Below are 284491 nucleotides of genomic sequence, written 5' to 3' on the forward strand. Positions count from 1 at the left end.
GAGTTCAAGTCATCTCCGCACCCCACGTGGGTTTCGAACTCGCAAGCCTGAGGCCAAGAGTCCCACGCCCCACTAGTGGAGTCAGCCAGGGCTTCTGAAGGCAGGGGGTAGGTTTCTCTGGTGCTTTATCCTCACTTTATCCCCACTGGATAAAGAACATCCTGGAAGCTCCATGTTTGGGGAATGAATGAATGACCTAAAACTTCTAAAGAAGCGCCAGCAGGAATCCCAGGGCGCGTGTCAGCCATCAGGCTGCCTTTGTCCCCACCCTCCCGGACGGAGAGCATCTCAAGCTATGACCCTTCTAAAGGATCGGGGTAAACGGGCACAATCACTTTGGAAAGGAATCTGGCAAAAGCTTGTCAAGCAGGGGAGGGGCATTATCTGTGCCAGCAACTGGCTTCCTGGGTGCCCTCCCTTAGAAATGCATGGGCATGAGTGTCCAAAGGTTGGCAACTCGAGAAAACAACTCTACGTCTCCAGCAGCAGTTGAAAGGGTCTCAAGTCTGCTCTAGGCATGCAACAGAATAATGGACAGGGGGTAGCTGGAATGAACTAGAACTCTACCCATAAATAACAATTAACAGTGAGCAAAAAAAAAAAAAAGCGGGTGGCAAAATGGTGGCAGGTACCTGGGTGTTGTTATATTAATCTCTGTATTTTCTGTTGGGACTTAAACACTGTGCACAGAGGCCAAGGATAGGGGCGTTCACACCCAGCCCTCTGTCTGGCTGCTCCTCAGCAGAGAATGCTTCCCACGCGGGCAACCTAGGGCTTCTCCTTTCCAGGAACAGTTCGTGGAATCACTGATATAGTGGAATTAGGTCTATAGATTTTTTAATTTGTTTTCCCTTTTCGTTCCGGTTTCCGCTCTCCTGCCTTCTCTTGGATTATTTGAATACTTTTTTCCAGTTATTTTTGGGATTTCACTCTCAGCAGTTTGGTCTCTAGTATTGCTCTAGGGACGACGCCCGCAGGTGCACTTTCTCCGTCTGTCTGGAGTCCGTATGGTGTCATTTCACTTCCAGCAGAATCCACCACCACTCAGGCCACACATCCTTGCCATTCCTCCCACTGTTCTGTGCTGTCGTTGTCACATGGCTTACATCTCCACTCACAAACCCCTCATGGCAATGGCATAACTTTTTTTTTTTTTTTTTAAAGATTTTATTTGTCAGAGAGAGCGAGCGAGCACAAGCAGGCAGAGTGGCAGGCAGAGGCAGAGAGAGGCTCCCCGCTGAACAAGGAGCCCAATGTGGGACTCGATCCCAGGACTCTGGGATCATGACCCGAGCGGAAGGCAGCGGTTTAATCAGTTGAGCCACCCAGGCATCCATAGCTTTTTTTTTTTTTTTAAGATTTTATTTATTTATTTGACAGACAGAGATCACAAGTAGGCAGAGAGGCAGGCAGAGAGAGAGGGAGGAAGCAGGCTCCCTGCTGAGCAGAGCGCCTGATGCAGGGCTTGATCCCAGGACCCTGAGATCATGACCTGAGCTGAAGGCAGACGCTTAACTGACTGAGCCACCCAGGCGACCCATAACTTTTGCTTTAAAACCATATACATTTTAAAGAAATGAAGCAGCTAGATAGTCCAGCAATCTGAGTTCCAAGCAATCAGCCTGAGTTCCAAGTTTCTCCTGGGATAATGTCCCGAACACCTGAAGAACTCCCATTAGCATTTTATGTAGTGACTTTCTGCCAGTGACAAGTTCTCTTAGTCTTCTTTTATCTGAAAATACTTGTTTTTCAAGTATTGAAAAATACTTTTTCATTGGTTATAAAATTCTGGGGTCGTTTTCTTGAATCATGGTTGCCCTGCTTGTAATGTGTTATTTCTGTCAGCTGCTTTCAAGACTTTATTTGAAAAATCTTTGTCTCTTTTTGAGACTGGAGAATTCCCATTAATATATTTCCCACTCATGGAGTCTCTCATCCCCATTCTATTAGGTCTACCAGTGGATCTTTAGAATCACAGATATTGTATTGTTGGTGTTAGAACATCCATTTTGTTAACATTTTTCTATTTCTCTGCTGAGATTTCCTATTTTTCAACATTACACTTTTACCTCAATGAGCACAGTTGTAATAACTGCTTTAGAGTCCTTGCCTGCTAACTCCAGCACTTGTTTTTTTTTTTTTTTTTTTTTTTTAAGATTTTATTTATTTATTTGACAGAGAGAGATCACAGTAGGAGAGAGGAAGGGAAGAGATCACAGAGAGAGAGGAAGGGAAGCAGGCCCCCTGCTGAGCAGAGAGCCCGATGTGGGACTCGATCCCAGGACCCTGAGATCATGACCTGAGCTGAAGGCAGCGGCTTAACCCACTGAGCCACCCAGGCGCCCCGAGCACTTGTTTTTTTTGTTGTTGTTGTTAACATAGGCTCCACACCCAACATGGGGCTTGAACTCATGAACCCGAGATCAGGAGTCGCATGCTCTACCCACTGAGCCAGCAAGGTGCTCCCCTAACACTTGGGTTCTCTTGGTCATCTTGTCTCTTCTCTTGAGAATGAATCACGTTTCCCTAATTCTATGTGTATTAGGTAATTCTGCCTTGTGTCCAGATGTGTTAATGTTGTAGACGTTCTGGATTCTGTTATATTCCTCCAAAGAAATGTGAAAGGTCTAGGGATATTTGTATTTGCTAGACTCAACTTACCGTAGGGGGTGATGGTGTAAATCTGGATCGCTTCAGCCATGCTCGCAGTCAGCCCCACATATCCACAGCCTGGTGATCAGCAAGAGACTTGGGCTGAATTTATACAGGTCACTTGGGGGAAGGGAACCTCCCTGGCGCTCTCCTTTCCAGCTGCTGTGGTTCCTCTAGGCTCTGTCCTCTGATTCTTCAGGCCAGGAAGACAGCTGGTTTTCTACCTGAGTCTTGGCTGCCCGGCTGTGCCGGGACTGCAGCCCGCCCTCGGGGTGCACACACCAGAAATGAACATACACCAGACAACTCACCCTGTGGTGAGCTCTTCTTGCAACTTTCAACTCACCCTCTCCCCCAAATCCGCCTGCTTTCGAGCACTCTCCAGAGCCTTCCAGTAGTTTCGGGTTTTTTTTTTGGGGGGGGGGGTTGTTTTTAGCATTTTGTCTAGAATATATAGTTTATTTGCAGAGGGGTGGGGTCAGTTGTCTGTTAGAAATTTACTCCACCACACCAGAAACAGAGCTTCTGTATTTTGACAGACCTAAACCTATTTTGTTTTTTAGGCTCCCCACCGAGCAGAGAGCCCAATGTGGGACTTGATCCCAGGACCCTGAAATCATGACCTGAGCTGAAGACAGAGACTTAGCCTATTGAGCCACCCGGTGTCCCTAAACCTATTATTTTTTAGGTTTGAAAGTGGAGAACCCTACTCCGCTACACAGGGTAGATGGAAAGAACCACAGACCCAGGGACAGTCCAAGTCAGTGACGGCCATATTTTATTTGCAAAGTCCACAGGACTCAAATAAAATAAGAGAAGGATTAGTTTTTCCAGGAGGAAAGGAAACACGTAAAGTCATCTCTGCTGGCCTCCTCTCTTGGAACCAAGATGCTGAGTGGCTCTCTGGCTTAGCAAAGCAGATGCTCAGAGCACCTGGCAAATGAGGTTCAGAGCCAAACCTCTGCCACTGGCAAACCGTGCCCCCCCCCCCCCCCCCGCCCCAGCAAACTAATCCCAACTTGACCGGCACTCCTCAGCCGCCTCCAGTAATTCCACTCTGCAATGGTTGCTTCTGGAAGGGAGAGATTTACTTTTCATTGTTTATGTTGCATCTTCCTTCCTTAAAAACTACGTCTGCATGTCTTTGTAAACCTTTCAATTCTGCACTACGCACACCTATTATCTATCCAAACAACAAAGGATATGTAAAAAAAAAAAACACTACCACGCCAGTCTTTTGGAAGGAAACAACATCAAGTGCATTTATACACTCTGTACATAACCGTGGCCTCAGGCTTTGGGGAGTCTTTCCCAAGGGTGTGCAAAGGGAAACAGCTCAATGTCACTCAACAGCAGACTGATCAAACAGCTTACGGGTTCATCTGTGGTTTTGGAATTCAATGTCCAATGCACTGACAAGGATCTCCAAGACACAGTGAGAAAAGGCAATTTGCAGAGAAAGCTATGCATAATAGCAGCTAACACGGAGCAACTTCTCCTCAAAGAATGTATTCATTCGACCCCCACATTAACAGAGCAGTGTACTGCGATTACCCTGCTTCACACACGGGGCAACGGAGGCACAAAAAGGTCACTTGCCCAAGGTCGCATAGCAAGTCGTGTGGTCTGGGCTTAAACCTGACAGTCTGGAAAGATTCACTGTCAAACGCTGCCAAGAGTGAGCTCTGGGAGGTATGTATGAAAGTGGATACAGCTAACATATCCAAAAAGCATCTCACTTTTCTCCCCCAAATCCCGAGTTTAGCTAGGAAGTCGGCTGCTCCTGCTATGTGGCTGACATTGAGCTGCCAGGCCCTATGAGGCAGCTGGGAGGGTTCTTTTCACCCCTGTATGTGTGTATTACTTGAACGTTTTACTATGAGCTTAAAAACAAAATATACCTGTCCTTCTGTGCCACCCGGTCCTGCCTGCTAGGTTTTCAGGGGCGACTACCAGATCTCAGAACCTTGGGAAGGTAAAGCGTGAGTCTCTGACAAGTATAGGTGCCACTAAGTAAATGTCCACTGAGTGTCTTGTGGAGAAGCCTCCCCGTCAGCCCACATTCTGCCCCTTCCTTGTTGGGGCAGGCTGTTCCCTCTTCTGCAGTATGAGCACGACAGCAGCATTGACCCCCACGGGGCTCCTGTGAGGGTTCAAACAATTTAGCTGAAGTGCAAGCATTCTGAAAGGGGCCAGGCAGGCGTGTGAGCAAAAGTGTTAGCTATTACTAAACTCTTTTGACTTGCCAACTCCAACCCAAGCCTCCATTCTTCCATCTACAAAGGGCAACCAGGACATACCTCAACAGACACACACATTTGTATTTACCAAAACATACGCAAGAAACTGACAAGCGTCTACACTGCAAAGGAAAACCACAGAACGTGAGGCTCTGATGGGACTGAGAGCTTTTTAACATTGTAATGTTAACCTTTGCATGTTGGTTTTTTTTTTTTTCGTTTTTTTTGAGTAGCACCTATTCCAGGGTCTGGCTACTAGATATCACCCTCAGACAACAGAAGTGGGGTACGGAGCAGAGAAACCTGGCAGCCCCAAAGACAGCCCCCTTCCTCTCATTTGGAAACTTGAGCATCCCGAAAATATTCGTTACCTTCACAGATTAGATCCTCCTTCCCAAGTAGCTACGAATCTCCTGGAGGTATGAGAAGCCACAGGACGATCACTGTGCTCTTCCCGGAGACTCGGCAAAGTCTATTTTTACGATAATACGAACGTTGAGGGGCGCCTGGGTGGCTCAGTTGGTTGGACGACTGCCTTCGGCTCAGGTCATGATCCTGGAGTCCCAGGATCGAGTCCCACATCAGATTCCCAGCTCCATGGGAAGTCTGCTTCTCCCTCTGACCTTCTCCTCGCTCATGTTCTCTCTCACTGTCTCTCTCTCAAATAAATAAAATCTTAAAAAAAAAAAAAAAACGAATGTCGAACATGGGAGAATATGAGATTTGAAGAAATGAGAATAAAGACCATTCTCGCCTGGGGCTGGCAGCTTCCAGCGCCCACCCCAGATTCCCAAGGGGTCTTTTCCGATGACTCGATTTCTGCCATGAAAGGTACAGGGGTGGAAAAGTTTGAGAAGCTTCCGGGAAGATCCTGTGATGACAATTTTGTTTTTATCCATCCAGACCCACCTGCTCCCCCTTGTGACCAAGGCCCCACACTGCAAAGTAAAAGGGTATCGTGGGCTCCATCTGTCAAAGACAGGGTGAGAGTCATTGCTAAAAACACTGCCCTTGGTGCCCCTGAGTTGACACTGATGGGGTCAGGAAAGGGGCTCCTCCAGAAACACAGTCTTAGCCTAACTCGGGGAGAAGGAGAGGGGACCGAGGGAGGGTCAGGGAATTAAGTGCCTCCTCTCTGTGGAGACCTATTTTTTTTTCTTTTCTTTTCCTCTGCAGCAGGACTGAGATAGGAAAGGAGTTTGTTCTAACTGGCCAGACTCACAGCTCACACAATTTTACAAGAAAGAGAAACCCCAGGACGACGGTGCGAGCTGGAGCACGCGCGGGCTGTCAACTCAAAGACAAACCCGCCATCCCGAATCAGTGAAGGCTTTGGCCCCTGCCAGCTGTGAAACTTCCGGCACATGACTGAAGGGTCACTTAGCTCTCCTACGGAGCCCCTGCCCACTCGGACCGCGCACAGGGCCTGCTGCACAGGGGATCCCCACAGAAGGCAGGATCATATCGCATCTTTTACTTCTTCCCCATTAATTTAACTCTTGTCACCGAGAATAGCCACTATTGAACTGAATTAGACACAAGACAGTTGGAACAAGAAGCTTCTACGCAATCTAGAATTTGAGCCACTTGACTCTTGCTGCATTACCCAGAAAAACAGTGGCAGGAATGGTGACAGAGGGGAGGAGTCTCTGCATCACACTGAAGCATCCAGTGATTTTTCTTTAGGTTAGAAAAGGCGACTGATAGGATCACTCCCTCATCACCGGAAGGCGCTTGTAATGTGGAAAAATAAATAAATAAACAAATCCTAAAGCAAATAACTTTATTTCTATCATTCCTTCTTAAAGAACCAAGGAAACGTAGAAAATATAAAAAAACAAAACAAAACACAAAGCTGCAATTTGGGGGGTAAAGGAAGGACTGACACAGCCCTCGAAAGCAACGGGCTCCAGGACGATCTGAGTTGCATCAGGGATGGGGGGTGGACAGGGCTCTGGTAAGACAGGCTCCTATGTCCTAGCTGGGGCCCCGATACCTCAGAATCCTCAGGAGGTGACACCCTGGAATCTGCCTTTTTAAAACAAGTCTTCCCGCTAATACTCACTTTGCAAGGTCTCGCCCTAATGCCCAAGGGAACTCTGGTAACATTTCCTCTCTTCCAAAATCCAGGCTAAAACCCAACTAATCCTGAACTAAAACTTAAGAACAGCACACCAGAGGCCACCTGTTGTTTTTCAGGATCTCAAACTCTGGAGGAAACACATTCCACTTGCCCTGTCTTTCCCTCTCTGGGGCACCTGTCTGCACGTGGAACTGCGGCTCCACTAGAGTTTCACCCGGCTCGGCCTCGTTCCCCACCTGGAGTCATGCTCTTCTCCGCACGACATAAGGCAGGGAATGAGTCCACGGAGGTGGCGAGAGGATCCCAAGCAACAAGGTGTGCCTGTCCCTGGCAGGCGTCTCCTGCAGAAGCTCAAAGGACTGGTGATGCTGTGGTGGCCCCAGGACAGGGGGATGCGTCAGAGGGGGTGTACAGGTGACGCTGGCATGAAGCCCTCGACGGTGTGGGATGGAGACACCGGTTCCTAAGCCCCTTGCTGAGCAGCTGCTGGTGCATGGAAATCGCACATCTGGACAAGCTCATTGCTCGCGGGAAATGATTTGTACTAGTCCAGTGGCCTCACTTCCCCCGCACTTGGAGCAGCCTTCGTCAGGGGGAGGGGACAGGGCACACGTGCGGTCAGGCTGCAGGTCAGTATCTCCAGGATAGCCAAGTCTTGGGTTCACTTGGGGCCGAGGCACTCCACAATCCCACTGCCCTTCATGCCATCAAAAAAGAAGAAGTTGTTGTGAGGAGGGTCCCTCTGAGACAGGGCCTGGGAAGAAAAACAAGACAAGGGTTCAGCTCAGACGCTTTAAAAGAAAAAAAGAAAAAGAAAAAGCCCTCAAAAACCAGATCTTCTAGGGTGCCTGGGTGGCTCAGTGGGTTAAGCCGCTGCCTTCGGCTCAGGTCATGATCCCAGGGTCCTGGGATCGAGTCCCACATCGGGCTCTCTGCTCGGCAGGGAGCCTGCTTCCTCCTCTCTCTCTCTGCCTACTTGTGATCTCTCTCTGTCAAATAAATAAATAAATAAATAAATCTAAAACAAACAAACAAACAAAAAAAACCAACCAGATCTTCTAGAACTTGGCAGCAGTCTTCAACAGAGGCTGGTTCTTCTCCCCAGGGGGTCACTGGCTACGTCTAAGCCACAACTGTGACTGCCACGTCTCTCTGCACTGTCCCCGATCACTCGTGTCTTTGGACAGATCGTTTAGCCTCTCTGAACCTCATTTTCCCCGTGTGAAATGAAAACAGCACACGTGCTGTCCTCGGCATTGAGAGATGCTGCTCCTGAGCCATGTGAAACGGCGCCCCACCTGGAGCAGCGGCGCCCCATCAGCTGCGGGACACACTGGAAGAGCCAGACGTGGATCTTCTAGAAGGAGACATGCTGCCTGCCTTTGTCTGCAAGACAGGCCAGGGCTGGCTGGGATCCAGAAAACCTTAGAGGTGCCATTTAGCCTGGAAATGGTGATTAACTTGTGGGGTTAAGAGAAGCACAGGGCATTTTAAAGGTGCAGCTAGACCTCCTGAAATCAGGTGCTGAATCATGTGTGTACATGTGTATACTGGAGAAAGGACTCATGGGTGTCAGTGAATTTTCTAAGAGGTTCTTAACTCAAAAAGGGCTGCCATTTAAAGACGAGGACATCGCCCAAGCGCACCCCTGGGCAGAATTCAAAGGCCTGTCATTCACGGGGCAGAACCGCTTCTACAAGGTTAGGAATGCACTCCAAACAGCCTGAACTTCGCTTTGAATCGAGCATCAATCTCAACCTGTTTCTTCCTCTGTAAAACGGGAGCAATTACACCGCCTTCAAGTGTTATTCATCCATCCGTCCATGGAAAACTTCTAGAGCATCTACTCTGTGCCCAGTATCCTAGCAGGTACTGAGTTTTCTAAGACATGGTTAAGACAGAGGCCCGCTTCTCTGGGCTCACATGCAAAAAGGCAAATCAAGAGCACGTGCCTACTACAGTTTTTGGTGAACATGAGATGTGATTGAGCTTGAGACAAATTCTCCAAAAGTGCAAGCTGCCAGGACCACCAGGAGCCGGGGTCCCTTACCACAATCTGAGGACCCCAAGCACCCAGCCGGGTGGAAGGGGCCAAGAGCCCGCATTCGGAACTCCTAGACCCTAGGACTCAAGTTATAGGACATGACACAGTAGAAGCCAGTAGTGCCGCTGCCACCACCGTCAGCACTATACGGCAGACTGGGAGGCCGAGCGGGGACAGTGGGAGACAAAAGGAGGACTGACACCTAAGGAAGCATGACAGGAAGGGGATATGGATGGAGTATGTGGTGTTTGGAATGATGGAAGGAAGAAAACCAAGAGGATTCGGAGGGAAGGGAATTACGTTTGCCCTCCGTCCCCTAGTTTACTTGTTACGGATGGTCAGATTGTCCTCAGGAGAGGGGGAGGGTCCTGCAGCCTTCAGACTGTGGGACCCTGGTGCCAGCTGGCTGAAGGCTGAATCGTGTTCACTAAGAGGCGGGGGTGGTGGGGACAAGACACCAGGCCATGCGGTGAACATGGGGCAAAAGGTAAAGTGCTTCCCAAGCAAGATGGGGGTAGGGGGAGATTCCAAACACACCCAGCAACCAAGAATGCAGAGTCCTCTGGCTGTCTGGGATAAACAGAAACAAGATGCGGGTGACAGCTGTCCCCAGCAGGCAGGAAGGAGGGGGCCGCATTAGAGGTTAGGACTGGGACGCAGGAAAGCCACCGCAAACAATGGGGTCAAGGCCAGCCGCCCTGACCCTTAATCTCCATCCCACATGAAAATTGCAGGGAGCAGCTTCTTGGTGAGATGTACAATGTGAGGCTGAAGGCACAAAGATAGTGCCCAGGCCCAGAGACCAGACTGCCTGGGCTCAGATCCTGGCTCCGCCACTTGTCTGCACCTTGGCTCTCCCTTTACGTAGCAGGTGCTCACAGAAGTCCTACCTCAGAGGGCTCTTGTGAGGAAAAGACAAGTGTATCCTTGTGAAGAATACAGGGTAGGCATTTCAGTAAGCACTGTTACTGTTTTTGTCACTGCAGGCTACAAAAATGAGTATGTTCCCTTATGATTCTCCCATCACGGCGCTTCCTCCTCCTGAGTCTGTCCATAGGCGGCCTCAGAATCCTTCTCCACAGTCTCCTGAGCAGCCACAGCAGACTTCTCAGACTGGGCACAGGATTTTCACAGCAGTCTGAACTAAGCAGAAGGCATGAAAGGAAACAGGTGTGGCCATCGCATCCCTCTCTTCTTCTCCCTCTGAATCTCCTTGGGGCTCTAGTCCCTATTCCCTATGACATAGAAAGCCGGATTTAGAGAGAGAATTTGGTCCAGAGAAAAGGATCAGGAAATACAGAGAGAAAGAGAAAAGAGCCTTAAAGAAGGCAGGACTATCAAATTCAGTCAAATGTCTCTAGAGCAAATTTACTGACTTCAAGACAGAGTAGCGAGAGCTGGATCTCCAAATGGTCCCCGTGAACTCAAACACATCATATAAATGAGCATGGAAAATCACTCAACTAGGCACGACTCTGCTCCATGAAAGAAAAGGACAAACCATCATCACAAATCTAGCGAAGCAGTCGAGAACCTACAAAAGGCAGACTGAGAGTCTTTGGGCAAATATTAAAGCCCCAAAGAAAGTATCTGGGGACATGCTATCATTCCGACGACCAAAATGTTCCAGAAGAGACTCAAAAGGCTGGCCGTGCTCGTTATTGGTTACGTAAGCCCAAGTGAAATATTTCGCTCCTGAGAGGGACAATGACACCAAACCTAATGTGGTCAGAGGTCGCCCTCTCCGGAGCCTTGTGGGGCTGCTGGGACAGTACACATGCCCCATTGGTACTGGGTGCCCCTTCTGAACTCACGCCCCGGCTGTGCGCATCAATGGGAGGGAGCTCTGATGCCGCAGTCGCGGACAGAGAAAAGCCACATCAAGGAGGAGTTAAGAGCACAGGTTTTGGCACCCATCTCCAGGCCTCAGTGTGTCCCCCGCCCCACTTTAAATGGTGATCGTGACAATATCCATTTCACAGAGCTGTGAGAAGCAGAACACACAGCACATCCCCTAAGTACCATGAAGCTCACGACTATAGTCCGGGGAGAGTCTGCAGGCAGGACCTGAAGGACACCGTGCCCAGCTCTGGGCTCGGCACAGAGGAGACGTGCAATGATCACTGCCGTATGCTCATCCGCATGGGCTGGACAGAACAGGACAACGTGCAGAGGCGAAGAAGGGAAAAAGGCAGGGCATGAAATGAGAATGACTGGGGTCAGAGAAACCAGGCAGCCCTCCGAGGCGGCCGTGGATTCTCCCAGCTGGCTCACGGACAAGGTCATGGTGGAGCAATGATCTTCGGCTCCAAAGGGTCTCTTTACCTTCACAATTTCCTGGGCCAAGATTCCTCCAACCACTGCACACACTGGGGCCATCTCGGAGAAGCAGTACCTAGAAGAGAAGACAAATGAACTGGAGCCCCGAGGAACAGGAAGGCTGGGAGGACATCTGACAAAGGTCGGTAGTGGGCTTGCCTGAATGGAAACACCTCCTACCAGGAGGAGTCAGTTCAGACACCAATCCTAATGCTGGCACCAAGGCGTGAAATCGAAATCGGCTCCAGGAGATAGCTGGGAAAGACCTCTGAACCTTGCGAGGCGGGCATGAATTGTTTCAGGTTTTATTGTTTAAGTTACAATTTTTTTGCTTAAGTTAAAGGAAACACTATATCCGTGCTTCCTAAAAAGAAGGTCGAACAAATATCAGATGTTTCAGTGTCCTGGTCACATTCTCGCAATTCTCTTCTTACCCACAATGGGCAGCGGGCTTCTGCTATTCCCAGACAACTGTCAGGGAGAAGGCCTGTGTTAACATGCAGGAGGCATGGGAAAGCTGGGGCCTGTAATGAAGCATGGGGGAACAAAGCCTCTGCTACTCACAGAGATACCAACCCTTGTGGGCTGGGATGGGGCATCCAGAGGACAAATCTTAGCTAATACCGTCACCTGCCCCTCCAAATTACTGCTCCTGGGTAGGACAACCCACTTCCACCCCCTCCTAGAGGAAGTGAATTCTGCCAGTTCCCAGCACTGAACACAGAAGGTAATTTTTAAATGAGCAAAGTGGAACACAGAGAAGTTAAAGGGAAAGCTTCCCTAAGACACTGGAAGTCACCTCCAATATTCCCAATGTGGTAAATTTTTAAAATGTGCATTTTTTAAAAAAATGCACATATCTAAACATATATAATTTAAAATCCAAGTAATAATAATCATTATTCACTCTGCTCTGTACCCTACTGATGGATATTTAAGCTGCTCAACATTGCAAACATACATCTTTGGCATAGGTGTCCAATAATTCCTTAAAAAAAAAAAAAAAAAGATTATTTATTTATTTGATACAGAGAGAGAGAGTGTGAGCAAATGAGCATAGCATGTGGAGCTGCAGGCAGAGGGAGATGGAGAAGCAGGCTCCCCAATGAGCAGGGAGCCTGATGTGGGGTTTGGTCTCAGCACCCTGGGATCACGACCTGAGCCAAAGGCAGACACTTAGCTGCCTGAGCCACCCAGATGCCCGGTGTTCAGTAAATGCTTTATGACCAATTCCTAAATAGAGAATTTTGGGGTCCTGACACACTGTGCCAAAATCCCCTCCAGAAAAGCTTTACCATTTCAACTCCCACCAACCGTGTGAAGCTGCCCATCTCCTCACACCCTGGCGGGACCAGCATTGCCATCTCTGCAACCACGGAGGTTAACTTTTCCTCTGGATTATCAAATTCCTTTAGAGAACATAAAACTAATAGAGAACTACACCAATGGCGCCTGGGTGGCTCAGTCATTAGGCCTCTGCCTTTGGCTCAGGGTCCTGGGATCAACCACATCAGGGTCCCTGCTCAGCAGGAAGCCTGCTTCTCCTTCTCCCACTCCCCCTGCTTGTGTTCCCTCTCTAGCTGTGTCTCTGTCAATAAACAAACAAAATCCAAAAAAAGAGAGAGAACAAACTATACCAAAGAAAAACTGGTCACTCATAATCCCACTACTCAAAGATAATCAAATGTGGAAATATTCTTCCTTTAAAAAATATTCCTATATTCTGTGCAATCAGACTATACAATTTAATATTCTGCTTTTTTTCTCTCAAAAAGCGTATTATCTCAACAAAATGCTAGAGAACCTAACCAGGAACATACAGAAAGGATTATACACCATAACTAAGTGGGATTTACAACCAGGAATGCAAAGTTGGTATACTATCTGAAAAATCAATGTAGTATTGCCATATTATACAAATAAAGGGACAATAAACACACGATCATCTCAAGTGACAGAGGAGAAAAAAAAGCATTTGACAAAATCCAGCACCACTTCATGATAAAAACACTCAACAAACTGGGAATAGAGGAAAATTCCTTCAACCTGATAAAGGGCATCCATGAAAAAATCCACAGCTAACATCGTACTTAATGGTGAAAGACTGAAAGCTTTCTTCCTAAGATCGGGAATAAGACAAGGATGTCTGCTCTCACCACTTCTATCTGACATTGTACTAGGGGTTCCAGCCAAAGCAGTCAAGGAAAAATAAACAAGACTGCCAGACTGGAAAGGAAGAAAACACGATGTGGCATATAGAAAATACTAAGGAATCCACAGAAAAATTATTCTAACTATTAAATTTATTCAGCAAGGCTACAAGAAACAAGATCAATATACAAAAATTTAATTGTATTTCTATACATTAGAAATGAACATTCAGAAAATGAAATTAACACCTCCATTTACAATACCACCTAAAAGAATAAAATATTTAGGAATAATTTAACAATAGTTCTGTAAAACTAATATCCTGTAGACTAAAAAACATTGTTGAAAAAAACAAAAGATATAAATAAATGGAAAGATATCCCATGTTCATGGATCAGTACACTTAACACTGTTAAGGTGGAAATACTCCCCAAATTTAATCTATATATTTGGCACAATCCTAACCAAAATTCTTGCTGCCTTATTTGTAGAAATGCAAATTTCTACATCCTAAAAATCCATTTGGGAATGCAAGAGACCCAGACAAGTCAAAAGAGTCTTGAGAAAGAAGAAAGCTGAAGAATTCACATGTCCCAATTTTATAACTTATTACTACTACTGCTGCTACTACTACAAATCAACAGCAATCAAGACAGTGTGGTAACTTTTTTTTTTTTTTTTTAAGATTTATTTATTTGACAGAGAGAGAGAGAGAGAGATCACGAGCAGGCAGAGAGGCAGGTAGAGAGAGAGAGAGACAGGAGGAAGCAGGCTCCCTGCCAAGCAGAGAGCCCGAAGGGGGACTCAATCCCAAGACCCCGAGATCATGACCTGAGCCGAAGGCAGAGGCCTAACCCACTGAGCCACCCAGGCGCCCAACACTGTGGCACTTTTATCTATATGGAAAGACATATATATCAGTGAAACAGAAATTTGAAAATCCAGAACAAGACCTACATATACAGTCAACTGATTTTTTTTTTTTTTTTTAAGATTTTATTCATTTATTTGACAGAGATCACAAGTAGGCAGAGAGGCAGGCAGAGAGAGGAGGGGGGAGCAGGCTCCCTGCCAAGCAGAGAGCCCAATGTGGGGCTAGATCCCAGGACGCTGGGATCATGACCCAAGCCGAAGGTAGAGGCTTTAACCCACTGAGCCACCCAGGTGCCCCTGGTCAACTGATTTTTGACAAGGGTGAAAAGACCATGAAGAAAGTCTTTAACAAATAGAACTGGATAATTGGGTCTCCACATGCAAAAGAATTAAGCTGAACCCCTACCTCACATCATGCACAAAAGCTGACTCAAGGGTGGGAACCAGGTGGTGGGTATCAGAGAGGGCACGGATTGCATGGAGCACTGGGTGTGGTGCAAAAACAATGAATACTGTTATGCTGAAAAGAAATTTAAAAAAAAAAAAAAAAGAAAAAAAAGCTGACTCAAAAATGACTTATGGTGGGGCACCTAGGTGGCTCAGTGGGTTAAAGCCTCTGCCTTGGCTCAAGTCATGATCCCAGTGTCCTGGGATCAAGCCAAGCCCCGCATCGCATCGGGCTCTCCGCACAGCAGGGAGCCTGCTTGTAATCTCTGTCTGTCAAATAAATAAATAAAATCTTAAAAAAAACCTTTTTAAAATGACTTATAGGACCTTTTAAATGTAATAGCTGAAACTACAAATTAAGCAATAAGCTTCCTAAATACTATATTAGGAAAAGCACATGTGAAAAAACAAAAAACAAAACAAAACAACTCCAGATACACTGTAGTCATACAAATTAAAAACATGCGCTTCGAAGGATACTTTTCACATCAAAGAGAATGAAAACACAAGTCATGGAATAGGAGAAAATTTTTACAAATCATGTATCTGATGAACGACTTGTATTCAGATCATACAGAGAACTTTTTTTTTTTTTAAAGATTATTTATTTGAGAAAGACATAGAGCAAGAGTGACACCAAACATGAGCCAGAAGGAGAAGCAGAGGGAGAAGCAGACTCCCTGCTCAGCACGGAGCCCAACGTGGGGCTTATCCCAGGACCCTGCAATCATGACCCAAGCCAAAGGCAGATGCCTGACTGAGCCAGATGCTCAGGTGCTCCTCTACAGAGAAGTCTTATGATTAACAACAAAAAGATAAACCAATTAAAAAAGGACAAATGATCGGGATGCCTGGGTGGCTCAGTTGGTTGGACGACTGCCTTCGGCTCAGGTCATGATCCTGGAGTCCCGGGATTGAGTCCCGCATTGGACTCCCAGCTCCATGGGGAGTCTGCTTCTCTCTCTGACCTTCTCCTCGTTCATGCTCTCTCTCACTATCTCTCTCTCAAGTAAATAAATAAAATCTTTAAAAAAAAAAAAAAAAAAAAGGACAAATGATCTAAATAGACATTTTGCTGAAGAACATATATAAATGGCCGGTAAGCACACGAAGAGAGGCTCTACACATCATTAGTTATTAAAAGAATGCAAATCAGGGGCAGCTGGGTGGCTCAGTGGGTTAAAGCCTCTGCCTTTGGCTCAGGTCATGATCCCACGTCCTGGGATCAAGTCCCGCATAGGGCTGTCTGCTCAGCGGGGAGCCTGCTTCCTCCTCTCTCTCTGCCTGCCTCTCTGCCTACTTGTGATCTCTGTCAAATAAATAAATAAATAAAATCTTAAAAAAATGCAAATCAAAACAACAGTGAAATACAATTTATTACTCACTAAGGTTAAATTAACAGACAAAAACACTTGCTGGTAAGGATGTGGAGACACTGGAAGCCACACAAAGTGCTGGTGGACTGGTAAAGTGGAAGACAGTCTGGCAGTTTCTCAAGACGTTAAACATAGAATTACCATATGAATCATCGATTCCACTCTTAGTTCTACACACCCAAGAGAAATAAAATCTTATGCTCACATGAAAACACGTAAATGTTTATAGTGGCTTTAGTCTCTAATTGTCCCAAACTGGTAACAACCCAAATGCCCTTCATCTGGTGAACAAACTGGTACATCCATGTAGTGGACGACTGCTCAGCAGCAAGAAGAAATGAGCGATCCATTCATACAACATGGATGAACTTCAAGTGAATTAAGCTAAGTGAAAGAAGCCAGACTCAAAAAGTTATGCTTGCTGAATGACTGCATTTTATGTTACACTATTGGATAAGGGAGAGCTACAGGGATAGAGAAAAGATCAGCTGCCTTGTTATCAACGCACTACAAGGGAAATTTTTTTTTTTTTTTAAAGATTTTTATGTATTTGACAGAGAGAGACACAGAGGGGGAACACAAGCAGAGGAGTGGGAGACAGAGAAGCAGGCTTCCTGCTGAGCAGGGAGCCTGATGCAGGGCTCGATCCAGGAACCCGGGATCATGACCTGAGCTGAAGGCAAAAACGCCTAACAACTGAACCAGGAGCCCCTGAATTCATGGAACTTTAAAAACAAAACAACCAACAACTATACGGTCAACTAATCTTTTGACAAAGCAGGAAAGGATATCAAATGGAGAAAAAACAGTCTCTTAAGCAAACGGGTGATAGGACTGGACATCAACAGGCAGAAGAATGAAAGTGGACCACTTTCTTTCTTTTAAAGATTTTATTTGCGAGACATCCTGAGACAGAGTGAACACAAGCAAGGGTGGGAAGAACAGAGGGAGAGGGAGCAGCAGAGCAGGGAGCCTGATGCGAGGCTGGATCCCAGGAGCCCGGGATCATGACCTGAGCCAAAGGCAGACGACTGAGCCACCCAGACGCCCTTGGACCACGTTTTAACACCATACACAAAAATAAATTCAAAATGGATGAAGGACCATCAAAATCCTAGAGGGACGCCTGGGTGGCTCAGTTGGTTAAGCAGCTGCCTTCGGCTCAGGCCATGATCCCAGCGTCCTGGGATCGAGTCCCGCATCAGGCTCCTTGCTTGGCAGGGAGCCTGCTTCTCCCTCTGCCTCTGCCTGCCATTCTGTTTGCCTGTGCTTGCCCTCTCCCCCTCTCTCTCTTTGATAAATAAATAAAAATCTTAAAAAAAAAAAAAAATCCTAGAGGAGAACAGAGGCATAAACCTCCCCGACCTCAGCTATGGCAAAACTTGGGACTCCATCTAGATGAAAAGTTTCTGAGCAGTGAAGGAAACAACAAAACTAAAAGGGAACCTAGGGAATGGGAGGAGGGGTTTGCAAATGACACATATGATAAAGGGTTAGTATCCACAATCTATAAAGAACGTAACCAAACTCTCAACACCCCCAAAAACAATGAATCCACTTAAGAAATGGGCAGAAGACATGAATAGACACTTTTCCAAAGACATCCAGATGGCTACACATGAAAAGATGCTCCACATCACTCATCGGTAGGGAAATACAAATCAAAACCACGATGAGATACCACCTCACAACTGTCAGAACGGCTAAAATTAACAACAGAAGCAATAACAGGTGTTGATGAGGATGTGAAGAAAGGGGAACCCTCTTGCCCTCTTGGTGGGAATGCAAACTGGTACAGCCTCTCTGGAGAAGAGTTTAGAGGTTCCTCAAAATGTTGAAAATAAAAATGACCTATGATCTAGCAACTGCACTACTAGGTATTTCCCCAAAGGACACAAGAATACAGATTCGAAGGGGGACACGCCCCCCAATGCTTAGAGCAGCATTATCGACAATGTCAAACTATGGAGAGAGCCCAAGTGTCCATCAACTGATGACAAGTAAAGAGGATGTGGCGCGCGCGCACACACACACACACAGGAATATTATTTGGCCATCAAAAAGAATGCTTTCTTCCACACGCAATGACGTGGACGGAGCTAGAGTGTATTCTGCTAAGTGAAATAAGTCAGCCAGAGAAAGACAAATACCGTATGATCTCATTTATATGTGGAATTTAAGAAAGAAAACAGACGAACATATGGGAAGGGGGAAAAGAAAAAAAAAACAGAGAAGGAAACAAGCCATAAGTGACTTTTTCTTTTTTTAAAGAGTTTTTATTTATTCACTTGAGAGAGAGACCAAGAGAGCACAAGCAAGGGGAGAGGGAGAAGCAGACCTCCCCACCCCCACCCCGCTGGGAGCTGCCTGGGAGCCTGACGTGGGGCTCTATCCCAGAACCCTGGGATTGTGACCTGAGCTGTGGCAGAAGCCCAACCATCTGAGCTACCCAGGCACCCCACTGTAAGTGACTCTTAACGATAGAGAACCAACGGAGGAGACGAGTGGGGGATGAGATAGATGTGTGAGGGATATTAAAGGGGCAGCTGGAATGAGCACTGCATGTTATATGTCAGTGACGTATCACTGAATTCTACTCCAGGAACTAACATTGCACTATATGTTAACTAACAAAATTTATATATTTAAAAAAAAAAAAAAAAAAAACAACCCTGGGATATCTGGGTGGGTCGGTTGGTTAACTGTCTGCCTTTGGCTCAGGCCTTGATCCCAGGGTCTGGGGATCGAGTCCCACATCGGGCTCTTCGCTCCGCAGGGAGCCTGCTTCTCCCTCTGCCTCTCCACTCTACTCATTCTCTTAAATAAATAAAATCTTCTTTTTTAAAAGATTTTATTTATTTATTTGACAGAGATCTCTAGTAGATGGAGAGGCAGGCAGCGAGTGAGAGAGAGAGAGAGAGAGAGGAGGAAACGGGTTCCCCACTGAGCACAGAGCCCGATGCAGGACTCAATCCCAGGACCCTGGGACAATGACCTGAGCTGAAGGCAGAGGTTTTAACCCACTAAGCCACCTAGGTCCCCCAAATAAAATCTTTAAAAGCAAAACAAAACACCCCCCCCCCCCGCCACATACAACTCACAGAACATTTATTCAAGAGAGCGAGAGAAAGAAGCAGGCTCCTCACTGAGCAGGAAGCCTGGCGTAAGACTTGAATCCAGGATCTTGGGATCATTACCTGAGCCAAAGGCAGACGCTTAACCGACAGAGCCACTCAGGCAACCTCTGTATATAAGTTTTTTTTTATTTTTTTTTTAAAATATTTTATTTATTTATTTGACAGAGATATCACAAGTAAGCAGAGAGACAGGCAGAGAGAGAGGGGAAAGCAGGCTCCCTGCCGAGCAGAGAGCCCAATGTGGGGCTCGATCCCAGGACCCCGAGATCATGACCTGAGCCGAAGGCAGAGGCTTAACCCACTGAGCCACCCAGGTGCCCCAAGTTTTTTTTTTAAAAAAGATTTCATGTCGGGGCGCCTGGGTGGCTCAGTGGTTTGGGCTGCTGCCTTCGGCTCGGGTCATGATCTCAGGGTCCTGGGATCGAGCCCCGCATCGGGCTCCCTGCTCCGCAGGAAGCCTGCTTCCCTCTCTCTCTCTCTCTCTGCCTGCCTTTCTGCCTACTTGTGATCTCTGTCTGTCAAATAAATAAAATCTTTTAGGAAAAAAAAAATAAAAAATAAAAAAGATTTCATGTCATCTCTTATGTATGGATGGATGTCACCTCTACACAGAGGATGTCTACCTCCAACGCGGCTCAAATTCTCAAGATGAAGAGTCCCAGGCTCTTCAAACTGAGCCAGTCAGGTACCCTGCTGTGTATGATTAAACAAACAAACAAAACCACCAAAAATACAAACAAACAAACAAACAAACCCTACTGACAAAAAAATAAATAAAAATACCACTAAGGAAACAAATCTAAATAATAAAAATTAAACAAGACAAAACAAGCACCAATTGAAGAAACAATCACATGAATCCAGAATACAGGACATTCTATAATTTAACTGGCCCAGACTTTAAAAAAAAAAAAAGTGGTAAACTGTTCTAGATTGGGAGTTGGAAAATGTTCTCTGTAAAGTAATTGACAATAAATTTTTTTTGGTTTTATAGGCCATATGGTCCCTGTTTAAACTCTTTAAGTCTGCTGTTAAAGAGTTGTAAAAACTCTACAAAAGCTGTCACAGATAATACATAAATGAGTAGGTGTGGAATAAAACTTTATTTACAAAACCAGGTGGCAAGCTGTAGTGTGCCAGCTCCTAGATGAGAAGAGTCAGAACCAAATGCAACTGACAACTTGGATGCATCCTTAAGCATCACGTCATCAGTATGGCCCTTCCCCTAGAAGAAAAAGCAAAATATTAACAACTGAAGCTAACTGAGTATATTCACTACTGTCTGATTCGTTTTATTTTTCTATATGCTTGGCGCTTTTCATAATAAACATTTATCTGTGCACTGTTCTGTGTAATTAACTCCTTAATGCCTTTCCAATTTCACTTTTAAATATGATAATATATATTTATTTAGCTACACACCAGCATGGAGCCCCACGCAGGACTCAAACTCAAGACCCTGTGATCACGCCCTGAACTAAGATCAAGAGTCAGACGCTTAACTGCTGAGTCATCCCACACGGCCCATGAATATCCTCTGTACCAGAAATACTTGGTTCACATGATTTCTTCAGGGTATAGTCTCATTATCAAGGAAAATGACTGGGCCCAAGAGAGAACACTGTAATGACTCCTGATATGTATTTCCAAACTGCTTCCTAAAAAGACTGCGCCTTTTCCTAACACCCTTGTGAATGACTATATAGGTCTTCTAAAAAAAAATCTGCAAAGGATTTTGTTGACTTTATATATGCTAAGAAAATGTGTAAGAATAAAAAATTAAAAAAAAAAAAAAAAAGAAAATATTAAAAAAAAAAAAAAAACGACAAGGGAGGTGAACCATGAGAGACTATGGACTCTGAAAAACAATCTGAGGGTTTTGAAGGGGCGGGGGCTGGGAGGTTGGGGGACCCAGGTGGTGGGTATTATAGAGGGCACGGATTGCATGGAGCACTGGGTGTGGTGAAAAAACAAGGAATACTGTTACACTGAAAAGAAATAAAAAATTAAAAAAGACAAAAAAAAAAAAAAAAAAAAAAAAAAAAAAGAAAATGTGTAAGAAGATATAATAACAAAGGGTCAGTGGTTTTCCCTGGGTAATAGAATTATGAGTGATTTTCATCTCTGAATTTATTTGGTACTATATCAGATTTTCCATAACATGCATACTATTTCTGTAATTTAAAAAAACAGTAACTTCACAAAAGGATAAATATGGTAGGATTCTGCTTACATGAAATACCTAGACTAATTAAATTCATAGAGACAGAAAGCAGAACAGAGGTAATTACCAGAGGCTGGGGGAAGGCAGAATGGGAAGTTATTGTTTAATGAGCAAAGATTTTTAGTTTAGGATGAGGAAAAAGTTCTGGAAATGGACAGTAGTAATGTCTGCACAACAATGTGAATAAACTTAATGCTGATGAATTGAACATTTTTAAAAAAGATTTTACTTATTTATGTGACAGGAAGAGATCAAAAGTAGGCAGAGAGGCAGGCTTATGGGGTAGGGGGAAGCAGGCTCCCTACTGAGCAAAGAGCCAGATACGGGGCTCGATCCCAGGACCCTGGGATCATGATCTGAGCCGAAGGCAAAGGTTTTAATTTACTGAGCCGCCAGGCGCCCCTTTAAGGTTTTAAGTAATCTCTGTACTCAATGTGGGGCTCAAACTCACAACCCTGAGATCACTCCACCAACTAGAGTTGTACACTCCACCAACTAAACCAGCCAGGTGCCCTCGAATGTACATTTAAGAATGGTCTGGGGCGCCTGGGTGGCTCAGTCAGATAAGCAGCCAACTGTTGGTTTCAGCTTGGGTCATAGTCTCCAGGTGGTGAGACTGAGCCCTGCTCTGGGCTCTGTGCTCAGTGGAAAGTAGGCTTCAGGACTCTCTCTCGCCCTCTGCCCCTCCTCCCAGGCTCTCCCTCTAAAATAAATAAACCTTAAAAAAAATGTTTAAATGGTGGTGCCTGACTGGCTCAGGGGGCAGAGCATGAGACTCTTAACCTTGTGGTTGTAAATCTGAACCCCACACTGGGTATGGAGATTACTTAAAAATTAAAAAAGAAAAGAAAGGGATGCCTGGGTGGCTCAATTGGTTGGACAACTGCCTTCGGCTCAGGTCATGATCTCGGAGTCCCGGGATTGAGTCCCGCATCGGGCTCCCAGCTCTACGGGGAGTCTGCTTCTCTCTCTGCCCTTCTCCTCACTCATGCTCTCTCTCCCTGTCTCTCTCTCAAATAAATAAATAAAATCTTAAAACAAAACAAAACAAAACAAAACACGGCATAATTTGCTTAAAAAAAAAAATTAAAAAAGAAAAGAAAAAAATAGGTTAAAATCCTACATTTTATATTGTGTATACTTTGCCAAATTAAAAAAGTATTAAACAATAAAAGTTATATTGCATATACAAATTATGAATGTTTATAATAGTGACAAAGTATCTATAACTTAAACACCCACCAACATAATGGTTAAGTAAATTAAATTACCAGCTATCCCACAATGAGACATGGAAGCACCAGTGAGGCTATTGATCTGTGTTTGCCGCAAACAGGCCCATGATATGCTGAAAAAAATAAGGCTATCATATATTAAGCATGATCTCATTTTGATATTTAAAAAGAGAAAAAAATTATGAATAAATAGTAAATAGAAGGGCGCCTGGGTGGCTCAGTGGGTTAAGACTGCCTTCGGCTCAGGTCACGCTCTCAGGGTCCTGGGATCCAGCCCTGCCATCGGGCTCTCTGCTCGGTGGGGAGCCTACTTTCCCCTTTCTCTCTCTGCCTGCCTCTTTGCCTACTTGTGATCTCTTTCTCTGTCAAATAAATAGATTAAATTAAATTTAAAAATCTTAAAAAAAAAAAAAAAAAAAAAGTAAATAGAGAAGCCTCTGAGATAAAACCCTGAAACATTACCAGTGGCCACTTCTCAACAGTGGGACCATGAATGATCCTGTTCTTTTAATACTTTCTGGAAATGGGCAACCGTTATTTTTTTTTTTTTCTTTAAAGGTTTTATTTATTTGACAGAGAGAGAGAGACAGTGAGAGAAGGAACACAGCAGGGGAGAGGGAGAGGCAGACTCCCACTGAGCAGGAGACTGATGTGGGGCTCGATCCCAGGACCCTGGCATTATGACCTGAGCCGAAGGCAGACGCTCAACTGAGGCACCCAGGTGCTCCCAAACTGTTACTTTCATAATCAGAAAAGCAATAAAACTTTCTGAAAGAGAAAAAATGACCTGACATAAAGGACAGTGTCTGAGAACACAGACAGATGAGAGGAAAGAAGGCTTGTGCACAGCTTTCCAGATTCAAGTGGGCATACCCTGCTCAGAGCTGGCCGCCGGCAATTTGTGAGGGTAGCTCAGCTGCCAGACGGCGGCTCATTTCCTTGCCAGCATCCCGGGTCCATCTCAGGCCTCATCTCCACCTATCTATCCACAGATACTCCACGAGGCCACCAAACACCTCTTACTTACAGGGCAGCGGAAGCGCCTGAGCGCACAAGGGCCTGGACAATGGAAAGTGGTTTCTGCTGAGAGGCGGCAGAGAGAACACCTGGAGAGAAAACCAGCCAGCAGCTAGTTAGGCTCCGGCTTTTTCCTTCTGGGGAGGTGAGGCTTGCAGTGCACAGGCAAGCCGTTCTTGACTCAAGGTGCCCCAATCAGTTCACGAAAATGCATACTCACAGCCAGGCACCCAGCCCCGGGCAAGCCTGTGGCCTAGCCCCGCCTCCCACTGTGAAGCGCAGAGCGGACACCACTTGCTTCTTACACACGATCTTCCTCCCCCAACAGACGCATATCTGGCTGTTAGCAGGAGACGGGGACCCCACTGCAGCCTGCAGCATCTCAGCCCCTGACCACACAGTGTCAACCTAAAATGGCTGTGAATGGCTGCCTCTTTTTGGCTGATGGCTTGGCAGGTGGTTCAAGGCCCACTGCTGGGCCTATACTGGTTGGGCTTTGGTAGGGTCTAAATGAGATTCCCCTGGGGCGCGGGGGTGGCTCAGTCATTGAACGTCTGCCTTCTGCTCAGGTCATGATCTCAGGGTCCTGGGATCGAGCCCCGCATCAGGCTCCCTGCGCTTGCTTCTCCCTCTCCCACTCCCACTGCTTGTGTTCCCTCTCTCACTGTGTCTCTCTCCCTGTCAAATAAATAAATAAATAAGGTTCCCAGACACAAGTAAAGTTAAGTAGGGACTAGGAACAGAAGGGACCCTGATTAATTTTATTGTTGAAAAGAAACCAAGGCAGCAGTGAGGTTAAGACCTGGGTGTGACCTCTATCATTATATACTATATATGTGTATATGTATAGATATAGTGGACTATATAATAAAACCTTGGGTAAGTGATAATATCTTTCTGAGCATCAGTGTCTTCATTTTAACAGGAAAACAGTTAGAATTTAATAATAATAATAATAATAATAATAATACGTACTTAAAGGGATGAATTTGACAGTTAAATGTGGTGGTACGGGGGGTGCCTGCCTGGCTTAGTCAGTTAAGCATCTGCCTTAGCCTCAGTTCATGATCTTGGGGTCCTGGGATCAAGCTCCATGTCAGGCTGCCTGCTCAGTAGGGACAGTAGGGAGTCTGCTTGTCCTCTACCTCTGCCCCTTCCCTCCTCATGCTCTCAAATAATAAAGACAATTTTTTTTTTTTTTTTTTTTTTTTTTTTTTTTTTTACCCATTTATTTGACAGAGAGACCGCCAGAGAGGAATACAAGCAGAGGTGTGGGAGTGGGAGAGGGAGAAGCAGGCTCCCACCGAGCAGGGAGCCCAGTGCAGAGCTCAATCCCAGGACCCTTAGACCAGGACCTGGGCTGAAGGCAGACACTTAAATGCCTGAGCCCCCCAGGTGCTCCCTTCTCCAAGCTTTGATTTAACTTTTCCTCACCTGTAAAATGGGTTGCTGTGAAGGAGATCATGTCCAGAAGAGAACGACCACAATGCCCGGGACATAACTGTTGCTCAATAAACTCAGTCCAGCTGCCATCACTAGCGCCTCCAGCTGGAGGCCTTCCACACCCTCCTCCCAAAGACACTGAAAGAATGAGAGTGACAGGATCCCAGAACAGCCTGGATATGGGTTCCTGACACAGTCACCATCTGGACCTCTCCTATTAAATCCTAAACCCGCTGAGTAGGAGAGCAGACTGGTCGCCTAGGGCGAAGGCATCTCAGGATCCAAGGGAGTGGAAGCTGGGAGCACGGATGCTCTTGCTGCTGACGGCAGAAACTGGTTAAGTGATCATGGAGGGCAATGGGGTCAAATCTACCAAATGATAAAACCACAATCTTCTGACCCAGCCACTCCCTTTCCAGAGACAGATCCTGCAGCTGTACCTGCACACCTACAAAATGATTTGCACAAGGCCCCGCACTATGTGGTAACAGAAGCCTGGCCACCACCGGAGTCTGTATGGGACGGGTTCAATAAACCGCGGTGCTCCCGTGCTGAAACACCACAGGGCAGCAGGCACAGAGGAGGAATCTAGGTACCGATCTGGAAATAGTCCTAAAAGATAATGCAAAGTGAAAAGAGAAAGGCAGAGAGGAGTGTATATAGATTTCACATTATCTTGAACTTTCAGCCATATGATCTATGACAAAAGATAACCTCTCTTCCGGTTTCACACATGGTGCTATATCAGAGACCAATGGGAGTAGGCAGAATGTGGCGAAGGAGTCTCTTCTCGGTACTTTCGTTCTTAATAAGGGATCTGCGCAAATTAAGGCAAACGCTGAAAGCAGACATTTATCAATCCAGGCTAACCTGTGATAAACACCGAGACTAACCTGACAAAGTCTTCGGGAAGCAGGTCAGGACTAACACCCAGGGAGTCAAGCACGTCGTTTCGAATCTGGAGCAGCAACTCAGAATCTTCCCCGAAGGTATCAGAACTAGGATCTCTTCCTTTATCTGTGCGGAACTTCAGGAGCACTAAGAAAGGCAAAGGAGGCAGGTTAAAAACCAAGTCCTTCTTTCTTTCTTTTTTTTTAAGATTCTGTTTATTTGAGAGAGAGAAAGAGAACAAGAGCAGAGGGAGAGAGAAAAGCAGGCTCTATGCTGAGTGTAGAGCCCAACGTGGGGCCTGATTCCTTGATGCTGAAATCATGACCCAAGCTGAAATCAAAGAGTCTGACACTCAGCCAACTTAGCTACTCATGCGCCCCCCCCAAACCAAGTCTTTTCATTAACAAATGCTTACGGATATTGAGAACGTAAACACAGAAATTGGTACATTAATTAAAAGGAGGGCCAAGTGAAAGATAATCTACTTTCATTTATTCACAAACACAGAGCAGCAATTGAAAATTACAAAACTAGAATTACTGTGACGAGTGCCACAGTAGCGTAACAAGAGGATCTGATGTCCTCGGTGGGGTGGTGTCAGGCAAGGACTCCCAAAGGAAGTAGTAACTGGGTCGCATGTGTGTGAATATAGGGGTAGGGAAGTAGGGGAGAAGCCTCAAGCAGAGCGAGAAGACCCAATTACGACCCACAAGACAGATCAGGATCGGGCGGCATGCGTTCTAGGCATCAGTTCAAAGGGCTGCTTCAGCCAGAAGGTCAGCCAAATGCTCAGACTCATCAGACAGGCAGGTCATTATAAACAAAACCTCCCTCGGTACAATAATTATGTCAACCTCTAGAAACGAATGTTTAATTTTGCTTGTGAACCAGAGGAAAGGTTCAGATGATGGCAGCAAATCAGAGCTACTGTGTAATGAGAGCCTAATAGGGGTTGAATTTTTAACCCCAACAAAAAGACACAGGCAGGAGCCCAAGACTGATTAAAATACCAGCACCTTCTACTGCCACCACACCTTGTCCAAGATGTTCACTGCATGCTGGGGGCATGATGTCCTTATTCCCTGCAAGCTCCCCAAGGTGGCACAGAGCTGGCCTGGAGCCCCATCTCTAGGGCAATGCCTCCCCCAACCCATGACATTGCTGCTTTGAGTGCGGGTGGACAGAGATGGGGGCTAGTGTTCTGGGACAGTAGCTCAGGCCCCAAAGGGGCTTCCCAGTTTAAGAAGTGTTTCCTTTCAAGTCTTATCGAGAACTGCTGACTGGAAAAGTGAACTTGTTCAACAATATTATACTCTCTATCTGTACAAGGGGCTCTTCCCTAAAAATTAAGGTGGACTGGAAAATGATCTAACTGCTACGAGGCTCTTTAAAAATTCAAGGATTTGGAAGCCACCCTGGACTAAGGAATCCATCCTTCTCCTTGTTTTCTTTTTCTTGTTAAAGATTTCATTTATTTATTTGACAGAGACACAGCGAGAGAGGGAACACAGGCAGAGGGAGTGCGAGAGGGAGAAGCAGGCTTCCCGCTGAGCAGGGAGCCCGATGCGAGGCTCGATCCCAGGACTCTGGGATCACGACCTGAGCCAAAGGCAGACACTTAATGATGGAGTCCCCCAGGCGCCCCAATTTTCCTCTTTTTCAGAACACAGCTCCAGGGCATGCGGGTGGCTCAGTCAGTTGAGTGTCCAACTCTTGATTTCAACTCGGGTCATGGGATTGAGACCATGTGGGGCTCTGCACTCAGTGTGGAGGCTGTTTGTCCCTCTCCCTCTGTTCCTCCCCATTCCCCGTGTGCTCTCTCTCAAATAACCACAATCTTTTAAAAAAAAAAGAAAGGAAAAAAAAAAGACACAGCTCATAGAATCTTCAAAGCTACTGGACCACTTGGCAGCCAACTCAGAGCTGATGACCATTTGGATGCTGTCTAAGACCAAACCGCTGTCCCCTAAACCTCACTTAACTCAGCAGACGTGTTGCTGGGATTCCAATCTGGAGGAAATAAATGCAATCAAGTAATAAGCACTTGGGGGCAGGGCAGAGAAAAGACTTTAGACCAGGACTCTTTTTCAACAATGTCCTGTTAAGACAAAGGAATCTGGAAATCTGCTGGTCAGGCCCAAAAGAGAAGATACCCTGGGCGGACTGTATCGAATGTCTTCGCTATTCCTGTCAATCACTCCCGAGAGTACATAAGGACAGACCCAGAATGAGTATCCGTGTCTCCCGAGCAATGACGGAGGCAATGCTGAGGGCAAGCTACTCGCACTGCACACCCCAAGGCCCGGTGGCAACTGTGTGGGAACTGCGCTAGGCCACCTCCTATGTGATCCTCTCCTTTCTGTGTCACTGCAACAGAAGCACCAACTGTCACGAGGGACGGAGGGGAGGGGATCATTTTTCCAGGTCCGCCACAAAAGCTTTTCATCTTTTGGTTAAAAAATACAGCTCTTGGAACAAAGCTCAGACCATTATAATAATTGGAAAACAAAGAGTGCCTACAGCGTGCCAGGCACTGTTCTAAACATTTAATGGGCATTGACGCTTGTCCTCAACAACCCGGTGAGATAGGTATTGTGCTCCCCGCTGCACTGATGAAGAAACTGAAGTTCAAAGAGATGCAGTGGCTTGGTCAATGTGACTGTCAGTAATCAGCAGTGGGGAAGAAATGCCAACTCAGATCTGGCTTCAGAATCCGTGTTTCTTAACCCTAATCGAATCCAGGAGAAATGTTAAGACAATCAGGAACGCAGGCCTAAGGATTCTAAGTGGTCTGGCTCCCTGCCCTGACCTCAGGAGGACTCCTATTCAACCACATTTTTGTGAGATACATTTTCCAGATGGGCCCTGCCCTCTCCCAACTGTTCCATTAATTTTAAGTTGCTAGTTCAGGGGGGTGAGAAGTGGAGGCAGAGGCCATACAAAACCTTGCCCATCAATCTTCAGAGTGGAAGAGCAGCTCTACCCCAGAAAGAAATAAGATGGTGCGAAGAGGAGGAGAGCAAAGGCGGCCAGCAGCTGGCCCTGCTGTTGCTCTGGGCCCCCTGCCTGGTCCTGGTGCAGGCCGCCTGGCTGAGGGCCGGCAGGCTGGCACCGTCCAGATACCTCGCTGACCGCATCTGAAGTCCTCTCAGGGCCTCTGGGAAGGGGGCCAGGCAGTCCGGCCACTTACTTGCAGCAAAGCAAACAGAAGCTGTATTTTTCACTCTTTTTCAAATGTCAGCACTCCAGTCAGCAGGGGTGGGGAGGACAGGGAGAAGCCCATGTCCCGGACAGGCAGCAGCCCCAGAACTGACCCTATCCCTTAACAAGCTCTTGCTTATTAAATTCTCCTCTTTGTTCTGCTTTTCACCCCTCCCAAACCGCCAGACAGACAGACAGACACACACACACACACCCCACTGTTGACTCTGCACTCCTGAAGTGCACCTCCTCACCAGTTTCCAGATTATAAAACTGTTCTGTTAAGATCAAATATTGTCAGGGATGGAGAGCTGCTCTGCCAAAAGATGACTCATCGCATCATATCAAAACACTGCACAAAATTAGAGTTCCAAACTTGATTAACTTCATCTGAACCTTTTAATTAACTCAGGTTGTTAAAGTCTAAGGGAATGACATTCATCGCTACAGATGATAGGCTAGTGTCTCTGCCCAAGTTCAGGACTTGCCCGTGTAATGCAAAAAGGCAAATTTCAAAAAGGAGAAACCAAGCACCTTTTCATTTGTTAGGGAAAAAAACTATGTACATGTGAATATACTACCATTTTGATAAAAAGAAATTAACATTCAAATTCAAATTTAAACTGAATCAGAGTATCAGATTTGTGTTGTAACAGAAATCTGGAAAGCAGTACTATTAATCACTGTATTTCTTTCTACAAATTTTTATTACATTTAAACAGAATTATATTTAGCATAATCAATAAGCCCCCCCAAAATAGCACATTTATAGGGGAGAAAATGAAGTTAATGTTCCAAATTAGCCCTAAATCAATTGTTGTCCCCCAAAATAGCTCAAGTGAGAGGGTAAAAAAAACAAATCTACACAAAACCTCCTATGCCTGATACCTAAAAGCTTCTCTGTACCTGACACCCCTGCTCCAATCTCTCTGGAGCTCTCCAGACTCCCACAGACCTGTTCTCCCCAGGCTGGCTCACTTAGTGGAGACTCATTATCTCTGAGAATGGCCTGAAGATCGGCTGGACTCCTGGCTCACATATAAAAAAGAAAGGAAAGGAAAAGAAGAGAAAAAGTAAGAAAGGAAGGAAGGAAAACGAAAGGAAGAAAGAAGAGAGAAAGGGAGAAATGGAGAGAGGAAGAAAGGGAGAGATAGAGAAAGAAAAAAAGGAAAGTTATCCTCCTACCCTACAGCCCCCCCCTTTAAAGATTGTGTTTATCTACTTATTTACTGAGAAAGAGACAGAGCACGAGTGCTTGAGCAGATGGAGGGGCAGAGGGAGAGTCTTAAACAGACTCTGCACTGAGCAGGGCTTGATCTCACAACCCTGAGATCATGACCCGAGCCAAAATTAAGTCAGATCCTGAACACGACCAAGCCACCCAGGCACCCCTACTCCCCACAGCCTTTTAAGCCAAAACATGAGGTCTCAAGGTTGATCAACTGTTCTTCTCAATAAATACATACCAAGGATGGTAATAACTAGAATTATTGTGATAATTTCACTGTGCATACAAATATCAAATCATGTTGTAACCTGAAATATAGTGTTATAGATCAAGTACATCTCGATAAAAACAAATACATAAATCTATAATGAGCACCGACTGTGCCAGGCCCTGAGCGGCACAGGGGAAAGCAAAACGCATACTCTGCTCTCTCAGAGCATTCAGGGAAGGTGACAAAACCACATACAGAGTTAACAAAAGCTGGGAACCAGCAAAGGCACTCTGAGAGCATCACTGGATGGAACGGGGTGGTCTCACTGGGTGGAACCAGCTCGTCCCCACTGGCCACCAGGCCTGAACACTGACCCTGGGCACACTCACCCCCGGCACATCCACATGCTGCTCCTCAGAGCCAAGGGGGTTTTGAAATGGGCAGGGAGCAGCAGTAGGGACCACAGCGCTGGAGCCAGACTGCCTGGGCTGGATCCCAATTTTCCCACTTACTGTGACTTTGAGCACGTGACAACATCCTTGAGCCGCCTCTGTAAAATGGGAATCATAAGAGCACTTCCCTTACAGGTTTTAAGGACTCAGGGAAGTAAGCAGTCCCCATAAAGCATCAGGGACAGTGCCGGGTGCAGCGTGAGCACGGCGTAAAGGACAGCACTCCAGGACCCCCACTCCTCCACAATCGCCGTAAGCTCAGCTTGCATGCCCTCAGAGAAACGGGACAGACTTTGTGTCAAAATTCCCCACTTGACTCTGCCACCCTCACTAACTTAGCTGTGTACTCTGAGGACTACAGGGACTCGGCTCTGAGCAATCCTGGTCCGCAGCACATCCCCTGCCCGCTTTCCTCCAATGCCCGGATCTCAGCATGTGATTTTACAGTCATTCGTGTAAATTCACTTGTACAAGGACCGAATTTGTCTCCTCAGCTGGATTTTTGCGCTCGTGGGACAGAAACCGTATCCTCTTTGTTCACTATTCTCTACTTAATGCCCAGCACAGGGCATGCCCTATAGTGGGCACTGAGAAAATCTCCACTCCGTGGGAAGCTTCAGTGTTTGGCAAAGGATGGGAAGCGGTCACACATGAGTGGGGAGAAGGGCTCCCAACAACTACACAGGATCCTCACCCATCCTAAACAGGCCTGCTCTTCTATTAAGAGAATTGAATAGAGTTTTAAACATACCCAAGATGGATCTGTTCCTTACAAACATGGCAGATCTGGAAAGTCCAGCAAGAAACAAAAAACCATATACAATGCACCACATGTGTCCTCACAAGAGAAAGGAGATGAAATCTGGCTTTCAAGGCCTATCTGAGGGCTAAAGGTGCAGAAAAGCCGGCCCGCAGGCATGAAGCTCAAAGAAGGGACAGAGCTGGGTTGGGGAAGCCAGTGATGTTTTAGGGAAGTCACTGTGAGTTAGACTCTCGCAGCCTTCTGCCTTTTGAGGTGCCTGGTCATCTGCTCAGCTCAGTTCCACATTACCTGCCCCTTCTTGTACCTCACTCTTTAACCACAGAAACTTACAAGTAGGTGTGTGCATGTATTCATTCATTCATTCATTCATTTTTCCATCCACAAAGACTTCCTGAGCACCCGCACTCCACCTGTGCTGAGTTGTGCTGGGGACCCAGAAGTGACCCAGACAGTCCCAGGTCCAGCCATCCACAGAGGGCATGTTCATAAGTCTTGTCACCATGGCCGCACACTACTTTGATCTCACTCTCCAGAGAGCCTCACCACTGCAGTGGCCTCCCAAAGGACTCGCTCTGAAATGCCCCCTCTGAGCTCCAAGCCCTGGCCACCCTTTCACCTCTCCAGTGAAACCTGGTGTGGGACCCTCATCACAAAACAGCTCAAAACAGAACAAGAAAGCTGTCTCATGTTATTTACATCTCACTCTCTTCTGAAAAGAATTTGAAACAGCCGCATAGAAGTTACGGATTGGGGGTGGGGGTGGGAATGCTATTTCTCAGAAGTGACCTGAAAACAAGATGCCGGGTTTTGCCTACCAAATTAAAGGCCAAGATTACTCACCTAAGCAAGAAGGCAGAGGGAACTGCTTTGTCACAGAGCTCTGGTGGGAGGGTAAATGCTCAGTAAACCATAAGAAAATGTGGTACAGAGGATCTTTACAAAGGGTCATGCCCCTTGGCCAGTGATTGAATTATATATAAATGGTCCCTGTCATGTTATTTATACCACAGAATATCTGAAAATAATTTCACATCAGATAGTAGGATGGTTACATAAAACATATTGACAGGTTAGAATATTATTCATCTATTAAAATTATATTTCAGCAGATTTTAGTCAGGCGCACCTGGGTGGCTCAGCTGGTTAGGCATCCAACTCTTGGTTTCAGCTCAGGCCACCATCTCCTGATTTGTGGGATCAAGCCTCCTGTCAGCCTCCTCACTTGGCAGGGAGTCTGCTTGAAAGATTCTTTCCCTCTGCCCCTCCCTTCCACCCCCTCTCTCTAAAGATAAAGAAATCTTAAAAAATTTTTTTAGGGGCGCCGGGGTGGCTCAGTGGGTTAAAGCCTCTGCCTCTGGCTCAGGTCATGATCTCAGAGTCCTGGGATCAAGCCCCGCGTCGGGCTCTCTGCTTGGCGGGGAGCCTGCTTCCCTTCCTCTCTCTGCCTGCCTCTCTGCCTGCTTGTGATCTCTTTCTGTCAAATAAGTAACTAAAATTAAAAAAAAAAAATTTTTTTTTTTAAAAAGCATGTTTGGTACTATGTTTTTGGCAACATTTATGTTAAAAACAAAAAATTCGGGGCGCCTGGGTGGCTCAGTGGGGTAAGCCTCTGCCTTCAGCTCAGGTCACTGAGACCAGGGTCCTGGGATGGAGCCCCGCATCAGGCTCTCTGCTCTGCAGGGAGCCTGCTTCCTCCTTTCTCAGCCTGCCTGCCTCTCTGCCTACTTGTGATCTCTGTCAAATAAATAAATAAAATCTTTAAAAAAACAAACAAACAAACAAAAAATTCTACAAGGGCACCTGGCTGGCTCAGTCAGTAAAGTGTGTCACTCTTGATCTAGGGGTTGTGAGTTTGAGCCCCACACTGGGTGTGGAGCTTACTTAAATAAAACCTTAAAAAAAGAAGTCCTATAATATCCTGTATTTGGAATGCACTCCACTATGTAAAAATAAAGCAGAATGATGTAATATGGTACAACTGTTCTCACCCCATTCTAGAGGTGGGAAACTGAGGCTGAGGACAGAGAGGCTCAGGGTCACAAGGGACACTCAAAGGTTACCATACTCATAACCTCAATGCTATACCGCCTCCCTAGCAGTATAGACAAGATAGGAGACACCCTAGTTCACAAAATAAAAATCACTTCAGATAGATCTGGCTTCCCACCCCAGAGCCCACCAGTTTAGAATAATGCCAACTACTCGGTCAGACTCTTGTCTGGCCAAATACGGGTTCTCCTCTAGAAAATGTGAAGTGATCCCTGAGCTTGACTCTTACCTTTGAAGTAGAACACTTTGACTAGTATGCAAAGACTGTAACTTGCAAAAGAAAAGGACAAAGCAACTGTGAAACACAGAGACAATCACACAGAGGGCAAGAGATGATCCACAGCCGCCCCCCCCCCCCCCGCCCCCCTGCCTCTGGGCCCCTTCTCTACCAGCTCCACCGACAGCGCCCTCGACTCACAGAGCTGTTCTGACAGAGCCCTCTGCATTCACACTCACCCTGCCTGGTCACAAGCAGCAGGGAGACAGGGGCTTTTCTCTAACCCAGCACTTGAGTGGCACATGACCTTGACTCTGGGCATCTGCTGCTCTCTGCCAACCACTCTCACCGAGTGAAGATGGCACAGGACATTCCCGTGACTGTTGTCTGACAGTCAGAGAAAAGATGGGAGGCGTTGAACAAGGACTGCAGCTGGGCTGGGGGCCCGAGAGGAGCTCCAACACAGGCTAATGCGGGGGGCGGGGCAGGGGGAGATGGAGGGCTGCAAAGCAAACGAGCAGGCAGGTCTCGCTGACAATGCAGCCCATTATTGCAATCTGCTCTTGGGGGCGTCAGGTTCCCATCTGCCAGACTGGAATAAGGAAATGTCCCAGGGCTCTTGTGAAGTTCAGAATTGTTAAAATGGACATAATGCCGTTACTGGTAATGCTAATACAGTCAACCCTTGAACAACACAGGAGTTTAGGGGCACTGACCCCTCACTCCAACTATGAACTCGAAAATCCACATATAATTTGGGTTCTCCAAAAACGTCACTACTAAAAGCCTACCGCTGACTGGAAGCCTTAGTAGTAAGAGAAACAGTTGATTAACAAATACTCATGTTAGGGGTGCCTGGGTGGCTCAGAGGGCTAAGCCTCTGTCTTTAGCTCGGGTCATGATCTCAGGGTCCTGGGATCGAGCCCTGCATCAGGCTCTCTGCTCGGCAGGGACCTGCTTCCCCCTCTCTCTGCCTGCCTCTCTGCCTACTTGTGATCTCTCTCCCTCTGTCAAATAAATAAATAAAATCTTAAAAAAACAAACAAACAAAAAATACTCATGTTGTAACTGTTACATACTGTATTCCTACAATAAACTAGAGAAAAGGAAATGTTGTAAAGAAAATCAGAGAGAAGAGAAAATATACTTTACAGTACTGTACTATATTTACAAAAATAAAAAATTCATGTGCGTGGACCTGCACATTTCCAATCTGTGTTGTTCAAGGCTCAGCTGTCATTAAAACCTGACTGCGTTAGGCAACATTTAGACACTTACTAGGTTTGGTGACCCTGGACAAATGACTTGGTCTGCCCAACAGTCAGTGTCCTTCCAGGACACTGGGCAATCATAGTAAGATCTGCTCTCCAAGGGAGTTATGAAGATAAATGGGATTGTGACACATGTAAAGCCCTTAATTGACAATTATGAATGTACAACATGGGCCGGGGCTCCGTTTGATCCCTGTGGCCCATGAGGCAGACTCAGGGTTATGCCCACTTGTCACACTGAAGAGCGGAGCAGGTGCCTCACCAGGACGGTTTTTTCACCAGGTTATGCGCTGATGGCCCTGAGGCACTAGACTGCACTTATGGGTCACCTCTGCCCTTCCCCTCACCTCTCTTCTCTCACATGGCACTGCCTTCCTTTCTGAATGGCTGCGGTCTGTGTTCTCTACCACTGATAAGGCAGTGGCACCAAAAAACCCAAACAGAACAACAACCACCAAAAAAACCACTGCCTTTTTTTTTTTCTTTTGCCCTTCCTACAAATTATTTTTAAACATCTGTGGTCATGACAGCAGCAAATCAACAAGTACTTGACAGCCACCCCCTTATCAGAAACCACTTCCCTGTGGCCATCTTCTCCTCAGTGGTCCTTGTCATTGCTGGACACCAAAACACCCAGTGGGGAATGCCAGACCCCAACAGGAATGGCTGCCCTTGACCCGGTGTGCAAAGGTCTCAAATTCTAAAATAAGAAGTTCCTTCTGAACAGAACTGATCACCAAATCAAGCTGAGGCCTGGAGACAAAGACAATTACAAATCATCACAGCAGGGACGTAAGTAAGGAGTGTGGTGAGGGCAGGGAGAACTGAAGCGGGAGGTATGAAGTAAGTTTTCTAGTCTACAACAGGAAAAAAATTATTTCAAAGCATCCACCATCAAGATACTTTGCGAAAGATTCCACACAGAGAGGAGGAAAAATGGGGTATAAAATACCAGAAGTTCTAGGGGCGCCTGGCTGGCTCATTTAAGAGCATGCGACTTTCAATCTCAGGATTACAGGTTTGAGCCCCAGGCTGAGTGCAGAGGTTACTAAAAAGTTAAATAAACCTTTAAAAAAGAAAGTTCTAGGGGCGCCTGGGTGGCTCAGTGGGTTAAAACCTCTGCCTTCGACTCAGGTCATGATCCCGGGGTCCTGGGATCAAGCCCCACATCGGGCTCTCTGCTCGGGGAGCTCTGCTCTGCTCAGGGGAGCCTGCTTCCTCCTCTCTCTCTGTCTGCCTCTACTTGTGATCTCTGTCAAATAAATAAATAAAAATATTTAAAAACTAAAAAAAAAATAGGGGCGCCTGGGTGGCTCAGTGGGTTAAGCTGCTGCCTTCGGCTCAGGTCATGATCTCGGAGTCCTGGGATCGAGTCCCGCATCGGGCTCTCTGCTCAGCGGAGGGCCTGCTTCCCTCTCTCTCTCTGCCTGCCTCTCCATCTACTTGTGATTTCTCTCTGTCAAATAAATAAATAAAATCTTTTAAAAAAAATAAAAATAAAAATAAAAAAAAATAAAAACTAAAAAAAAATAAAATAAAAAAGTTCTAGGCGAAAACACAAGTAATGGCAGTTTCCTCTGAAGTTACCCATATATTTTACTAATCTGTCTCACTTTTACAATTTAAAAAAGGAGAAACAGAACTACTTTGAAGGCTCTTGTATATATGATCATCGCGAGGACAAAGTTCTCTAAAACTTCTCCATCTCTACAGAGGACACGAAGTAAAGGGATTTGCTTAAGGTCAAGAAATACATAGCACAGCTGGGACCTAAATTTCTTTCTAGATCCAAATCTAGAGACTTCAAGGCATAGGTGACTGAGAACATTCTACTGACAGGAGAAAGAAAACGTGAACCCCAAACTTGTCTGGCTAGATTTACGAACTGAGAACAATTAGTCACCTTAGAAAAGAGCCCAGGGGGCACCTGGGTGGCTCAGTGGGTCAGGCCTCTGCCTTCAGCTCAGGTCATGATCTCAGGGTCCTGGAATCGAGCCCCATTTTGGGCTCTCTGCTCAGTGGGGAGCCTGCTTGCCCCTCTCTTTCTGCCTGCCTCTCTGCCTGCCTGTGATCTCTCTCTGTCAAATAAATAAATTAAATCTTTTTCTCTTTTTAAAGATTATTTATTTATTTATTTGACAGATCACAAGCAGGCAGAGAGGCAGGCAGAGAGAAAGGAGGAAGCAGGCTCCCTGCTGAGCAGAGAGCCCGATGTGGGGCCTGATCCCAGGACCCTGGGATCATGACCTGAGCCAAAGGCAGAGGCTTTAACCCCTGAGCCACCCAGGCACCCCAATAAATTAAGTCTTAAAAAAATAAAAAGATTTTATTTTTTTGACAGAGAGAGAGACAGCAAGAGAGGGAACAGAAGCAGGGAGAGCGAGAGAGGGAGAAGCAGGCTTCCCTCTGAGCAGGTTGCTCACCCTATCCCAGGACCGAGATCATGACCTGAGCTGAAAACAGACACTTAATGGCTGAGCCACCCAGGAGCCCCTAAATAAATAAATTTTTTTTTAAAGATTTTATTTACTTATTTGATAGAGATAGTATGCAGAGGCAGGCAATGAGAGAGGAAGGGAAGTAGAAAGCACGGAGCCCAAAACGGGGCTCGATCCCAGGACTCCAAAATCATGACCTGAGCCAAAGGCAGAGGCCCAACCCACTGAGCCACCCAGGCGCCCCACAAAATCTTTTTTAAAAAAATTTACGAGAGAGCATGAGTTGGGGGGCAGGCAGAGGGAGAAGCAGACTCCCTGCTGAGCAGAACCCAGTGTGGATACGGGGCTCCATCCCAGGATGCTCGGATTGTGACCTGAGCCGAGGTCGGATGCTTAACCAACTGAGCCACCCACTCACCCCAGAATTTTGCTAATTCTTAACCTGTGGCTTCATTAGTTTATTTTAGGCTCCTGTAAAGCTGCCTAGATGGTGCTAATTTGCCTGATTCCTTTTCCCCACTGTGCCATAAGACTGGCAGTACCTGTAAGTTCTAGACTTGGCTGCGGGACTGTGCTGTAAGCATATAGAGGACGGAGAACCCCCTGGGTCCAGGGAGCAAGAGCTTGTTAACAACCAGCAGCTCCTATCTCTGCTAGTACCTGGTGAGGCCAGGGCCCTTCACTGGGGGATAAGGCTCTTTTCTTTTCTTTCTTTTTTAAGATTTTATTTGTTTATTTGATAGAGAGAGAGAAAGAGATCACAAGTAGGCAGAGCAGCAGGCAGAGACAGAAGGGGAAGCAGGTTCCCCACTAAGCAGAGAGCCCAATTCGAGGCTGGATCCCAGGACCCTGGGATCATGACCTGAGCCAAACGCAGAGGCTTTAATCCACTGAGCCACCCAGGCGCCCCTAAATAAATAAAATCTTTAAAAAAAATTTCATAAGGGATGCCTGGGTGGCTCAGTCGTTAAGTGTCTGCCTTCAACTCAGGTTATGATCCCAGGGTTCTGGGATCGAGTTCGGCATAAGCCTCTCTGCTCTGTAGGGAGCCTGAGTCTCCTTCTCCCTCTGCCTGCCACTCACCCTGCTTGTGCTCTCTCACTCTCTGACAAATTAAATAAATAAAATCCTAAGGAAGAGAAAAAAAGAAAGAGGAAAAAAGAATTAGCAAAACTCCTCAAATGTGGCACAGGTGGCCTCAGTAATCAATCGACCCACACTGACCAAGCCCCTGTTCTGCATCAGGCCACTGTTGGGACAGTCAAGAGACGAGGGGGCCCAGAAGACAGTCCTCAAGTCAGCTCTGTTGTCTGGGCGGTGGCATGGGGATTACAAAGGAAGGAAACCCAACTCAGATAAGGGGGGTTAGGTTCCTGGACCTAGCACTGGAGCTGAGCAATGGCGGTTAAATGGGAAGGGCTAAAGTAGGATATTCCAGGTAGAAGAAATGGAAATGTGTATAGAAATGGGGAGGGTTAAGGCACCTGGGTGGCTCAGTCATTGGGCGATCCCTTCTGCTCGGGTCGTAATGCCAGGGTCCTGGGATCGAGCCCCACATCGGGCTCCCTGTTCGGCGAGAGGCCTGCTTCTCCCTCTCCTACTACCCCTGCTTGTGTTCCCTTTCTCACTATGTCTCTCTCTGTCAAATAAATAAAATCTTAAAAAAAAAAAAAAAGAAAGAAAGAAACGAGAAGGATGACGCTATGGGGTGACAGCAAGTAGTTAAGTAGAAGTGTAGGGTTCACGGACGGCAGAGGGAATGGAAAGGAGAAAAGAAATCAGCAGGTCACGGGTCTAGAATGCCAAGCCACAAAGTTTAAATTGTATCTTGATGGCAAAAAAGATTCACAGAAGGGTTTCAGTTTTTAGACAGATTAGTCTGGTCACTGAAAATGGATAAGAAGGAGGAGCTCTGAAGGCAGAGGCTGGTAAAGGCGCCACAGCACTGATGAAGGCTCCCGGAGAGAGGCAGTCCTATGGGAAAACTCACGGTCATCTGAAAGGGAGAGAGGGAGATCAGGAGGGGTCCAGCTAAACTCGGGTCCCAGAGAGCACCACGCAGAAGGTGGGGCTGGGACTCTAGGTGAAAGAAGCTGCCAATCAACCATGTGAACTTCAGGAATGCTCTGCTGAAGAGAAAATGGCAAACAGGCTGGAACAAAGCTAACAGCTTAATTTGGAGCACTGGCTTTGAACACTCATTCTGGCTCTGGGTATACATAGACAGCGCATTAGAGCACCTCATCTTTAATCCACCCTACAACAAATAAGGCTCAGCAGGGGGAAGTGACTTACAAGAAGCCACCACTATATCTATGCCCTTTGTCCCCCCAGTACCTGCCTCCAATTCCCCACTTGTATTTTTAGTAAGTACCTACCCAGCTCCAGACAGAAGGTGAACGGAACTTGTTTACATGCAAATACACCCCCTACAGTCTGCCTCCCACTACTGTTCGACAGAGGAAATTCTTTTTTGCAGAGCAAAGCCCCATAGTGGAGGCCAGGGAGACTGGTTCATCATCTCCTACCTGATTCATCAAGGCTTTGTTGTTTGGTGATGTGCGGTGTATCTCCCACAGCAAGGGTCCCTAGGCACCCTTGAAAATCTAGGGAACCTCTACAGCTCTTTTGCAGACGAACTGTACCTACAGAAGACCAGCTTCAGACCCCCCCACCATCAGAAGAGATGATAAAGATGTGCTGTTAAAATACGCCCTTCTATGGACCCTGCAGATGTCATCAGTAAGCCCTTTGCAAGTATTACTTATCAGCTACCAAATCAGCATTTTTCTAGGAGTTGAGAAGCAGTGTGTTTGGAGATTGTTTTTGCTCATTTTTAACTTTTTAAAAAATATTTCATTTATTTATTTGACAGACGGAGCAAGCACATAGTGGCAAAGGGAGAAGCGGAGAGAGAGAGAGAGAAAGAGGGAGGGAGAAGCAGACACCCTGCCAAGCAGGGAGCCTGATGCAGGGCTGGATAACAGGACCTGGAGATGACCTGAGTCAAAGTCAGACGCTCAACCAACCGACTGAGCCACCCAGGTGCCCTTATTTTTAACTTCTGAAATAATTTTAGACATACAGAAAAACTGTACACAGAATTCCTGTATAACTTCATCCAGATTTCCCAAAAGTTAACATTCTACCACATTTATCGTTATTTCTCTGTATCTGTACATACTCATTTCTTCCTGAACGATCCAGCATTTGCCCCCAAATACCTCAGAGTATTTGAAACAATTACACAAACCATGAAACAATTACACAAACCATGAAATTAACATTGATAGAGTACATCTAATCTACAGACCTTTTTCAAATTTCATCAACTGTCCCACTAATGTCCTTGAGAGCCAAAGAAATAAAACCCTCCCCTACTCTTGGGTTCGATCCAGAATTCTCCATTCTACTTAGTTTTTGCATCTCTTTATTCTCCTTTAATCTGGAACAAGAATTCCTCAGTTCTCTGTGATACTTTGAAGAGAACAAACAATTTACTTCACAGAATATTCTTCCATTCGAGCTGGTCTGACACTTCCTCATAACCGGACTCACACTACGCACTCTGGACAGGGAATCTGGCGTGATGGTGTGTCCTCCCCAGTGCGCCCTCTCTGGATGCATGAGCTCTTTCTCTCCCATTCCCAGAATACCAACTTTGATCTCTCGGTTGAGGCACAATCCACCAGGGTTCTCTAAAGTCTCTCTGTAATTAGTTAAGAAGTAGCTTGGGAAGAGATTATCTCTTCTATTTCACAACAAACCTTCCTGTTCATTTTAGCATCCATCAAGGATTCTTGACTGAAACAATTTTTACTGCCATGGTGATGGTCACATACAGATTTTTAAAATCTTCACCGCTCCTACTCTATCCTTCGACTGAAAAAACAAAAACAGGGCGTGCCTGGGTGGCTCAGTCAGTTAAGCATCTGCCTTTGGCTCAGGTCATGATCCTGGAGTCCTGGGATCAAGCCCTGTGTTGGGCTCCCTGCTCAGTGGGAAGTCTGCTTCTCCCTCTCCCACTCCCCCGCTTGTGTTCCCTCTCTTGCTCTGTCTCTCTCTGTCAAATAAATAAATAAAATATTAGAAAAAAAATTAAAAAACAAAAAACACACCATTCCTCTCACCCCCATTTATTTACATATTTGTTTACCTATTAGTATAGTCATGGGCTCTTTATTTCATGAGTTACAATCTATTATTTACTTGATCCTCCAATTGTCCCAGATCTCCCCAGGAGGAGCCCCTTCAAATTGGCTCCTGCGTTCCTCTGACATGACCCATCATTCTTCAAGCACATCCTTACTTTCTGGCACAACAGGATATTCCAAGCTCACCTGTGATGTTCCCACCCAAGCCCCAGCATCAGTCATTTCTCAACATGATTCTTATGAGATTATTAACAGGCAGGATCTGGGCTGAGGTATACTCATGGCTTGCTACCAGAGTACCCTTGCTTCTAAGCCCTCTCAACAAACAGAACTAGGAAATACATACGCATAAACATGAAGACACACGCATCTACACATCTATGTCTGTATCTGCACAGAAAAACCATGAGTTCATCTGGTGACTCCAATGCCCACCTGACCTCACAGGATTCCTTCTAGCCTTTCCCACCTTCCATACTTACAGGAACTCCTGTTTCTGGCAATTAAAAAAAAAAAAAAAAAAAAACTGACTCTCATTATCCACAAAATATTTACCTATCTGCTCCATTCTAGAACAGTAACTAGTTTCAGAATTGCTAACCCATATACCACTGTGAAAAACAAACCTACTAATTAGAGTTCAGTATTTGTTTATAGTTCTTTTTTCTTTAGTCTGAGGGTATATATTCAAAAGCTACATGGGTCAGTTCCTTTTTCCTGCCTCAGTGTAGTAATGGCCTCATTTGAAATAAATACTAAATATGCTGTAAAGTAAGAACACAAAGGAGCTCAAAGCTGTGACGAAGCACATGAGTACCCCCACCCTGTGGCAGTTGCCCTCTAACTGGCTGGGGACTCAGAAGAGGGGGAGCTTTACAAATATAGAGATGCCAGGCTCTGCTAGTTATTTTGATACAATAAATCTGGGCTAGAACCAGGTAATCTGTATTTTTCAAACGTTCCCCAAGTAAATTCTGGTATCCTATCAGTTGGACAAAGATCGGCTATAAGAAATAAAGCTAGAGGAGTCTGGCTGGCTCAGTCGGAAGACCATGTGACTTTGGATCTCAGGGCTGTGAGTTTGAGTCCCACGCTGGGTATAGAGAGCACTTAAAGCTTTGCGCAGTGGCAGTATCGTAGCCAATGAGGTTTATCAGAGGCGCGATTATTGCTAATAGAGAGCACTTAAAAATTTTCTTAAAATATTTTATTTATTTGAGAGAGAAAGACACACAGAGAGAGGGAATATAAGCCGGGGGAGTAGGAGAGGGAGAGGCAGGCTTCAAACCAAGCAGGGAGCCCGATGCGGCGCTCGATCCCAGGATCCCGGGATCATGACCTGAGTTGAAGGCAGAAGCTTAACGACTGAGCCACCCAGGCACCTCTTAAAAATAAAATCTTTAAAAAAAAAAAAAGAAAACTGTAAGAATAAAAGGCTAAAAAGAGCAGGGCCCCAATGATCTCTCCAGCCTCACTGTGTCATGGTCCTGGCACCACTGGTCCCGTGAAGGATCCGCACCTCTGCCTGCAATCACCTTGCCTCTCTCCAGTCCCTAGCAAATCCCTCTTCTTTACAAGCAAGCTCAGATGTATTGTCCTCTGTGAAGACTCCTCGGCTTGCCAATTAGACCCAGGCCCCCAGTTCCCTGAGCTCCACGGTAGTTTATTATGAAGCAGTTCACAGAAGCTGAGAAACAGAACAGGACAACACAACAGCCTTCTCCAGAGCCCTGTTACTCCTCACAGGGAGAATGGTCTGTGTTTCTCTCTTCCACTGGCAAGGATCTAACGAGGATTCCCAGGCAAGGGACCTGGCATATAGCAGGTACTCAAACAATGTTTGGTTAAGATTATTTTCAGCTTTAATTTTGTGGCTCAAAAATGGCCCAAGTACTTTTCCACAACTCATCAGAACAGAGACTGAGAACTTTCAAGAAAGTTCACGTTGCCAAGGATTCTATGCTAAGTATTCTCATCTTGCGATAAAGCCCGTTTCTTCCTGCTCTGGGCTAAACCTGCGTGTTATTGTTCATGCTGGTAAGTGAATGCTGTTTCCATACTAGACCCGGTATTTTTAGCACTCCTGTTATGATAAACTCACAGTAACCTCAAAAAGAACAAATCAAAGTCAACTTTTTGTCACAGGAAACCAGCTCATGCTTAATGTTTTGCAACATGCCATGGGAGAATAATAAAAAGATGAGACCTTTTGCTCACAGATGGTGAGGCAAACTCTCAAGATAGTGGAAAAATGCAGCAGGAAGCATGCAGTCTGGCCACTATCTTATTAGGTAAACTGGAAAAACACTCGACACCCAAACAAGGCAAACGCACACGCACACACCACAGAGCAGCTGCTTCCCCAGGGGCTGAATTGTGAATGGGGCAGTAAAACACCTACGTGTGAGGGCCAGGCCAGCACTATGTTGGAATCGAGTCTGAAGGGTGCCAAGAGAACAGGGCAGGCAAGAAGATCCTGCAGGGACACCGTGGGGCAGGCTGCTCTCACTCTAGAGTGGGCCAAATGTCCAGACAAGCAACAACCAGTCACTCAGGCAAAAAATACTTACTTACAGAGTAAGTGTTGTGTGCTCTGCTGGGCGATAGTGAAATAAACTCAGGGTCCCTAGGAGGTCTCTCGGGTGTGCATCACAGCCAAGCAGGCACTGTGTCCTTACTAGGAACTCCCGAGGCATCATTAAGTGTAAAGGTCACCTTCCTAGAAAGGTTCTTGGGAACAGATTCCAAGGACCAGGAAAAACTGAAAACAACTTCCATACCTTTCAAGATGAAACTGGTCACAAACAACGCTACACCCAAAGGAATACATCACACAGCCAACAAGACATATGAGGTAACTCTATACATGCTCTGAGATCTTTCCGTACCACTGAAGACCATCCAGTGTAAAGAGTGAAACTGGCTTAACAGTCTGGTTTACACACACACATGCATAGTTATAAGTGTTAAATCAACTTCCAAGATAGGCCCTTTCAAGACACACACCCCCCCCTTTTTTTTCAAAAACATAAAACTCAAATATCTCTTGGGGGAGAAGAAAGACTATCTGGGTCAGAATTCAGATAATCTTTCTAATACATATTTGAACCAGGGTTTTCTGTATTGTGGTGGTAATTCTATTTCTCTAACATGCAGGGCTCCTGATTTGAAATTTAACAAAATTACTTAGCTCGGAGGTGCATTTATAGATGTGAGGAACACAGTGCAGGGATCAAAGAGACTTCATGGTCTAAACCCTGGTTCTGTCTATAAAACCAAGCATATGCCCAAGCAAGCCACAGCCATGCTCAACCTTGGTCTCTTCAAAGAAAATGGGACAGCAACTATATTTTGAAGGCTGTCACAATAACTTGAGAATATGTCAGACGCTTAGCACATTGCCAGGTAAAGCAGCAAGCAGTGTCCAGTACTCAATAACCATTCTTACACGCCACAGGAAAACCAAAGTAATGCCTGAAAAGTCGACCACTCAACCTGGATACTCCCCAAGGCCATCCTACTTCCGGAAGTCAGATGTTAGCAGTGTTTAATTTTATAATAACAAAAGTAAGGCCATTTTAGAATTGTATCAATTTCAGGTGTACAAACCTTGACTTAAAAAACCAACCAATCGGGGAGCCTGGGTGGCTCAGTGGGTTAAAGCTTCTGCCTTCGGCTCAGGTCATGATCCCAGGGTCCTGGGATGGAGCCCCGCATCGGGCTCTCTGCTCAGCAGGGAGCCTGCTTTCCCACACCCCCTCTCTCTCTGCCTAATTGTGATCTCTGTCTGTGGAATAAATAAATAAAAACTTAAACAAACAAACACACAAAAAAACCCAATCCTCCTCCTCAACATGTGACTGGAATATGTTCGGAAGAGTCAAAGGAAAATACTAAATAGTCTAGAAGCTGTGCCCCGGCACTCATCTTTCATATTCGCCATCTCAGTACCTCTCTTAGAGCCAAGGGAAGGCAGAATTGTCTGCTAGCCCCTCAGTCCTAAGTCAGGAACCCAGATCTGAATGAAGCTCACACACCAAAGGTTAGGCCTGCTGATAAGGGGGAGGAGCTGTGATCTAAGCTCAGCTCTGTCAGTCTCCAAAGATCGTGGTTTTTCCAGGAGATGAGACTGCATCAGTCTCTACTCGGACTCTACTTTTACTGCCATGGGCAAAAAGAATGGTTCTAATTAAAATCAAACTTTTGGACTATGTGGAGGATATTGTTTAAATTAATGAATTAATTTTAAAAAATTAAAAAAATAGCCCTTCCCAAAACAAACAAAAATTTCTAGAATTTATTAAAAGAAATACACTTACACTAAGTTTTTTTTTCTTTCCTTTTTTTTTTTGTTAAATGTATTTGACAGAACGAGACACATTGAGAGATGGAAGAGAAGCAGGGGGAGTGGGAGAGGAAGAACCAGGCTTTCTGCTGAGCAAGAAGCCTGATGAGGGGGGCTCCATCCCAGGACCCTGGGATCATGACCCGAGCCAAAGGCAGACACTTAAGGACTGAGCCACCCAGGCGCCCCTAAACTAAGTTTTCTGGTGTAAGTCATAAATCAATAAAGTTATATAAGTCTAAAAGTAGAGGGACACCTGGGTGGCTCAAGTCCATTAAGCATCTGCCTTCAGCTCAGGTCATGATCCAGGGTCCTGGGATTGAGCGCGACATGGGGCTCCCTGCTCAGGGGGAAGTTTGCTTTGCTCTCTCCCTCTGCCCCTCCCCTTACTTATGCACTCACTCTCTCAAATAAATAAATGAATAAAATCTTAAAAAAAAAAAAAAAGATACAAATATAAAAGAGAAATACAAGCCACAAGAAGGGTATTTTATTAGATTCACTGATTATTTGGACTCAGAGGGGCGCGCCTGAGTGGATCAGTCATTAAGTGTCTACCTTCAGCTCAGGTCATGATCCCAGGGTCCTGCTCAGCAGGAAGCCTGCTTCTCCCTCTCCCGCTCCCTCTGCTTGTATTCCCTCTCTCTCGGCATCTCTCTCTCTCTCTCTCTGTGTCAAATAAATAAATAAAATCTTAAAAGAAAACATTTTATTTTTCAAGACAGGCTGGCTGACTTAGTCTTACCATTTTATAAGCAAGCAAACAAAATCCTAGAAAAGCAAGTTATCTGCCTGAAGTCATAAAGACAGTTAACAGCCAGTGTATTTGCAGAAGGCAACTTCACATATGGAAGCTGCTATGCTTTGCTGCATAAATCCATTAAGGTCAAATTACAGGAGAATCCCATAGCTCCATGAATGGCTGAGCAGAAAATCAAAAGGAGTATTTCCCTGGGTATAAGATCAAGATGACACACCCACAGAGGATCAACTTCATACCTATAAGAGGAGGATTCTAAGCTGCTGGTATAACCTGGGAGAGATCACAACAGCCATTTCCCTCTACCTCCAGAACTTCAGCCCAGCAGGCAGTGGAGGGCATTAATAAAATTAAGTATGCATTCATAGAGAAGCTCCCAGAAGCCAAACCAGGCTCTCTGGCTCACTGCATTTGGGGCACTCCCAGTAGCTCCAGCCTCTCTGGGAAGATGCATCAGAGCCTAGAGAGACCAACGGAACAAAAAAAATCACCACTAGGAATGTGTTGTATGACACCACACAAGAAAGCCTAGAACCTGTCACCTGCTGCAGAGAGAGGCTCAGGAAAGGCTGTGTTGGATATCCGCAAACAGCCAGAAAGAGCACTGGAGTGGTATGAAGGAACTAGCCCCTGGCAGAGTCAGGGAACTTGGTTGAGACGTAGACTCTACCACTAATTTGTTTTATGATGATGGCAAGTCACTTCCCCTCCTGTGCCACTGGGTTCTGAGGTTTGGGGAAAGTGGCCTGATGATCTGGACTTGCCAGCCATCGATGAGGGTCCTTCAGCCACGCACACCACAGGTGAGGGGTGTGGAGGGAGGAGCAGAAAGCCCCTTCCTGCCACTCCTGGCCTAGAGGGCATATGGGCCTGCCTCCTTTTATAATTCCATGACTGCAACAAAACCATACATGTAAAAATCATTAAGATAGTAAATTTCATGGTATGTGTCTCTTTACTATACCTTTTTTTTTTTTTAAAGATTTTATTTATTTATTTAACAGAGAGAGAGCACAAGTAGATAGAGAGGCAGGCAGAGAGAGAGAGGGAAGCAGGCTCCCTGCTGAGCAGAGAGCCCGATGAGGGACTCAATCCCAGGACCCTGAGATCATGACCTGAGCCGAACGCAGAAGCTTAACCCACTGAGCCACCCAGGTGCCCTCATGGTATTGTGTTTCTTACTATAACAAAAAATTGGGGGGCACCTGGGTCGCTCAGTGGGTTAAAGCCTCTGACTTCGGCTCAGGTCATGATCCCAGGGTCCTAGGATTGAGCCCCACATCGAGTTCTCTGCTCAGCAGGGAGCCTGCTTCCCCCCACCCCACCCCGCCTGCCTCTCTGCCTACTTATGATCTCCATCAAATAAATAAAATCTTAAAAAAAATTTATATGACTACTGACTAACGAACATCATTTTAATCACCAAACCTGAAGCCCTGAAATTGAAACTGAAAAAGTAGTGAGTGCCGTTTAGAAAAGTAAACATATGGGATGTATTATCCAACAAAATGTCACAGGCAGAAAATTAAAATCTAGTAGGATTGCTGCCATGGTAATACCTACTCAAATATGGAATTTTTTGCATCGGGCTCCTAGCTCCTTGGGGAATCTGCTTCTCCCTCTGACCTTCTCCTCTCTCATGCTCTCACTCATTCTCTCTCAAATAAATAAATAAAATCTTTAAAAATAAATAAATAAAAAATAAAGGAAGCGGAGTCAATCCCAAAATTTCTACACTATTGCAAAGTACTTGTGTCAAAACACAAAACCCCAAACAAAACAAAACAAAACCCCACAACTTTACAGATAACACAGGTCTCTAGGACTTCCGTGCTCTGTGCTGAGAGTGTATGCATACTATCCAAACCTTACAAAAATGCCCTTGAGGCAAGTGCTATTAACACTGTGACAGAGAGGAATATGAGTGAGCTTCAGGGAATTTAACTCTGTGGTTCAACATTACCCACCTAAAAAAAAAAAACAAAAAAGACAGAAGCAGGACTGAAAAACCAGATGTTTTGATTCGAAAGCTCCTGTTCTGAACAACCATGCACCAAGTCGGCCATTTGGGTCAGTAACAAGGCTACTGCTTCTTGCTCAGGCTACTGCTTCTTGTCTACATCCCCTGCCCCTGTAACATCTGCCAGTGCCGGCCAGCAGCGGCCTGATGTGAATTACACTTTCCCCCATACTGCTGCCTCCCACCTCAGTCCTGGGCTCCTGAGGGCAGGGATGGCCACAGGCCTGGGTCTTAATCAGTCCTTTTTAAAAAGAAAAAAAAAAAAAGATCTTTTTTTTTCTTTTTTTTTGACAAAAATTACAAGTAGGCAGAGAGAGAGGAAGGGAAGCAGGCTCCCCGCAGAGCAGAGAGCCCAACATGGGGCTCAATCCCAGGACCCTGGGATCATGACATGAGCCGAAGACAGAGGCTTTAACTCACTGAGCCACCCAGGCGCCCCTGACTTTTTTTTTTTTTTTAAGATTTTATTTATTTATTAGATTGAGAGAGAAAGAGTAAGTGAGCACAAGCAGCAGAAGGAGACCAGGCAGAGGGAGAACCAAAACTTCCTGCTGAGCAGGGAGCTGGCTGTGGGACTCAGTCCCAGGACCCTGGGATCATGACCTGAACTGAAGGCAGATGCTTGAGCCACCCAGGTGTCCTTGTCTTTTTTTTTCTCTTTTTATTAAGATTTTATTTATTTGACAGAGGGAGAGAGAGACAGAGAGAGAGAGAACAAGCAGGGGGAGTGGCAGAGGGAGAGGGAGAAGCAGACTCGCCGCCAAGTAGGGATCCCAATATGGGACTCTATCCCCGGACCCTGAGATCATGACCTGAGCCAAAGGCAGATGCTCAACCAACTGAACCACCCAGGCACCCCCGTCTGTATCTTTTAAAACACCTATAAATGGGGGAACAGCAGCTAGCCCACATGGCTGTAGGGAGGATTCCATAAGCCAACACCTAGAGAGCACGATGGAGGTAGGCTGCTGCGTCCAGGTGTCTCACACCGCCTTAAGCTTCAAAGACCTGAGCGTTTCAGGGCCCCAGCTCCTTTGCCGTGGCCAACCTGTATTCTCTCAGGTAAAACACTGAGCCTCTCCTGGTCTCTGTTTTCTCACCTCAAGGAACCAAACTGGGGAGAATTCCCACCCACAAGGGCGCTGCGTTGATGAGCTCAGAGGAGAAAATACTCGAGAAACTGCAGAGGGTTAGAACAGATGTCTTGCCCTTGGCACTACTGACACTGTAATATTGTGGGCCAGATAACTCTTTGCCACAGGGGCTGTCCCGTGCCATGGATATTTAGCAACATGCCTGACCTCGCCCCACTCCACCTGCCCATAGCCTGAACAATCAAAAATGCCTTAATACTGCTCATGCCCCCAGCAAGCAAAACCACCTTCGGTTGAGAATCACCAGATTTTGGTAAATTCAAATACCAGTACAAGCAGCAATAAGAACCACTTGGGTTATAAGCCCCAAGACTGCAAATTAACGGCTACTGTTTACTGAGGGCTCTCGATGTGTCAGGCAGAGCGATCAGCTTCTCCCAAAGGCCCATGCACCATGCTCAGGCTGGACTACAGACAGCACTGCCTTGCGACCCTGTCCTCATCCAAAGAAGTATTTTCTGAATCCTAGCACACTCATTCCTAAGACTCATTCCTACCTAACGCACTGGATGCCCTCCCTTAACTCCCCACACTGGATGATTTCTAGACAAATGGATATTAAGTGCTCTAAACTAGTTTCTCCCAACTCTCCCCAACCCAACCTGGCTAACACCACTAATTACAGGAGGAAGGCTTCATTCCTAGCCTCATCTGATTTTTCAGTTTATTAAGGAAGTTTTATGTAGTTTTACATCTTTCCTTCTGAACCAATATACATAGTGCCTGCGGAAAGAGGAACGGTGTTCGCTATCACACACAGCCACCATCTGTCCTGACTTGGGGCAGGGGGTGTTCCTGGAGTCCGCAGAGACCCAGCCCTGGAGAAAGGAAGGCTGAAGACTATCCAAATGCAACCAAAGGTGCTTTGCAAATTTGACAAATAAAAGCGACATCTCTACCCCCGTCTCCTGAGAACGGGTGAGGCTTATGCAGAGCTCAATGAGGGGCCACATCTCCAGCCCAGCCAACAGGATGTTCTCGAGTGGTCACGGAGAGCCAGCTCGTGAAGAACTAGACTGGGGCAAACATTAAGAGAGCCCTGGACTCTGCAGCCGCAGTTCCGGAAAGCAAAGCACAAAGCGCCCACTGGGACGCTCTGCTCCGGCTCCTCACCTTGAAGGAGAAAGTAATCCGAGGTTGTGCGCTTCAGAGATGCCTTCGCCTTATCACTTCTCCAGTCCACTTCCAGTGCGTCCTTAACGGAGCAAAAGACCACCTTCTGTTGAGAAAAAGGCAAAATTGCTTAGGGAGAAAAATGTTAGCTTTAAATCTCAAGGCAGTAGCTCCTCACCATCTAGGAGAAATGTCATTATTTAAGGCTTACTGTTCATTAATAGCAGCTGAGGACCACGCAAACCCAATAAATGTTAACTGAGCACTTACTGTGTGCACCTCTGCACGCTGGGGACACAGCGACGAGTGACATACACTCCCTGCACCGGAAGGAGTCAGAGCAAAGCTAAAGACCCAGTTCCACTCTGGCTTTAACTCTGGCTGTGCTCACACTGCAGAAATTTTTGCACAAGTGAACAAGACTGTGTGTCTACAGATAGTCAATAAAACATTGTTATAGCCAACAAAAACATTAAATGTGTCTCATCAGAACAATGGTTTGAGAATAAAAATAACAATAAATAAGAGCAAGAAACACAAGCAACGGTTATGAGACAAAATCTCCAGGCTGTGGGGCTGGAGAAGGCATTTGTAAAAGGCCTGTAGTGAAAGGAAGCATGGCTGTAACCTATTAAAGCTAAATGAAATGATCTCAAAAAATGCCATTCTGTATCTATATTTTAAAATATAAATAATTAAATATGAGTAAGAAAGTGACTTTCCTTTTCCTTTCCTGAATCGTTCAGTCCAGAAACCATCCACTGGCACTTAGGAAGGGCAGGGAAAAGTGTGTAGAGGTGCTGGGTGACCGGCTGCAGGGGACAGAGCAGAGCTGGGTGGGAAAGGTGGCATCCTGCAACCGGGGGCGGGCGGGGGCGGGGGTCGGCTCAGGTAGTGGTAGACTGGGAGACTCACTCCCACCAAGGACTTCTGCAACAAGTGAAAATAGAGAACATAGGTTTCTCACTGTCAGAGAAGAGAATTAGAATTGCAGAAAGGGAAAAAAACCATAATAAAGCCTGTGGTGGGGTTATTAGTATGAACTCATTTTCAATATATACAGCACGGAAGTAAGTGCAGACACAAGCCTGTGTGTACATGTGTACAAATACTGAGCAGCCACGTCCACAGACAAAGCATCAAGGCGATGACGCCCTGAGAACAGTCAGTACACCTAACCCCCAGATCTTGGGATTCTAACCCCCCACTGAGAAACATTTCTCTTTGGAGAAACAGCAGATTTCACGGCTAATGCAGGAAGAGTATGATAGGAGCCCCAAACATCTTACTGCATCTGAAACAAAGTGTGCACAGAATGATGGGGGTGTGTCCCGAGTAAATAGGAGCCAACCAACATAAAGGAGCTCCCACTGGTCAAACTGGAACACTTTATGGAAAAAAATAAACAGTAAGAGATTTTTTTTTTTTTTTAAGATTTTATTTATTTATTTGAGAGAGAGAGACAGTGAGAGAGAGCATGAGCGAGGAGATCAGAGGGAGAAGCAGACTCCCCATGGAGCTGGGAGCCCGATGTGGGATTCAATCCTGGGACTCCGGGATCATGACCTGAGCCGAAGGCAGTCGTCCAACCAACTGAGCCACCCAGGCATCCCAACAGTAAGAGATTTTAACACTTCAAATGAACTAGAATCCTTTAGTCTTTGATCTAAAATCGGCTAATCTGATAAAGTCTGATGAATAATGAGGTTATTATGTATTTTCAAAATACCTCTCCAGGGGCGCCTGGGTAGCTCAGTGGGTTAAAGCCTCTGCCTTCGGCTCAGGTCGTGATCCCAGGGTCCTGGGATCGAGCCCTGCATCGGGCTCTCTGCTCGACAGGGAGCCTGCTTCCTCCTCTCTCTCTGCCTGCCTCTCTGCTTATTTGTGATCTCTCTCTCTGTCAAATAAATAAATGAAATCTTTAAAAAAAAAAAAAAAAATTCTCCAAAAATTATTGGAGGGGAAATTACAGGGAAAAGAGGAATTGTTTTCTTTCTTTTTTAAGATTTTATTTATTTATTTGACAGAGAGATCACAAGTAGGCAGAGAGGCAGGCAGAGAGAGAGGAGGAAGCAGGCTCCCTGCTGAGCAGAGAGCCTGACGTGGGGCTCGATCCCAGGACCCTGGGATCATGACCTGAGCCGAAGGCAGAGGCTTTAATCCACCGAACCACCCAGGCGCCCCAGAGGAATTGTTTTCAAAGGAGAAATCTGGCAAGCATAATTCTACTCAAATGACCAAAATTACCAGTGTCAGTAAAGCAGCATATGGAAACCAGAAGCACACCGCAGGATGGGATGAGGAGCAACCTTGCTGTGGTATTTTTGCCAAAGGTGTGAAGCTGGAATCTAATCGTGACCGAACAGCAGACGAACCCAGACTAAGGAACAATTTACAAAACAAGTGGTTTGTAATCTTCAAAAGCATCATGAAAATCTAGATGCGCACATGATCCAGAACTGAATCCTTCTGCCATTAAGGACATGATTGGACAACTGATAAAATCTGAATAGGGTCTCAGAGTTAGATGGTAGTGATGTATCCATTTGAATTTGGATTTTGAAGTTTGGTTTGTGACTACAGAAAATGCCTTGTTTGAGAAAACACAGACTGAAATATTTGGGAGTGATGAAAGGAGCATGGTTTGAAACCTTATTCTCAGATGGTTCAGGGAAAAAAAAAAGGTTCTCAGCACTAGCTACTTTAACGAAGTTTAAGATGGCTACGTGTGGGGGGTGCCTGGGTGGCTCAGTGGGTTAAGCGTCTGCCTTCGGCTCAGGTCATGATCTCAGGGTCCTGGGATCGAGTCCCACATCGGGCTCTCTCCTCAGCAGGGAGCCTGCTTCTCTCTCTCTCTGCCTGCCTCTCCATCTACTTGTGATCTCTTTCTGTCAAATAAATAAATAAAATCTTAAAAAAAAAAAAGATGGCTACGTGTGGGACGCCTAGGTGGCTCAGTCTGTTAAGCGTCTGCCTTCGGCTCAAGTCGTGATAATCCCAGAGTCTTGGGTTCAAGCCCAGTCAGGTTCCCTATTCAGCAGGAAATCTGCTTGGGATTCTCTCTCTCCTTTTTCCTCTCCTCCATCCCCCACATGTGCACTCCTCACACTCTCTCTCTAATAAATAAATAAAATCTTAAATAAACAAACAAAAAAGATGGGGGCATCTGGGTGGCTCAGTCAGTTTAAGTGTCTGCCTTTAGCTCAGGTCATGATCAGGTTCCATGCTCCTTCCTCGCTCTCTGCTCCTCCCCCCACTCATGCTTGTACTGTCTCTCTCTGAAAAAAATAAAATCTTAAAAAAAAAAAAAAAAAAAAGATGGTATGTGAGTATGTATAAATAAATTCAAACTTCCTGAGGTATGGGTCTCTTTTTCTCCCTCCTTCTTTCACCACATATACATACCACACACCCACCCCACTCCCCCAACAAACGCCCCAGATATTTAAGAAAGAAAAGAGACGACAGTATAATTAGGATGCTAAGTGAACCAAGACCTATCCACTCCCAGGCAGTTGACGCTGCTTGCTAACGACCAAAATGGAACTGACAGATGAAAGCTCAAGCACCTAGTGAAGATGAAAGAGTCATACGGTTTTTAAGGAGGTTTTCTATGTCCCCATAATCACTCCTTTGGGATTTCAATCCACTGTAAGAATTGGTAGATGAAATGTTTGTACTGTCCTCCAACTTTTTGGTCAATGAGTCTGTCTGACCTCAAAAGTCAAGTCAAACAGCCCCTGAGTGACATTTACTGCTTGATACAGACTGCTCGACCCTTCTTAAGGAGTCTCACAACACAGATCAAGCCATCAGCAGTATGGTCTGGGAATGCCATCACACGAGCAAAACAAACTCTCATGAGGTTTCATAAACTACCAAGATTTTAATTCAGAATTTTTGTAGTTCACCTGGCTAAGAATCCACTGATTTGTTAGGTCACGACGCTATGACAAACGAGGAAAAAAAGTTCTGTTTCATGGTCTCAGTCCTACGAAGGCCCACCTCTAAACTTTCAGGGCTTGGGGTGAAAGTACAAATGGAAACCCATATACCACTTCTACATATTTGTAAGTATAAATCATACGAACAGGCTATTAAAAAATAAAGTATATTATATTCTCTTGCCTTAACAAATATATTTTCTTACTACCTGGAAGACTAGGATCAAATTTGGAATTCTCACCCTCCTTGGGAGTTCTGTGCCAGAATGGGGTGCACTGCAAAAGGTGGTCCTCTTTCCCTCTCTCCTCCCCCCTCTGGCTCTCACAGCTCAAGAGGCTCTGCATGTTGAGTGTGGCCTCCCAGACCATCCTTCCCCCACTACAACAACTACTCCTCAGCCCTAGACACATGGACATTGTTGCCAAGGTTTGCACTCTGGAGGAAGATGAGGGAAGAAGCCCACAAAAGCCTGGGAAGTAAGCCTGGGGTTGTCTGGGCAGGAGATTCCAGGAGTCCCAAGCATCCACAATGTGGCCCAGAACTGGAGAGGTGGGTTAGTAGGGGAGATGGGCCCAGGTGAACACATCTCTTTAATTCCATGGAATCCTCATTCTACTAGGGGAATGGCTGGAAGGAGACCAGAGTGGGACCTTATACAGCGCTAGGACCAAGGACAGAGGCCCTCTTTCCTCCCCAAGTCAAAGGGCAGAACTCACCGAAATTTTGCTGTAACTTGTGAACTCAGACAAATGAATTTACCTCTCTTAGGCCTGTCTCTGGCAGGCAACCGTTAGGGAAGTTTTCTGAAATTTGGGGAGGAGGACCCCAGTAAACCTTGTCTGAAATATGTAGCAGCCCTCCAGCTACAGATGACACAAAGCCAGACGCGGGCACATGGCTCAGGCCACACCAACCAGATTCTTTCTCCTGGGAACTAGGAATATGAAAGCTAGAAACAGAGACACACTGATGACCAGAAGGGCTCTTTAGAAAAAAGCTAAATTCCGACTGTCTCCAAGTCTCCCTAGCTGGCCTGGTCTTTATCCTTCTCGGGTCATAGTGGCTATTCAATGCTTCTTGTGCTACCGCACTCCGCCTCCAATTAATGTCCCATTTTTCTGGTTCAAACTACCTAAAGCCTATCCTCATCTGGGTGCCTGGCTGGCTCAGTTGGTGGAGCATGCGATACTGATCTAGGGGTCATGAGTTTGAGCCCCATGTGGGATGTAGAGATAACTTAAAAAATAAATAAATAAATAACCGAAAATGATGTCCCCTAATCTATAGTACGTACAAATGCAGATTGGTGGTACCCGTCTTACCCACCTCACGGACACTGGATTTATAACCAGAAAAATGTGCTTAACAGCATCCTCAGAAAATGAAGGGTCTTCACGAAAAGCCCCCAGCAATATCTGCCAGGCAGCTGCAACCACCACAACGAACACCCTAAAACAGGTCACTTTTGCACCTCACTCAGCCCTCCCTGCTCTCCCCGCCCTCAGATCACAGATCCCTCTGGGTATAATGCCTGACTGACTTCCCTCCACTATCCATTTCCTTTCCTGGCAATTCTGAGCCTTAAGGATTTCAATCTGATAGTCTAGTTAAGACTAATAAGAAGCCCTCTTACACCTCTCCCCAGATGGGGATAAGCTTCCTGAAGCAGGGACCACAGTGGAAGACGCAGCAGCACTGCACAGAACAGAATGTCAGTAAGTATCCGTGAGTTGATAGGGTCCAATCTGCTTTTCATTTGCCAAAAAGCCCGACAGTAAATACAAAAGATGAATTCTCCCACCCAGTCTGAGAGCCGTCAAATTGCAGGGCTGTGCTGAGCCACTCCGAACAGTGGACAAGTGCAAAACCCTCACTAAAACATGAGCTGGTTTGATGGACTGAGGCAAGGCGGCAAGAGAAGTGACACAGCCTCTTAAAGCCAGAGCCTCCAAAGAAGACTATCTGCTCCCAGGCTTATGGGAAATACATTGCACGAAGAAAGCAGAAGATGGTACTTGTTTCCATCACATAGATTAGATCACTATGTATGACTCGTGTGTGCTAATGGATGTTCATTAAAATTTCAACTTCATCACATATGTGAACGAGTAGAAAGAACACTGAAAGGAACACAACAGTCATTAATGGGGAGCAGGGTTCACATTATCTCAACTTGTTCTGTATTTTCCACATTTGGGACTGTAAACACATTTTACTTTTTTTTTTTTTTAAGATTTTATTTATTTATTTCAGAGAAAGAGAGAGAGACAGAGAGCGCAAGCACAAGGGTGGAGGGACAGAGGGAGAATCAGGCTGCCCACGGAGCAGGGAGCCCAACTCGGGACTTGATCCCAGGACTGAGGATCATGACCTAAGCCAAAGGCAGACACCCAACCAACTAAGTCACCCAGGTGTCCCAACACACTTTACTTTTATTTTTTTGTTGAAGATTTTATTTATTTATTCGACAGAGAGATCACAAGTAGGCAGAGAGGCAGGCGGGGGGAGGGGGGAAGCAGGCTCTCTGCTGAGCAGAGCCCGAAGTGGGCCTCGATCCCAAGATCATGACCTGAGCCAAAGGCAGAGGCTTAACTCACTGAGCCACCCAGGTGCCCCACACACTTTACTTTTAAAAAGCTGAACATCTATAACAAGGGATACAGCTCTGGCTGTAAAGCTAAATGTGAATCAGAATTGAAACAACTTTGAAAACCAGATTTCTAGGTTGGACTTCCACACCTACTCAAAGGAGTCTATAGTTTTCAAAAGCATTCTAACGAATGACAACTGCAATCCTAAGACAAAGCTGTCACACTCAGCAGAGTGGCAAAAGAGCCTGAAGTCACCAAATGTTACCGTCACATACTACTGATTCTGGACTGTGACCTGACAGAACTACTCAAGAGTCATTTAGCAGGTCTGGTTAAGTTGAAACTGCACGTACCCTAATTTCCCTCCTAAGTATACACCCCAGAGAAATCACACATTTACCCAGAGAGATTATCTACATACACACGCACACACACACACACACACTTTCTCTCTCTCTGTGACACCATTTGTAACAAAAAAACCGTACATGCCCACGTGCCCATCAATAAAAGATTCGATAAACAATAATACTTTCACACAATACTCTACAGCGGGGAAAAAAAAAAAGACATAACGTCCTGCAGGGCTGTCCTAGAGAACTCACGATGATGATGGCAATGTCCTGAATCTGTATTTGGGCTTCACAATACAAATGCCAATAGACACACATGCTTGGTGAGCATTTGAAATGTGGCTAGGAGAATGAAGAAAATTTTTTATTTTAGTTAATTCTAATTTAAATAGCCATATGTGGCTAGTGGCTAACCACAATGGAGAGCAAAGCCCTAGACCTGCAGACAAATAGACGGCCTCACAAACATAATGGTGCTCTTAAAAAGCAGGTGGTCGGGGCATATGGGTGGTTCAGTGGGTTGAGCCTCTGCCTTCAGCTCAGGCTGTGATCTCGGGGTCCTGGGATCAAGCCCCGAGTTGGGTTCTCTGCTTGGCAGGGAGCCTGCTTCCTCCTCTCTCTCTGCCTGCCTCTCTGCCTACTTGTGATCTCTGTCAAATAAATAAATAAAATCTTTAAAAAAATAAAAAATAAAAAGCAGGTGGCAGCACATATACAATATTAAACCTGAGGGGCGCCTGGGTGGCTCAGTGGGTGAAGCCTCTGCCTTCAGCTCAGGTTATGATCTCAGGGTCCTGGGATCAAGCCCCGCATCGGGGTCTCTGCTTAGCAGGGAGCCTGCATCTCCCCCACAACTCTGCCTGCCTCTCTGCCTACTTGTGAACTCTGTCAAATAAATAAATAAAATATTTAAAAAAATATATTAAACCTGATTTTTAAGATGTTAAAAAGCATACCAAACAATTCTATATTGCTGGGAAATACATAAGTAGTAAGAAGAAATGGGTGGAAATGAGAACCACAATTGAGGACGGAGGTTACTTATATTGGAGAGGGACAGCCAGTGGACCTTGATCATGCTAGCAAAGATTTATGTATCTATTTTTAAAGATTTTTTTGTTGGGGCGCCTGGGTGGCTCAGTGGGTTAAGCCTCTGCCTTCGGCTCAAGTCATGATCCCGGAGTTCCGGGATCGAGTCCCGCATTGGGCTCCCAGCTCCATAGGAAGTCTGCTTCTCCCTCTAACCTCCCCTCTCATGTTCTCCCTCTCTCTCTCTCTCAAATGAAAAAAAAAAATCTTTAATTTGTACTGATGTCATATTATTTGAGAGTATCAAATATCACAATAAAAAATACACTGGATTGTGCTCTGATGCTGGGAGAGACCTCTTGCCTCAAGCGTAAAATGCCAAACCCCCACGGCCACCAGCCTCCCCACCATATCTGTCCTACCTGGAAAACCTGCTGTCGGCACTCTACCCAGCTCTGCGATATGCACCCTGTCTTTCCTGTCCCCCACCCCAAACCAAGTGATTTGGACAATCAGCAGGGCTTTGAACACCTCTGGCCTAAAGGTCCCTGGTCTAGGGAACCCAATGACCTACTTCTTAATATTCCTGGCCAAGTTCCTTGTCCTCTCCAGAATTCTGTTCTCTCAGCCCAGCTCAGGTAACGTAAACCACAACAACTAATGTGCCAGGTGGTTAATTAACCCACTTGGTTGATCACAAAGAAAGTCAACTCAGTAATTCTTTTTTAAAATGACAGTGATCTCCAAAGCTGTCCTATGATGTGGCAGGAGCAGCCACAACATAGTGACCAGACATCTCCCGGGGACTGTGCCAGGAACTGCACCAGGAGCACAGCGGTGAACAAAAGTGCCTAGCCCTTCAAGAGCCTAGACTCTGACGGGGAAACACTGACAGGATCCCTCAGCATCACGAACCAAGGTGAAGAAGGAGAGCGGTCAGTCCCTGGAATGTTCCCTTCAGCTTGGGGGCAAGAGGAGATGAGTCGTCCACAAACTGCTCCGAAATGGGGATCAAAATAATGAATCACTCGTCAACTGTGGAATTTTACAACTGATTCATGACAAGAGCATTAACGGTGCCCAAATTAGTCCCTTACTATTTCAGAAACAGAGGTAAAATTAAATCTGTATTTCTTAGCATGTCAAGAACAAATCCTATGTTGTGTTTAATTTTTAAAGAGCCGTGATGGAGGGGCACCTGGGTGGCTCAGTGGGTTAAGCCTCTGCCTTTGGCTCAGGTCATGATCCCAGGATCCTGGGATCAAGCCCCACATCGGGTTCTCTGCTGAGCAGGGAGCCTGCTTCCCTTCCTCTCTCTCTGCCTGCCTCTCTGCCTGCTTGTGATCTCTGTCTGTCGAATAAATAAATAAAATCTTTAAAAATAAATAAATAAATAAATAGCCGTGATGGAAAGTAACCACTCCCGGTCATCTACTCGCATCTGGCAGCCCTTAACAGTAAAGAAACAGAGCAGCAGCAAGGGAGCATGAGGGTGGCCTTGTACCCTAAAGGCTTTTCCAGAAAGGTCCCAATCTTCACATATTTTATCTCATCATCACCATAAAACTTCAAATTATCCTAGAAACTCTAAGGGAATTCACACTTTAGGCGGCAGGGCAAGACTGTGGCTTGTCCTCCCCCTCCACTCCACCTTACACGACCACGGGAGCTCAGGCAAGTCAAGGAACTTCTCTTAGCTTCGGCAGCAGCTCTAAGGAGACAACAGGACTGGATGCGCTTCCCTGCACCCAAGAGAATGCCTCGCACACAGTAGGCATCTTGCATTTCAAAGATACACAATGAGCTGGCTGCTTTGGGGTAAAGGAAGCCAGAGTCATTCTGTTCCAATGTCTGCCTTTCAGCTGATCCCACTTCCTGTGACTAAATGCCAGTCCTGGCTCTGCAGACCTGCCTTCATATGCCAACTCTGACAATTCTTCCTCTGAGAAATCTTTCTGGACATTTCCTTATAAAACTACTGCCCTCTCCTTTACCTACTTTGTACTGATGTCTCTATTAAACTTATGCCCGAGACCTGATTCTGATGAACTCTGTCTCATGACTTTTCCTGGGCACCACAGGAAGCCAACTACTTACTGAGCACCTACCTCTGGGCTACACATTTTCCCACTCTCGTATTTATCATGATGACACATATGCTAGAAAGGCCCAGTATCCTCCTAAGCGGTGTGAAAACCACAGGTCTATTTTTCCTCTTTGTTTTTTAACGTTTCTAATTTAGGAGCACAATGTGTACCTTGAAGCAAAAGTGGCTATACAACATTTGGTTGAACCTAAGGAAAGGGGGGGGCGGGGAGGGAACCCTAACCAGAAGCCTTTCGCAGGAAACAGGAAGTGGTTGCCTCCCCACCATCCTGCACTTTGAGCATAACCCAACTACTTATTCTGTACAATTCAGGCGAAGGGGCATAATCTCAATCAAGGAATTTCTGAGTTGGAAGAAAACTTCAAAATCCCAGAGCAGTCTCTGCCAAAATGGATGAGGCCTATTATTATGAGGTGGCGAAGCCCGAGCCCAAACCCAGCTCACACCCGTCCTTCCACAGTGCTCTTAGTGAGGCCGCACAAAGACAAGGTTTGGAATCCCAGGGATTGTCATCAGGAATGCACTGAATGCCTCACAACCTTAAGGGCTCGAGGTTGGAATCCAGGCCTGAATTGTCCAAGTGAAACAGCTGACTAACAATGTCAGCTGGGGAATATTTTGATACCTTCAAAATCGGCCCCTGCAGGAAGAGGCCGCACAAAGAGCTCTGTGACTGAAGAGCCCAAGGAATGGTACGCAAAGGCCACCGGGTGCCTGGCTGGGCTGCCCACATTCCCCTCATAGCTCCATAAAGTGGCTCCCCAGAGCGGTTTCCAGATCCACCCCAGTGGGCACCATCAGTATTGAGTCCAGGGGAAGCGTCCAGCTGTGAAGGGCTAACAAAGCTGGGAGCTCTCTCCATTTGAATGTGAAAGACCCGCCTCAATCAGAGAAGGCCCTTAAGCCATAAAACCCTTCACACCAAGGCCAAGTGTCACACTTGTAAGAGGGTGTGATTTATAAATTGACAGCACCCACAAAGCTGCTTTTGTACTCCTCCGTTAGTTAACAATTTATCTCCCCCCACCAAACTCTCGGGGCTATTCAGATAAAGCTTGACTGGGCCTCAAAAAGAAAGAAAAGGGAGGAAGAAAAGGACCCAAGTTTTGGCCAAAACACCAATGTTCACTCTGGGTAATTATGGTCCTGTGAATAGACACTAAAATTAGGGCTTAATAATTCCTCTGTATCACACTCACAGCAATCAAACTCTTCCAATACAAACATAAAGAGCAAGAAAACGAAAATCTCCGGCCCAGCCTTGCTGGAAACTCAAAGAGTTCCACTTCTGTGGTTTCTGCAGTCTCTTTTTGTGGTTTCTGCACTCTTAGAATCCCCCCTTTAGAGCAATTTTAACTTGAAGCTCTGACCAGCTGTTTTTCTTTCTCCACATTTAAATCTACAAAGCAAAGAGTAAATATGGGCTCGGTCATCTCTCTCCTCAGTGGGACAAAACCAATTCTGGCCCCTTCATCTTGTCTCCCCCATCGCGTGACCCCCTTCTCAGATTCCAACACCAGCTTCAGAAGATCCTCTCCTGCCGAGTCCCTGCCCCTTCTCTCGCTGTAAAATGAACTTAAATCTCTGCGCCAACTCCAGTACAGCCTACGTCCCTACAAACTATGTTAGAAAGTACACAATGGATGATAACACTTGTCAACATTGAGGACTTTCTTCCTAAAAGGTTATCTGGTGGAAAGCCGACCCCAAAACTTCATCTTAAAGAAGAAAAGCATAAACAATTCAAACTTTAAACTGTATTCCTGCCCACTTAGGTAGGATTTCCCTAAATTGTCTGTCTATCCAAAAAACTTTCTTTTATGCAAGAGGCATGGCCTTTGCTCCGTAACAGTTCTGCTACTGCTCCAGATACCAGATACCAGAGCCGCCCCCCCCCCCCCCCCCCCCGTCGGCCCACACACCAAGTAAGCCCTGCAGGCATGTTCTCTTTAGCCTCTACAGGGTGAAAGAAGAGCATTCAAACCAAAGTAGTAGGTGGCTGATGTTAAAAAGTTTGGGAGTAGGGGCACCTGGGTGGCTTAGAGAGTTAAAGTCTCTACCTTCAGCTCAGGTCATGATCCCAAGTTCCTGGGATGGAGCCCCGAGTCGGGCTCTCTGCTCAGCAGGGAGCTTGCTTAAAAATAAAGTTTGGGACTGGCACCTGGATGGCTCAGTCCATTAAGCATCTGCCTTTGGCTCAGGTCATGATCCCAGGGTCCTGGAATCAAGTCCTGCATCCAGATCCCTGCTCAGCAGGGAGCCTCTCCCTCTGCCTGCTGCCCCCCAGCCCCCACCCCCGCTTGTGCGTGCCTGTGTAATTTCTCTCTCTCCAAATAAATAAAATCTTAAAAAAAAAAAAAAAGTTTAGGGGGGGCAGGTGGGTGTGGGGGAAAAAATAGTTTGGGACAGAACCTATTAAAAAAAATCTATTTCTGACTCTGTTAAAAACTGATACCTGGCATCACTGCATCCATCCTCCTTCATGGCAACAGCTGGCTCCCACTAAGCAGCAGCCACCCCCTCTTTGAGTAGGACAAGCACTGGTCCGGCTTGTCCGGGCCCCTCCCGTCAAGACTACATGCTTGCTCGTCCTGCTTGCAGTTGTGACTGCCTGTCCCCCATAAGGCCCCAAGGCTTCTGATCATTCCCCCCTCAGAGTACACATACCTTTTTGACCATAGTAGTTTCAGATGAATCAAGCTTTGTTCTCTTGGTATCAGGTCCGTCTTCAACCCCTTGGCTAACTTTGGCAACTTTGGTTTTCTCCCTAGAGGGTGACAAGGGAAGGAATTGAGCTCTACTCTCTGAATCACGCCGAAGAGCCTCACCAGCTCACGTGATGGGACGGTGGCTAAGAGCAAAAGCTTGGGGCGCCTGGGCGGCTTAGTGGGTTAAGTGTCTGACTTGATTTCAGCTCAGGCCGTGATCTCAGGGTCATGGGATCAAAACAACGTCAGGCTCCAAGCTCAGCAGAGTCTGCTTGAGGTTCTCTCCCTCTGCCTCTGCCCCTCCTCCCCCAATGTGTGCTCTTTCCCTAAAATAAATCTTAAAAAGGGGGGGGGGGCGCAAAAGCTTTGCAGTCAGGTATAGCTGAGTGGTTTCCAATCCCAAAGTGGCTAATGATTACCTGATCAATCAGGTATGTGAGAATAACAATACCTGACAGAATTATTTTAAGATAAGAAATAACGAATTGCTTAGCATACATTGCCCAGCACAAGGTAAGCTCTCAAAAAGTCTTTATAAATTTCACTGGAATCATGAAATAGAGCCAAACTTCGATTTCTCCCCTCTGCCATGGTGAGCTCACATTAAAATAATCTGGGCGTGGGGCAGAGGGTTAAGCCTCTGCCTTCAGCTCAGGTCACGGTCTCAGGGTCCTGGGACAGAGCCCCACATTGGGCTCTCTGCTCAGCAGGGAGCCTGCTTCCCCCCACCCCTGCCTGCTTGTGATCTCTGTCAAATAAATGAATAAAATCTTTAAAAAAATAAAAAATCTGGGCCTGTTTTTCTCCAGTATGCCTTCTCCATCCATTTACAGCGTGCCCGAAACACTACAGAGTTTCTGAAAGCCATAAAACACCAAAGTTACGAGAGATCTTGAACATGGCTGTCCTTCCCAGATCTCGATTTTACAGAAGAGGTATGTGCAGACCAGGGCAATTTCAGCGATCTGCCTAAGAAACTGAACAAAAGAAAGCAACTCTTGACCCTTGGTAGGGAGCTTCACCTACCACACAGTGCCTCTCTTTACCTCTTATTAGCAAGGGAGGTAGTCAGAAATAAAAGCCAAAACCCCACCGCAGGTAGTTTTACAATACTGGTATTATCTGCCATCTTTCATCTAGAAGCTGTAAGTTCCAAACACTGCAGGTCCCATCATGTAAGAAGCACCACGCTCTGCAACCCTGATACTCAAACTGAGAGGATAAGGTCTGTTTGTTCCACCAGTGCAGTCTCTGGACTTGGAAGCTTTCCGAAGACAGACTCTGGCTGACTGTGCCTTCAGAGTTACCCACCTGGCTATTTTGTACTCATTTTATTATCAACCTGGAAACACAGAGGCCAAAACTGAGGTGCACGTGTTTACAGTCCAAGTAAGAAAGCCTTCCCTAATCAGATGGTGTGGTTTTGCCACCCGAAGCCCAGGCTGCCCAAACACCCACCGGGTGTATTCGACTGCCAGAAGAACTCCACTTTAGATTAGACCATCATTTGGGAAAGGGGGGCCACATCTGCTATAATTCTCAACACACAACCTACATAATCAGTAAGCTGTTAATGAACGGGTTTCCAAGTGTTCTAAGCATACTTTCCTTAGATGGGCTGTTTCCTACTGGTAAATAAAACTGTATTTTTTTCTGAAAATGTTACATTCTCCCCTCCTCTCCCAAAACTTACTCTACGAATTCATGTTCTCCAAGATTAGCAAATGTGTATCCATGGTAGCCAAAAACATCTCCTGTAAAAAACTTGATGCTATTTTTGTGGCAGATCTGGTCAACTTTGATTATGACATCCCTGGAACAGCAAGTCAGGCAAACCTGCAGAAAGGAAGAATTGGTGGGGTGTGAGTTTTGCAAACTGTGAATCACTGCCCTGATGTCTACATAAATCTTGGTGAACAGTCTCTCTGGGCATGTCTAAAGCCAGTTTCCAACTGGTATAACAGGTTCCCTGGATCCTATGGTTAGAAGACAAAAGAAAAGTTGCAGGTTTCACTAAAACTGTAAATTGCGAGACCTCCACTTACTGCAATCAAAACAAATGGGTTTAACTAGAAAGTAAGGCCATTCCACGGATTTATCTCCCCTGTTCTATGAACACATATAAACCACATCTCAAAGTTTTCATGAAAAGGAAGAAGACAGTAATAACTTAGCGTAAGTTATTTCTAAATTATTTAACCTGTTAAAATCTGCATAAGCTATCATGAGAAGCACAACCAGTTTTAAGTCACCCAGGGGTCACAATGAAATTCGAGGGCATTTTCCCCCCTTCTTTTGATTGATATGTTAAGGTAAAGAAGATAAACAAGTCATGTTGAGATTATTTTTCCACAGTTTTCCACAGTTTTCAACGTGCAACTTTATCTGAATTGAAGGACAAAAGAAAAGGTTACACACCAAGTGACCTTCCATTCAGACCTAGACAATGAACTGGTGATTCACTCAACAGACTTATCAATGTTGCTCTGAGGCCTCTAGGTTGCGTTCCAAAAAGTGGAGGTACTGCAAATAGCTAAATTTTACTGCATAAAACACGATCTTTTCAGGAAAACCTTTGGGATAAGGGTCACGAAGACAACTTCTAAACTGCACATTTTCTTCTGAACACAGAAAACACCCAAGGGGAAAAAAAAAAAGCAAGTCTAAAAGGCAAGACAGCCGGGACGCCTGGGTGGCTCAGTTGGTTAAACAGATGCCTTCAGCTCAGGTCATGATCCCAGCGTCCTGGGATCGAGTCCCACATCGGGCTCCTTGCTCCGCAGGGAGCCTGCTTCTCCCTCTGACTCTGCCTTCCACTGTGTCTGCCTATGCTCGCTCTCGCTCGCTCTCTCTCTGACAAATAAATAAATAAAATCTTTAAAAAATAAATAAATAAATAAATAAATAAATAAAAGGCAAGACAGCCACACCACAGTTGAACATGCAACGTTGACCAAATGGAACCCTGCAGAGTGAAAAATGAGGGTAAAATCTAAGAGGCCAGAAACACGAGGCCCCTGAGGCATTTATCCCCACCCCATGCACATGCTTTATACAACCCACCAGCCCGGGCTTCGGTTCTAACCAACCCTCTAAGTGCTAGAAATGCAAGGGACACCTAGAATTAACCAAATGTGGTTACTATGGATAAAGAAATGAAGAGAAGACTTATGTCCAAACAGAAAATGTTCCAATACTTGGGAGTTACAAAATAGAATGAATTAAATTAAAAAAAAGACAAAACGCACAGATGATCCATCATTCCAAGCACACATTTGAACAGATGCACATATGAAATGTAACAGTGTGGAAAAACAAACTACCCAGCCCAGACTCTAACCTCTCGTGTAACGGGCCTCTCGTTTAAAAACCAAGCAGATCATCTGTGACTATTCCACGGTTACCCAACATTTGTTTAGCTTTTCCTGGGTACAGGGAACCATGTCTGAAAGGTCACAAGTGCTGAAACAAAATTTAACTTATCCTTTCACCTCTGCATAGATCTGGCAGTGAAACCAAATGAGGCTGGATATGCCTCATTTGGCTTATGACTACAGGGAATGTGTCTAGTTATCCATGGCAACATGGTCAAAGTGGCTGTGTGAAAGAGACAGACATAGACCAAGATCAGGTGTGCTCTTTTTTAAGACAAAACACAAGCTGTAGTTTGATATTTCTAACAACAACAACAAAAAAATGCCTCTACTACAGAAATTAACCACCAACTTGTTTTCCAGAGAAAACACTTGCAGTAAAATGTATCGAAGCTATATGGAAAGATGCTGGAAGGAGTACAAACACCAATGATGAAACCTGGTCTTGAGGGAACATATGCCCAAAGAAGAAACCAGCAGACATCAAGTCACAAACAGCCACAGCAGATCCAACAGACTGCATCCACTACCAACACAGTCAACACGGAAAGGCACCACGCTAGCAAGGCACATACACCGAGGCAATGTCAGACTCAAGACTGCAATGTACTAAACCTACGGATTTTACACTCTTTATGGGACTTACAGCATCAAACTGAGTGAAAAATGACTCCGGCTTCTTTTCTATATTCTCAGTGTCCACCTTCACGTCCACCATGGGGTTGAGATTCTGGGCCCGTTCCAAAGAGGCTTCAGCCCTGTTGCGGCCAACAGATCCAGTACGGATCAAGAACTGAGCCCCGGGGTCTTCTGGAGATACCTAGAAATAGCACTGTTTTAATACCTGAATTTTAGGGAGAAAACAAATTCTTGAAAACAACAAACCAGTCAGTTTTCAAGGATAGCGAAAATATCTACCATCTAATTGTATTATTGTTCCTGCAGGAATTTGCCTAATGCAGACTCCCTACACTCCTTCAGAGGCTTTAAGTAAAGATATTGAACTTTGTTTACTTGGCATTGATAGTTAAAGAGCACCCCCTTGTGTTTATAAAGAAAATTCACTCTAAACAGAAAAGTTCACACTTTCTTCTTTAAATTTGTAACTGCTAAAAAAATGATAAAATTGTCAGTGGTTAAGAATTTTCCAAATACCTACTATGTTCCCAATTTTAAACATCTGGAGACAAACAATAGTAGTTTAAAAGATGCAGTCCCTAGGGCACTTGGGTGGCTCAGTCAGCTGACCATCAGCCTTCGGCTGGGGTCATGATCCCAGAATCCTGGGACTGAGTGTCGAGGCAGGCTCCCTTCTCAGTGGGGAGTCTGCTTCTTCTTCTGCAACTCCCCCTGCTTGTGCTCTATCAAATAAATAAAATCAGACCAGTGCCAAAATCAGTCACAATTAAGAATGCCTGAAATTAACTCTTAAATTCAATTAAAGTTCAGAAAGGAGGAGAGATGAGAAGGGCTTAAGTAAATGGAGGATTTCACCCACAAGGCTGGATGTCAGCAGAGAGCCTCAAAGACAGATGATAAAATCACCTGACAGGGTCGTGACGGGGTGGCTCAGTCGGTTAAGTGACTGCTTTCAGCTCAGGTCATGATCCCAAGGGTCCTGGGATGGAGCCCAACATTGGGCTATCTGCTCAGCGGGAGCCTACTTCTCCCCCTCCCTCTGCCTGCTGCTCCCCCTGCTTGTACTCGCTCTGTGTCAAATACATAAAGTCTTCTAAAAATAAATAAATAAAATAAAATCACCTGATAGCTGCCAATACAATTACAGATTCCATTCCGTTCACAGCATTTCTTCACATATCCAATATCTAATTTAATAATTAATCTCTAGTATGACCTTGCTACCTTCAACAAGACAATACAAGCAATCTCCCTCCTCTCCTCCAGCCAACTATCGCTTACCACCTTTTCTTCAAGAAAATGAGCTGGTCTTCCTCCCATTCAAGGCCAGCCCTCAAACAGTGTAGTATCCTTGACCCATGCTGTCCTACTTCTTCACAGATCTCATTACACACTGAGAGGTGGACATCATACTGGTTTAAGAGCAAGACTCTGAGGGGCGCCTGGGTGGCTCAGTGGGTTAAGCCGCTGCCTTCAGCTCAGGTCATGATCTCAGGGTCCTGGGATCGAGCCCCGCATCAGGCTCTCTGCTCAGCAGGGAGCCTGCTTCCTCCTCTCTCTCTCTCTGCCTGCCTCTCTGCCTACTTGTAATCTCTCTCTGTCAAATAAATAAATAAAATCTTAAAAAAAAAAAAAAAAAAAGAGCAAGACTCTGGAATAATTCAAGTCGAATTCAAATCTTCGATTCAAATCCTAGCTCAGCCACTTACTGAACTGCGTGAGCACAAGCAAGGGTATGGGATTCACAGGGGAAGTGAGGGTAAGACAAGCAGTACACTTTCTATAATCGCTCTATGAGTGCCACTCTATTCTTCCCACACTGGACAGCCAGTCTCCACGTGGACCCTCTTGGGTATGGTTTCCCCCGAACTCCATCTCAGAATCATTCATATCTCCGTTCTCCACAGCTCCATAAACTCACTACCTCTAGTTTCTGCTGGCATATCTCGAACTGTTCTTACAGGCACAGATTGCTTCCTCGTCCATCAGAGTCTAACTGCCCACCAGATATCTCCTCCTGAATATTCATATTCAATTCCTCTATTTTCTGGTCAGTTGATGAGCCCAACAACCACCCATCCAATTACTTGAGCCAGAAACCCCAATCTTTATAGTCTTGTTATATCCTTGATAACAGCCACCCGATGATGTAGCTAAGAGCACAGGCTCTACCAAGAGTCCGACTCCCGGGGTGCTGGTCATACCACCATCTACTATGACCTTGAGTGGGCCAGTAATTCACTTCCCTTTCTTCAGATCTCTTATCTGTAAAATAAGGATGACAATCTCTACATCTCAGAGTTGAGGACTAAATGAGATACAACTACAGCTCTTAGCACAGTATCCAACACCTGCCGGAAGCATCCACAGGTGCTTGCTTTCCCTATGCTCCCGTGTATGATCCCACTGATTCTACCACCTCCTGTTTATCACCTCTGTGTGCTTCTTGTCTTTTCTGCCACTAGTGCTATTATTCAGACCCTTTTTATTTTTTACCTAAACTACTAAAGCAGCCTTCTAGGTGGTCTTCAGCCCGTTATCTTGTACAGATCATATACAGTGACTAGTGTTCTACAGGAGGCCTGAAACTGACCAAGTCACCCATTCCATATTGAAACTCTTTAACGAATCCTTACTGCCCAGAGGATTGAGTACAAGCAAGGCTTCCTAGCAGGGCCTTCATGATTTGGAATTGACCGACAACCTGCAATCCCCCAACACACACACACCACTTTGGGCTTCTCATTCTAAAAATACCAAATAGCACTGCTTGTTATATTCTACTTCTGCCATGCTGTTCTATGCCACTGCTAATGTTTCCGCCTAAAACACCGCCCTTCAACTTGAGAAATCTCTGTTTGTTCCTTAAGATCACAGCTAAGATCACAGCTCCAGCAAGCCTTTCATGTCCCCCTACCACAACCTGAGTCTAGGAGCCTGCTCTGGTTTCTAAAGAAATCTTGAGAATGGGAACCCAATTTTGTGCATCTTTGTATCACCAGTGTCTAGATAGGGTAGCCTACAGGTACACAGGTACTCTAGGATATTTGTTGATGTAAACAAAACACTCTGAACTTTGAAGGACAGGAATTAACATCCTTGATTTATAGATGGGCAAACTGCGGGGCACCTGGCCTACTCAGTCAGCAGAGCACGAGACTCTTAATTTCAGAGCTGCAAGTCTGAGCCCCACACTTGATATAGAGATTACTAATATAATTAAATAATTAATTAATTAGCAAGCTGAGTCCCTGAGAAGTTAATAAAGCCTCTCGCCCAGCTTGAGGATGTGGGATTTGAGTCCAAATCTGCAAAATTCCAGAGCTTTTGCACTAGGTAGCACAGTCTCCCTGGGATGGTCCTTGTCAGGGGGAAAAAAAACACAAGCAAATTCCAAAAGGCAGAACCATCAAAGTGTGTCCATAAATTTATGAGGTAAGAGTCAGGCTGGGTAAGCTGACTGGGCCCAGTTTACATGAAGCAAGTGGTTCTCAACTCTCCCTGACTTTTAGACTCACCTGGAGAACTTTTTTTATATTTTAGATTTTTTTTTTAAATTTATTTATTTGACAGAGATCACAAGTTAGGCAGAGAGGGAGGCAAAGAGAGAAGGAAGCAGGCTCCCCGCTGAGCAGAGCGCCCGATGCGGGGCTCAATCCCAGGACCCTGGGATCATGACCTGAGCCGAAGGCAGAGGCTTTAACCCACTGAGGCACCCAGGAGCCCCAAGAACCTTTATTTTTAACAAATCCCCCAAATACTCAAACCACAGATGGGACGGAGAACCGCTATATTAGGTCTTGAAAACCAGTCAGAGGAATTAGGCATTTCATTTCATTTCAGTACATGGAAGGCACTGCAAGTCCTCAAAGTGAAGACGGCAGGGGTAACAGTCAGCCTGTTCACTCCAACACTGGGTGGCACCCATCGCTGTCCTGCGGCAGTAACAGCACTCTGTCACACCTCAGTATTCTATCATCGTTCCCCATTCTCTGAGTCCTGCAACCAGATGAGGAAGTCATCATCCCCATCTGGTTTCAGTTTCCCAGACTACAGGCCTCCACATTTAGGAACCATCCTTCCCTGGCTCTCTCTGCTCTGACCCTCTCTAAACGGCAAACAAGTTCTCTCTCCAAAAGCCTCTAGGGGGCACTGTGGTTGGGGAGATGTCATCAGGGCAACTGCTCCGCCCGCAGTTTGCTTCCAAGAACTTTCTTTCCTTAGAAGGTTTTTAATTCAAATCAAAAATCAATTTGTGATTGATATTAAGTGAGGCAACCCACATTTCTCTTCATTGCAGGAGAACTTCTTTTAAATCCTGATACTACTTTTCTCCTGAAACCCAGACAGATGAGCTTTAAAAAATTTCATCAACATCTGCTTTCTTCCACAGAGCCTACATCTCACTGTGTGGCTACTTAGCATGTTCATCGCCTACAAGAAAAGACACCAAGAGTATCATGTGATGACACAATCTTTCGAGTATTTTATCTTAAACAACAACATGATTTCTAGAATTTGCTTTAAAATACTGTCCAAAAAAATAGACCCCCCCCAAAAAATACTGTTATCTGTAGAAGTCATATAGATGAGGTATCCAATGTTATTCTACTTCTGCATATATTTGGAATTTTCCATAAAAGAAAATTAAAACACTGAAGCATGAGAATGTAAGAGAAAGAAGTTATTTTCACCTTGGAAAAACTGGTCAGAGAAATCTACATAGGAGATGAGAATGACTACCATATCTTCAATTAAATGGTATGCCATAGAATTATTATCAGATGTTTATTATGTGTAAGCACCATGCTAAGCAGTCTGCATCCATTCTCTCCCACCCACTGTTTTCCAAATTCATGAAGCTCTCCTGAGATACCTCTCAAATGTTACATAGTCCTGAGCCGCATCTCAAACCTTCTAAAGCAGGATCACTGCGGGGTAAAGGCCAGCCAGCTACACCATAACAAAGCCCCGAGGCTTTGTGCAATTTTAAGTAGTCACGCAGGCGGTTTATACGTATGAAGTAGAAAACCACCCCTCTCCTCCTCAAAGTTACCCTCCAAGGGAGAGACTAACTATGCTTTAAAGCACAAGGAGGAGACAGGAGATAGGAGCTGACCACCTAGGACGTGCCAGGGCCGTGAGGCCACAGCTCCACTAATGCCAGCCCTCGTTTCACAAGCCTGCAGGGGCACCCAGAAATTCACGACACCTCCAAGTGTTTTATACTGAAGAGGGGAGACCATGAAGGAAGAGTGAGGAAGTCGCCCAACATCTCACCTGTTCAGGATCCAACATGGTCAGTCCTTTCACTCCTGCCAGAATGAGATTCTTGGCAATTTCAGCCCCGAGTCCTTTCATGCCGACAAGAAGCACCCGGGAGGCCCGCAGCCTGTAAGGCAGACACTGTTAACCAGGTGACAGAGAACAGTGAAAGTTTCACCGAATTATTGAAAAACAGAACAAGTCACAATAACAGCGAAGTAATTTTGGTTTTCATTAAATGCAAAGAAGCATCATGGATAAAATCCAGGAAAGAGACAGGCTCTGATCCATCCTGCAAAGAACAATTCATACAACAAATATTTACTGAGCACCTACTATGCCGGCACCCCTCTAAGGTATAGAAATAGAGCAGTGAACAAGACAGACATAATCCCTGCCCTTGTGGAGCTTTTATTTTATGGAAGAGACAGAGATATAGGATGTCAAAAAGTGATGAAAATCAGGGAGGCCTGGCTGGCTCAGCCTGTAGAACAACTCTGATCTCAGGGTCATAAGTTCAAGCTTACTTGGGCACAGAAGAGCTTACTTAGAAAAAAAGAAAGGGCGCCTGGGTGGCTCAGTGGGTAAAGCCGCTGCCTTCGGCTCAGGTCATGATCTCAGAGTCCTGGGATCGAGTCCCGCATCGGGCTCTCTGCTCAGCGGAGAGCCTGCTTCCCTCTCTCTCTCTCTCTGCCTGCCTCTCCATCTACTTGTGATTTCTCTCTGTCAAATAAATAAATAAAATCTTTAAAAAAAAAAAAAAAAAAGAAGTGATGGAAATCAAGCAGGATATAGATCAAGAGTGTTGGAGGATGCTATTTTACTCAGACAGATCATGAAGACCTTTCTGAGAAGGTGCTGAGCAAAAATAAAAATGAAATGAAGGACAAATATACAAATATTTGGGAGAAGAGCAAGTACCAAAGCAGCAAGTATAAAAGGCCTGAAGCGGAAGAGTTCCTGGCATGTTTCAGGGCCAGAAAGGACAGTAGCTGAAGAACAGTGAGCAAAGGTAAGAATGGTAGGAAGTGGACCTGGACCATATCACGAAGGCTCCTACAAGCACTGTAAGTGCTGAATTTTATCTAAGCACAACAGAAAGCCTTGGCAGGGGTGGGCCGGATTCCTGGAGGGATAAGGGTGTCACAGTTAAGGCGAGAGAGAATGAAGGCTTGGACTTGTAGAGCAGCAGAAGAAAAGGTGAAAAGGGGTAGTATGAGCAAAAACAGGGTGGCATTAAAGAGGGTGTATTTGGAAAGTGTTTGATCATCCTAGTCTATAAAGTCACAAAAGATTGAGATTTTAGGGGCGCCTGGGTGGCTCAGTGGGTTAAAGCCTCTGCTTTCGGCTCAGGTCATGATCCCAGAGTCCTGGGATCGAGCCCCACATCGGGCTCTCCGCTCAGCAGGGAGCCTGCTTCCTCCTCTCTCTCTGCCTGCCTCTCTGCCTACTTGTGATCTCTGTCAAGTAAATAAATAAAATATTAAAAAAAAAAAAAAAAAGATTGAGATTTTAAGAAAGGTAGTCAGAGGTCCAGCTATCTCAAAAAGTCTGGGGGGGTGCCTGGGTGGCTCAGTCAGTTAAGCCTCTGTCTTCGGCTCAGGTCATGATCCCAGGGTCCAGGGATCAAGTCCCGCATCTTATTCCTTGCTCGGTGGGGAGTCTGCTTCTCCCTCTCCCTCTGACTGCTGCTTCACCTGCTTATGATGTCTCTCTGTCAAATGGATAAACAAAATCTTAAAACTAACAAACCAAAAAAGTCTGGACTTAGGGGAGCCTGGATGGCTTAGTCAGTTGGGCAACTGACTCTTGATTTCAGCTCAGGTCATGATCTCGGGGTTCTGAGACCAAACCATGAGAGGGCTCCATGTTCAACGAGGAATCTACTTGTCCCTTTCCCTCCCCCTCTGTTCTTCCACCACACACTCATGCATGTGTTCTAAAATACATAAAATCTTTAAAAAAAAAAAAAAAGTCTGGGGACACCTGGGTGGCTCAGCCAGTTAAGCAGCTGTCTTAGGCTCAGATCATGATCCTAAGGTCCTGGGATGGAGTCCAATCCCGCTCCTTGCTCAGCGGGGAGCCCGCTTCTCCCTCTGCCTGCCATCCCCCTACTTACATGAGCTTGCTCACTCACTCTCTCTGGCAAATAAGTGAATAAAATTTTTTAAAAATTTATGAAATGAGTAGCTTTTCAACTTGCACTAATATTAAGGAGAACATGAAGCAGCTCTTCTAAAAATGGTTCTAATAATTATGGATACTGGGGCGCCTGGGTGGCTCAGTGGGTTGGGCCGCTGCCTTCGGCTCGGGTCATGATCTCGGGGTCCTGGGATCGAGTCCCACATCGGGCTCTCTGCTCAGCAGGGAGCCTGCTTCCCTCTCTCTCTCTCTCTCTGCCTGCCTCTCCGTCTACTTGTGATTTCTCTCTGTCAAATAAATAAATAAAATCTTTAAAAAAAAAATAATAATTATGGATACTTGCATGTAATTAGACTAGAGATCTTTAATGAGGATGGTGGCTGACAAAACAGGATGCCGCACTCATCCTTCAAATTCGCAAACACTGGATTTCTTTCGCTAATACAACCCAAGGGTAAAATGAGCAGGGACGGAATATTGACAGTATTTCCCTCAAAGGCGTATGTCCAGGTCTCAGCTTCTCCATTATGGCTTTTCTTCTATGGGGCCTTTCCACTGCCATCCACAGGCTAGCAGACACAAGCCTTTAGAGAGACAATCCCACTTCCCTAAAAAAGGAGGGAACCGGGAAGAGGGCTTACAAGATACAAGCAAGGTAAATAACAGAGATACTGGCAATGAGTACTTCACTCATCACAGATTTATACCAGTGAGCGGAAGGAGGAAGAAAAGCTATGTCCTTCCAGAGGAGCTCCTATCCCTCCAGAATCAGCACATTTAATAGGCCATGTTTCCAAAAAGAATACAGTACACATACCAAACCTTTTGACATCAAAAAGGTTGACTGCATTTAGCTGTACCTTCCAGATTTCTGCTGTCACTGTTAATCTCTAAGTCTTCCCTTTACCTGGACCTGACACTGCCCCACCTGGAATTCCAGGGTGCCAAGTTCCAGGGTTTCTGTCCTGTGTGGCTGCTCCACTACCTCAAAGATACAGCTGGAATAGCCCAGCTCTCCCCTGGGAAACTGTATCTTCAAACAATAGGCCTCCTAATCCCTACACCCACTAAATTCTCACACTCTATTCTCTTCACTGTTCCTTCAGCAATAGGACACTGCCAATCACTAAATGACCTCTAGGTCTGAAGAATTAGCTCTGAATTCTGGTTCTGCCACTTCCCAACTGGGTGATCTGGGCAAAATGCATAATCTCTCTAAACTTCAGTTTTTTCAGCTGTAAAATGGGGACACCAATTGTGACTTCATGTCGATTAATCCCCTTGACAACCGGTCAAAATGTGTGTGCAAACGCATCTAGCATCATCCCTGGCACATGACAGATGCTCAACGTGTATTACTTGGACTTACTGAACTTCTCAATCCCATTACCTTAATTACAAAAGGGCTCAGTGACGTGCCCGAGTGGCTCAGACGGTTAGGTGTCTGACTCTTGATCTCAGCTCAGGTCTTGATCTTAGGGCTGTGAGTTCAAAGCCCACACTGGACTCCATGCTGGACTTGTAGCCTACTTATAACAAGAAACAAGGGGCACCTGGGTGGCTCAGTCTATTAAGCGGCTGACTTTAGGCTCAGCTCATGATCTCAAGGTCCTGGGATCTGTCGCTGAGCTCCACACTCAGCAGGGATTCTGCCTGTCTCTCTCCCTCTGTCCCTCCTCCTACTGGGGGGTGTGTGGGCAGAGCTTCCCCTGCCCACACACCCCCATCCCTGTCTCTTAAATAAATACAAATCTTAAAAAAATAATAATAATAACAATAGTGCCTGGGTGGCTCAGTGGGTTAAGCCTCTGCCTTCGGCTCAAGTCATGGTCTCAGGGTCCTGGGATGGAGCCCCGAGTCGTCGGGCTCTCTGCTCAGCAGGGAGCCTGCTTCCCTCTCCCCTTCCCTCTCTGCCTACTTGTGATCTTTCTCTGTCAAATAAATAAATTCTTTTTTAAATAAAGATTTTATTTATTTATTTGACAGAGAAAGATCACAAGTAGGCAGAGAGGGAGGCAGAGGGGGAGGGGGAAGCAGGCTCCCTGCTGAGCAGAGCGCCCAATGCAGGTGCTCCATCCCAGGACCATCTCCCACCTGCCAACTTTAGATCACCACATTCTACACACCTGCAATACACTCCTCCTCTCTAGGCCTAGTTGAGCTTTTCCCCAGACTTCAAAACCCAATTCAAATCCCATTTCCTCAAAAAGTCCTTCTTACCGCAGCCGACTCAAGTGAGCACCCCTTCCTCTGAGCTCTTAGAGCACTGCAACCTATAAATGCCTCTGACAAAAATCACATTTAGCCACGTGGCCTCTCCACAATTCCTACATCCTACAGAACTCTAGACTCTGACTGCTTCCCTTCCCCTAAAGATTTTACTTATTTATTCATTGCCGGGGTGGGGCGCAGGGGGGAGCGTGAGTGGAGGGACGGACAGAGGGAGATGGGAGAAACAGACTCCCTGCTCAGAAGGGAGCCCTACAGCTGGATCCCAGGACCCCCCCCCCCATTTTTTTTTAAAAGATTTTATTTATTTGAGAGAGAGAGACAGCGAGAGAGGGAATACAAGCAGAGGGAGAAGCAGGCTTCCCGCTGAGCAGGGAGCCCGACATGGGCTCGATCCCATGACCTGAACCTAAGGCAGATGCTTAACAACTGAGCTACGCAGGAGGCCCTGCTTGGGATGTTTTTTTTTTTTTTTTTTTTATTTATTTATTTATTTTTTTTTTTTAAAGATTTTATTTATTATTTATTTGACACAGAGAGAGAAATCACAAGTAGGCAGAGAGTCAGGCAGAGAGAGAGAGAGAGAAGCAGGCTCCCGCTGAGCAAAGAGCCCGATGCGGGGCTCGATCCCAGGACACTGAGATCATGACCTGAGCCGAAGGCAGTGGCTTAATCCACTGAGCCACCCAGGCGCCCGGGATGTTTTTTTCATTCAGCTGCCATCAACACTGAATATCATGTTTGTATTTTTAATCCTTAACTATGCTAGAGGTCCTGAGCTTACAGCTAATGTATGGCTCAATTACACAAAAAGCACTTAAAATAGGACCTGGAACACAGTCAGCACTTAGTAAATGTCAGCTAGTGTTATTCATACTCTGACACAACAGTTCCCCTTCTAGGAACGAATGCTGCGGAAATCCTCCGGTGTGCACCCAGGTCATGTACTGATGTGTTCACAGCAGCAGCACCCATCCACTTCCCCCCACCCTCACAGCCACCACCATTTCTCGCCTACGGAACTATGACAGCTTTATACCTGGCCTCCTTGTTTCTACTCTAGCCCCCTACAATCTGCTACCCCCAACTCAGGAAGAAAGAGCTTTTAAATCAGATTATGCCCCTCTCCTGCTCCAACTGTTCAGTGGCTCCCCCTGCAAGTTCCTTACCTAAAGCCCTGGGAACCCCTCCCATCTCAGGCTCATCGCACTCTTCGAGCTGCTTGTTTGCCTACACCCCAGCTCCCGCCTTAAAACTTGACCAGTAGTCAATTCTTTAGGTCTCAACTCACCACCTTAGAAGTCCACACTGGCCACCTAATCCCAATTTATGTCCGCATCCACTTCTATCTGGAATTACACTCTTTGTTTATATGTTCACTGCCACCTCCTTTTAAATATAAGTTCCAGAAACCATCGTATACCTAGCATCTATGTGCTTACAACTTATTTTACTGGAACAGTATGGAATAGACACACCAAAAGAAACCCAAGTGTCCATCACCAGAATTACATAAATCTGGTACATAATAAAATAATAATAGCTAACATACATTGAAGATTCACCACATGCTACACACTTTTTCTTTAAGTTTTTATTATTTGGCAGATCACAAGTAGGCAGAGAGGCAGGCAGAGAGAGTGGGGGGTGGAGCAGGCTCCCCGCTGAGCAGAGAGTCTGAAGCAGGGTCAATCCCAGGATCCTGGGATCATGACCTGAGACGAAGGCAGAGGCTTTAACCCACTGAGCCACCCAGGCGCCCCATGCTACACACTCGTTCTGTGTACTGTTACATAATTCTCATGACAATCTTATGAGCTGGTATCTCCTTATCCCCACTTTGCAGCTGAGAAAACAGGCACAAAGAAGTTCCCTGGGGGCGCCTGGGTGGCTCAGTGGGTTAAAGCCTCTGCCTTCGGCTCAGGTCCGGATCCCATGGTCCTGGGATCGAGCCTCGAATGGGGCTTTCTGCTCAGCAGGGAGCCTGCTTCCCTTCCTCTCTGCCTACTTATGATCTCTGTCAAATAATGAAAATAAAATCTGGGGCACCTGGGTGGCTCAGTGGGTTAAGCCGCTGCCTTCGGCTCAGGTCATGATCTCAGGGTCCTGGGATCGAGTCCCGCATCGGGCTCTCTGCTCGGCGGAGAGCTTGCTTCCCTTCCTCTCTCTCTGCCTGCCTCTCTGCCTACTTGTGATTTCTCTCTGTCAAATAAATAAATAAAATCTTAAAAAAAAAAAAAAAAATCTTTAAAAAAAAAAGAATTTCCCTAGCTTACCCAAGGACACGCTTACCCAAGGACACATAGCTAGGAAGTGGATAATAATCGGCTAGTTGATTTGGACAATAATAAGGGAGAGCGATTCAGATAGTGGGCTCTGAGGCCACACTACTCTGGTGCACACGCACCACGGAAAACGAGGTAGCCATTAGAAAGAGTAAGATAACAAAAGGTAACACTTACTGAACTCTAACTGTATGCCAAGCACTGTTCTAAGCAATGTATGTGTATTAACTCTTGCCAGAAAGGGGCGCTTGTGTGGCTCAGTCGGTTGGGCATCTGCCTTGGGCTCGGGTCATGATCCCAGTGTCCTGGGATCCAGCCCCACTTCTGGCTCCATGCTGAGCAGGGAACCTGCTTCTCCCTCTCCCTCTGCCTGATGCTCCCCCTGCTTGTGCTTCTGTGTCAAATTAAATAAATAAACAAATAAGTAATAATAAAAAAAAAACTCTGTCAGAAAGGCACTATTGGGCACCTGGGTGGCTCAGTGGGTTAGGCCACTGCCTTCAGCTTGGGACATGATCTCAGGGTCCTGGGATCGAGTCCCGCATCGGGCTCTCTGCTCAGCAGGGAGCCTGCTTCCCTCTCTCTCTGTCTGCCCCTGTCTACTTGTGATTTCTCTCTGTCAAATAAATAAATAAAGTCTTAAAAAAAAAAAAAAAAAAAGAAAGGCACTGTTAACTCTCATTTTGCAAACAAACTGTGAGCAACCTTCCCTACCCCCACCCTACCCTCAGAAGTCCACGCTCTAATCCCTGGAACCTGTGAATAAATTATTTTACATGACAAAAGGGACTTAGGTGTAATTAAATTAAGATTCCGAAATGGAGAGATTAATCTAGATTATTACCTGGGTGGGTCCTTATAAGAAGGAGGCAGAAGGGTCAGAAGATGCTGTGCTGCTGGCTATGGAAATGAAGAGGCCACCAGCTACGGAACACAGTTGGCTTCTTCATGCTCGAAAAGTCAAGCAAAAATACTCTCCCCTAGAACCTCCACAGGGCACATGGCCCTGTCAACGCCTTGATTTTAGCCCAGTTAAACTGATTTCAGACTTTTTTTTTTTAATTTCAGACTTCTGACCTCCAGAACTGCAAGATAATAAATTTGTATTGTTTTAAGCCACTAAGTTGGTGGTAATTGTTACAGCACCAACAGGAAACTAAGATACTGAGAACAGAGTTGTTAAAGAACAACTATTAAATGGCAAAGTAGGCATCAGCTCGGAAATACTGCTCCCAAGTCTGTACTCTTCAAGTTATACCACCTCTCAATACCACAAAAATAAATGTAAAATCACATCATGACAGGTTATGCAGAGAGTGCACCGGTAGCCACAATGGCAGTAATGACCAGCTACAGAGGGCTCACTAGGTTCGAACTAGGTATATTACATATATTACCTCACTGATACCTTGATTACTGGGACTCAGTCAGTAGAGCACATGACTCAAGCTCAGGATCCTGAGCTCAAGCCCCACATCGGGTATGAGGCCTACTTAAAATAAATTCAAAACAGTAACTTTGATTATGGTTCTTCAATGTTTCTTTTGGGGGAAAAAAGCACACACACCCTAAGTACTGCATACAATTTCTCACTCTAGAAGTCGAAAGGGCTCCACAGACATCAGAGTAGGCCATCACGTTTCCATAGGAAAGGAAGGCCTAGAGTAGAGAGAAAACTGAGGCTCAGAAAAGGTGTCCAAGCTCTCACAGCTGAGTAGCCAGACTGGAATTGGAATATAGAACTGACCATAATCTATGATTTTTCCTCTTTCAATGTCTCCCTCCATGTTGTCTTGTACACAGTATGTTCTAAATAAATATTTGCTGATTAGGCTCTCTCATTTTTACCTTTTACTGCCACAGGAATACCTTTTAAATTTCTGAGGAGGAAGGAACCAGAGCCTTTTTTATTACAACCTTTGAATTCCCAATACATACTGCAAGTTAAGTCAAGCCAACTGAATTCCACTCATGATTAAGAATTCCTAAGACTGGGGGTACCTGGGTGGCTCAGTGGGTTAAAGCCTCTGACTTCGGCTCAGGTCATGATCCCAGGGTCCTGGAATGGATTCCCGCATCGGGCCCCCTTCTCGGCAGGGAACCTGCTTCTCCCTCTCCCACTCCCCCTGCTTGTGTTCCCTCTCTCTGTGTCTCTACCAAATAAATACATAAAATCCTTTAAAAAAAAAAAAAAGACTGGGGCGCCTGGGTGGCTCAGTGGGTTAAGCCACTGCCTTCGGCTCAGGTCATGATCTCAGGGTCCTGGGATCGAGTCCCGCATCGGGCTCTCTGCTCAGCAGGGAGCCTGCTTCCCTCTCTCTCTCTCTGCCTGCCTCTCCATCTACTTGTGATTTCTGTCAAATAAATAAATAAAATCTTTAAAAAAAAAAAAAAAAAAAAAAGACTATTTCAAGTAGGGTAAGCACCAAGTCTCCAGGCCGGAGAGAGGTTCAGCATATTTGAGAACAGAAAGAATCAAGAACTTGAATGAAGTGAACCAAGGAGATGCAGGCAAGATCAGACAAGGCAGGGCATGAAAGGCAATGGATTTTAAAAGCTTTGGATTATTCTGAATATAAGAGGAAATCACTGTAAGGCTTTATGGAGAGAACTGGCTGTGATCTGATTTTTTTTTTTTTAATCAATCTGGCTGTTGTATGGAGACTGGATTATACAGTCAAGAGTGGAACAGAGAACAGTTGAAGGGACTACTGAGGGTGTTGTGAGAGATGATGAGCGTAAGCTGGACTTAGAAATGAGGAAAGGAAAAAAAAAAAAAAAATGAAGAAAGGTTGGTCCACCTGGGTGACTCCGTCAGTTTAAGCGACTGCCCTCAGCTCAGGCCATGATACTGTAGTCCGGGGATTGAGTCCCACATTAGGCTCCCTGCTCAGCATGAAGACTGCTTCTTCCTCTGCCCCTCACCCCACTCTCATGTTCTCTCTCTCAAATAAATAAATAAAATCTTTTTTAAAAGGGGGGGGGGGGCAGCTGGGTGGCTCAGTGGGTTAAAGCCTCTGCCTTCAGCTCAGGTCACGGTCCCAGAGTCCTGGGATCGAGCCCCGCATCGGGCTTTCTGCGCAGCGGGGAGCCTGCTTCCCCCTCTCTCTCTGCCTGCCTGTGATCTCTGTCTGTAAAATAAATAAATAAAATCTTTAAAAGAAAAAAAAAAAAAAAGGAAGAAAGGTGACTGAGATAGTATGAAGCGGAGCTGACAGGACTTGCCAACAGATGGGACATAGGAATAATGGGCACAAATGAATAAAGAATGTCTAGATTTGGGACGCTTGGGTAGCTCAGTTGGTTGGGCAGCTGCCTTAGGCTCGGGTCATGATCCCGGCGTCCTGGGATCGAATCCCACATCGGGCTCCTTGCTCTGCGGGGAGCCTGTTCTTCTCCCTCTGCCTCCCATTCTGTCTGCCTGCTCACTCGCTCTCCCTCTCTCTCTCTCTGATAAAGAAATAAAATCTTTAAAAAAAAAAAAAAAGAATGTCTAGATTTCTAGTCAGTGCAACCAGGTAAATGATGAGGCCAAACACATTTGGCAGATCAGACCATTTTCTCCTTCAGACAGAAACTCATCTTCACTTAACTGTAAAGTACTTTTCACTTAAATCTACAATCTTGCTCCATCTAACTGCCCATTCATTACATTTCCTTCAGTGTCTTCCAGAATCCAAAACAGAACTTAAGACTGTTGCCCCTACAATCTTCCTCATTCTTCTGGAGTCTCCATTTGTCCCACTGATGTTTACTTTACATCTGCCTTATTTATCTCAACCTATTTCCTATGTAGCTTCCCTTCTTTTGTTGCTTATGATTTATACTTGTCAAATCATTGTAGCTGTAATTTACTGAGTGCTTTCTGAGCATAGGCACTATTCATGCATTATCTCATTTTTTGTGTATTTGTTTATTAGGTAGTCTCTACACCCAAGGTAGACCTTAGATTCACGACCCTGAGATCAAGAGTCGAGTCCCCTTCCAGCTGAGCCGGCTGGGTGCCTCCACGCATTATCTCATTTAATTCTCAACAATCTTATAATATAGATTATCTCCATCTGACAGATGAGGAAACGAAAGCACAGAGAAGGAATGTATATCCAAGGTTAAACAAGAATTTCTGCCACTGAGATTCAAACTCCATCAACCGCTAGCAACACTACAATAAACTGGTCCTTACATGAGACGATCAGGTTTGGCCTCCACAACACAGTGAATCCTCAGTTACTATTACAGCAAATGGGTGCCTGCAGAACCAACTGAAGTTCTTCTGAACAGCAGCAGAATTGCATAATGAGTCTCTGAAAACATGGAAATTTTTTAAGATTTTATTTGTTTATTTGACAGAGACACAGCGACAGAGGGAGCACAAGCACGGGGAGTGAGAGAGGGAGAAACAGGCTTCTCACGGAGCAGGGAGCCGGATGCAGGCTCAATCCCAGGACTCCGGGACCATGACCTGAGCAGAAGGCAGACGCTTAACCACTGAGCCACCCAGGCACCCTGAACACACAGAAATTTTTGAGGTCCCTTTTTGTAAAGTCAAAATTTCAGATTTGAAAGAGTCCTTAAAAATGTAGTCACCTGGGGGCAACTGGGTGGGTGGCTCAGTGGGTTAAGCCTCTGCCTTCGGCTCAGATCATGATCTCGGGGTCCTGGGATCAAGCCCCGCATCGGGCTCTCTGCTCAGCGGGGAGCCTGCTTCTGCCTCTCTCTGCCTACTTGTGACCTCTGTCAAATAAATAAAATTAAAAATTAAAAAAAATGTAGTCACCTGGGGTACCTGGGTGGCTCAGCGGGTTGAGCCTCTGCCTTTGGCTCAGGTCATAATCTCAGGGTCCTGGGATTGAGCCCCACATCAAGCTCTCTGCTCAGTGGGGAACCTGCTTCCCCACCCGCCCCCTGCCTGTCTCTCTGCCTACTTGTGATCTCTGTAGAATAAGTAAATAAAATCTTAAAATATATATGTGTGTGTGTGTGTATATATATATATATATATATATAGTCACCCTCATCCCTCCTTTTTGCAGATGTGGAACTAAGGCCAACAAAATGTGTGACTGACCCAAAGTCAAGAGAGCTGGTTAGAACTGGGAACTTAGAACCCAGGTTTCTTGATTTCCTTTGTCTTTGCAAAGTACAGTCATTTCATCTAACAAATACATCTAAATGTCCACAAACTTGCAAGCACTAGAAACTTAGTAAGACCAGTCAAACCCCTTTTGTTATCAGACATTTATAAAACACTTGTCCTCGGATGCCTGGGTGGCTCAGTGGATTAAGCCTCTGCCTTCGGCTCAGGTCATGGTCCTGGGATTCTGGGATAGAGTCCCACATCAGACTCGCTCTGCGGGGAGCCTGCTTCCTCCTCTCTCTCTCTCTGCCTGCCTACTTGTGATCTGTCAAATAAATAAATAAAATCTTAAAAAAAAAAAAAAAAAAACCGCTTGGTCCTCTCTACTTGGTCCTCTTGGTACCTCATCTACTTTCCTCTCTTGAGTCACCCTCCCCCCCTTCCTCATGCTTAGATAAGGGGAAAACAAACTACTATTGAGCGATAGAAGAATCAGATGGCCCTACCTTGGGAAAGGCAATGCAGAAACTGCTGAAGCACATATTCTGAACACATACACAGCTCCAGCTTCAACACCCTCCTTTACACTAATTTGACTGAAAAAATGAGCCCTTATTATCAAAAATGATCTGGAGGTGGGGGGGGGTATGAACCTGAATTGAGTGACTTAGATTCAACTCCTACTTCTATTTGGTCCATGACCTTGGGAGTCTGTTCTGAACCTCATCCATAAAAAGGGCTATGTCCCATAGCAAGAAATGCAAAGTCACACGCTGACAGGAGCCAAGCAATTATGCCAAATGAGTGAAGTTGAACTGATAGGCAGGATCCCTAGAGAGAATGCTGTGCCATGTCAGAGGCAGTCCCTATTTAGCTCCAACCAATGTGGAAGGTCTGACTTTTCTATTCTTCAAGAGAAGACAGAAATCAGAAATTGCCAGACTGGGGCATGAGGCTGGGGTGCAGTGGGAGGGAAGAGATTCACATTTCTTTCCCAATTTTATTTTTTCTTTTTAAGATTTTACTTATTTAGGGGCACCTGTGTGGCTCAGTGGGTTAAGCCTCTGCCTTCGGCTCAGGTCATGGTTTCAAGGTCCTGGGATCGAGCCCCGCATCAGGCTCTCTGTTCAGCAGGGAGCCTGCTTCTCTCTCTCTCTATCTTCCTCTGCCTACTTGTGCTTTCTCTCTGTCAAATAAATAAATAAAATATTTAAAAAAAAAAAAAGATTTTACTTATTTATTCAACAGAGACACAGCGAGAGAGGGAACACAAGGAGGGGAAGTGGGAGAGGGAGAAGCAGGCCTCCCGCTGAACAGGGAGCCCAATGCAGGGCTTGATACCAAGACCCTGGGATCATGACCCAACCCGAAAGACAGCCCAGACACCCCCCTTTTCCCAACTTCCCATGATAAAAACTTAAAACACACAGAAAATAAAAAGAATAGTTTGCATTCTGCTAGAATGTGCTATCTCTAGATGTGCTATTACCACATCTAGAAAATAATTCTCAAATATCACCTAATAGGACTGATTATTCAAATTTCCACTACTGTCTAAGATGCTTCTTTACGGGTTTTCTTTTTGAACCAGGATCCAGGCAAGGTTTACATCTTACATGTGGCTTCACCTCTTTATGCTCTTTTAATCTAGAACACTCCCTCCCCTTGTTTTTTCCATGACATTGACTTCTGGAATAGAACCAGAACAGTTGTCTTGCAAAATGTCCTGCATCCTAGACATCTAATCATAACCTCAGTGTTCTTTAATTTGTTCCTCTACTCTCTGAAAGCATGATTAGGCTAAAATACAGTCAGCAGGAAAACTTCAAGGTGACACACTGAAGTTCTTACTTCACAGAAAGCACATTATTAATAATCACTTCCAAAGACAACAAACTCGTTTTTCATTTCTTTGTTTGAATATTTCCTTGGCCTTATGGATTCTAAATTATTAAGTATTATTAAGTCCATCTATCACTCTCTTTCTCTCTCCTTCCTTCCTTCTTTTCACTTGATTTTTAAAAGTCATCTCTACATCTAACATGTGGCTTGAACTCAGAACCCCAGTATCAAGAGTGTCAATGCTCCACTAAGCCAGCCAGGCACCCCAATTTTTTCCTTTTGATGCTCAAATGGTCTCAAATGTGGCCAATTCTCTAAACTTTTAAATGTTGGCAACTAATTTCAAAAAATTTAAAACAGTGTATGAAAGATATCACCCAGTTTTTAATCTCTAGACCATTACTCTCCTTTCCAGTTCTGATCACCTAGATCCACTATCACACAGAATCAGCAACAAAATGTTGCCAGAACACAACCGGCTGATTCCTAGGCCACCTTCTATTTTACAAAAGAACCCTAGACTCCAGAGTTCTCCTATTCCATCTGGAGTTTCCTTAGAGGCAAGTCAATCTGCTTTGTGGAGCCTCTTTCCGGTGGTACAGGGGAAGTCACTGCCCTTCCTACTTCAGAGCTGATAGGAGCTGATGGACATGAAGGCACTTTAACAAACTCTCCAAGATTGTCTATAAATACAGATATCCAAATTAATGATAACCCCTTCCTTTCCTCCCAGGACCCTCAATCAATCCTCTTCAGGTTCTGCACTGAATTCGGTACCTCTCCACTCCCTCAAAATAACTCCCATTTCCCGAGAATTCCATACCCTGACTGATTTGTCCCGTAGGCCATCTCCTCTTCAGCAGCTCCCATCCATTCTTCACTGCTCCTCAGAGGAACCATTCCTGGGACAGTTCTCTCACTATATTTCAGCTTCATCTTCACCAACTTTGCCCTACCTTAAAACCACCTGCTGCCCCCACCCTTTCCATGAGCCCTCCTAATACACTTAGGATCTCTTTCCCAACCCTTTTGGACCTGCTAACACTCAAACCTACTTCAAATATCAGTCCCTAAAACCAATCAGCCCCACCTATAATCCTCAAGCCCATTTCCACCATTTAATTCCCAATATTCCACTTTAGACCCCTTGGATCCTCAGACCAATGCTTGCTGACACCTCACAATGCCCCCTCCAACTGCATAAAACCCCACACACCTGAAATAAGCGTGAAAACTCAGGTTCACCCCACCTCACTCCCCCCACACACACATTCTCTTTCACCAAAAAATTCTAGAAACTCCCACCTCTCAAGCTAAATTCTCTCCACCTGCCTGCCTCCTTACCCTAGATCAATTAACTATACTCTGGACTCACATCACATACCTCCCGACCAATCAGACCTCAACTCTGAACTCAACCATTCATACTTCTACTTAGACATGAATAACCACCTAAAACCTAAGTCCTGGGGCGCCTGCATGGCTCAGTCGGTTAGACATCTGCCTTCAGATTGGATCATGATTCCAGGATCCTGGGATCGAGCCCCACATCAGGCTCTCTACTTGGCAGGGAGCCTGCTTCCTCTTCACTCTCTGCCTGCCTACTTGTGATCTCTTGCTGTGAAATAAATAAATAAAATCTTTAAAAATAAAATAAAATAAAATGCGAACCTGATCGCTTTATTCCTAGGCTCAAACTCTCCAGGGGGTTTCCCAGAACACTGGAAATAAAAAAGCTACTCATTTCGTTCCACCACCTTGCTTCTTTCTCTCCTTTGCCAAGCAAGCTCCGGCCCCCAGGATTGTACACCAGCTGTTTTCTCTCTACACGGCTCTTTTTCCTTCACACAGGTCTGAGGCTCAATGTTACCTCTTCAGAGGCCTTCCCCGGCCTCCCTATCAAAATAGCTCTCCCACCTCAGCACCCTTTATTGACCCTGGTGTGAGGGTCAATACTCTACAGTTTTCCTCTCCCTGGCACTTGCATTACCTATTATATTATTTACGTATATTGTTTCCCCCACCAGAAAGTACCCTGCATGTGGGCAAGAAGTCCATCCAGTTCATTAATATATGTTCAGTGCCTAGAAAAGTGCTTCTGGCAGGTGCCCAATGAATATCTGACCTCATGTCCCCCAATAACTATTAAGTACCCCAGGTATCCCCAACCCTAGTGTCCAGTCCTCTCAAGACACACCCCCGTTCCTAGGAATAAGCAACCTCTTCGGATAGCTCCAGCCTCTAGTCTCTCCCGGCCTCTCAAGATTCTCAGTAGAGGGCGCCTGGGTGAGTGACTCAGTGGGTTAAGCCACTGCCTTCGGCTCAGGTCATGATCTCAGGGTCCTGGGATGGAGTCCCGCATCAGGCTCTCTGCTCAGCAGGGAGCCTGCTTCCTCCTCTCTCTCTCTCTCTGCCTGCCTGTCTGCCTACTTGTGATCTCTGTCTGTCAAATTAAATAAATAAATCTTTAAAAAAAAAAAAAAAAAAAAAAAAGATTCTCAGTAGAGGGCGCCTGGCTGGCTCAGTGGGTTGAAGCCTTCGGTTTAGGTCATGATCTCAGGGTCCTAGGATCGAGCCCCCCATCCGGCTCTCTGCTCAGCAGGGAGCCTGCTTCCTCCTCTCACTCTACCTGCCTCTCTGCCTGCTTGTGATCTCTGTCAAATAAATAAATAAAATCTTAAAAAAAAAAAAGATTCTCAGTAGAAATAACTGGCTCCAAAACTCCTCAAAAAACATTCATTCTTTCCAGGTGGCCCATCCTTTCGAAGCCACAAGAATGTAAGCTCGCCTCTGTTCGGTGGGTAGTCTCCCCAGCGTCCAGCAGAGAATAGGTTCCCACAATCTCCGAATGAATGAACTACGCCCCCACTTCATCCTTCCCTTGCACCCTCCTACTCGCCAAGCGCTCACCACCACCACTCCCTTCGGGCGTCTGCGTCCCTGAGTTTGAGTCTTCCTGATCCCTCAGGACTCCCCCACCGCCGCTTCCAGAGGCTTCCCTCGGAACGACCCTCCCCACCACCCTGAGAGGCCCCCGCTTTCCACATCTTCCAGAAACACCCCTAACCAACCCCTCCAGTTCTCTCAAGAAGGCCGCCCTCCCAGGGCACGTAATTCCCGCCTCCTCGCTTCAAATCAGATCCTCCGGCTCCATGAGGGCCGCGAACGCCTCAGGCCAGACGCCCCCTCCAGACCCTCAGCCCCACAAGCCGCTCTGGCCCTGACCGTTTCTGGGCCTCCAATCCCCACAGACGGATTTGCCGGTCATACTGCGCCGCCTCCTCCTCGCTGATGCCGCCGCCAGCCTCCTCCTTCTCCACCATGGCGCCGGCTCTAGCTGCCTGCACTCGGGTCCTGCCCACGGCAACCACCCGCCGGCCCCACACGCCGCCAACCGCCGCCGGCCGCGCGCCCGGGCCGCCTCTGCGCCTGCGCCGCCTCTGCGCCTGCGCCAGGGACCGCGCCGGCGCAGGACCTCCTCCACGGCCCGCCCCGCCCCTAGAGCCCAGGACCACGTGGACTTCCCTAGCCTCAAAGGCGGGCCAGCGGGACTGTTCGTCACGTGATGGGGCTTCAGCCAATTCTGGCCCCAAAATGGCGCGGTTTAGCAACCCGAGACGGCAGATACGCAAATGTAGCTTTATGGGGCTATTAATTCAGCAAATATTTATCTAACACCTGCTGAAATCCCAGAATTGGGGGTGTTTTGAGCAGCGAATAAAATAGACAAAGCCCTGTCCTCATGGAGCTTACGTTCTGTTGAGGGGAGCCCAAAGAAGAATGGGAATCAGGCCGTGATAAATGCTGCGGAGAAAAAAAACGGCAGATACAGACCTTCAGGGTTGCAGGAGTGGCCAGAAAGAAGGTCTCTCAGAGAAAGTGATACTGAATAGAGATCTGAAGGGATCGAATAAACAAGAATAACTAGGAGGTGGAGCATTTCCAGTCAGGGCAAAGAGCACGTGCAAAGGCCCTGAAGCTGAAATGTGCTAGCATAGTCGAACTATGGAGAGGGCAAGGTGTCTAGAGCAGAGAGAGAAGAAGGACAGGTTGTAAGAGGTGAAATCGTAGATGAAGCAAGTGGTACATCCAGTAGGGTCTTGTAGGCTAGTATTAGCTTATACCTATTTTCCTCAGGCAGTCTTTCTATTATCCATTCAACAAATACTTACTGAGCATTTATGTGTCAACGATTGATCTCAGTGCTAGGCTCGGTAGAGCCCTGTAAAAAAGAAGTAACTGCTTTCCCACAGAGTTAAAATGGGCTTTGCCCAAGTTCTTTCTCTATGAGATTATGAGATTACTTAGGTTTTGTTTTTGTTTTGTTTTTTAAGATTTTATTTATTTATTCGACAGACAGAGATCTCAAGTAGGTGCAGAGGCAGCCAGAGGAGAGAGATAGGAGGAAGCAGGCTCCCCACCTAGCAGAGAGAGCCTGACAAGGGCCTCTGGGACCATGACCTGAGCAGAAGGCAGAGCTTTAACCCACTGAGCCACCCAGGTGCCCCTAGAATTTTTTTTGTTTTGATTTTTAAATTTTTTTTTAAAGATTTTATTTATTTATTTGACAGACAGAGATCACAAATAGGCAGAGAGGCAGGCAGAGGGGGGGAAGCAGGCTCCCTGCTGAGCAGAGAGCCCGATGGGGGACTCCATTCCAGGACCCTGGGATCATAACCTGAGCTGAAGACAGAGGCTCTAACCCACTGAACTACATGAACTACACAGGTGCCCCCTCCCAGCCCCTTGGTTTTTTGTTACTATTATTTCACAGCTGAGGGGTCTAAGGTCCAGGAAAGTTAAGTATTAGTAGCCTGAACGAAGTCTTACCTTAGAAGTAGTGAAACTGGGATTCAAACCCAGGTGGTGTGGCTCACATGCTTCATTGGAGGTATACTTCTGGAGATATATTAAGCTTCTACCATGTGCTCCGATCTTGCCCCTGAGGTACATACTCTATGAACCTCAGAGATGGATATTTCATCCCCTTTTACAGACCACAACTCTGGGGCTCAGAAAGGGGTAGGAATTCATCCAAGATCACAATATCACTCAAAAAAAAAAAAAATGTTTGGCCAATGCTTACTCTTGGTTATAGATGTGAACAAATCATGTAAAAAATTAGAGACTTAACAATAAATAGTTGTTATCTCTTATGGTTTCTGTGGGTCTGGGATTCAGAGCAGCTTATCTGGGCTGTTCTGGCACAAGGTCTTTCATGAGCATGGGGTCGGATGTCAGCTGGGACTACAGTCATCTGATGGCTTGTGATAAAAGATCCCTTCCCAAGGTGACTCACTCCTTATGGCTGGCAAGTTGACATGGGCTGATGGCTGGGAGCCTCAGTTCCACTCCACGTGGGCACAACCGCCAGGCTTTGTGAATGTCCTCATGACATGGGGGCTGGCTTCCCCCAAACTGAGTGATCCATGAGAGCAAGGTGAAAGCAGCAATGTCTTTTATTTTTTTTTTAACATATTTATTTGGGAGAGAGCATGAGCAGGGGGAGCAGCAGAGGAAGAAGCCGACTCTCTGCGGAGCAGGGAGCCCAGTGCTGGACTGGACCCCAGGATCCTGGATCATGACCTGAGCCGATAGCAGACACTTACCAAATGAGGCACCCCATCAATGTCTTTTATAACTCAGCCTTGGAAGTCACACACTGCCACTTCTGTAAAATCCCATGGATCATACACAGCTGTATTCATTATAGGAGAGGACAATACAAGGACATGAATATGGTGAACAAAAGAAACATGGATCTGCCCTGTGTTGTGCTGACCAGCTAATAAGGAAGACAGGAAGTATTTTACCAGCAAAGGAATTATTCACTAAACAGTCTTGAAAAATATCTACCATATCCCTACCATGTTTTTGACTTTGTGCCAGGCCCCAGGGATACAATAATGATAAAAATGGACATACCTCTGCTTTTAAGGACAGTCATAATCCAGTGGGAGAGATAAAACAGCCACATAAATATAAATAGAAACTTTGTGAAGTGCTGTGAAGGAAAAGAAGAAAGAGCTATGACAGTGTTTGACTTCATGCTGGAGTCAGAAAAAGGATATTCTGAGAATGTAAACTTTCTGCTGAGCTTTACAGAGTCAATAAAGTTCAAATAACAAAACATGGGAAGAACCCCAGGTGGGAAGGATGACTGCACCTGCTGTGACCCAGAATTTAAGCTCATTCTCTCTCTCTCTCTCTTTTTCTAAAGATTTTATTTATTTATCTGATAGAGACAGACAAGGAGGGGGCCCAGACAGAAAGGGAGAAGAAGGCTGACCTCTGGGCAGGGAGCCCATAGAAGGGCTCAATCCCAGGACCCTGTGATCATGACCTGAGCCAAAGGCGGACACTTAACTGCTTAACCAACTAAGCCACCTAGGCACCTCTCATTCTTTCTGACTCTGCCTCCCTGAGGGTATCTCCTTGACCCTTACTCCTACACACACTCTGTGGGAAGTTTAAAACAGGCCCACAAATCTGGGGCACCTGGCTGGCTCTGTTGGTAGAGCATGCAGCTCTTGATCTGGAGGTCTTGAGTTCAAGTCCCACGTTGTGCCTCAAGCTTACTGAAAAATTAAAAAATAAAACACGCCCACAAATCCTTTGATATTCTTCAATCCTTTGGTATTCTTCAACGATATTGAGTGGGGGGAATCAAAATCCCCGTCCTTGAATCTGTACTCTATGACGGCTTGGAAGGAATAAACGCTGAACCAATTTCTCCATCCAGGCCTTAAGAAACACGCAGCTTGGGGCGCCTGGGTGGTTCAGTCAATTAAGCATCTGCCTTTGGCTTGGGTCATGATCCCAGGGTCCTGGGACTGTGTCCCTCATTGGGCTCCTTGCTTCTCCTTCTGCCTGCCTCTCCCTCCCCTGGTTCTTTCTCTCTGACAAATAAGTAAATAACATCTTTTAAAAAAAGAAAAAGAAAGAAACGAGATCATGAATGATTTTTTTTTTTAATACAGAGAATTTGGGGCTCCTGGGTGGCTCAGTGGGTTAAAGCCTCTGCCTTTGGCTCAGGTCATGATCCCAGGGTCCTGGGATGAGAGGAGTGCCTGCTTCCTCCTCTCTCTCTCTGACTGCCTCTATGCCTACTTGTGATCTCTGCCCGTCAAATAAATAAATAAAATCTTTAAAAATATATAAATAAATAAAACTGAGAATCTATAAAGATTTTATTTATTTGACAGAGATCACAAGTAGGCAGAGAGGCAGGCAGAGGGAGAGGAGAAAGCAGGCTCCCTGCTGAGCAGAGAGCCCGGTGCAGGGCTTGATCCCAGCACCCTGATCCCAGGACCTGAACCTAAGGCAGAGGCTCAACCCACTGAGCCACGCAGGAGCCACTGGTAATCTATTTGTTAATTACAGTATATGACCGTTGTACTTTGAGGCAAATAGAGAACTTAAAATATCAGGATCCTGTCAGCTAAAGGAACAAGTCCAGAGTAAACATCACTTTGCTTAGAATGATTTGAGGTTCTCTTTGAAATGATCATGTCTGGGAGGCACATGCCTCTTCAAGTCTGTATTGTTTCTTCCAAATATTTCTTGGTCCCCAGCAAAGGCCCGTTCCTAACTCCTTTCCTGATCTCCAATCCAGCCTCCAACCACAACCTTACCCCTTACTGTTTGTTTTTTTTTTTTTTTTAAGATTTTATTTTTTTGACAGGGAGAGACACAATGAGAGAGAGAACACAAGCAGGAGGAGTGGGAGAAGGAGAAGCAGGCTCCCTGCAGAGCAAGGAGTCTGGTGCGGGGGTTCGATCCCAGGACTCTGGGATCATGACCTGACCCGAAGGCAGGTGCTTAAGGACTGAGCCTTCCAGGCACCCCTGACCTCATCTATAGGAGGAGATAAGGGTCCAGATGCCTTGAAGTTCAGGAACACAATGAGAATAGTTGACACTATTTGATAACTTTATGTATTTATTTAGATTTTATTTTTATTTATTTGTCAGAGAGAGAGAGATCGCACACACATGGGAGGAGCAGGCAGAAGGAGAAGCAGCCTTCTCGCTGAGCAGGGAGCCCAATGTGGGCCTCCATCCCAGGACCCCCTGGGACCATGACCAGAGCCAAAGGCAGACACTTAACTGACACTTAACCAGACTGAGCCACCCAGGCGTCCCTAACTTTTTATTATTTTATTTATTTATTTTAATTTTTTAAAAATATTTTATTTATTTATTTGACAGACAGAGAGAGAGAGAGAACACAAGCAGGGGGAGCGGGAGGCGGGGAAGCAGGCTTCCTTCCCAGCAGGGAGCCCGAAGGGAGCCACTTGACTGAGCCACCCAGCTGCCCCTATAACATTTAAAAAATATATATATATTTTTAAGTAAATTCTACAAGAAACATGGGGCCCTGAGAACAAGAGTTGCAGGCTCTACCAACTGACCCACCCGGGTGACCCATAGATTTTTATTTTGAAGATTTTTAAGCTTACAGAAAAACAGCCCAATGAATATTCATACATCCTTTGTCTAGATTCATTAACTTGAAGTTTTGGCACATCCTCTCTCTCTGTCTGTCTGTCTGTCTGTCTCTCTCTCTCACACACACACACACACATTTTTTGACTAAACAACTTCACAGTCACTCCAGGTCTTTAAATCAATGCAGGGAAAAACCGGGGCGCCTGGATGGCTCAGTCAGTTAAGCGTCTTGCCTTTGGCTCTGGTCATGATCCCAGGGTTCTGGGATCCAGCCTGGGATCCATCTGAGTCAGGCTCCCTGCTCAGTGGGGAGTCTGCCTCTCCCTCTCCATCTGCCTCTCCCCCAGCTTATGATCTCTCTTGAGCAGGAGCTCTCTTTCTAGTCTTAAAAAGAATCAGTGCAGGGAAATATTTTGAGCATCAGTAGGCCAGGTTCTCTTAAACACTTCCTGCATATAAAAATCCAAATATGCACAAATTCCTTTTAAACCAAAACATTAATTCCAGAGGTCGGAGCCACTTCACAATTTCTACATTTAACTCCAAATATTTCCAGGGTTAAATAATGCCAACTAAAGAAATAATTATAACAACAAAGGGGGGTTCACTAAGTCCCATTGCATTTTGCACAGTTGGCTACAGCAGTATCTCCCGTTCTTAGAGATAGTTTGGTTTTTTTTTTTTAAAGATTTTATTTATTTGACAGACAGAGATCACAATTGGGCAGAGAGGCAGGCAGAGAGAGAGGAGGAAGCAGGCTCCCCGCAGAGCAGAGAGCCCGATGCGGGGCTCCATCCCAGGACGCTGGAATCATGACCTGAGCCGAAGGCAGAGGCTTTAACCCACTGAGCCACCCAGGCACCCCAGTTTTTTTTTTTTTTTAAGATTTTATTTATTTATTTGAGAGAGAAAAACAGAGCAAGCGAGAGCATGAGCTGGGGGAGAGGGAGAGGCAGAGGGAGAAGCAGATTCTCCACTGAGCAGGGAGCCCGATGAGCGGCTCGAACCCACAACCCTGGGATCATGACCTGAGCTGAAGGCAGAATGCTTAATCATCTGAGCCACCCAGGCTAACCCTCCATCTTCTTTTACAAGGCTGAATATGAATATATTCCATTGGAAGTAAACACCACGTTCTGTTTACCCATCCATCCATTCAGTAGACATTTGGGTTGCTTCTAACCTCTCAACTGTTGTGAATAATGTTGCTATAAACAAATGTCTACAAATATCTCTCAAAAACCCTGTGGAGACCATGGCATATATACCCATGGGGCAGCTTGTTTTTCAGCAACAGCTAATCAGAGAAGCTGCCCAAACTGAGATTTTTGTTCACTTCAAGGGAGTGGAAAGCAGTGATTCCATAGATCAGGCCCCTGGGTTTCAGAATTACATAATTACTTCCACCGAGGTGACTGCTAACCATTAACCAAGGCAGTGGTTCCCAGTCCCACCTGCATATTAGGATTATCTGGGGAGGTTTGCAGCAAATATAGTGCCCAGATCCCACCTTCAGAGACTGATTAATTGGTCTGGGATGGAGCTGAGACGTTGGGATTTTTACAAAATGCTCCCCAGATGATTCTAAAATACAGTCAGAGCGGAGAACCCTGGAGCAAAGATCCATGTGGTGTTTTTTTTTTTGTTTTTTTGTTTTTTTTTTTAAAGATTTTATTTATTATTTATTTGACAGAGAGAGATTACAAGTAGATGGAGAGGCAGGCAGAGAGAGAGAGAGAGAGAGAGGGAAGCAGGCTCCCCGCTGAGCAGAGAGCCCAATGCGGGACTCGATCCCAGGACCCTGAGATCATGACCTGAGCCGAAGGCAGCGGCTTAACCCACTGAGCCACCCAGGCGCCCCATGTGGTGTTTTTCAATTCTTTTTTTTTTTTTTTTTTTTTTTTTAAGATTTTATTTATTTATTTATTTGACAGACAGAGATCACAAGTAGGCAGAGAGGCAGGCAGAAAGAGAGAGAGGAGGAAGCAGGTTATCCGCGGAGCGGACAGCCCGATGCGGGGCTCGATCCCAGGACCCTGGGATCATGACCTGAGCTGAGGGCAGAGGCTTTAACCCACTGAGCCACCCAGGCGCCCGGTGTTTTTCAATTCTTTTCCTGCCCTTCCTGCTAGAACCAAAGACCTCATAGGGTTGTTTAAAAGACATCAGTTAGGGGGCACCTGGGTGGCTCAGCAGGTTAAGCCTCTGCCTTTGGCTCTGGTCATGATCTCAGGGTCCTGGGATGGAGCACCACATCGGGCTCTCTGCTCAGCAGGGCACCTGCTTCCCGTCTCTCTGCCTACTTGTGATCTCTCTCTGTCAAATAAATAAATAAAATATTTAAAAAAATAAAACATCAATTAGGGGTGCCTGGCTGGCTCAGTGGGACATACGACTCTTGATTTCAGAGTCGTGAATTCAAGCCCGACATTGGGTGTAGGGCTTACTTAAAAAAAAAAATATATATATATATATATATATATACATGGGGCGCCTGGGTGGCTCAGTGGGTTAAGCCTCTGCCTTCAGCTCAGGTCATGATCCCAGGGTCCTGGGATCGAGCCCCACGTCTGGCTCTCTGCTCAGCAGGGAGCCTGCTTCCCCCTCCCTCTCTCTCTGCCTACCTCTCTGCCTACTTGTGATCTCTGTCTGTCAAATAAAATCTTTAAAAAATATTGGGACACCTGGGTGGCTCAGTTGGTTGGGCAGCTGCCTTCGGCTTGGGTCATGATCCCAGGGTCCCGGGATCGAGTCCCACATCGGGCTCCTTGCTAGGCAGGGAGCTTGCTTCTCCCTCTGCCTCTGCCTGCCTGTCTGCCTGTGCTCGCTCGCTCTCTCTCCCTCTGTCTCTGACAAATAAATAAATAAAATATTAAAAAATATATATATATATATATGTAAATATATATATATACACACACATGGGGTGCCTGGGTGGCTCAGTGGGTTAAGCCTCTGCCTTCAGCTCAGGTCATGATTCCAGAGTCCTGGGATCAAGTCCGCATCAGGCTCTCTGCTCAGCAGGGAGCTTGCTTCCTCCTCTCTCTCTCTCTCTCTCTGCTTACTTGTGATCTCTCTCTGTCAAATAAATAAATAAAATCTTTTATTTTTATTTTTATTTTTTTAAAAGATTTTATTTATTTATTTGTAAGAGAGAGAGAGAGAGCGAGCACAGGCAGACAGAGTGGAAGGCAGAGTCAGAGGGAGAAGCAGGCTCCCTGCGGAGCAAGGATCCCGATGTGGGACTCAATCCCAGGACACTGGGATCATGACCTGAGCCAAAGGCAGCTGCTTAACCAACTGAGCCACCCAGGCGTCCCATAAATAAAATCTTTTAAAAATATATATATAGGGTGCCTGGGTGGCTCAGTGGTTAAGCCGCTGCCTTCGGCTCAGGTCATGATCTCAGGGTCCTGGAATCGAGTCCCGCATCGGGCTCTCTGCTCTGCAGGGAGCCTGCTTCCTCCTCTCTCTCTCTCTGCCTGCCTCTCTGCCTACTTGTGATTTCTCTCTGTCAAATAAATAAATAAAATCTTTAAAAAAAAAAAAATATATATATATATACATGTATACACACACACACACACACATATATGCAGGCACCTGGCTAGCTCAATGGAGCCCCTGACTCTTGACCTCAGGGTTGTGAGTTTGAGCCTCACATTGTGTGTAAAGTTTACTTAAAAATAAATAAACTTAAAAAAAAAATGCTTAAGTCGGGATGGGATGCCTGGGGAGCTCAGTCAGTTAAGCATCTGCCTTCAGCTCAGGTCATGATCCCAGGGTCCTGGGATGGAGTCCAGCATCGGGCTCCCTGTTCAGTGGGGAACCTGCTTCTCCCTCTGTCTATCTCTCCTGCTGCTTCTGGGCATGTGCCTGGGAGGGAGCGCGCGCACGTGCTGACAAATTAATGAATAAAATCTTTAAAAATAAATAAATTGGGGTGCCTGGGTGGCTCAGTGGGTTAAAGCCTCTGCCTTCAGCTCAGGACATAATCTCAGGGTCCTGGGATTGAGCCCCATCGGGCTCTCTGCTCAGTGGGGAGCCTGCTTCCCCCTCTCTCTCTGCCTGCCTCTCTGCCTACTTGTGATCTCTCTCTGTCAAATAAATCTTAAAAAAAAAAAGTTCTCATCACAGGAAAAAAAAATCTGTGACCAAAAAACAAACAAACAAACAAAAAGTGAACAGGGGCGCCTGGGTGGCTCAGTTGGTTAAGCCTTTGGCTCAGGTCATGATCCCTGAGTACCGGTATTGAGTCCTGCATCAGGCTCCCAGCTCCACCGGGAGTCTGCTTCTCCCTCTGACCTTCTCCTCTCTCATGCTCTGTCTCATTGTCTCTCTCTCAAATAAATAAATAAAATCTTAAAAAAAAAAATAAAGTGAACAGGGGCACTGGGTGGCTCAGTGAGTTAAACTTCCGACTCTTGCTTTTACCTGGGGTCACTATTTCAGGATCCTGGGATCAATTCCTGCATCCAGTCCTCGAGGGGCATGGAGCCTGCTTGGAATTCTCTCTCTCCCTTTCCCTCTGCTCCTCCCTTGCTCTCTCTCCCTTAAAAAAAAAAAAAAAAAAAAAAATTAAAGTGAACAGTTTGGTGGTGTTCAGTACACTTACCAGATTGTGCAACCACCACCTCTTTCTAGTCCCAAAACATTTTCATTACCCCAAAGGTGGTAGCACACATCTCATAAATTCCCAGGTCTGACATGAACTGGCTATGCACACAATTCCACAACTGGAAAAGTCCAGCATTACAGTTTAATATAAGTTAGTAAAACAGTTCTTTCCAGAGGTGCCTGCGTGGCTCAGTGGGTTAATGCCTCTGCCTTTGGCTCAGGTTATGATCCCAGGGTTCTGGGATGGAGCCCCATACCGGGCTCTCTGCTTGGCAGGGAGCCTGCTTCCCTTCCTCTTTCTCTGCCTACTTGTGATCTCTGTCTGTCAAATAAATAAATAAATAAATAAATAAAATCTTTAAAAGAAATACCAGCTCTTTCCAGAATTTATTTATTTATTTATTAAAGAGTTTTATTTATTTATTTGACAGTCAGAAATCACAAGTAGGCAGAGAGGCAGACAGGAGGAAGTAGGCTCCCCGCTGAGCAGAGAGCCTGGGATCATGACCTGAGCTGAAGGCAAAGGCTTTAACCCACTGAGCCACCGAAGCACCCCTCTTTCCAGTATTTAAAAACTATCACTAATTTTGTTCATTAGAGGATCATTCATTACCAAGGTCATGTTGCAGATCCCTGTTTTCCAGCACCAGTAACAAGCCTTCATTATTGTGATGTCCAAAAAAGTCCCTGCAAACTTCCAAAACGCTCTGGAGGGAGCAATACTGTCCGCATTGGAACCATTTGACAACCTGGAAATAAACACAAATTTCCCACAATAATTCCCAAACTGTCCTCCAGGGGGCAACATCATTTCCTTGAGAACAGAGCAGATGCAATGATCTAGCCTGGACTTCATTACCCCTCACTCAGGGTTGGATTAGTAAGAAAGAAAGGAAATAGCTATTGCGTTGGCAGTCAGCAAGATCCCACATACCATAATGCTGCTCTTTGGCCAACAGTCTCCTCCTTTCTTCTTTAGTTATTTCCAGAGGCTGGAGCCAACTTCTGGTGTTTCACATGGTGTAATGACTTCTGTGTAAAGCTCCCCTCATTTACGGTGAAAGGAACACATCCGAGAGCCACCCCCGTAAGTAGAAAAATAAAATCCTTTGCCAGAAACTTGATGTTCCCAGAGTAGAAAGAGGCACCAGGGAAGCATTGGTCAGATGCAGGGCCATTACAGATTTTGTCTCGGAAAAAATATAAGTGTCTGCCAAGCTTAGAGACATTTTGGAGGTCCAGAGGAAGAATTTTGGAATTTGGGGGATAGTTTCTTTACTAAAACAAAGGTCAAGTTGCTAAAACTTGCAATCTTCTTGCTCTTACTCATCAGCCAAGAAAGTTCTAAGGCTGCGGCGCTTAGTGGCTCAGTCTGCTTTGTCTGCTCAGGTCATGATACCAGGCTCTTGGGATCAGCATGGTGTCTGCCTTTGCCTCTCCCTCTGCCCTCTCTCCCTCTCCCCCCACCCCACCTTGTGCTCTCTCTCTGATAAATAATTTTTTTAAAAAGATGATACCTGGGTGGCTCAGTGGGTAAAGCCTCTGCCTTCAGCTCAGGTCAGGATCTCAGGGTCCTGGGATCGAGCCCCACATCCGGCTCTCTGCTTGGCAGGGAGCCCGCTTCCCCCAACTCCCTCTGCCAACTTGTGATCTCTGTCAAATAAATAAATAAAATCTTAAAAAAGTGATATCTAGAATGTCAGAAGGGTGTGACAGACAGTATTAGACAGTATTCTAGTGGAACACTGAAAAAGCGTGAAGTCTTTTTGCCTCACGGGATTTGCTGATGTTCTCATTTTCTTTCCTTTTCTTTTTTTTTTAAATGTCTGTCTGTCTGTCTTTCTTTCTCTTTCTTTTATTGGACAGAGATCATAAGTAGGCAGAGAAGCAGGCAGAGAGGGGGAAGCAGGCTTCTCACTGAGCAGAGAGCCCCATGCGGGGGGGTGGGGGGGGCCTAGATTCCAGAACCCTGAGATCATGACTTGAGCCCAAGGCAGATGCTTAACCCATTGAGTCACCCAGGCGCCCCTCATTTTCTTCATTACCTAAAAGCAGATGGCCGTCTAGAATTCTGGAATGGCCTGCAGAAGCTTCAGAGATGGCACCAGCTGGAGACCACAGCTTGAAAGGACGAGGTCCTGTCCTCCATGTGGTCTAAGTTCTCACCCAGTGTTGTTTCATCCATAACTAGAACATAGGGCATTCAGAAATCAAGGCACGGACGAGGAAAGAGGATTTGCAGCATTTTCTTTTCCATTCTTACAGCCCTGCTTTACTAATCTTGTATTAAAGAAAACTTCTGGACAACTTAGTTAAAAGCATGTGCCAACATTTTATTACAACCATGCGTTAAAGGGGAAAAAAAGATCTCTTGTGGCTGAATTAGAAAATTTATTCACAGTAAGGACACTTGATGGGGGAAGAGAATGGCTAATTAATCATCATGAGATTATAGACTAGATCCAGAAGAAAAGAAAAAGATTGAAGGTTGTGAGTCTTGACTGGCAGGCAGTCTGCTCTTAAGCGGGTGGACCACTGGTTTCTCAGGACAAATTTCATACCATCAAAATTCATTCACAAACGGCTTCAATATTTTTATTAGAAAAGCAAATTACCTCACTGAAAGAGCTTGTAAATTACTCTTACAAAAAGCTTAAGTTGCAGACCACGTTTGGGACAATTTCTTCTGCTTGGTAGGGTTAATATACCAGGAAGTGACTTGGTGCCTTCACCTCCAGGTTTATCTTTCACACCGCTTGAGTGGGGGAAGCAGGCTCCCTGCTTAAGCAGAAACCTGGATTTGGGGCTCAATTCCAGCACACTGGGATCATGACCTGCGCCAAAGGCAGAGGCTTTAACCCACTGAGCCATCCAGGGGCCCGGAGGCATTTTTTAATATTTATTTTTCCTTTTCCTGGAACCTAAATGCTCCTACACTTGGCCAGGTCTGAAATAAACTATTTCCGCCCTCTGGAACTTTCTCTTCTCCTTCCTATCTCAACTTGAACAACTCTGCCCAGGGCGCCACCACCCTCCAAATAATAGAGTCTCCCTTCTAATCACCAGTCCCTCCCAGCCTCCCTGGCCACCCCGGGGCGTTATGGGTTTTTCAGCTCCAGGGAGATAGAATGTTCCTATCGCGGAGCTTGGCACTTTTCAAGAAGCTCATAAAAGCACTAAACAAAGAGCCTTGGATGTAAATAGGACTGAACGAATTTTTGGAGGAGGCAATGGAATGCCGGCACAGATTAAAATTCCTGAGACTCTCTTTATGTCTAATATTATTATACTATTAGACATAAAGAGAGTCTAATACTAACAATTATTTAAACACTAGGAATCAGTTTGCATCGCCAGAATGGGAGTATCAGTTCCTCACTGCATAGCTGTGAGGGTCAAAGGACTTTACGTCTGCACACTGGTTGAACCCGGTCAATAGCTTTCTTGTGGAGCATTTATTGAGAGCCTTCCCGGTACCGCGCTCCAAGTTCTGAAACTTCCTGGAGGCAGTACCGAGGTCCGCCCCTTTCGCACCGCCCCAGAGTGACGTCACCGACCGAGGTCTCTAATGACGTCAGCTCCGGGCCGGCCTGGCTCCATCCTCCCCTACTCCGGAAACCTACAACTCAGGGCACTCGGCCTCCAGCTTTCGGTTATTTTTTTTCTCTTCGTAGCCCGAATCCTTTTCCTCCCACTCTCCCACCTAAAACTTTCGGCTCTTCCCGCCTTCCCTCAAGCTGGCGATTTTCGGTTCGCTTGCTCTCGGGCGAATTTCCCACTCTTTTACTCCGAATCGCCTCCCGAGCCCCGCCCTTCGGCCTTTTCCGTCTAAATCCCTCTTTCGGCTAGTTCCGCCTCCTGCCACCCACCTCGGACGCCGCCTTCGGCTCCTTCCGGATCGTCTCAGTTCCTTGTTTTTCTCCCCCGCCCAAACCCGGTCCTCGTCCACTTCGGCTATCTCCGGTCCCCACGACTTTCCATACATCCTTTAGCCACACCCCCATCGCCACTTCGGCTCTTTCCGCTTACCCCCAGTCTCCCGCTCAGCGGCTTTCGGCTCTTTCCGCCGGCGGTCCGGAGAGGGCCTCTGCCCCTCTCCTCCACGTGACGCCGCCTCCGCCTCCGCCTCCCAGTTCCCCCTCCCACCTCGCCCTTCCTCCCGCCTCAGCCTTTAGGCTCCTCTGGGCTGAGCCGCCATTTTGTGTGAATTTCTGACTGCGGCGGGGGCCGAGCAGCCGGGGCACCTAGGGCGGGCAGACAGTCGGCCCGTCTCCGCGGCCCGTTTCCTCTCTCCTTAAAATCCTTTTTTTTTAACCCCCTCGCTCGCTCTCCTCTTCTCCCCTCTCCCCTCGCTTGCTCCATCGCGCGCGGCCCGCGCTAATTACACCCAACCACCCACCAGTGTCCGTGTCTCCCGGGTCCCCCACCTCCGGGCCCGCGGGGGAGGTGTGTGTGGGGGCTCTCGCCCCGATGAGGGCCCCGCGCCCGTGAGCGAGTGACCCCAGGGGCGGGCTGCGAAGAAAGGCGGCGAGCGGCCCGCCAAGGCCTAGGCCGCGCGGCCTACGCGGAGGTCGGCGCAGAGGTGATTCCGAAACCGAAAAAATATACACCCATTCCTATCAGGAGCCCTCAGAGCTGAAGTGTGCCCCTCCCGCCACGCCCAAGCAGTCCTTTTTCGTGCATTAACATCCCCTCCCCCCCAAAGGAACTATGGAGGCCGCGCCCGGGACCCCCCCGCCGCCACCATCAGAGTCGCCGCAGCCGCCATCGCCGCCGCCGCCATCAACGCCTTCGCCTCCTCCGTGTTCCCCCGACGCCTGCCCGGCCACCCCGCACCTCCTCCACCACCGCCTCCCGCTCCCTGACGACAGGTCAGGCCCCCGGCCCGGCCGGGGCGGCGTCCCCGGGGGGAGGAAGAGGAGGAGGAGGAGGAAGGGGGGCGGCCGCCATGTTGGGCCGGGCAGCGGAGGAGGAGGAGGAGGAGGAAGGGCGGGGTCGGTGGGTGTCTCTCGCTCGCTCGCTCTTTCTCGCTTGCTTTCTCTCCTGGCCTCATGCGTTTCCCCCCCCTCGCGGCGCTCGCCCGCTCTCCCTCGCTCTCGCTCTGTCTTTTTTGGGCGCCATGCTGAGGGGAAGGTGAGGAGGCGCCCCCCGGACCCCCGCGCCCGCCCGCCCGCCCTGGGGAGGGGGCGCTGGGGGGGGCTGCGAAGGCTCACGGGGGTCCTGGCTGCCCCAGCGCCCGGAGCTGGCAGCCATCGGCCAGCCTGCCCGTCGCCTGGCTTCGGGGAAGGGGATGGGGGAGGGGCTCCCGGACCCTTTTGGCGGGGGGGGGGATCTCGAGCAGTAGCCCCGCTCTTAGGGGTTTGGAGTTGGGGTCTCCCAGTCCCTGGCAGTATCCTTTCTTTTGCGGGAGGTGTGCCCTGCCCTACTTAGAGAGGTACCCTAGTTTTCTTAGGCAGAAAGTGGGGGTTCGTTCAGTTTTCTCTCCATCCTTTTGGGGGGGTGCTTTGGGTGGGGGCACTCGCACTTTTTGGCGGGAGGTGTTTCCTAGCTCTACCCTAGAGAGCAAAATTGGTGGGGGGGCCGGATCTCAAGCCTCCTTGATGGAAGCCCCTGCCCTCTTTGGGGGAGAAGCCCCTTCCCCGTGTTTTTCTTAAAGGCAGGGGTCCTCTCGTTTTTCGTAGGTAGGTGCTGCGTTTTTGGCTGGGTTGGTGGGGGGGATGGAGGTCTGGTTTCCCTGCCTTGGAGGGGAGAGGAAGTTGGTCTCTTCTTTCTCATGGGGTTCCCTCCTCTTTCGGGCTAAAATGGGGCGCCATCCCTTCCGGGAGAGAAAACGAGGGTTTTTTGTGCTTTGGCAGGGGGTGAAAGGGAGCGCCCCCCCCTTCCCCTTTATTAAGTGCGAAATGGGTTTGCCCCACGCCCTGTTCTGGAAGGTGATAAAGGCGCCAGCCCGGCGCATTTCAGGGCAAGATTGGGGCCTCGGTCTCCCTTGCTCCAGGGGTTTGGGGCGCAGGGTTTGCCCTCCCTTTCCTGGTGGGGTAGGGGAAGAGGTGTCTAGAGAGTGGATTTGGAAATGGAAGGAGGTTTTCCACCGGCAGGAAAGGCAGTCTGAGGAGGAGTGGGGGTGGGGAGGGGAAGAGATCGCGCTGGACAGATGGCTGCCCCACAGCAGCCGGGGCTGGGGAATCGCTTTCAGGATCTTCCCCTAGATAGGGGTCTCAGCTAGGGCTTCCTTGCCAGGTACCACGGCCCCTTCTCCCCACTTCCACCTCCCCTTTTCCCTTTCTCCTTCACAGACCATACTTTGCCTTTTAAAAGAAATGCCACCCACATTCAGAGACACAAGTGCAGCAGTTTGGTGAGCTTTTACAAAAATTTTTTTTTTTGTTTTCTGTTTTGTTCTAATTAAATGTATCGTCCTGGGAATCGCAGCCCATCGCAGCCTGCTTCCAGTTCAAGGAAATAAACAGATTAGCAAAGGTCTGTGCGCTAAGCCCACGTTGGGCTTCCGGGCCCTCTCTTGGGGGCAGGTGCATTACTCAAAGGTGCTTACACGCTTTATTCGACCTCTAAGGAGTTCTCTTATGTCAGAAGTGTATGTCTTACAATGGGTTGGGATGGTAAGTAGCCTCTTTTATTGAGTAATTCAATTATCTCCCTCTTTTTGTCCCTTTCCTGCCTGCCTTCCTCCTGCCTTTAGACCAAAGTGATGCTTGAGTGAATTTATATGTTCAAATCAGGATTCTAAACCCAGTTGAACCCTTTAAGACTTGCACATCCTTTTGATCTTTAGTTTTTTTAATTTGTCGTACACAGTTTTCTCAAAGGAAAAAAAAAAGCGTTACTGTAACGTGACAAAAACTTACGTAAAAGGCCCATGTTTTCAAGCTCTTGGTATCCCTCTCTCCATTTCTGTCCATTGCTTTGTCTCCAGCCTTCATCTTTGAAGAAAGTGGATACTTCAGGTCCATTTGTAGGAGACGAGGTTAACTAAATTTGGTTTATGATACTTGCATTCGAGTTAAGGTCCTCCCTCCCTCCCACTCCCCCCCCCCAAAAAGATTGTGGTTCAAGTAGATCCAATTTGCTCCTTTTACTCCAATGTCTCTTATGGTGATGGACGTTTAAATTAAGCAAGTCATTTGTAAGTACTGTTTAAGCACCAAATCTGTAACGCGTGTCAAGCCCCAATCTCCTCTCTCTGTCTCCACTGTTCCTTTGTTCGAAAGCACATGCCTGACCGTGAAAAGTTGATGCAAACACGCCCAGTCATGGTGGAGAGAACACTTCCTCCAGCCCCCTGCCCCCCCCACCAACACATACAAGATAAAAACAGCAACAGAAATGACTTGCAGAACCAAATACTACTTCTGATGTGTTTTACAAGCATAAGTTCTTCCGTTAAAAAACAAAACACGTTGAAGTTCCATTTTCCATCTTGCCCACTTTGGGTCCCTGATGTACTTTGGTAGTGAAAACTTTTTATTAACACACAGCCCAGTTTTCCCCTCCGAAAGATCCTGTTTCCTTTTTTTTTTCCCCCATTCTTAGGAGAAAAAAAAAAGTTCACTTACGTTGGGATGAGGAACCGTAAACTGCAATTAAGTGGGGCCACTGGTTTTATTCTTTTCTCTCCATATCCTCACAACCTAACTGCTATGAAGTGGTGATCTTAGGTATGTAAAACAAGTTGTGGGAGGAAGAAGTGTCCACACAGTACAGTATCCTGCAAAAAAAAAATAATGTCTGAAGCACAAACTGAACACACGATCAAGTGCACAGGGTCAGCTGAAAACGGACTGCATTTATCTGAAGTTTTCCCTCCTTAGTGAAATTCCTCCTCCAGGAGCCAAGTGCAGAAACTGGATGCTAACAGAGGAACCTTCCAAGTTTCGAGGGCGACTAAGTTGTCGGAGGATGCTTGTTTAACTTTACTTCTTTTGTAAGTGAAAATTTTAGCAGTCATTCATTGAACTTAAAAGTATTATCCCAAACATTTAGAGAGTACTCAGGCATATCAACACAAGGGTTTATTGTTTTTTTTCCGTTTTCAAAGGACTCTCCTCTCCTGAAAACCAAGAAGCCCCAGTAATTATGTCAAACTGTACTTCGATAGTCTTTGTTTTTGAAATGTCACAGTACTGCCTTTTTTTTCCCCCTAAACTGATGTACCAGTACTAGTTAAAATTCAAATTAATGGATGTTGCAAAGAAAGAGAGAAAAAAAAAGGGTGTCACTCAGAATCCCTGATTTAACAGCACCTCTTAGACACTTGAAATCTTTAAAATTGTTATATTCTCTGGGGAGAAGCTTAATGGGAAAGCAAATTAAAATATCCTGGTAGAAATACAACCAATTGTGACCCTGAAAACAGGGATATTCTGGTCCTAAAACCCCTTCATTTTTTACTCCTCAAATTTGTTCTTCAAAAGAGAATGAGGATTCCCCCCCCCCAACAGGGCTTTCTGATTCACAGACTGTCCTCTATCTTCCAGATTGGGTTTCTATTTGCTTGGAAGGTAAAGTTTTTGATTCTTGACAAGTCAAGATTTTTAAGTATAGTGAGCTATTCTAGAAGGACAACCCTGTGGCTTTTGCTTGGCCAGGAAGGTTGATCCCAAGGGGGAACTTCTGCACCTGTGGAAATGAAGGCTTTCCCAGCCATTGGCCTACCTGGCCCATTAGAGCTGAATGGTTGACTCTGAGTTTGTTTCCATCCAGTTGAATGTAGACAATTCCGTATTGGGCTGACTTAGTAGTTTATCCTTAAATAATGCCTCCACTTCTGCTCCTTTCTCTTAGATCTTTCCCCTGCCCCAGTAGGGGAGGGATGGATGTCTCAGGGTGGCCTTATTTGCTGTTCCACTCCGCTAGGTTTTTGTGGCTTTTAAGTCCCTAGAACCATCTTCTAGAAGCCAGGTCCAGTTACGGCAAATACTTGCCTGGTGAAAATTACTAATTTCCCACCTCTGTGGAAAGCTCTAGGTTTTGGTCCCTGTGGACGAAATTGTCTAGTACCAGAACAGGGGGTTCTGACCCTGGGGTAGGAAGTTGAGTGACAGAGTCAGGGCAAACAGTGAGTGAGTGGCTGCGTTTCTAAGCGAGCAAGGTTCTTGCCTGTACCTTGGCAACAAAGCTTCTGCCACAGTGGAAGACAAAAGGCTGATTTCTGGGGTTCCTGGTAGTTGGCATTTAGGAAGTTGATTCAAGCCTCTGCAGGAGCCGTCTGCTCATTGGTAATGGGAGTCTTGTCAGAATCAATGATTTGAGGCTGGTTTCATGATTAAAACCAACTGGAAAGAGTGAAAAAGCTGCCTGTTTGGGTGGGCCTCTAAAGTTCATTTAGTTAAGTCCAAAGTAAAACCGTGACTGTCGGCGGGGAGCGAGACTTTCCCGGATTGGGCTTTCCAAATTTATCAGCCACATCTTTGCGATGCAGTGATTTTGCTCTGATGGTTGCCGAAGACAGCGGTCCTGGAAAAGGGGTGCAGGGTTTCTTAGCAATGGTAGGAGCCTACGTGGGCAATTTTCACATTTCTGCCTCAATCAGTTGATGACAAAACGAAGACACGGGCCCGCCCTCAGTTCATGTAAACCCAGTCACATCCTGCTGTTGGAATAATTTTTTATTCCAGTACAGGACATTTGCTGGGAGCGTAGTTTGTGTCTCTTGGCGAAATTGCTCAGAATAGAGAATCTGTCTCGTACTTTTTTTTTCCCTCCGTGTGTATTTTATTTACTTATTTTGCTGCATTCATATCTGTGTGAATTGGTGACTCAGCTCCTATTTGTAAGGCAAGTGGTGACATCTGAACGTGGGAGGTGGCAATAGGATAGGAAGGAACAGTGTGGCCTTTGGAGACAGATAAGGTTGTGTTCAGGCCTGGCTCTCCCTACAGTGGGCACTAAGGATAACGGCCGTTTCTCAGGGTCACTGCAGTCAAGTGGGCATACATGGACACCCGCACAATGCCTGGCATTCAGCGAATCTTGGTTTCATTAGCTTTTTGCTGTCCCTACTAAAGGAAAAAAAAAACACCTGAGAATTTATTGTCTGGTGTGTAAACAGAAGCAAGCCTAACATCTGTGTTTTTGAGGGAAGTCGGTTTATCTTCCAGCTCAGGTTTCTGGCCAGTTTATTTCATTGCAGGGAGCAGATCGGGGTGGAAACTTTGTGGAAACCATCTTAAAGCATGTCTTGCTTTCTCAGCGCCCTTATTACAGATGCTGGAACAGCCTGGTATCTTGAGCTTTATGCTGATGACCTTCCCGTGTTCGTTTTTGGCAGTTAGGATCCGTACTTGTGCTCCGACTGTGGTAGGCTTCCTGAGAGCTGAGCGCACAGGGCTGTAGCACCTAACCCACTGCTCACTGGTCTCATCCCCTTAATCTTAGTCCTTGACCATCGCTCTTTAGAGTCTCCAGAAGGCAGCAAGGCCTGTCCCAGCTCCACAATTCCCCTGCCCCTCCGTAATTGGGCTGAGTCAGTCAAGGTTTTGTTCATTCAGCAGTCAGGCTTGTCCCGTGCTTTTCTTGGAGCAGAAAAGTTTTCAGAGTGTGCAGCGTGCTCTTCTCTCCTGGGGACTTTATTTAGATTTGTTTGGGCAAAGGTTGTTACTGCCTGTAGCAGGCCTCGGATTTCCTTCCCGTGTCTGACGCCTGCAACTTCTGGCCACGGTCAGGGTCAAGGGTTTGCTGCCCCTGTGGCAGCTCTCAGTACCCACCTGAGAAGAAAGTGCCTTAAAAATGAACTGCAGGGTGAGGCTGAGTGGCTGGGTCACAGGCTGATCCACCAGTTCGCTGAGCACCAGATTCCCTTGTCCCTGTCGTCCTTGTCAGTGGTCCCGGAAGCCATGAACTCCGGAAGCATAAAGCCTAGAAGGGCATGGGTTTCCATTTGTTTCCTCTAAGCTGGGGTCGGTCCCCTTCTGGAAGAGAGGTGATGGGGAGCGGTAGACAGCGTGGATGTGATACTCGTGAGTCATTGACTTAGTCTTCCCAAAGATGTGACAGGGTCTCTTGTCATAAGAAGGGCAGGGATGACCTGCCAGGGACCTTCAAAGTGCTTCCAGTGTGATAGCTCAGCCTCAGCCCTACGCTGAGAATGAGAATTGGAAACAGAAATGAAGTCACTTGTCCAAGGTCACAGAGCTAAGGGGTGTGGAGACAGAGTTAGAATTAGAACCCTGGGCAGCCTGTACCCAGACCCCAGCTCTCTACCCAAATGCGTCTTGGAGCTGACATTTTCAAACTGCGGTGTGCAGTCATTAGTAGGTTACAAAGTCCCATGTATTGATTTGTCTCCTGCATTTGAAACACAAAGAAATGAGAGAGGATCGAAAAAAGCAGAATGCGGTGGAGTTTTAAACCCTGAAACATTCTGAAGACTAGTTTGAGAGGAATGTAAAGGAGGAGATGCGGGTCAAGGTCAAAGTTTAAAAGTCACTTCTGATAGGACAGGGGTGGAGAGAATGTGGCTCTCCCATCAAAGCCTGCCCACCTGGCCTTTTTTTTTTTTTTTTTTTTTTTTTAATTCGGAGTAAAGTTTTATTGGAACATAGCCACGCCCATTGATTTATAAGGTCTGTGGTTGCCTTTGTGTTGAACAGCAGTGTTGAGTTGTTGGGACAGAGACTTTGTGGCCCTCAAAGCCTACAGTATGTACTCTTCGGCCCTTTAAAGAGAAGGCTGCTCCCACCCTCTGCTGTGATGCACCTACTACCTACCCAGCAGCTGCCGTGATTTCTGTCGTGGTGGCGGTGGTGGTGGGAAGGCATGCAGGGAATACAGGTACTCCTTTAAAGTTGGTCCCGACTTGCTGGCCCAGTCAGTAGAGCATGCATCTCTTGCTCTTGGGGTGGTCAGTTCGAGCCCCACCTTGGGTGTAGAGCTTACTTTAAGTTATTTAAAAACAAACAAACAAAAAAGCATGCCTTAGAGAGAGAGAGTTGTGTTGTCCCTCCATGACCCTGTAGCTCTGTCTGCCCTGTGTTCCACTCCTTCCACTGCCCATAGAGGCCCCGAGCCTGGCCTTCCGAATCTTAAAATTAAGGGATTTTCATTTATTAGAAGTAGCCGGAAACTTCTTGAAGCTAGTGTGGAAGCCGATCACAGCTGACCCATCCCTCTTAGGGCCCGACCCCGGGGAGCCGGGGCAGACTTGAGTGACATTGGCTCGATGTCCTTTGCAGGTGGCTTGGGTTATTGCTCTCCTCATTTTCCTAACAGACACGAGGGTTTAGGTTTCCTTGGGATTCCAGGCCCTCCCTGCCATTGCGGGGCACACCAGAGCAGCCCCAGGGACCTTAGCTTCTTGGCAACAGAGGTGGGCCCCCTCCCTGGGAAGTGCTTGACGGCTGGTCACTTTGACGTGTAGGCTTTTGTCCCCCTCTGGCCTCTTGGGGCCCTCGAGAAACACTCAGCAAATGAGTTTTCCATTAAAGACAAGACCTCCATCACCTCCTTAGAGTTTTACGGTGATCCAGGTTACTGTCCAGTGTCCGTGTTGATGCAGCTGGCCACGAGGGTGTGCAGTGCTGAGGTTGCTGCTGTGTTTGTGTGGAATACATCACAGGGGCCCAGCCAGTCTGAGCCTGGCCCTGTGCTGCGCCCTTGGAAAGTCAGGTGACTGCCAGCCTCTGCTGTGCCCTCCGGGAGCCCACAGTTGCCTGGAAGTTCACAAAGCATTGCGTATGGGTAATTGCAGTTCTCCTTCAGCTCTTGAGCGGTGTGTGAACACAGAATCTTAGTCATCCGAGGCCCAGCTTCTTTTGAGTTGAAAATACATCCTTTGTCTTAGTTGAACGTACGTTGAGTGGAACCAAACATTTCTCCAGAAAAAGTTACAGACAAGAAGAGTCTTGGTTCCCTAGTTCAGTGATTTGATTTTCCTTTCGGGAATAATAGAAATCAGACCTCCTTTAAAAAAAAATCAGGCCTCTTTGGATGAGAACCAGCATCTTTCCAGCTGTAAGCAGTCTAAAGTATGGCTGGTGTGAGAAGGTGATTAGGAAACTGTTGTGGGGAGCCTTGGTGGCTCAGTCATTTAAGTATCTGCCTTCAGCTCAGGTCATGATCCCAGGGTCCTGGGATGGAGCCCTCCATCATCCCTGCTCAGCGGGGAGCCTGCTTCTCCTCCCACTCCCCCTACTTGTGTTCCCTCTCTCACTGTCTCTCTCTGTCAAATAAATAAATAAAATCTTAAAAAAAGAAAAAAGGAAACTGTTGCCGAGAAGCCAGTTTCAGAGATTTATCTGACAGGAGGAACTTGGATCAGAGAGAGATCTTTATCAGGAACAGGAGCCGTGTTAAGAGTGGGAGTGGAGTGGAGCCGCTCAGGCAAAGGAAATGCCCCTTGGTTCCGTAAGACTCCTCCGGCAGGCCAGGTTTTTTCTCAATGGGTTTGAAGCTCTGCAGAAATGCTCCAAAAGAGTTTGTGTGCTTGGACTGACCCTAGTACGACGCTGCACCCTTTGGGATGAAGCATTCCTTCTGGTGTTGGATGATTCGGGAATTTCCTTCTCTGGGATTCCCCTTGCTTTCTGTCCTTCTGGAGAGAAGCCCCTTTACTTGGGTTTTGGCTAGGATTCCTTGGACCTTTCTGTGTCCTCATTCCCTGAACTATCCAAAGGCTTTGGTCAGAGTTCTGAATGTCTCAGTTACCTGTATTTGATGTTGGAAGGACTGTATTTGCCTCGTGTCTTCACATAACAGTTTTTCCTCCTAATAGAGGGAAAATAGAGGTTTTTCTCCTAATAGTTTTTCCTCCTAAAGACTTATTCTGGGCCAGGGTAGTGCTAAGCACTTGAGTCACATGGTCTCAGGGAATTTTTCCCGTGAGGATTCATCTGTTTCAGAGGTTCTGTCTTTGCCTTCACTTGGCAGGTTTATTTATTTATTTATTTATAAAATATTGTCTTTATTTACATGAGAGAGGGAGAGGGAGAAGCAGACTCCCTGCTGTACAGGGAGCCTGACCCAGGGCTCAATCCCGGGGTCGTGACCCGGGCAGAGGGCAGCTGCCCAACCAACTGAGCCACCTGGGCGCCTCTCACTTTGCAGTTGAAACCCCCCCCCCCCCCCCCCCGATACAAGAGTGTTAAGGACCTCGCCCAGTCTTAATATTTCATTTTGGCCTTTCTTGGGATACTGTTTCATTTAATCCATTTTCTGTGCATCAGTCTTATTTTTGCCAGCCTAGTTACGAATTTCAGGGCAGAAATTTTGTCGGTTGGCCCGTTGAATTAATTCTCTTTCAGATAATTTCTAATTATCTCAAAGGTAGAGGTTCTGAGTTGGGCCTGGAGCCGGAGAGCCCAGGACTTGGTCCAGTTTTGTTTCTTCCTGTCTTGACCCTACAGGCAGATTTCTTCTCTTCCAGCCTCTCTGTAAAAGGGCATGCTGAGGACCCACGACCCATGTAGGTTTGTTACTAAGCCTTGGTGTGAGACAAGTAGACGGGAGCTCAGTAGTATGGGACCTGGCTTGGAGGTTGCTAATACAGAATGTTTGTAATGAATACTTCCTACTGCTTTTGGTGTCTAAGACCCTCATGTATTCAGGCAGGTTTTGTCATTGTGGAAATCAGGGCAAGAGGTAAGGACTTGATGAGGAATGAAGAAGCCTCCCCCCACCCCCTTTTCCCTGACCCCAGACTCTAGCTCTCTGCTTTCCTTGACAACCTCTCCGCACCTTGCTGAGGTGTTTGTCTTTCTTTCTTTTTTTTTTTTTTTTATAACTTACTGTGGAAGTTTTCTGGCATTTTCATGAGAGAAGGACCATCACCCACCCAGTTTCAACAGTTATGTACATTTTGCCGGTTCTGCTTCGTCTCCCTACATCCTCCATCTGCCCTGGGTATTTTAAAGCAGATCCCAGATTTCACCTCATCCCACCTGCAGAGTCTTCAGCGCATATTTCTAGCTTAAAGATCTTTTTAAAAATAGAACCACAAAACCGTGATTCTCTCTAACAAGATTAACAGTAATTACTCAGTATCTGAAATACCCAGACCTGGTTCACATTTCTCGGTTATGGCGGTAGGTGTGTTCCTGGCTGAATCCCAACCCCGGGCAGGCTCTTCCACTCACGTTGTTGAAGTGGAGGACTCGGGGTGCTGGTGGTTGTCAGGCTTCTCTTCTCCCCTGCTTGGTTTGTGCTTGTCTGCTCCGGTGAGGTGGTGTCTGTGATGTGGGCATGTTACCATGTTACCATGGTGTGATGTCACAGTCTCCTGCGACCCCACCTGAGAATGTTGAGGGAAACGGAGACACAGCCCATTTGTTCTCGATTTCTGGTTGATGAACCTAGGTAGTAAGGACACTGAAAAACATGTGCAAGACCCAGAGGCTTATTTCAAGAATTTCCTGCCTCTGAAAATCCCTCAGTGAGGTTCCTCCCCACCCCTGGGGCTGTCCCACCTCCTTGTCAGTGGAGGGAAAGGCTCTTTGCCTTCACTCCTTCCTAGTAAACAACTACCCCACACGTCAATTTGGGGACTTTGGGGACTTCTGCGTTTAGGCCTGTCGTTAGACATTTGAAGAGGCAGAGCCTCCTTGTAATTTTATAATTTTGTCCCTAGTTAATAGGTCATTCAGAGCCTACCCAGGCAATTTGTTGAGCGCTTGGGCAGTTAATGATCATAACCCTGACCTTCACATTAACCTAGCCGTCTCTTGTCAAGGGCTCTCATGATCTTCAGGTAACAGCCACTGTTCCCATGAGTTTCCACCTTTTCTTTTCTTTTCTTTTCTTTTTTTTTTTTTTTTGGGCGCACTCCCCTCCCCCATTTTATTTCGTAAACCAGATTGAGCCACAAACCCGGGCGCCTTGCAGCTTCCATCCAGATCTCTTGTCTAGAGAATTTCCATGTTGGGCAGCTTCGTTTGTTTTTGTTTTTGTTTTTTTAATATTTTATTTATTTATTTATTTGACAGAGAGAGAGAGGGAGGGAGAGCGATTACAAGCAGGCAGAGAGAGAGAGGGAGAAGCGGGCTCCCCACTGAGCAGAGAGCCCGATGTGGGACTCAATTCCAGGACCCCAAGACCTTGACCCGAGCTGAAGGCGGAGGCTTAACCCACTGAGCCACCCAGGCGCCCTTTTTTTTAGGGGGCCACTTGGATACTTTAGGGTCAGCCACTTGGTTACTTTCTCTTTCCAGCTAGATCAGAGCTGAGGAAGATGTTGGTTTGTCAGTTTCAGCAGCGGGATTTGTCGGGAGATGATTGTGCATGCGCGGTGGGGCCAAGTGAAGTGGGGACTAGCTGGCCAGCAGTTAGCGGTGGCCCCCAAGGTGGGGGGGGGGGACGCTTTCCAGTGAGCATCTGGGCCAGTTCAGAGTTATCCATGCAGAGGCACACTCATGGTAGCTGGTTCTTGAAATCAGTAGCTGCTTTTCATTTGGTAGTTGGTACTTTTCTCGTGTCAAGGGCTTTACCCGTGTTATTTCATTTAACCCGAAAAATCCTTGTAGGTACCACAGTTATCCCATTCCACAGATGGGAAAACCAAGGCTAAGTTAATCGTGCGCTGCTAAGGGAACAAGCAGAGCTGGTTGTCACTCGGCTGGCAGGACAGAGCCCCGTGCCCGAATCTGTAGGCTGGTGGCTAGGGCCCGCCTACTTTGAATCCTGAGGTTTCTTTACCCAGTTCTGTTTTGGCCAAGCCCATGGTGTATGATGAATTCAGCACTCTAACGTGCCCTGTGGAGTGGCCAAATGGGCAGTCCTTAGAATGGGCGTCCAGATCTGGTCTTTGACCCGAGAGGAGGAGCTGGCTGTCACCAGCTCTGTGAATGGAAATTTAAATGCCCTGGAAGCTTTGGTCCAGGAGGCACGAGACTGCTCTGACCCTCGGCAAGTCGTTGGCCTCTGCCCATTCCCTCCTGGGTGCCGGTTCCAAGGCAGTCCCCCGGCTTGGTTGGCTTCCCGTCCCTAATGGCCCTGGCAGGCCAACCCCAGGGCAGCCATGCTGGGAAGTTGCCAGTCCAGGCTCTGGGAATAAGGTCGTCCCAGCTCCGGCTGACGCCGCAGGCTTTCTCCTGCATGCTGGTCTCAAGAGGGTTTGGCAGGTCTAGATTGAAATGATTAGCGCGACGGGGCTTCCCCCACTTTTCTTGAGGGATTATGTCACACTCTATTAGGCGCGCTCCCTCGGTGTTTAATCCCACTCTGACATGGGTTTTGCTGGCTGTCTGGGAAGTGGCACCACTGAAGCCAGGCTGCTGTTTGTGGAGACTGCTTTCGTGCAGGGTGTGTCTGTGCCCCCCAGGATTTCTGCCCCGGTCCCAGCGGGTTTGGTCGTCTTGTCTTTTTTTGTCCTCTTTCTCCTCTTGAAACAGATCCCGTATTCATGCAGGACATTGGGCGGCGAGTTGTGAGTTTCCCGTGGTAGCATAGGGGTGACCCTGCGGGTGACCAGAGGTCAGCCCAGGGCTCTGAGAAGCTTGAGAGCACTGCATGGCCGGATGGTGCCGAGAATGCACACTGGTCACTGGAGTGTCCCCGTCTCTGTCCCCTCCAGTCTCCCGTTTCCCTTCGTAAGTCACCACCTGTTGGTTTTTATACTGTGTATTTCTCAGTTTCTCCCAGGTCCGTCTCAGGAAACAAAGTTCTGAGTATTCACCCCCATTTTATAAACAGTTGTGTGCTAGATTGTCACTGAGCCCAGGTGTCCCGGAGGTGTTGGAATGAAGAGACTCGCTCCTTGGCCCAGGGTCTTCATAGGGCGGATTTGAGTGCTGTCCTTCCCTGCTTTGGGAAGTGCTTTGGAATGAAAAGGCCGCCTTCTGGGATCATCCTTGGCCACCATCAAGGCTTTGGAGTTGCTTGAATGGTCTTTGTGTCCTTTCCCCAGGTGTTAGACAGAGACCGGCCTGCGCTGTCCAGCAAGCTGGTGTGTGGCAGGAGGACAGGGGCGGTGGCCCCCACTGATTTTGGGCAGGACCTTTCTCTGCCCTGTCCTGGTGTCCTCCCCCCGAGTGGGCGGGGGTGAGGGAGTGTCTGGGCTGTCTGCTTCTGACAAGTCCCTTCACCTCCTCTCCCTTTGAAATCCTCCTTTCTGGAAACAAGAGGGTTGAAGGGGTCTTGCTATTGGAACCTTGTTTTCTGGAACCGGGGCTTCTGGGGGCCATTCTTGTCTTCCCGTGTTCCCTTCACCCCTGCTTGCCCTGGGCTTCTGGGTAATTTTCACCATGTCCCTCTGCCCTTTTTCCTGTCCAGACTATTGTCAAGAGTGATGCTCTTTTTAGCTTTTCTTCATGGAAGGTCTGCCTATGTTTCTGGTTTGTCTCTGGGCCTTCCTCTGCTCCGTAATGTCCATATGTGTTGTCTGGCCACATCTCCCTGTGTTTTCTCCTGGGGTGTGGCGACTGGGCCTGCCCACGGTGTTCCAGCAGGAACATGCATCATGTTTGCTCCAGTAATAATACCACCCTCCCCGGGGTGTCCACAGCTCTAGGCAGCAGGGAGTGTGCCAGGCTGCCCTTTAACAGCCACTCCCTCTGGCTGGCTGGCTCACAGAAACCAGTTTCCCCAGTTGGTCGTACTTTGACTAAGGGCAAGGCCACTGCAGCCCAGGCAGCTCTGTCCCACACCCTGTTCCGTAGGCTGCACCCAAGCCCCTGCCAGAAGGTGCCTCACTTGTGAGGAATGCTGGCTCCTCCCAGCTTTGCTCCACATCTTCCTGTGGGTCTGACTCCCCCACCCCCCAACTTGGCGGTTTGCAAGGAAGCCACGCGATGCATCCATTGGTCACCTTCCTGTCTTGTTTTCCTTTGAAACATCAGAGCAAATTTTGTGTCCTGCACTGTGTCTGTGGGAGCTGCCCTTGACCTCTGCTGGGGTATCTGAGTTTGGGACCACTTGGGTTATAAGCTGACCCGACCCCGTTGAATTGGGAATGAGAATAAAGAGAGCCTCCTCTTGTCTGCATCCTTGACATCTGGACAGAGGGGATGGCGCGAGGGCCTCTGGGAGAATCACCAGTGTGGTGTTTCTTCAGTGTGCCCCCTGCAGGGGTACTGGGCGCCCACTCACGTGGTGGGCTTGTTCTCACACTGGCCCCGGTCTCGTCTGAGCAGTGAGGTCTTTGCTGCCTGGATTCGTTCCGTTGTGGGTAGCCATTTGGGTCCCAGATTCGTTACGCCACTATTTATGTTCTCTCCATCTTCATTTGCGGTCTTAATTAATAGAGAAGGAAGGATCTTTCATATTCTCACACATACCCTTCCCTGGTCATACAGCAGGAACTCTGGGAGGTTTTAAAAGATTTGAAAACTTAATTTATTTTTTTTTCAACCAACTCCTGTACTTGTGTACGAGAATGTGTCCGTGGGTTTGGCTAAAAACTGGATTCTTTTTCCAGTTGCTTTTCTCCTTAACCCAATGTATCCCCACACCTTCACCCCACCCTGCAGATAGTTAGACATTTAGAATGTCCTGTTGGCAGTGTCTGGAGAGTGCTCTTATTTTTTCAAGTACTAGGGTAGGGATGCGGGTCACAGGGGGGAAGTGACAAAATTGGGAAATCTGTAGGAAGGGGAGCCAGAAGGGATCCCTGGGTTCAGAGCCGTGGGGTGGGGGGACCCCTTCTGTGGGTACTCTCACAGCTGTTAGGAGAGGACCTCAGGAGGAGTCTGGGACCCTTCCCTTACCCCTTCCCCTTCCCCAGCTGCTTGGTTGCCCCCCCACTCCACAGCATAGAGCTGTACAGCTAAGGGTGTGGCTCAGACTTGAAACCAGAGCTGATCACTCGCACTTCTTTATGGGGCTTTGGTAAAATACATTTCACATCCTCAGGCGCAGTCCAGGCCTGACCATGGGTAGGACCCTGGAGCGTGGGGGCCGCACCTGGTTCAGAGTCACGGCCCTGTCTCCACTGGGCCTCAGCTCCCAGGGCTTACCAGTGACCTCAGGCCACCATGCACCCCGGCACTTGGGGACCGTGGCTGGTCCATGTCCCCTGAGATAAGCAGCCTCTGTGGCGAGTAAGCTTTGGAAATGCTTGAACACAGGGTTTTACAGGTTTCTTGATGGTAAAACATCTGGGAACTTCTGTTAGAGCATTAAGCACTGTGAAGCCCCAGGATGGGACTTTCCTCACCTCATTTGACCACGGAACCTTGTCACCTTTCTTCTTAGAACCCTAGTCCTTTGGAGCACTTTGAGAAATCGTGGCTTAGAGTTGTGCTGGTCTCAGTGTCAGTACTTTTAAGTTCCGATGTGTTGCTCCCTCCCCCCACCCCCAGCCAGGTGATATGAAAGCGGACGCAGCCCTTTTTTGAGGGGGGAGGGTGCGGGCTGGGACGAGAGGCAGTGGCCCTTATGTCCTCCTGAGGAAGGCCTCCCTCACAGCAGCCAGGCTCCGTGTGCCTGTCAGCGGCGGGCAGCCTGGGGCCTGTGGACATCTCCTCTCACACCCTGGGTTCACCCTGGGTTCATATTTCTTTGGGGTTGGTTTATAGGGAAGATGGTGAGTTGGAAGAAGGTGAATTGGAAGATGATGGGGCCGAGGAGACCCAGGACACCTCCGGAGGGCCTGAGAGGAGCCGGAAGGAAAAGGGGGAGAAGCACCATAGCGACTCAGATGAGGAGAAGTCGCACAGGAGACTGAAGCGGAAGCGGAAGAAAGAGCGGGAGAAGGAGAAGAGGAGGTCGAAGAAGAGGAGGAAATCCAAGCACAAAGTAGGTCCAGGAGGGCACGCTGGGGCCAGGCTACATGGCACGGGGCCTGGCCTGAGAGCCCCCGGGCCACGCTGGTCTCATAGGCCAGAGGCCACTCTTAATAGTGTCATTTATTCCTTCCCCAAATTAGATAAAGAGCTTTTTTTTCCCCTTAAAGAGTTGGTAGCTCACGCTCTACTGCCACTCAATGCCCCCAGGTGAGGCGTTTCTCTAGAGCGCAGAGCCCTTCGGCACATTCGAGCAGGGTTTGTCCCCAGGCTGACTCTGCCAGCGGGCCAGCCCGCGGCAGTCACTGAGCTCACTTCCCCTGTCACCACAGCGCCACGCTTCTTCCAGCGATGACTTCTCGGACTTCTCAGATGACTCGGATTTCAGTCCTAGCGAGAAGGGGCACCGCAAGTACCGAGAGTACAGTCCTCCGTACGCGCCGGTGAGTAACTGCTGCTCGGGGGCCCCGCGGAGCTGGGAGTGAGGTCAGGCCTGTGTTTGCCGAGCATTTGCTGTGTGCCGAGCACTCTTGCACGGCACTTTATATGGATTTTAAGCCTGCAAGATGACATCCTGTTTTTATCCCCACTGTACAGGTGAGGAAACAGAGCTAGGAAACCAGCCAGGTCCCAGCCCTATAGCTCAGGAGCAGGGGTTGGAGCCCAGGCAGTGGCCGATTTCCATTGGCCACGCTCTTAAGACCCTTCCTCCCATGACCCGGGCGGGACTGAGGATGTCCCCGTCCCAAGAAACCTGCTGGTTTATCCCTGGTACGGCTGTCTGCCCCTATTCAGAAATGACCTTTCCTGGAAAATCAGCTAGAGAATGGAATGGTTTTACAGGAGTAAATTATCTCAAATGCTGCGGAGGCAGAAGTCAGACGTTTATGCTGTCGTAACCCTGAACTTAGACATGCGGTTGAAGTATTTGGTTTGTGGGCTGTTTGCCCCCACCCCAGCAAAATCTCTGAGAAGAGAAATCAACATAGTTTTTCAAGTTTTCATGAAAAATGCTTTTAAAGTTAGTAGCTCTAAAACATACCCTAAGTATCCCATTGTCCATCCTAACAGGTGATTACTGTACAGTGCTGTCGTTGACCTTGATCTGCTAACAGGGACTCAGACATTAAACCTGACCAAGACAAGGAATGCAGGGCACAGCACAGCTTTGATTGATAACTAGGGGCTGAGGCGTTTTTTGTTTGTTTGTTTGTTTTTAATTTTATTTATTTATTTGACACAGCGAGAGAGATCACAAGTAGGCAGAGAGGCAGAGAGAGAGGGGGACGCAGGCTCTCTGCCGAGCAGAGAGCCTGATGCGGGTCTCAATCCCAGGACCTGACCTGAGCCGAAGGCAGAGGCTTTAACCCACTGAGCCACCCAGGCACCCCTGAGGCGTGTTTTTTTTTTTTTTTTTTTTTTTTAAGATTTTAAGTCCCCTCTATATCCATTGTGGGGCTTGATCTCATAACCCCGAGATCAAAAGTGTCATGTGCTGCCAACTGGGCCGGCTAGGCACCCTGGGGTTGAGGTGTTTTTAAGGTCTGCTAACGTAGTCACCAGTGTCTGCATATCTATGTTTTGTATTTTCTCGTTTTCTTCGTAATGAGTGTGGAGTTTTAGAAATTAATCCCTTTTTTTTTTTTTTTTTTTTTAGAATAGTTTTGTTTCTTTTTTTCCAACTTAAATTGAGAGAGAGTCCCTCATTCAGACTCCCTGTGGAGCCCAGTGGGGTCTTGATCCCAACAACCCTGAGACAATGACCTAAGCTGAAAGCAAGGGTCTGGTGCTTAACCTACTGAGCCACCCACGCACCCGAAGAGCAGTTTCAGGTTTCTAGAACCCTGAGTGGATAGTGCCCTACCCACCCCAGCTGGTTTCTGCTCTGTTAGTGTGGTACCTTTGTTGTAATTGCTGAGACAGTTGCCACGTGTTGTTAGGAATCAGAGCCTGTGGCTTACGTTAAGGTTTCCTCTCTGTGTTTTGCAGTTCTTCAGTTTTTTTTTGTTTTTTTTTTTTTAAAGATTTTATTTATTTGACAGAGATCACAAGTAGGTAGAGAGGCAAGCAGAGAGAGAGAGAGGAGAAAGCAGGCTCCCTGCTGAGCAGAGAGCCCAATGCGGGGCTCGATCCCAGGACCCTGAGATCATGACCCGAGCCAAAGGCAGAGGCTCAACCCACTGAGCCACCCAGGTGCCCCAGTTCTTCAGTTTTTGACAAAGGCTTGACATTATGCATTTGTATAGATCATCATATAAGAGTTTCAATTCTCTAAAAATCCCCTGTGCTTTATCTCCCCTCTCCTCCCTGAGCCTCTAAGCAACCAGCAACCTTTTTCTGTCTCTGTGGTTTTGCTTTTTCCAGAATGTTAGATAGCCAGACTTGTCACAGCATTTAATTTCTTCAGACCAGTTTCTCTTACTTACCAGTATGGGTTCATGGTTTGCCCAGGTCTTTTCATAGCCCCATGGCTCATGGGCTTGTTTCTTTTTAACTGCCGAATAATCCTCCACTGTGGACGGACCACAGCTGGTTTTATCCATTTACCTACTGAAGGTGGTCTTGGTGCCTTTCCTTTGTGTGTGTGTGTCTGTGTGTGTGTCTGCGTGTGTGTCTGCGTATCTAACTTCATCCGTATCGCTTGGCACTAGCACAGTTTGGAAAGCATCATTCAGAATGGCTTTCTAGTTTGGGTGCCAAGTAGGTCATTACTTGAATTCTAAGGCCCCAAGAAAAAAAAATTTTTTTTAAAGATTTTATTTATTTATTTGACACACAGAGATCACAGGTAGGCAGAGAGGCAGTCAGAGAGAGAGAGAGAGAGGAGGAAGCAGGCAGAGAGCCCGATGCGGGGCTGGATCCCAGGACCCTGTGATCATGACCTGAGCTGAAGGCAGAGGCTTTAACCCACTGAGCCACCCGGGTGCCCCTGCCCCAAGAAAATTTTGACCAAGAAGCACCCCTCTTGGAGGGCCTGGCTTCCTCAGTTGGTGGTGCATGCAACTTTTTTTTTTTTTTTTTTTAATTTATTTATCAGAGAGAGCGAGCTCAAGCATGAGGAGGGAGGGGGCAGAGGGAGAAGGAGAAGCAGGTTCCCTGCTGGGCAGGGAACGGGTGCGGGGCTGCGTCCTCGGACCCTGAGATCACGACCTGAGCCAAAGGCAGACACTTAACTGACTGAGCCACCCAGGCACCCCGGAGCATGGAACTCTTGATCTCAGGATTAAGTTCGAGCCCCATGTTGGGTATAGAGATTACTTTAAAAGAAAAAAAAAGACGCCCTTTTGCCTACTAGGCCTCCTCCCCAAATAAGATTGCTCTATATCCTTAGGAAATACCCCCTTCTCTTCCCTTGCCAGTTCTTATCGTGGTGTCTATGCATGTCTATTTTCTTACAAGCCATGGCCTTTTCTGAAGCACAGAAACATGTGGGTCCAATGCCCAGCTCTCATTCAGGTGGGACCTAGTACCCCCCAAGTGGCTGGGAGCCAGGTCTTGCCCGTGGCAGAAACACCCAGACAGATGGGTCAGTTTAGGGGACAGCGGGGACCTTGGCAGTTTGGACTCAGGGCCCTGGGGCCGGCTCACCCCCTCTCCCCGTCAGTCCCACCAGCAGTACCCCCCGTCGCACAGCACATCCCTGCCCAAGAAGGCCTACTCCAAGCTGGACAGCAAAGGCTATGGCCTGTACGAGGACTACGAGAACGAGCAGTACGGGGAGTACGAGGGCGACGAGGAGGAGGACCTGGGCAAGGAGGACTATGACGACTTCACCAAAGAACTGAACCAATACCGGCGCTCCAAGGAAGGCAGCAGCCGGGGCCGAGGTGAGGCCCTGTGGCCATTGCTGGGCGTGGGAGCAGATGGGGTGGGGGTGCTGGGGCGATGCATGGTGGAGCAGGTTGGACCTGTTCGGCCAGGCCTGGCGTGTGGGAGGAGAGACGGGCGTCATGCAGTGCTGAGAGGATAACTGACAGCTGGCTGCCCCAGCCTCCTCCCCCAGCTTCCCAACTCCTTTCGCACTGCTAGGTGGAACTGCCACACCTCTGAACTTTGAACCTGTGGCAGTTAGGAGGATGGCGGGAGAGGGCCTCGTAGAACCATCTCCTGCCCTCAAGGTTTTGCAACCCACGAGGGAGGAGGGCTCACAGGATCTTCTAGCTCAGCGGTTCTTAGCCCTGCCTAAGGTCCCGCTCATTGTCGAGTGGCTGTTCATTTAATCTTTCTTGGGCAGTCTTTCCTGGACACCTCCCTGGACAAGCCCTGTTCTTTGGGTAGATTCTAGACCAGAGTTCAATAGAAAACTTAATGCAAGTCTCCACATAATTTAGAATTTTCTAGTAGTTAAGTTAAACATGTAAAAAGGGGTAAAAAATTGAAAAAGTAAAAGGAAACGTTAATTTTAACAGTATATTTTATATGTCTAATACATTCAAAATCTTATTTTAACACATTAGCCAAACAGATGTGGTATTTCATATTTTCTCACTCTTTGTTGTCTTTTTTGTTGTTATTGCAAAGAGGTGGTTTTATTAAAGGACGGGGCCAGGACCTGTGGGCAGAAAGAGCTGCCTCTTTTTTTCTTTTCGCTTTTTTAAAGATTTTATTTATTTGACAGAAAAAAGAGAGAGAGAGAGCACGCGTGCTTAAGAGGAGGGAGAAGCAGGCTTCCCACTGAACAGGGAGCCTGATATAGAGCTGGATCCCAGGACCCTGGGATCATGACCTGAGCTGAAGGCAGATGCATAACTGATGATGGAGCCAGCCAGGCGCCCTCTCTTTTTCTTGTTCTTTTTTTTTAAGATTTTATTTATTTATTTGATAGATCACAAGGAGACAGAGAGGCAGGCAGAGAGAGGAAGGAAAGCAGGCTCCTCGCTGAGCAGAGAGCCCGACGCGGGGCTTGATCCCGGGATCCTGGGATCATGACCTGAGCTGAAGGCAGAGGCTTTAACCCACTGAGCCACCTAGGCGCCCTCTCTCTTTTTCTTTTTCAACAAAGTGCTGTATATACAATGTGTGGTCCCCCCTTACAGCATGTCTTAGTCTGGTTATGTTTCAGGGGCTCCGTAGCCATGTGTGCCTTGGGCCACAGTACTGGACAGTGAGTGCAGCTCTCATTGGACAGGTGCCCCTGTGACAGTGTGGCAGGCACGCACCCAGGATGCTGAGGCCTGAGGCCCCCCACTGAGGGCATGTGGGAAAGTCAGGGGGGCGATAGGACCAGCTGCCTTGAGCTGCTAGGAAGACTCGAAGAGGAGATGACTGACCTTGGTCAGAAAACGGGCGCTCTCTTGCTGGCGGCATCTGCTCCCACTCGGGGCGCTCACCAACTGAATCCTCCCGCAGGCAGCCGAGGCCGTGGCAGGGGGTACCGGGGTCGAGGCAGCCGCGGAGGGTCTCGAGGCCGAGGCATGGGCAGAGGCAGCCGCGGAAGGGGCAGAGGCTCCGTGGGAGACCACCCAGAGGACGAAGAAGATTTCTATGAAGAGGAGATGGAAGTAAGCTTTCCTCCAGCCCCCGGGGGAAGGTGGGAGGGCTGGTGGGGAGAGCCTGTAAGACTGTGACTGTGGCGAAAGGAGAGTGTTTCACGCCAGGGTTGTGTGTTTCGACGTTTGTTTCTTATTTTGGATAAAGGAAATCATACGGTTCCAAATTGAGAAGGTACCAAAGCTATGAAGACATCTCCCATTCCCAGACACAAGTTTCCCAAGTGTCTTCTAGAAAAGTTTTAGGCCTTTGCAGTCGGGTGCTTGCTTATGCACGCCCCCCACATACACATGCGCACGCGTACAACTTCCACTTTCATCGTCTGTCCCCGCCTGAGACCTTTCCGTGCCAGTCCCCAGTGAGCCTGCTCTTTGTTACAGCCGCACAGCTGTCCCTTGTGTAGGAGGCCCCCTGGTGGGTTTGCCCCAGGAACTGAGAGTCCTTAGGAGGGAAGACCGCGATGGAGAGCATTAGAACCCCCCCACCCCCTCTGTGGCTGTGGCCCATGAAGTGGGGGTCAGAGGCAGGCGGCCCCGGGTCGCTCACCTGCCCATCTGAGTCTCCTGTTGACCTGCATGAACCAAAAGGAGTGTGTGGGCAGAGAGTACAGTTAGGGACAGGGCTAATTGGTCCCCGCATGACATTTGCCTTCTCTCCTTCTGGGAATCCAGTATGCAGAAAGTGAGGAGCCGATGGGAGAGGAGGACTATGACGAGTACTCCAAGGAGCTGAACCAGTACCGCCGGTCCAAGGATGGCCGAGGACGAGGTGGGCAGGGGCCCAGGTGGCGCCGACCCGAGGGGCACCTTCCGGCGGCTGCTGGATTTGGGTCCTGGAGAGAAGCAGTCGGTGAATGCCATCTCTGTCCTCTGCAGGCTTAAGTCGAGGCCGTGGCCGGGGTTCCCGAGGTCGAGGGAAAGGGATGGGCCGGGGTCGTGGTCGAGGTGGCAGCCGAGGAGGAATGAACAAGGGCGGAATGAACGATGATGACGATTTCTATGACGAGGACATGGGCGTGAGTTGACCCTTCACCCGGATCTAGTGTGTTTAGCCAAAGCCCCTTCTTGGATTTTTTTTTTTTTTGGTCTCTGATGAGTCGGCCTCTGAGGCCGATCCTGTCCTGCTTCCAACAACTGTTCCCCGCTGACTGATGAGTACTATTCATCTCACGGGGGGCAGGGGGCCACATTGCTGGTGACCCGTCCGGCGAGCCTGGTGGTTTTACAGGAAGGTGTGCACACTGCCTCTGGGGGACGTTCCCGCAGGGGTGAGTGGTGTTGTACCAGGTGCAAGAGCTTTTCCCGTCTGAGTGCCGGTGCTCCATGCCACGGGCTCAGACCCCGCTCCGCCTTGGTGTTGGACGTGACCTGCTGGTCACTGCTCCTCTTCCATGAAGACGCTTCTGTCGAGGGAGTGCTCGTCCCTGCTGGCCAGCTTCTCTTCCTGTCAGTCCCTCAGACCCCGTCTCTCCCAGTCTGCGTCGCCGTCCCCCACCCCCCAACCCCTCCTTCTCAGCCTCCTTTACGCTCACACTCTGTGTCCCTAACAGGATGGTGGTGGGAGCTACCGGAGAAGTGACCATGACAAGCCTCACCAGCAGTCTGACAAGAAAGGCAAAGTCATCTGCAAATACTTCGTGGAGGGGCGGTGTACGTGGGTAAGGGGCCAGTTAAAGTACCTGTGTGCTGGGGCAGGGCAGCAGCCCCATAGAGGATGCTCACGCCTCTGGGAATGTTCTCCAGGCCACCATAACGGGAGGCAGCAGTCGGGTAAGGGTGGAAGTGACGGACTAGTGAGACTCCGTTCTCTGGATAGTTTTTTGATGTTTTTGTTTCTGGTTGGTTTGGGAGGTCAGAATTTTAAGCCAGTCCAAATGGCCTCAAATGTATTAATGTCGATACTGATACCGAAGACAAAATCTATCTTGGTTAATTACTGAACTTTAACGTCAGAAAGGGAATTATTAAGATAGAAGAGGAATTGGGGGAATCAGGCCAGCCTTGAGTTTCACAGCAGAGTTCAGCACTAGAAGCTGGGCCGATGACCAGAGTTCTGAGGCTGTAACTGGGTATGAGTTCAGCCAGCCAGCTTTTTGTTCACGGATGATGGCGATGGGCAGATCTGGGCACACACATGCCCACGGACCACTGCACCCAGGTGTAGGCCATAGAAAAAATTACACATTTGAGACAAATGTATGTGTCTATAAGATGCTCCTCGTTATGGTTTCAGTTGGTGTTCTAGAAGCTTGCAGTAGATCTGCAGAAAGACGAGTAGCTACTCTGGGGAGTAAGGGGGACCCACTATACAGAATGGTTTCCGTATTTTGTCCGCCCGGGTGTGTGTCCTGAGTGTGTCTGACTGTGCATAATGGCAGACTGAGCTCCACTAGTGTAAACACTCAGACGTTATCCCGCTGAAGGAGGTTGGTGCCCTGGTCACTGGCACTCTGGGGGGCTTCATACTTTAAGAGTGTCCGCCATCTTTGAGCATGTGGCTTTTGTCCTCATGGTTCCACAGTGGCTGCTGTGCCTCTGGCTGTCCCATCCGAGGGCTAAGAGGAAAGATGGCTAGAGGGATTTATTTTAATTGAGGCAGCATTGTCCTCCCTTGGGGATTTTGGCCTGCATTATATTGGCCAGGACTTCCAGGGAGGCTGGGGGATGTACCTTTTTGGCTGGATACGTTCTTCCCCAACAAAATGAAGGTCGTGTTAGGAAGGAAGAAGCGTAGTGCTAGATACTGGCCGCCACGCAGCAAATCAGGAAAAATAGTGAATAGGTGCGAAGAGGGAGAAGGGGGAGAATAAGAAAGAAGTGCCAAGGGCCAGTGGAGTAGAGCCTGGAGGAATGGGGTCGTGGGCACAAGAGAAGGGAGCATACGCCGCGTCAGAACTTTCCAGTTGGTGGGAAGCCATATCAGTGAGCCCTGCCCTTCCCTGTGTGGGGATTCGTGTCGTTGGTCCCTGCCAGGCTGCAGGTGGGCTTTGGCAAGGGCTATCGTACTTACCTTTCCCTTTCTTCTTTTCCAGGGAGATCACTGTAATTTCAGCCACGACATCGAGCTACCAAAGAAGCGAGAACTGTGCAAGTTTTACATCACCGGGTTCTGTGCCAGGGCTGAGAACTGCCCCTACATGCACGATATCCTTTGGTACTCACCTCTCACGGGATGCAGGGCTCATACCTCTTCCCTCCTCGCTGCTGATGGCAGCTCACCTTCGCCGCGTGTGCCGGCTCCTTGTGCCAGCGCCGGGCCAAGCTTCCGGTATGTCTCGGTCTCATTGAACCTCCACATCTGTCTTGTGGCGGAGCCGCTGTCCACATCCTGCAGATGAGGAAGCGGATACACACACGTTTCCTGGTTTCTGTACACAGACTCTCAAGACTGGCCATACTCTTGTCTGTTATCTTCCGGAGGTTTTTCCAATAGGCTGTGCAAGTTTAGGCAAATCATTGACCTTCATTATTCCTGCCCAGTGAGGATCTGTAGACAACAGGACCCAAGGCTGGTGTGGTGGGGCGGGAAGCTCTCCGGAGCAGGAGTCTCGAGAACTAGGGTCTCAACTCCAGTCTGCTGCCAACCTGCTGTGCAACCCCGAGATGGTCACTTTAACTCTCTGGGTTTCCTTTCTTCATCTCCAAAACAAAGGGGGTTGGATTCTGCCCTCGGGTGGGTTCCGGGAGCCAGTGCTTTTTGCCTTAATACGCTGTGAACGTGATTTTCCCTGTAAGTTGTACCACACGACTGGGAACTGCATTAATGGTGATGACTGCATGTTCTCCCATGACCCTCTGACGGAGGAGACCAGAGAGCTCTTGGACAAGGTAATGTCAGAGGTTGGCAGGGAGCCTAGGGCCATATAGCTGCCTCCAAGGGAGCCCGGGGGGCGCACCTGCCACTGACCTGACCGGCCTGCCTGTCTGTCCCCCTGGCTTCTGTGCCGCGACCAGATGCCCCACCTGCCTTGATTGGGAGCTAGGCTGTTTACGGAGGGTTCGGGGCTGCATTTTTTTCTGTGGGGAGAATTGAGGTCCTCGCACACGTGTCTTCACTCCAGCCAGGGCAGTTTGCTGGGTGGGGGGATGGGGGAGTGGGGTTCTACATAAAAGGAGTGTTGCCTGCAGATATGGACTGTAAGTTATCTTTTAGAGAGCCCTTGATGCCCGGGAAGGTGGGTTGTATTTTGATGGAAATGTCAAATGTTTCCTCCCGGTGCTTAAGGATTCTATTTCAGGGAAATTAGAGGTTCTCAGGAGAGAGAGGCCTCTGTGGTCTGGTGTGAGGCTCCCCAGTCAGCTGGAAACCCCTCCTGGTATTGGTGGTTCTCCCTGAAGAGTCGTGCGGTCTCCAGGGGCCCCAAGTTCTTGTCCTCGGGTTCCTAATGTACACGCAGGGAGAGAGAGAAAGAGAACATGGGTCCTTCCAGATGAAGGCTTTCTGCCTTCCAGTGCACAGAAGATTTGAGGGGATTGGCTGGGCTTTTGAGAATGACAAGGATGGAGGCTTTGAGGGGCACGCGAGGCAGTCCATCGGTGACTGTCCTGTTTCAGTGGTGGCTGAGGCGGCGCGGGGTTCAGGGAGAAGCCTTGGAGAGGCAGAGCAAAAGAAGGCACACTGCTCACGGGCAGTGCAGTGGGAAAAATTCTCCTCTTACCAGGCCCTCTGGAGAGCTTGGTACCCTAGGAATGGGGTTTCTATCCAGTAGATCTCAGGAGCCTGCTGATCTGACAGGGTAAGGAGTGGGGAAGGTCATGGTTTCCCTTCTCACGTGGAGAGCCTAACAGTCACTGGCTCAGCACTGCCCCCTGCTGGATGTTCAGAGTTGGTGCTCCAGGCCAGTGCTGTCCAAGTAGGAACTCGACCACAACCAAGCCATGTGATTTAAGCTTCGTTAAAGTAGGAAGAAACCAGCGAAGTTGAATTCAGGCAAGGTATCTTATCTCTGTGTTCAAAGTATTGTTTCAGCAAGTAATAATGAAAAGTTAGTAAAACATTTTGTATTATTATTATTACTATTATTTTTGCTACCATGGTTTTGGAATTTGGTGCTTATTTTCTACTTAGAGCCCGTGTCGGTTTGGACTGGCTATGTTTCGAGTGTCAGTAGCCACACGTGGCCAGTGACCACCACTTTGACAGTCCGGCTCTAGCTGCCCTCAGAAAAAACCCAAAGAAAGCCAGGATCGCACATTTCAGCTTCCAGTTGCAAACCTTTTGGAAGCATCAGTATCCTCCCTGATCTAAAAGTACGTCTCAATAGGTGAAAAAGCGTTGTTGAACCTGAAAAAAACCATACCAGAACTGCATCTCAGGGGTCAGAAAGTGAGACGGAGGGCACATTCTGAGAAGGACCTAGGTTCACCCCAATGAAGGCATTTGGTCAGCCCTCGTGCTGCAGCTTGTCAGCCAGGGCTGGGGTCTGGGGATCCAGGGTGGCCCCTGGGTGCAGGCTGTGGTGCCCCTCGCACCTGGGCCTTGGCCACCCTCTCCCGGAAAGTCTGTGTTCCTCTTCCTTCCTGCCTTTCTTCAGCTCTATTTTCCCACTTCTCAGAGACATTTCTGTCTGTGCAACACATGGGTTTCCAGCCGTCCATTCCAGGTTTGGAAACGTGCTTGCTTCCCCACCCGAAGTCCTTTGTTAGCAATATTTTGCCTCATTTGCTTTGTCACTTGATTCCATTTATTTTATATACGCCTGTGCATCTTTGAACCTTGAGAGTAAGTTGTACACATTTTGGTTCTTTACTCTTTTTTTTTTTTTTAAGATTTTATTTATTCTTGAGAAACAGAGATAGAGGCAGAGGAAGAAACAGGCTTCCTTGGAAGCCCGATGTAGGACTTGATCTCAGAACCCTGGGATCCTGACCTGAGCCAAAGCCAGACGCTTAACCCCTGCCACCCAGATGCTCTTTGGTTCTTTACTCTTAAATCTTTCCTTTTGCTTCACTTTTTTATAGTTCAGTTTGTCAGGGTATGGTTTGTATCTGGTAAAATTCCCCATTTAGTGTGAAGGTCTGTGAGTTCTGACAAACACAGCCACCCTGGCATCTAGAGAGAGGAAATTCACGCCATCACCCCCAAAACTCTGTGCCCCTATAGAGCATCCCCATTCTCCAGCCTCTGGTAACCACTAACCCATTTTCTGTCCCTATAATTTGCATTTTTAAGAATGTTCTTTGAGTGGGGCGCCTGAGTGGCTCAGTGGGTGAAGCCTCTGCCTTTGGCTCAGGTCATGATCCCAGGGTCCTGGGATCGAGCCCTGAATCGGGCTCTCTGCTCAGCGGGGAGCCTGCTTCCCCCTCTCTCTCTGCCTGCCTCTCCATCTACTTGTGATCTCTATCAAATAAATAAATAAAATCTTTAAAAAAAAATGTTCTGCGAGTAGGTTTATATAGTATGTAGCTTTTAAAAACACATGTGTGTGTAATCTTCTGAATCTGGTTTCACTTGCCATAATGCGTGTGGAATTCACATTGTTGAGAATAGTTCATAGCTGTTTGTTGCTGAGTAGTACTCTATCGTATGGATGATCTAAGATTTTGTTTTGTTTTGTTTTTGAAGACTTAATTTATTTGAGAGAGAGAGAGTATGAGCAGGGGGAGGGGCAGAGGGAGAAGCAGGCTCCCCGCTGAGCAGTGAGCCGGGTGTGGGGCTCGATCCCTGGACCCTGGGATCATGACCTGAGCCGAAAGCTGACGCTTACCCGACTGAGCTGCCCGGGGCCACCGGATGATCTAAGTTTGTCTGGTTACTAGTGGAGCAGATTTGTCAGATTTCCAGTTTAGGGCAGAAACTTGGGATTTTTAGCCAACTAATACGAGAGGATTATTTTGGCCTGATGAGCCTTGGCTCATGCGTGCCTTTGCGTGTCTGCAGGCATGACTGTCCTTTTCTGCTGAGAGGTTGCTGTTGACTTTTAGAAAGTTTTGGCATCAGTCAGGATCCTTCCTGGTGGAGGTGGGCCCTGGTTGTCTCGTCTGGTGAGAGGGTCCTGGGTACCCCTGTCTTCCTGGCGGAGAGGCCTGGAAACAGATGCACAGGAGGTCTGGAACAGACGTGCCTCTCTCTGCGTCTCTGGGCAAGGGCTGCGCAGACAGTTTGGGTTCAGCTTTTCTGGCAGGAATGTTGTTTTAATATGTTTCATGTGTCACTGTCTTGGCCTCAATTGCGGGTCAGTCCTTGCTTTCGCAGCAACGCGCATGGCCCAGGGTGGGAGATGCTGGGTAAGGAGATGAGCATCGGGAGCCAGTTGGGTCCTGGGCTGAGGCCTGAGTGAGGGATGAGGGAAGCGAAGTCCTGGGGTTGGGGTTGTGTGGTCCGCAGGCTGTGCGGGGAGAGCTGAAGCCCTGTTTACCGAGAAGCTCAAGTCCCGAGTGTACAGGGCCCAAGGAGGTGTAAGAGCTCTGGGGAGGCCCGCTCACTGGGGAGCAGCAGTGCCCCTACCGAGACCAGCCATCGGGCCAGAGCTCCAGTTCCTGGTGTTAATCGCGAATTCATTAAACGCCCAGTATGTGGTGGCAAAGAGTGGCACAGATACCACCGTAGCCTCGCTCCCCAGAGCTGTTGGTCGAGAGGAGAAAGGGACGTTCCAGCTGATAGGTGGTGCAGAGAAGCCTGGTCTCCAGAGGCAGGGGTCGGGAGGGCCCTGAGGAAGAGAACAGCATCGAGGCAGTGCTGGGAGGAGGGATGGAGCGGGGCCTGCTGGGTGCGAGTTTGGGAGGCCAGGCAGTGTGGCCCTTTCAGTGGCCAGAGCCTGTGGCCCCTTCCCGTCCACAGCAGGGGAGGAAGTTGTGGTCAAAGTTGTTCCTGTTGAATGAGGTGTAACCTTGTCAGGTTTTGCCTGCTGTTTGAGGGCATTGAGTTGCCATTGAAGGAAGGATCTCGAGGGACAGACGTGTGGCCATGTTGGTGGTGGTTTGTGCTGTTGGTGAGCAGAGTGGTGCGGGGAAACTAGAGACCACAGGAGTTGGGGGCAGGGGTGGAGTCTTGGCCAGAGGGCAGGTGGGCCGTTTGGGAGGTCCAGGCAATAGCTCAGGAACAGCGTGTGGGAGAGGAACCCTGATCCTGTCTTGGGGCTCGGGAGGTAGAGGGGCCATCCTTCATAAGAACCCCACTCATGGCCGGTAGAGGGGGAGAAGGCTCAGGACTGAAGCGCCATGGGGCAGAGCGGATACCTGCAGCCCTGCAGGTAGATGGGTCTGACTGAAGCTTGAGGGTAGGCGGGACCTCGGGGCTGGGGTCTCCCCTGCATACTGCCGAGGTGAGGTGATAGTGCAGGGGAGACCCCTTCCCCTTGAAAATCACACCAAATAGCGTAGCCAGGCCAGCTGAAGCTTTGAAGCTTTGACTTTGTGCCCCCAGACAGCCCAAACCCCTCACCTCTGCCATCCTCTGCTCTGAAGTCCTGGGAATGCAGAGGGAGATGCGGCTCTTAGCTTTCCTTGCTCGCTGGTCCAGCAGGGGTGAGGCGGTGCCAGGCTCCTGCCGGACTCTGGCCTGGGCGCTAGGGACACAGCAGCTAGGAGATGAATCCAGTCCTAGGGCGGATTCTGATTACACACTAGGATTGGGGCGCTGGTGGGAATGTGCAGGGAGCCCAGAGGTGCTCCAACAAACTGACTTACGAAGGCTCAGTGAGCAGGTGACCCCTGGCCAAGTGACAGGAAGAAAAAGGAGGGGCATTTGCGGAGCAAGGGACGCTGAGCCAGCAGCAGCTGCCCGCCCGGGTCAGGACCCAGAGGGGCCACCTCGCTGGGCAGGAAGCATGCAGAATGTGGGGGCCTTGAGGCCTGCGGGGTCTGCGCCGGCCTGGCTCCCCGCTGAGAGCGACACACTGTCTTCGCACTGCTCTAGGCGTTTGTTAAATGTGGTTCCGGTTCCCACTTGGACCGCACCTAGAATCAGCAGGGTTCCAAGGGACAAAAGGTTCCCGTTGATTGGTTGTTGGAGTATCCTAGCACCCCTGGACCCTGCTGTCTCTGGGCACAGGTACTGCTTCTGACATTGAGGAGAGAGAGAAGCTGGGAGCACCTGACAGCCTCCTGGAAGCCCTGCTGCCACTGCCCGCACTCCCGCTGGCCTCGGGTGCAGGAGCAGGGGGTGGTCTTGGGGTAGGGCCGACCCTGAGACACTAGCTAGGGATGGGCCATCTCTAAGCCCCATGTTAGGATGCACTGAGGTGTCTGTGCTCAGGTCCCAAGATGACACAGGACCAAGCAGGTAGCCACCACGGGCAGAGGCTGGAAAAATCAGGCACCGTCTTCCAAGAGTCCTCACCCCGTGTAGTCACGAGGGCCATGCTTTTAACCCTCAGGTTGTGACAGCACTTGAGGAATGTTCTCGAATGGGGGTGCATGGTCAGGGCTTGGTCAATGCCCAGGGTGTTGCCTCTGCCTGGCGTGCACCCAAATCCCAGAATCCCAGATGACATGGTATGTTTCAGCGGCAAGCACGTTGTCCATGTGAACACTTTAGGCACAGTGAGCACCTCTTATTAGTTAGGGAATGTTAGGGGATCCCTCTCCCTGAAATCTAGGTGCCCAGACACCAGCCCCAGGCCTTCCAAGGAAAGCAGCCAAGACTGCTGTGTTAACTTTCTGCGCAGGGTCCTAATTGGTGAGACGTTCTGCTCCAGTAGCTCATCTCATCTGTCCTTTGCCCGGGGTCAGTGGGGGACAACTACACATACAGGCTTACAGAGCTCAGGCAGTGCTGTGAAGGGTGCTGATGGTGGTCCAGCAGTGAACTCAGAACATCAGGACAGTCACATTGAGTTGACCTTTAGTAAGAGACCCCACCATTGGGGGACACAAGCTACCGTTAAGAATAGAGGGGGACGCTTGGGTGGCTCAGTTGGTTAAGCAGCTGCCTTCCGCTCAGGTCACGATCCCAGGACTGGGATCGAGTCCCACATCAGGCTCTTTGCTCAGCAGGGAGCCTGTTTCTTCCTCTGCCTCTGCCTGCCATTCTGTCTGCCTGTGCTCGCTCTCTCTCCATCTCTCTCTCTAATAAATAAATAAAATCTTAAAAAAAAAAAAAAAAAAAAAAAGAATAGAGGGAAAGGGGCTCCTGGTGGCGCAGTCATTGTGCATCTGCTTGGCCTCGGGTCATGATCCCAGGATTGAGCCCCACATCAGGCTCCCGGCTCAGCTAGAAGCCTGCTTCTCCCTCTCTCACTCCCCCCCCCTTTTTTTTTTCTCACTCCCCCTCTTAAGTTCCCTCTCTCGCTGTGTGTCTCTCTCTCTGTCAAATAAATAATTAAAATCTTAAAAAAAAAAAAAAAAGAATAGAGGGAAAGACAGACACTCAGGAAGAAAGCTGGTTCCAGCCTGGGTACCGCAGAGGAAAGAACTCAGCTGTCCCCGGGATTGGCATGAGGCCGGGTCCTCAGGGTCAAGGAGCCCCAGGCGCCGCGGAAGCAAGTGACGCCGAGGGGTGTGGCCCTGTCCTCCCAGACACCCAGCCCTGCTGTCAGGCCCTGTGGCTCAGGGTAGGGATTCGGGGTCTAATTACAAGTGTGGTGAGAGGCCCATAGGATTCCAACGGGACAATGGCATGTTAGCCCTTGTAGCATGCTACAGCGTGGATAAACCCAGCGGGCGTGCCCAGTGAAAGAAGCCAGTCACCAGAGGCCACAGGTCAAGAGTCTGGTTGTGTGACCTGTCCGGAGCAGGCAGGTCACGGAGATGACAAGCAGATGAGAGGTTGCGGGGGGCTGGAGGTGGGGAGGGGAAGTGACGGCTAACAGGTACGGGGCCTTCTTTTGGGGTGACGGGAAGGTTCTGGAACTGGTACAGGTGGTGGTTGTATAACCTTATGTCTGTACTTAATGCCACTGAATTTTTCAGAAGGGAAAACTAGTACCTTTTGTGTTCCGCATGTTTTGCTGTGAATAGGAGCGGCGTCCCCCCCACCCCACCCCAGCCGCCAGGGGTCACAGAGCAGGTGGGACAGCGGCGTGGGACGATGATTCTTACGCCAAAGAGGCTTTGTGCTCCTTGTCTTTATGCTTGTGAGGGCTACAGGGTCCTCGTGTTTTGAGGTTTTGTGTTCTGAGAAACTTTGGCTCCCTACATGGGAAGCACGTGTCCTACGTCTCCCTTTGTTCTCACATGCAGATGTTGGCTGATGATGCAGAAGCAGGCGCTGAGGATGAGAAGGAAGTGGAGGAACTGAAGAAGCAGGGCATCAACCCCCTGCCCAAGCCGCCCCCGGGTGTGGGGCTCCTGCCCACCCCACCTCGGCCCCCCGGCCCCCCAGCCCCAACCTCTCCCAATGGCAGGCCCATGCAGGGCGGTCCCCCGCCCCCGCCTCCGCCCCCGCCCCCACCCCCTGGGCCCCCTCAGATGCCCATGCCGGTGCACGAGCCGCTGTCCCCCCAGCAGCTGCAGCAGGACATGTACAACAAGAAGATCCCCTCCTTGTTTGAGATCGTGGTGCGGCCCACGGGCCAGCTGGCTGAGAAGCTTGGTGTGAGGTGAGTGCCCTAGGTCCCCCCACCCCCCGAGTTAGGCTTGGGGGCGGCTCTGGCCTCAGCCAGGCTCTTATGCTGGGGGCCTGTCACCATGAGCCTGGTCTGGAGCCCTTTGTGACCAGCTGCGTGGATGTCTGTGGATGTCTCCGTGTCTCCTACTAGTGTGGCCACCGTTCTTGCTCCACAGTCCCTCTCACGAGCGTCATTTCTTCTCCCTAGGTTCCCTGGACCCGGAGGACCCCCAGGGCCAATGGGCCCTGGGCCCAATATGGGCCCCCCGGGGCCCATGGGGGGCCCAATGCATCCCGACATGCATCCCGATATGCATCCCGACATGCATCCCGACATGCACCCCGACATGCACCCCGACATGCCGATGGGCCCTGGCATGAACCCTGGCCCACCCATGGGACCTGGTGGTCCACCAATGATGCCCTATGGTCCTGGAGACTCTCCACATTCTGGAATGATGCCCCCCATCCCGCCATCCCAGAACTTCTATGAGAACTTCTACCAGCAGCAGGAGGGCATGGAGATGGAGCCAGGACTCCTCGGGGATGCAGGTGCGCAGGCCGGGCTGGGGGCCTAGGGGGCCGCTGCAGTGGGCATTGGGGACGTAGTCGGGAAGACCTGGGTTTTTGCTTCCGTCCGAGTCTTTCAGAGCATGAATCCAACTCCATCTCTGTCCCATGAGTGCTTGCACGTTTTCAGTGACGGGGGATTCACTACCTGTTGAGGTTGAATGGAGTCTTGTGATCTTATCGCTGTAATTTATTTAACGTTTTACACGTTTTGATGGGTGTGCCTGGAATTGGGACCATGGGAAATCAGAGGGGTGGGTGTGGAGGGCTTTGGGCTCTGAGGCGGAGGCACTCTCTCCAGAGTGGCCTCTTTCCAGACAGTTCTGGGCTTGGGGCTGCTGGTGTTGGCCCTGTGCCTCTGCTTGTTCTGTCCCCGTGACTCACCATCTTTCTTCCATCTTTCCTTCCTTACTTAAACAAGAGCATGTGTTGGTAACGACTCGTGCCTGCCAGACGAGGGGTTGGCCGGCTGTGCCGTGGCCTTTAGGGGGCAGGGGTGTGCCTGCTGCTGCCACAGGGCGGCCGTGGTCCTTGCCTCAGCTGCACTGTAGTTGAGGGAACCAGACCGCAACGGGGAAGCTCATTTCAGCATCGATCGTTCCTCGAGAAAGCCTGGCAGGTGTTTGTGTTAGAGGGTGGGGCCAGACAGGTCAGGAGCGTTAGTAGATGGGAACAGTGTGGGGACAGTCGGCAAAGGCATCTGAAGAGGGGAGGAGGCCCAAGTGCAGAGCAGCCGCATAGCTAGGCGAGGGAAGTTGGGGGATCCAGGTCCCTGCATGAGACTCAGACGAGGTGGCCTCATGGGGAGAACACTAGGGAGCAGGCAGAGGCATTCAAGGGTGGCGGGTAGGAGCTGCAGTGGAGTCAGGGAAGCTTCTGGGCTGCTGTGGAATCTTCTGGGCAAAGGTGGTGGCAATGGGGCAGGAAGTGGCAGGGCTGGGCTTCATGGTGTGCAGATAGTGCCTGGGGGGGCCAGTGGGCCTCCTTGGACACGCACTATAGGGTGGGAAGGAGCTGGTGCTGCTGGGTCCTGGCTGGAGGCTTAGGCCATCCCGGTGCCAGGAGTCTGCTGGAGAGAGCCAAGCTGTGGTGGGTGGGGAGCACCCCACTTTGGCTGCCTTGTGAAGCAAGAGGCGCCCATCTGACCGCCGGGTGGAGATCTGGAAGGGCATCGGGGAGGTCCGCAAGCTGCGGCAGCTGCGGGGGCATCAGCGCCAGGAGCTGGAGCTTCAGAGCTGTTCTTAAATCCATGTAATAATGTATGTGGAAAAGGGTCTGGCTGTGGAGGGCAAGCACGTGCGCAAGCTGGTGACAGCAGGTGTCTCTAGAGTAACTCGCTCTAATTCCCGTATCAGGAAATCCACCCTTTTAAAGCATGTCACTCGGTGGTGTCTCCTGTGTTCGCAGTCGTTTAGCTTTCGAGGAATTCCTCAGGGCCGCATGCTGTGTGCAGGGGGACCTGGGGCCTTTGTTCTTAGGGCGTGCCAAGCTCTGCGCTGGGGGGCCGCCCAGCATAGGCTTGCCACCAAGTTCATGTGTCCCGAAGTTCAGGGGCTAAAAGGAGGTGACCTTTCACTTTCCGCTTTATATGCTTTGTGGATGAAATATTCACAAATCCTTTGAACCCTTTAAGTTTAACCTAAATTTCGGCACTGGCCACAGTCAGACTCTCGGGGGGATAGGACAGTGGTGGGCGAGTCATGCAGTGCAAGTACAGAACACTTCCTCACTGCAGAGCATCCTGGGAGGGGGCCGTGCTGAGCAGACCTCGTCTGTCTCAGTCTGTCTCAGCGAGAGCACACACACACACAGTCTCTGCGCACAGCTACCCTTCCTGGGCTCTCTTGTGGCTGGAGTTTGTGGAGGTCAGCGGCTGAGGCCAGGCACCTGCCCGCTCTCAGGAGTGAAGGCAGACCCTTCTGCCTTGTGCTTCCTAGATGCTGTGTGGGAGCAGCGCACTTAGGAACAGTGTGCGGAGCTCGGGGACCCAGAAAGGAAGGAGGGAGGAGGAGGAATCTGCCAGGAGCCTCTGGCTTGACCTATGGCCGTAGCCAGAGTTTGGTTATTGCCTTTTGTTTATAAGTCTTCGTTTGCCGTGGTTGAGCTTGTAAGATGAGCTCACTATGAGATGTGGTGTGTTTTTTTCCTGATTGTTACAAAGAAACCACAAAATGAATGCTCGTTGCCAGTAATTAGAAGAGGTCAGAAACGCGTGGGGTCAAAAGTGAAGAATCCATCCGCCCTCTCTCCCAAATCTCACCCCCAGAGGGACTGTTTCCTGTCTGTCTTCACAGCCTGTTCTTTGCGTTTTGTAAACATCTGTCTAACGTTCTGTCCTGTTTTCACTTCATGAGCATTTGCCCGCATTACTAAATTATGCTGTGAACCCCATCTTCAGGGGCTGCATCCTGGGTGGGGACACCCTCGTTGCCCACTCCGTTCCTTGCTGTTGGGCTTTCTGTGGGTGGTGGGGGGGAGGGACGGGCTACACATAATCACCCATCACCATTGGGGGTGGTTCACCAATGAGGGGCGCAGAGGGGGTTGGCGTTGGTGCCGCGAGGCCCTTCCCGACATGAACCCTCGGTTCTTCCCTGCCACAGAAGACTACGGGCACTACGAAGAGCTGCCGGGGGAGCCTGGGGAGCACCTCTTCCCCGAGCACCCTCTGGAGCCCGACAGCTTCTCTGAGGGAGGGCCCCCAGGCCGGCCGAAGCCGGGCGCCGGTGTCCCCGACTTCCTGCCCTCAGCCCAGAGGGCCCTGTACCTGAGGATCCAGCAGAAGCAGCAGGAGGAGGAGGAGAGAGCGAGGAGGCTGGCTGAGAGCAGCAAGCAGGACCGGGAGAATGAGGAAGGCATGTGTCCTCCCCAGGGGCAGGGGCGTCCCCTGACAGGCACAGGCCCCCCTGGGCCACTGTGCAGTGGAGAGGTGGGGGATGCCTAGGTGGGGTTTTGTGTTGGAAAGGAGCCTGTGGTCAGGGAGGACCCCTGCCCAGGGCCGTGAAGCCAGGCTGGGGCTTCTGCATTGCCTGTGCCCAAGAAAATTGGAAGTCAGGGCTGCCCTTTGTGTCTTGGGGGTCAGGAGAGACACTAATCCCGTAGAGGACGGAGGTGGGCTGGTCCCTGGAGGAGACAGCAGGATTTCTGATAGGATTTCCCTTCTGCGCCCTTTCAGAAGAGACTCAGAGTTGATGCTCACAGCTCCCCTTGCCCTAGACCACATTCTCAGGAAGTCAGCAGATGACAGCAAGTCGCTGACATAAACCAGTGATAATTAGCCGTCACAGCTGGCAGGTTGCTCGGTGCCACACCGCGGAACTGGTGGCATCCAGCCCAGTAGGAAATGGGGCTGACAAATGGTGTCTAGAACCAGGAGCCGGAGGCTGCATATGGCTTTTGTAGGAGCCTGGGAGCAGGTGGGGACAGTGGGAAGAGCGGACAGTGCCCTCCCTTGGTGGCTCCGGCTTCACCTACTTGGAAGGTTTCTGAGTCGGCCCACCAGGGCCCTGTCTCTTCCCAGCCGGTGACTGCCCTTCCCCGGGATGTGGTTAACGTTTTGAAGGGCCTGGGGGTCAGTGTCCGTGGGCCCTGAGTGCAGCGAGAGTGGAGTCAGTGGTAGCTGCTCCCAGGTACCCAAGGCTGGGCCTGCCATGCTGGGACCTCAGTCCACAGTGGGTGAGGATGAGGTGGCAGAGCCCTGGGCTAGGATTCTGAGCCCAGTCCCTGCTCTGCCCCCCATCTCGTGGCACTGTCCACACTTCTGCTTTCTGGTCTGTCAAATGGGCATGATAATAACATCACCTCCCGGGTGGTCGTGAGGATTACTAAGACAGCACTTAGAGCACTGCTGGCACGTGGTGAGAGGTCTAGAAACATTAGCCAGGGACCTGCCAGTCCCGGTGCTCCGCTGTTTGTGGCGGCCCGCGGAGGGAGGGGAAACTGAGGTTCTCAGAGGTAAGAGGCAGAGGAGCCACTCACCCAGAGGGCTGCTGTGGGGTCCAGGAGTGGTTGCCGCTGGTCACTCATGTTTCTCCTTCTCTCTGTTCTTTCTTAGGTGACACTGGGAACTGGTACTCCAGTGACGAGGACGAGGGCGGGAGCAGTGTCACTTCCATCCTGAAGACCCTGAGGCAGCAGACATCTAGCAGACCCCAGGCTTCCGTTGGGGACCTGAGCAACAGTGGGCTGGGGGATCCCCGCCTCCAGAAAGGACACCCCACAGGAGGCCGGCTAGCTGACCCTCGCCTCAGCCGGGACCCCAGACTCACCCGCCATGCCGAGGCTTCCACTGGGTCTGGCCCAGGAGACACAGGGCCCTCCGACCCTCGGCTGGCTCGCTCCCTGCCCCCCCCAAAACCCGAAGGTGGCCTTCATTCCAGCCCTGCAGGCCCCAGCGGCACCAAGGGGTCTGGACCACCCCCTACGGAAGAGGAAGAAGGGGAACGGGCCCTGCGGGAGAAGGCCATGACCATTCCCCTGGACCCTCTCCCGGGGCATCCGCTGCGGGACCCGAGGTCACAGCTGCAGCAGTTCAGCCACATCAAGAAAGATGTGACCCTGAGCAAGCCGAGCTTTGCTCGCACTGTGCTCTGGAACCCCGAGGACCTGATCCCTCTGCCCATCCCCAAGCAGGACGCGGTGCCCCCTGTCCCTGCGGCCCTGCAGTCCATGCCCACCCTGGATCCCAGGCTGCACCGTGCCACTGCCACGGGGCCCCCCAACCCCCGACAGCGCCTGGGCACCTCCACAGACTCCGGCGCACCCGGCTCCAACCTGCCTGACTTTGAGCTCCTCTCTCGCATCCTTAAGACAGTCAATGCCACGGGCCCCTCAGCGGCCGCGGGCTCCAGCGATAAGCCCAGTGACCCCCGAGTCCGGAAGGTACCCACTGACCCTCGGCTCCAGAAACCAGCAGACTCTGCTGCCTCCTCCCGGGCTGCTAAGTCTGGTCCCACCGAAGCTTCGTCTCCTGCCCGCAGCCCCAGTGGGGAGTCCTCCCCACCAGCCACCGCCCCCTACGACCCCCGAGTGCTGGCTGCCGGTGGGCTGGGCCAGGGCAGCGGGAGTGGGCAGAGCAGTGTGCTGAGTGGCATCAGCCTCTACGACCCCAGGACTCCCAATGCCGGGGGCAAAACTGCAGAGCCGGCTGCCGATGCGGGCGCCCAGCCCAAGGGCCCCGAGGGCAATGGCAGGAGCTCTGCCGCCAAGGCCAAGGAGCCCCCATTCGTCCGCAAGTCCGCCCTGGAACAGCCAGAGTCCGCGAAGCCCACTGCGGATGGGGGCGCTGCCACGGCCACGGACAGATACAACAGCTACAACCGGCCCCGGCCCAAGGCCGCTGCGGCCCCCACCGCCACCCCGGGCGCCCCGCCACCAGAGGGCGCCTCGCCCCAGCCCGGCGTGCACAACCTGCCTGTGCCCACCCTCTTTGGGACTGTGAAACAGACGCCCAAGACGGGCTCTGGGAGCCCATTTGCTGGCAACAGCCCAGCCCGTGAGGGCGAGCAGGACGCGGGGTCCCTGAAAGATGTTTTTAAAGGCTTTGACCCCACTGCCTCCCCCTTTTGCCAGTAGTGTTAAGCTGGAGTCAAGTGCTCCCTGCACCCCACCCTGCCCAGGGCAATATTGAAGGGCAGCAACCGGAGTTGAGAACTTGGGGGGCTCGGATGTTTTTTTTTTTCCTTATTTTTTTCCTCTCTCCATGTCTCTCTCGCTTTCTCTCTTTCTTTTTCTCTCTTTTCTTAATAGTACTTTCTTTACAACGTATAAATTGTATATAACCATTTTCAGTCCGTTCTGGTCAGTGCTGCGGGGCACCCAGGCTCCCACCAAGAAAACAGGCTCCTGCATGTAAACAGGTGTGAGTCCCCTGAGCCCCAGCCCCAGCTGGCACGTCCTCTGGCCTGGCTCAGTTCTCAGGGACTCTGTGAAGGCTGGAGCCCCAGTCTGGTGGCTGGGTGTCCAGTGGATTTTCTGGGCAAAGCTTGGCCCCTGCCCGCCCCTGAGGACAAAGGGAACTGTAGGTGTCAGAGGCACTGAACGCGGCTCGCCCCTGCCAGCGAGGAGAGATGAAGCCGAGACAGTGAGCAGGCCTGGCGTGGAAGCAGGTCCGGGTGCTTCTAGAACCCCATCCCTTGTACAGGGTGCAGGTCCTGACCACCTGCTTCAGGGACCGAAGGAAGGAGACGATGTGAGAGAAAGGCAGAGCCCTTGGAAGCTGCCTGGGCCGGGAGAAGCAGAGGTGCCTGCTCCTGTCTGCTGCGGATCCGCACTCCGGCCTCCCCGCTGCCGTCCGTCCAGAGTTCGTCCTCAGATCCACACCCCCCACCCGCATCAGAAGACTCCAGGGTGAGAGATGGACCTGGAGGTGGCAGGGCTGGTGCGGGGCGGCCTGCCCGCAAAGCTGCCTCCAGGGGGGCAGGCTCCGCAGACTGCGTGTTTTCTGTCAGTATTAGCCTCCTGTCTTGTCCCGTCCCGTTGCGGTCACGCCTCCTCCCCTCAGGCTGGGGGTCTTTCTTGGTCCTCAGGAGCCAGAGCACCCAGTGTGCTGGCCCCAGCCCCTCGGATAGCTCACGGATCCGTGGCGTGGCCGCTCCCCCAAGGCTGCCGACAGGGAGCCCCAGGTGGTTCGTTCTTGGCAAAGTGTTTCCGCTCCCTGCTTGCTTTGAACCTCCTTGCACCGTGTTTAACTTAGAGTCCGTGGTTTTGGCGTGTTTGGTTTTCTTCCCAGCTGACAAGTACGTGGGTTCAGAGGCGTGTCACGGTGTTGGATTTTGAGGGCTTGAGGAAAGGGCAGGAGACTAGCCAGGGCAGTGGGGGGTCTTGCCGGGCTCTCTCCGGGAGTGAGCGCAGCAGGACCCCTGCTTGCAGGTGGAGGGTGTGGAACCAGAAACCTGCATCCCGCTTCCCTCCTCCGGCTGAGCCGGGGTGGGAGCAGATACGTCAGCACTGGGTTCTCCCACCTGCCCCAGGACCCTGGCTGAGGCCACTTGAGTAGAAGCAGGGCCCGCTGTCTCTTGCCTTTTTCTCATCCCATCACTGCACCCACCTTGCTTAAGGCCCCGCCTATTCCTTGTTAATAAGGAGGAAACCTGATGACCCAGCTGAAGGGTTTCCCTTCCCACCTCATTGCGGTGGGAGGTGAGTCAGGTTCTTAGACCAAACCCCTCTCCCCGGAAAAAGAAAAAAACAGTCGTTGAGTTTGGGGCCGGAAGCTAGGGCCAGAGAAGGCAGCCCACAAGGTCAGTGCGCCGTGATCAGGTTGGTTTGGTTTGTCTCTGTCTTTTTGGTTTTTGTTGTTTTTAAACAATCATTAGTGAGATTTTTCTTCAGCCACCCGTGTTGGCCTTGAAGCAAAGGGCTGTAGCCCTGGATGTTTGTAAAAATAAGAATACACAGTGTGGCTGTGGGTTGTTTTTTTTTCCCCCTCCCTCCTTTGAAAATTTTCTTTTGTAAAAGCAAAATTAAATACTTTTTTAAAACCGAAATCTGTGGATGAAATAGACGCTGGAGCCCTCCTGTCGGAATATTCAGCCTAAGAACCTCATGGGACTATGAATTCCCCCGAAATTTCCATTTGCCATCAGGCCAAGCTTTTAAAAACAAAATGTTCTCTAACCAGGATTGTAACAAAAGTGTAAATACTACTTCAGAGTTGAGAGTTGATGGTGCAAATATGTATATAGCGTACTGTATTTTTACAATGATCATCGCATGACTGTCCCAGCTCCCTTTTTGTACTCCTTATCTGTCTTCCAGAAATGTCACCTGCCCTTTCTCCTGTGGTCTCTTAATCCAATAATTGTATTACTGCCATTAAAGGATGCAGTTATTTTAAAAATTCCCGCGGTCTTGCCTCTCCATGCTGCCCGCCCCATCCCTCGCCCCCAGGATGAAAAACCCTGGATCTACTCTCTCGGTGGCCAGCCCCTGGGTGACATTCATGATGACACCGGGGGATCGGGGCCTCCAAACAGCTTGCACTTAGGATTGGAACCTGCCTCCCAGAGTTTCCAAGCTCCCACTCTGGGCCAGTGTCAGCACTCAGAGTCATAATGGTGAGCGCCACGGAAGGGGTCGGTGGCGAACAAGCAGGGCAACTGGGCCGACTGCCAGGGAGCCCTGACCCCTACAGACCGGACGTGTGTGTCTCCTCAAAATTCAGACGTTAACACACCGATGCCCCCATCGCACCCCGTGCCACCGTGTTAGGAGGTGAGGCCTCTGGGAGGTGGTGAGGTCGGGGGGTTGGAGCCCTTGTGCTGGTCGCCAGTATAAGCTGGTAAGCTCTTAAGTTCATGTCCACATTTCAGGATGCGATCTTTGAATTTCTCCCCATTCATCCGTATTGAGTGAGTTGGTGATTTCACCTGCAGCTCAAAACTCCCGACTCGGCTGGCTTAAACAGCCGGGAGTTTGGCACCTTAGCGAGAAGGTCAACAGGGCAGTTCCGGGGTGGGTCACTTTGGAGGGAACTTCAGTCACACAGGTTTGGGCTGACGTTCATACTGCTGGTCGTGCCCTCCTGGTTGCGATTTGGCAAGGGCACCTCTGCCTCACCCTGCCAAGTGCAGAAGCCAGGAAGGAACTCTCCCGGCTTCCTCGTGAGCAAGGGAGCACTTCTGGAAACCCCTCAGCACACTTCTTGTCTGGTCTCGTCCGCCCTCCCTGGTTGGTTGCCGGCAAGGGGGACACTGGAGTCTCACATTCTGTGCTTGATCAAAGATCCGGCATCCTGAGGCCAAGCACATGAACACCCGCGTGGCTTGCAGTGCCGGGAAGGCACGGGGGTTGAGAGCCGCAGTGGTGACGCAGCCAGCAGCCGTGTGGTGGGCGGCCCTGGGCTCCAGCAGAGGCAACGTGCTGGCTGGGGCAGGGACCTGCACCCAGGAGGCTGGCAGGTCCTGAAGAGCCTTGAAGGCGTTGCTGCAGACATGGGCAGGGAAGAGCGTGGAGAGTACGCAGTCGAGTAAGGACCAGACTGGAGGCTAGAACCTTCCTTCCAACAGGGGTGTGGGAAATGGATTGGCTGGGACGAGATGGGGGTGCAGGGAGCCTGGTGGGAAGACAAAGCAAGAGGAGTAGGGGGCTGGGAAACCAGAGGACCCGAGACTCAGGGTGTAGGTAGGAATTGGTACAGTGACACATGAAGGATGACAGAGATGGGGGGTCGGAGAGCAGGTCTGAGCAGCCCAGTGGAGGGCAGCTCCCTCACTGAGATGGCGCTGGGGAGGATGAGGTGTTCTGGGTCAAGGCTGTGGGGGGGCCCCTGCATAGAGTTGGTTGACAACTCGAGGGTAGAGCCCTGAGTGTCACTGTTGGAAAGAAAAACAGAGCCTGAGAACAGAAGGGGCCTGTGAGCATCGGCCGGTGAGTGAGGCCAAGAGCCATGTTGAGAACCTTCTACTTCCAAGATGACTGGGGCTTCGGGATTGGCACCTGTGCCAGTGCCCTCGGGCACCTGACCCGACCCACCGCCCAGGCTCTACAGGTGTGCACGTGGGCCTATACTTGCTTTGTCAGAGGCTTGGCCATCTGCTCATCCGTCTCCACCCACAGAACACAGCCCCGCAAATCCTACAGCGTGTGTGTCATCAACCAGAGTTCAGAATTCACATTCCTTTTTTTTTTTTTTTTTTTTTTTAAGGTGCAATTCCCATATCATGAAATGCATAGAACTTCCATGTACACTCGTGGAGCTTTGAGAAATGCATTCAACTGTGTCCCCCAAACCCCAATGAATACAGAGAAAGTTCCCTCACATTCCCTCCTGGTCAGTCCCAGCACCGAGCCCCAGGACAGGAGACTGCAATTATTTACTTGCTCCCCCTGCTGAGGGACCTTTGGGGCTGCTCTGGATACAGCTGCTGAACACGTTTGCGGGAGGCCCCGGTGTGACCATAGGTGTTCATTTCTCAGGTAAATACTTAGGAGTAAGGAATCAATGTTTAGTTTTATAAGAAACTGCCAGACTTCCAAATCAGTTGTACCAGTTTTTGTTCTCACCAGCGGTGAATGAGAGTTCTGGTTGCTCTATATCCTTGCCAATCCTTCCCATATAGATTTCTAATATTTATCTATTTAATTGAGGTGAAATTCACATAACATAAAATTAAACATTTTTTTAAAACTTTGTAAAGCCTAACCTTTTTATTTTATTATTTTTTTTAAGATTTCATTTTACTTGAGAGAGAGAAAGAGAGAGAGAGAGAGAGAGAGAGAGAGAAAGCATGAGACAGGAGAAGGTCAGAGGGAGAAGCAAACTCCCCATGGAGCTGGGAGCCGGATGCGGGACTCAATCCTGGGACTCCAGGATCATGACCTGAGCCAAAGGTAGTTGCTGAACCAACTGAGCCACCCAGGCACCGCTAAAAAGATTTTTTTTTTGAAGTAGGCTCTGCGCCCAGCATGGAGCCCAACGCAGGGCTTAAACTCACAACCCTGAGATCAAGACCTGAGTTGATAGGACGCCTGGATCGCTCAGTCGTTAAGCAACTGCCTTCAGCTCAGGTGAAGATCCGGGGGTTCTAGGATCGAGCCCCATGTTGGGCTCCCTGCCGGCGGGAAGTCTGCTTCTATCTCTCCCACCCGCCCTGCTTGTGTTCCCTCTCTCCCTGTCCAAAAAATAAAATCTTTTAAAAAGTCCTTTTCCGGGGCGCCTGGGTGGCTCAGTGGGTTAAGCCTCTGCCTTCGGCTCAGGTCATGATCTCAGGGTCCTGGGATCGAGCCCCTCATCGGGCTCTCTGCTCAGCCGGGAGCCTGCTTTCCCCCTCTTCTCTCTGTCTGCCTCTCTGCCTACCTGTGACCTCTGTCAAAATAAATAAATAAAATCTTTAAAAAAAAAAAAAAAGTCCTTTTCCTGGGGCGCCTGGGTGGCTCAGTGGGTTGACCCTCTGCCTTCAGCTCAGGTCATGATCTCAGCATCCTCGGATCAAGCCCCACATCAGGCTCTCTGCTCAGCGGGGAATCTGCTTCCCCCTCTCTCTCTGCCTGCCTCTCTGCCTACTTGTGATTCTCTCTTTGTCAAATAAATAAATTAAAAATCTTAAAAAAAAAAGTCATTTTCCTGACCATCACAGGATCATCCCTTACTCATAAACAAGGTTCCACCAGAGATGAGACGCAAACATCAAATAATATCCATAGGAACGCTTTACTGAATGTTTGCAAGAGACGCACCCGCTGCGGGTAGATGAGCTGCTTTCTCTCTCACTGGTGTTTCCCATGTTGTGAGTCTGGTGAGGAACTCTTAATACTATGAAACCTTTTCTTTTTTTTCTTTTTTTTTTTTTTTTGGTTAAGATTTGGAGTTTATTTGTTGTGTTAGTGAGGATGGACAAGGTTCTGCTGCGGAAATTCAAACTTGCAAATCTCAGTGGCTCATTCCTGGAGCAGCCAGAAACTCCGCTAGTAGCAAGACTAAGGAAGGGACCCAAGCTCCCTGAGGCTCCGCCCCTGGGACCACTCTACAGTGGGGAGAGAAGATGGAGGTTTGCCCCAGTCCTTAAATGCTTCTTCTCCAAGGCCATGGATTTCACCTCTGTTGTTTTTCTTTTTCTTTCTTTCTTTCTTTCTTTCTTTTTTTTTTTTTTTTTTAAGATTTTTGTTTATTTGACAGACAGAGAGAGAGAGAGCACAAGTAGGCAGAGAGGCAGGCAGAGAGGGAGAAGCAGGCTCCCTGCAGAGCAGAGAGCCGGATGTGGGGCTCGATTCCAGGACCCCTGAGATCATGACCTGAGCCACAGGCAGAGGCTTTAATCCACTGAGCCACCCAGGCGCCCCACCTCTGTTGTTTTTCATTGGCTAAAGCGAGTCATGCGGCCTGCTGAACTTCCAGGAGAATGGGGAGGTTCTGTTCTGCTGTGGGGTCAGGAGGCGGACAGCTGGGGCTACTTGGAGACCAGCACTAAAGTCTCCCGCACCAGCGTTCCCAGGTTCTGCCAGGCGTCCCTCCTGGTTTGCAGGGGCCACGCCACGGGCTGCAGTAGCCAGCTGAGGAAGGTCCCTATCCACTGTCTGCCACCGCAGGGAGCCCCACTCCCTCAAGACCTGAAGGGTTGAAATTCACCCCTACATTTGCATGGAGGCCAGGCCCCCCATAGCCCGCCCCAGCCAATGAGTGATTAGAGTGGGCATGGGGTTGCGGTGGGTGGTTGGGTCCCAGCTGCAGCCACAGGGAGAGAAGGCAATCCTGCCTCTTGGCTTCTAAAGGCGCTAATCCTACGTGGTCGAGGCCCCACCCTACTCCTTCCTCACCTCCTTAAAGCCTCGTCTCCAAATTCAACCACACGGAGGGCTAGGCCTACAGCGTCCGAGTCAGGGGAGGACACAATCCAGTCCATCGCACCTACTCTGGATTCCCGTATCCCCAATAGATGATTTGGTTTCGTTTCGGTTTTTGGTTTTGGTTTTTTTTAATATTTTATTTATTTATTTGACAGACAGAGATTACAAGTAGAGAGGCAGGCAGAGAGAGAGGAGGAAGCAGGCTCCCTGCAGAGCAGAGAGCCCGATGCGGGGCTCGATCCCAGGACCCTGGGATCATGACCTGAGCCGAAGGCAGAGGCTTTAACCCACTGAGCCCCCCAGGCGCCCTCGTTTCGTTTTTAAAGATTTTATTTATTTATTTGAGATAGAGCGCCAGAGAGAGAGCACAAGCCGGTGCGGAGGGGCAGAGGCCGAGGGAGAACTAGGCTCGTCACTGAGCACAGAGCCCCACGCGGGGCCTCGATTCCAGGACCCCCAGGGGTCATGACCAGAGCACAAGGCAGACACCCAACCGACTGAGCCACCCAGGCCCTCCGCACCCGACAGATGATGTGAAAGGTAAAATCTCTTACACAGTCTTTCTTATTTCTTCTGGCGGTTACTCCGTTTCCCTCTTTTTAAAAAATTAATGTTGACATTTTAAAAAGAATTTATTATTGTTTGAGAGAGGGCGCAAGCAGGGGGAAGGAGAAGCAGGCTCAGCAGGGAGCCCAGGCGGGGGCCTGGGCCTAAATCAGATCCCAGGAACCCGGTGTCATGACCAGAGCCTCAGCCCCACTGAGCCTCCCAGGTGCCCCTGTTTCTCTTAAAATATGTCAGCTTTAGGTGTTTTCGGCCAACTTCTCCCTTCCCTCTTCCTTACTTTCTTCAGGTTGGTCTTGTAATTTTTTTTTTTAAGATTTTATTTATTTATTTGACAGACAGAGATCACAAGTAGGCAGAGAGGCAGGCAGAGAGAGAGGGAAGCAGGCTCCCCGCGGAGCAGAGAGCCCGACGTGGGGCTCGATCCCAGGACCCTGAGATCATGACCTGAGCGGAAGGCAGCAGCTTAACCCACTGAGCCACCCAGGCGCCCCTGGTCTTGTAATTTTACCTGCTGTGACACACTCTGTTGCTCATTCTCTCAACAAACCCCACCCACTAGAATGTTCTGTAGGGATGGAAATGGTTTCTCTCCTTGTTGTCTTACAGGGCAGCCTCTGGGCACATATAACCACTAAACACCTACACCCCGCCCTGGATTTTACTTTTTCACTAATGTGAGTTTATTTTTTTTTTTTTTTTTTAAAGATTTTATTTATTTACTTGAGAGAGAGACAGTGAGAGAGAGCACGAGCGAGGAGAAGGTCAGAGAGAGAAGCAGACTCCCCATGGAGCTGGGAGCCCGATGCGGGACTCGATCCCAGGACTCCAGGATCATGACCTGAGCCGAAGGCAGTCGTCCAACCAACTGAGCCACCCAGGTGTCCCACTAATGTGAGTTTAAATTTAAGTGAAGGCACATGCGCCCAGCGGCTGCCATGGTGGACAGTGCTGCCCTAAACCCTAGATACAGCCCAGGACTTTCCACTTGTTAAAAGGATCAGTTACAAATCACTCCCTTTCCTTTCCTCTCCAGTCCTCCCGTCTGCTGTCACCCGTATTCATGCTCAGGCTTGGTAACTGTGTTTGCTGCTGTAATAAATTTGCACAAATTTAGGGGCTTAAAAAGAATGCAAATGCATTCTCTTATAATTCTGAAGATCAGGGGCGCCTGGGTGGCTCAGTGGGTGAAGCCTCTGCCTTCAGCTCAGGTCATGGTCCCAGGGTCCTGGGATCGAGCCCCGCATTGGGCTCTCTGCTTGGTGGGAAGCCTGCTTCCCTCTCTCTCTGCCTGCTTCTCTGCCTACTTGTGGTCTCTGCCAAATAAATAAAATCTTTTAAAAAATAATTCTGAAGATCAGAAATCTGAAATCAAAGTGTCAGCAGGTTGTGCTCTTCCTGGAGGGTTCGGGGGGACAATTAATTTCTTTGCCTTCTCCTCCAGCTTTGAGAATCCTTCTGCAGTGCTTGGCTCCAGGTCCATTCCTTACGATCCTCTAACCACTGGCTCCTGTACTCACATCTGCTATTTACTGATTCTCCTGCCTCCCTCTTCTGAAAGTCTCTCTAGCGCACACCCTAATTCCTGGAACCCAAGAATGCTATATTGCTTTGCAAAAGGAAATTTGCCAGTGTGGTTAAGGGTTGTGAGATGGGGAGATGATCCTGCATTTTCTGGGTGGGCCGGAGGTCGTCACAGGGCTGCTCATAAGAAAGGCAGAAGTGGGGCGCCTGGGTGGCTCAGTTGTTAAGCATCTGCCTTCAGCTCAGGTCATGATCCTGGGGTCCTGGGATCGAGTCCCACATCAGGCTCCCTGCTCACCTGGAAACCTGCTTCTCCCTTTCCCACCCTCCTACTTGTGGTCCCTCTCTTGCTGTGTCTCTTTCTGTCAAATAAATAAATAAAATCTTTAAAAAAAAGAAAGAAAGAAAGAAAAGAAAAGAAGGAGGCAGGAGATCAGAGTGGTAGGCTGGGAGTTCCAGCCTCTAGAAAGAGACCGCAAGCCAAGGAAAGCAGCCACCCTTCGGCCCCTGCTTCCCACTGAAACCCCAAAGAACGGAAAGCAGGTAATTTCTACATGTGTGTTCATAGCAGCATTATTTTTTTTAAAGGTTTTATTTATTTATTTGTCAGAGTACAAGCAGGGGGAGCAGTGGGCAGAGGCAGAAGGAGAAGCAGGCTCCCTGCTGAGCAAGGAGTCCAATGTGGGACTCGATCCTGGAACCCTGGGATCATGACCCAAGCCAAAGATAGATGCTTAACTGACTGAGCCATACCAGCGGCCAGCAGCATTATTTATAAGAGTCAAAGAATGGAAACAACCCACAGGGCCATCTACTGATGAATGGACAAACAATGTACTATATTCCTAGAAGGGAATATAATTCTGCTGAAACAAGGAATGAAGCCTGGACCTGTGCTGCAACATTAAAACTTGAAAACATTAAGCTAACTGAAATAAGCCAGACACAGAAGGCTGCATTTTGTAGAATTGCATCTCCCTATGAAGTGTCCAGAACAAATCCACAGAGACAGAAAAAGATTAGTGTTTACTGGGAGGAGGGGGTAGGGGGAGGGTGGTTGTAGGGAGTTTTCTTTTCTTTTTTTAAAGGATTTCATTTAGGGGCACCTGGGTGGCTCAGTGGGTTAAGCCTCTGCCTTTGGCTCAGGTCATGATCTCAGGGTCCTGGGATGGAGCCACTCATCCAGCTCTCTGCTCAGCGGGGACCCTGCTTCCCTTCCTTTCTCTCTCTGCCTGCCTCTCTGCCTACTTATGATCTCTGTCAAATAAATGAAATCTTTTTTTTTTTAAGATTTTGTTTATTTATTTGACAGATAGAGATCACAAGTAGGCAGTGATAAGAACTATAAGGTATCTAGGAGTTAATCTAATGAAGAAGGCACGAGAACTTTCTGGAGATGTCAAATTAAAAAAAAAAAAGAATCTGAGTCGAGGAGAAGTTTTATTCAAATTTTAATCAAAAAGACCATATTAGAGCATGTGACTCTTGATCTTGGGGTGGAAGTCCGAGCCCCATGCAGAGAGTGGAGGTTACTTAAAGATAAAATCTGTAAAAATAAATAGAGAAAGAAAGAAAGACAGACAGACATAGCACCACCGTGGGGAGGCTGCTCTGACCTCCGAGGTCTGCAAGTATGTCCAAATCAAAGAGAAAAGGGCATTGCTTTCCTCTGGCAAGTGGGGTTTGTAGTAGATGAAGCTGCGTATGTGAGGGGAAGTAGTAAGCAACGGGGTTTGACAGGAAATGTGTCCTCCTGTGGTCAGCCGGTCTCAGGAGAAGCTGATCAGCATTTCAGTTGGGAGGATGGGCTGTTTGGGGCCTGGGGTAGGGAGAGGAGGGAGGGGGCAGCCTGACTCAGGGTTGGTCAGGGCAAGACAGACGGGTGACCCGTGCACACGGGCGCAGAGAGGAAATGCTAGAGTTGTGTGTCAGGGCTTAAAGGGAACCCGAATAAATGCTGGATGGTTGGGTCATGTGACCTGCCTTATCCTTCCGCTCCAGACGTAAAATGTCCTGCCACAAAACCTAAGGCTTTATCCAGCTCTCCCCACCCCCCACTTCATTGTTGTGGCCCCCGTTGGAACAGTGTCTGATATCCGGGGTCAGCTCTTCATAAAAATATGTTCTTTAAAAATTTTTTTAAAATTATTTATTTATTTGATAGACGAGATCGCAAGTAGGCAGAGAGGCAGGCAGAGAGAGAGGGAAGCAGGCTCCCCGCCCAGCAGAGACCCCGATGCGGGGCTCGATCCCAGGACCCGGAGACCATGACCTGAGCCGAAGGCAAAGGCTTTAACCCACTGAGCCACCCAGGCGCCCCCCAAAATTTTCTTTATTGAGATGTAATTGACATCTAGCATTGTGTAAGGAAGGTAGAACAATTTGATTTGGTACATAATTGTGTGTATGTATACATAGATACACACAATTATATACAATGTTGTAATAGGATTACCCCTGGAGCCTTAGCTAACACCTCCATCATGCCACATAATTGCCATTTATTTTTTGTGGTGAGTCCCCATATATTCTGTAAAAGGATCCCAATGCCTGGTCATCCCTCCCATCTGCAGATACACCTGCATTGGTCTGGGGTGAGGCTGGAGCGTTAACGTCTAAGGCTCCTGGACAGTCATGTATGAGAACGACTAATCAAATCCCAAGTGCAGAGGCAGCCGGCCAACACTCTGATCTGTCTCTTTAAGGAGGATTTGTTTTCTCTGCCTTGACCCCTTGCTGTCGTTCATTTTTCTCTCCCTTCTCATCAGCCTAAACCATTCCATGAGCCAAGAATGTGAGAAATGTGTCTCAAGTATTTTCAGTTCCACTTAATCCCCTTTAATGCTTAGGGTTCACTGCCAGTAGCCAGGCTGTTCCAGCCCATTTAAACTCCCTCCCAACTTTAACCCCCTCCAGAGTTCCCAGCTGGCCTCCCTCTCCTTAAAGTCCAGGCTCTTCTCAGTGGGAGTTGAAGGAGCAGGTGAGGAGCAGCCTGGCCCAGCAGGTCTCGGAGCCAAGATTCCAGAGGGTGATGGAAAGCTATGGAAGGGTTTCAGCTGGGGAGAGACATCTTTAGATGTTCATTTAAAATAGCCTCTGGTGGGGCTCAGTGGGTTAAGTGTCCGACTCTTGATTTTTGGCTCAGGTCATGATCTCAGGGTCGTGGGATCAAGCCCTACGTCAGGCTCCATGCTCAGTGGGGAAATCTGTTGGAAATTCTCTCCCTCTGCCCCTCCCCCAGTCCTGCACACTGTCTCTCTCTCTTTCTCTCTCAAACAAATCTTTAAAAAAAAAATCCTCTGGCTTCTAAGTCTTTTTTTCCACTGAGTAGTCAGCACCACATTCTACAGACGAACGTCAGGCTATGCTACCACCCAGGTCAGAATGTCCGACTGGCTCTCATCACACTTAGCATAAAATAGGAAGCCTTCAACATGGCCCCTGAGATACCAAGCATCCACCTCATCTGTCTCTTACTGTTTTGTCCCCTCTCCCCTTGCTCACTTTGCTCCAGCCACACAGGCCCCCCAGCACTTCCTCCAGCATGTCAAACACACTGCAGCCGCAGGGCCTTTGCACATGCTAAAGCCCTCCTCCTCCTCTTCACCTCATAGAGGACTCCTTGTCACTCTAATGGCTACTCCAATGTCACATCCTCAAAACTCAGCAGCTTAAGATAAGAAACATGTATTATTGCCCATAGTTTCTGTGGATCAGGGAGTACCCACAGGAGTAGCTTAGCTGGGTGGTCTTGCCTTGGGACTTCTCATGAGGTTCAGGCCAGGGCTATGGTCGTCCAAGGACCTGACAGGGCCTAGAGGAATCTTCCAAGGAGGTTCACTCATGTGGCTGGCAAGCTAGTGCTGGCCATTGGCTTCTCCACAAGGCTGCTTGGGTGTTCCACAACATGGCAGCTGGCTTCCCACAGAGAAGGTGATCCAAGAGAGCATGGCGGAAGTGGCAATGTCTTTTATGACTCAGCCGTGGAAGTTACAGTCGGTCATTTACACAGTGTTCCCTTGGCCACACAGAGCAGTCCTGATTGGATGTGAAAGGAAACCACACAAGCTTTGCGCAGTGGCAGTATCGTAGCCAATGAGGTTTATCCGAGGCGCGATTATTGCTAATTGAAAGGAAACCACACAAAATGTAAAGATGGCTGACATCCTCCTAGAGGCTGGCTCTCATAGACTTTTGTCATTCTCTCCCTCATCACCTTGATTAATTTTCTGCATGGATTTAACATTTCCTGGATTATATTAATTATTCCTTTGTCTCCCTTGCCCAGTGTTGTCATGCCCATAGGGGCCGGGACACGTCATTTTTCTGTCTAGTTCACAGCTATATCCTCAGTGTTTGTTTTGTTTTAGTTTAGAGAGAGATAGGGGGAAGGCAGAAGGAGAAGGAAAGAGAATCTTAAGCAGGCTCCATGCTGGACGTGGAGCCTGACAGGGGGCTTGATCTCACAAATCTGAGATCATGACTGAGCTAAAATCAAGAGTCAGACACTTAACAGACTGAGCCACCCAGGTGCTCCCATATCCTCAGTTTCTTAAACAGAGCTCAGTACATAGTAGGTAATAAATATTTGCTGAAGTAATAAGTGGAGAATCTACCCTTAGGGGGTTCTGGAGACCAATAAGTGGGCTGGTTTCAGCTGTCCAGGTGAAAGATAGCAAGGTTTGAACTCAGGAAGGAAGGGAGAGAGAGAGATAGCTATTGATGGGGTCACTTCTCCTCTTGCAAGTTTCTGATCTCTTCCTGATACAATCCAACCTTTGTAGGGAGGTGGTGTGATCCTTTTTTTTTTTTTTTTTAAGATTTTATATATTGGGGCACCTGGGTGGCTCAGAAGTTAAGTGTCTGCTTTCAGCTCAGGTCATGATCCCAGGGTCCAGGATCAAGCCCTGCATCGGGCTCCCTGCTTGGTGGGGAGTCTGCTTCTCCCTCTTCCACTCCCCCTGCTCCTGTTCTCTCTCTCACTGTGTCTCTCTATCAAGTAAATAAATAAAATCTTAAAAAAAAAAAAAAAAGGAAAGGAAACCATTTCATGATGGTAAATAGTTGTTTATGTTCAGTCTTCTGCACTCACTGTAAGCTTTGCTGGGCTCCAGATTCTTTCTGTAAGCCTCTGATCATGCTTTATCTGGTCCATGCCTACTTGGAGTTCAGGTTTCAAATCAGGCACTCCCTTACTGACTCCATACCGAGGCTGGGTTAGGTAGCCTCTCTGGGCTCCTCTAGTCTCTTGGACTTTCCTAAGGATTTACTTATTTAGCATGTTTATTGCTTATTTTCTGCCTATCCCTCTAGAAAGGAAGCTCCTTGAGAGCAGGGAGTTTTCTAATCCATGAACATGGTATATCTCTTCACTTATTTAGATCTTCTTTAATGTGACTCAGCAGTGTTTTGTAGTTTTCAGTGTAGAAATCTTGCATATTTTTTTTTTAAGATTTTATTTATTTATTTGACAGACAGAGATCACAAGTAGGCAGAGAAGCAGGCAGAGAGAGAGGAAGAAACAGGCTCCCTGCTGAGCAGAGAGCCCAACACGGGGCTTGATCCCAGGACCCTGGGATCATGACGCAAGCCGAAGGCAGAGGCTTTAACCCACTGAGCCACCCAGGCGCCCCAAAATCTTGCATATCTTTTGTTAAAACATTTCTTAAGTATTTCTGGGTTTGATACTATTGTAAAGGAACTTATTTTCAATCTCATTTTGCGACTGTTTCCTGCTAGTTTGTAAACATAAAATTGATGTGGTTTTTTGTTTGTTTGTTTGTTTTTCAAGTAGGCTTTATGCTGTGTGTAGAGCCCAAAGCAGGGCTTGAACCTATGATCCTGAGATCAAGACCTCTGCTGAAATCAAGACTGAGTTACCCAGGCACCCCTATTTTGAAGATTTATATCCATGTAAAGCAAGAGCACAGCGTCTGTTACATGGTTCGTGCCCAACAAACATCAACTTGTATTATCTCACTTTTCCTTCCCTATAAAAGAGGGAACATTCTAGTTCGTAACTCCCAGGGTTACAATGAGAATTAAAGGATATCATGCACAGACTGTGCATAGCAGAATTTTTGGCACTGGGAAAGCCAGTGGTATCTATTTGTTTTTATTGTTTACCAAGTCCCCTACTTATATTGGGTTGGGGGCCATGGAGATGTTTCAGTCAAGGACCCAGTCCACTGAAAGCTCACAGCCTATTGGCAGAGACAGGTAAGTATAGAGATCATTACCACACAGTGTAGTAGGGAGATATACAAAGCTATGTGTGGACCCAGAGACAGAAGCTGACTGCTGAAATTTGCAGTGGGATCAGGTCCCTCCTGCCTCAGACATAAGTTTCAACTAGAAAGGAAACAGCAATTGTTTATCATAGGGAAAATCGGAAACAACTTAGGAACGAGGATCCCCTGTGGTACCTACGTATAATGCATCTGTATGAACCATTAAACTTAGTGCCATGGAAGGGAAGATGGGGATGGTTGGCTGGGGCGTGGGGTGAAAATTACTTTTCATTAGACCCTTTTCTATCTTTTGCATCTTGGACTGTGTTCAAAATAAGCAGTATTTTTAATGTAAGAAAGTATGCTGTGAAAAGTATTCAATGCCACCAATGTTCACGACTTATTGTTATGTGAAAAAAGTTAGTCAAATGACATCTCGTTTTACATTTACCTAGATAAAAAGGGCAGGAAATACAGCTAAGTATTAGCACTTACTTCATCAGTAGGATTAATTTTAAGTTTTACTTTCACTTCTAGACTCTTACAGATTTTTCTAAGATTCTACATTAAGCAGAGTTTTGTTTTGTTCTTGTTTATTGGCCATGAGAATTAAAGTTCTTAACAAAAACTACAACTCCCAGCAGACATCGTGTCCCCAGCTTCTGAAGACCTGCCTCTTAATGGCGCAATGTTCGCTGGGATTCGTAGTCCAGTAGCAGAAGCTAGGAGGGACGCGCAGTACCGGCACAGATGACAGAGGAGGAATCACCACGGTGTTGACCAATGGACAGTGGGGGCCAGCCTGAGTGATGTTCACAAACCCAAATGGTGAGCCAATATGCCTGAGTGACGTGTTCTTCAGCCTACGGATGGCCTATAGGGGCGGGGTGGTGAGCGGCAGCCGTAGTGCGAACCATGGGAGGCGGCTGGTGGTGGGCTCGGGCCGCCCGACTGGCCCGGCTCCGCTTCCGGGGGGCGCTGCTGCCGCCTCCACGGCCTCGGAGCGGGGGTGCCCGGGGGTCTTTCGCCCCCGGCCATGGCCCCCGCGCCGGGGCTTCGCCGCCCCCCGTGTCCGAGCTGGATCGTGCGGACGCCTGGCTCCTCCGGAAAGCACACGAGACAGGTCTGAGGCTGGGGTCGGTCACGGTGGGAGACGGGGTTCAGGATAGCCGAGCTGTCGGTGGGCGCGAGTGGGGGGTGGGGACAGGGCTCCTGCTGGAAACTGGGCTGGGGCTCCGGAGCGAGAAGGGCTTCCGTGTAAGCGCAGGGAAGTGCTTGCTGCAAGAGCGCAGTGTGTCCGCAAAGACGGGCTTGCAGATGGGATTGTATGTCCGGTGCAGTAGGGATCCAAGAGGTTAGTCGGGCTAGGACAGGCAGCCTTATAAGATTGCACTGCCTGGGGGAGAGAGGTGTCCAGAGAGCGTTAAGGGGTGGGGAGTTGCCTACTAGAGGGGTCCGTGTTGGAAGAGCCAGTTCAGCTTGGAGGTGACCACTCTGCATTAGGCGGGAGCGGGGATCCCCACGAGGAGGGGGCGAGTTCCCAATTGGAGGGAGGAACAACCAATAAAAGCAAAGCTCTGTGCTGATTGGAGGGCTGGGTGATCCAGGCTGCAGCGGGCGGGGCGTCCCGTGCAGAGAGGGTAGATAAGATGCTGGGGTAAGGGTGTGGGGTTTGTAACTCCCACCAGCCGGTTAGGGCCCCACAAGGGTCTTGAATGGATATAAATAACAAAGAAGGACAACGCAGATAGTTGATGTTGGAGGGACACTGAAGGGGGTGGTGGAGAGCGCCCTTAAGTGAGGGAACAGTTTGTCCTGGAGGGAGATGCACGTGTATGGGGGTGGGACATGGACCAGGGTGACCTCTTGGGATCTGCCTGCCCTCAGATTTAGGTCCTGCATTTTTGGTTCCTAGATGCTCCTCCAGATTCTAAAGACTGTCTTGGCTCTTTGGTGCTGCGGACTTTGGGAGAGAGGGCTCAGAGGGGACAGGAGCCGATAGTTTGGAGGAGGGGGATAAGGTTAGGTGGAGGGCTGCCAGGACTAGGCCGGGATCCGGGGTGGGATGACACGGTGGGATAACACTGGGCAGAATGGGGGTGGGGGCAGGGTTTGAGCTAATGCTGACTTCTTCCCCCCACCCCACCATTCCCCCTCCTGTAGCCTTCCTCTCCTGGTTCCGCAATGGCCTCCTGGCATCCGGCATCGGGGTCATCTCCTTCATGCAGAGTGACATGGGTCGGGAAGCTGCTTATGGTGAGTGCAGACCTCCACCCTGACCCCCCACTGGGGAGGTAGAGCCCCCATCTTCCCCAGTGGGTGTAGATCCCTCCCTGCCCCATCCCAGCCTGCCCGTAGTTAAGTGTAGAACCCCTCATTCTTTCCCCTGCCAGAGGCCACCTCCCCCACACTTGTGTTCACTTTCCACCCACCCACCCGTACTTCGAGGACACTGGATCACCGTCGTGGGTGCCCCCAGGGAGGGCTTTGGGTCCTTGCCCCCTCCTGACTTCTCAACGGAGTCCTGACTGAGCCCCTCATGTTGGCTCAGCCCCAGCCCAGTCCCACCGCCGCCCCACAGCTCTGTTTTTGCTCTCAGCCCAGCTCCCCACTCTTCCTCTGGTCCTGAAGCCCAGCTCCACATCCTAGACACCCCCTCTTGACACCTTCTCAAGCCCCTGAGCTTGGCTCTGTACTGACCCCTACCCTGACCTTGACTTTGTCCCATCCACTAACCCCACCTCAGTCTCCTGACCCAGCTCCGCCCCTGGGTAATCAGGTTCCCACACCCAGGCCCCCAGCCGCCCCACAGCAGGCAGCCCCTGCCTGGGAGCTCAGGCCCTCCCTCCTGCTGACTGTGCCCCTCCCCCCACCCTCTCCCCCTGCACAGGCTTCTTCCTGCTGGGCGGCCTGTGTGTGGTGTGGGGAGGCTCCTCCTACGTGGTGGGCCTGGCTGCACTGCGGGGACCCATGCAGCTGTCGCTGGGTGGTGCAGCAGCGAGCGTGGGGGCCGTGCTGGCCGTAGGCCTGCTCTGGGCTTGTGCCGTCGGCCTCTACATGGGTCAGCTGGAGCTGGACGTGGAACTGGTGCCCGAGGACGACGGGACAGCGGCTGCTGAAGGCCCCGATGAAGCAGGCCGCCCACCGCCAGAGTGAGTGGCTGGGCCACGGGGAATGGCCGGGCGCTGGACGGCCCGGGGGCCTGAGGACTGAGACATTAAAACCTGACCCTTCGCCGGCTCCATGTTCCGCGTGGTGGTTCCTAGGACGGGGCGGGAGGTGGGGAGGGGCGGGCGTGGGAACCAGCGGAGGCAGGCGGAGGGAACCAAGGAGGAGAAAGAAAAGGAGAGAGGAGCCCCGAGGCCCCGGAGACAGAGCCACAGAGAGGGAGAAGGTGTTTAATTTTCCAGGCCCACCAACTGGGCTGAGCTCAGCCTTCTGGCGGTGCCCTCCAGGCCCCATCTGTCCCTCAGGGTCCGGCTCTGTACGCAGCCCTCCAGTCCTCAGTCCCCCTTCCGCTGCACCCGGGTCCCGGTGGTGGTCCCCGGGTAGGACAGGCCCAGGGTGGGGTAGAAGGCCTCGGGGAGGGTGGGGCCCGGGGCCAACCTCTGCAGGTGCGGGTACACAAGGCCCAGCTCCGCGGGGCCATAGCGGATGGTGCCCGGTGTGCAGAGGCCCCGCACGACGGGTGGCAGGAAGCCCGCATGGAGGAGGGAAGGTGAGGGGTCCCCGGGAGGCCCCAGGCCCCAAGGCCGCACCAGGTCCTGCTTCAGAGCCCCTGCCCGGATGACAGAAGTAAACTCGGGTCGTGGCAGGGCCAGGTGGCCAGACGACTCCTCGTCCCCACTGTCCTCTGGGTCTTTAGCCTGCCCTGGGCCAGGCTCCACTTTGATGCGTTTGCCCCGGCTCCGGGGGGCCTCGTCGTTGTCTAGGGGGGCAGCCTGCTTCCCTTCCCCTGGAGGCTCTGGCTCTGGAAGAGGAAGATACGAGGGAGCGGTGTGTGCGTGCCCCCAGCCCTCAGTCTTCCCATCTGTGGAATGAGCTGAGCTTAGTGGTCTAGAGCTGGGGGTCTCAGCTGGGGCCATTCTGTCCCCCAGGGGGACACGTGGCAGTCTGGAGACATGTGTGGTTGCCACAGCTAGAGATTGGGAGTCCTGCTAAGTACCCTACAGTTCCCAGGACAAGCCCCCAGAGCCGAGAAGGATCTGGCCCTTGATAGCAGCAGAGGGGAGATGGACAAGTGCTAGCCTAGACCCGCATTGCCCGACAGAACTTTCCTCGATGCTATTCCCTTTCTGTGTACTCCAATGCAGTAGCCACTGGCTGCGGGAGACGGCTGAGCCCTTGGAACGTGGTAAGGGTGACCAAGAAACTCAGGCTTTCGTCTTTAATTAAACGTAAGTCACCACATGTGGCTAGTGGCTTCCAGACTGGAAAGCTCAGGTCCCCGAGACCCCTTCCCTGGGAGGTCCCCGGGATGAGGAGGGAGGTGGGGCTCACCTGTGGGCTCCGGCTCAGGGCTGGAGGTGTCCTCACAGGCCACGCTGGCCGGAAGCTGGAAGGCATCCAGAGGGGTCTGGCCGCCCTCGGCTTGGCTGGGGACAAGACAGGTGGGGTAGAGTCCCCACCCCATGGTACTTAGGGCTCATCATTGGAACCTCAGACTCCAAGCTGGGTTCTAGCCCCTTAGCCCTGTCTGGTGAGGCCAGACCTGGGCAGCCTATGCCCCCTGCCCCTCGAATACCACCACCTGGGTGTCCCCTGGGTACTGCGTGCCCATCTCCTCTCAGCGTCTTCCTTTCAGACGGCGCTTCTCTCAGGAGCCCCAGTCCAGGCCATCAAAGCCAGAGATAGGGGGTGTGAGCGGAAGCCATGTCCCCTCCTCCACCGCACTGCCTGGCATTTCCCAGACCTGTCCCAGCCTCTGCCCTGGGCTCCCAGCCCCTGTCGTGTCCCGTGAAGTCCCCCACAGCAGCCAAGGAGGTCTTGTCACAAACCGGATGGGACTGTGACGTTCTCCAGCCTTACACCCTGCCATGGCTCCCAGTGCCCCAGAATCCAGTCCCTATCTTCTGCCTGGGGCTGAGGCCACTTCAAAGCTGCTGCCTCACTCCTCTCTGCCCCCTGAAAGCAAGGTCACCCCACCTCTGGGCCTTTCCTCTTACTGTCCCCCTGTCTCCTTCCTGTTTTCAAAGCCTTCTGGGCTTGTCCTCTTTGAGAAGCCCTGCCCCCTCGAAGAGGAGCAACCCCCCAAGTTGGGGAGAGATGGCAGAGTATGTGGAGGGGTCCTGAGTCCCCTGTGGGGCCCTCACCTGAGCACGTAGCTGACCCAGAGCACGTGGCGCTCCCCGGGGCTCTTGCCGCTCACGGCCACGGTGGCCACGGACTGAAGCCACACAAAGCCTCCAGCCCGCTGCAGCCAACGGTAGTAACCGGTCATCACCTGCCCCTTGTCCAGCACTGGGCCCAGCCCCGGGGCCGGCGGAGGCAGTCAGAGACAGATGGACAGGAACATGGGGCGGAAGAAGGCGGCAGGACCAGGGAGAGGGACAGTAGGGAGGAGACAGGGCAACAGTCCAGAGCGGGAGATGGAAAGAGACCGAGTCAGGAGGACTGAGCATTAGCTGGGCACAGGGGCCTTCTGGATTTTTAAGGGGCGGAGAGCGGCTCAGAGAGACAACACAGCCCCTTTCTACGTGCCCCACCTCTGAACTGTGGCTCAGGGTGCAGGGATCGGGGCACTCAGGCCAGGGGTGCTGAAGGGCAGGGGTTCTTACGGTCCAGGTGGCTCTGGCGGATCCTTGCTGCGTCCTGTCCATGGACAAACTGGTAGCAGCTGCGACCCACGAGCTCCGACGGCCCCAGGTCCATGTGGTCGCTGACTCTGAGGGCAGCGGGTGACAGAGAGAGGTGAGAAGGGGTCTGCGATCACGGAGGTCGAGGACAAGAGGCGGGACTGGCTCTCGAATCACCCTCGTACAAAACCAGGCTCTGGAGTGCTTTGGGCCTCAGTTTAACCCTGGGTCAAATGGGCATAATACTCCGAGCGTGGGGACGACGGCCCCGTTTCCTTTTCCCCTCTGCGTGACAGTGGAGGAGAGGAGAGGCAGAGAGACAATGTGGGTCAGGGAGAGGTGGGGCTCCGCGAAGGGGGCCTCGGGTACGCCCCGCCCCCCCTCGCCGCCGGCCCCGCCCCAGCCTCCTCCTTCCGGTACCTCCGCCCTCAGTTGCTCTTCCGTGCCCCCCCCCACTGCCCCCCAGGCGCCCCAGCTCGGCTTTGACTGCCGCAGCCCCAGCTCTCCCGCGTGGCCCCATCCGCCCGCCTCGGCCCCCAACCCCGGTACCTGCTCTCACAAGCAAGGATGGTGAGACCCAGGCTGAGACGGAAGACGATCATATGTCCGTGTAGTGGCAGCTCAGCCAGTGGGGCGGGGGGCAGCGTGTGACCCAGAGCCACGAGGCCCAGGGAGCGGGCCCGAAGGCGCCCCGTGACGTGGATGACCTGCAGGTGGCAGGCGGGGTTGGAGCAGAGGCCTGGAGAGGCCCGGTGGGGGCGGGGGGGGGGGGCACGGGCAGGAGGACCACAACGCGGCCACCGGGCCTGGCTGTGGCTGTCACCACAGGTGCTGGGACACAAGGACATGGCTGGCGGGAACGCGCGGGGAGGTCTCCCCAGGTGGTTGGGGGGACTCCGGCGTCAGAAGCTGGGGCGGCAGAGCTCACACTCACCTTGTACCCCGAGGCCTTGACGTGCAGCCCCCTCTTGGTGAGGGTAGACTTCATGCGGATGAAGAAGGAGCGCTCCTGGACCCGGGAGAAGGGAGGCACCTCGGTCGCGCTGGCCTCTAGGGTGGGGAGTGAAGGAAGGTTAGGGGGTCTGAGGAAGAGACATGGGCCCCTCCTGCCCCCCATACACCTAGCCAGACAGGGTCATGCCCACAGCCTAATGGGTACATGACCTCACTGAAGTCTATACCAACCTCCCCTCTGAGCTACAGCCAGCTGGGTCTCTCTAAAGCTCAAATATAACCCTTTCCCTCCCTGCCCTGAAGCTGCCACAGCCCCCTAGGGGTTAAGCCCAGCTCCTCACCTCTCAGCCTAAAACTAGGGCAAGAACCGCCTCCCACTGACAACATCTCTAGCTACAAACTCCAGGTCTCAAGTGGGATAGCTCCTCCTCCAGGAAGCCCTCCCTGACCCCCAGGCTGGGTCATGCGTGCCTCTGGGGTCTTCCACCCCAGCCCTGACCACTCTGGACCATCATTCTCAAGGGACTGGTCAGTCTTCCCCACCTGGACTGTGAGCCCGGAGGGTAGGGCTACTGTCATCAATGTGTCCCCAGCCCTCCCCAGCACAGAGCAGGGGCTCAGGGTATAGAAACAAGACCCACAAATACAGATTATAAATCCAGTGATAGTCTTATAACTGCTCACACCCAGACGAACCTGTGCCTGGATCTTGGGTGCAAACCTAACCCCACTCTCCAGTGGACTCCCGTGTATCACAAACCTCTCCCAAGTTTGCACACGCTGCTGATAGCTCGGAGGCTTTTAGTGTTAAGCAAACCCAATATAAGCGAATCCTACTTAGCCAGAAAGTTCACTTCTAGTCCCCCAACATCCCAGGCCCCCAACACTTCAAAAGGAACTTTCAGGGTACTCTCCCAACACTCTCCCTCACCAACATGGAGTGGAATTTTCCACTGGAGGAAAGGCCTGGGAGCGCAGATGCTGCAGCCAGAAGAACCTGGGCTGGAGTCCAGATTCACCACTGACAGCTGTGGGACCCTGGGGCAATGAACTTAACCTCTCTGTGCTGTGCCTCAGTTTCCACCTGTGCAAAATGAAGACTGTGATAGTTCCTGCAGGCGGGGCTGTGATTAGAAGTCAGTGAAACTATGCCCTTAAAGACACAGCACCTGTAAAGGCCAGGGAGTGTGCGCTGTTTTATTATTACCAAAGCCGGGCTCCAGGGGTCACCTACAGGCACCCATCTCCACTTGGCGGCCAGAGGGGGTCTTTCTAAAACTCAAGTCTTGGGGAGCCAGGCAAACATAGGCAGCTTAGGCAAATATTAGGGAGCCAAGACCTGTTGCCTTGGTTTAGCTTCTGATCAATTTACAAAAATTTGCTTTGCACAGCTCAAAGGAGAGCGGGTTTTGTTTAAAGAGATGGCAGGTTACCGTGTACCAGGTGTCCCTTGACCTACCCTCAGCCGCATTCTTGGGGGCCCTTGGAATTACCGATCTCAGGGGTGTCCGCAAGCGAGGAGGAAGACGAAGAGGAGGAAGAGGAGGGAACGGAGGGCGGGGTGGGAGGCCCCGGAGTCGGAGCCCGGAGCCCCAGTTGCTCCAGCACCTCGGAGTGGTCTCCGGGATGGATGTAGTCAAAGACGCTGCTACCCGTCAGCTCCACCTGTCGGCGGAAGAGGGGACCGCAGGGAGCGCGTAAGATGGGCGCGGTCATTCGCCCGGGCTTCAGCCTTGCGCTCTCTCGCCTGTGTGGCAGGCGCGCTTCAAGCCAGTTTTGTGTTTTATTTTTATTTTTTAATAAGATTTTATTCATTTATTTGACAGACATATATCACAAGTAGGCAGAGAGGCAGACAGAGAGGAGGAAGCAGGCTCCCCGCTGAGCAGAGAGCCCGATGGGGCTCAATCCCAGGATCCTGAGATTATGTCCTGAGCTGAAGGCAGAGGCTTTAACCCACTGAGCCACCCAGGCGCCCCAAGCCAGTTTTGTGTTTTTATTCGAATCTTTTAACCTTTCCCCCCTTTTTCTTTTTTCCTTTTTAACCTTTTTTTTTTTCCCCCAAAGATTTTATTTATTTATCAGAGAGGTGGGGGGAGAGAGCGAGCACAGGCAGACAGAATGGCAGGCAGAGGCAGAGGGAGAAGCAGGCTCCCCGCTGAGCAAGGAGCCCCATGTGGGACTCGATCCCAGGACGCTGGGATCATGACCTGAGCCGAAGGCAGCTGCTTAACCAACTGAGCCACCCAGGCGTCCCCCTTTTTAACCTTTTTTAAAGGAGATACAAACTTGGGCTCTTATGCCTTCTCACTTCAAGGCTGGTGGTCATTAAGGATTTTCTGCACCTGCTTCCTCTCTAGAAGCCGTGAGCCTGCTTCTCACAGCCTCCCTTTGCCACCCCACACAGTGAGCAATGGTGCCCCGAAATGAATCACACGATATCCAGCAGCGGGGGCGACGAGGATACACGGCAGTGGAATGGCTTTCTAACTCTTAGAGTTAGAACTTCTCAATCAGACAGACTACCATCCAGTTCACCCCCAAGTCTCCCAAAGCAGTCTCCCTTTGCTCCACACCTCCCCCAGTCCAGTCCAGTCCAGGTCCCCACCCCCCCACACCCGGTATTCCTGCCCGAGCGTCCTCCCTGCTCTTCTGGCTTTCAGTCTCCACTCAAATACGCCTACTAAGTTACTCAGCTGACTATGCCTCCCTCCCCCAACCTGAGAAACCTCCCAGAACTCCCACTGCCCCTGGGTTTGGGCTCACATGCTTCCCTCTGTCCCTCATCCCTCCGAACTCCTGCTTATCAAACCCTTCCCTGCACCAGGTGCAAGCCTTTACTCCATTCCCCCCACCAAACCCTTCCTCTTGTCCGTATTCCTCCTCCAGGCATCTCCAATAATTCACTGAAAAAGTGCTCACAAAGGCCAAACACCGAGCACGGACTTTTCTAAATTTACCATTTGGTAAAACCTTGGTCATAGCGATGGGAGGGTAGCAAATTGTGCTGAATGGACTGGGGAGGCCTAAGATGCCACCAGGAAGAGCCAGGCCCCCCAGGGGTGGCGATGTGCGGTTTCTGCTTTTAGCTCTCAGTGCCAGCTGCGGGAGCCGGGGCAGAAACAGCTGGCGGAAATAAAGACAAAACACAAGCCAGTGCACTAAAACACCACAGAAAATCTCCCACAGTTGCCAAAACCCAGGCCCTCCAATACAATGGCTGCAAGTCTCTATAATTGTTAAGCAAGTTTGGGGGAAAACGGTGCATTTGGCAAAAGCTCATTGACAAACTGATCTTTCTGCTGATCGGTTTTCTTCAAACTGACTTGTTACTTTAACATAACCACCACCTCCTGGGGTTCCCACGGGGTGCACTTTGAGAACCGTGGATCCAGTTCACTTTTCAGGCGGGGATGGTGAGGCCAGGAGAAAGGGCATGCATGTACAGCAAGGGAGGGGGTAGCTGAGCCCATCCGGGCAGCCTTCCACAGGCCCCTTACCTGTGAGAGACCTAGATAAATGGAGACGGTCTCAGAGATGTAGAGGAACTTCCCTTCTTGGTTCAAGGCAAACACGAAGCCATCCAGGGACTAGAGTGGGGAGAAACAGGGAGAGGGGAGAGGAGGGCTGGGCATCTGTCTGTCCAGAGGGTAGGTGGTAAGACATTCTGAAATCTGGATCTCCACCTAGGATGGATTAATCCTGGGGCGGGAGGGCTTCCGTGGCGGTGGGAGCCCCCGCCCCCATGGATGCTGGAGAAAACCGTGCTGCTCTCCGGAGGTGGCCACCAGGTGGCAGCAAGGAGCAGCAGGCAGGGCGGGGCCTCACCTGCAAGATGTGTCCTCCCAGGTGCTGCTCGAAGACTTCCGAGACCAGCGCCACGCGGCCCCTGTGGCCTGGGGCTGAGGACAGAGGGAGGGGTGAGGCCGGGGCCGTTGATATTCGAGCCAGTCTACAGATCTGCTTCTCCCCAGTCCTGGAGCTGTCTTGGGGGCAGGTCGGGGAGAAACTTGGGCTTGTGGGGAGGGGTGGGAGGGGTGGAAGCAGGCTGAGAGCCAGAGGCAGAGAGAGGCCAGAGGAAGCAGGGAGCCGTCCATCCGCCCATTCATTCGGAAAGTCTCCCTGAGCCCCAGCTGTGCAGCCGCCCCTGTGCTGGTGACACGGAGGCGTCCAGGAGGGCCTGCCCCTCCCCTCATGAAGAGCACACAACACACAACATGCAAGAAACTAACAAATAAAGAATTATCATCCGTGCCGGTGCCTTGAAGGATTGAGAAGGTGGTGTGAAGTGAGGGCTGTTGAGGGAGGGGGTAGAGAGTAGAGACTAGAGATGACAGAAAGACAGAGAGACATTCGTCCAGAGAGCCAGAGAAAAAGAAACAGATATTGAGAGACAAAGACACCAGACAGACAAGCAGATGGACAGAGAGACATACAGAGGGATATAAAGGAATACAGAAAGAGAAAAGGACATTGCAACTCAGCAGAAAAAGGACAAGCAGGTTTGGGTGCCCGGCTGGCTTAGCCGGTGGACCAGGTGGCTCTTGATTTTGGGATCATGAGTTTGAGCACTGCATAGGGTGCAGAGATTACCTAAGAATAATTTTTTTTTTAAGATTTTATTTATTTATTTAACAGAGAGAAATCACAAGTAGGCAGAGAGGCAGGCAGAGAGAGAGAGGAGGAAGCAGGCTCCCCGCCGAGCAGAGAGCCCGATGCGGGACTCGATCCCAGGACCCCGAGATCATGACCCGAGCCGAAGGCAGCGGCTTAACCCACTGAGCCACCCAGGCGCCCTACCTAAGAATAATTTTTTGGTAAAAATTGTATTTAGGAGCGGCAGAGGGAGAGGGAGAAGCAGACTCCCCACTGATCAGGGAAGCCTGATTTGGAGCTCGATCCCAGGACCCTGAGACCATGACCTGAGCTGAAGGTAGATGCCCAACTGACTAAGCCACCCAGGTGTCCCAAGAATAAAATCTTCAAAAAAAAAAAAAAAAAACAAAAACCCTAAACCCCAATGAGATGTCATTTCACACCCCACTAGGAAGGCTAGAATTCAAAAAGAAATGGTGGGATGTGGAGAGATCAGAATCCCTGTGCGTTGCTGGTCAGAGTGGAAAATAAGGCAGACGCTCTGGGAAACAGGATGGAGGTTCCTCAATGAACCACACATGGGTGGCACCTGGGGGGGCTCAGTCAGTGAAGCGTCTGCCTTTGGTTCAGGTCATGATCTCAGGGTCCTGGGTTTGAGTTCTTCATCGGGCTCCTTGCTCAGCAGGGAGTCAGCTTCTCCCTTTCCCTCTGCCCCTTGCCCATTCTTGCTCTCTCTCTCTCTTTCTAGTGCTTGCTCTCAAATAAATGAATAAAATCTTAAAAAAAAAAAAAAGTCACACACACAGTCCCCTGCCACACAACCCAGCAATTCCACTCCTAGGTATAGACTCCCAAAGAACTGGGAACAAGCGTTGTAACAAATATTCCTTCCCAGATGTTCACAGGGGCACCATTCCTAACAGCCAAAAGGTGGAAACACCTCAACAGTCCATTGATGGCTGGACAGATAGATAAAATGTGCTGTATTCATACAGTGGAATATTATTCTCAGCCAGGAAAATGAAGGAAGCGGGAAATGCAGGCTCTAATACGGATGGACTCTTACAACGTCATGATGGGGGCACCCGCCGGGCTCAGTCGGTGGAGTGTGGGACTCTTGATCTCGGGGCATGAGTTTGAGCTCCACATCGGGTATGGAACCTACTTTATTTTTTTAAAATTATTATTATTTTTTGGCATCTACTTTTTTTTTTTAAGATTTTATTTATTTATTTGACAGAGAGATCACAAGCAGGCAGAGAGGCAAGCAGCAGAGAGAGAGGAGGAAGCAGGCTCCCTGCTGAGCAGAGAGCCCAACACAGGGCTCGATCCCAGGACCCTGAGATCACGAATGAGCCACCCAGGTGCCCCTTTGGCGCCTACTTTTAAAAAATGTGAAAACATTACACAAGAGGCCACACACTGTGTGATACCATATCTATGAATTGTCTGGAACAAGCAAATCCACAGGGACAGAAAGCAGACTGGTGGTTGGGGGCAGGGGTCATGGTGGCAGGAGGGAGTGGGGATGGGGAGAATCTGCTAATGTTGGGGGGGGTGTTTTTTTTGGAGGGGGGAATGAAAATGTTTTGGAACCAGATCGAATGGGGGCTGCACAGCCCTGTGACTGTACTGAGTACTGCTGAATTGTGCACTTTAATTTTAATTTAAGTAGGCTCCACACTGGAAGCCTTGATCTCACATCCCTAAGAAGAAGACCTGAGCAAGAGTCGAACGCATAACCTACTGAGCCACCCAGGCACCCCCTGTACACTTTTTTTAAAATTTATTTTTTAAAAAGATTTTATTTACTTATTTGACAGAGATCACAAGTAGGTGGAGAGGGAGGCAGAGAGAGATGGAGAAGCAGGCTTCCCACTGAGCAGAGAGCCTCATGCAGGGTTTGATCCCAGGACTCTGGGATCATGACCTGAGCTGAAGGCAGAGGCTTTAACCCACTGAGCCACCCAGGTGCCCCCCCCACACTTTTAAGTGGTGAATTCCATGTTATATAAACTTTACTTCAATTGTTTTTTCTAGTATTTATTTGTGTGTGTGTGTGTGTGTGAGAGAGAGAGAGAGAGAGAGAGAGAGAGAGAGAGAGAATACAAGCATGGGGAGCAGCAGGCAGGGAGAGAAGAAGGCTCTCTGTTGAGCAAGGAGCCCGATCGGGGACTTGATCTCAGGACCCCAGGATCATGACCTGAGCGGAAGGTAGGCGCTTAACTGACTGAGCCACTCGGGTGCCCTACATCCAACTGTTGATTTTGGCTTAGGTCATGATCTCAGGGTCATGAGATTGAGTCCTGCGTAGGGCTCCGAGCTCAGAGGGCAATCTGCTTGAGATTCTCTCTTTCCCTCTCCCTCTGCTCCTCCCCCCTGCTCTCTCTCAAATAAATAAATCTTTTTTAAAAAAGATTTTTATTTATTTATTTGATACACACACACACAGATAGAGATTGAGAGATCACAGGCAGGCAGAGAGAAAGGGGGAAGCAGGCTCCCCGCTGAGCAGAGCCCGATGCAGGGCTCGATCCCAGGACCCTGAGATCATGACCTGAGCTGAAGGCAGAGGCTTAACCCACTGAGCCACCCAGGCGCCCCTCAAATTAATAAATATTTTAAAAGAGATAGGGACATGTGGTCACAGAGAAATTCAGACAGAGACAGAAGAAGACTGAGACACACAAAGAGATGGAGAGAACAGAAACGAGATGCCCAGAGAGACATACAGAGAAAGAGAGTGACAGGGGACATGGAAAATGAGACCGCCCGTTCCCACTGGGAAGCCTCTCCCTGACCCTGCAGAGAACCACCTCCCAAGGGGCCCTATGTCCAGACTGGGGAGCCAGGGGACTCAGTGACCTTGAAGGTCACCAGGTCTGGTGCCAAGGGTCCAGGTCTGGGACCAAGCCCCAGGGCTGGCCCTCGCTGGCTGTGTGCCCTGGGACCAGTCCCTTTGCCTCTCTGTGCCTCAGTTTCCTCCTCTGTCAAGTGGCTTTGCAAAGAGCGCTAACCTCTTGGGTGGATGAGCATTCAGTCAGTTTAAGGAACAGAAAGGGGCCCCGCCCCCTCCTGGCACGCGGCAGGTGCTCCCAGACGCAGAGCCGGGATTAGTATTAATAGTGTGATTACTATTGTTATTTCCAGACCATCAAAACACCAGGCGGTCAAAGCCTGCCCCCCGCGGGCCCCTCGGGACTCGGCCCCCAGCCCCGCCCCCCCCGGCTTGGCCACGCCTCCTTCTCCCAGGAGCACCTCCCGCTGTTTGCACCCTTTTCCCACCCCTGGCTGGAGCTTCAGGAACAATAAATGGGGGGGGGGGTTTGATGGGGACCCCTCCCCCGAGATGCAGCGCGAACCAGCGAACCAGCCGGGTGACAGGCAGGAACAATGCCGCCTGCTAATTGTCGCAATTTTCCCCTGTCATTTCTGCTAATTCCTTCATTTTCCCGCTCACAGGATCAGCCCAGGTCAGACTGAACGGCTGCAATTAACAGCCTTAATGGGCATGTCGGACGGGGGTGCGCAGGGGGAGGGCTTGCTGTTCCCCCGTTGGGACGGGAGCTTTGGGGTCGGTCCCCATCACAGGCTGATGCATCTTATCATCCCCCAGCCTCCCCCTCCCCAAACCCAACTCCCCAGACTCCTCCCCCTGCATTCCCCCCTCTCCCAGCAAATGCCTCAACTCCTCTGTCCCCCAAATTCCCCACGTGTGTCTCTACTGCTCCCAGATCTGTCCCCTCCTCACATCCAAAGCCCCAACCATCACTCACTCATTCAACAAACATTTCCTGCCTTTCTCACTGCAGCCTAACTGCTGGAGAAGAAAATTGTTGCAGTTGTCATCACAGAGCGGGGACTGAGGGGACACGGGGAGAAGGCTGCACCCAGGTCTTGGGGATCCAGTCACCTCCTACTCTCAACTGGCCGGAGAGAGAGTTTTGCTCTCTGGGGAGGGGTAAACTTGGCTCCCTGGGGGCAGGCCTCTGCTTGCACCTCCTCACGGGGCTCCCTGCTTCTACCTTCACACCTGCCACCTCTGTCACCTCCAGCTCCCATCCCACTTGGAGTAACAGTCAAGTCCCCACCAAGGTCCATGAGACCCTGCAGGACCTGGTCCCTGCTGTCTACCTCCTGCCTCACCTATTCCTCTCTGCCTTATTGTGGCCTGCACCCAGCAACCTGATTCTGCCTGCCTCAGGGCCTTTGCACTTATTCCCTTAACCAAGACTGCTTTTCTTCTAGCTTTTCTCAAGGATTGCTTCCTCACCTCCTTCTAGCTCAAAGTTCCCTTCCTCAGATAGCTGTGCCTGATCTGAGAATGAAAATGTCAACCCTCTTCCCCTCATTCTGTTCCACAGACACCCAACAAATACTTCCTAGGCTCTTACTGTGCCCCCAGACAGTGTTCTAGACTTAGGGAACAAGGTGTCAAGGGGAAGAGACACAATGAACAAGAGAAAGAAGAAATAGTGTCAGATGACAATAGGTGCTCTGGAAAGAAATAAGGCAGGAAAGGGAGACAGGGAGCGCTGGTGGGGTGGGGGGAGGCCTTCCTGAAGAGCTGATGTTTGGAGGGAAGGGAGTTCCTGCAAGAGAGCACAGCAAGTGCAAAGGCCCTGAGGTAGGAATGTCTTTCTGAAGAACAGCAAGGAAGCCTGTATATGTGTGTGTGTGTGTGTCTGTCTGTCGTCTGTCTGTCCAGGGGTGGGAGGGAGTGGAAGAGCTGAGAGGGGTAGAAAAATGAAATCAGAGAGGTGGGGGGCAGTGGGCCTTCCATGAAGGATCTGTAGGCCCACCCCTGAGGTCAGGGACTTTGTCCTGTCCCCGAGGGTGTCACTAGAACAGGGCCTGGCAGGGGGAAGGTGCTCTGTGGGTGTTGAATGAATGAATCCTGACCACTGACACAAGATCCAGGCTATCTCCTCCCTGCACTTGGAGGTCCCTGGCTAGCCTTCAACATCATTGTGCTGTTTCACCCACAGCCGACTGAGGCCCAGAGACTGGGACCTTCAAGCTCCCCAGAGACCTATGAAAAGGCCAAGTCTGGAGGCTGAGAGGGTGCTCTCTGAAGCCAGTCTGAATCTCAGCTGGGCCCAGCTTGGTTGACGAGACCCTGGGCAAAGAGCTTCAGCTCCTGGGGCTCAGTTTTTCACTTCTGTAAAATGGGAATCAACACTGCTTTTTCCTCCTGATGTTTTTTTTGAGAGGCTTAAGTACGTTATGTGGTTTGTTTGTTTTTTTCCACATTATTTGTATATACTGCTCAACACAGTCTGACATGGATTGGCTATTTTGGTATAAATGAGGAGGAGAGGGCAGCACGTGGCCCTTCAGAGTGTGGGAGGCATCCTGCTTTGCTCTGACTAGCTAAGATGCTGTCCTCAGTTTCCCCCCCAGGGGCGACTAAGGAAGCAGGCACTTGACCTCTTGCTGGAGACCCTGCAAAGCAGGAGATGCCTCCAAATTCCTACTTCGGGGGCTACAGGAGGGAGTCCATACAGTACCTCCAACACATACTGTCCTGGACTGTCTGTGTTGGTACCCCGTGGGTAGGGGGGCCCTCCAGGGAGTAGGGGCTGGGGGCCCCCAGGAAGTCCACGGTCTGGCCCCTCAGGGCAGTGTCCTCAGCAGGCTCCGGTCCCCTTCAAGGGCCCAGCCAGGCAGTGGTGGTGGGGGGAGCTGGCCGCTGCCAGAGGGGCTCCCTCGGCACCCCCTCCCTTCCTTTCTCTCCCCGCGTTCGGGACAATAGACAAGATGTTTATCCCCCGCCTGCGCACGTGTTGTTCGAGGTAATGACAGTAATCAGCGGCCCTAATGCCGCATTCTCTCGGCGCCAGTCAATTCGCCTAATTACCGCCTGGGAAGCCGGATTATTTAAATTTAAATGGTGATTTATTGCGAGCTTAATCAATGCTATTTTCTCTCCCCCCACCTCCTCCCCTGGGACTGGGGCAGGAGGGGAATTGGAGCCCCTCCAACCTCACCCTAAGGACACCGGTCCCCTCTGGGGGGACTGTAGCCTGCGGTGCCCCCGCCCTGTCACCTGCGACCTCGGATTAACACAATTCACGGTCTTCTCATCGTTGAGAGAAGCAATAATAGTCAAACAGAAGTAATAACAGTAACATAACACTCCTGTGCATCTATCAACGATAAAGTTGAATTATAATAAAAGGAGCTAGCTCTCTGTGTCTGTGTTTTACCTATCCTGTATTTTTACATAATGTCTATTTCTGTTCTCGGTTTATCTCATTACGGGGTCTTGGCTACTAGGGTGTCAGCCTGTCGGGTGTGTGTGTGTGTGTTTGAATCAAGTCTGTTTTCTGCTGGATCCTGACTGCTCAGAGCAGCAGCCGACACACAGTAGCTGTTTAATAAACCACAGGCCCCAGCAATTCTGCAAGGTCACCCCTGACCCTAAGAAGTCACTAAGTATTGACTGCACCTGGATCTTTACACTCATCACCTCGTTGATTTTCATCTCAGCCCTCTGGGTATGCTTGTGGACTTTCATCAGGATTCCCATTTCAGGAGGCACAGAGAGGTCAGGCGGCCTGCCCCGGGTCACAACGCTTGGTGGTGGGTGTGTGTGTGTGTGTGGCCGAGTAGGGACAGGGACCCAGGAGTCTTTCTGAAGTTCTCCATCTTACCTGCCCCCTTATACTGTCTCCCTCCTGCTTTCCCAAACTGGGAATTCAAACTTCAGGGTCCTTGGGCTCCCTCCTGGGGCCCCTCAAGTTTGAGTGAGGGGGTTTCTTGTCCATGAGTGAATGGGGAGGCCCAGGCGGCCCCCCCAACCCCATCCGGCCCATGGAGTTGCGGACCTTCTTTGTGATAATAACGATTTATCTCCCCTAATAAAAATAACCGTATTGGCTAGTGGTCGGATCCCTGGTGTTCCCGGGGCGGGGGATTGAGGGGGGAGTTGCTTAGTTGGGCCAGAATGCATGAAATCACCCCTACCTCGTGTGCCCGCTTTACAGATGAACAGACTGAGGCTTGGAGACTATCAAGTCTCCGGGTTCGGGCACACAAAATGTCTGGCTGACTCCCAACCCGGTGCTCCCTCTCAGCCAAGAAACTAGGCAAGGGCGGGCGGGCACCTCACAGTCCCGCTGTCTGGCCTTAACTAGGGCCCTGGGACCCCCGCCCCCCGCGCATGCGCACTCACCGAGGCCGGCCGGGGGCCCTGCCGCCCGCAGTCCCCAGGGCGGCGCCCCGAGGGCGGCGAAGCGGCGCAGGCGGAGGTAGGTGACGCTGAGGCGTACGATGGACGCCTTGTCCAGCTGGCTCGAGATGGCTCCGGGCAGCGGGAGCAGCTTGGCCAGCTCGAAGAACTCCAGGTTCTCCTTTCCGCGCCGCGAGCGCGCCGCGTTCCGGGACTTTTCCTTGCGCTGCGCCTGCAGGCTGGGCGGGCGGCGCGGAGGGGGCGTCAGCCGGACCGCGCAGCTCAGGGGGCCGCGGCCTCGGGGAGCCCCGCCCTCGGGGCCTCGGAACCGGGCTGGACGTGAGAAGTGGATTCGACATTGGAGATGGGGGCAGAGCCTGAGTGTGAATTCTGCACCCGGCCGTGGGGACAGAACCTGGGGTGTAAATAAATTCTGGAGGGAAGGAGCTGGAAGAGTGGAGAAATTAAATGTTGAGTATGAACTCAGAGGAAGGGCAGTGGGAACGGAACGCGGTGGGGGCTGTTTGTAGAACAAAGGTTGAGCTGCTCTGGGTAAGAAATTCGAGCTCCAGAGGGCGGGGCTGCAAGCTGAGTGTGAATTCTCCCAGGACGCCCTTGGGGGCGGGGCCACGGTCCGAGGGGGCGGGGCTTTGCTCACCAGGGTCCCGGAGGGGCCTTGACCGCCAGCCCAGGCAGAAAGTCCCACGGGACGCTGCGGCCGCGACCTCCCCCGCACTTGACCTCGCCTCCGCTGCCACTGCTGGGGTAGGGGGCCGCCATCTCCGCGGGGGCGGGCTCAGGCGGGCCCAGAGCAGCCTGCGGGACTCGAGACCCGCGTCTCCTGCCGCGGAAAGGAGCCAGAGGCAGCGCTCGGTGCCCGAGGGGGGCCCCCAGGAGACCTGCTAGGGAAACTGAGGTCCGTGCGGGGTTCGGGGTCCCAGCAAGGAGCTGGGGCTGGATGGTGCCTCAGTTTCGCCTCCCCGGAGGCCCCAGGACGGATCCCGCTGTTCTCACCCTGCCCGGCCCCAGGCGAAGCTCGGGGCGAAGACGTGCCCCGCCGCTGCCGCCGCCGCCGCCGCCTCCCCCGCGCCGCCCGCCAGCGCGGCCGCCTCACGCCCGCGCCGGGCCGGCTCCCGCATACCAATAGGCGCACGCGGCGCGCATACGGATCCGACCGGCCCGCGATCTGCGTGCCAAGCATGCCCAAGCCAGGCGGGCGGGGGGCAGGCGCCTCGCCGGGGCCCAGGCGCGCCCGGCTCCTGCCCCCAGAGCCCTCTGTCCCTGGGATCCGCTCCCCCAGTCCATCCCAGGAGTCCGTGTGCCCGCATCCGCGGTGCGCCCATTTCCCTGGCTAGGCTAAGGAGGTAAGGGGGCAAAGGGCAGGGACCCCACCCCATGCCCTGCCCAGGGACCACCACCTCCCGCCCTTGGGGTGTGGCCATGTGTCCCGGGCCGCCAAATATCCGCAATCACAACTTCCTTCGCGAAGACCCGGGCGTGCGAGCCACAGCCCCCGACGCAGTGGCCAGAGCATCAGCCAGAGGACGCCCGCAGGATGGACCCAACACTCGGGGCCCAGGTGTTCTGGTATTCAGATCCTCCAGAAGCAGGAACGTGTTCAGTTAGGTCTTCATCCCTCCGGGACTAGGCGTTAAAGATACCCTCTCCCCCCGCCCGCCCCCTTTAACCAGGCCGCCCCCAAGCCTCTCCAACCAGGTGTCCAGATGCCCTAGACCTTGGTGCCCAGGTACCCAGCCCCCTATATCTCCGGGATCCAAACATCCGTGTCCCCCTACCCCCAACCTCAGGCTACCCGCGTCCCGCTACCCTAGCCCCCCCGCACACTGGAGTTCGGCCCCCTGTTTCTTCAGGACCCAGTAGTTCCAGGATCCCTCCTGCCTGCCTCCCGGCGTCCCCTCCCCGCAGGACCCACAGCGCCCTTACCTGGCCGCGGGGAAGGCTCCGGGCGCGGCGTGGGGCCGGCCGGGCGGCGCAGAGGGGTGGCCCCATAGACCCCGGGGCAGGCCGGGCTCCGCGGGGCGCGCGGGCTGTGGCGGCAGGTTCTCCGCGCCCACCGCGGCCTCGCAGACTTGGTAGACGCGCGGACCGCGCCGGCAGGCAGGGGCGGTGTCTGCGGAGCCCCGCCCACCCAGTCTCCGCCCCCTCGGGCCAGCCCCGCGCCCGCCTCTCCGGCCTTTGCTGGTTCCCAGCGAGGGACTCCTGAGCTGCCCCGCGGTCCGAGTCCTCTCCCCTGGCGACAGCTTCGGGGGGTCCCACCCCTCACCAGAATGAGCCTCGGAGCCGCAGCTTCCGCATCTCGAGAGGGGAACACCGGAGTCTCCATACTCCATCCGGAGGAACTAGCACCTTAGTCCCCCAAGATAACCCCGTGCTCCAGCGGCCCCTCGGGACAAGGCGCGCAGCCACGCACCCAAGCTCCCTGTAGGAGCGGACACTTAGCCTTCAGTACCCGCGCAAGGGATGCGAATCCAGGCGTTCGAGACCCTCCTTTCCCAGGAGAGAATTTCGGGGTGTGAACATGCCCTCGACAAGAAGGGAAGCCCCGCACCCGAGACCCCTTCCCCTTATAAGGCCAGGCTTTGGCGTCCGGACCTATCCTCTCTTAGGGACTGAAACCCAGACCTCCGGAGATCAGGATCCTGGCTACTGCTACAGGATTTCTATTCCTCTAGTGCCCGCGGTTCTTGGTCACGCAGCTTCCAAAAAAGGAGAGGTAGACCAGACGAAGAGTGATGGGGAGCAAAGCAAAGGCTATTGAGCAGTATAGCACAAAGCTCCCAGAGAGGGAGGGGGCCCGAGAGGGTTGCCCTTGGAGTTTCTGTGTGTAGGGGGTTTTATGAGCTCTTTCGCGGAACTATCTTAAGCAACCGGGTGTGCTCAGTGGGGCCAATCAGGGTTTTGATGGCTATCCGTCTACCTCCGAGCTTAATGCTTAGGTGGGGACAGTATTTTGGGGCTGACATCTGGGGGCTTATCTCATAACCGCCCCTTGCTGGTGATAATAGCAAACTCTTTGTGGTTGTTTAATATAGGACGTTTTGCAGAAGCAGTTTCTGCAAAGGCTGCAAAGCACAATGGTAGAGTGGTCCTCTCTCCAAGCTACAAAACAGGATGTCGGAGCTGTTTCGTCTTAGCTGTCCCGACTTCCGTATTTTCTTGCTGGGGACCCTGGCCCTGACTCCCGCACTGTCCAGCTCACTGCTGACTTTATCTCCTTCCCCTCATCCCACCACAGGGACGGGAACCCCAACCTCTGAGCTCCTCCTAGGAGACCCCAGTGCAGTGCATGAAGATGGGGTCTTAGGAGAGCCAGGCAGGAAGAGAGGCCTGGGCAACCAGGCATGGCTCTGCCTCTGGTTGGACAGATGGGGAAACTGAGGCACACACTTCTGAACAGTCCTGTGCACTGGCTGATAGAAACTAATTTTTTTTTTTTTTTTAAAGTAAGCTCTCTACTCGGGATGGCAACTGCAAGTGTGGTCACAGTGGCTCAGTAGATTGAGCACTTGCCTTTGGTTCAGGTCATGATCCCAGGGTCCTGGGATCTAGTCTGGCATCCTGCTCCTTGCTCAGCAGGGAGCCTGCTTCTCCCTCTGCCTGCCGCTTCCCCTGCTTGTACTCTCTCTCTGTCTGACAAATAAACAAATAAAATCTCACAGGAAAAAGAGTTCCGTGAGCTACCGGCTGAGCCTGCCCGGTGCCCCGATAGGAACATTCTTCAACCCACTCATGACAACCACAGCCAACAGCTCAGGAATCCCTTTTGTTTCCCTCATTCTTTTCTCCATAGCAAGGTTCTATTATGAAGCCCATTTTACATCTAGGGAGACTGAGGCCTGGAGAGATACATAGCTTGGTTATTGTTGGTCTCTTCAGCCAATAATATTTTCCTGTTTATCCCCAGAGAGACTGGATGGGGTGTCAGGGTGGGGATTCCAGATCAGATTAGCAGCTTCTGTCTCCTGACCTCACTTCCCGGCTCTATGGTCTGGACTGGTGCTCTCCCAGGCCATGAGAGGTACACTCATGCGACCCAATTGATTTAAGAACACACACACACAGATTTTGTCAAGGGGAAGGGCCTGACTGCTGAGGTTCAAGCTGCAGGTCTGCCACGTGCTCCTGTGTGACTCAGAGCAAAGAACGTCCCCTCTCTGGGCCTCAGTTTTTTTTTTTTTTTTTGTAAAATGAAGTTGATTCCTACCTAGTATATACCTCATAGCACGGGTGTAAGCATTAAATAAGTTTATACAGAAGTTCTCGAAGCATGACCTGGGGACTGGTTCCCGAGACCCTCTCAGGGGGTCCGCTAGGTCAGATTTTCATATGGAGATATTTTCTGTCTTTTTTCACTGCATTCTCGCACTAGCGTCTGGTGGAGTTTTCTAGAAGGCGCATAGCATAGGGTATTACAACAGACTCAATGCAGGAGCAGCCTTGAGGATCCGGCTGTCTTCTAGAATACCAGACCTGATGGACATTAGCAAAAGTGTAAAATAATGGCCCCTTCCCATTAAATCGTTGTGGATTGGAAAAGACTTTTTTTGAAAATATATTTTTCATAAAATGTGATTAATGTTAACTGGTAATAGGTTTATGATTTCTGTTTAAAAATAAATGTCATCTTCAAAAAGAATTCTCTGTCTTAACATCTGATAAGGCTTATCAATCAAAAATAAAAGCTCTTTGGTCTTCCCTAAGAATGTCGAGAAGCCCTGAGACCAAAAATCTGTACCACTCACAGAGTCACTGATAGACTCCCATGCACACCACTAAGGGCCTCTGCTTCCCATCTGTGAAATGGGTGAGTGGCCCTGGAGTATCTGCACCCTTCGGCGGCTCTGAGGACACGTGTGGGAAGAAACAGGACAGCTTCTGGGCCAGGCTGTGTGTTTCAGGCGGGGGCCCTCCAACTGGGAACTGAACATTTCATGAAAGGCTCTTGGCAAAGGTTTGGGAAAACCAAGAGGGCTGGTGCAGCACCCAGGGTTGGCAAAGCAGTGAGCAGTTAGCACCTGGGGCCTAAAGAGGGAGGGGGAGAAAAGATGGTGGGGGATCCCAAGACTGCAGTGGCTGAGACCCTCGTGGTCTCCTACCCAACACCTCTGCTAACCTGGCCTCCCCACCACTTAGTTGCATCTGTATGGCTCTCCATGGCCTCAACTCCACTTTAAAGACACTTCTCAAAGCAGCTGGGTAGAAGAGATGGGAAGGATAGTATGCCCCTTTGGGAGATAGTGAGCGCCCTGTCCCCAGGGAAAATCAAGGAGAGGAACAAGCATTTTGGTGGGCACTGAGAGTGTAGTGTGTGTGTTCTTTTTTTTTTTTTTTAAGATTTTGTTCATTTACTTGAGAAGAGAAAGAGCACGTACAAGCAGCGGGAGCAGCAGGCAGAGGGAGAAGCAGGTTCCCTGATGAGCAAGGAGCCCGATTTGGGACTTGATCCCAGGACCCCGAGATCATGGCCCGAGCTGAAGGCAGTTTCCCAACTGACTGAGCCACCCAGGCATCCCAAGTGTGTGTGTTCTAATGACTTCTACTTAAACATTATTATTCCCAGGTGGGAGGTGGAAAAGTGGAGAGCATAGGTTTAATCTTAAAAAAAAAAAAAAAAAAAAAAGATTTTAGGGAGTGTCTGGGTGGCTCAGTTGGTTAAGCCACTGCTTTAGGCTCAGGTCATGATCTCAGGGTCCTGGGATCCAGCCCCGCTTCAGGCTCTCTGTTCGGCAGGGAGCCTGCTTCCCCCTCTCCCACTCCCCCTGCTGGTGTTCCCTCTCTCACTGTGTCTTCTATCAAATAAATAAAATCTTAAAGAAAATAATAAAAAATTTTAAAGAATTAGAAAAATAAAAAGATTTCATTTACGTATTTGAAAGAGAGAGAGAGAGCATGAGCAGGGGGAGGGTCAAAGGGAGAGGGAGAAGCAGGCTCCCCGCTGAGCAGAGAGCCCGATGCGGGGCTGGATCCCAGGACCCTGGGATCATGACCTGAGCCCAAGGCAGACCCTTAACCAACTGAGTGCCTCCAGGCGCCCAAAGAGCGTAGTTTTAAGGAGGTGACTCAGTGGGCTTAAGTTCTAATTCTGGCTCCACTTGTGTAGCTTGGGCAGCTTCTTTCCTCCCTGTGTCTCACTATCCTCATCTGTAAAATGGGGATAATCTAACAGTCCTTACCAAATAAATGAACCACACGAACCCTCCTTGCTACATTGATATGAATCTCAAAACTAGAATACTAGTGAAAGAAATAAGTACTAGAAGAACGAAAGCAGAATGAACCCTTTTTAGAAGGTCCACACACAAGCAAAAGACACAACCTCTTACTTAGGGACGTGATCCCGGGCCCTATGAGAATAGCAAGTAATACATCAAGAGAACGATGAATGTGACGTTCTGGGAGGTATCCCAGTCTCTCCAAAGACTCTGGAGGAAGAGGACACCGTTGGCCCGGGGGTGGGGGGCAGTAGAACGAGTCTCCCCGCCGACGGGAGACGGCGAGAATAGTAATAGTTATTACTATTACTACAACAAGGCAGCTGCGTTTTGTGTAATCTCTCGTTTGTACGATCTAGTTTACAATGACAATTAGGAAGTGGGGAAGGGGAGTATTAAGGGTCGGCTTGCATTCCTCCCCCAATAAGATACATTTGGACTATGATCCCCAGTACCTGGGGAAGTGACCTGATTTGGAGGCAAAGTCTTCACAGAGGTAATCAAGTTAAAATACCGTCATGCCACGGGTCTTAAACCAGTAGCACTGGTGTCCGTAGGAAGCAGGGAGAGGGGAACACAGACGTGCACACAGGGAGATTGCCCTGTGAACAGAGGCAGAGATCAGGGTGACATGTATGCAAAAGCGAGGGACAAGGAAGATGGCCAGCAGGCCACCAGAGGCTAGAGGAGAGCCTAGAAGATTCTGGCTCAGCCCCGGAAGGAGCCATCCCTACCGACACCTTGATCTCGGATTTCTGGGCTCCAGAACCGGGAGACAGGTTCTGTAGGTTAAGCCCCTAGATATGTGATGCTTTGTTAAAGCAGCTGTAGCAAAGTAATATAGGGGGAATGGGAAACAACTACTAGTTGTATAGGATTTTGGGGGGGGGTGGGGTGATCACAATATTCTCAAATTGACTGTAGTGATGGTCCCACAACTCTGCAACATGCCAGAAACCATTTTTCAAAGGGTAATATGGGGGCGCCTGGCTGGCTCAGATGGAAGAGTTTGTGACTCTTGATCTTGGGGTCGTGAGTTTGAGCCCCATGCTGGGTGTAGCAATTACTAAAAAATAAATAAAAATTTTAAAAAATAAGTACAAGGGCAAAAATGTATGATATGTGAAATATCTCAGTTACGCTCTTATCAAAAGCTAAACAGGAAAAAAAAAAAAACGACAAGGCATTCCTTTTGGGGTGCTGTCAACACTCAATGAATTATTCCAACAAATATTTCATGAGCATCTATCAGCACTATATGCTGAGCTCTGTAATCCGGACAGAAATCCCAGACCTTCTGGGGCCAGCACGCATGCATGTGACGTGTGCATAGCACACGACAAGTGACTAACAAAGCTGAGCATTTGTCATTGTGTGGGCGGGTCCCGCCTTCTCTCCTGACATGTCAGAAAGGGGCTGCTATAAATTGTGGTGTTCCTCAGCCTCATTTCTCCAAAGGTGCTCATTCACTTATTCTTTCAACAAACATTAATGAATGAACAAGTACAATAAAAGGGAAAATAAACAACCTTGGACTACCAAGGGGCTGTAAACAATGTTAAATAAAACACTAGTGCCAGGATGGGGGGAAAAAAAGATGCAAACTATTTAAGAGACAATAGATTGAGATTTATCATAAATAAAGAGTTCCTACCAATCAATAACAAAAGGGAGATGACCCAATACTGATAACTTAACAGAAAAAAAAGGTCAATACACACAAAAGCAAGTCATAAAGAAATGTTCATGACAAACACATGAGAAGATGCAAAACTAGAACAGTCATCTGAGAAACTGAAATTAAAAAGCCAACAAGTCATCCTTCTTTGCCTGTGGGTGGACTTCAAAACAAAACAAAACACGGATAATCTCCAGATTTAGGGAGATTTCAGGAAATGGGTTCTTTTTTTTTTTTTTTTTTTTTGAGGCAACTCGGTTGCAAGGGAAGATTTATTTTTCATCGTATGGCTTTCAGAATTCTTTTAATTGGACCATGGATGCATTTCATGAGAGTATATAGGTAAACATCATCCAATTCTTCCATCCTAAAAAAGGTATGGATACCTACCACGTGCCAGGGGCTGGGGAAACATAGCGAACCAGACAGACCAGGTCTTTATGGGATTGGGGGAGGCAAACCAAAGGGGGCCATGTTGAGGTGACTGGATGGAAAAGTCCAGACAAGAGGTGACAGTGGCAAGGCCAGGAGGCAGCAGAGTGGGGAGAAGTGGTCAAGTTCTAAAAGGCAGAGCTGCTGGGATTGCCTGAGGACCGGAGGTAAGAGAGGAGGAGACGAGAGGAGGCGGTGGTTTGGGCTGGAGTTGCTGGAAAGTGCAGACGCCCTGAAGGAGATGTGTCCCCTGGCCCAGGGGTGCTAAGGGGGTGCTATGCCCCAGGAATGTGCTCCTCAAGGGGACAAGGTCATAGGTGGTTATGAGAGAGGGAATGTAATAATTTAACGCACATTAACGGTGATGGGCAGTCGTTTGGGACCTGGGCAGCCCAGTCTGGCCCCAGAGTTGTCCTACTTTTGTTCCATCTGTCCACAGACATTTATGGAGTGCCTAGTGTGTACCAGATGCTCTAAGGCCCCAGCAGGGAAGAGACAGGCAGGGAGTCCTGTCACTTGAGTGCCTGTCCCAGTGGGGGTGTCGGACAATAGAGAACACAAGAAAAAAATGTCAGATGGAGCTAAGTGCTAGAGAAAACAAAGAAAGCAGGCATGCGTGCGTGTGTGTGTGTGTGCGCGTGCGCACAAGCACACACAAGTTTAGGTCGGCTGGTCAAGTACTGACAATTACTAGGAAGAATAAATTGGGGATGAAAGTAAAGCCCCACCCACCAACTCCATAAATGCCCCCCATCGAAGTGTCCCTGGCTGGAGATCTGGATGTCTCCTGTGTGTCTGCTTCTGCCTCAACCCCTTTGCTGCCCAGGTGGCCTCCCATCTCCTGGCCCCTTGTATTGGCCGCTTCAGGCCACCCAAAGTGTCAGGGAAGAACTCAAAGAAGATGGCAGGGGCCAACCTGTCACCTGTCACCTATCCACAGGTGCAGAAAGACAACAAGCCTCGATGGAACGGCACAAGATGCATTGCTGGGTGGGTCCTCTGCCCCCAGGGGACACTAGGCAAGACCACGGGGGCCCCCACTACTTCCGGTAGCAAGCAGCAAACACGCCAGTGCGCCCCTTGGGTTGGGAGCAGCCCATGGTGGTCACCCAGACCCACTTGCCTAGAGGACCAGCCACAGAGATGGCGCAGGGTCTGGGATGGTCAGGCACAGCCAGCAAGCATGTGTGGGGATGCTCAGGGTGCCTGGCCGACTGCCTTTCCCAACCAGAGGGCACCCCTTCCAGAGAGAGAGGAACTTTCTCTCCGTGACCCTGCAGATTCCCCCCCGGAGGGAGGGCAAGAGCCTGAGCACTAGCTGGGGAGACAGCAGGGTGAGGGAGAAGGTATCGTGGAGAAGAGGGCCAGGGGGTGTGTAGTGGCCCCCCGCCCCAGAGATCTGACTGTATCCTAACCCTGGAACCGGTGAAAGCGATCTTACTGAACTTTACTGACAAAAGGGTCTCTGAAGATGTAGTCAAATGAAGGATCTCGAGGTGAGATCATCCTGGGTCATCCGGGTGGGCCCTAACCCCAGCGACAAGTGTCCTCACAAGGGGCAGAGGTACAGGCTGGAGAGCTGCCACCTCCAGCCACAGCGAGCTTGCAGCCACAAGGGATCTAGACCATCCCAGGGCCTTCGGAGGGGTGCGCACGACCCCGCCAACACCTCGATTTGGGGCTCCCGGCTGCAGAAACGTGGGAGAAGCCATTCCTGTTGCTGGTCACTGGCAAGGGCAGCCATGGAAAGAACCGAGGGCTTCTGGGTCCGAGAGCTGGCCTTCAAATCTTGACCGCCCCTCCCTCGCCGGTGAGTCCAGATAAACCACTTGGCCCTTCTATGCCTCAGTTTCCTCCTCTGGAAAATGGGGCTAATGATAACGACTGCGTCTTTGTGTAAAAATTGAGTTGCAATGATAAAAGATGATTAAAACCAGGCCTGCTGCCTTGTAAGTGTCCCCCCATCTTAGCTTTTATGATTTGCCTTGCCAGCAGTTACATCAACACCGGCCAGGGGGCCTGTGAGCCTGTATCTCTCCAATCCCCTGCGCTCCTGCAACTCCAACCCAGTCTCTCCCTTTTCAAACCGCGTCTCTGGCTCTCCAGCACCCTGGGGACACACTTGGGGCTCACTAACCTGCCCTCCGAGGCCCTGTGTTGCCTGCCCCCCCCCCCCCGCTGCGGCGGAATGACTAAACGGATCCGTGGGTGGATGGAGTAACGGGCAGTAGCTCGTCCCCCTGCTTTTCGGGTCGCTTCCAACTGCATTTCTCAGAACCTGCCTCCTCCCCAGTCCCCTCGTTTCCTGACTGCCCCCTCCCTGAAGCCGCTACCAACCCAGGGGCCCTCGCGGCCCGGCTCGGCCAGGGCTGGGCAGGCAGCGCTCTGCTGACCCCTGGTGGCCGCGTGCAGCAAGGCCGCATTCTCCGCCGCGGGGCTCGTGAGCGCCTAGTCTGTGCGGGGTGCCGGCCTCGCTTGGGGAGCTGGCTCTGACCGCTGGGTTTCGCGGGGTGGTGGGGTGGGAGTGGGGGCGGGACAGAGGGAGACCGGATGCCCGGCTGTGTCAGACCTCCTCTCTGCCTTCCACGGTCCCGCTCCCGGCTACAGCCTGGGTCTTACCGCTTTCTCCTTTTGCCTCAGGCTTCAGTACGGCTCAGCACTGTTACGGATTGTTTTTATCTAAAATTGTGAGCACCAAGGTTTTTTTTTTTTTTTTTTTTTTTTTTTTTTTTTTTTTTTTTTTTTTAGGAGCCCCTTAAGTTTTGCACCTGAAGCCAGTGCCTACTCACTCACCTCACCTTGGTCCCAGAGGGAAGTGTTCCTGCCCACCCTAAATGGCATTCCTGCTCCCCCAAATCCACATCCTTAACTCCTTATCCCTGCTTGATTGACAATACGGCACACATTCTTTTGCTTGTTTGCTGTGTTTCTTTCGCTAGACGTCAGTCAGTTCCCAGTTTTGTCCCCAAACTTGGCACAGAGTAAATGCTCAGGAAATACATGTTAAGTGGCAAACCGAGATGGTGCTCTTAGAGGAGACAATGTGTCTTTCCTTGAAAGCAAATGGAAAGCAAATGGGTCCATGTTGGTTGGGGAGGGCTGTGCTGAGGAAAGAGGTGGGCTGAAATAGAGGACAGTGTTCCAGGAGGGGACAGCCCTGCAGAAGGCCTGAGGTGGGGGGGCCCTGAGGAGTAGAAAGGCTGGGAGTGCATGGGGGGGAGGCTCCCCGGGAGGGTGGGCAAACTGAAATGTTGGGGCTTTCCTCTAAGAGATTTGGGGAGCCCTGGAAGGTGTAAAGGGGGGGGAGGCAGGGCCAGATCTGTTTTGAAAAGCTCCCTCTGGCTGCCTGAGGAGATGGGAGAGGGCTGGGTGGGGGGCTGAAGGCCAGGGACAAGGCTGGGACAGACATCTAGGCGAGGTTCAAACAGGATGGTGACAGGGAACGTGGCGGAGAGTGGCCAGACTTGAGAGCTATGTGGAAGGTAAAGCAGACCTTGGAGTTGGTCTGGGTTGATGTGAAAGGGAGAGTGACAGGCGGAGGGTTCCAGGGTTTCTGGCTTGTAGGGGACAGCAGGGGACAGATGGTCAGGATTTTGGCTGTGGGCGGGCCACAGGCAGGTGGAGCAGCATGGGCTTCGGAGCAGAGGTCTGGGCTGCAGACGCACACTGAAGAGGTCGGCTTACAGATGGGGAAGCAAATCAAGGGTGAGGCTGAGACCACTGTGATCTACAAACCGAGGACCTGCAAGTTCAAGGCAGCTTGGGAGGACATGGTGGTGGGGGGTGGGGGGGGAGTCACAGAGCCTGCCCCCAGAAGCGCTCCACTTGGAGGGATGGAGGCCGAGATCTGCAAGTATACTTCCACACACAACCTAAACACGGAGAGTTAGAGAAAAAAAGGATAGGTTTACGCCAGCACACATACTTAGTACCAGCTGTACACTGTAGAGAATTCTACACTGTAGAAGCATTTATGGGGAGTCACATGAATACTCAGGGCAAGCAAATGATAGATGTTGGGCGAATCATTGTGGGATGTTAGAAGAATTTCTAGACGAAGGCTAGCTTGGAGGAGTGGAGAGGGTCTGACGGATAGAGCTCACATTTGGGGGCATGAGGACAGAAGGAATTCCAGGCGGGGGTGGGAGGAACAGCCCAAGGAAAGGCCTGGATGTAGCAAGCAACCACGTGCATTCAGAGAACGTGAGTGACTGTGACTGACGCCGGGGATCTGCCGGGAGGAGCGTGGGAGACAGGTTGGATCCAGAGCGAAGGGTCCCAGCATGGCTGTCAGAGTGCCTGCTTCCCTGTGGGCATCTCTTTGAGGGACTCCCCCCTCCAACCAGAAGCCTATGCGAGCAGGTGGCCTCCCAGGTGCCCTGCTGATTGGCAGCAGCTGCTTGGCGGGAGGGGTGCTGGGCCCGAGCTCGAGCTCCATGGCGTCCTGATCAAGCCACGACTGCCGCGGGCACAGGAAGGGGGAGGGGTCTTGTACGTGGACTACTGCCCACTTCTGCCATAGCTAATGCAGAGCCAGGTCTTCCTTCTGGAAGAACTTTGGGGTATGGAGCAGTTGGATGGGAAGGGGCAAGACTGAGGGCAGGGGGGCTGTGGGGCTGCCCATCAGTGGAACTGGGGCTTGGGCCAGAAGGAGGTACTAGGGACAGGAAGGTCATGGACCCGAGGAGCCAGCGGTCTCTGGAGGCGCTGTCCTGAATGAAGGTGGTTAAGAGAAGTTAACCTTCCACAGCCCCCCAGGAAGTAAACCCCTGGCACCACCCCTGTGGCCTCAGACACCAGTTTGGCATGGGGTTGGACAGCAGGGCAGGAGCTGCTGACTTTGGTGTCGCCTGCTGGGTGCCTGTGGCCACAGGGGTCTGTGCATTGGGCTTTGGCTAAAAGAACCTGAGCAGCAACTCCCCCCCCCATACCTTCTCCTGGGGGTGCTTGGGGAGTCTGGTGCCCTGTGGCCAGAGAACAGACTCCTCCCGCCTGCTGGGCTTCTGAGGAGGAGCTGGGGGACCCACGGGGCCTGAGGCTGTGCCCATTGCGGGAAGGACGCTCAGGGCCCTGGGGGGGGGGCACCTTCATCTCTCTCAGGTTTGGTTTTTTACAAGATTGATTTATTAACTATGATACATATCACATAAGGCCTTTTCAGTTTTTTACACCATTCCCATTGAGACGAGTACAATACTTTGTAGCAAATACATGATTTTAAAAAACAAAACCAAACAAAACCACCTCAGTCAGAGATGCCTCAGCCTTGACAGCTGACCATGCACTAATCAGTTTGGAGCCTCAAAAAATCCACGACGTGTTTAAAAAAAAAAAAAAAAGTCTGGAAATGAAGCAAACATTCCTAACACCAACTAGAAGATGTCCTGGTTAAAGCCCCTAAAATACAAAGAAATAATTGTTATACTTTCTTTACATACAGTTCTCCACTTTTGCTGCAAAACAAATTTAGGCACACGGCCAGACTACTAACACATTTCAATACCATTAATACGTTTTCTCAGGAAACTCAAAATATTTGTTAATTCAACATATATAAAGATCATTTAACATGTGAAAATACAAGTACCAGAAAAATAAGCTGGCAGCAGCACTATTCCAAATTTTCAAACAATTTTTATTCTCATACATTTTTTTTTTTTTTTATGTACACAGGGGACAGGATATTTTTATGGAAACAATAACTTAGGCCCTGTCTCTACATGAAAATGTAACCTCACTGTGGTGGGCCTAGACCTGGCTCCCCGGGAGGGCAGGATCCCTCCTGGCCACAAGTCAGAACCTGCGGAGGGGAGAAGGGCCTTTGCCCTCACAACGCCCCCCTTGGCCAGCAGTCCCAAAGCGCTCCGTCCTTCCTTCCACCTAGGCGCAAACGAGTGGCTTGAACCTGCCAAGCAACAGGAGAGCGACTCCTCCACCGTCTGCGGAGTCAGGGGGCCTCGGAGCGAGTGCAGTGCCAGCTGTCCCTGTCCCCGGGGCACACTGTGCCCACTGCAAAGGACTGTGGAGACCAGCCCCTAGAAAGTCGCCCAAGTCCCTGGGGCTTCCTTCTCTTGGAGACACAGCAGCAGGGCAGAGCCCCCAGTGGCAGCGAGACGGTATCCACTCCTTTCTCAGAAACCCCAAAGCAGCGTAGCTGTCCTTGTGGGAGTGGGAAGGGGGCACAGAGGGACAGGGTTTTTACCAATGCAGCGTGGTTTTCAAGTTTCAGGGCTGGGGATGGACCGCCCTCCAGGCCTTCCTCCCCACCCCGAGACTAGGGGACCAGGGCCCCAGGCGCAAGGCCAGGGGAAGGCACACGCTCTGGGCCCCTCGTGGACAGCACGCTGCTCCTATGATGTCACCCTCTGTCCACCTGGCAAAGACCAACAAATTCTGCCAGAAGAATCACAGCTGGCAGCACGTTCCCACCTTGCAGCAGAAGACCAAGGTGGCAGCCCGGTGGAGAACACAGGAAACAGTACCAAGTGTTTCCCAGCACTCCAGAATGTCAAGTGATGGCAAGAACGACTCGACGGAGAGCAGGAATAAATGTGCCGTGTGTGATCCCCAGTAGGCAACACAGCCAAGAATTCAGAGCTGATTCGCAAGCTCATGCCGCTCGATCTTGGACCCCTTCCACGGCGGAAGTGCCCGGGTCAGAGCCGGCATCAGCCCTCTGCTCCCAACCAAGGGCTGTTCATTTCCACCGAATACGGCCAATCCTATCTGTGGATGTCAAACACTGGCCGGGGAGAGAGCTCCCGTAGAAACCTATTACCTCTGCCGACCTGCTCTCCCACTCTGGCCAAGGCTGATTCCTGCCTGCCCTTCCCTCAATTCCAGAGCTGCGGGGGCCACTAGCTCAGTGAGAATCGTGGGGGAGCGCACTCTTTAGAGCTTCGCATGCTGGATGGCCTTGAGGAGTGGGAACGTCCCATTTAGGGCAGCCTGTCCCAGCACAGCCCCAGGGACCAGGCGCCCCCTTCGGTCCGGGTGCTAACCCCTCGCTGGGGACTGAAGGCCAGGGCCTACAATGACCACGAATGGCAGCGCCAACCCAGAATGACAGAGAAACATCCCCCAGTTCCAGTCAGTCTGGAGCAGAAAACTAGAAGCTAGACTTGACAGAGGAAATGGAAACAAGAGGAACCCCTGGTGCTTCCTGTCTTCAGCAGCTCTTTGGGGCATGAACCAGCAGCTCCCCCCTGGGCACTCTTAAGCCTCTGGCAGGATGCCGAACCCAGCCAGGGGAATGGGTCCTGCGGCTCCCAAGCTGGCTGGCATGGGGTAAAGCTGGCCCAGAGGCTATCCCAGGGAAGCCGGGCTCCCACTACTTCGTGAGGGCAATGGCCTGCAGCCGGTGTCCCGCCGTCACCCACACACTCGGGAGTCACCACCTGCCCATCTGCAGTCTAAAGGGTGTGGGGAGCTGGGGGGCTTGTCCAGTTGCTGGGGCACAGCCCAGGCATGCAGGCAATGGCGTGGGGGGTGGCCCCACGGAGACGGCGGGTGGGCAGGGGACTGGCTACTTCTATTTCGGTTCACACAAGGGGTGGTGGTCCCGGAGCACCCCCACCCGGTACCCTGAGAGGCTGCCTCGGGGCGGGTAGATAAGCATGATCTAGAGGAAGGCGGCAATCCATTCAGCAGAGTGATTTCCTCACCGGTCTGGGGCTCAGAGCAGAGGGGGCTGGACCACCAGGACCGTGGGGCCAAGGGCAGTCACAAATGACCCATCACCTTCCTGCCGACCTCGACCGAGCGCATTGGGGCGCTGAGCCACGGAGACCCCCCACCCAGCACTCCCATCACCATTCAGGTACCTTAGGTTTGTGTTTTGACTAGTGTTCTTAAAAAGAGGCGGTAGAAGTTGCAGGGACAGTTTCCCAAGCACCTTGCTCTGGCTTACAGGAGCCGCGAGCAGTAAGGTATCCAGCTTATTCGGAGAAGTCAGCGAGCGCAGGGCCTCCCTTCCCTCCCATGGCCGAGCGGGAGAGTGGGACGAGAGGGGCTTCTGAGGCAGCTGTCACCCAGCCGAGGGGACCCAGGGCATCATCAAACCTGCCACAGGCGTTGCTTAAAGTGCGGAGAGACCTGGAGGCTGCATGGCCTATAGGACCCTGAAGCCCATGGTCAGGGCGCCTCCGTGGCAGGCTTTCCAGGGGCAGAGGCCACAGCCTGGCCACGAGGAGTGGGGGCAGCCAGCAGCTGTAGCAGCCTTAGCACGATCGCTGCGTCTGGGGAAAGAAGGTGGGGCACGCAAAGAGTTCCCCAGCGGTCAGTGGGAGGGCCTGGAAGCTGAGGGGAAGGGCTAGGGAAGGCTGCGTGACAGGCAGGCCCAGCACCCTCCTCGTGACTCTGATAGCTTCTGTGACTTTTGCTCCTCCAGGCCCTCCTGGTCCTGGGAACACAAAGGATGTCCCTGCATAGGCACAGGTGACCACTCTTCACACATCGCCCACCTCCCACCAATTCCCCTGGGCTGGGGATGTCCTGCGGCCCGGGATGATGACTCCATTCCAACACCAAACACACGAAACTGAACCCCAGGTGCACTGAGTGCCCCAAGGTGTGCCCTCTCCAACAGGCATACACCCCCCCACGTGCCCACCCCCACACAGAGTAGTGTTTCCGTAGCACTGTAGTGTGTTCCAAGGCAAACCAGGATTCAGGCTGGTCTGTGGGTCTCCCAAGCGCTTCCCACCAAGGGCTTTAACTGTCTTCTTGGGGAAAGGGGACCTGGTGACAGGGCGAAAGTGGGACCCCCACAGCTCCTCTGGCCACCACCCTCGGCATCCTTGTTTCACTGTGACCATTTGCTTGCCTCTCCGAGACGTGGGGGGAGGGTCAATCTTGAGGTCTGTAGTGTTTTCCTCTTTCTTTTGTAAGTTATTCTAGGGGTTTTTCCACATTTCTTCCAGTGTTTTTTTAAAGGGAATGTATCCCAAAACCTGTGATGAGGGACGGCCGTGTGGGAAGTGGAGGGGAAGCCACACACTTGTGGTCCAGGCGCAGAGCTGCCCTCCCTGTCCTGACCTGGCGGGCCAGCACTCGCAGCACTGTACCTTGGGCTGACAAAGCTGTGGCCTGTGTGTTCCCGAGGCTGTTGGACAGAGGCTCCCCTAACAGGGGCAGGGGTGCAGACATGAAGGTAGAAACAGACAGATGAAATGGATGGGAATTGTTCTCTGCGGGGGCTGCCGGCCCTGCCCCGGGGCGGCCCAAATCTCGGAGCCTCCTCCTGTTGGCGGAGGCCGGGGCTCTGTCCAAGCAGTGGGTGGGTGCCCCAGGGCTGGTACGTGGGGACAGGTGGAGGGGGTGGTCTGGGGAGCAGTGAGCGTGTGGAGGGCCACGGGGGCTACTGCCTGGCCAGTTCAGTCCTCAAAAGGGTCCAAGTCAAAGGACAGGGGCGCCCCCTGGCTGCTGCCTGTGAACAGCTCCAGGTCTGCAGCGCTGGGCTCAGGGGGCCTGACAGCCCTGCCCTCGGGAGACTGGGGCTGGTGCTCCTGCTGACTTCTTCAGAAGGTAAGGGGGAAGAGGGGACACTCTCCCCACCCCAGTGGACCTGGTTTTGTTCAAGGCCAAATGCCACCCCGTGGAAGAGAGAAGGTGTCCTTTTGCTCCAGGCCTTGGTGGCTCACAGCGTGTGTTCGGCTTGAAGCTGGGAAGGGAGCAGGGCCTGCATGGGGGACTGGGGGGTGGGTGGAGGGGACTGGGGGGGTGATGGCTGACTTGTGACAGGTGTGGAGGTGAGGAAGGGGACAGTGGAAGCCACGGCAGAGGGGGAGCTGGGCGTGGCACCAGGAGGCTCACTGATGGGCCGATTGTGGAAGAAGAAGGGGCACTGCTGGATGAAGAGCTCGATGATTGTCTGGTAGGTCCGCGTGGCCGTGAGGGCGTCCATGGTGCTGAAGTCGGGTCTCATCAAGGTGGGCCAGAAGCAGATGGAGAGGTTCTCACTGGTCATGAGATTCACCTTGTTGTTGTGGCTGACTCTGTGGGAGACACCAGACTCATGGTCAGAGGTCAGCAGTGCAGAGGGCCGCTGCCCTGTCCCCTGTGTGCTCCTGGTCACCCTTACCCCGACTGCTCCCCCTGCCTGCCCAGCCACAACCTGAAAACAGAAAAGGCCCAAGCACAGGTCTCTGTGGCCTGGCCTGGACGTTGAGGTCTGAGACCTTCTGTGGCCGGTCATCTGCTCCCGTGTCACCACCAGGCCATCCCCTGAGGAGTGGCTCTTGAGGTCTTGGCTCATGTGATGCCCTCATCCACAAATGACTCTCATCCAGACACCAAAATGCGTCATGCCGCTCTGGCTGATGAGAGAGGGAGTGTGTACATCCGGAGCTCGAACTCCGTACAATACCACTCTGCCAAGAGAGGAACAGGTTTGCCTGGAAAACCCACCTTTTCTGTCTGTGAAGGAATGTGGGACACAGTCCATGGACAGGCTGCCTGCCCGCAGGTCCTGCACTTACTCGCCAGGCTTGAGGTTCTTCCCAGCGTTGCCATCATGCCCAGGGTTGTGTCACATACATAGAGGACTTGGGGCACACTCAGGGCTGCGTGGGACCCTCGGACAGGACCAGGACGGAAATGGGAGGTGGCGGCAAGAGACCAGGGTACTCCCTGGGGAGCCAGACATGCCCCCGAGGAGGAGGTGTGGCAGTCCCTGGCGGGCCAGGCTGAAAACACAGCCCGGCCCCACCTCATTCTGTGGCTAGGGGGCCCCCCTTGGCAATTTCTGGAGGAAGACCAAAGAGCAAGCTCCGGGACATACTTGTTTAGGTGAGAGATGACATATTTGAAGACTTCGTGGTTTTCCTTTGGAAATTTCTTGAGTACCTCCTTAAGGGCATGTAACTTCTGTTCCCGGTCATTGATTTCTGAGGAAAGAGAAAACCAAAGACTTTTGTGGCCATGGCTGGTGGGTGTTATGGGCTCAAGACAGTAAGATACTGCTCCTGGGCAGGTGGTGAGGCTAACGGGCTGCGGGCCGCCTCGGGGTACACACTGACCAGGGGTTTCAGACAAGGTCAATCCCAGTCTTTCCCCCGAAAGCTTCTGCCCAAGGCAGGCACACCTGGCAATGGGCACTGACCCAGCAGCCAGGCCTACCTCTGGGTCCCAGGCTCCTGCTGAAGGGGAGCACTGTGTGCCTGGGGCTTCCTGGCCCCCACTACAAGAGACTCAAGGACCACACAGAACCCGCCATAAAGAACACCATTCTTTGCTCATCCGGTTGCCCCTGGAGACAGGCATCCCAATGCAGAAAGCCTGTGTGCTTCCTGACCAGACGGGTGAGCGCCGACACCCACCCACGCCAACAGACTGTCTAGGGAGGGAGTCTGTCACAAGACCAGGGCTCTGTCCTTTTCCTAGAGACACAAGGACCCTCTACACATCTCCCTATTGGAGGAGCTGATGCAAACAGTGGGGGAATTCTCATGCAGTTCATCAAAGGGTCTACATACCCCCTTCCCCCACTACCGCCCACTCTCTGCCCATCACGGAATCCTAATGTAGTGGGAACATGAAAACAGGCTAATTCAAGTTGGTGCTCATCCACACCAGGCCGGGGGTCGTCGGTGCCCACTGAGGGGGTAAGGAAGGTGAGGCCCAGAGAGACTGCAGGGCTTGGGAACCAGACCCCACTGACAGGCTGCGGAGCCTCGGTGAGGCCGGTCATGCCTGCTCCCTGGGGTCCTGCCTGGCCCTTCTCGAACATGCCTGGCTTGCCTGGGCTGGGAGGGCCAGCCCAGATTTCTCTGAGCATGAAAGACCTCCCTATACCGACTTCTCAGAACTGAAGGTGACACCTAGGACCCAGAGAAACCACAGTTGAGCCCAGGAAAAGACAACAGCTATCCCACCCTGACGGGGGTAGGGGTGGGGGAGTGGGCGGGTTGCTAAAAAAATATGATAGTTCCTGACTGGTCTGGGGTACAGACTCTATTGTGATGGATGTAAGCTCTGGAGCCTGTCCTCAAACATGCTGTGTGCAACTCTGCCTCCAACTTCTGGAGGTTCATGGACTCCCCCAAACTCATCATGTTCCTTAGGAAACCTATGGCCTCCAAGCTAAGAACCTCTGCAGTACGCGATGTGGGCCCAGGGTCAGAGTCTGGGGAAGCGCGGGAGGAGCCTGGCTAGAGCCAGGCCAGGAGTGACAGGTGGAGGATGCACGGCTGGAGGGGATGGCGAAGTGCAAGGTGGAGAGGCTGCACAGCGGGTCAAAGCCCAAACCCTAGCCAGGCAGTCCTTGGTTCAAATCCGGTTTCTGACGCGGACCAGTGTGTGATTGTGGCTGTGTGACATTCTGCATGTGCACTCCTTGTCTGTACAAGCGGCTGATGACGGTGTGGCCACATGCTGAGAGCCAGAGCTCACACACACACACACACTCAGCACCTAGAGGCAGTCTAAGGGGCAGGATGCAAGGGAAAGGGAGGCCGCAAAGATGGGCAGGGCTGGAGTGACCCCGAGTTTTGGCTGACAGGCTCACGGGCCTGGAACTGGTGAATCTTTCAACTCAAGAGTGGGACTTGATAAAAATCGTGTTTTGCTAACAGCTACAGCTGTCTGGTAGAAAATGACCAAAAAGCCACAGGAACTAATTATGGGGGGCCATTATCACCTGGAGTGCTCTGCACCCAAACTTTATTTTAAGGGTTCAACCTCGAGAGTTTACTTTCTCACTGGCTGTGAATTTCAAAACTCTTTCCTGTTAAACTTCAGTACAAAATTTACTTACAGTAAGTTCACTGCCCTCATCAGGAGGAGTGACTATCCTGACACCCGAGAAGCATGTGTGGGGCTCAGAACCTCCTTCAACAGAACCATCACACCCCCTTCCAGCTGCGAGTTCGGCCCAGGTCTCGATGGGCCGAGGCTGTGTGTTTTCGTTACGCAGTTGACCCCTGGGGCACCTGCGTCCAAGAGTGGGCCTCACTCGTCCTCCTGGCTAGAGGCCGGAAGCAGGGCTGGCAGTGACAGGGGCCTGGGCCCCACCGAGCCACAGGGATGTTTGCTGCTGCTGTCTTCCCTGGGCGGAGGAGGAAGCAGAGGAGGGAGTGTTGGGCCTGTTGTGACAATAACTCACGTGCTGTCCTCGGGAATGCCAGCCTCCCTCCTTACGTAGCGTGGCAGCAAGGTGCCCAGCAAGGCCCTAGAGGGTCCCCCGCCTTGTGCTTCCCCCCTCCTTTTCTCCAGCTGGCTTCGAGAGGCAGGTGCTCACGAGTGAGGAGGACCTCTGAGTCTGGCAGGAGGAGGTGGAGGGAGGACGTCAAGAACAGGAAGCCTCTCAGAGCAGAACCCAGCCCTGCCTCTGTCTCGTGAACCTCATGGCCCATCCTACTGACCTCACCTCCTCCCTCAAGCAAGGGAGCCTTCCCTCAGGTGCTCGGGACACCAGGTTCTTACCTCTGGACAGTGCCAGAGTGCTAAGGGACAACTTCAGAGTCGTTCCAGCCCTCACCACACTGGGCTCCCCCCATACGCTGGCTGAGAAAATGCCAAGAGGCCGAGCCGCTGACGGGAAGACAAGGGAGAGGCATGGCAGGCGGGCACAGGCCATCTCCCAGTCTAGCAGGCCTGCTTGGGGTCCCTGGCCTTCCACCATGCTGTGGGGCGCTCCAACTTCAGGGACCCTCTCCGAGGGAAGACGTGGGATGGCGAGGGCACCTCCAGAGGGCCAGGGCCTCCCTAGCTCACAACCTGTGCTTGTGAAATGAGGTCTCCACCGAGAGAGCAAGATAGGTTCTGGAGAGGCATTTCCAAGCCAGCAAAATCCGGACACAGACTGAGAACACATCCAGAACTAGCAACACCCCCAGAACTCAGGAGGAAGCAGAGGCCACGGCTTAGAGGTAAGCTGGCCACTCCTCATGGCACACAGATCAACCAAGGCCCTGAGGAGTAAGAGCGCTGGTCCAAGGTCTCACAAGCTGCTGTCAGGGTTCGTGATCCCAGACACTGTTCTCACCCTGGCTGGGGCACTCTGCTGCCACCTTTATTTAGTCCAGGATCTAGGCTGCGATGTGCTGCCACAAAACTCAGGGCCTGGAGGAAAATCTCAGATGGCCTTTGACCATCTTACACACCTGCATCAGCAGAAAAGGAAAAGCCTGCCTCAAGGCCCTCTCACTTTCTTGGGGGCGCACAAAGGCCCGTATAGCATGGAACCCCCCACCTCTCCCTCACATGTGAAACAAGTCTGAGGCCAAGATTTCACTCTGTTGGGCCTGGAATAGAAGATTCTGGGTGTCTTTCTGCAGGAGGCAGGACCTTGCCGTCACCTGTTCTGTGCCTCCTACCCCATCAGACCGAGGCGGCAGGGACCACACACTCATCTGTCCATGCCATCTGCCAGGTCCTACACAGGGTCTGGCAGGTGCCAGGCTGTGAGCGAGGAACACCCCGTGAACTGACGTGGTCATTTCGATAGACAAGAGGAAGCAGGATCTCAGAACTAGTTTATCATCTCTAGCTGTGAGCCGTGCCACCTCTCGATGGGATGGTGAGACGGTGAGCCAGTATCCTGAACCACCTGGGGCACAACCCCCCCCAACAAGCTATTGAAAGCTACCACTCTTCTCCAGAGACTAAACTGCGCACAGAGCTTCAGAAGCGGTAATGGGGCTAATGAGGCCCTAGAGCCAAAGGTCCTCGGGCTCAGGATGTCTGGGACAGCATTAGCTCTAGGATGCCTTCTGGCATAGAAGACGGCGGAGAGGCCTCTGAGGGGCTGGCCAGACTGGAGAGAGTCCCCTCGGTGGTGTTGGGGTTGGCGGTGTCATGGGAGAAGGGGAAGACGTGGGGCAAGAATAAATGGTAAGAGATGCTGAAGGCCCGGGTGAGATGGAACAGGGAATGCAAAGCCCTTTTCTCTGCCTCCTGAAATCCTAGTTCTCCCTGAAGCCACAGCCCAGATGCCACCTCTTCCATGAAGCCCTTGCCCCTAGTTCCCTCTCACTGCATTTTCTGCGCTTCTAGCTCAGTTGGCTTCCTGCTGTCTGGCAGGTGACTGAAGCCTGCACACTGGGAGAGCAGAAACGATGTTCATGCACAGAAGGTCAAGACCCAGCATGCCACTCCCTAAGCGGTATGGGTCGGGGGGCGGCTGCTGCTGTCACTCAGCTCCGAATCACCCACACGTCACCTTGAGTACGGTAGGAAGATCACTGGCGAACAATCCCAAGTATCTACTGGTGGGCATATTTTCAGCAATATTCAATATTGTGAAATTCTGGAGCTAACAAAACAATTTGATAGTGACCTTGATATTTGTTGTGATAGGATCTGAAACCATTTCCAAGCCCAGAACACACAGACACAACAGCTCTCAGGTATTAAGTGGGAAGAGCTGGTCAAGTTGATGTTGCCATGGAAACCCAGCCAGGCTGGGAATACCTACTTTTGGGCTTGAGAATCTCCGTTTCATAACGTCCCTTAATACTAATGCTGGTCCTGCCTGGTTGGTGTCCCTGGCTCAGTGAACCGCCCCCTCTAGGACACGCACAGCACCAGTGGCCTTGGAAGGTGCCCAGTCAGCGAGATCCTCCCCCTACCCCCCACCTTCCACCCAACCCAGGTTCAAGACAGTGCAGCCCCAGCTGAGGAGCTCCAGCTGACTAACTTAGGGCACAGGAAACACACAATGGGAAGAGGAAGCAGAAATCTCCACCCTTTTCCAGGCTGCAGGAGCAGCAAGAAGCTCCCTTCCTCAGCAGTGGAAGCCAGGGACGGCGCTAGGAAGTGCAGCTGATTCCCTATCAGTAACACCTCCCTCCCCTGCCCCCCCAGGCCCCTCCAAAACCCAAAAGGATGCTATTTCAGCAGCTCCTGCAGAAACAATGGAACTGTCAGGAACCAGGACTCTATGAGCCTCTAGATGGCGCCAAGTCAAGACAAATGCTGACAGGAATCCTCCCGCTAGGGCGCCTGCACCTTTTCTTCCTAACTTCCGCCCAGGGAGCTCAGGTGGAAAGCAAGCTGGCTCCAGAGGGAGAGTGCCCATGCGTTTCACATCTGGGCCAGCCTGGAGCCTGCGGGAGGAGGGATCACTGGGAGGGCTCTGTCTCTGACCAGCAGGAGCAGAGCGGGAGCCCCACCCAACTGGTCTAGAGAAAGCCGGACTCCTGCTAGGAAAGAAGGCCAGACCATCAATGACCATGACTGTGCCAGAACTCTGCACTTCTGCTCCAGCCCTCACGGGCTCAGATGAGTTCCAGAGCCTCGAGAGATTCTGATCTGCCGAGACCATGGGATCAAGTACGGCCAAGGCAGTGCCCAGCTTGCAGGACCAGACGTCGCAGGAGTGCAGACCAGGGAAAGGTGGCGCGGTGTGTGTGTGGGGGTGCTGCAGTCCCGGCAGCAGCCAGGTTCCGATAGGGGCGCCTCTGCAGTTGGGGCTGGGCTGCTGTTAGCACCCCCATTTCCCAAAGTCACTAAAAAGCCTGTGATCCAAGACTTAAAATCCTGGTTTGTGACTTCCCCCAAACTGCTGCCCACACCATCAGCCTTGTGAGTAAATCATGCTGGCTTAAAACTCCCTCTTTTGAGGTGGGCAGTGATGAGACGAGACTAAGGTCCTGTGGTCTAAGGAACGCAGCTCCCTTCACCACCCACCCCCGCCCCCACCTGGTCACTGGCCAAGACCCTCCCTTCTGCAGCTGCACAGTAATGGCTCCTTCTGGGGGTCTTGGCCCACCAGGCTTGCAAAGCAGGAAAAAGGGAAAAAGTGCCACAAGGTGGGAAGCTGCAGCACAGCACCAAGTCCGGGAAAAACTGCCTGCTGGGAAGGCTCCGGATACTGAGGACAAACATCTCCCGAGAGCGGCAGGCCAGGGCGGAAATAGCTGTCAGGGCTGGCAGGTTGGCACGCAAAGGTCGCCAGTAAGCCATAGGGGCTAACCTGCTGGAGCCCCCAGGGATCATCTGGTAGGGGCAACTCAAGCCATCCCTTTCCCTCCAGAGTCTGGTTTCCTCTGAGGGGAGAAGAAAGGCCTGTTACAGTCCTGCCTCTAGATCTCTCCTAATTGTCCACACATAGGAGGAGGGGCTGTGTGGGAGGAAGCTAAGGGTCAGGGAAGGCTGTGCTTGCCACGCCTCCACTGGGGACAGGCAAAGGAGCAGGGATGTGACTCAAGGCTGATACAAACCCAGGCTCTTAACTCATGAAGTTTTGGGGAAACCTGAAACTCTCTTGACAGAACCCTTAGAAAGCCCCTCTGGTGTCATCCTGAGTTCCCTGCTCTTCCGTCCTTCCGACCCCAGCTGGAGAGCCAGAGCGTCTGCTCCCAGAGCACAGGACGCAGTCTGATGCTGTTGCAGCCGCGCGGCCTCAGTGCACCCCATGGCCAGCCCGGGCTGCCGGTACTCACTGTGCGCCTCCACCAGATCGATCTGCATGCTGTACGGGACCAGAGGGTCCGGCAGCTCTGAGAAAAAGCTCTTCATGGCCCCAGCCACGGTATTCACCGTAAAGTCCTTCTCTGCCAAGTCCAGGTTGTGATCTGAAAGGAAGTTGGGAGAGTGAGGGCATTATAAGCTGGACAGAAGCCAAAGGAAAACCCAGTGCTTGGGGCAAGTCAGAGAAACCTCGAAGACCCTGGGATGCTGCCGAGGGCAGGCCTGGGGCCAGGGCTAGGGATTATCACAGACCGAACAGGAGGTGCCATCCCTGGGCACTGCTAAAAAAAGGAAAACTGTGAGACCTGCAGATAAAGGCTGACACCCCATACCTCCGTCCGGATCATACTCTGTATAGAGTAACTGCACCCTGTCATTCCGTGCCACCCAACTCCCCTTGTCTGGCTGGGATGTGATGCTACATTTTCCTCACACCCTCCCCTCTGGAAAAAACAAAGGACTTCCCTGAAAGGTTGGCTCACTTTTCATGGCAGGTTACAGAACATTACCAACACTTTTGACCGCTGCCTCTATCCTTGGTTCCTTAAAGCGGCTGAGTAGACTCATCTTTCTCTCTCTGGCCCCTCTCAGCCTATGGCATTGCGGTCTTCACTTTTTTTTGAATACTTCACTGCATTCTTGGTTTACAAGAAATCACCTACTGTTAGACATGAGCTGTTTCCATTTTGAGGGGGTATGATCTGTTAACAGATTCTTGCATATACACAAGTACATACCCAACTGTGTGGCTACACCCTCATTTTGACCTCATGCTTCCGATCCTGCAAGATACACAGGTGTTTCCCTTCCCTAGCATGCCCACCCCCCACCGCCAGCTAACAGAGACTGGCCATGGCGCATCCAAGTGCTGTGGCTCCCCAGGAGCTCGGGGGCAGGATGCCTGTTCCTGGGTGCTGCCCTGTCCTGTAGGCCCCCACAGGCTGCCTGGCTTCAGAGTCTGGCTTGGTTTCCTCGGGCCCTGCCACATGCTGAGTTGGACCTTAGTTGGATCCTCAGCTTTCTTTCCTCTCTGGCTGGTGACATCTGAGAACTTCTATTGCTTTGGCTCGTTTGCTTCTGGCAGCAGTGGGCGCGACTTCTCATCCTGTAGTGTGCTCAGTTCTAGGACTTAAGAGTTTGGCTCTCTGGCTCTAGACCTCTGAGACCTAGCTTAGGAGACAGCAGTCCCTGCCAAGAGCCAGTCTAACTCAGGAGATTTCAGCTTGGGGAGACCGGGTCCCAGTGCTCAGCTGATCTTACATGTGCCCTTGTGCTGTTTCTCGTGCAGGGACTTTGCGAGGAGGAGAGTCATGTGTATTCCTGGGGCCCCGGCAAAATAGGACCATGACTGCAACCCCACTTAGTATTAGATGTCTGGAATTCCCTTTGTCGGGCCCACTGCAAGGGATGCAAGGCCCCCAGAGGTGACCCAGGTGCAGCCTGGGGCGACCTGGAACAGTGTCAGTGGATGGTGACAGGGTGTGGGGGGGCGGCTGACGTGGGTCTGGCAGGGACGCTGCCTCTGCTTGCTGACAGGGCCCGTTCCCCTGCCTCCACATGGCAGTGTGCGCACGGGGGCAAGGCTAGCCGGCGCCAAATGTTTTCTCTTTCTCAGTCACCAAGACTGGCTGAAACCATGTGCCTTGACCGACTCCAGTCTCCAAGGCTTGGCCAGGCTGTGGCCTTACCTTGGTCGAACTGTCTCTGCAGACTCTCCATCTCAGACTTATTCCCGCTGACCCGGTAGATGCCTTCGGTGCTCAGTCCTGAGGAGAAACAAGCAGGTTTCTTAGAAGCAGAGAAGGAGGAGGACTGGACTTGAGTGAAGATGGGGCGAGTCCACAAGGCACCCACCCGCCAGAGGAACAGGGTGAAACATTCTCAACTTTCTCATGTGCTTCAACCCACTCTCCCCCATTTTCTTTCCCACTTCAATATTTAAAAATACTTTTTGTAAAAAGTAAAATTGTATGTAAGTACCTCAGCTAATTTCTGTCCACATTTTGATGCACTTCTGAATTTGAATTTTATTTTTTTTTAAAGTAGCTCCAATATGGGGCTTGAACTCACAACCCCAAGATCAAGAGTCACATATGGGGCTTGAACTCACAACCCCAAGATCAAGAGTCACATGTTCTACCACGGAGCCAGCCAGGTGCCCCTTGAATTTTAATTTTTTTAAAAAATGGAGATAATACTGTATTTTAACCTGCCATTTTCACTTACAGAGTATGCTGTGAGTTTATTCTAATCATTACTCTTTTTTAAAAGACATCGAAGCATACAATAATTTTAAAAATAATCCTATTGTTAGTCTATTTAGGTTTTCCCTGTTAAAATACCCCACAATCACGTTCCTTATGTTTTCAGGATAGCTAGAGTGAGTTTAACAGATTCTTGGCACTGTGTTTCTTACTTTGTGAATTTCCTATTCGTGTTCTTGTCATTTTTGTTCATTTCCCTATGAGTGGTCCCTCTCACTGTGTACTTAAAAGAGGCCTCTGAAGAGTAAGGAACTGACTATGTTAACGTTACATACTTTTACATTTTCTTTTTGTTATCTGTCTTCTCATTTTGTATATTGGATATTTTAAAGTACATAACTTAAAAATTTCAGCCTTTTTTTTTTTTTTTTGAAGATTTTATTTATTTATTTGACAGAGATCACAAGTAGGCAGAAAGGCAGGCAAAGAAAGAGGAAGGGAAGCAGGCTTCCCACTGAGCAGAGACCCTGACTGGGGCTTGATCCCAGGACCCGGAGACCATGACCTGAGCCTAAGGCAAAGGCTTTATTTAAACCACTGAGCCACAGAGGTGCCCCCCAAAATTTCAGGCTTTCAAGACCAATTTCTTTATGAGGTCTCCCTTTCTTTTTATCTTTGGACAGATTTTCCTATTCTTAGAGCAGATACTCTATCCCCCCCCCATCCCCCCCCCCCCCATTAGCTCTGTGGTCCTTCTCTTGATTTAGTATACAGAATCAGGTAAGAAAAAAAAAACAACACTTAAAAACAATACTAAAATGTAGTTAAGTAACACAGAAGAAGTATCAAGTGAGAGTCTGCCCTGCCCTTTCACCCCACACCCCAGGAAGCACTGCTCAGCCTGGCTACAGAGCCCTCCCTACCCCCTCACCCCCATCTGGAGGAAGGATAGCCCACTGCTGCACTCCTAAGATCACAATTCTAAAGCATGATGAAGTCACAGTGAAGACCAGAGTGGGATCCCATGGCTAACCCAAACCTGGCCCCTTCTGAGACTGCAGTTTCGAGCAATTCTGCTTAGCTGAAAGGGCACTGAGGACGTGCCCAGGAGAGGGCATGTCCTCACCTAACATCCACGGCAGCATGGGCAGCAGAGTGAGGACCTGGCCGCAAGGCGATCAGTAAGCTCTAGAGAGCCAAGGGTCTCAACGTCAGATGTCACTGTGATTAGCGCCTCTGAGAGGCACTCATCAGGCAAGATCGAAGATGCAGTTGGCCTATTTCTGGGGCCCCAGAATACTGGCACGTGGACCTTTAAAGAACATTAAACCCAAAGTCATCAATTCTCTGGCTTAAAAGTTGTTAACTGCACACAGGCCTCCTCCCCCTCACAAAGGGGTATTACAATAGGCCAGCCCTGAGGACATCTTACTGTGCCCTGCCTAGCTACCAAGGAGCTGCCCTCACTGCATCTGGAGGGAGGGAGAAGTATGTACACTTGCCAGCCCCAAGGCCTGGATGTAGCCCGTCTCTCTTTGGAGGCCACCCTTCCAGAGTGTCTCTATGCCGTGCATGGAGCTAGGTGCTTTCCCACATCCACCAACCACTCACTCACTTACTGAATCTTCAGCCCCACCTGGGAGGAGCTCCGGGACAGAGAAGACACAGGTGAGAAAAGCAAGGATCCGAGAGGTGAACCCCCTGCCCCAAACCGCATGGACACTGAAGTCTAGGTCCAGGCCCTCTGCCACGCTTGCACCTCCGCACGGCTCTAGGAGACAGACGTGTGACATCTACCCAACAGGCTGGGGTCCAGAAACAGGCACCCCCGAGAAGACACGATGCACCCGAGTGAAGCCCGCAGGCCCGTGGGATTCTGGGTGGCTTCTGAGATGGCACTTCTGCTGCTGCTGTCAGTCCTCAAAGGCCAGAGAGATGGGCCTAGAAGTTTTACGATGGTCTCTTTTCTCAGTGACTTTCCCAAACTGTCTTAGACATATTTAAATTTTCTACCTAGTTCCCATCCCAGGTAACACATATCACACACACAACATCATCCCCATTTTGACAAGTACGTGTGAGCAGGTGCCAGGCTTCACCCCCTAGGGCGGAAATACATCTGTGTTCTACACAGCCTTCCCTTTACCAAGTATCCGTCCCTCCAGCACAAAGACAACAAAGACACAAATGGCAGGAGCTTAAGAAGTCCTCGAGAATGTAGCAGTGGCCACAGCACCTGAGCTCCAGTGTGGAGACCACCCGTGTGGACCGCAGACCAAAGACCCCGACAGCCTCCTTTCACCATTCACCAGCCTTTGGCAACTTCGGACCTGCAGCTTGGAGAGGAGTCCTCCACAGGGTCTCCTCGTGGCCAGCTGCCCCCGCAGCACCAGAGGGCAGAAGACAAGCTGCGTATCCGCTCTCTGGAAATGCTCGGCGGCAGGGGCCTGCTGAAGCCTCACTAGACGGATGACCACAAGAGCAGAAGCATTTAAAAGCACAAGGCCAGCTCCATGGCGTCAATTAATCATCAACTTAGTACTTCCTATAATTGGGACACGTGTTTATTTTATGAAATCTTGTTTTAAAATAGCGATTCTTCCCCTGCCCTACACAGCACCACAACATAATTTAGGAAAGGTATCATTTGCAGGCCGGTACCCTTTCTCACAGCTACTAATCAGACATCAACTAAACAAAAATGAAGACCTTACAGCAGATTTCGCTCACCACGGAGGCGGCTGCTGCTGAAGCAGGGCAGAGGGCAAGGGGCACGGCTGGGAACGAGGGTGCCGGACACAGCCAGCCTGGCCTCCAAGGGCCCCGCACCCCAGGGCCCTCCCAGAAGCGCACTCCCGTGCCAACTCTGGCTCCTGCCTGCCAGCATAAAGCAAAGGCACCCCCCCCTGCCCCCCACTGTACATCCCTTCCAGATCCACAAGTCCACTCGAGAAGTTTCAGCCTAAACTCTGAGGCATCTCTATGCACCAGAAATCTCCAAAGACCTACTACCAAAGCAGAGTCTCAGCTCTAGGCCTTTTTTTGCTTTCCTTTCTTCAAAAAGCCCTACTGGAAAAAGCCCTTCAAATATCTTCTGTGTTAAAGTTAATCTTGGGAATAGAAAAAGAGAATGTTCAGCAAGGCCAAGGTCACTGTCTTCAAACACCTGAACAACGGCCTTGTAGAACAGTCTCCTTCCAATGGCTCTAGGGAACAGAACCACGACTCGCAACGGAAACCGCAGCAAGGGAAGCGTCAGTAGCTCTGGCTGTCTGTCACTCGCTGGCATCAGTCAGAGCTTCTGAACTCCCTCTCCGCCGGAGAGTCATTTGTCAAGGGTTGCTGTTTAAAAACCATAATACGTGATCTAGGAAGATCGCTAACGAGCATCCTAAGTCCCTTCCTGAACACTGCCCACACGAGAGGCGCATACTGCTGGTGCTCGCTGTGTGTTCTTACATGAGTTCTCCCCACAGCGTCTTCAGAGAGGACACTACTCACCCACGCTATGGACGGGGATGCAGAGACTGAGAGGCAAAGGTCAGAGAGCTGCGGAGTGGTGACCTGAACCCCGTCTGACTTTAGTCTGTTTTCTCCAACTGTGGTCGAAATCATCAGTTCTCCAAACTGACCCTGCACTGGACTCCCCGGAGGCCTGCTGCTGGGACGCAGGCGCCGGGGCCCAGGAATGTGCATTCCTGGCACATCCCCAGAGGCCGCTGGCCAGGGAACCAATCATACTTTCTGATAACGGCTATTTTATTTTTTTTTTTTAGTTTTTTAAAAAGATTTTATTTATTTATTTGACAGACAGAGATCACAAGGAGGCAGAGAGGCAGGCAGAGAGAGGGGGGGAAGCAGGCTCCCCACCAAGCAGAGAGCCCGATTCAGGGCTCAATCCCAGAACCCTGAGATCACGACCTGAGCCGAAGGCAGAGGTTTTAACCCACTGAGCCACCCAGGCGCCCCTAAAACTGCTATTTTAGAAGACGGCCCAGACTTCTAAAATTTCTGACTCTTAAATTGTATGTTTAATAAAACTGGAGTGGGGTGGTGGTGTGGGGAATACATATTAGGAGAAACAGCGGCTACTTTAGAAACAAAGCTTTTTCAAAAAGTATTATAATTGGTGCTTTTTTGGAATATAAGCAGGCCCTCCCTCAATGCATTATTTAAACTTTATCCATGGCCACATATGATTTTCATTAAATGTTAAAAAATAGAAATGAGTGGGACACCTGGGTGGCTCAGTCAGTTAAGAGTCTGCCTACAGCTCCCATCATGATCCCGGGGTCCTGGGATCGAGCCCCATATCGGGCTCCACACTCAGTGGAGAGCCTGATTCTCCTCCTCCCTCTGCTGCTCCCCCAGCTTGTGCTCTTTCAATACATAAATATCTTAAAAAATAAGGGTAAAGAGAAAGGCAAAGGGGCCTTATTCTTTCTTTCACTGAATGTTCACTGAGCCCCTACATGGCAGTTATGTGCCCTTCCAGAGCCCTTTAGTTGTGGTCTTCCTCAAATCCCTCTTGATGACCTAAGAAGGCTAGATGGCCCAGCACCACTGGCCCTGAGGTGCTCCCCATGCGAGAACTGGCACATTTGAGCCCTGAGCCCGGCTCCTCCCTGGCACTTGGCACACAAGGGGCACCAGGAATTTGGAAACCAAGAGGGAGAATCACCTGCCTGGGCATGTGTCTGATTTTCTGAAATGTCCAAACAGGTTTTTATTCCTGGATCCCAAGCACCACTTCTCACACCAGCGTCTGTGGCCAGGAGTCTTTCCGCAGCCGGCCTGGGTAAGGCTTGGCCTCTGCTCATTCACACCAGGGCTCATCCCTCCTCAGTTTCCTTTCTAACAACAAATCGATAACCTCTTCCAAGACAAACTCCTTGTTTAGTTTTTACATTCTATATTTAGATATTAAAAACTCAGCACTTTCGTCCTTTAAAAAAAACCCTTACTTGGGGTGCCTGGGTGGCTCAGTGGGTTAAAGCCTCTGCCTTCACCTCAGGTCAGGATTCCAGGGTACTGGGACTGAGCCCTGCATCGGGCTCTCTGCTCAGTGGGGAGCCTGCTTCCTCCTCTCTCTCTGCCTGCCTCTCTGCCTACTTGTGATCTCTGTCAAGTAAATAAATAAAATCTTAAAAAAACAAAAACAAAAATAAAAAACCCTTACTTGGTGCTGCCGCCACTCTACAATGGCCCACACCAGACAGGCCTGAACTACGAAACAACTTTTGTTCACTTTTCTGGGGGCTGAAATCTAAGGGAGCATTCTTCTCTTTCATGCATCTCAGAAGGCTCAGGGGGGCTAAAATTTCAAGGCCAGAGGGGTGCTGAGAACTCAGGGAGAGAAGGCAACTCCCTTGACCATAAAACCTAAACTGTCTGGAAGAGGGCTGACCTCTGGGGGAGTGAGATCCCCTCCTTTTGGGTGAAAGGCCAGCAGCAGGTGTAGGCTCTCCTCCAGAGCACTGAGCACCGAACTGCAGCCCCCCACCTGCATGAAGGATGTCAGCGAGGGGGTAGGTGCAGGGGCGGGTGGCCCTGAGGTCAAAAGCAGAAGCTACGTGCTTGTTGGACCACCCTGGGCAGCTGCGCTTCCTTCTGTGGTCCCAGCCCACGGCCGAGGGGCAGGCCTGAGCACAGGGATAAGAGAGCAGCTATCGCCCGCATGATCAGAGTGGAGAGCAAGCTGGCAAGTGGAGGAACCCCTGAGTTTTGCTGTCCGGGAGACACGGGTTCGAATTCTGCCCCTGACTTGGGTGCACCTGACCGCCGAACGGATGAACGCCTCCCTTCTCAGGCTGCTTCGAGGGACAGCTGGGAAACCTCAGCAGAACGGAGCCCACAGCTTAATGCCTGCGCTTTTTTTCACCCCTTGCTCCACTCTCAACAAGCCTCAACAGCAGCGCCCGCCTGGAGGCACGGAGGGCTCAGCCAAAACAAGCCAGCCAGTCGGCAGGAAAAATACTTTAAAACATGCATGGGCTTTCACACTAAAGTGACCTCAATTCTTCTCCTGGCTCTGTCTCACAGCTGGCTGGGTGACTGAGGACAGATCACCCCACCTCTTGGAGCCTTGGTTCTTCATCACAGACGGGTTGCGTATTCACGACTCTTGCCAGGACATGGTGAAGAGAGAGGCTGCGCGTGTCACCGCGAGTCATGCTGGTGGTGGCACACCTAGTGCGCGAGGCTGAGATAGTAGCGATGGGAGGCGACTCTGGCTGAGGCCTGGCTCTGGGCTGGACACTCTTCTCAGTTCTTCGCGAGGACCATGAATCCGCCCAATAACTCTCTGAGGTAAATAGTGGTTTTATTACCATTTTACAGGTAGCGAAAGGAGGCTCAGCGAGGCTAAGGCATCTGCCTGAGGCCACGGGCTGGGTGAGCAACGGGGGCAGGCCCGGCACTGGCTCACTCGGGCTCCGCGTCAGGACGGCACGCCTCTACCGCCTGGGACGCTACCTCCCGGTCCCTTGTCCTTGCCTCCGTGCTTATGTCCTGTAAATGCCAGATCCATCATGGGCTCTGAGAACGATCCCCTTGTGCAGCCTATGCATTCTTCTCTCATTCACACCCCACTCAGTGTTCTGAGGGTGAGGAGGAAGAGCTTCAGAAAAAAATGCTGCCTCCTTGCTGGAGAAAAAAGCCAGCCAATGGCAAGTGTCCTTGTTTCATTCCTGCGATGCAATTCTACTATTGACGACCTGAAAGAATCCCTACCAGATCTCCCTGTTGCCTTCCTGTTTTGGATGTGCCTGGAATGATTTTCTGGCTCTTCTATTACTCGAACACTAGGGTCACTCTGGCCCCGCCAGTGCCCCTTTGTTAGCTGTCTTCCCTTGGTAATTCCCTCGTCAATCAAGTTCTGTTTCTGGCAATGCCAGACCTCCTTTCTCCCCGTGACAGAATGCCACTAACACTCTATTATGACTGCTTGACCGGGTGTTAGCCCCACAAGTAGGCACTGTGGCTTTATAAATTTCCAATGCTATTGTACATACACACAGTCATGCCATAAATCTCAAGGCTGAGGAGGAAAGGAGAGAGAGATCTGGAGAGAAGAGATGAAAATATCACACCAGGTCTGGGGCATCATATGGCTCTAGCATCTGGCTGATCCTTTGTAAGCCACCCATGTATTTACTGCCATTAACTGTGAAAGAGGGCTTCTGGACCCTGCTCTGAGCCAAACAAGGGGCTCTGTATTTTTCCCGATTTTCAAGAAAACGCACATCCCAACAGATGTGTTTAAGAAACACTGACAAAGTGAGCTTTAGGTCAGCTTAGAGTTGATGCTGCCTGTTTCAGGCAGCCCACGATGGAGGGAAGAGGAGAGTGTGACCCATGATCGAGGTGAGCAGACTATACCCAGCAAAGCAGCAATCAATGCTTCAAGCCAGGAGCAGCTGGGAGACCCTTCTGTCAAGAATTTGAGCATCCTTGAGGCTCTGGGTGTGACTGTCGGCAGTCATACAAGCCCCATGGCACAGGGGTGATAGCTGTGTGACTCTGAGGCAAGCTGGTACCACCACAATGAGGGGTCTCACTGGCTAAACAAAGAGCTACCAACAAAGAAACAGCCCGAGCTAGCACACAGGTACCACATGTCACCACCAGCCCCATGTGTATAATGCCAAGTCCCTTTCCAACAGGCCCCCAAGTAGAAAGGCCCCTGAGGTCAAGGCAGATTCTTCCCAAGTGTTAATGAGGGCAGAGGTTAACTTTTTTCAGGTTCTTGATTCCCAATGAACCATAAAAGGAACAAAGATGTCACCAATCACAGCCCAGTGTCCTTCCTTTCCTTGCTTCCCTTTCCTCGCTAAGAAGAGTAATTTTCATAGGTTAAAAGCCTAAAATCTTCAGGCAGAAAAGGGGGTTGTAGTCCCCACTGCGTAGCAATCCTCTGCTCTGCATCCAGGATTAAATACAAACTCTACCACACATGGCCTGTGTGGTGGCCTGAGCCTGCTTCCCGGCCTTCCTACAGGTTGTTCCTTCTACTTTTACCTCCATTTTTTTTTTTTTTTTTGGCTGGCTAAACCTCGCTCCCACAAAGAGGGCTTCCTTGACCCTGGATCTAAGTGAAGTGTGTTATGGTAACAGCTTCCATTTACGCGATGCTTCCACCACGGGCCAGGCTCAGGGACAAGCACTTGACGTGCACCTTCTGGGCACAGCCTCACAACCACCTGTGAATGGTATACCACTATTAGGAGTACCATTTTCCAGAGGGAGAGACTGAGCCACACGGCAAACAAACTGCAGGGCTGCCCTTGAACCCAGGCCGTCTGGCCCCAGAGCCTGTGCTTAAATCCCCCAACCCCACTTGCCCTGCACTTTCTCACGTGGCACCAACAAACTGGCCAGTCCCTGTGCAGCTTTAAGGCTGGCTGCTGTGCCCTTGCTCCCGAGGAGGCCATGGGAGCACGCAGGGTTTGCTGACGACCCTTCCAGGGATCTGGATTTGGCCCAGTAGCTCATACCCAAAGAAGGCATTCAGCAACTACCCCCGGAAAGGAGGGAAGGAGAAATAAATTCCTGAAAATAAAAGTGCGGTTTCTCTGGTTGAAGAAAGGGAGGAAGAGGAAGTGGACTGAAGTGTGTTCTCAACAAGCCTCGTGCCTCCTGGCATCCTGGCAGGACTTCTCAGCCCCTGGAATGTGGGAAACTGAAAGCCTTAGGCCTGGCTGGCACAGAGAAGGGGTTTCATAAACAAGCGTGCCCAACTTCTACCTTCCTTTATGTACTTCCTTTATTCCCTGCCTCCACTATTCCCCGCGCAGTTCCTGGGAACTTAGTGATAAATGCATTATCTCACCGAGGTCAGTCATGTGCTGTTGTGTGTGCGGCTTCCCGATCTGGGCTGTTTACTTTTATAGGGGAGGGCCAGAGTCTGGCTTTGGTTGGGGTCCCCCACCAGGGGGCTGCACCCCTTCCCACATGCTGGACAGAAAGCCACCCGCACACGCGCACATGAAAGAGAGGGTGGGATCGAGGGCTGAAGGAGCTCTCCTTGGGTCATGTTCAACGGCACAGGCAGATGGGGCTCTGCAGAGGCGCGGAGTGGGCACCGTGGGCCCGGCCCCTCTCCCCAACAACCTGCCCAACTGACTGGAAGGGCAAACACTACCCCTCCTCAGTGAGCTGAGGACCGAGCAGCACGGCTAACTAAGCTCCGTGCTGAGAGGGAAAGCCTGACCGGAACAGCCGGGCCAGGCAGGCCTGTCGGAACTGTCTCAGGGATTTGGGCTTCCACCCAGACTATTTATGTCTTGGATGGAAGGGTAGGATTACTCTGCGAAACAAGCTTTCTTTCTCTTTGGCTGCTGGGCACTCCTGGCAGCTGGCCAGGGCCCGCTGTTCTGCTCAGGGCACTGGGTCCTGAAGAAGCCCGCGAGCAGCGCCGAGGCCCAAGCTGCACAGACTTACGGTGGGCAGGCATTTTTAGGGTGCAAGCGGCTTGCGTCTGACTTACAAGTGAGCAGAAGATCGGAGGGTGGTGGGAAACGGGCAACTGGAAGTCATCAAAAAAAGTGGAGAGACCTTTGTTTGACAACTGTTTAGATTATGGGACAGCAACTCGCTAACGAACCCAAACTACAGGGGGAGGGAGAGATTAAGTAACAAAGAACCCCCCATAAAGCCCCGCAGACGGAACCGCACTTCTATTCTAGCACTTCGCCATTGGCTCAAAGCGGGATGAGCACGCCGATTACTCCCGCAAAGTGTGCTCCTGCTGCAGCCACGCCTGTTGAACTATTACAGTGACGGATGGGAGCGTCTCCTTGAAACCAGCTGCCTGTTGCCCGAGACAGAGTCCCAGAGGCCTGTGCCCACCTCAGGGAAACAGCTGATTGGCTCGAACAGCTCCAGCCCCTCAAATCTCCACAACAGCTCCAGAAAGTGACTATGACGAGTATGGACAGAACTATGGAGGCTTTTGAGGGTAGCTGCCTCCTTCCAAGTATAAAATATTCAAGAAAAAAACAAACAACAACAACAACAAAACGAAGAAAAAAGAGCTGTAATGTGGGTCCTTCCCATCCGGACCAGATGTGAGTGGCTCTGCCCAGGGGCTCCAGGATTTGTTTCCTCTCTTGTAAAGACAGATTAGTGGTACTTTGAGATTAATACCGTATAAAGAATGTACGGTGATCTGGGAAGAAAGAGCATGGGCAGATGGCTCTCCCCACGCTGATGAGAGGCAAGCAGGCCCGGGGTGAGCTCTTCCTGCTGCTCCTTCCCAGCCTTGGAGGAGAGCTGCCACCTCAACCCTAGGTGCCCACAGAGGGGCAGAAGAAGCCTGTTGGCAAGATCTTAACCTTAGGAACCCCACGGGAAGGGCAGGGGCAGTGTGGTATCACAGCAAATATAGTTGGTCTTTGTCTCCAGTTCCTGGCACAGAGCTCCTAAAATCCTTGGAATTTCCTTAAATTAAAGATAAGAATGTCTTGTTATTCCTAGCAAGCCCCTCCAACCATACCTGCCAGAGCTTATGATAATGAGGTGACTCTTAGAGGGGTGTGGGGGCCAGAGAGCTTCAGCGTGGGTGCTGGTCACCACAAAGACCAAGTCTTGGTTAAAGGGTTAGAACTTTCAGACCCCCTCCCTTAGAGAGGGGCTGGCGGTCGAGCCCAATCACCCACAGTCAATGATTTAATCAACTATGCCTAATGGAACCTCCGTAACACCCTAACAACAGGATCTGGAGAGCTTCTGGGTTGGAGAACACATCCAGCTGAGGGGAAGGTGGCATGCCCCTTCCCCTGTCCCCTGTCCCAGCACCTCTTCCATTTGGAGTCCCATCCCGAATAACCAATTGTGAGAGTAAGTACAGCACTGTCCAGAGTTCTGCGAGTCGTTCCACCGAGCCATTAAATCTGGAGGGGAGGCTGAGGGAATCCCTGCCTTTGCGGCCAAATCAGAGAGAAATGTGGGTAACTTGGGGATCCAATACTTGCAACTGGTGTCTGAAGTGAGGAGAGTCTTGGGAAAGTGAGTCTTTAAACCTCTGGAGTCTGCCAGTGACTAACTCCAGGCAGTCAGTATAGAGAGCTGGAGAAGTCCTCCCAGATCTGGCGTCAGGAGGAGCACAACAGCTCTCGTGCAGTCAGAGAGGAAGGAGGACACGTGATGCGGGCAGCAGAGTCCAGGATTAGCTGGCTTGACTCCACGGCTCCAGGAGTTGCTAGGGCACTGTCTTTTTTGGGCTTCAAATTATCCCAGTAAAGTGGGGCAGTGGGGCCAAGAGGGTAGCAGCTCTGGGTTAGAACCTCATCCAAAAATTGGAAATCCCATCCATTTCAGAGGACCACCATGAGAATGAAACAAGACTCATGGAAGCACTTAGTCCTGAGCCTGGTGATGTGAGCTCTGGGCCGGAGTGCTCAGTGCTCAATATCTCCCTTAATACCCACAACCCTCTGCAAGGGCGTGGCTTCCGTCTTCATTTTATAGTCAAGGAAACAGCCTTAGAAGTTAAGGAACTCACACAGGGTCCTAGCTGCCACCCTGCCCACAGATGGCCCCTCTCTGTGAAAGGCTCAGGCTGCCTGCGAGGACTGTGTGGAGAGCATTTCCCAATTAGATTAAAGAAGCTGGAATTTACCAACAGCTGTAAGAAATCAGCTCAAGTAATAGTCTGGCCTTTTGTATTGCTGTCTCCCATCAGGGCAACTTCATAATTTGCTCTCAGTCATAAAACTGGGAATTATATGCATATTACTTATTCCAAACACTTAGCAGCCATTTTCCATGCGTGAGTTTGGTGGGGTTTTTTGGAGGGCAGTTCCAGGCAAGAAGGGGTTGGTACGTTCTGAAGAATTGGCAAGCAAGTATCAAAGCGCTCCCAAACACGGGGAGACTTTCCCACCATCACTGTGAAGACCTGAGACAGATACATGCTAGGCTGTCTCTCTGTGGGGAGGGATGAAACCCCTGGCCGGCGTCTATTTTCAATCTACAACGTGGAGGTGAGACACCAGAAATAAAGACAGGAGCTACGCTTACCTCATAAAAACACTTCTGCTAGCTGCCATTACTGCTGCTTGTCAGGAACAAGCGTGATCAGTGAGTGACTCTCCACTTGGAAAGGATCTAGTGGGAGGGGACAGGTGCATAGTAAAGCTGGAGGTGGACTATACCCGCGGTGGCCACCACGGTGCACGGAATCACTGCAAAGTTATGAGGTCTCCTGTCCTGGAGCCCCGTAAAGAGAAAACTGTTTGGTCTAGGCTCAATCACTTCACTCCTACTCACCCTTTAAGTCCCCGAGCTCTACCACCCCAGCCCTCACAGAGTTCTCTTTTGTCAGCTTTGAGTGGTTTAGTGCCAAATCTTTTTTACTGGACCATCAACTCCTTGAGGACGAGGGTGTGCGTCATCCTTGCTTACACTGGGTCACACGGCAGGTACTCCGCACATTTGGCTGCATGCCTGTCTAACCTCTTGGGAGGAGACGGCCCTCATGCCACTAAGCTAATAAGGCTGTGGGTTCTGGTCTTTCCACGGTGCGCACACGTGGGCAGACACACGCACACATGATCTCTGCACTGATTTTTGGGAGCTCACAGATCTCCAGAAGCCCATCCACAGGCCCTAGGTTAAGTACCTCTAAGTGAAAAATACACCTGGTCCGCACAGTCCTTCAAGTTATAGACTCCAGGGGTCCGAGAATCTGCTTTCCCCCAGGTTATCTGCTCTAACACCACTAAGTCCCTCCACCCACAAATGCTTCAGCAAACTCCATGTGGCAAGAGCATCCCACTGCCTTCAGAGGTGAAACAAAACTGTATGCGCTGCAAGAGCTGCGCAAGGAAAAACAAAAGCAAAAATGGGGACAGACTCTAGCCAGTAAGAGATTTCCAAGTGACCCAGTCTCAAGAACTCATCTTGCATCTAGTGACTTGATTCCCTTAGCTGCCCTGATTCAACCAACTTTGTGCCCAGGAGGGAGATGTCACCTACTCCTTCGACAAATCCCGAAGTGCCTAGGCCACGTGAGGTGCCATGCTAGGGGACGGCAAAGAAGAGAGCGTTCTTGCCCTTGAGTTCCTCACAGGGCAGCAGTGTTGCAGGACACGGGGAAGCGGAAGTGGCAGGACGACACCCAGTGCTAGCACTGTAGCGGGGTCGTGCAGCGCGGCCGAGAACCTACTGCTTCCAGGCAGGAACACCTCCGCTGGCCTCGCGCGGGGCGGGGGCCGGGGGTATTCAGGGAAGGACTCCTGACAATGGAGAGGGAAAAGGAGAAACAAAGATGGAGGTAATCTCAGAAGCTGGCTCCAAGCCGGGCACATGTAGCAGAGAGCTCGATCAAGGGCATGAGTTCAGAGACCCAGGGCTAGGACAGAAAACCCACTGCCTGTCTCAGGCACATGACACCTACAGAAGCAGTTTACCCGGCAGTTATCCAGTGGGCGGGTCCAACTCTGCGTCTTTGCACCCGTGAAGGAAGCATGCTCTTCGAAGGCCCGCCTGCTGCTGTTCAGTCATTCACTCTGGGCGTCTGGGACTCAACAGCGACTACACAGCTCCCTGCTGGTTGGGCTGGCCCAAAAAGTGACAAGGGAGCAGCAGCCCCAGGGTGTGGGAGAGATCAGCAGGCAGTGAGGAATCCTCTTTAGGCAGGCCTCTTCTGGAAGGACCCACCTTCTAGTACCAGCCCAGCTGCTGGGGCCTGAGACTGTCAAGCACAAACCCAGAGTGGAACACCCACCCAGCCATCCTCCACATCCTGCTGTCTGCCATCATATGGCAGATTTATGAAGATACGATTCACACGCCATATGACGGCCCTGCTGAAAGCATATAAATCAGTGGTTTTTAAGTAAATTTACAGAGTTTTGTAAGCATCATCACAATCAATTTAAGAACATTTTCATTAACATCCCCCCCCCCAAACTTCCATACCCTTCAAGGCCCTGGTAACCATCATTCTATCTTCTGTCTTTATAGATTTGCCTATTTTGAACATTTCATATACACGGAATCCTTAGATATGTGCTCCCTGTGACTGGCTTCTTGATTTAGCATATTGTTTTCAAGGTCCACTCCTGCTGTAGTATGTACAGATGCCTTTTTTTTTAAATAAGATTTTTATTTTATTTATTTGATAGATCACAAGTAGGCAGAGAGAGAGGGAAGCAGACTCCCTGCGGAGCAGAGAGAGCCTGATGTAAGTTTTGATCCCAGGACCTTGAGATCATGACCTGAGCTGAAGGCAGAGGCTTAACCCACTGAGCCACCCAGGCACCCCTGTACAGATGCTTTTTTATGGTTGAGTAATATTCCTCTATTTCTTTCATTCTTTCTTTCTTTCTTTTTTTTTTTTTTTTAAAGATTTTATTCATTTGACACAGAGACAGACACAGAGAGAGAGAGCACACAAGCAGAGGAAGTGGGAGAGGTGGAAACAGGCTTCCCGCCGAGCAGGGAGCCCGATATGTGAGGCTCTATCCCAGGACCCCGAGATCATGAACTGTGCCAAAGGCAGATGCTTACGACTGAGTCACACAGGCGCCTGCCTTTTCTTTATCCATTCATCAACTGGACATTCGGGTGGTTAGCACTCTTTGCCCATAAAGAGTAATGCTGCCTTCTCTGTGTTATTTTAAACCCTAAATTCTAAAATGATTTTCAGATTTTTGATTTCTTCAAACCCAGGAAAGATGCGTTTGAGTCTTCAAGGCCAGCACCCCCACTCAGGACACCACGTCTCCCATTAGTCCCGGCAGCCTGATTCACCTGCTGTCTTGCCCTGATCTAACTTGCAGCTCCTTTCCTTCCAAGCCTGCCTACTTAAACACCCTACCCTCTGAAGTTTCAGAGGTTCCTTGGACTGTTAGAAGTATACTCTCTAGACCTCACATTAAGAACACAGGGAAATTGGTTTCTACTCCGATGTTAGAACCTCACTCAAGGTTTTTATTCTATGTATGTTTTTTCTTCTCCTTTTCTTTCTTTCTTTCTTTCTTTTTTTAAGATTTTATTTATGTATTTGTCAGAGAGAGAGAGTGCACAAGCAGGCGAAGTGGCAGGGAGAGGCAGAGAGAGAAGCAGACTCCCCACTGAGCAAGGAGCCCATGTGGGACTCGATCCCAGGACAGTGGGATCATGACCTGAGCCGAAGGCAGCGGCTTAACCCACTGAGCCACCCAGGTGCCCTCTTTCTTTCTTTTTAAGATTTTATGTATTTGACAGAGAGAGAAAGACAGAACATAAGCAAGGGGAGCAGCAGGCAGAGGGAGAGGGAGCAGCAGGCTCCCTGCTGCGCAAGGAGCTTGACGCAGGGCTCAATCCCAGGACGCCGGCATCATGACCTGAGCCGAAGGCAGATGCTTAACTGAGCCACCAAGGCACCCCTTTACTTCTCCTTTTCTGTGCATACAATTCCATTTCCCCACTGAATGGGAGTTTTGAGGAAGGAGGTCTTTTGAATGTCTCTATACTAGTTGGTCATTCATACCCATTTATTAGAGCCCTGTGTCCTTGGTTTGCAGGATACAATGATGAAGACCCAATCCCTTCCCTCAAGGAACGTAGGATCTATTGAGGAAAGAAAACAATTGGAGTTCAGTGTGAGTGAGTGGTCACAGAGGGCTGCACAGAGCCCTACAGAATATGGGATGGGCTGGGGCGTCCTGACTCAAGAGAAGGACTCCAGGAGGGGACTTCTTTTTTTTTTTTTTTTTTTTTTTAATTAATTTATTTATTTATTTATTTATTTATTCGACAGAGAGAGATCACAAGTAGGCAGAGAGGCAGGCAGAGAGAGAGAGGAGGAAGCAGGCTCCCTGCTGAGCAGAGAGCCCGATGCAGGACTCGATCCCAGGACCCTGAGATCACGACCCGAGCCGAAGGCAGCAGCCCAACCCACTGAGCCACCCAGGCGCCCCAGGAGGGGACTTCTGAAATGGAATTGCAAGTGAAGGCCCTGCGGGTGAGAAGTATCACAGAAGTTTAAGGAGCTGCATACAGTTCTAATGTGTGTGGCTGAATGTTATCTTTGCGGATGAAAGAAATGGCCAGAGGTGAGGCGAGATGATGGGGAGGGGCTGGATCCTGCTGGCAACAACATTAAAACTTTACCGTGGAGGTGATGGAGAACGACTGAAGAATTTTAAACAGGGAAGGTGACGCTATCTCATCTATTACTGACAGACATTTGCAGCCATGTGGATAAGGGACCATGAAGGACACAAGCCAAGGAGTGTAAAGTCCAGGTACCAAGAGGTCATGCTGGTAAACTGGGAAGGCAGACGAAATGCAAAAGTGGGGCCATATTCGGGACCCTCAGGACCGATGGATCAGACTGACTGAGACAGAGAGGACTCAGAGCGCTTCATGCTGATAAAGTTCAGCAACTTCTCTCAGAAACCTTCAAACCCTGCCTTCCCACTGATGACCATGAGGGCTGACAAGCTTTCTCAGGAACGACAGAATCCATTTTCCAACTGAAATCTTGTACTAACCCTTGGTCCTGGTGGCCTGCCTTCCCCAACCCCACGTAGATGCACCTCTTTGGAGTCCTAGGGATCCAAGACAGAGTCTGAAAGGGCTTGGCCAAGTCCAAATGCTGAAGCCTGACATTCAAAGGACTCTAAGGCAACACAGCTTTGTGGTGAGCAGCACCTCTCCCCTCTAGCACCCGAATTTTGTGCAGTCCGCTTGCCCTGCCTGGAAGATTCTTCCCCGCCCAGTGTCTGCTACACAACCCAGGTTCTAGATTATCTGGGGGGCTCAGTTGGTTAAGTGTCTGCCTTGGGCTCAGGTCATGATCCCAGGACCCTGGGATGAAGACCTGTGCTGGACTCCCTACGCAACAGGGAGTCTGCTTCTCCCTTTCCCTCTGCTGGTACTCCCTCTCTCAAATAAATAAAATCTTAAAAAAAAAAAAAAAAATCCAAGTTATCTTTCAGGCCTAGCCACCACCACTGACATGTACCAAGCCAGCTCAAGGAACTGATCTCCCTCATCATTTTGTTTCCATCTGATGCCTCAGCCTCATTGACACTGGGCAAACTCACAGTTTTGCCCTCACAGTGAACTATATTCACTGTTAATGTTCTCTTCCATGCATCTATAGCTCCAACGGAACCTGGCCTTTGGAGTCCTCAGGATCTCCTCAGCATTAAAATCGCCTTGTACTCGACAGGCCCCAAAGCATTTACAGACTGATTTTATTTATTTATTTGACAGAGATCACAAGCAGGCAGAGAGGCAGGCAGATAGAGGGGGAAGCAGGCTCCCTGCTGAGCAGAGAGCCCAATGTGGGGCTCCATCCCAGGACCCTGAGATCATGACCTGAGCTGAAGGCAGAGGCTTAACCCACTGAGCCACCCAGGTGCCTGCGTTTATAGACTGATAAATGAATTTATTGTGTGGACCCCACCCCATCAACCCTAGAAAGACAAACAACTGCAAGGACTAAATATAAAAACAGGAAGAGGAAAAAACCAGCATGATCTTAGATTGAAAGACCATATGTTACAAAATGTTCAACTGCATTTTAAACATAAACCAAATAAAAACTTCAACGGAATGGCTAAAATACACTAGACAAAATAATTTAAAAAAAAATCCACATAGATATTTTGCAAAAAAAAAAAGTAAAAATATCCTTGGAAGATCCAGAAGCAAACACCACATAGGGTCAGATTGGAAGGTTGCCTGGTGGGCCTGGGAGGGGTGGGGGTGGGGGCTACTTGGTATGTAAATGAAGCTAGGACTGGGGCTGGAGAAGATGGAAGGTTTCCAACCAACTACTCCCTTTACTGACTTGGCCTTGACTACAATCTTTGCTAGACTGAGAGACCTTCTAGGACAATCTGAACTGTCCTATTCATCTCTGAACCTCTAGCACCTAAGGGAACTGGTATATAACAGGCCTTGATTACTCTCTTAGGGTAGTAAAACCTAAACATTATGAGGCTATAGAATTTACTAGTAAAAAGAGCAACTGGGTGGATAGGAAATGTAACTGAAAAAAGACTATACACATTATAAACTAACAACTTAGAAACATGATTTTGGTGTAAAAAAAAAAAATCTGTGAAAAAAAAATCTTTTAAAAGCCCCAATTTTTAGGATTTAATAGTTGGTAAAGTGATTGACACAAAATATAGGGGAAGGATATCAAAAAATGGTATTATGATCACTGGATAAAAATATGAAGGGGAAAGAAATCCCTTTAAATCCACGCTTTATGTTGTGACAGGCCACCAGAGACGCACTGGGACTGTGCATATTTCTGCGAGCTTTTGAGACTTTTAGTCTCACAATGGGTCCACACTGGCTTGCGCCTATTGTTTCTTCCTAAAGAATTCCCATACTGACCTTAGAACCCAAGGTAAAAGCTTCTTCCTCTAAGCTCTAACAAGCCACATCAAGCCTCTACTGAACCGAACCGCCCTGTCAGGCAAGTACGATCTCCCAAAGGCAGCCAGCTGAGTCAGTCAGATCCGGCATATTATTTGTCACAGTTTTTCACTGGAAATTGACCTATGATATAAAGGAAGTCAAAGGTGTCACTTGCTCAAGTTCACAAAATAACTCAGAAATTGAATTTCCAACTTAAAGTAATCTCGTGTCTGATGATATGGTCTGACATTGGGGGACGTCTGGGCGATGGAGAATCATAGCAATTAGTCATTACCAAAAGCATACTACCGGTGACACGATACAGAATTCCATGTACAGGGGGGCATAAAAATGAACAGCACTGTTCTGTCTTTTCAGAATTTAGGGAGACAAGGTAAAGATGGGAAAAGTGAAATCATGCTTAAAGACAGTAAGGAGGGTCAGTCAGCAAGAAGGCAGGACTCACGCTGGGCCTCTGGGAACAGATGGATGTGCCGGGCCAGAAGGGAGGAAGGCAGGGAGGAAGTAAGGGAAACAAAAGGGGGAGGAAGCGGTGAGGTGGGCGAGGGGCTGCAGTAGGTTTCACAAGGAAATTCTCTAGTGAGAAAGCCCACCTAGAGAAGGCCCTGCCTGGTTCAAAATAAGCACTTCACCATTATATCTACAATGTCCTACCCCCCACCACTGTATTTACTAGTGCCCCTTTCGAATAAATCAGGAGCTTTCTTTAACACTTCCTCCATGTTTTCAAGGATGTTTAGGATTTAAGAGGAGGCCAGTCTGGACTTCACACGCTTACTTGAAGTTTGCACAAATCTCTTGGTATTATCAGGGCACGGAACACACCATGCTCACAAGGCTGTCTTACGTGAAGACGGCTGGCTCTTGTAATTTAGCCGTTATTTCTAACTCATGATCAAACAGGGCTTCCACAAAGACGGGCCACCAGTGCTAGCCAAGTCAACAGTGTGTGTATGCAATACTCAGAACAGACCTTAATCTTCGGTCAAAGGCAACAATTTTTGACCACGGGAAGTGTTCAAACATCCAACTATGTTTTGACTCCCAGAAGGTTTCCAGACACAATCTCCACAGCAAAATAAAGGAATTGTGGATGCTGAAGTCTCCCACCCCGTAGCCACACACCATGCAAACAATTCCCTGGAGTCCTCCACTCTACTATCCTCCTACAGGAGGCCAGGAAGGATAAAACAGAAATCGGTTTCCTTTTTACTTTGAGCCAATAATTTTCCTGAAGAGGATACAATTATGTGAAACAGACACCGGCCTAAAAACGATCAGGAAGCAGCAGAGGAGAGTACAGATTAGAACACAGTGAGACGATGGAATGAGCGAGAGAAATCCCGAGTGAGAGGCAGGTTGGCATAACGGACAACTGGACTTCCTCGGCAGGCAGCAAACCTTCCCAAGCATGTCTGTCTATCCACAGCCCCGGGCTGGGACTCTCCCCAAACACTGGTGTGAGCTATCGAACCAGAAACTCCATTTGGCACCTCAGCTGCGTCCCAGACACACGGACGGCTGTTCTTTAGGGGCCTCAAGGTGAGAGACACAGTCACACATTCACAGCACTTTTGGGTGCCAAGAGCATCACTAGTCCAGTCTTGGCAAGACAGGCAAGGGCTCTGGTGTCAAGGATAAGGCTCTCAGGAAACCTCAGCTACATACGGTAGGAGAGAGAGGGAACCTTTCAACTCTTCGGATTTTATCTGTAAAATGAAAGAGCTGGACTAGATGCTTTAAAAAGTGTTTTACTGAAGTGTAAATGTGTAAATTTAAATAAAAAAGATTTTATTTGTTTTATTTGACAGACAGAGATCACAAGTAGGCAGAGAGGCAGGCAGAGAGAGAGGAGGAAGCAGGCTCTCCGCTGAGCAGAGAGCCCGATGTGGGCCTCGATCCCAGGACCCTGAGAATACGGGCCTCGATCTCAGGACCCTGAGATCATGACCTGAGCCGAAGGCAGAAACTTAACCCACTGAGCCACCCAGGCACCCCAACATTTGTTAATTTTTTAAAGAAGATTTTATTTTTTTAAGTAATCTCTACACTCAACATGGGGCTCTAAATTACGACCCTGAGATTAAGGGTCATGTATTCTATGGGCACCTGAGTGTCTCAGTCGGTTAAAGGTCCAGCTCCTGATCTCAGCTCAAGTCTGGATCTTGAGGGATGTGAGTTCAAGTTCAAGCCCCACAGTGGGCGCCAGGTTGGGTGTGGAGACTACCTTTAAAAATAATAATAATAATAAAGATTGTATGCTCTACCACCTGAGCCAGCCAGGTGCCCCCAAATTTGTGAGTTTAAGGAGAAGTGTAGAGTGATGAATTCTCACACACCAAACACACCCACATAAATAGCACCTAGGTAAAGAATCAGAGCATTCCCAGCATTACAGAAGACCCCTTCCAGTCTCTACTGCCCACTGAGGATAACCACTATTCTGATTTTTAAGAGCATAGCTACTTTTCCGTTCCTCTGGTTCAACATATTCACAAGAGTCACCGTGATGACTTGCTGAGTCATCATTCCCCTTGCAGAGCTGAACTAGATGATTTTGAAAAAGATTTTATTTATTTAAGAGAGAGCAAGCACGAGTGGGGGTAAGGGGAAATGCAGGGAGGGAGGGGCAAGCAGACTCTCTGCTGAACAGGGAACCCAATCCCAAGACCTTGGAATCAGGACCTGAACCACCCAGGTCACAAGCCCTTGAACCAGGTGATTTTTAAGGTACTGTCTCATTCTAACCTGTTACCATTTAACACGATGGTGTTGCCTTTATATGCTGCAGATGGCCAGCACTCTGGACAGCATTTTGGCAATGCCCATCAAAATACAAAATGTACACACATGCCAGTCCACTCTGAGGTATTTATTCTACGGACACATTTGCACATACAGCTGTGTGCGTACGTGCGTAAGCACACACCTGTGGACAGACAGCCACTGTAGTACTGTTTATGATACAAGACTGAAAACTGTCTTTCACTGGGAGGCTGAGTGGATGGATTATACAGTCTGTCCAAACGAAGAACCACCATGCAGTGAGCAAGGGGAGGAAGGGGAGGAAGAGGAGGAAGTAGTAGTAGTAGCTTACACCTGCCTATATGGGAAACTGTCCACAATGTATTTTTAGGTGGCGAAAAAAGCAAGGCGTGTGTGTGTGTGTTTTGCACGCGGAGAAAGTCTCTGTGAAGGAGCAATTCAAACTCCTAACAGCAGATAACTGTGAGGAATGAAACAGTGACTTTACTTTTTTACTTCAAACAGTTCAACACAGTTTGATCTTTTTCAGGCGGGGGTGGGGGCTAGGGGGTGGGGGAAGCAGGCTTCCTGCTGAGCAGAGAGCCGGATATGGGGCTCTATCCCAGGACCCTTGGATTATGACCTGAGCCAAAGGCAGAGGCTTTAACCCACTGAGCCACCCAGGCGCACCCATAGTTTGATCTTTTCAGAAGTAATGCATAACACTGGGGTGCCTGGGCAGCACAGTCGGTTAAGCATCCGACTCTTGATTTCCGCTCAGGCCATGGTCTCAGGGTGGTGAGACCCGCCCCCGAGCTGGGCTCTGGGCTCCGGGCTCCTCGTGGAGTCTGCTTGACATTCTTTCTCTCCCTCTGCCCCTCCCTGCCCACTGCTTGTGCAAACTTTCTCTAAAAGAAATAAATAAAATCTTTTAAAAAAAAGATAATACAAGATTTATTGTTAAATTCCTTTTCACACGGGGCGCCTGGGTGGCTCAGTGGGTTAAGCCGCTGCCTTCAGCTCAGGTCATGATCTCAGGGTCCTGGGATCGAGTCCCGTATCGGGCTCTCTGCTCAGCAGGGAGCCTGCTTCCCCCTCTCTCTCTCTCTCTGCCTCTCCATCTACTTGTGATTCCTCTCTGTCAAATAAATAAATAAAACCTTTAAAAAAAATTCCTTTTCATGCAATGCAGTGAGTACACAAATTATACATAAATAGTGAAAGCCCTATTTTTCATCACTCCCCTATCTAAAATCTCCCTCTTCTCCCAGCACCACTTGGGGAGACACTCCTGAAATCTTTGCTATTTTCAAACAGTTTTCTTTCTTTCTTCTTTTTTCAGTAATCTCTACACCCAAGGTGGAGCTTGAACTCACAAGCCTGAGATCAAGAGTCACGTGCTCTTCCAACTGAGGCGGCTAAGCACCCTGACATCTCCCCATCATGTCATAAACACACACATACAGGCTTCTTCTACCTTATCAGTGGGATCATACTACACACCTTATTTTACAACTGCTGTTCTCACTTTAAAAAATAAACTGTGGACATAGTTCCATGTTGGTACAGACAGATAAACCTCATTTTTAACAGCTGCTAAGGACTCTGGCAGATGGATGCGCTCTTCTCCTCTGTTAACAAGACATCCTTATACATGACAGAGGCAAAGGCAAACATTTTCATAGGACAAATTCCCAAAAGGGCCAGTGGCTAGGACCAAGGATGTAAGACTTTGAAATTGTGAAGTTACTGCCAAATGATCTTTTTTAATGGCCATATCTGTTTAAATTCCCACCAACAGTACATGAATGAACAATTTCTAGGCACTGTGCCTTTGATGATTTTTAATAAGGAGTACCCATTTTACAACAAAAATAACAAAAGCTTTAAAAAGGAGATGAAAATCTAAAGACCTAGCAAAACCCCCACTTTTTAAGTTTAACCTATTTTATTATTATTTTTTAAAGACTTTATTTTTTCGACACAGAGAGAAAGAGAGAGAGAGAGAGAGAGAGAGAGAGATCACAAGTAGGCAGAGAGCCAGGCAGAGGGAGATGGGGAAGCAGGCTCACCGCTGAGCAGAGAGCCCGATGCAGGGCTCGATCCCAGGACCCTGAGATCATGACCTAAGCATGAGGGTCATGACCTAAGCATGAGGCAGAGGCTTAACCCACTGAGCCGCCCAGGTGCCCCTAAGTTTAACCAATTCTCCTAATTGCTGAATTTATTTAGAAGGCCAAAGACAGCACCGGATTTATTGCTGTGCATGTATCCCTCCACTCACAAAGAACGCCAGCTCTGAACATTTTGGCCAGAAACAATCAAGCCACCATGACCATGTGGTTGTCAAGGTCCGTGCTACAACTGGACAAGAGAAGTGTAAGTTGTGCTGCCGTGGATCATGTTTCTATGCCATAACAAGATTTCCATTTTAAAATTAAGTTGCAGGTTCTGGGTTTCTGCTTCCAGGAAATGCCGAACCTTGTTAGGGCTAGCATTTCAAAGTACAGAAGAACAGGCTGCTACGCCAGCCGTCAGAAGGTGGGCAAAACTGTAAGCCAGCAAGTCCCTTGTCTAGATGAGCTAGTCTAATAAACCTCTCTCATTTTAAAGTTGGGGACACTCAGGCCTTAAGATACAAATAAATAAGATTAAGAGCTTGAGCTCTGGAATTAGATAAACATTTGAGACGAATCTGCTTCTTATTATTTAAGCCACTTCTGGGCAAATTATTTAATTTTCCTCAATACCAGCTCATCATTAAAATAGGAAAATAGTAGTTTCTATCTCACAGGACTGTAGGGGGATTAAGTAAGATCATGCAGAAAAGAGCAAAGAGATTAGCTCAGAATATTTTCACTCTGCAAGATCACCCAGGAAGTTCTATGCAGAACTGGGCACAGACATTCCACTCTACTGGTGTGCTAAAAGCAAAACATACAAACCCAAAAATGGGAACACTTGCCAACTCTGCCGATACAACGGACAGGTGGATGTGGTTGTCAACGGTGCTTCTCCTGGGATCCAGAAGAGTGAGCACCCTTGCCACCCTGAGGCATGTGGGGGAAGCCATATGACCAGTTCTGACCAATGCCTTAGAAAAGAAGCAAAGTCAGGGAGCAGGAGTGAAGCTTTAATGGCTGTAATGAGACTCTCCACAAGCTTCTTTCCCTCTTGCTCCCTGCATCATTCAAGAGCGTGGCTCCCCTATCATCTGGTCCCCGAGTGAGGAAGAGGCAGGCCAGAGCCTTCAGGAAAAACATGATGGATAAGAAAAAAGTCTGCTGCTTTTTAACGCTGATACTTTAACCTAGCCTGACCTGACTGGTATTCTGTGGCCACCAGCAGAAGAGAAGTTTAGCGACAGAAATAATGATAATGATGGGGTGCCTGGGTGGCTCAGTGGGTTAAAGCCTCTGCCTTCGGCTCAGGTCATGGTTCCAAGGTCCTGGAATCAAGCCCCGCATTGGGCTCTCTGCTGAGTGACTGACTCCTGATTTTGGCTCCAGTTGTGATCTGAGTGTCATGAGATCGAGCCCAAGTTTTGGCTCCATGTGCAGTGGGGAGTCTGTTCCCTTCTCTCTCTCCTGCTCATGCATGCTCCTGTGCACGTACACTCTCTCTCAAATGAATAAATCTTTAACACAAACAATTAAGGGGGGGCATTAAAAAAAAAAACAGTAAAGAAAATCTCTGAATTTCTCCATACTCTAAGGCCTGAGAAAGCCCCAGGGCTCTACAGGTCTGTCACCTGCAAGCTCACTACAGCCTCCTGTTCTAACGATGAGAACGGTTCCCATTTACGCCCGCAGCACACACCACCTGCTATTACAGGACACACCATCCTCAGGCTTCTCAGCAGAGTGAGGAGAAATGGGTCCTTGAGGACAAAGATTCACATGAAATGCTAATAAAATCAGAGGAAGACAGAAAGAGCCAGGTTGATGGAGAGAAGTCAGGAAAGGGTCTAAACACACCCCTCTCAGAAAACCCCCAGCCACTCCCTCCACAAGATCAGGTCACCTTTCAATGACCCAAAAGCCGCAATTTCCCAAGGAGCTGCAGTGAGGAAGTGCTCATCAGTAGGTAAAGAATAGGAACCATAAAAACAAGCTTCTCAGAAGGCTAAACTGCTTTCAGTTAGAAGACTGTATTTTGTTTTAAAGCGGCAGAAAAAAGATCACTTTACCCCTTTCTCTACCAGAGAATCACACAAAGCAACCGGGAGAATGAGAAACAGAAACATCACATCTCTGACAAAACCAGAGACATGTGTGACCCCAAACCCCAACATGTGAGCAAGAACTGCCCAATGCTGCAAAGGTCAGACGAGGGTGTGGGAAAGTGATGAAAGAGAAAGCCTGTTGTCCCAGATGCTGGACAGAGCGCGCAAGCCTACTTTTGAAGAAGTAACCCCTTCATTCTAAGTGGGCAAAACCAGCAATCCTTTGTTTCAACCAGTGGGAACTGGCTCAGGGACTAGGTGACAGAGGCAGACCCATCTGGCATGGAGACACGCACACACACGGGTCAAACCTACAGGAAGCTGTCTGTCAGGGAGGCAGGGCAACGGGGGGACTGCCTGGGGGATCCCAGCCACAGAGTCCAGATGTCTGAGGGCAAGGAAGGCTACTGCGCAGTTCACGTCCAGAATATTTAAGGAAAACTCCAGCTAAGCCAGCCCTCTGCTCAAAGATTTTCTACAAATCTCTAGATGAGGAAGGAATCGCCTCATTCAAAGTTGCATGACAATTGAGAAAGGATCTAGCACATATTGAGCGATACATTTAAAAGTGGTCAAGATAGCGAATTTTATGTTAAATGTGTTTTACCACAATTTACCAAAAAAGTGCCTAAGATCTCCAAGAAGACTACCAGCAAACAGGGAAGTTATAAGAGAAACTAACTGCAAAGAACATATATCACAAAATTTTGTCATGTAGTAAATAAAATATATTTCCATGAATTAAAAAAAAACAAAAACTGCGATCTCCTCTGTGAAAGTGTGTAAAACAGAGCTAGCTACAAGTACTTGGAAAAGATATGAGACAACAAAAAAGTAGATAAAACATTTAAGGGCCGAGGTCAGGGAAGTAGAAGAGAAATAAATATTTTTCCATTATGGAAATAAAAAACACATGGAAAAGTCATTGCTGAAAACCCAGTACAGGACACACAGAATAGAAGTTAAGATGACTCAAATCCACAGATTAAGAGGGCTCACTATGTTCCAGGAAAAAGTGATTTATAGTTCAATTAGTAAGGTATATCCTAATAAACCTACTGAACTTAAAAAAAAGTCCAAGTAAAACACAGGCTGCCCTCATATTTCCCCAATGCGTGGTGCACAGTAGAAGAGAGCAGCGCGGTGCCTATTAAGTGATCAGCAAAAGAAAGGAGAATCCAATTATTTCACAACCGGTGAGGCTGCCACTGAATATGAAGACAATAAACAGGGCGCCTGGGTGGCTCAGTGGGCTAAAGCCTCTGTCTTTGGCTCAGGTCATGATCCCAGGGTTCTGGGACTGAGCCTGGTGCGGTGCTCCGCGCTCAGCGGGAAGCCTACTCCTCCCTCTCCCTCTGCCTGTTGCTCCCCCACTCGGGCTCACTCTGTCAAATAAATAAAATCTTAGGGGAAAAAAAAAAACAGTTAATGTATGAACTATGAAGATCCCAGTAGGATTACAAAAGGTTTATTTTTAAAACTAAACAAACAGGGGGCGCCTGGGTGGCTCAGTGGGTTAAGCCGCTGCCTTCAGTTCAGGTCGTGATCTCAGGGTCCTGGGATCGAGTCCCGCATCAGGCTCTCTGCTCAGCAGGGAGCCTGCTTCCCTCTCTCTCTCTCTGCCTGCCTCTCCATCTACTTGTGATTTCCCTCTGTCAAATAAATAAATAAAATCTTAAAAAAAAAAAAAAAAAACTAAACAAACAGGTTCTAAAGTTCATATGGAAAAATAAACAAAAGCAAGAAAAGCCAAGAAAATCCCGAAGTGGCTACCTATAAAACTACAATAAATAAAATAATGTAGTTCTGGCACATGGATTGGATGGGTAACTAGCTAGCTAGATCAATGAGATGAGAGGGTTCAGAGAGAAACCCCAAGAAATAGAAGAATCTGTATATACTACAAGGGGTTTTTCAATCTGTGGCAGGAAGACAGATGACGCACAATACAGCCAACAATGCCGTCACAACTGAAATAATGCTGCATCTTCCACAAAATGAATTTTAGGTAAAAAGAAAACCATAAAGTACTAGGAAAAAGTTATGGCAGACTTTCAAAAATAATCCTGAGTGGAGTAACCCTTCCTAAATATATCAAAAGTCCAGAAGCCAAAAGAAACAAGGGAAAATCCAGCTGTGAAACAAACAGAGGACTATCTTCTGCAGGGAAGAAACACTGCCGTCCAACAAGGAACAAGGACCCCTGTTGCTTACACACAGAGCAAGGGAGCACATGTGCTTAGGGGGCCGGGGGCAGAACACTGAAGGAGACTTGCTTCTTCAGTGCACACTGTCCTGCATTTCATAACAAACACATGATAAAACAGTTAACAGGAGATGAGCTCGTATTCTACAATCATCTTTTCTACTACTCTGGGTTGATAAAGTCTCCTCACTTTTGCGAAATAATGGTCTAATAGGTAGGATGAGCTTTTTACGTTTTTATTTAAATTTCGGTTAGTTAATATACAGAGTAATATTAGTTTCAGCTGATCTGTCTAATAGACAGTTTATAAACTTTAATGTCTTTGTCTGGCAGGACAGAAAATGCTTGGCAACCTAAATTACCACCCAAATGCTGAGGGGACCTTACTGGCCCCCTACATCAGAAAGTCTGGAGCCCCTACAGCACAGGTAATGATTATATGGCCAACCTCTTAATAGGCAAGATATGCAAGAAATAAGACCAAAGCTGTAGTAATCCGGCTCCTTGCTCAGGAAAGCATGGCTGCCAATCACTGCTAATTGTGTTGGTGTCAGGACAGGGTCTACCCTGCAGGACCGTTGATTAGAAGTGCTTCAGCACATACCTGTTCAAGAACAGGTTAAGACCTTACCTCTCAAACTGGGAGACCAACACACCTCGAGACAAGAACAGTCACAAAGTTTTATAATTTACAAACGTGTTGTGTGTGTCTCTCCCTTTTTTTTTTAAAGTAGTCTCCACGCCCAACATGGGACTGGAACTCATGGCCCCCAGAGATCAGGAGTCACGTGTTCCAGCTACGGAGCCAGCCAGGCGCCCCTCCATGTGTCTCCCTTTTGATCTTTGGTATCAGCCGTCATGGAGCATAGGTAAGGCAGACAGCAGCTCCACTTTGCACTGAAGAATTAAGGATAAGAGAGATGAGATGACTCTAGCTCTCTCCCTTGGGTTCTCATAGTCTTTTGTACAAAGACATGTCCCTCCTCCTAGACCTATTCGCCCATTCCCACTTCTTAACTCCTCAGCGCAGGGACCATGTGCTATTCCCCAACTTCCGGACTACTGATGGTGCTCACTCACTGCCTGAATGAGTGAATGACACATGAGAACTAAAAGTCAGATGTTCTGATGCCTGCACCGGTCACCTTGCCACTGTACCAAAATGGTTACTAGGTCTAACTTCCCAAATCTGAAGAAACTGAGAAAGCCTATTTGGATGAATAAACCTAAGCCATATATTTGATAATTTAAATCAGACTTAAGAAAAAAAGATGAGGGATAGTACCATCTGAACAACAGTATTAGGAGGTCTGCTTTTAAGAAGAGCTAAAAATCTATCATTAGTATGTTCCGTGGTATGCCGTTAGTCAGTACTCTATTTGCCAAATGTGCAGAAATAACTGCTCAAATCTAGAAGGACATATGGACATATTAAATTACTGTTTTTATCATCAACCCCATTTAATAGAATAGGAAGCTGAGGCTCACATAAGTTCAGTGCCCTGCCCGCAATCACAGAGCTAATGAGGTGGCAGAACCCAGCCTGGCACCCGAGTGAATGGTCCCGGCGGCTTATTCTCGACTGCTCTGCTGTATTCGCTTTCTTGTTAAATGATGCTCGTAACTGGGTGGGGCAACATTAAGGCTCCTTTTTACTTTCAAAACTTCAGATCTTTCAAGAACAAAAGTCTGACAGGAATACAGCGACTTCCACTTTATTAAAAAGATAACCACTTTCTTTTTCAGGTGGTTTAAGGGGTTCTCCCTTGTAATCTTGCTTGTATTATTTAAATGATGCATAATTCTTCCCTCCCGAGATCATGCGGAAGAGAAAGCTTCCTTACCTAAAATACAGGAAATGTGAAATAGAGATGTTCAGATTAGGAAGACACTGTTGACCTTACATAAATGCTGCCAGGAAGGCTGTGGCAAGGCTACCTGTGCGTGGGCAAGGGCCGGCTCCTCGGGGGCTCTGCAAGGATGAAATGAAGTCAAGCTCCCAGTCCGGACTGGGCCTCCACAGTGTTAATTATCTTCTTCATTATTGTTGTTAAAACTGCTACTATCACATTCCTGCCATCAGATGATGTGCATCTCAGCCTGTTTCCACATTTTCCAAACTAGGCTGACTTTTCTTTAATACCCTACTGTGGCGCCCGTGATCCTTTCCCCAAAGCTAGTTCGCATGGATTAGGGCAGCTGAGAACCAAGGGGCTTCTTAGAATCAACAGTTGTTTTATTTAGTGCAGTTCGGTTCATGTATTTTCAGCTGCCTTAGTGATCTAGTTTTAGTGATATTAACACAAAACAAAACAAAACAAAACAGCAACAATATGTAACCTACATTTTTAAGACTCCGAAGAATTTTGCATCTACCAGATTTGGGGTCCTCTACTCAGTTTATTGGTTACAGAGGAATACACACTCTCTGCCTAGGAAGCGAAGTACTTCATTCTAGATTAAGTTTGTACAAAACACTCTCTTGCTGCCACCAGCCCAAATGCTGGCTCTTGACAACCACAACAGAAGAAAGAGTTTTCTGTTGTGGTTTTTGAAACACCAAAAAAAAGATCACAAAGCAAAAACACTGGTTGTAGTCGCAGTTATCAGGAGCTCTGGACTACGTACTAGAAAGGTCTTGTTTCAACCAAATTGCAGCTTAGGTGAAAAGATAAATTGTGTGAGTTTGTTATTCTTCAAACTGCTGGGAGGCCACCAAATTCAAACAGCCAAAGGACCCCAGCCAAGAGTGAAAAAGGCAAACGGGTGAAATCATGGGGCCTTTACACCATCTCTGTTTGAAAAAGTAGGATTCAATTGCCTGATACCCAAGTCCGCTTCCATTTCAAACAAACAAACCACCTGAGAGCCAGGCCCTGCACAAAAGAGTGAGCTTATCTTTTCAGACCAGGATTCTCAAGTGGCACTCTTCCATGTCTCCTACCAGTCTTAGGCCTTCTGACTTTCTCTGATGCCTCAATTCCCATTCTTACTGACCTAGTTGCTCTCTTCTAGCTACGTGAACACAAAGATCCCTGACTGCAGTCGCTGGAGAGCCAGGCCCCATGGGGATGCACACCCCAAGAAAGAACTGGCCCCTAACTCAAGGATCTTAGGAGCTCTGGTGCCTCTGTCAAGGCCTGGCCATCTGTATTCATCTACTCAGGCTGCCGTGATAAAATACCAGAGACTGAAGGTCTTGAACAACAGAAGCATATTTTCTCATGATTCTGGAGGCTGGGAAGTCCAAGATGATCAATGTGCTGGCCGATTCGGCCTTTCTTGTATCTCTCTTAGAAGAACACAAATCCTATCAAATCAAGGGTCCCACCCTCATGGCCTTATTAATCCTAATTCAAGGCAAAATGTGCTATAAGAGATGCATAGCTAGGGTGCGAAGGCTTTAGAAACAGTGGGGATTTATTAGGTGCCCCTGCACGTTGGGGGGACGTGTTAGCAAAGACCGGAGGCATAAAACTGGAAAATGTGAAGAAAGAGGAGGTTGGCAAGGCAAGCCGGGCTCAGCAGCTGCCCCATCTGCTTTCTCCCAGTTCTGGCTCTAACCCAGGCTCTCCCCCACCCCCTACCCACACTGAGTTATACCTCCATCCTTTCAGGTCTAAACTAAGGATCTAGGTCAACCCATGCCAGCAATACAGAGAACTAGTTATATATCCAGAGAAAGGAAGCGCAGAATGCAGGGAGATCAGCAGAAGCACAGGAAGATCAAGAGCCTTCAAGTCCCCAAGGGTCAAGACTGTTCTCTACGCAGTGGCCAGGGTTACTTTACCAAGCAAAAGCCAAATACAGTTCCTCCACTTAAAACTCTCCAGTGCCAGTGACTTCTTACCTCACTCAGTAGAGGCCAAGGCCCTTACCAGGAAATGTTCTACTCTTAGGAATTTCACTCTGGCTCTTCTATCTGTCTGGAAGGTTCTTCTCCAGGTAATGGCATGGTTCCCGCTCTCATTTCCATCAGGCTCTCATCATAAGACACTCTCCCCCAGCTCCCCGTATCTAAAATTTTAACACTTACTCCAGACATTTCACATCTCACTTTGCTGCTTCATTTTTATCCTCCCAAGCACTAATCACCAAAATTCATTATATATATTTTATTTGTTACTGTCTGTCTCCCCCACTAGATTAAAATGCCTGCTGCATGAGAGCAGGGTTGTTTCTTTTTTTTTGAAAGATTTTATTTTTTTATTTAATAGAGAGATCACAGATAGGCAGAGAGGCAGGAGAGAGAGAGGAGGGAGAAGCAGGCTCCCTGCTGAGCAGAGAGCCCAATGCGGGGCTCAATCCCAGGACCCTGGGATCATGACCTGAGCCGAAGGCAGACACTTAACCCACTGAGCCACCAGGGACCCCGACTGCAGGGATTTTTAACTGTCTTGCCCAACACCGTATCCTCAGCGTCTCAAACACTGCGTGGCACACAGTATTTAAGCGCTGAGTGAATGAGGACAGGATCCTCACAATTCTAAGTACTCTGGGTCCCTGGAACTCTGGAACCAGGCAGAGAAATAAATGCACAGGGGACTACCTCCCTCAAGAGTGAGGTAAAACGGAAGAGAGGACAGCTCTGCGGAAAAAAAGATTCCCAAGCCTTTATCACAGGTCAAATAAGCATGGGGAAGATCTAAAACAAGAGGCTGCCCATGAGGAGTGAACACCTAAACAGGGATTCAAAAGCAACCCATGAAAGAATCAGAGGATAAGCAAGAAGCCAGCAATGTTGATTTCAGCACAAAAGAACAAGGAGGGCTCTCCTTGCTGAGTGTTCCCTACGTGCCAGGCCAAGCAGCTGATATGCACGATCCCATTCAATCTGGGCAATCCTAACAAGGGAGGTATTACCATTAGCTGCATTTTACCCAGGAAGCACAGAGCTCGGAGGCTAAGGCAGTCGAGTTAAGAGCAATAGCAGAGCTGGAATTTTAAACTGTGTGCGATGCGGTTCAAAGTCCACGCGTGACCTGCTCTGCTCTCTGGCCCTCAGGATCTCGGAAGGGAGAGTGAGTCACTGGGCTATTCCCCCTCCCTGCCTGAGAGAGAAGCCTCCACCAGACCTCAGTGGTGAAGGGCACAAGGCCCAGTGGGCAGAGGGGCCTGGCAAATGAGGGCTCCCACAAGGCTCAAGGGAGGCCTCCCTGGAGTGGAGGGTGCACCAGGGTGTGCCTTGGACAGGGTCAACAGCAGCACCAGAAGCCGCAGCAGCGGGAGCAGCCACGAAGGCTAATTATCCCCGCTGACCCGCCAGGAACTCTCCTAAGGTCTTTAACCTACTGAAGCAACCCCACGATTCAGAGCATTACCATCCCCATTTTACACTCAGGAAAATGAAGTCACTGCTCAGGTTAAATATTTGTTCCCAAGGAGCAGAGCGGAGATCGGAATGCACGCACTTTGCTCCAGGTTCATCCTGTAGAGAATTATTCTGGCACAAGAGAAAGTGGGGGAAAAGGGCTGCCCAAACCTACATGACACGTACATGACACACGTGCACACGGTCCCCCCGGGTGTGTGACAGAAGTCCTCCCTTGGCTTCTCTGAGGCCTGTCCCATAGTTACTAATAGCAGTTGCGTCCTGTACTCTCCCCATCCCCACCTCCTGCCTTCATCGGCCCTGATGTGTTTGTTGCCAGGCTGTCTCCCAGAGGCCTCTGATCTAATGGCAAGCATTTCTCCCCCAAGATGCTACCCTCAATTAGTGGTGAAATTTAAATCTGCCACGCAGAAAGCACTCTGCTCATTTACCCAGGCAAACGAGCTAAATCAGGAGGAAGGTCACAGCTCTAAGTATCTGTCAAAGACCATTTTTAGAGAGGGCTTCCATTTGCGCGGAGAAGATGAGGGCCACCTCTGACCTGCAAACAACGCAGACAAGCTGAATTACAGCCGCAGCCCTCAAGCCGTGGCTCTGGGGCTCGGCACTCGCCCTCAGCCACCCCAGCTCGTGCAGCCTCACCTTTCCTCCCCTCACAAACTGCCCCCAGGGCTGAACCTTTCATTTTGGAGTCTCACTGGTAAGTATCAGCAAGAACACCTCCTTATCTGCGGGGCAGAATAGCCAAAGCTGAATCAGAGAGCAATGCTCTGCAGTGGGTCGGCACGCAAACGCCATGGGGTTATTGTGATCTGTGCTAACCACAGTCTCAACTCAAAACCACAGACAGAACGCCGGCAAAGACAACAGTGACGTCACAAGGTACCAGAAGAATTCAAGATTCTTTAAGCCAGACCCACTTTGCAAACAGAAATGATACAGCTGCTAAAAGAATATGAGAGACAGCTCTGTGGACCCACACCCGCCCTGGCCAGAACCAACACTCGCTCCTTAGAAGACACGAAACACAAAGGCACGGATAGGGAGTGAAGGGAACTCTTACTGCTTTAGCTCACAGCTTCACAGATGATTATCCCTTCAGGGACTGAAAGGTCTTTTAAACCGTCATGCTCAACATGCTGAAATCAATTATTAAAAGCTGCCTCACTCTTGGTTTTGTACTTGAAGCACAAGAGTGTGCAAACACGCACCAAAATTCATGTACAAGAATGTTCCCAGCAGCGCTATTCACAGCCACCCCAAACTGGAAAGCACCCAAATGTCCACAAAGAGCAGAATGAATAAACAGCGATTACTTGTATGATGGAAAAGCACACGAGGAGAACAGTCTCCAATCCCATGGCTGAATTTACAGATTCGACCATGGGCCGGGTGACTCTCACGGACATGGCGCAGAGAGACAGAAGCCACACACCAAACCGCACATTTGGTACGAGCCTACTTTCAAAACACGAAAAGACAAGCTTACCCCATGCTGTTAGAAGCCAGGAGAGTGGTGATCCCTGGCAAAAGGGTTCTGTGGGAACTACTCACCTTCTGTCCCCTGAACCGGCCACACAGTGGTGCTCGGTTTGCGGCCGTTCACTGAGCTGTAATTTAATGACGGGTGTACTGTGCTTTAACGAACGCTATACTACAATAAGAAGTTTTTTTAAAAAACTGTCCCTAGTCGCTGTCCCATCTCATCCCCAACTGTTCTGGGGAGATGTCTTGCTTGGGTTTCTACAACCACAGCAAGTCAGCGACAGGCGCCGCCAAGATACCGGCTACCACCAACTGAATGATTCCTGGGGACCAGGCATCATGAGAGAACGTCACAAACAGGAGTGCATTTACTTCTCAAAAACTCTCTGAATGAACTATTTTTATTCCCAATTTGGAAGAACAGAAAAACAAAGCTTAGCCAGTTCAAGCTGAAGGCCGGCTACTACCTACGGAAGTCAGGATGCCAGGGGGTGACACCAAAGCTTAAGGTCCTACCGCTGGGCTATCAGAATGGGAAACGTGTTTATGTTATAAATGCTGAAGTTACATTAGGCCCTCAAGCTGTTTTCTTTTTCATGCCACTGACCTTTTTGATTGAGTCCAGGCCAGCTGTCTTCTAAGAGCTATCACATTCTGGACTTGCCTAATTGTTTCTTCATGGTAAGATTCAGATTATGCATTTTCAGCAAAGAGACACAGAAGGTTTGGTTGAACTAACAGTAGGGGTGCCAGGTCTGGTCACTTTGTTAAGGTGGTAACCCCCAGATCTCTTCATTATAAAGGCACATTTCCCCTTGGTAATTAATATGTCGGGTGATATTTTGAGACTATGTAAATACCAAATTCCTTCAGAACTGTTCCCCAGTGATTTTTTTTTTAAGGTTTTAAAAATTAACTACTGAGGTATAATTTATATATGATAAACTATATCCATTTAAGCGGTACAATTTGATAGTTTTGAATATGCATACGTGCGTGAAATCATCACTACAATCAAGATACAGAATATTTCCATCATCCCCACGTTTTTCCCATGCCTCTGGCCATCAGTTCCTCCGGCCACTCCTTGCTCTCAGGCAACCACTGATCTGTCTGCTATCGCTATAGATTAGTTTGCATTTACAGAGCTTTATATAAACGGAATCAGAATTTGCAGTCTTTTGTGTCTGGCCTGAACCACTCTCAGCATATAATGCTTCTAAGATCCAACCATGCTACTGTATGTAACTGTAATTCTTCCTTCTGACCCCTGAGTAGTGATCCAGTCGATGGCTGGATCAGTGTTTATTCACCTGCTGACAGACACTGGGTGGTTTCCAGTTTGGGGCTCTCATGAACAAAGCTGCTAGAAACGGCTGAGTACAAGTCTTTGTGTGAATATGTTTTGTTTTCCTTTCTCTTGGGCAAATACCTAGGAGTAGGATGGTTAAGTATACATTTAGCTTCCAATAAACTGCCAAAGTTTTCCAAAGGGAGTCTACCTTTTATATTCTTATCAGCAGCGTATGACGGTTCTAACTGCTCCATATCCTCACTTGGTCCTGTCACTCATTAAATTCTCCAGTGATTTTATTTTTTTAAGATTTTATTTATTTATTTATTTTGTCAGAGAGAAAGAGAGAGCGAGCGCAGGCAGAGGGAGAAGCAGGCTCCCTGCCGAGCAAGGGGCCCCATGCACCATTCGATCTGAGCACCCTGGGATCATGACCTGAGCTGAAGGCAGACGCTTAACCGGCTGAGCCTCCCAGGCATCCCTCCCCAGTGATTTTAAAATCCAATAATGTTCCTTGCCTGAATTAATTGTGCATTTGTGTGATTATGTCTAACTCTCCCACCCCAAACATCATGGGGTACACTTTAGTTCAACCCAGTTCCTAGCATATAACAGGGGCTTCATTAATATAAAGTCAGTAAATTATCTGTTGCATGAATCTGCAGACTTCCCCCCAATCCCAACAAAAAGACAGTAAGCTAAAATTTTTAAGACCTACTAGTGACTTCTCAGGAAGTTTCTAACTTTCTTTCATTCTTTTTTTTTTTTTTTTAAAGATTTTATTTATTGACAGACAGAGATCACAAGGAGGCAGAGAAGCAGGCTAGAGAGAGAGAGAGGCAGGCTACCTTTTGAGCAGAGAGCCCAGGACCCTGGTATCATGACCTGAGCCAAAGGCAGAGGTTTTAACCCACTGAGCACCCCAAGTTTCTACCTTTCTATAACCCTTGGTGCTGTGTCCTATATTCTACTAAACCAGAGAGGTCAAGCTTGACCTGATTCTGCTGCCCAACAAGGAGCAGTGCCCCAGAAGGCAAATACAGAGGCCCCTCTTGCATTACATATAGCCTGCTTAACGTGGGCAATGAAAGTTGTGTGGCTCAATTCCAGGCCCTGAAGGAAAGGGGTTTGAAAAGAAATATAATGTTAACTAGAATTTAAATAAAGATTTGAAAAGAAAAAAAATGAGCATCAGCTGCAATACTGTGCCCAGGCAGGTGCTGCCTTGAAAAGCCATGCCCCAGCCCTGTCCCTGGGTGAGAGTCGGTCTAAGAGCAGTGGAAGAGACTATTAAGGCTGCCACCTTCTCTCTGGCCAGACTAGCCCTGCACTTTATTGACACTGGGGTCTCCCTACGGCTGATAAAAGATGCTGACCCCTCCCAAGGGCCCGCTTCCTGCTGCATCTGGGTTCTTCGAGCAACAAAACAATCTCTTGTGAAATGAGGTCGCATATGCCAAGTGCCCAGTACAATGCCTGCACCATAGCAAGCTCTCCATAAATGTGTCAGAAACAGAAAGTGGGGAGAGTTAATATGATGGCAGGCCATCTTTGGCATTATTATTTTAAACAGCTGCCAGGCTTCCCTGGCTGCAGGGACTTTCTCGTTCAATGGGGACAAACTGAAATTAAGATACACTAACAAAACCATGGCCTACCAGTTGTTTATACCGTATGGTCTGACCGCATTATAATTCAAGATGTAAAAGAGGGGCCTTCCGCCCACATGAAACTGCTTCTCCTTGGGAACAATTTCTTTTCTCAGCCCTCTGTGGCACTTGCTACAGGAACTGGTCACCTCTTAATAAGCCAAGCAATAAAGAAAGGGACTATTAGATGGGAAATCATTTTTGCTACTGCTGCCCCACCCCCTCCCACTCTGCCAAAAGGAAAAGGTTAAAGATCATAGAACGAGGGGCCAAGGAGGTTTAGTCTTACACATTATTCAGAAAAATCATTCCTAGGGAATGCTATTTTTAGTTCATGGCTGACAAGCGAGGCCACAGGCCCTCGGAACACATGCAGTAGCGCCCAGAGGAGCAGGGCACAAGGCATTCAGCCTCCAGGATACGAGACCTTCGGGGACTGAGGGGCAGGGACACTTGGAAGCTCCCTCAGGGGGTTTCTCTGCTGTAGGATATGGATGTTTCCCCCTTCCCACGCTGTGGCTCAAAACTGGTCCAGAGACCTGGGATTTAAAACCATTCTGCGACCACAGTGAGGTATATAGATGGCACACTTAGCCTGACAAATTTTTCTCATATTCTCAGGAAGACTGTAAGTAGGTTCTAAAAGTAACTCCTCTGGCGAGATGAACTCTGGACAGGACTGAATATTCCTACTTCCTGCTTTGCAAAGGAGAGCACAGATTAACTTGGCCAATGTTCTCTTTTTACTCAGGAGTCACACTGCTGTAGAAGGGAAGCAGGGGCTCCATTGCCCTGACAGTTTTCCATGTGGAGGGAAACTGGGGGAAGAAAGTGTTCTAGCCGGAAATACAAAGTCAGTCTGACCTCCAGCAGTGACCCCAGAGCAGCTGCAGAAGATCCAAGCTCGCTTCCAGCCTGATCCCGTAACTGGAGCAGAAAGTGAAAAGCTGTGATCCTATTAGCACAGCAAGCACAGAGATGGTCTCTGAGCCTGCGCTGGGTTCAAGGCATCTGCAAATCAATCCAAAAGCTGTTCTACCTCCTGGCCATTTCTTGAACACATTCCAATTTTAGGAAGTATGAAACAAGGGTAAGTGAACTGGTCAGAAAGCTCGGGGGGGGGGGGGAGGCAGATGCAATCCAAAATGAACCTCCCACTTGCAGTGCTGGAGAAGACCTAAGAATGTGGCGCTTTGGAGAGGTCCAACAGGGTCCTAACAGCAGCAGCAGCAAATTTTGAGGTGAGAAAGCAGTGATCCTTTCCTTATGGTCTGTGTCTAGGAGGAGCTGGCAATTTACTCACAAACTATGAGGAGGATACAAGGCAGTCACAGGCACCTGCCGCGGGCCACCCCTGGAATGTGGGGTTGCCGGCAAACAAAGCTTCTCTCCATAGACTCTCCAAGGTGCCCCCACCCCATCCCTGGCGTCCATCTCTCGCCACCCTCTTCTCAGGTCAAATTTAAAATGAATTTGGCCTGGAGATGGAATCATAAAGATGATGCCGAAGGTATATATGTGTAAAAGTAAAACAAAATATAAGCTTCAGAATGGTAGGCACATGATGTCTTGTGGGAGTAGTATTAGCAGAAAACGTAACTGAACTATTTCAGATTACTTTCAGAGATCGGGATTGTAAAGGACTGTCACTTTCTATTTTATATCTGTATTTATAGTAATTTTTTACTGTGAGCAACCTGATGATTCTTGTAATTTGAAAAAATATTAAGGTGACAGGATGGTTCGAGTTGTCCCCATTCACAATGCTCACGCTCCGGCCTCTTGAACCCAAGGTCTCAGCAGGAAGGTTTTTGGCAAGGCTGCTGTGAGACTGGGGCGGGGGCAGCAACCCAGGCCCTGAGGCACACAAGGAGAGGGGCTCCTTTCGGGATTTCTTGCTGGATTTCATACCCACCATAGTAGGCAGGAGTGTGAGCTCCCAAGCATCGGCTTTGAAAGTGATGATGCAGTATTTTATGTGCCAGGACAAGCAAAGTGCCAAGGTGTATGAGACAGACACAAAAACTATGACTTTCGACTGAACTGCTTTGGACAGACCCTGCAAACACATTTCATTTGCAGTGTCCTCTCCAATTAGCCAGATGAACTGCCTGAACTGCCACATGGAAACGAGTCCCAAGACGATTTCTATCATGAGCAAGAGAGGGAGACGGGATGGAGAGGTCAGGTGTCAGCAGAGGCTCTTCCTAAGTGCAAGTTCAGTGTAAGTCAGTCAGACCTGGGAAAACACCTAATCCATAATTCATTCAATCATTCCACAAAGTCTCATCAGTCCCAGGCCTCTGCTCAGCCGGGAGCCGCACGATGAGGCAGCCATGGGTGGTGTCAGAAGGGGGCTACGGACGCTGAAGGGCTACAGACAGCACACCACGCGAGGTGACATTCTAGCAGACGACTGTCTAGACTTCTCAAATAAGGTTATTATTCAAAACAGAACAAAACAAAACACATCAAAAGGCAAAGAGAATTGTTCTGACCTGAAGGGACAAAGGAAGCAATAGCCAAATGCACTGTGAACACTGCTTGGATCTCAGAGCAAAGTCTCAGCTGTAAGAGAGAGTTTAAGCCACCTGAGTCAACTTGAACACGGACTGCATGTGGAACACTACTGAACTAACGCTATCATTCTTGAAAGTGATAATGTCACTACAATTATAGAGGAGAAACTCCTTAAGCTAAGGGATATACGCTGAGATTTTTAGGAGTGAAGTGATGTGGGATCCATGGCTTATTCTCAAATTCAATTAAAATTAGGGGAAGAAAGGGCAGATGTGGCAAAATGTTAACCCCCAGGGAACACTGAGTCATTATCATACTAGTCTCTCAACTCTTCAATGGGTTTTCCTACATTCCTACATTCCGTTTAGAAGCGGGGGAGAAAGCCAAGTTACAGGTATCTCCAGTCACTGGCAGAGCCTGATGGGCAGCAGAAAGCAGCAGCAACTGTGCTGGCGAAGCGGCCGCAACAAGCAGCACAAGAAGCCCGTGCCTGGGCTGCGGGCCACACGCAGCGCCTCAGGCAAGTCTCCCGAAACCTCCGGGGGGAGTCCATGGAGCCAGGGCCTGTTATCACCCCCAGTTTACAGATGAACAAATGGCAGAGCAATGATCCCAGACTTGGTCTAATTGCAGATCTGAAGCTCAGTATCATTACTCCAAAATGCCTGTCCTAGCTAATCTGCTTCTTTAAGTCCCATCAGGAGGAGAAAATGCCACAAGAGTCCCCAAACAGGGGAATGCTTAAATGGTCTGTGATCCAGGTACTTCCTAGAACATTATGCAGCAATTACATGTCATGTTCTTTGAGGGAGATCCCCTCTGCTTGCTAGATGGGACGTTGCCCGATTCATGAATACTTAAAACCTGTTGCTCTTCAAATTAAAAGAAAAAGAAAAAAAGTCATATTTTCATGATGTAGTTAATGACAGGGAGCATGCTCACAAAGCAATGTCTGGCTTAAAAAGCAGTGATTCTCAAAAAATGGTCCTCCAATCCACCTCTAGGTCACTGAATCCTTTTCCTGCAGGAAAACAGGAGTAGATAAGCTGGTAAAGTCAGGGCTCTTTCGGCTCATCTAAGTTATGCTAGAAAATTTTTAAGAACTATCATACTGCAGCAGGAGCACCTGGGTGGCTTAGTCGTTAACCATCTGCCTTCAGCTCAGGTCATGATCCCAGGGTCCTGGGATTGAGCCCCGCATCAGTCTCCCTGCTCAATGGGGAGCCTGCTTCTCCCTCTCCCACTCCCCCTGCTTGTGTTCCCTCTCTTGCTGTCTCTCTCTATCAAATAAATGAATAAAATCTTAAAAAAAAAAAAAAACTATCATACTGCATACTCTGACTTATGTAAAAGTAAAAACCAACACACAAACACAGAGCAATAAGGCTATCAGGAACGCAGCAGACCATCAACAGTGGTATTCACTAAGTGGAAGGTCAATGAATCTTTAAATTCTTTCTCACAGTTTTTAGCACTTGTTGAATTTCTATGAACATGCCTCAATTTTATTTAGAGGAAAAAAATTCTTTTAGGGAAAAGAGCACACAACCCCCCTGCCACACACGCTAAATTCATAGATACCACATTTAAAATACTTCTCTCCTGGGGCGCCTGGGTGGCTCAGTGGGTTAAGCCGCTGCCTTCGGCTTAGGTCATGATCTCGGGGTCTTGGGATCGAGTCCTGCATCGGGCTCTCTGCTCAGCGGGGAGCCTGCTTCCTCCTCTCTCTCTCTGCCTGCCTCTCTGCCTACTGGTGATCTCTTTCTGTCAAATAAATTTAAAAAAAAAATAAATAAATAAAATACTTCTCTCCTAAAATTCTACTAAGTACAAACTAATGCGGGATGAGGGGAAGTATGTAACAAAATTTAAAGGCAGGAAGGCAAGCGGGCAGACAGGCAGGCAGGAGGGGATGGAAGAAACAGTGGAATCAAGATATTCCAGGTTGAAGACCACTTACTTAATCAACAAGTAATGCATATCGTGTGCCACACTCAGAAGAACAGAAAAGCCTACTCCCAGCAACCTGAAATGTGCCTGAGAACTACCAGGGAGGTCACATTCAAAGGGCTACTGGTGGTGGGGGGTCTTGGAAGAAGGAGGACAAGTTCCAGAGGCAAGGAGGAACGCGGGATACAGTTCATACCACACGAAGAACACATGCAAAGCAGAGAAATACAAAGAAATTCCGCTGGTGGGAATGCAAGCTCGTGCAGCCACTCTGGAAAACAGCATGGAGGCTCCTCAAAAAGTTGAAAATAGAGCTTCCCTATGACCCAGCAATTGCACTACTCGGTATTTACCCTACAGAGGTAGTGATCCGAAGGGGCAACGTGCAGCTGAATGTTTACAGCAGCAATGTGCCCAATAGCCAAACTATGGAAAGAGCCCAGATGTCCATCGACAGACAGATGAGTGGATAAAGATGTGGTATCTATATACAATGGGATACTATGGAATGGAATACAGCCTTCAAAAAAATGCAATCATTTGCAATGACAGCCATTTGCAACGACATGGATGGAACTAAAGGGTATTATGCTAAGTGAAATAAGTCACTTTCTCAGTCAGAGAAAGACAATTACCATATGATCTCACTGATATGTGGAATTTAAAAAACAAAACAGAGGATCATAGGGGAAGAGAGGAAAAAATAAGACGAAGAAACCAGGGAGGGAGACAAACCATGAGAGACTCTTAATCCTAGGAAACAAACGGAGGGTTGTTGGAGGAGTGGGGGTGGGGGGATGCGGTAACTGGGGGACAGGCATTAAGGAGGCACGTAATGTGATGAGCGCTGGGTGTTATAGAAGACTGTTGAATCACTGACTTCTACCTCGGAAACCAGTAATACATTATATGTTAACTTAAATTTTAAAAATTGGGGATAAAAGAAATTCAGCTTGTATTCTCGTAAAACAATTTAAAAATTAATGCTTGTTGTATTAATGCATGTTGTATCAGAACATGGGGGAGAGGAAAGGAAGAATGAAGGGAGAGAGGGACAGAGGAGAGGGCCAGGCAGACCGCCGTAACGGTACTATACATGGGAGGGGGCAAGACTGTGGCCTGCAACTGGGAGGCAGAGAAATAGCAAGAAGAGCTTTTTGGTGGGGTGCCTGGGTGGCTCAGTGGGTTAAGCCTCTGCCTTCAGTTCAGGTCATGGTCTCAGAGTCCTGGGATCGAGTCCCACATCGGGCTCTCTGCTGGGCTGGGAGGCTGCTTCCTCCTCTCTCTCTGCCTGTCTCTATCCTTACTTGTGATCTCTCTCTGTCAAATAAATAAATAAAATCTAAAAAAAAAAAAAAGAAAGAAGAGCTTTTTGGTAGAGAACTTCGTGAAATCAGGAGGGACTGCAGAGCGTGATGGTGGGGAAACGGAAGTGAAATGGAGGAGACAGAGCTCAGAGATGACAAAGCAAAAGTGACTTAGACATAGACTTGGGAACTGATTGGAGATGACCCTGCAGGTTTCTTGGTGACAGGGTGGACAGTGGCACAGTATCACAGAGCTTTTTTTTTTTTTTTAAAAGATTTTTATTTATTTGACAGACAGAGATCACAAGTAGGCAGAGAGGCAGGCAGAGAGAGGGAGAGGGAAGCAGGCTCCCTGCAGAGCAGAGAGCCCGATGCGGGGCTCGATCCCAGGACCCTGGGACCATGACCTGAGCCAAAGGCAGAGGCCTTAACCCACTGAGCCACCCAGGCGCCCCAGTCTCACAGAGCTTTAAGAAAAGCAACAGCTTGGTAGTGGCTGGTGGTAAAGCCTTAAACCCACAAGTATTCACAGGCAGAAGGGCAAGAAGAGGCCCAAGTGCATCCGTGGACAGCAAACCGTGAGTCACGGGCTGAGAGTGAGAGAAGCAAGGTGGGTGGGGCAGGTCGAGGCCACTGACATGCTCAGCTAGAGGACAGGTGGGTGACGTCCCTGCACCTCGGGCTACGGCAGGTGAGCCACGTGAGGAGATCATTCACACGAGGCTCCCAGAAAAGGGAAAGCTCCCCCTGACAGGAGAAAAGCAACTAATACATGCTGAAGGAATCAGGGAGTAACGCTATGGGGAAAGAGTAGCTTAGTGCACACCACCACCTTCCCCAAGGCATCAGCGCGAACGTTGCCAGTGACGGACAACTTGACGTGCTGCGCCACACGGTGTGATGTATCGAGAACACAGCATCGCTTCCCTGCTGTTTCTGCCCAAGGTGCAAATACGAACCTAATCATGAAGAAAACAGCCCCAAACCACCAAACTGACGAGGAACCTACTACAAAATAATGATCTGTATTCTTGAAAACTATCAAACCCATGTGGCGCCTGGGGGGCTAAGTTGGAAGCATCTGCCTTTGGCTTGAGTCATGATGCTGGGGTCCTGGGATGGAGCCCCACATCGGGCTCCCTGCTCAGCGGGGAGCCTGCTTCTCCGCCCCCCGCCACTCCCCTGCTTGTCCTCTGATAAAGAAATAAAATCTTTAAAAAACAAAAAACAACAATAAATTATCAAGGCCATGAAAAATAGATAGGCTAAAGTGTTCTAGATTAAAAGAGACTGGAGGCTTGACAACTAACCCTATCGTGTGGTGCAGGGTTAGGTCCTGGACCAAAATAAATTTGTGTTTTGCTATGAAGGACATGATTAGGACAATTGATGAAATAAAGATATTCACAGACTGGGTAGGTTAGTGCTGGGTCGTTGCTAATGTCCTGAGTGTGACAGCTGCTTGGTGATTATGGAAGAGAATGTTTTTAGAAAATACACACAGAGACAGTTAGAAATAAAGGTGCATCAGATTTGCAAACTTCCAAATATTTCAGAAAAAAGATACAAATAAATATGCAGAAAGAATAGTGTGGGGAGGGGCGCCTGGGTGGCTCAGTGGGTTAAAGCCTCTGCCTTCAGCTCAGGTCATGATCTCAGGGACCTGAGATCAAGCCCCGCATTGGGCTCTCTGCTCAGCGGGAGCCTGCTTCCTCCTCTCTCTCTCTCTGCCTGCCTCTCTGCCTACTTGTGATCTCTGTAAAATAAATAAATAAAATATTAAAAAAAAAAAAAAAAAAAAGAATAGTGTGGGGAAACTGGTAAAATCCTTTTAAGGAACCTGGGAATTTTTCTAACTTTCAATTTGTTTAAACTTAGAATTTTTATGCCTTTCCAATAAGTCTAAAACAAAAAGTTCAGGAAAAAATGCCCCCCCCCCCCGCCGCCCCCGAGCTGACACAAAGTGTCTCTCTGAAGTGCTAGGTCAACAAGTACAGGCTTCGGTCACCTGAATCAAATCTCTGTGCAGATTTTCTCCTTACCCAAGGGAGAGGTGCCAGAGAGAAATGGACATAAAACCCGGGTCCAAAAGAAGGACAGGGGGTGCCTGGGTGGCTCAGTGGGTTAAGCTGCTGCCTTCGGCTCAGGTCATGATCTCAGGGTCCTGGGATCGAGCCCCGCATCGGGCTCTCTGCTCAGCAGGGAACCTGCTTCCCTCTCTCTCTCTCTCTGCCTGCCTCTCTGCCTACTTGTGATCTCTGTCTGTCAAATGGATAAATAAAATCTTTAAAAAAAAAATAAATAAATAAAATAAAATAAAATAAAAAGAAGGACAGGGAGAAAAGGCTTTGGGAACAGAATGAACTAAACCAAGCTGCAGATGTGCTACAATTAGGTGAAGTGCTTACTGTGACTCAGCCCTGGTGTGTTGCAGAGAAAACTCTGGAAAGAACTACAAAGTCTTTAGCAGGCTTCAACTTGAAGCTTATTTTCCCTGATTTGGCACATCCTAAGTAAATATTAACGCTGTCGTGCAGCTTAACAGGATGCCGCTGAAACTGCGTGCAGAACCTGGGACACATGCGGTACTGAGCATCGCCACAGAGAACACTGGAATCAGAGAGACACAGAGCAAGGCTCTAACCCCAACCCTGGTTTCGAATTAGTGTGAGCCTGTGTTCCTGAGCACCCCCGTCAATGCTTCACAGCTAACAGAACCATGGGCCTGCGACACCGGCTTCTCCAAGTCAGCAGCTCCGAAAGCACCCGTGAAAAAACCGAGGGAAACAGCATGAAAACGGAAGCTCCAAGGGTTTCCAACGAGAGACGGAAGAGACACATCACTGGATCCCACTAAATGAACAAAATGGATGTTTTCAACACAGGGAAAATCTCGTCACTGCAGGAACAATGTGGAATACATGAAGACGGATGGCACGTTAGCACCAAGCTGTCAGTGGACTTGAAACAGAGCTGCCTGACCAGAAGACGGCCAAGGATCCTCTCCGGTTTTTGACCTCAGGGGGAAAAAAAAAATCTGTCAGTAACAAATCTCAGGCACCTGCTCAATGGCCAAGGGCTGTAATGGTCACCACCATTCCTGCACTGTATTAAGCCAAAGTACACTAGCACTTGTGTCCAGTGTGGCGCTGGGGACACAATGCTAATATGATGACACTTCCTCTGCCCTCGAGCAGCTGACAGACCCGTAAGGACACACACCAGTGGGCTGCCCGCTGTGCCAGGGAGCTGACAGAGCTCAGAGGGGCACCTCACACCAGCCGCAGCCGCAGTCCTGAGAACCAGAGGCTCCGCACACTGAAAGGTTGAACAGATCCCATATGTCAGCCTCAGAACCACGCGCAGATGAAGAGCCGTCCAGATGGCTAGCTCCTTCTCAGAAAGCCTCTCACATTTAAGGTGAGATGATCCCAGAGTCTCCAAATGGCTCAGGCCCCTAGAAAGTATCCCGCAGGCAGTGAAAGCCAGCATCAGTTCTGAGCGGCACTCTTACCTGTGGCTTCGATGTACTCAATACACCGCTCAATAAAAACAGGGATGGGCTTCTCTGGAGTCACGACAGTTGTCAAGGGCACCCCAAAGTAGTTACTCTCCCAGGTTGCCTTTGTGATGGATGGCCGGGGTTTGGGCTTTGGTTTCTGTATAGGAAAGAGAAAAGAAAGCACAAAAACAGAGTGAGTATCAACTCAACAGCTCAAACATTGGTAAGGCTTCTAGAAGGGAACTCACGATGGTATGGAAACTGCTGGAAAGACTCTGAACAGGATAGAGACCCACTCGTTCTTCTCACTAATTTTGTAATTTCTAGCCTCCGAATATCACACAAGATGCCAGCAAGCTGACACACAGTCACACCTCTGGTGTGAGACTGCATTATCAAAACAAAGGTGTTTATAAGAAGCAGGCCATGTTTAGTTAATAACAATGAGATGACTATCCATATCCTTTATCAGGAGTGCCCTGGAGTAAACAGGAAGTTTTCCAAACATCCCACATGGATAATGAATGTTATATACTCAAAGATGGCTAAAATCTTTAAAAAGATAAAAGACAGAAATGAGAATGAGTAATTTCCTCATTCCAGAAAAGAGAGCATGCATTCAGCTGGGGCTGAAAGCTGCAAGGGAGACCCTCCTTTGCTACATTGGCCTGGGTTAATCCTCAGCCGTTTAGGAATGAGGGAAGGGTAAAACCAACTAATCAAACAGGACAAAGAAAAGAATACTTTGTCCCTTGCCCAGCAGGACCCTTCCTACTACGATTTGAGGGCTCACTAGGTGCCAAGCAAGTCCCAAATACTACTTCTTTTAAACCTCAGGACATTACACTTTACTGAGAAAAATGTCCCCCACACCCGCCCAAATGACACAACTAGTAAGTGCCAGTGCTGGGAGTCAAAACCAGGAGGGTTTGTCTCCAAAGCTCATGCTCATAAACACTACTGAGATACTCTTCCCAAACTGATCAATCCTTTTATTTTGAAGCTCACATGAGGAAAAAATGCTCTAAACAAATGGTCAATTTCCTAAAAGCCACAGAAATAAACCTGAAATTTTGGCCTTTCGGTAAAATAGCTAGGTGAGCATCTTTCGGTAAAATATGTGAGGAGGAGGTTAACCAAAGAGGATCAAGGTAAATGGACTCAGGTGAAGCTCCAGCAATACAGTTTCATCTCCAAGTTAATGAGAACAAATTAGAAGAGCAGGGATAGGGGCATCTGGGTGGCTCAGTCAGTTGAGCACCTGCCTTCTGCTCAGGTCATGATCCCAGGGTCCTCAGCTACTCCCCTTGCCGCCCCCCACCTGCTTGTGCTCTCTCTTGCACATACTCTCTCTCATATAAATAAATAACATTTTAATCTATTTTTTTTTTTTAAGATTTTATTTATTTATTTGTCAGAGAGAGAGTGAGTGAGAGCGAGCACAGGCAGACAGAGTGGAAGGAAGAGTCAGAGGGAGAAGCAGGCTCCCTGCGGAGCAAGGAGCCCGATGTGGGACTCGATCCCAGGACGCTGGGATCATGACCTGAGCCGAAGGCAGCTGCTTAACCAACTGAGCGCCACCCAGGCGTCCCTAAATAAATAACATTTTAAAAAAAGATTTTATTTATTTATTTGACAGAGAGACACAGTGAGAGAGGGAACACAAGCAGGGGCAGTGGCAGAGGGAGAAGCAGGGCTCCCTCAGAGCAGGAAGCCCAAGGCGGTGCTTGATCCAGAATCCTGGGATCACAACCAGAGCCGAAGGCAGATGCTTAATGACTGAGCCACCCAGGTGCCCCCAATAAATAAAATCTTAAAAAAAAAAAAAAGAAAAAGAGCAGATTTAACGAATGTATACAACCTATATAATTTAAAAGCATTTAGGGGTGGGGCTCCTGAGTGGCTCAGTCAGTTGGGCATCTGACTCTTGACTTCAGCTTGGGCTGTGGGATCGAGCCCCACCGCAGGCTTTTCCCTCAGAAGGGAGTCTGCTCCCCCCCCCCCACTACCCCTCCCCTGCACTCTCTTGCAAATAAGTAAATTTTTAAAAAAGTGTTTAGGGGAGGGGCGCCTGGGTGGCTCAGTGGGTTAAGCCTCTGCCTTCGGCTCAGGTCATGATCCCAGGTTCCTGGGATTGAGCCCCGGCATCGGGAATCTCTGCTCAGCGGGGAGCCTGCTTCCTCCTCTCTCTGCCTACTTGTGATCTCTGTCAAATGAAAAAAAAATAAAATAAAAAAAGTGTTTAGGGGATCTTTGTATAAAATCCACTAAAGGGGACATCCACCTAGCTGACCTGACCACCCTAGGTCAGCTGACCCTGACCACCCTAGGTCAGGGTCGACCATTTCTCTTTCCTTATCCTGCCCATCCTCATTCCTTCTGGTACCTCTATTTATATTGGGAACAAATCACTTCCTGTTTAGTCTGAGATTCTTTGAGGACTTCCTGTGCAAACAAGTGGCAAAAAAAAGAACAGTGAGAATAAAATGTGCACGAAAGAAGGAACAAGCCCTTGTGGGCTGGGGTCGGGCATTATCTGTAAGGAACACCCAAAAGCAAAGACAATCCAGTCTTCACAGAGCTGGCTAACTGATTCAGTCAGGAAGATGAGTGCAATGGAAATGGATCCTAGAGTACCAGAGAACCATGCCCTCCACAAGGCCTACCCCTGCCCCTGTCCCGCTCCCCATGAAATCAGCCACACAGTCTCTCAGGTTGCAGGGAGTGACTGCCGCTATCTCTAGGCTCTGACCCAGACTTTTCACCAAAGTAGTAAGGAAAAGCAAATCGATGATTTATGATGTATCTTTACATGAGATAATTTAACCAATCCAGACTCTCTAGACTCGGGCATCTTCTACTTAGAAGAAGTACAAGAGAAAGAATTTAAGGGTTGACATCTTAACAGACCTGGGTTTGAATCCTGAGAGACAAGTCCTGTGACTCTGGGCAAGTGACTTTGCATCTCAGGGACAGTACCTCCTCACAGAGGGGTCTGAGGGTGAAATGTGTGGGACCTGGCTCAGGGCCTAGCAGACAGTAGTCATAATTTGAGGAAAGAGAGGGGGGACTGCTTCTGTTATCACACACTGTCGCAACTGGCTAACCATGAGTCAAGCTATGGTCTCCCTTAAAAATGCCATACAGTTTAAATTATTAGCTCTAGAATCTGAATATACAAGGAAGCCCGTCTGGATTCCAGCGACATTCTTTTTTTTTTTTTTTTTTAAAGATTTTATTTATTTATTTGACAGAGAGAAATCACAAGTAGATGGAGAGGCAGGCAGAGAGAGAGAGAGAGGGAAGCAGGCTCCCTGCTGAGCAGAGAGCCCGATGCGGGACTAGATCCCAGGACCCTGAGATCATGACCTGAGCCGAAGGCAGTGGCTTAACCCACTGAGCCACCCAGGCGCCCCCAGCGATATTCTTTTTATCAATCTCAATCCTGCAGAATTCGCCTGTCAAAACTAACACAACAGCAGCACCATGCTTCAGTAAAACTGATGCTTCCAAATAAACCATTAAAGGATTTAAAAAGGGAACTTTAAGAGAGGCTGCAAAGAAGCAGCTTTTCTAATCACCATTAAGGTCTTCTAACCAGAGTTCTAGTAAACAGATAATACATTTTGATCTTGTACTTCTTCTACCTTCTCAATACTAAGACAAGATGAGGTGTGTTCTAACAATCTAAGTTAGCTAGAAAATTTACCCTCCATCAACTGAGTACTACGCGCCGGACCCCTGCTTACGTTCTTTAGGTTTCATTCCAGAGTCAAAACAGATCTGTACGTGTGGGTTTTAAGAACCCCATTTTACAGATGAAGAGGCTGAGTCCTAAAAAAAATTCAGTTACTTGCCCAAGTCAGTTCTGACTCCAAAACCTGTGTTCTGAGTCACTATGATTTGCTGCCTTCCTCTGAAAGTTCCCGGGAGAGGCAGAATGAGTAAACGGATAAAGGAATAAATGATTATGAGTACACTGACAACCTGATTGTCAGTACACTGACAATCATAATAAATGATTATGAGTACACTGACAATTTCTAGGGTAATAAAGACCCCCCTCACATAAAATCTCAGGGATCTTTAAGCTGGAAAAGGAAAGAAGAGAGACCTATGCAGTTATTTCAAATAGCTACAGAACGATCCACTGAAAGAAATCATTTTATATGGTCCCAAAGGGTTATGTTGGGAGAGATAAGAGGAGAACACAGATAGGCAATTTTGGCCAATATAAAGAGAAATTAAAAAAAAAAAAAAATCCCCAGCTATTTAAAAAGGAAGGGACTGCTCTGTAAATACTCAAAGCAGAAACCGAATTACCTGCTACACCCGTTGTCAAGGAGATCCTGCCATGGAAGTCCACATTGGACAACTGCCCTTATCCCCCTCACCCCAGAGAATCCAAGATCTAGTTCAGTGCTTTTATTTATTCAGCGTACAAAATGCGGGAACGGAGAGTGAGCTGTCGCAACAGCACCAACTCACCTTGCTAAAGGACATGGATTCTCTCATATTTAAACTGTGATTTACCAAATGTCCAAACACCTCCGAGAAGTAACTGAGGGCTCTGCAGGGTGTCACAAAATTTGGATGGGAATTCTTGCACAACTAGTTCTAAACCTTTCCAGTAAGGAAATCAGACGTCGTGGTGCACACGAAGAGGTGGGCCAGATTGCTGATGTAACAAACAACACATCAGGCACCTGAAGGGTTACTGGGCACATGTCAGATGGAAACGCCACTCTTTTGAGTGGCCTGCCAGCTGTCTCAGTCCCCGGTCAGACATGGGTCGCTCATTATGGAATCCCTGGGGCACTCAGAGCAGCAGGCCCCTGGAGAGGAGAAAGTAATACCATCCTAATATCAATCTTCTTTTAAGGGCACTCACATAGCAGGCTGAATGGAAAAAGGCATCTAGCCAGAGGAAAGCAAACCCTGAGAATAACTGACACATCTGCAGTTCTCAGTTGAGTCTTACTGGGTCGGAAACGGAAACTGGTGATTAACTAGGAGTGGCCCCGTGTAGGACACTGCTAGGTACTCTGCACAATTATCTGAAACCTCACCACCATCTTCTAGGTAAGGGTTATCAGCACCATTTTATCGGCAAGAAAATGGGCTCAGAGAGATTCACACCCAGCGCTGAGAGCCCGGACCCAGGCCTAGTGATCTATGAACACCAAAGCCCCTCCCTGCCCTACCAGAACTCCATGATGGGATGCCATGACCAAAACAAAGCGCTGGCTCAGTCTGAGCCACCTTCATCTGTCCGTTGGGATAGATACATTTTTTGAATGAGTGACAAAGTCCATTGTTCTTTACTTCAATTTCCTCAAAAACATGCCTGATTCTTAGGCTTATAATACCCAGGTGGCAAAGGAAACAAAGAAATGAACCAATCGTTTACACCAGTTTGGCACTGCAAAGAAACAGTGACGAACTTGCCGCTGGCCCCTTGGCTTCTGAAACAAGGAAAGAGCATCAGGGGAAACTCCCAACTTTGTCGGACTCGGAAAACATCTGTCACCTGCTTGTGGGGTGGCAAGCCCACTCCATGGCCCCTCCGAGTCCACAGAGGCAAGAAAAAGGTTAGGAAGCCAGCCAAAGAATGAGAAGCTTCCATCGGGCTGCAAGATGACTGGGTTCCAGGGCCTGACATGCAGAAGGTACTCATTAAATTTCCTGAATGAAAACAAGTTTCCAATAATGCACAGCGCCAATATTTCTTTATATATATTTTTAACTTCAGCTGAGATGAGGACGATCTGTGTGTGTACAAAGGCTTTTTCTTGTCCTAACATAGTGTTTGTTGCCCTCCTGAAGACATGAGAAGGTGAGGCTCAGAACGTCTTATTCATAGCGACAGTACACCCCAGACTCCCTTTAAGGAAAAAAAAAAACAGCGAGGTGATCGATTCCCTACATCACTGTGTGGACACTAAATAAAGGACAGTCATTTATGTACACATACAACTATGTTCCTGCTGGAGTCAGTTCCCAGAGAGCAAGGATCTTAGCATTTCTCTTTTTAAATGAATTATGCCCGAGGTCACACAGCAAACTAGCAGAAGAGCTAATACTGCAACCAAAGTCCTCTCTCACTCTCAACCAATTTATAATCCAATCAGTAAGAGATGAGATACATCCCTAGCAAATGAAGCCGATCTAGGTATCAGATGAGTTAACAACTGAGCCACAAAGAAAAAAAGAGTCTCCCAAGACTTCCAGTGGGGAGGTCAGCCATTCTTTCTGGATAAAGAACATTCTATCTTCCGTGGGAATAGCAGGTAGTTATTTAGTGACCCTAAGCTGACAACCTCGAATACTCTCCTGGTTTCTATAAAATACCTTCAATACATATAAAATTACTGATCTAGACTTCAGAGTCCGAAAATATGATCACTACAGTTGTACCACCTAGCACAGTCTTTTAAATGCTTGGTAACCCATCTAATGAAGGAAATAAAAAACAGAAAAGAACACAAGCTCTTGGAGTCTTCTTCTTTTTTTTTTTTAAGGACAAATGTCAGGGACCTGGGTGGCTCGGTTGGTTAGGTGTCTGCTTTCAAATCAGGTCATGATCCCAGGGTCCTGGGGCTGAGTCCCGCATCAGGCTCCCTGCTCAGTAGGGAGTCTGCTTCTCCCTTTACCCTTTACCCCTGCTCGTGATCTCTCTCAAATAAATAAATAAAATCTTTTTTTTTTTTTTAAGATTTTATTTTTTTATGACAGAGATAGCAAGAGAGGAAACACAAGCACGAGGAAGCTGGAGAGAGAGAAGCAGGCTCCCTGCTGAGCAGAGAGCCCAATGCCCGGGGTCAATCCCAGGATCCCGGGATCACAACCTGAGCGGAAGGCAGATGCTTAACAACTGAGCCACCCAAGCACCCCAATAAAATCTTTAATAAAGGACGAATGCCATATGCTGAATGTAGTCTGGAACAGGGACGGTGTCCTCTAAACGAGGACAATTTTCCCTCTCTAGAGTGATTTTTAGCAAAGCCCGAGAGAGAGAGACACAAACACACACACACATACAGGCACGCCCGCAGTTTGCCAAGTTGTGTAGTGGGAGACCCTGGACTAAACCTAAGTGGTAGGAGTCAGAAAAACCAAAAGATTCCATACACTACATTACTACAGGTTCCCCACAAAGCACCTTCTTGCATTCTATATTCAACATTCCAGCTTTCTGATTAGCAACAATTCTCTCATAATTTCCAATAGATCTTCAAAAGAACCTTTTCAAATCAAGTTTCTCACTCGTGCCCTAAATGTATGCTTGGTTAACTGGTGCTCCCCCTTCTGGCTCTGCAAAAAAAAAAAAAAAAATCTAAGCCCAAGTTTAAGAGAAAACCTGATGGCGTTCTTATTCTCACTGGCAAAGCCCGTTACGAAAGCACAGATGCTTACTAGACTTGGGCTCCGTCATGCTGGCAGTCAGTATTATGACCCAGTCACGCACTGTCTTGGAGCATCTTTATTTAGGGATAGAAGAGGAAGTAGCACAAAGTCTCAGCCTTCCTAGCATCCTTAATCCTCTGCCATGATGGAAGAAGAAAGACATGTCATCCCCTCACAGGCCCCAAATAAAGTGAGACCACAGCTTTTTTGCTCTAGAAAGGTGTGAAGTCTGGCAAATCTGGGTCACTCCCTGCCTCTGTCTCAGACTGAACAGCCAGTGCGACAGGGGCTAACTAGAAAGGAGGGCCCACCAGTTCTAGGAAAGTTTTTTACACACATCCTGCCTGATCCGACACGTACTGGATTTGGACTTCTCAGAGTTCCATGTCAGTTTTTACCTGCTTGCCTCCTCTCAAATACTGAATCAAATGCATTCAGAAGACCTTTTTCAATGGAAGCAGAAGTGATTCTTCACTGCAGCTGAAATACTCTGTGTTCCTACCAAGATATTTCAGTATCACTAGGTGGTGGACAAGAACAAGTTGGTTCAGTGATGATCAGAGCAATTCTCTGCTCTTTGAAAAATAGATTTGGGTTGCCTATTGTAGTTTTTTTTTTAAGAACAGGTGTGCTGTAAGCTAAGGCCCATAGTTAAATACAGTCTATTTTTGTCACCAAAAACACACTACAGCAGCTCTTCAGGCTTAAAATAAACCAAGAAAATGCGTGACACCAGTTCAAAACAATTTCTCAAAGTTCCAGAGGCTATTTCAGTGTCTCCAAGCCTTTTTTGTCCTCTAGTCAACTAGACTCTGAAGCCAGAAACAAACGGCACCAGGCCTTTCTTAGAGGGTAGTGTGGGGAAATGGATTTTTTTCAGATAATAATCACAGTCCTCTGAAATGAAAAATTAACTAGACTGATTGGTCCAAATGTGTGCCTGGCTATTACATACTACCGTCTTCCTTGCAGGCCAGACTCTCAGAGCCCTCTGAAAGTGGAAGTCAGAAGAGCGGCTTCAAAAATCTCTACTCCTCCATCTAGTAACTACACTAATGTGGGTGGTGGCAACGGACAATGCCGGGTACCAGGCCCGGCTCACAGTAAGCACGCAGGACACTGAGGGAAGTGTAAGACCCTCCCCATGGTATTTGCAGCCCTCGCTCTCTACAGTAGCTTCTCTAGGTTTCTTTCAAGTGTTCCCCCTACCCGGGCTCCAAGTTCCATACTGTTTTCTCAACAGCTCTCCCTACGAAACCACCATGTTCACTGCCTTTGTCCTCCTCACCCCGTATGTCTCAGTTCAGATACTGGTTCTGTGAGGACCTTTCCCAGCTACTCTGGTGACCTGGTGAGGTAAAAAACCCCTCACTCTACAAGGCCTTAGTACCCTGCACTCCGATCTGGCAATATCCAAAATGCATGTCAACACATGTTTAAAATCCATCATTCCTTTGACGGTACACCGGATGGACACAACCACCACACACACAGTGCTCAGCACAAAGCCAGGTGCACAGGTGCTCAAGAAACCATGTGCACTAAATGCTCCTTTCCAAAACTGAATAGATGAGCATATGTTTGGGAGGCAAAAGTATTTCTTTTAAAGATAACAATTCTTTCAGGAATCAGAAAATCCAAGGTCAAGTAGGCACCCCCACCCCATTTGTAAGACCATGGCATTTATTTGGCCTTACAGCTCACTGAGTAGGACCAGCCCCTTCCGAAGCACACACTGAGAGTCTTTCCTGAGCAAGTTACAAAGAGCTCATATTTCATACCATTCAGCTTGTCTGTCAAAAATGCAACATCCCTCCCTGGGGAGCTAGCAGTCCAATTCCCCAGCTGGTTTTTATTCACACTAGAAACTTTAACTCCGTTCTCGGCCTCACAAAATGAGAGCTGTGTCCACACAAAGCCACAACAACCAGGCGATTCACTGAATCCAATGAAATAAGCCAATTCACTGGGGGGGTAGGGGGGAGACACAAACTGTCAAACTGGTTACTTGGTGCCTTATAGACCAAACAATGCGTGATTGAATTGGTTTGCTTTTCAATAGGTTGTCTTGTCATGTGGTAGCTACAGTGAGTGAAAGATTTTCTTTATCATTCTGTTTTGTCTTTTTTTTTTTTTTTTTAAACACAAAGATAAGAGCACATCAGATAGAAGGGTGAATAGCCAATAAAGTCCTCTCTTTAAATCCGTGGTCAAACACACTAAATTCAGCAACTCGAGCTACCCAAAAGGCACATTTTGTGGAGCAAGATTCCCCAGGCTGTTTTTTTGGTTTTAAAATGAGACCCTGCAGGTCCTGATCTCATCTCTGCAAACGCATGGTACTGAGAGACAGAGACCATGTGCAACACCAACTCTTTCCAGACAAAGCAGCTATTCATGGGCCCCACTGAAGTGCAATCGTAGATTTTCAATTTCATTCAGCTGAGTGCGGAAGGCTCCCACTATGAGGGTGGGTTGCTAAATGGTTCAGCTGGGAAAAGGACCCAGAATGACAGTCAGCTTTACAGTCTGCACTTTCATTAACAGAAATGAAAGCGATTCCCTTACACTCTGACTCCAGTTTTACAGTAAAGAGCTAATCTAGCAAGTCAGCCAAGGGAGCCGGGCAATTTCTCTTTCTCCACATCATACTGGTACCCAGAGCATAGCTTTTTGTTGTTGTTGTTGTTAGGGCTGTTGCTAGGTAAGTGCCGAGAAAGCTCAGTAACACACAGGGTTAAAACTTACACAAAAGGGAGGGACAATGCTGGACCCCCAGGCCCTCGGCTAGGCCAGACCTGCACTCTCTTCTCCTTGAAGACAACAGGACCGTTTTTTACCTTCAGGCCTTTGCTTCAATCCTACTCACTACTCACCCCTGGAGCTCTCCTTAAACACCAACACCGCCATGCCTACCCCCTGCCCAGGCTGCAGGCCGCTCAGTGTCGCATGTGCATGACCTTACTCCGCTTCTCACAGCTGTCTGAGGAAGGCGCCACAGTGTTCTCCCTTTCTGCCCAAGGGATATGGAGAAGGGAATCCTGTACCCCCAGTCCCAGTGAGGGAGCAGAGGAGTTGGAATTGGACTTTAGCCCCTACCCCAGAACCCGAGTCCCCAATCACTCCACACACTGCACTCGCTCCTTAACCGCCCTGGCCTGGGCCTGGGATTTCTGCTCTGCCCAACACAGTGCCCCCTGGGCAGACCACCTGTTTTCGGTAGTTATGCAGATTTTGCTGCCTCAACTGGGAGCTCTGGTCTGGGCAAGAAGGATCTGTGCCATTTCCCCAGTGGTGTCTGGCATGCAGGAGGCACTAAGTGTGCTTTCCATTACCTTCCATTACCAACTGGCTCCCCACTCACTTCAAATAAATACTGTATTGCTTTGTCATGCCAATAAAAATCAAAGGCCAAATCCCCCACGTAAAGGTTGGCTTGGCATTCTCTGCCCCGTGGTATCTTGCTTTTCCAGTAAAACAAGTGTCAGTCTGCTTTCTTAAGGCAGCAATTTTAATAGGAGGTTCGCCCCAGTGGGAAAGAGAATAAAGGCTCTGCTTATCTGTGCATTAGGATGACAAAGCAGCAACACTCTCTTCAAAGCACTATTTTCCAAGGCAGGAAAAGACAATTTCACCTTTTACTCACACTTTCCAAAGGATACTCCTGAACCGACTTCTGGCACGCTATTGCTCTTGGGCCAGAGGTAGCATTTTTATTTGACTTGAAGAGGTGTGGCCCACATAACTAACAGAAGGGAAGTGGATCATTTCTTGTGTGCTGACCCAGCAACCCGGGGTAAGGAAGTTCTAGGTTAGGAAGTGGCTCTTTAAAAACATAGACACCAGCTGCTTTCTGCTGAGCCCACCGTGTGTGCTCTTTAAAGCATGGCTTGTCTGGGAATGTGTCTTAAAAGCATCATCTTCAACAAGTATTAAAAATGTAGCTAGAGGGACGCCTGGGTGGCTCAGTTGGTTGAGCAGCTGCCTTCGGCTCAGGTCATGATCCCAGCATCCTGGGATCGAGTCCTGTGTCGGGCTCCTTGCTCGGCGGGGAGCCTGCTTCTCCCTCTGCCTCTGCCTGCCATCCTGTCTGCCTGTGCTACTCTCTCTCCCTCTCTCTGACAAATAAATAAAATCTTTAAAAAAAAAAAATGTAGCTAGAAGCCAGAAAATCAGTTATAATTCAGTGTGCTATTATGCCGCCCTCCTAATTCCCAGGTGCGCAAACACCCCCACAAATTAAGACTATCAGCATTTAGATAAGCTATTCTGGTAACAGTCTTCATCAGGAGTGGAGGAAGAGAAGAAAGTCAAAACGTTCAAAATGTTTGGATTCCGGTATCGTTAAACAGGGGAGCTCTGAGGAAATACAGGGGGGAGGTGAGGCTACTTTCTGACTTCTTAAGTAAGAACTGTTTTCCAGGGGTCTAACCACTACTAACCCTTGCAGAACAAAATACTGAAGGCAGGTGAAGGAATCCAAGTGGAAAAACAAAACAATGGGAAATCAAATGCCTATAATATTTACTAATGTTCAATTCAGAGGGGTAGAGGAACAGAACACAGAATGATACCGCCCTGCCCTCTCTGAAACTACACTGGTAAGAAAATTCTGGAAGCTCCAGCCAACAGTGATTGGGGAGCACCACGGATGCTCTCAGGGAACACAGAGTGAATACATTCTTCTTGGGGGGCCATGGCACCATGTTCCTCCATCTCCTTACTGGTTAAGGAGTAACTTACTCCTCCTTCCTCCTTACTGGTTGAGAGGGCCCTCTTAACCAGTAAAAGTTGGAGAACTAGCCTTCAGGTGATCTTTTACAACAGAACTGTCAAATTCTTAAAACAGCCTGGACTCCAGATCCTTCTGATTTGGTGTGTCTTGTAATAACGCAAGCTTTTGGCAAGCTTTCTTCCAAAGATCACTGACATGTTTTCAGACAAGTCACAGACAAGTCCTCTGCTGTTTCCTGGTCAGGAGAGGATGAAAAGTTTTCAATGCAGAGAAATCATTCTGTGTAACCCAACGCTGGTTGTGGGCTAGCACATAACACGTAGTCCTGTTGTCGGGTCTCACCAAGATATCTTTCTCTGAACAAACAAAGTATTTCCCCCTATTCTTTTTTTTTTTTTTTTTAAGATTTTATTTATTTATTTGACAGAGAGAGATCACATGTAGGCAGACAGGCAGGCAGAGAGAGAGAGAGGAGGAAGCAGGCTCCCCGCTGAGCAGGGATCCCGATGCGGGACTCGATCCCAGGACCCTGAGATCATGACCTGAGCCGAAGGCAGCGGCTTAACCCACTGAGCCACCTAGGCGCCCTATTTCCCCCTATTCTAAAAAGGCGGGAGGTGGGGGCACCTGGGTGGCTCAGTGGGTTAAGCTCTACCTTCAGCTCAGGTCATGATCTCAGGGTCCTGGGATCGAGTCCCGCATCGGGCTCTCTGCTCCGCAGGGAGCCTGCTTTCTCCTCTCTCTCTCTCTATGATTGCCTCTCTGCCCACTTGTGATCTCTCTCTGTCAAATAAATAAAATCTTAAAAAGGCAGAAGGGACACCTGGGTGGCTCAGTCGTTAAGCATCTGCCTTCAGCTCAGGTCATGATCCCAGGGTCCTAGGATCGAGTCCCACATTGGGCTCCCTGCTAAGCCAGAAGCCTGCTTCTCCCTCTCCTACCTCCCCTGCTTGTGTTCCCTCTTTTGCTGTCTCTGTCAAAATAAACAAACAAAATCTTTAAAAAAATAAAAAGGGGGGAAAAAAGAAACAGTTAGGAAATACCTGTTCTGTCTCAAAGCCTAAGCCTAAGCCCAAGGCAACAGGGCACTGTACTCTGTACGCTGTGATTCTACACAAGATAAAGAGGTTTTCTCTGCTGCTGCATTTGGGACTGTTCTCCCTACATCTGATGGCAGGTCTGACACTCATATGTGCGGTTAACTTTCTGCCCGTCCTGCTTTGGTTGGTCCTTAAATATAATCTGAAGCCATCACTGACAGCAGCAGCATCTCACTCAAAGTAACGCAGCTGGAGGGCACTCCAATTTTACAAATAGGGGACACGTTTATTATTTTGTGGGTGGGGAGGGTGGACAGGTTTATAACTCACACTGGCAAGATTCTTACTTTTCATTTACTTACCTAAGACCCTTCATTGATTTGTGTGCAAATAAAATCATCATCCAATTTTTCCTAATCTAAAATGGCAGCAACCTGGGCCGCCTAGGGGGCTCAAGTCAGTTAAGCGTTTGCTTTCGGCTTGGGTCATGGTCTCAGGGCCTCAGGCTCTCTGCTCAGCGGTGAGCCTGCTTCCCCCACCCTCTCTCTGCCTGCCTCTCTGCCTACTTGTGATCTCTGTCAAATAAATAAATAAAATCTTTAAAAAAAAAAAAAGAAAAGAAAATGCAGCAACCTTTACAGGTCAGTGAGAGGAAGAAGGAGCTTTTATGAGTCGCATGGGTGAATGTTTACTTAGCAGTTGGAGACTGAAGCTGCAATTTTAGATTCTGGTGTTTGCATAAAGAAAGAACAAGCATGTCGTCACCAGCCTGGCTACTTGTCAGGATACCGGCAAGCTCTACACGACCTGCTCACTTTGGTAATTTCCTAACTACTGTTTTGGACAAAGACAACTCAAACTCAAGCTGTGTGTCTAAGGTCCTCACTACTTGCGAGCTGCTAGGAGTAGCAATCTGAGACACTGCTTATTTCATGCTAAGTCAGGGAGTAAATATACACACAGACCAATTTCTTTTTTACTGGAATAAGCCGTCCTTGAAAAATCATCACCATCATCCATCAGCTCTCACTGAGACACTGTGTGAACCACTGCCGTGACTCATGCTTCAACTGGTGTCTTACCTTAGTGTTCCTCCTCAGACTGCGAAGAATATTCCTCCGCCTTGGATCTTCGTCTGTCTCATAGGGAATGACGGCATTGTCCCCTTTATAACCTTGAGATGCCTGATCCTCCTCTTTCTTCCGGATGGGCCCCAGCTCGTCGTCGCTCCCCACACTGAAGCTCGTCCGGTAACGGGCAAACCTCCCCAGCCGGCTGCATCTCGCCCTATACAGCACAGGCTTGCTCACAACGGAGACCTTGCGGCCACGCTCCAGAGAGCTGGTGTCCATTTCGCTGTCGGAGCCATTGCCACTGCCGTTGGACTGGGCTTTGTTAATATTCCGAATGGTGATGATTTTGCCTTGGGTGCTGTCATGGGGCACTGAGTATATGTTTTCTTCTTCATTCCTTGGCTTGACCACAGCATCCATGGGTTCAGCGTAATCAGAAGGATCAAACCCATCTGGAGGTAGCCAGGTGCTAGAGGACACAGACTTCCTCTGTCCATCTCTATGGCCTTGGTCTAAATAAGACAGATCCCCCTTTGTGATATCAAAATGCACGGGAGGCTTTGGCTTGACGGGTGGAGGTACTTTGTTGTTCAGTTTACTCTCAAAATTACTCATGATGAAAGACAGCCCATCATTTCCCTCCAATTCCATAGAGAGCTTAGAATGGTCTTTGGACAGAGAGGGCAGTGATGTGTCTTCTCGAAACATGCTATAAGAAGAGGGCTCGATATCCTCTTCCGAATCCTGCAGGTTTGAGTTGCAGAGTGGAGAGCCCGCTCGGGGGGAGTTAAACACCTCTTCCGTGGTGCTACAGGCCTCGGCAGCATTATCGTACATGTGAGTAGCCTCGATTATGTTCTTTTTATCTACCACATCTTTAAAAAATGGGTGGAAGAGCTCAAGTTTATGCTGGGGTTGGCTACAGGGGATGCTTGTGAACCTTCCGTCAATTTCTTGAGCAATCTCCTCTCCCTCACTCAGCTGTTCCCGACTTAAGTCATTGTCCAGGACATCTCCAGTGCCATCAGCGAGTGCGACCAGCTGAACGGGGATAATATCCTGCACTTCACAAAGAAAGGCACGTAACATAGCCAAGGAGGCCTTACGTTTGGCTGAATAAAAAACAATGTACCCATGGACCAACCGGCTTTTTCTGATGCTAAATGAGGAATGGTACGAAAGAACAGACAGTTCGATGCGCTTCTTGTGGAGTCCGATTGGTAGTTCAAGTAAAACAGAGTTGTTGCTTCCACAATGGGAAGACTTACAAGTTTGGGACTGAAGGACAGGAAAGAGTATGTCATCTGCACTGAAAGGGTCTCCACACATCAGACACATGACAATTCGCAGATCGACGTCAGCCAGATCTTTGATGCTCGCAGTAGAACTGACCAGGTTTAAGTTACGCTTGGAGTCCAGGAGTCCTTTCAAAACTTGACTGATTTGCTTTTCATTAATGTTGCGTCCATAACCAATGCCAGCAGAAGCAGGGTCAAGAAAGACACACTGCAGTTTGCTGGCAATCTGCTGACCTTGTTGTATTAAGCTATGCAGGGTCTCTCCACTGGTATCTCCTCTCTTATTAACCAAGATTAGCGTCAGGGGGAGATGGACTAAATGATTATCTCGCCTGCCGAGCGTGGACTCTCTACTCTTCTCTATACTCTCCACCACATAGGACAGCGATTCCTTTGAATTGTAAAGGCAGAGACAGCCATGGGGCTGAAATGTTGGTGTCTGGAAAGAGTTCACAGGAAGTCTGACATTCCCTTCTATCGGCCTCAGGGAAAGCTCATACATTTTACCATCTATCACATACTTGTCATCATTTGTACAGAGAGCTCGAATCTCATTGGCCAACTCACGTGCGAGGCCATCTTTGCCCAAGATAACCAAGTTGATCCTATCAATGTTGGGGTCAGAGAGGGAATTTTTCTGATTCCGGTCAGATGGCCGGATAAACCGAGAACAAATCAAATGCTCGATCTTCGCATCGACACAGGCTGGGCAGCTAGGGCACGTTTCCTTGGTTGGGTGATACACAAAATGAATATGCTTCAGGATAAGGGCATCGCGCTCTGCTTGGAGCTTCTGTAATGCTTTAAATCGCTGTTCCTCCCCCAGAACATCCTGAATGACACCCATCTTCTCCTTGCTGGGCTTAGCATCCAGCTCCAGCTCATAAAACAATTCTGAATATTCCAAAAGCAGCTCCTGAAACTCTTCCTTTGCTTTGTCTATAATTTGCTTTTGGTGTTTGCCATAAATATCCATGTATACAGATTCTTCCAGCCACTGGTAGAAATCTTCATTCATAATAAAACTACGGGCCTCTTCCCAAGGCTTTCCAGGAGTTATGAAGGGAGAGGTCTCCAGGTTTTCTTTAAATGCCCTTCTCATCTCAGCTCTTTTCCTCTCGTTGCGCAGCTTCTCTAAGTGGGCCTCGTACAGCTGCTCGGCAGGGACAGTATCCATCAAGTCAAAGGGAATCCGTTCATTCTCCATGTTGTCAATGTGACTGGTGGCATCCCACGGTGTCTCTTCAAGCACAACAAACCACTTGAGGAATTCTGGCTTGGTCTCCAATAGCTTTTTGGTTTTTATGCAGCTTAGGTGGTCGATTTCATCTAGATTGGGTATAAGAGCTTCAAAAGCTAACGGCAGGGCTGCCAGATATAACTTTCTCCTGCGCTCAATGTGCTCATGCTTGAGGCGGTGGATGTGCTGGAGAAACAGCTTCTTGGCTTTCTGAGTCCCTTCCAGGTAGACATAGTCCTGGTACTCGGGAGAGGCCTGCATCTTTCGGCTGACGCTCAGCCAGTTCTCATTATGGTTCTTCACAATACGACTCACCAACCACTCATACTTGTCTTTTGCCGTAGCTATCTGCTGACTCTGCTGCTTGAGAGCCTCAAAATAAGGAATGATTTTCGTCTTTCCCCGACTTTTGTCAATGAGTTGCACTAAGGTGCTAAAAGCCAAGTCCACATTTACATTGGATCTTGCAGAGGTCTCCACGACCTGGAGGTTCTTTTTGCTTAAGGCAAAAGTATGTGCATCTCTAATGTACCGCTCAACACCCTCATCACACTTTGTCAGGACCACCACTATGGGCTTTTTTGTTTTTGCAAGCTGATTGTAGAGATTGGATACAAACTTGAGCTGGTCATCAAAGTTCCTATTCATGCCCCTGCTAACGTCAATACCAAGAAGAAAACCATCAATCAGCAGCTTTCCATCTGGCATCTGTTTCTGCTCAAAGTCCTGCTCCAGCCCCAGCTGGTCAGTGCAAAAGTACATGAGTTTTTCAGCTGATGCGAGCTTGGTTGCTGCCGCTCTCTTGATATAGGGCTGCAGGGCCGTGCTTCGATGAGGTTGAAAAGTCTGATCATCGATGAACTCAGTCTGCTCCACAATGTGCATCTTACATTCCACACAATCCTCCAAGGAACGGCTAACTTCTCCCCAGTAGAGAAAGTGGTCATTATTGACCACTCGCCCACCAAAGTCACTGGTGCTGAGGACGGAGGTATGGTCCAAGTGAAACTCATCAGCACTTGGGCGCACAAAGCGGTTGCACAGACAAGACTTCCCAATGCCACACTGGCCCTTCTCCTTCTCAGTCCCAGACAATCCCACCACACTGATGTTGTAGGTGGGAATGCGGACATCTTGCTTTCTTGCCATCATCATCGTCGACACATCCTGCCACAATCAGCCACTTCCAAGATCAGATTAGTGTTTTCCAATGGACCTGATGGCTGCCCCACATTATCAGTGGGGGCCGGCTGCCCATGCAGCAAGACTGTCAGGTCCCATAGTGTTTGTATACCAGTGCGAGGTCAGTTTTCACCACTTCTCATCGTCAAATAGTAAACATTTCTTCCTAGATGGGGGAGACAAAAAGAAAACCCATCAGCACCATAATTATAGAACCCAATTTTAATCACCGACCTACAGCAAAAGCCAGTTTTCTTGTTCAACAGATATGTAGAGTAAACCTGCCAGTAAATCTGCCAGGCCTTATGCTGAGAGAAGATGTAAGAGTACAAGTGACATCTCTGTGCCCTCAGGAGGTACAATACATCTAACAGAGGAAGACATACAGGCAAGCAGGGTGCTGAGTGCTCAAACAAGGGTCTGAGGGCTCCTCCAATAAGTGGCTGATTCAAGGGCTAGAGCAGAGTTGGTACAAGATGAGCCTGGAACATCCTATTATGCAAGAAAGGAAAGAAGTCCTAGAAAAAATGACAGGGCCCCTCACAAAGACACAGGAGCCAGCTAGAAGTTCTCCCACTGGAAAAATCTGGCACAATTTGAGCACAAAAATCATTAAATACAGTAATGAATTATAACTCAGCACAAAACAGGAACTGGAGTTCATACTACTAGAACAGAAAAAAATCATCACTCAATACTAAGGGTATTTGCACAGAATTGAGGTGTCTCCTGATATGCTACTTAACAGTTGCAAAGGGGGGGGGCACCTGGGTGGCTCATTAAGCATCTGCCTGCGGGTCATGATATCACATCTGCCTCAGGTCATGATATCACAGTCCTGGGATCGAGCCCCCACATTGGGCTTCTCTCTCTCCCAATCCCCTTGCTTGTGCTCCCTCTCTCACTGTGTCTCTCTCTGTCAAATAAATAAATAAAATCTTAAAAAAAAACGAACAAAAAACAGTTGCAAAGGGAAGAGGAACAAAAGAAAAAAAACCCCATAATTATACAATAGAGATACCAGATTAACACTGTGGGTTATGAAAAATATCACCACCGGGCGCCTGGGTGGCTCAGTGGGTTAAGCTGCTGCCTTCGGCTCAGGTCATGATCTCAGGGTCCTGGGATCGAGTCCCGCATCAGGCTCCCTGCTGAGCAGAGAGCCTGCTTCCTCCTCTCTCTCTCTGCCTGCCTCTCTGCCTACTTGTGATCTCTCTCTGTCGAATAAATAAAATAAAATCTTTAAAAAAAAAAAAAAAAAAAAAGAAAAATATCACCACCAAAGACGGACAAAAGTATCCTGTGGGGGGCGCAGGGGTGGCTCAGTGGGTTAAGCCTCTGCCTTCCGCTCAGGTCATGGTCTCAGGGTCCGGGGATGGAGGCACTCTGCTCAGCGGGGAGCCTGCTTCCCTTCCTCCCTCTCTCCACCTGCCTCTCTGCCTACTTGTGATCTCTGTCTGTCAAATAAATAAATAAAATCTTTCTTTAAAAAAAAAAAGAAGAAGTATCCTGTGGTCCTCCAGATATGGTCCCCCCCAAGAGGCTACATTACTATGCAGTGTGATGGCCTAAAATGCATTACCTCAACCTGATCACAGGGAAACATCAGATAAAAAATGAACAAGTTTCTATGGCGGGGGGGGGGGGGGGGGGGAGAGTAGAGCATACTCTGTACTTTTCAAAAAATATCATGGTCATAATAGACAAAGAATGGCTAGGTAAACACTCCAGATCAAGAGAAACTAATGAGGGCGCCTGGGTGGCTCAGTGGGTTAAGCGCTGCCTTCGGCTCAGGTCATGATCTCAGAGTCCTGGGATAGAGTCCCGCGTCGAGCTCTCTACAGGGCGGAGAGCCTGCTTCCCTCTCTCTCTCTCTGCCTGCCTCTCCATCTACTTGTGATTTCTCTCTGTCAAATAAATAAATAAAATCTTTAAAAAAAAAAAAAAAAAGAGAAACTAAAGAGACATCATAAGTAAATGCAATTATCTGACCCTAAAATGAATTCTGCACCAGAATGGGAAATACAGGACATTACTAAGTCAATTAACAACACTGGACTATGAACGGAGAGTATTTTACTAATGTAAATTTAGGAAGCTGATAACTACCATGTGAGCAAATAGCCCTCCTCTTATGAAATACACACTGAAATAAGTACTTTGGGGTCGAGGGGAGGCCATAATGACTGGTCCCGAAAAAAACATGTATCTATTGAGAGAAAGAACACAAATGAGGTAAAAAGTTAACAACAGGTAAATCTGGACAAGATCCTACTTTGTGCTATTTTAATTTTTGCAACTTCCTATAAATTTGTGGTTATTTCCAAATAAAAAGATTTTTTAAAAAGGTGTGAATAGGGGCACTTGGGTGGCTCAGTAGGTTAAAGCCTGTGCCTTTGGCTCAGGTCATGATCCCAGGGTCCTAGGATTGAGCCCCACATCGGGCTCTCTGCTCCGCAGGGAGCCTGCTTCCTCCTCTCTCTCTGCCTGCCTCTCTGCCTACTTGTGATCTCTGTCTGTCAAATAAATAAAATCTTAAAAAAAAAAAGAGGTGTGAGTATGGAGTAGTTTCCCTGACAAGGACATAAGCTCTGTCCTCATCTTATGACACAGTGCTTGACACAAATATTAACTGAAGGAATGAGTAAGTGAGTATCTATGCGAGCATATTACAGAGTTCCCAAATCCAGCCTTTGACTGAGGAAAGCCTTTCTGGAGGAAGTTCCACCTCAGGAAAAACCTCAAGTAGGGGAAGGCAACATGGAAACGCCTCTCTGGAGAAGAAAGCATGGTCCCTCAGGTGTGGGGGGGGGGCAGAGGTGGGTAAGAGTGTTGGCAAGTACACAGAGATCAGGTTAAGCCACTCTCAAAGAGTTTGGATTCTTTCCCAAAGGCTAGGAGAACCACAGAACATGGCTGAAAAGTGGCACCTTAAAAGATCTAAAGTTTGGGGCACCTGGGTGACTCAGGTGGTTAAGTGCCTGTGTCTGGCTCAGGTCATAGTCCCAGGGTCCTGGGATTGAGCCCTGCGCTGGGCTCCCAGCTCAGTGGGGAGTCGGCTTCTCCCTTTCTTCCTCTCCCTCTCTCTTGCTTGCTCTCTATCTCAAATAAATAAATAAGATAAAATAAAAAATAAAGGACCTAAAGTGTAAAGGGCTGAAGTAACGAAATAGTACAATAATGCCTTACAATGTCTTTAGCAACTTCCTGGTCGACACAAGTAAAACATATAGGCCTTGGCTGTCTCTACATCAGTGGTCTTCTAGAAACTACTGTTTATACTGTACTGCTGTCTACTCACACATGCAAATATGACCATGCAACTGCCAAACCTGTAGCCAAATGGAAGTCTCCTGAGATAACTCAGAATTCAAAATTAAGGAAAACAATTTTCTTTTGAATCTCAGTCATGCCCAACAGGAGCCCAGCATTTCCACAACCTTAGTGTTTTTGTGAGCCTGTCTCCTTAAAAAAAGCCTCAGGAAGTCAGACCTCCATACATTATTCTAAGAAGACGGGGAGATGCATAGAACAAGAAAGTTGTCCCCTATGACAACAGCCTCAAAAGGTCGCAGACCTTTCCCAAACATCCCTATCTTCCTTTGATAATCCAGAAAGCCAAAACCTCCGAAGAAACAAAATGTGGCTAGATGTGGTAAGTACAAATTGTCTGATCATTTTCAAAAGAGAAATCTCAATGATTATAAGCAATCACCTCCAGATAACCTAATGGCAGGCTCCTAAAGTTCCAGACTTCAAGCTGGGGAACAAGCAAGCCTCTGGGCAAAAGAGAAAAAAAACAAACCTTTCCCAACCTCCACTTCCCTAGGTGATTACTTACTTAGGTAAAATTATAAGATGCTTTACACACATCCTTTGAAATATCCAAATAGCAAAGATTTGTACAAAATCAAAATGTTTTGCATGTTACTTATAGTACGCATACACAGTTTTGTTTCAGCCCCCAAGGAGACTCAGGTTTAACAAAGCCCCCCACCCCCCAAAGGAATGTTGACGGAAGTTTAAGTCAAGTGTGCTCCCATAACAGAGCCCTTCTCCACTAATTCCCCAACCCAGGGTCTGGCAGGACTCAAGGCCACCTACTTGACCAATCTTAAAATGCAGCTTGGTAACACGGGTCCCACTTCCAATGACTGCTGCACGCAACTGCCAAATCGTCCCACCTCTTCTCTGTAAAGTGGGTCGAATTATCTCTTCACAGAAATCTCAGGTAAATAAAACACCAACAACCCACTCTTCAAAATCAAGAAATAAAAATAGCAGCTCAACTATGAACTTAGCTAAAATGTATTCTCCACTCAACCCCTTGTTGAAAACTTTTTTTCAAGGGTGCCTGGGTGGCTCAGTGGGTTAAGCCTCTGCCTTCAGCTCAGGTCGTGGTCTCAGGGTCCTGGGATCAAGCCCTATGTGAGGCTCTCTGCTCCGAGGGGAGCCTGATTCTCCCTCTCTCTCTTTGCCTGACTCTCTGCCTACTTGTGATCTCTGTCAAGTAAATAAATAAAATCTTGGGAAAAAAAAATTTTTTTTCCCAAGATTTTATTTATTTGAGAGAGAGAGGGAAAGCATATGCTTGCTTTGCAGAGGGCAGAGGGAGAAGCAGGCTCCCGCTGAGCAGGAAGCCCTACGGGGGCCTCGATCCCAGGACCCCAGGATCATGACCTGAGCCAGACAACTGACTAAGCCCCCCAGCTCCCGAGCCTCCAGTTTTCTAAATGCATGGAATTTTGGGTAGCCCATTCAAGTCAAAGTCTCAGCAGTCTGAAGGGCGTTGAAGAGAAGGAAGCAACACTCTTAACTCTCAAGAATGAGATAAACTAATAAACTAAAAAAGCTACCAAAAAATGAGAATAAGCCGGCATGGGAATGGTTAATTTGGGGACACCTGGTAACTTTCCACTTGTTAGAAACCTAATCGGTTCCCTGGTACAAATACACTCTTCTTACATGCCTGTCTTTGATGTCTGGATAATGCAGTTTTACTAGTTCCTCAATTGGACTGAATTACATGGTAAACAAAGACTGTTATAAATCTGAAAACACTGCAACTTGGTTTAAAGGAAATAACCCTAAGTGCTTGGTCACAAACACGTTCAACTCTTCTAAGAGGCAGATTTAAAAAAATAGCTGAGTCACTAAATTTAATGATCTTAAGAACACAAAGAAAGAGAAAATAGAAGACAAGGCATGTCCAAGACTTCATAAAATCTTTAGTTTCAATCTGACAGGAACTGATGTTCTTAGTGGGCAACAAAGCTATTTAAACAGCAAAATCTGAATGTTCATTCTGATAATTTGCCAATATTAGTCCTTTTAAAACTGAAGAGTTACAGTGGACGGGGAAAAGGACTCTGTAAACAGTCACTACTTTTATCTTTGAGCTCTTCAGAGCTAGTTTTATTAGAAAAACTAAGCCCCAACATTTAGTAGTTTTACACCACAAGTGAACTCCCTCAGAAAACACTTCAGGAGTACCTTCACTTGTTACAAATATATGCTGCACTTACTACAAAACAATGCCAACAGCTGAGAGCTTTTTCAGAACCTGTCACTAGGCTTCCTGAGCTGTTTATTTGACTTGCTTAACCACCATACCAGCTCCCCAAAGAGTGGCTCAACTGGAAGGTACGAGGGTGTTTTCTTTAGGGCAACATTCCCAAGATAGTACACATTTCACAGGACACAGACATGCCACTGTGACCCAACATTACTATGACTGCCAACAGCCCCATCAGGGGGTCTCACCCTCCCACCCCATCCCCACACTCCCAAGAGGAAATGTTTCTCAGCTCTGTGATCTGGAATGTCCCGTAAGACACAGATCCCCTACTATTACCCATAACCAAAACTACCGTCTCTACCTCTGAGAATAGTCGACAAATTCTGAAAACACATTTAGTTTCAAACAACCATGTACAGAATATCACCAAACAAGCAATACTATATTATATAATAATAAAGGAAATAATTTCATAGGGAGCTGCTAGCAAAAAGGAAATAAAATACTTGTTACCATAATTTTTCTTAATCCCAACAGAGGAAGAGAATGGAAATATGCATTCTAACTAACAAAGCAAAGAGCATTTTCTAAACCTCCTTAATACCTCATTACTTCTCAACACCTTAAATTTCTGAATGAGTTTTCAAAGCTATGAGTTACCATCAGCAGCTGGTTAAAATGTTTGCATTAAGCAAATACATGATAAGACTCCTACCCACAGGAGAGAGGAAGAGCAAAAGGTGGGGATCTAACTGGGAAACATCTTCCCTATAAGAAAGACTCCGAAAGGAGAATTTTCTAGTGGAATAGATTTTTCCAAATGAACCAGAAGGATGGAATATAAAAACTCCAGTAAGAAGAAAACACAAATCTATGGTCTACTGAACCCCTGAACTTGAACAAGATAGTTTTTCAAAACTACAATGAGATATCACATCATACCTGTCAGAATGACTGAAATAAAAAATGTAAGAAACAACAAGTGTTGTTGAGGATATGGAGAAAAAGGAACCCTCTTGCACTCTTGGTGGGAATGCAACCTGGTGTGGCCATTGTGGAAAAATGGTACTGAGGTTTCTCAAAAAATTAAACACAGAAAACTTTCCTATGATCTAGGGCTCACACTACTGGCTATTTACCCCAAAAATAAAAAAAAACACTAATTCAAGGGATACATCCATCTCCATGTATAATATTATTTAAACAGCAAAATTACGGAAACAGTCTAAGTGTCCATCAATAGATGAATGGATAAAAATATGGTGTATACACAAGCAAGCACGCGCGCACACACACACACACACACGTTGCAACAACATGGATAGAGCTAGAGAGTGTAATGCTAAGCAAAATAAGTCAGCCAGAGAAAGGCAAATACCATATGATCTCATTCATATGTGCAATTTAAGAAACAAAAGAGCAAAGGAAAAAAAGAGACAAATCAAGAAACAGACTCTTAACCAGAGATCGAACTGATGGTTACCAGAGAGGAAGTGAGTGGGGGATATGGGAAATAAGGGATGAGGATTAAAGAGAACACACTCATAGGGGCATGTGAGTGGCTCAGTGAGTTGAGCATCCAACTCTTTTTTTTTTAAGATTTTTATTTATTCGCAATTGAGGGACAGAGAGAGAGCACTAGTAGGGGAAGGGGCAGAGGGAGAAGGAAAAGCAGCATCCTTTACCGAGCAGGGAGCCTCACATGGGGCTCGATTCCAGGACCTTGGGAACGTGATCTGAGCCCAAGGCAGATGCTTAACCAACTGAGCCACCCAGGTGCTCTGGGCATCCTACTCTTGGTTTTGGCTCAGGTCATGATCTCAAGGTCATGAAATGGAGCCCCACATTGAGCTCCACATTCAGCATGGAGTCTGCTTGAGATTCTTCCTCCCTCTCCCTCTGCCCCCCCCACTTGTGCTTGCTTTCTCCCTCTCAAATAAATAAATCAATCTTAAAAGGGGGGGGGGGCACCTGGGAGGCTCAGCTGGTTGAGTGGCTGCCTTCAGCTTGGGTCATGATCCCAGCACCCTGAGACCGAGCCCCACGTCAGGCTCCCTGCTCAGCGGGGAGCCTGCTTCTCCCTCTGCCTGCTGCTCCCCCTGCTTGTGCTTGCTCTCTCCCCATCTCTCTCTCTTTGCCAAACAAATAAATAAAATACTTTTTTTCCAAATAAATAAAATCTTTAAAAAAAAAAAGTATCACTTATCATGATGAAATAAAATGATTTTAAAAACCTAAGGCAGGGACGCCTGGGTGGCTCAGTTGGTTAAGCAGCTGCCTTCGGCTCAGGTCATGATCCCAGCGTCCTGGGATCGAGTCCCACATCGGGCTCCTTGCTCCGCAGGGAGCCTGCTTCTCCCTCTGACTCTGCCTTCCACTCTATCTGCCTGTGCTTGCTCTCACTCTCTCTCTCTCTCTTACAAATAAATAAATAAAATCTTTAAAAAAAAAAAAAAAAAAAAAAAACCTAAGGCAGTCTTTAAAAACTCCAATGTTAAAAAAAATAATAATAAAAAAACAAACTCAAATGTTTCCATTTTTATAATAATAAATGTTAGAGTGAATTCTCAGGGTTTTTTCCTTTAAAAGCTTTAGACAAGAGTGCCTGGGTGGCTCAGTTGGTTAAGCATATGAACCTTGATCTCAATGTCACGAGTTCAAGCCCCCACAAAAATAAAGAAAGAAAATAAAGAAAAGCTTTAGATAAATCAGAGAAGAAAAGTCTGAAGTCAAGTCCAAGGTCTTTATTCAACCAATTCATTTATCTGTGCAATTCACATAAACTTACAGACCCTTAAAGTTAGTGATGTATACAAATGTTGTGTTGTGGTATTTAGCTACACAAAGAAAATATAACCTTCATGAATCTGACATAGAAGAGGAAGTCTTTGTTTCCTCTGTGATTTCTTTTGGAATGTGAAACAGTGCCCTTAATTCTGCTCATCTCTTTACCACACAAGGAGTGTCTTATGAAATGACTACCTCAAACTCAACAACACAGCCTCCAATACTGAATACAAAAGAAAGATAGCCAATTCATGGCCCGAGTGACACAGCAGCTAAATTCTCTCCTTCTTTTATAATATTTCAGAGGGGTTAACCATTTTTTATTACTTGAGTCTCTAATCTCTAGACCTGAGAACTGAACTACCCATCAATCATATCATTTTTGGAACTAAGACAATGCAAAGAAACAAAGAAGAAACCGAGCACTGTCCTTGCTGATGAGGATCTTACCATTTCCCACAGATGCAGTATTTTTACTTAGAAAAAAGAAATACTAAGCCACAAGACAATCAAGGGCATAGACCATTCCCTGGTTTCCAGAGAAAGGAAAAGGAGATCATTCAGATCTAAGGTGGTTAAGGGAAGGTATCAAAGCAGAAGTGAATCGGTACACAGAAGACTGGCAGGGCTTGGAGAGGACCCAGGCACTGTAAAGACCAGAATGGGCAAGAATAATGGTGACCAAAATGGAAAAGCACTGGAAATAGTGAGGACAGACTGACTGGAATGACTTTCATGCACGGAAGGCAGAAAACGAAGAGGAGCAGCCAGGGCTCAGACGATGAGCAGACCATACTCTCATTTTTGAGAGCCTGGTATGACAGCTATCTTTGGGCCCACCAGTGTTATTTACCATCCATCATGCCATTACTTTTACTCCTCATCCAGCAAACTAACACCGGCTAAGGAGCTGATCATCTAACATTAAAAGAAAACTCCACCTGAATATGGCAAATTTTATTTCTACTCAGTCCAATGCAAATTCAAATAGTAAAATGAGGAAGGGGGCAGAAAAACATAGATTTATAGAGGAAGCAATTTTGGGCAAATATTTGCCCAAAATAGCCCTGGAGGTTGCTCCCACTAGTACAGGCTACTCACACCTATTTCTGTTTACGGCAGGAGGGAGGATTTCCTCATCATGGCAGAATGAATCTTGCTACATCCCCAGGGCTCTGGGTACAGGAAATCTCTGAAATGGGTCATCTGGATCTTTGGAAAGACTGATTTAAGTGTTTAACCATCTGGTCTTGAAACATATAATCTTGTGCACTGGACAGGCTATTCTTGGACACTGAGTATGTATAGGCATTAAGCTCTCACCATACCCTGTGCAAACCCAATGGAAAGCACTCTCCAGAGAGTCCCAATGAGAAAAATCAAAAGCCAACTTAAAGGACTGATGTTGTAGATGTCTGTTTTTAAAATAATCTGGCCTAAAGTTAACTTTTAGAAGAGCAGCTGTGAAAGATTCTCCACCATTCCATTTGTAATTTTTGTAAATGTCTCTTCCTGTTCCTCTCAACTTTTTCTCCCCTAGCCCTGGTAAAGGCACCTCTGAATTCCAGGGTAAAAAAACAAAACAAAACAAAACAAAACAGAACTCTGCTGCTACCTTACCATCCTAGCTGGCCCACACTGAATAAAGCAAGCAGCCCATTTTTCATCCTGACACAGTTCTCATGCTTTGAGGTGTGCAGAACTCTACAAGCAGGTCCCAAAGAAATAAAACTTCTAAGCCGAGTTATTCACATCATGAAATCAGATTCCCCTGGTGAATGAAGGGGGCTGCTTTCAGCAAAAGCACTTCCTTAAACTTTATCCTCCTCAGCAGGTTTCTACCAGGTACCTCCGGAGTTCTAATCAAGCTATCTGATCAAAGCAACTATAAACAAAGACAAAACCGAATGCTGAGAAATCTTTCTCACTGATGCAGCATTTCTCCGGGTTACCTATACTAAGAAAAAACAACAACAACGAAACAGGATTTCTGATACACTGTAAAAATAATCCAAGCCAAAGGAAATGCAAAACCAAGGCCGATGCACTCCAATAAGCCTCCCGGATCACAGCCTATTTACCATTAATACAGTCAGCGCAGATTCTTACCAAACCAAGAGACAAAAACACAGCCAAGTCTTACCTTTGAATTTCCTGGTATTCAAATCAATCTTATACTATTTTTGAAATGGTAAAGAAAACCTGTAAAATTATTTCAGCAGTTGCTTCTGAGCACTTATGATCTATTCAGGTTTTTTTTTTTTTTTTGTATTTTTTTTAAACTTCTCAACAGAAAATTTTTTTAAAGCAATGTTTTACATAAACATTTCTCTGAATACGCAGGAGTGGAGGCACTGTCCAGCCAAACGTGCCTTGCAAACAGAGGACAGTGCTGAAGAAACAGTATTTTTCTGTCAACTGGGGAAAACAGGTCAGCTCATTTTCAAGTTCACAGTAAACTTTACTATTCTATTCCCCTGATGGCACTCTTAAGATGACATGAGGATTTCAGGCCACTATTTCTAATTATTCCTCACTACTCATTTGCACTACTCTATAAACCTCCAGTCCTGAAACAGGCTACTGTAAGTAATAAAAGTCCTACCACAGGCATAAACATTTAAAAAAAAAAAAAGTTTTATTTTACCTAATAAACCTGTACTGAAGATAAGAACAATGTTCACAAAGAAAGGGAAGAAACAAAACCAACTTCTAAATCCAGCAAATTTTGATAAGGCATAATTTGGATCCACAGATTAAAGAATTTAGGACTCACAATAGCAAAATCAATTCTCCTACCCATCCATCTTTTCCACTTTCTGGTCTCCACATTTACTTACATACTTGCCTTATTTCAAATGAAGGTTTAAGGGGCACCTGGGTGGCTCAGTGGGTTAAAGCCTCTGCCTTCAGCTCAGGTTATGATCTCAGGGTCCTGGGATGGAGCCCCGTGTTGGGCTCTCTGCTTAGCAGGGAGCCTGCTTCTCCTCTGTCTCTGCCTGCTGCTCTGCCTACTTGTGATCTCTCTGTGTCAAATAAATATATAAATAAATAAATCCATCTTTAAAAAAAAAAAAAAAACCTATCAAATGAAGGTTTAAAAAAAAAAGTCTGACAAGGATGAAAAAATTAACACAAGAAAGAACATGCAAAAGAGTCCAGAATCAGCACAAAACTGTGCCCTAAGCTCAATTAATCATATTTGAAAATCTGCTAAATTGTGGGGTTTGCCCCTGTCTTCTAGAAGAGATGAATATTTGAATTAATATGTATAAAACAAACCGGATTTTCTAAATGAAAAGATGTTACATGTAGACACTTAATAATAAAAAAGTTATTAAGGAAAATATTATTATATAATAATAATATTACATATTACTATAATATTATTTTTCCTATTCAAATATCTATCAACTCAATATTTGAAAAGCATCTTTCAGGTCCCTACTTTGAGACTACTTAAGGAGATATGGTGGAAAAAGGATACAAGTAGAGCTTCTATTTCTTGACTTGGGTGGCTTAGGGTAGTCACTTCGTAAATGTTCATACTGTGCATGCTTTATACACTTTTCTCTACGGTTTTTTAAAAGCACACAAATCATAAATACATACAGACATTCATACATACATCAAGGCACACAAAACAGAGAAATGAAGAAGCACAAGGACACTGAACTAGCAAAGAGCCGGGCTGTGAGCATGGCCCACTCTCAACGACTCTGAGCCACCACGGCAGTACAATACACTCCCCCGCTTCTACACTAGGCTTCTACACTAGGCCTCCGCCTGCCTTCACGTCAAACAGGTGACTCTAATCCTCACTGTAGCAAGCCAGAGGAAATGCTGAGAAGCAATGCCCTGGGGGGCCCTAGATAGAACTGGCAGTTCTTCAGGGCCATGGAGAAGGCTGAACAGGTGACACATCAGACCTTCCAGCCTTAATCAGAGCAACTCAATTTGATCTGTTTTATATACTGGGATCCCACATTAAAAAAATTTTTTTTTCTTTTTAAGTTCTATGGGCTTTTACAAAAGCTCAGAAAACTTCATTATTCTTAAAGCCATTTAATGATCAGGGATTTGGTGGACTGATTCCCCAGATTTTGCCAAGAGACAAGAGAGTCAAAAGGAGCCTCCTTCTCTGTCCCTCAAGCCCTTTCTTCTCTTCCTCACATTCAGGAAACTCATCTAGATTAGTTGACTACAGAGATAAAGAAAAAAGAAACAACTTAGTGAGAGAGGGAGCCCGGTCACGCAGGTGTCCCACACCTTTGTCCCCCAGGCCCTGTCTTCCCACTGTATTGTGCTGCCCCGGCCAGAGGACACAAGGCATGTATGGCGGGAGAGGCTGGGGGCCAATCTGTTGAGGACACTGTCACACTAAGGAGGGTCTGGACTTCATCCTGAGGAAGCCCCAGGATTCTGGGCAAGAATGGCACGGTCAGGTCTGGGTTGAGAGGAGGGAACTCTGACAGCAATCCACACCTCCTCACCCTTCCTCCATACTATGTCTGCTGTCTGACCCCCACCCTAGTGGGTAAATGCTTCCCGTGTAAAAGCCACTTCAATCCTGGTCATAATAAGCACTGTGAAAAACAATTGCTCACGATGGAAACGCTGACACAGTGGTGGTGTAAGATGCCCCTTTGAAAAGCCTTGTCAGGGCCCAGTCTTTGTAATTTAGTGGTGGCTCACAGGAAGCGCCTGAGAGCCAGATTCTTTCTGACTGTGCTCAAGGCCATAATTTCCTTCCCATACTTAAACCGATGACCCTGTGTCTCACTGTCAAGGGAGTCTGCCAAAGGGAAAGGCAGATAAATAAGCAGCAAAATCTGAAGAAAACCGGCCCATTTGAAAAAAATTCCTAAGATTCTTCTTGGGGATTAACAACAAAAGGATTTCTAAATGAACTGATCTGTTTCTCCAAATGAAAGCCCCTTGAAGGCAGAGCTGGGGAAAGCTGGCAGCCAGCCGGTTCAGGTGCCAGATGCTGAGGAGGGAAGGAAGTCAGTCACAGAAGCTGCGGTCAGACCAGTGTGCTAAAGCAGGGCCTCCCTCCCACCTGGCTCTCACCACCATTTCTACAAACCACTCTCAGTCATCAGATTAATCAAGATCCTAAAATCAAAATGGGGGGGGGGCGCGCCTGGGTGGCTCAGTGGGTTAAAGCCTCTGCTCAGGTCATGATCCCAGGGTCCTGGGATAGAGCCCCGCATCGGGCTCTCTGCTCTGCAGGGAGCCTGCTTCCTCCTCCTCTCTCTCTCTGCCTGCCTCTCTGCCTACCTGTGATCTCTGTCAAATAAATAAATAAATAAATAAAATCTTTTAAAAAAAATCAAAATGGGAAGGGGACACTGAGGAATAACATGATGCCAGTATGCACTCCAGCTACGATCTCCGCCCTCCCCATAAGCATATTCTCACGAGCTTCTGCTACATGTTCTGTATAATACCTATCTACCACCCATTACTTCAAGATAAATTTCAAACTATAAAAGTAACATGTTCTGTCGGGGAGCCCAAAAATAACTGAGAAAACACTCGTGATCATCTAAGGAATTTAATAAGTGGCATTTTCTGTAAAATGCTAGCTTCATGATTTTCCCTTAGATAACAGACCAGAATAGTAACTAGTTCCTCCTTATCAACCACCATTCCTTGAAAGTCCTTAGCCAGTAATTTTCATGAAGATCAGTGAGTCACCTCTTATCACTACTGTGGCCCTCAGACTTAAGGAAAACAGACCCAGCCTACTCTTCCATGACAGCTGTCCCACTAGAGGAAATCACCTTGACCTCATATATTTGGCTGCTGTTCAGAAAACCATGTCTGAGTTAAAATTCTCAAAAATACACTCATATTAGGTAATAACATACTTTTCTCAGTTACAGATGCACAGAATGCCTGCCCTATTTCATCCCAACAGAAACCCACACACTGTCCCCCTCAACGACCTTACCTCCTACTCCCCAGGCTGCATGTGGTCCTGAGGAACATACTGCAGGTACATTCTTTTGAAAAGTCTTAAAATCAAAGTACAACAAATAGCTATTCCTGATTTCTAATTCACATTAGAAAGAATGGAATAGAGAAGTACCCCCACTTTTATAAAACCTTATCAGCAGACTGATTTTGATGACCCATGGCA

At 48.9% G+C, this 284491-nt stretch overlaps 5 protein-coding genes, 1 long non-coding RNA gene and 2 pseudogenes across 22 annotated transcripts in view; 4 read left to right on the forward strand and 4 right to left on the reverse strand.

Annotated features, from left to right (window-relative positions):
• Positions 1 to 6658: 6658 nt before the first annotated feature.
• Positions 6659 to 104266, reverse strand: SAE1 (SUMO1 activating enzyme subunit 1). Of its 7 annotated transcripts, none has more exons than XM_059153182.1 (14): positions 104191 to 104266; positions 102207 to 102348; positions 100775 to 100910; positions 99979 to 100096; positions 93020 to 93098; positions 73535 to 73646; positions 68262 to 68435; positions 65935 to 66077; positions 64201 to 64300; positions 51509 to 51614; positions 26135 to 26279; positions 23809 to 23887; positions 11345 to 11414; positions 6659 to 7729 (listed from the first exon to the last, which is right to left on the reverse strand). In XM_059153182.1, exons 6-14 carry the CDS (start codon positions 73613 to 73615, stop codon positions 7683 to 7685), a joined length of 945 nt encoding a protein of 314 aa, XP_059009165.1. In that variant the 5' UTR covers positions 73616 to 73646; positions 93020 to 93098; positions 99979 to 100096; positions 100775 to 100910; positions 102207 to 102348; positions 104191 to 104266; the 3' UTR covers positions 6659 to 7682. The 7 variants fall into 7 exon arrangements, with proteins under 7 accessions (XP_059009165.1, XP_059009163.1, XP_059009164.1 ...); XM_059153180.1 differs by lacking the exon at positions 104191 to 104266 and adding an exon at positions 104031 to 104178; XM_059153181.1 differs by lacking the exons at positions 99979 to 100096; positions 104191 to 104266 and adding an exon at positions 104031 to 104178.
• LOC131819056 (U4 spliceosomal RNA) lies at positions 43231 to 43344 on the forward strand (annotated as a pseudogene).
• A 102-nt stretch (positions 104267 to 104368) lies between the features above and the next one.
• ZC3H4 (zinc finger CCCH-type containing 4) lies at positions 104369 to 144995 on the forward strand. Of its 10 annotated transcripts, none has more exons than XM_059153168.1 (16): positions 104915 to 105032; positions 106455 to 106516; positions 108005 to 108100; positions 120621 to 120840; positions 121160 to 121270; positions 124432 to 124654; positions 126177 to 126328; positions 126989 to 127085; positions 127193 to 127332; positions 127867 to 127974; positions 129349 to 129460; positions 130035 to 130144; positions 137438 to 137796; positions 138013 to 138356; positions 140978 to 141229; positions 142429 to 144995. In XM_059153168.1, the coding sequence occupies exons 2-16, from the start codon at positions 106479 to 106481 to the stop codon at positions 143946 to 143948; spliced, it is 3882 nt and encodes a 1293-aa protein (XP_059009151.1). In that variant the 5' UTR covers positions 104915 to 105032; positions 106455 to 106478; the 3' UTR covers positions 143949 to 144995. The 10 variants fall into 10 exon arrangements, with proteins under 10 accessions (XP_059009149.1, XP_059009159.1, XP_059009151.1 ...); XM_059153167.1 differs by lacking the exon at positions 104915 to 105032 and adding an exon at positions 105163 to 105294; XM_059153166.1 differs by lacking the exons at positions 106455 to 106516; positions 108005 to 108100 and adding an exon at positions 104369 to 104743 and having other exon boundaries at positions 104867 to 105032.
• Positions 106777 to 115482, reverse strand: LOC131818576 (uncharacterized). Its single transcript, XR_009348884.1, has 3 exons — positions 115171 to 115482; positions 107733 to 107884; positions 106777 to 107099 (listed from the first exon to the last, which is right to left on the reverse strand). It is a non-coding gene; the product is annotated as an uncharacterized LOC131818576 (long non-coding RNA).
• Positions 144996 to 156813: 11818 nt separating the features above from the next.
• Positions 156814 to 156995, forward strand: LOC131819050 (U4 spliceosomal RNA; annotated as a pseudogene).
• Positions 156996 to 159857: 2862 nt separating this feature from the next.
• Positions 159858 to 162217, forward strand: TMEM160 (transmembrane protein 160). The gene is made up of 3 exons (XM_059152098.1): positions 159858 to 160100; positions 161141 to 161233; positions 161868 to 162217. Exons 1-3 carry the CDS (start codon positions 159893 to 159895, stop codon positions 162131 to 162133), a joined length of 567 nt encoding a protein of 188 aa, XP_059008081.1. The 5' UTR covers positions 159858 to 159892; the 3' UTR covers positions 162134 to 162217.
• A 138-nt stretch (positions 162218 to 162355) lies between these two features.
• NPAS1 (neuronal PAS domain protein 1) lies at positions 162356 to 179608 on the reverse strand. 2 transcript variants are annotated; one of them, XM_059152097.1, is made up of 12 exons: positions 179441 to 179608; positions 178155 to 178337; positions 177500 to 177735; positions 169555 to 169628; positions 169227 to 169316; positions 167220 to 167391; positions 165707 to 165822; positions 165322 to 165479; positions 164755 to 164861; positions 164290 to 164437; positions 163478 to 163572; positions 162356 to 162947 (listed from the first exon to the last, which is right to left on the reverse strand). In XM_059152097.1, the coding sequence occupies exons 2-12, from the start codon at positions 178274 to 178276 to the stop codon at positions 162481 to 162483; spliced, it is 1785 nt and encodes a 594-aa protein (XP_059008080.1). In that variant the 5' UTR covers positions 178277 to 178337; positions 179441 to 179608; the 3' UTR covers positions 162356 to 162480. The 2 variants fall into 2 exon arrangements, with proteins under 2 accessions (XP_059008080.1, XP_059008079.1); XM_059152096.1 differs by having other exon boundaries at positions 178155 to 178395.
• An 11332-nt stretch (positions 179609 to 190940) lies between these two features.
• The window catches only part of ARHGAP35 (Rho GTPase activating protein 35), a 127012-nt gene continuing 33461 nt past the window's right edge, over positions 190941 to 284491 (reverse strand). Inside the window, exons 2-7 of the mRNA XM_059153251.1 lie at positions 266328 to 270204; positions 252076 to 252220; positions 204940 to 205017; positions 203224 to 203355; positions 196620 to 196725; positions 190941 to 195834 (exon numbers count right to left, since the gene is read on the reverse strand). Of these exons, the coding sequence (XP_059009234.1) occupies positions 195477 to 195834; positions 196620 to 196725; positions 203224 to 203355; positions 204940 to 205017; positions 252076 to 252220; positions 266328 to 270011 (4503 nt within the window). The 5' untranslated portion in view covers positions 270012 to 270204 and the 3' untranslated portion in view covers positions 190941 to 195476. The remainder of the gene's footprint in view (positions 195835 to 196619; positions 196726 to 203223; positions 203356 to 204939; positions 205018 to 252075; positions 252221 to 266327; positions 270205 to 284491) is intronic.

Source organism: Mustela lutreola, chromosome 16 (assembly GCF_030435805.1).
Source record: "Mustela lutreola isolate mMusLut2 chromosome 16, mMusLut2.pri, whole genome shotgun sequence".
NCBI lineage: Eukaryota > Metazoa > Chordata > Mammalia > Carnivora > Mustelidae > Mustela > Mustela lutreola.

What these genes read in the sequence shown, in the direction of transcription:
- SAE1 (XM_059153177.1), bottom strand. Translation starts at nt 90,417, where the DNA reads ATGGTGGAGAAGGAGGAGGCTGGCGGCGGCATCAGCGAGGAGGAGGCG. An exon ending in GGATTGGAGGCCCAGAAACG is followed by an intron (nt 73,647 to 90,319) that starts GTCAGGGCCAGA and finishes TCTGCCTTACAG; the next exon opens with GCTGCGGGCCTCCCGGGTGC. An exon ending in TCAGGCGCTTCCGCTGCCCT is followed by an intron (nt 11,415 to 23,808) that starts GTAAGTAAGAGG and finishes CTTCTCTTCTAG; the next exon opens with GTACTGCTTCTCCGAGATGG.
- ZC3H4 (XM_059153166.1), top strand. Translation starts at nt 104,872, where the DNA reads ATGGAGGCCGCGCCCGGGACCCCCCCGCCGCCACCATCAGAGTCGCCG. An exon ending in TCTATGAAGAGGAGATGGAA is followed by an intron (nt 126,329 to 126,988) that starts GTAAGCTTTCCT and finishes CTGGGAATCCAG; the next exon opens with TATGCAGAAAGTGAGGAGCC. An exon ending in TCTATGACGAGGACATGGGC is followed by an intron (nt 127,333 to 127,866) that starts GTGAGTTGACCC and finishes TGTCCCTAACAG; the next exon opens with GATGGTGGTGGGAGCTACCG.
- TMEM160 (XM_059152098.1), top strand. Translation starts at nt 159,893, where the DNA reads ATGGGAGGCGGCTGGTGGTGGGCTCGGGCCGCCCGACTGGCCCGGCTC. An exon ending in CCGGAAAGCACACGAGACAG is followed by an intron (nt 160,101 to 161,140) that starts GTCTGAGGCTGG and finishes CCCCTCCTGTAG; the next exon opens with CCTTCCTCTCCTGGTTCCGC. An exon ending in GGGTCGGGAAGCTGCTTATG is followed by an intron (nt 161,234 to 161,867) that starts GTGAGTGCAGAC and finishes CCCCCTGCACAG; the next exon opens with GCTTCTTCCTGCTGGGCGGC.
- NPAS1 (XM_059152097.1), bottom strand. Translation starts at nt 178,276, where the DNA reads ATGGCGGCCCCCTACCCCAGCAGTGGCAGCGGAGGCGAGGTCAAGTGC. An exon ending in AAGGCCCCTCCGGGACCCTG is followed by an intron (nt 177,736 to 178,154) that starts GTGAGCAAAGCC and finishes CCGCCCGCCCAG; the next exon opens with CCTGCAGGCGCAGCGCAAGG. An exon ending in TGCGGACACCCCTGAGATCG is followed by an intron (nt 165,823 to 167,219) that starts GTAATTCCAAGG and finishes TCCCCACCCTAG; the next exon opens with AGGCCAGCGCGACCGAGGTG.